Below are 203,623 nucleotides of genomic sequence, written 5' to 3' on the forward strand. Positions count from 1 at the left end.
AGTATCATCTTCCTGACTATGCATTGAAAGTACACCCACAAATGTTAGCACAGGTAACTTCTGGGTGGTGGGGTTAAGGCTAAATATTTCCCAAACTCTTGATACCTCCAGGACTGGCAGAAATGTGTGCAATGAGCATGAAGCTTTCCTACAATGATAAAATACAAAAAGCTACAAAGTAAGTTCCATCCTTCCTTGACTGTCAAGGCCCAGCGGAAGTCTTGACTACTGAGATATCTTCTTTTTGAACTCCTATACTCCTTCTTGGGCAAACAACTCTCTTGACACTCCGTCAGCAAGCGAATCACTTGGTATTTCTTCTTCTTTTTACTTGTGATTTCTTGTTATTTAATCTCCTTCATGATAAGGACCATATTTTGTAATAATTCCCTTGCCATAGCAACCACTGATTGGATGTCTCTGATGGGCCAGGCACTGTGCCAGAACTGAAGGGATGAGCGTGCAGTCCGTGGACACTTGCTGCTTTGCAAAAGTGTGCTACCGATCTGTGGTAAGTACATAATTTGAGAGTACATGTTTAGAAAGTTCTTATAGCATCATTGTATTTATGATGGCAAGAGTCTCTATGATGTTAACAAAATCAGGGCTTGTGTTTTGTGTGTCTTTGCTATTTTTCTTATTTCTATTAACTTACTTTCCTTGTGTTATACAAATGTATTGATCCATGAGTGACTGACTTGGGGTAAAAGAAAATACTCATCCTTCACCACAGACAGTTTGAGAAGCAGCAGTCTAGGAGCTTTGTGGAGATCATCAGGTGATTTATTTTCCACAGCATGTCTATAAAGCAAGAGGCATTGTTTGTGTTTTTGGTGATGTACAAGATAGGTAACTTCAACTAGGTCCCCAAGTAGAAACCTTGGGTTTGGGGCCAGCATGTTTCCACTGGCCTTGCGTAGTTTACCTCAGCTGTTGATCCATTGGTGTCCAGCACTTGTTTATCTTACTAGGACTTCAGAAATGTTGATTACCTAACTCTGGTGGCTGCTGCCCCCCACTCCACCCCAACATGGGCCAGTGATGCCTGAGGACCAGCTCAATGGCAGTCTTTACTGCAGTCCCTGCAGCAGGGATGGGAGACATCTTGGAGAAGCTTGTCTCTGAAAAGAAGGATACAGTTTCAAGCATGTTAACTGAAGCAGCCTTTGTCTGTCGGGAAAACAGAGTAAAACAATACAAAATGTCCATTTGCAGAGAACTGGGTGCCTTCAAGGCCTTGATTGCCATTTCTGGGTCAGGGCTCTCGGAGCGTGTGTGTGTGTGTGTGTGTGTGTGTGTGTGTGTGTGCCTTGAAGGAACTCATCTATAAAATTAACCGCCCTCCAAATCTGGGTCTCTGATGGCCCCAGTACCCTCTCTTTTTCCTCTGTTCTTTTTTTCTCGTGGAGTTTGAATTCACTCTCAATGGCTTAGATTAGCCATATGATTATTCTTTTCCTGGGATAGGCTCAGACCCTGTGACCCGAGACCCAATCCTGTGAAAGTTTTATCTAGTCTCAGGCTTACTTTACCTCACTGTGAAGCTCATTCCTTGGGGTCATATCAGATGGGATTGTTTACTAGACAAGTTTAGTAGGGAGTAGGAAGACTTCAGAATGAAACCAACTGAAGGAAGCCCAACCAAGAACAAACAGATGGTGTGTGTGTACATGTGTGTGTGTGTGTGACCAAAGGATAGTGTTCTGAATGACACAGTGGCCTTTTAGTTGGATCAGAGTTGTCAAGGTCCCCAGAGAGCTGCTATCCTGGCTTGGTCATAAAACAGATCTTCAGGTGGTAAGGATGTTCTCAAGTCAAGGAGAGGTGAGTTCTGTGGTTCTGGGGTGTCTGTTCCACTTGGAGCTGGGCCAGCCTTCAGAGGAGGGGTCTGGTTTAAGCAAGTCAAGATCACAGGGGCTCTGCTACTCAGCCCCATGCTTAGGATGTACCTCCAGCACTGAATAGAGCTCCAGCTGTGTCATATAGGAAACTGAGGCAAGTGCTCACACATAGAGACTGTGGCTCTCAGGTGGTCATTCCAAGTAGCTGTGATTTGTTCAGTGGGGAGGCTTCATAACAATGTAAGAGGAAGCAAGAGTACTTCCACACTCTGACTTGCCAGCAGGTTTGGACCTGTGGTTATAAGACTGCCTTGAGAGTCAGACTGTTTGGGGTCAAAACTTTACTCCCCCAGTTGTTTGCTGAGTACCCTCGACCAACCCATCTGAACAGCTTCTGCAGCACATCTCTAGCTTATAAAATGGGGATCACAATATAACCCACATTATTGAGTTGTTTGGAGTATTAAGTGTTACCAAGGTGCTCTGAAGTATGCCTGGTACATAATAGATGCTCAGCAGACATGGAGGCTCAACAAATAGGCAGGTGCCTGACTTCAGCTAGAGGAGTTCAGTGGGGGCAGCAAGTGTAGCTGACCTATACCCAATCTGGTAACTACATGATTTGCAACTCCTTGTGCATGTTCTAGTCCTGCTCTTTTTCCAAGGTCCAAGTGCCCTCCTGCCTACTCAAAGTTACTGCTCCAGCAATTCTGTCTGGTCCCTGTGCTGTTGATTTCCCCTCCTCCCTGCTGCATACTTCCCTCCAGCACAATACTATTTCTCCCATCTGAAGTAATTCTTTTCTTAACTCTCTCTTCCCCCACCAGATGCTGGCCAATTTCTTTGCTCCCCTTTGCAGCACCTCCCATTGTCTCTTAAACCTGTCCAAAGCAGGCCCTATCACCCAAACCTTCCAATGAAGCTGCTCTCATCAAGGTCACCAGAGGCCTATGCATTGCTAAATCCAAGGGTCAATTCTCACTTCTCTTATCTCATCTGGTGTCAGCACTTTGAGCATAGTGGACCACTGACTCTCCCTTCATATACTTTGCTTCACATGGCTCCTGGGACACTACATTCTTGGTCTACAGTGCTGGTGGAACTTCTTAGCCTTCTCAGTCAGCGTCTCCTCTTCCCCCTGATCCCTTTATGCTACAGGTCTCTGTCCATGATCTTCTGCTTTTCTTTATGTGCACTCACTCCCTAACTGATCTCATATAGTGTCATGGCTTTTAAATGCCTTCTGTACATCTTAGGCACAACTTTTCAGCCAAATTCCTGACTTCTATACAACCAAATTCTATACAGCTGCCTATTCAATTCACATTGAATGTCCAAGAGACATCTTAATTCAACATGTCCAGATCTGAATACCTGATCCTCTCCTCCAACTATAAAACCTGTTCCAGCCACAGCCAGTTATCAGTTGACAGACATTCCATCCTACTCCTTGCTCAGGAAAAACAAACAAACAAACAAACAAACAAACAAAAACAAAAACAACCCCTCCCCCCCCCAAAACAAAGCAAAACAACCCCACCCCAAACCTTGGAGTCAGCGTTGACTCCTTCCTCTCTGACACTCCACATCCAAACCATCAGGAATTCTGTTATATCAACCTCAAACTGTATCCAGAAACTGAGCAGCTGTTACCATATCTACTGTTACCTGTAGATGATCCAAACCACCATCATCTCTAGCCTGACTTTCAGCAATAGCTTCTTACCAGGTGTTCCTGCTCCCACCCTTGCCTGTTTTCACTCTATTCTTAACATAGTAAGTAGTCAAAAGATAAGTGAGATTGTGCCACTCCTCTGCTCAGTCCCCCCTCACTATCCCCATCCTCTGCACCAACCCCCCACATTCTACTGCAAACAAGAGCCAAGTTCCTTAAAATGGCCTACTAGCCCCCACATAATGGGGGATTTAATCTCTGACCTCATATCCGACTTGTCTTTTTTGCTCATTCCACAGCAGCCACACTGGGCTGTCCACCCTTCCTCAAATGTGCCTAAACACTCCTGGGCTTTGGAGCCTTTGCACTAACTGGTCCTTCTGCTAGGAACAAAACTTCCTTTATATATCAGCAAGGTGGACACCCTCAACTTTTTCATTTCTTTCCATCCTGCCATCCACACTGCCTACCCTTTAGGAGAACTTAATGATTCCTTTCTTTCCTGACATTTCTAATCCACCTTTACCTTGTTCTGTGTGAGCTTACAACTACCCCCCGCCCTGCACCCCTGCCAACAAGAGTTAAGCATCACCTTCTTAGGTACTGCCTAATTTGTTATTTAAAAGGTTTACCTTTTATTTTCTGGGTTGTTTTTTTTTTCCCTCAAAAGAGCTTGTGATTTGTTCATATATGTATCCCAGGTGACTGGAACTGTGACTAGCACAAATAGACCTTTGTAAATGTGTGTCAAATGAGCAAATGGATGAATTGTTAGACAATCACAACATCCAAAATAACACAGGCCTGGTTATTTCTGAAACTTTAAAGGCCGAGAATGAATCCAAGGGCCTCCTTGGTCATAGTTATAGGAGGGGTTTCAGGCACTTCTCATAGGTTGCCTACTCTGAGATAACATCTGCAAGGGTGTCATTTGTCACAAGGAACTGAGGCAGAGGTTGACCAGTCAAGAACTGGGCCTGATTTTCACCAGCAGCTTATGGGCTCTACCCTCCCCTTCAAACTACCCTGTATGAGTTTTATGTCTGTTAAGTGATGAGCAGTACAAACCTAGAGTCTACTTTCCTTCCCAAAATCTGTTCTGCAAGCCCTGGATTGTTCCAGCGCTATTCTTCTATATAGCTTTGACTGAGTTGAGACCTTCCTTTGTGCAAGCTCCTCACACAGATTTTCAAAGAAATTCCATTAGCTCTTTGATGTTTAATGGTTTCATGGCTCACAATCCCTGGAGTAACCTGTATATAGGTCTCAGTACATCTTCATAGCAATCACCCTTCTCCACCACCACCATTGCTTTCAAAATAATTCCCTTCAGAAGACTGGAATTCTTTGCTTCTGCCAAAAGAAGGAGACAGAGGGATCCTGGCCCCTACCCACCTCACGAGGTGAATGAGAACCCAGGCAGAATCCATATCTTTCATGTCTTTCACCATGTCCGTGGTCTGCTCGTCACCTGACTGCTGGGGCCATGGCCACAACACGGGTCTCAAGGAAGACTCACCCTCCAGCCTGTCTTCTTGCATGGGCAGATAGCCAACTGCTTGCTGCTTGTATCTTATCCCAGGCACTCTAATCTGCTCAAGGTAGAGTTCCGGTGACCCATCGTACCTTCTGGATTGGAAACAGCATCAGCCAGCAGTATTGCAGGCCCAGAAAGGTTGCAGTCTGGTTGGTTCACTGTGTGATAACCAGGACCTGGGAATCTGAGGATTGATGGCATGCTCAGGGTGGGATGTTTCTAAGCAACGTATTGTGATGGAGAAGGATACATTTGTCTTGGAAGGAAATATTCATTCTACACACAGCAGCTCTTGAAAGGTGCCTAGCAATTGGGGCCACAATAATTCAGAGTAAAGGAATATCCACAGCTAATCCCCAAATGGCTTATTAACCTTATTTTCCCATGCCTCCTCACCCCACCCCAGCATGCTCCTTCTCACTTTTACCCTGGGTTGTGGTGGAGGTAGAAGACAGAGGACTTTCCCAAGGCTGGGTGGAGCCCCAGGTGCCCTGGTGATGCAGTCTGTTGTTTTACTATAGTAGTGTGGGCTTCAGACTTGCTTGGCCCTGGCCCTGGCTTCATGTCCAAGGCTGTCACTGGCCAACCAGGTGATCCTAGCAACTTGCTTCTGATATCTGACCCTGAGTTTCCTCCTCCATAAACTTGGCCTGGTGGTGCCTACCTTGCTGGTCTGTTGCAAACATTAGAGACAATGTACGAAAACAAACATCAAAGTTCCTGGCGTGATTTAGGCACTCAGGAAATGGCAGCTGCCACTCTTGCTATGCACTGGGGACTTTTGAGCTCTCTATTCCTGAGTCCCCTACACAACTGGAGTATTCTAGGACCCAGAAACTCAATCTACTTCAGAGGCATTCTGGCAACTGAAACTGCAGCTTTTCCACTCACTGTGTGGAACCTCTTCGGGGATAGGGCCAGCTTAGGTTGCTGACTTACACAGCAAGAGGTTCCCAGCTTGTGTCCCCTCTAGGTACTGCTCAAAGCTCAAAGAATTTATGTAAATGAAACAATGAATATTCTCTTTTTCTCACCACCTTCCAGAAGCTCCTTTCCCTCCCTCTCCCTTAGCCCTGTCATTCTTCTCACAGCCACCGGAAATCCCACCCTTGCTCATCTTTTGCTTAATCAAATGAAGATTAACTCTTTGCAGCACCAATGTAGTGTGTTGTTGGGGGGGTGCAAAGGAGTGGGAGATACACTAAACCTCCAGGCCCAGGGAGGAATGAGTCTGGGTCATTAATTGCTTCCTTGCTGGGCTAAGGCAGGTCACCCAAGCCTCTGTGTCTCCCTGTGGAGCCTCCTGCCTGAGGCCTTCAGGATTCCAGCAGTCATCTCTTCTACAGTGCAGATTGCAGTATACTCCCACTCTATACTGGGTACTACTGGTTCTCTGACTGAATTGAGCTTCTTGGCCCACACGTGCAAATAACCAGTTTAGACAATGGGGTGATTATTCCCCACCAGAGCCAAAGAAACCATAGACTCAGGCAGGTGTCAGAAGGACATTATTTCTTCCCCTGAGCTAGCTGGAGCTTCCTGTGAAACAGGGGTAATCTTACTGACCTGGCAGAGGTAATATGTGGCAAGCCCCTGGTATGGAGGAGATTCTCAATAATCTTTGCTCTGCAGTCTCTCCCACTTACTAGCTGACTGACTTGTATGAGCCCCTTTTCTATAAAAGGGAGAGAGTTGAAAGTCAGCCTTATTCCCCAAAGGATTCAAGGCTGCAGTTGGGGTTACTGAGACCTGTCCCATGGACTTTACGTGTTTTCTTTGAAGACAGAGACCTTGTGAGTGCAGTGGCAAGCAGACATGGACAGCAGGGTGGTCTATGGAAAAGCACTCTGGATTTGCAGGGGCCAGATGTGGGGTCTTGGTCTTGTCCAGGATCTGTCACTTGCCACCCTTGTGGCTCTAGACAGGAAAGTCACTTAGTAATCCGAACCTCAGATTCATACCTTATCTACCTCTGGATGTGGCATTGACAAACAGGGCTCCTCTGGGGCCAGAATCATGCCTTTTCATTCTCTGCAGCTCCAGTTTCTGTCACACTGCCTGAATCATGGAATGTTCTCACTCTTTTCTTATTTGCTGAGTGAATTTGGAGCTGCTGAGGTGTCATAGTTCCCACTTTCGTTTGAAGCCTCCCGTGTCTGCAGGCTGATGTCTATGGGTCCCTGGGCCCAGGGATGTCTATTGGTCCCTGTGGGTCCCAGGTCCTATGGGACCCGGGCTCCAGTGACTTTACCTTGTACACAGCTGGAAACAGGATAAGACTGACTGGAGGCAAAAGAAAGAGGGTACCCTGGCCACTCTTTTCTGTGTGATAGCTGCTCCCTCTGAGCCCCACAAAGCTAGATGAGGCACCTCTCCTTGGGGTTCCCTATTAGAGGACTTAGTTCACAACAGTGTTTAGCTCTAAGGGTAGATGTGGTAGGTTTGGGGGGTGGCCAGAACATCTTATCCATGTTCTTTGCCTGTAGCTGAAAAGAATGTGAAGGATGACTCCTACAATCTCCAGACTTGCTGCAGCGTGAGGTAGAGGATTCAGAACTCCCTGGTGATAGAATAGATTGGAAGAGCATTGAGCTCCTTGGTACAATGAAGTGAGAAAGTGTGAAAGCTCCTGGAGGTGGGCGGAAACTTGATACCACATGCTTACTGCACCATGGGCCACCATGCCAGGTAGCCCTCTGGACTCTCTACTCTGGCTGAAGGAGAGAGTCAAAGTGCTAACTCTGCTCCCCTCTCCCCCCGAAATGCATACAACTCCCCCTCCACACACACACATTTTTTTAAAAAACGATTTTATTTATTTGTTTTTGACAGACAGAAATCACAAGTAGGCAGAGAGGCAGGCAGAGAGAGAGGGGGAAGCAGGCTCCCCGCTGAGCAGAGAGCCTGATGCGATGCGGGGCTCCCCAGGACCCTGGGATCATGACCTGAGCCGAAGGCAGAGGCTTTAACCCACTGAGCCACCCAGGCGCCGCCCCCCCCACACACACACTTTTAAAACAACTGGCACACCTTAACAAACTGTAGTGTCTGAGATAAGTGCCCCGTTACCTTTCAGAATTGCCACAGGTCGAGTCTTCTGACTTACCCAAGAGTCTCTGCTTGTTTGCCTTTTAAAATTATTATTCCAGGATCCTCATTATTATTAACCATCTTTGTTCTCTTTAAAATCAGCCATAGCTCCCACCCTTTGAGGCTCCAGTTCTGCTCACCTCTTCCCCACCTTCTTTCTTTTTCTTGACTTTCCCCTTGACATAACCTTAATCGTTCAGTGGAGAATTTGTTTTTTCCCTAATGTCCACACTGCCTTTAGTGCCTCCACAGCTACTCCCTTCTCCATCTTCAAGAGTATTTTCAGAACTCAGGTTGTCATCTCACCAAGAATTTTCTGAAAGTCCCATCTCTTTAATTTCTGTAGTACCCCACAATGTCCTTTTTCCTGCAACCACCCCTGTCAACCCTGCCGTCCTCTCAAGCTGATTTAAGTGTATTTTCTATTTCTACAGTACCCCGCGATATACCTTCCCTTTGCCAATGCCCCCTCCCTCCAAGCTGGGTTAGGTATTCAAAAATACCCGATATACAGTATTTTCACAGAATGCTTTGCTGCCCCTTTCCAAATTCCCCCAAACTTGTTTAAGCATCTCTTGGGTTCTCATAGAATCCTGTGATGTCCCCTCTTTCCCATCCCACCCTCAAGACAGGTCACATAAGTGTTTCTGCATTTTCATGGCATGCCATACTCACTCCCTGTTACAGTGTTTACCACACTGCCAGTTTACATATTTGTTTCTCCTGTGTAATCTAGAACATTCTTTAGAACTGAGGGCTGTGTGCCACGGAGTATCCCTGGAACCTAGACTGATGCTTCACATATAACTGGTGGTCAAAAAATGAACAAGGTGTCCTTGTCATTATACTTTTATTTTTTTTTAATACAATGGGGTAACTAAGACATGAAAATTTTAATTTAATTAATTAATTAATTTAAGATTTTATTTATTTATATGGCAGAGAGAGTACAAGCTGGGGCAGAGGCAGATAGTGAGGGAGAAGCAAGGTCCCTGCAGAGAAGGTGATGTGCGATATGGTACTCCACCCCACTACTTTGGGATAATGACCTGAGTTGAAGGCAGTTGCTTAACCATATGAGCACCCAGGCACCCTCATTTTATTTTTTTGTTTACATTGACAATGTTTACTTTAGTTTTTGAGTTTTGTGTTAATTTGTTTACATGCAGTTTTTAAAATTTCATATGTGCAATATAATGGTTTAATAATTCTTCATATCTCCCTTTTATCTACAAGGCAAATGCAGTCTTGTATCCAGTCATCTATTTAACCCATCTTCCTATCCCCTCTACACTGGTGACCAGTGGAGAGTGACTAGTGACTCTACAATTACAGCTGTTTATTGATTTGTTTCTCCTATTTCCCCCCCTTTTTCCATGTTTTTTTTAATGGCATAAATGATTTAATCAAAAATCATATAGTGATTATAGATTATTAGATTTGCAAACTTGACTGTAAATATTTTTTTTCTTTTCAGATTTTCTTTGAATTCAAGTTAGTTAAGATATACTGTAGCAGTAGTTTCAAGGGTAGAATTTAGTGATTCATTAGTTGCATATAACACACTGTGCTCATTATAAGTGATGAGCACACCCTAATGTCTATCACCCATTTTCCCCTTTCCCCTACCCACCTCCCCTCCAACAACCCTCAGTTAGTTCCCTATAATTAAGAGTTCGTATGGCTTGTCCCTATCTTATTTTATCCTATTTTATTTCTCCTTCCCTTCCCCTATGTTCATCTGTTTTTTTTTCTTGAATTCCCCATATAAGCGAGTTATGTGGTATTTGACTTCCTCTGAGTGATTGATTTCATTAACATACTTCTTTCTAACTCCATCTATGTTATTGCAAATGGCAAGATTTCATTCTTTTTTGTGGTTGAATTTTATATATATATATATATATATATATATATATATATATATATGTGACATGTTTTATGTACATATCACATCTTCTTTTTTTGTTTGTTTTTTAATTTTTTATAAACATATATTTTTATCCCCAGGAGTACAGGTCTGTGAATCACCAGGTTTACACACTTCACAGCACTCACCAAAGCACATACCCTCCCTAATGTCCATAATCCCACCCCCTTCTCCTAAACCCCCTCCCCCCAGCAACCCTCAGTTTGTTTTGTGAGATTAAGAGTCACTTATGGTTTCTCTCCCTCCCAATTCCATCTTGTTTCATTTATTCTTCTCCACTTAAGCCCCCATGTTGCATCACCACTTCCTCATATCGGGGAGATCATATGGTAGTTGTCTTTCTCTACTTGACTTATTTCGCTCAGCATGATATGCTCTAGTTCCATCCATGTTGTCGCAAATGGCAAGATTTCATTTCTTTTGATGGCTGCATAGTATTCCATTGTGTATATATACCACATCTACTTGATCCATTCATCTGTTGATGGACATCTAGGTTCTTTCCATAGTTTGGCTATTGTGGACATTGCTGCTATAAACATTCGGGTGCACGTGCCCCTTTGGATCACTACGTTTGTATCTTTAGGGTAAATACCCAATAGTGCAATTGCTGGGTCATAGGGCAGTTCTATTTTCAACATTTTGAGGAATCTCCATGCTGTTTTCCAGAGTGGCTGCACCAGCTTGCATTCCCACCAGCAGTGTAGGAGGGTTCCCCTTTCTCCGCATCCTCACCAGCATCTGTCATTTCCTGACTTGTTGATTTTAGCCATTCTGACTGGTGTGAGGTGATATCTCATTGTGGTTTTGATTTGTATTTCCCTGATGCCGAGTGATATGGAGCACTTTTTCATGTGTCTGTTGGCCATCTGGATGTCTTCTTTGGAGAAATGTCTGTTCATGTCCTCTGCCCATTTCTTGATTGGATTATTTGTTCTTTGGGTGTTGAGTTTGCTAAGTTCTTTATAGATTCTGGACACTAGTCCTTTATCTGATATGTCGTTTGCAAATATCTTCTCCCATTCTGTCAGTTGTCCTTAGATTGTGTTAACTGTTTCCTTTGCTGTGCAAAAGCTTTTGATCTTGATGAAATCCCAATAGTTCATTTTTGCCCTTGCTTCCCTTGCCTTTTGCGTTGTTCCTAGGAAGATGTTGCTGCGGCTGAGGTCGAAGAGGTTGCTGCCTGTGTTCTCCTCAAGGATTTTGATGGATTCCTTTCGCACATTGAGGTCCTTTATCCATTTTGAGTCTATGTTTGTGTGTGGTGTAAGGAAATGGTCCAATTTCATTTTTCTGCATTTGGCTGTCCAATTTTCCCAGCACCATTTATTGAAGAGGCTGTCTTTTTTCCATTGGACATTCTTTCCTGCTTTGTCGAAGATTAGTTGACTGTAGAGTTGAGGGTCTATTTCTGGGCTCTCTATTCTGTTCCATTGATCTATGTGTCTGTTTTTGTGCCAGTACCATGCTGTCTTGATGATGACAGCTTTGTAATAGAGCTTGAAGTCCGGAATTGTGATGCCACCAACGTTGGCTTTCTTTTTCAATATCCCTTTGGCTATTCGAGGTCTTTTCTGGTTCCATATAAATTTTAGAATTATTTGTTCCATTTCTTTGAAAAAGATGAATGGTACTTTGATAGGAATTGCATTAAATATGTAGATTGCTTTAGGTAGCATAGACATTTTCACAATATTTATTCTTCCAATCCAGGAGCATGGAACATTTTTCCATTTCTTTGTGTCTTCCTCAATTTCTTTCATGAGTACTTTATAGTTTTCTGAGTATAGATTCTGTGCCTCTTTGGTTAAGTTTATTCCTAGGTATCTTATGGTTTGGGGTGCAATTGTAAATGGGATGGACTCCTTAATTTCTCTTTCTTCTGTCTTGCTGTTGGTTTAGAGAAATGCAACTGATTTCTGTGCATTGATTTTATATCCTGACACTTTACTGAATTCCTGTATAAGTGCTAGCACTTTTGGAGTGGAGTCTTTTGGGTTTTCCATATATAGTATCATATCATCTGCGAAGAGTGATAATTTGATTTCTTCTTTGCCGATTTGGATGCCTTTAATTTCCTTTTGTTGTCTGATTGCTGAGGCTAGGACCTCTAGTACTATGTTGAATAGCAGTGGTGATAATGGACATCCCTGCCGTGTTCCTGACCTTAGCGGAAAAGCTTTCAGTTTTTCTATATTGAGAATGATATTTGCGGTGGGTTTTTCGTAGATGGCTTTGATGATATTGAGGTATGTGCCCTCTATCCCTACACTTTGAAGAGTTTTGATCAGGAAGGGATGCTGTACTTTGTCAAATGCTTTTTCAGCATCTATTGAGAGTATCATATGGTTCTTGTTCTTTCTTTTATTGATGTGTTGTATCACATTGACTGATTTGCGGATGTTGAACCAACCTTGCAGCCCTGGAATAAATCCCACTTGGTCGTGGTGAATAATCCTTTTAATGTACTGTTGAATCCTATTGGCTAGTATTTTGTTGAGTATTTTCTCATCTGTGTTCATCAAGGATATTGGTCTATAGCTCTCTTTTTTGATGGGATCCTTGTCTGGTTTTGGGATCAAGGTGATGCTGGCCTCATAAAATGAGTTTGGAAGTTTTCCTTCCATTTCTATTTTTTGGAACAGTTTCAGGAGAATAGGAATTAGTTCTTCTTTATTTTTATTTTTTTATTTCCAGCATAACAGTATTCATTATTTTTGCACCACACCCCGTGCTCCATGCAATCCGTGCCCTCTATAATACCCAACACCTGGTACCCCAACCTCTCACCCCCCGTCCCTTCAAAACCCTCAGATTGTTTTTCAGAGTCCATAGTCTCTCATGGTTCACCTCCCCTTCCAATTTCCCCCAACTCCCTTCTCCACTCTAAGTCCCCATGTCCTCCATGCTATTTGTTATGCTCCACAAATAAGTGAAACCATATGATAATTGACTCTCTCTGCTGGACTTATTTCACTCAGCATAATCTCTTCCAGTCCCGTCCATGTTGCTACAAAAGTTGGGTATTCATCCTTTCTGATGGAGGCATAATACTCTATCCCCAGGGGTACAGGTCTGTGAATCACCAGGTTTACACACTTCACAGCACTCACCAAAGCACATATCCTCCCCAATGTCCATAATCCCACCCCCTTCTCCCAAACCCCCTCCCCCCAGCAACCCTCAGTTTGTTTTGTGAGATTAAAAGTCACTTATGGTTTGTCTCCCTCCCAATCCCATCTTGTTTCATTTATTCTTCTCCTACCCACTTAAGCCCCCATGTTGCATCACCACTTCTTCATATCAAGGAGATCATATGATAGTTGTCTTTCTCTGCTTGACTTATTTCGCTAAGCATGATACGCTCTAGTTCCATCCATGTTGTCGCAAATGGCAAGATTTCATTTCTTTTGATGGCTGCATAGTATTCCATTGTGTATATATACCACATCTTCTTGATCCATTCATCTGTTGATGGACATCTAGGTTCTTTCCATAGTTTGGCTATTGTGGACATTGCTGCTATAAACATTCGGGTGCACGTGCCCCTTTGGATCACTACGTTTGTATCCTTAGGGTAAATACCCAATAGTGCAATTGCTGGGTCATAGGGCAGTTCTATTTTCAACATTTTGAGGAACCTCCATGCTGTTTTCCAGAGTGGCTGCACCAGCTTGCATTCCCACCAACAGTGTAGGAGGGTTCCCCTTTCTCCGCATCCTCGCCAGCATCTGTCATTTCCTGACTTGTTGATTTTAGCCATTCTGACTGGTGTGAGGTGATATCTCATTGTGGTTTTGATTTGTATTTCCCTGATGCCGAGTGATATGGAGCACTTTTTCATGTGTCTGTTGGCCATCTGGATGTCTTCTTTGGAGAAATGTCTGTTCATGTCCTCTGCCCATTTCTTGATTGGATTATTTGTTCTTTGGGTGTTGAGTTTGCTAAGTTCTTTATAGATTCTGGACACTAGTCCTTTATCTGATATGTCGTTTGCAAATATCTTCTCCCATTCTGTCAGTTGTCCTTAGATTGTGTTAACTGTTTCCTTTGCTGTGCAAAAGCTTTTGATCTTGATGAAATCCCAATAGTTCATTTTTGCCCTTGCTTCCCTTGCCTTTTGCGTTGTTCCTAGGAAGATGTTGCTGCGGCTGAGGTCGAAGAGGTTGCTGCCTGTGTTCTCCTCAAGGATTTTGATGGATTCCTTTCGCACATTGAGGTCCTTTATCCATTTTGAGTCTATGTTTGTGTGTGGTGTAAGGAAATGGTCCAATTTCATTTTTCTGCATTTGGCTGTCCAATTTTCCCAGCACCATTTATTGAAGAGGCTGTCTTTTTTCCATTGGACATTCTTTCCTGCTTTGTCGAAGATTAGTTGACTGTAGAGTTGAGGGTCTATTTCTGGGCTCTCTATTCTGTTCCATTGATCTATGTGTCTGTTTTTGTGCCAGTACCATGCTGTCTTGATGATGACAGCTTTGTAATAGAGCTTGAAGTCCGGAATTGTGATGCCACCAACGTTGGCTTTCTTTTTCAATATCCCTTTGGCTATTCGAGGTCTTTTCTGGTTCCATATAAATTTTAGAATTATTTGTTCCATTTCTTTGAAAAAGATGAATGGTACTTTGATAGGAATTGCATTAAATATGTAGATTGCTTTAGGTAGCATAGACATTTTCACAATATTTATTCTTCCAATCCAGGAGCATGGAACATTTTTCCATTTCTTTGTGTCTTCCTCAATTTCTTTCATGAGTACTTTATAGTTTTCTGAGTATAGATTCTGTGCCTCTTTGGTTAAGTTTATTCCTAGGTATCTTATGGTTTGGGGTGCAATTGTAAATGGGATGGACTCCTTAATTTCTCTTTCTTCTGTCTTGCTGTTGGTTTAGAGAAATGCAACTGATTTCTGTGCATTGATTTTATATCCTGACACTTTACTGAATTCCTGTATAAGTGCTAGCACTTTTGGAGTGGAGTCTTTTGGGTTTTCCATATATAGTATCATATCATCTGCGAAGAGTGATAATTTGATTTCTTCTTTGCCGATTTGGATGCCTTTAATTTCCTTTTGTTGTCTGATTGCTGAGGCTAGGACCTCTAGTACTATGTTGAATAGCAGTGGTGATAATGGACATCCCTGCCGTGTTCCTGACCTTAGCGGAAAAGCTTTCAGTTTTTCTATATTGAGAATGATATTTGCGGTGGGTTTTTCGTAGATGGCTTTGATGATATTGAGGTATGTGCCCTCTATCCCTACACTTTGAAGAGTTTTGATCAGGAAGGGATGCTGTACTTTGTCAAATGCTTTTTCAGCATCTATTGAGAGTATCATATGGTTCTTGTTCTTTCTTTTATTGATGTGTTGTATCACATTGACTGATTTGCGGATGTTGAACCAACCTTGCAGCCCTGGAATAAATCCCACTTGGTCGTGGTGAATAATCCTTTTAATGTACTGTTGAATCCTATTGGCTAGTATTTTGTTGAGTATTTTCTCATCTGTGTTCATCAAGGATATTGGTCTATAGCTCTCTTTTTTGATGGGATCCTTGTCTGGTTTTGGGATCAAGGTGATGCTGGCCTCATAAAATGAGTTTGGAAGTTTTCCTTCCATTTCTATTTTTTGGAACAGTTTCAGGAGAATAGGAATTAGTTCTTCTTTATTTTTATTTTTTTATTTCCAGCATAACAGTATTCATTATTTTTGCACCACACCCCGTGCTCCATGCAATCCGTGCCCTCTATAATACCCAACACCTGGTACCCCAACCTCTCACCCCCCGTCCCTTCAAAACCCTCAGATTGTTTTTCAGAGTCCATAGTCTCTCATGGTTCACCTCCCCTTCCAATTTCCCCCAACTCCCTTCTCCACTCTAAGTCCCCATGTCCTCCATGCTATTTGTTATGCTCCACAAATAAGTGAAACCATATGATAATTGACTCTCTCTGCTGGACTTATTTCACTCAGCATAATCTCTTCCAGTCCCGTCCATGTTGCTACAAAAGTTGGGTATTCATCCTTTCTGATGGAGGCATAATACTCTATCCCCAGGGGTACAGGTCTGTGAATCACCAGGTTTACACACTTCACAGCACTCACCAAAGCACATATCCTCCCCAATGTCCATAATCCCACCCCCTTCTCCCAAACCCCCTCCCCCCAGCAACCCTCAGTTTGTTTTGTGAGATTAAAAGTCACTTATGGTTTGTCTCCCTCCCAATCCCATCTTGTTTCATTTATTCTTCTCCTACCCACTTAAGCCCCCATGTTGCATCACCACTTCTTCATATCAAGGAGATCATATGATAGTTGTCTTTTCTGCTTGACTTATTTCGCTAAGCATGATACGCTCTAGTTCCATCCATGTTGTCGCAAATGGCAAGATTTCATTTCTTTTGATGGCTGCATAGTATTCCATTGTGTATATATACCACATCTTCTTGATCCATTCATCTGTTGATGGACATCTAGGTTCTTTCCATAGTTTGGCTATTGTGGACATTGCTGCTATAAACATTCGGGTGCACGTGCCCCTTTGGATCACTACGTTTGTATCCTTAGGGTAAATACCCAATAGTGCAATTGCTGGGTCATAGGGCAGTTCTATTTTCAACATTTTGAGGAACCTCCATGCTGTTTTCCAGAGTGGCTGCACCAGCTTGCATTCCCACCAACAGTGTAGGAGGGTTCCCCTTTCTCCGCATCCTCGCCAGCATCTGTCATTTCCTGACTTGTTGATTTTAGCCATTCTGACTGGTGTGAGGTGATATCTCATTGTGGTTTTGATTTGTATTTCCCTGATGCCGAGTGATATGGAGCACTTTTTCATGTGTCTGTTGGCCATCTGGATGTCTTCTTTGCAGAAATGTCTGTTCATGTCCTCTGCCCATTTCTTGATTGGATTATTTGTTCTTTGGGTGTTGAGTTTGCTAAGTTCTTTATAGATTCTGGACACTAGTCCTTTATCTGATATGTCATTTGCAAATATCTTCTCCCATTCTGTCAGTTGTCTTTTGATTTTGTTAACTGTTTCCTTTGCTGTGCAAAAGCTTTTGATCTTGATGAAATCCCAATAGTTCATTTTTGCCCTTGCTTCCCTTGCCTTTTGCTTTGTTCCTAGGAAGATGTTGTTGCGGTTGAGGTCAAAGAGGTTGCTGCCTGTGTTCTCCTCAAGGTTTTTGATGGATTCCTTTCGCACATTGAGGTCCTTCATCCATTTTGAGTCTATTTTTGTGTGTGGTGTAAGGAAATGGTCCAATTTCATTTTTCTGCATGTGGCTGTCCAATTTTCCCAGCACCATTTATTGAAGAGGCTGTCTTTTTTCCATTGGACATTCTTTCCTGCTTTGTCGAAGATTAGTTGACCATAGAGTTGAGGGTCTATTTCTGGGCTCTCTATTCTGTTCCATTGATCTATGTGTCTGTTTTTGTGCCAGTACCATGCTGTCTTGATGACGACAGCTTTGTAATAGAGCTTGAAGTCCGGAATTGTGATGCCACCAACGTTGGCTTTCTTTTTCAATATCCCTTTGGCTATTCGAGGTCTTTTCTGGTTCCATATAAATTTTAGAATTATTTGTTCCATTTCTTTGAAAAAGATGGATGGTACTTTGATAGGAATTGCATTAAATGTGTAGATTGCTTTAGGTAGCATAGACATTTTCACAATATTTATTCTTCCAATCCAGGAGCATGGAACATTTTTCCATTTCTTTGTGTCTTCCTCAATTTCTTTCATGAGTACTTTATAGTTTTCTGAGTATAGATTCTGTGTCTCTTTGGTTAGGTTTATTCCTAGGTATCTTATGGTTTTGGGTGCAATTGTAAATGGGATGGACTCCTTAATTTCTCTTTCTTCTGTCTTGCTGTTGGTGTAGAGAAATGCAACTGATTTCTGTGCATTGATTTTATATCCTGACACTTTACTGAATTCCTGTATAAGTTCTAGCAGTTTTGGAGTGGAGTCTTTTGGGTTTTCCACATATAGTATCATATCATCTGCGAAGAGTGATAATTTGACTTCTTCTTTGCCGATTTGGATGCCTTTAATTTCCTTTTGTTGTCTGATTGCTGAGGCTAGGGCCTCTAGTACTATGTTGAATAGCAGTGGTGATAATGGACATCCCTGCCGTGTTCCTGACCTTAGCGGAAAAGCTTTCAGTTTTTCTATATTGAGAATGATATTTGCGGTGGGTTTTTCGTAGATGGCTTTGATGATATTGAGGTATGTGCCCTCTATCCCTACACTTTGAAGAGTTTTGATCAGGAAAGGATGCTGTACTTTGTCAAATGCTTTTTCAGCATCTATTGAGAGTATCATATGGTTCTTGTTCTTTCTTTTATTGATGTGTTGTATCACATTGACTGATTTGCGGATGTTGAACCAACCTTGCAGCCCTGGAATAAATCCCACTTGGTCGTGGTGAATAATCTTTTTAATGTACTGTTGAATCCTATTGGCTAGTATTTTGTTGAGTATTTTCTCATCTGTGTTCATCAAGGATATCAGTCTATAGCTCTCTTTTTTGGTGGGATCCTTGTCTGGTTTTGGGATCAAGGTGATGCTGGCCTCATAAAATGAGTTTGGAAGTTTTCCTTCCATTTCTATTTTTTGGAACAGTTTCAGGAGAATAGGAATTAGTTCTTCTTTAAATGTTTGGTAGAATTCCCCCGGGAAGCCGTCTGGCCCTGGGCTTTTGTTTGCTTGGAGATTTTTAATGACTGTTTCAATCTCCTTACTGGTTATGGGTCTGTTCAGGCTTTCTATTTCTTCCTGGTTCAGTTGTGGTAGTTTATATGTTTCTAGGAATGCATCCATTTCTTCCAGATTGTCAAATTTATTGGCGTAGAGTTGCTCATAGTATGTTCTTATAATAGTTTGTATTTCTTTGGTGTTAGTTGTGATCTCTCCTCTTTCATTCATGATTTTATTTATTTGGGTCCTTTCTCTTTTCTTTTTGATAAGTCGGGCCAGGGGTTTATCAATTTTATTAATTCTTTCAAAGAACCAGCTCCTAGTTTCGTGGATTTGTTCTATTGTTTTTTTGGTTTCTATTTCATTGATTTCTGCTCTGATCTTTATGATTTCTCTTCTCCTGTTGGGCTTAGGGTTTCTTCCTTGTTCTTTCTCCAGCTCTTTTAGGTGTAGGGTTAGGTTGTGTACCTGAGACCTTTAATGTTTCTTGAGAAAGGCTTGTATCGCTATATATTTTCCTCTCAGGACTGCCTTTGTTGTGTCCCACAGATTTTGGACCGTTGTATTTTCATTATCATTTGTTTCCATGATTTTTTTCAATTCTTCTCTAATTTCCCGGATGACCCATTCATTCTTTAGAAGGATGCTGTTTAGTCTCCATGTATTTGGGTTCTTTCCAAACTTCCTTTTGTGGTTGAGTTCTAGCTTTAGAGCATTGTGGTCTGAAAATATGCAGCGAATGATCCCAATCTTTTGATACCGGTTGAGTCCTGATTTAGAACCGAGGATGTGATCTATTCTGGAGAATGTTCCATGTGCACTAGAGAAGAATGTGTATTCTGTTGCTTTGGGATGAAATGTTCTCAATATATCTGTGATGTCCATCGGGTCCAGTGTGTCGTTTAAGGCCTTTAGTTCCTTGCTGATCTTTTGCTTGGATGATCTGTCCATTTCAGTGAGGGGAGTGTTAAAGTCCCCTACTATTATTGTATTATTGTTGATGTGTTTCTTTGATTTTGTTATTAATTGGTTTATATAGTTGGCTGCTCCCACGTTGGGGGCATAGATATTTAAAATTGTTAAATCTTCTTGTTGGACAGACCCTTTGAGTATGATATAGTGTCCTTCCTCATCTCTTATTATAGTCTTTGGCTTAAAATATAATTGATCTGATATAACGATTGCCACTCCTGCTTTCTTCTGATGTCCATTAGCATGGTAAATTCTTTTCAACCCCCTCACTTTAAATCTGGAGGTGTCTTCGGGCTTAAAATGAGTTTCTTGGAGGCAACATATAGATGGGTTTGGTTTTTTATCCATTCTGATACCCTGTTTCTTTTGACAGGGGCATTTAGCCCATTCACATTCAGGGTAACTATTGAGAGGTATGAATTTAGTGCCATTGTATTGCCTGTAAGGTGACTGTTACTGTATATGGTCTCTGTTCCTTTCTGATCTACCACTTGTAGGCTCTCTCATTGCTTAGAGGACCCCTTTCAATATTTCCTGTAGAGCTGGTTTGGTGTTTGCAAATTCTTTCAGTTTTTGTTTGTCCTGGAAGCTTTTAATCTCTCCTTCTATTTTCAATGATAGCCTAGCTGGATATAGTATTCTTGGCTGCATGTTTTTCTCGTTTAGTGCTTTGAAAATATCATGGCAGCTCTTTCTGGCCTGCCAGGTCTCTGTGGATAAGTCAGCTGCCAATCTAATATTTTTACCATTGTATGTTACAGACTTCTTTTCCCGGGCTGCTTTCAGGATTTTCTCTTTGTCACTGAGACTTATAAATTTTACTATAAGGTGACGGGGTGTGGGCCTATTCTTATTGATTTTGAGGGGCGTTCTCTGAACCTCCTGAATTTTGATGCTCGTTCCCTTTGCCATATTGGGGAAATCCTCCCCAATAATTCTCTCCAGTATACCTTCTGCTCCCCTCTCTCTTTCTTCTTCTTCTGGAATCCCAATTATTCTAATGTTGTTTCGTCTTATGGTGTCACTTATCTCTCGAATTCTCCCCTCGTGGTCCAGTAGCTGTTTGTCCCTCTTTTGCTCAGCTTCTCTATTCTCTGTCATTTGGTCTTCTATATCACTAATTCTTTCTTCTGCCTCATTTATCCTAGCAGTGAGAGCCTCCATTTTTGATTGCACCTCATTAATAGATTTTTTGATTTCAACTTGGTTAGATTTTAGTTCATTTATTTCTCCAGAAAGGGCTTTTATATCTCTCGAGATGGTTTCTCTAATATCTTCCATGCCTTTTTCCAGCCCGGCTAGAACCTTGAGAATTGTCATTCTGAACTCTAGATCTGACATATTACCAATGTCTGTATTGATTAGGTCCCTAGGCTTCGGTACTGCCTCTTGTTCTTTTTTTTGTGTTGAATTTTTCCTTCTTGTCATTTTGTCCAGATAAGAGTATATGAAGGAGCAAGTAAAATACTAAAAGGGTGGCAAAAACCCCAGGAAAATATGCTTTAACCAAATTAGAAGAGATCCCAAATCGTGAGGGGGGAGAAAGGGGATAAAAAGAGGTTCAAAAAGGAAGAAAGAAAATAAAAGAAAAAAGAAAAAAAAAGAAAAGAAAAAAATTTAAAAAATGAAAACAAATAAGAAAAATATAAAAAAGAAAAAATATATATATTAGATAAACTAGTTAAGAAACGTTAAAAAAGAAAAAGGTCAAAGTTAAAAAAAAAATTTAACCAGAAGGCGAGAAAAAAAAACAAAAAATGAAAAAGAAAAAAATTACTTTAACTGCAAGACTAAAAAAAATCACAGGGAAAAAGCCATGAGTTCGGTGCTTTGCTTTCTCCTCCTCTGGAATTCTGCTGCTCTCCTTGGTATTGAAACCGCACTCCTTGGTAGGTGAACTTGGTCTCGGCTGGATTTCTTGTTGATCTTCTGGGGGATGGGCCTGTTGTAGTGATTCTCAAGTGTCTTTGCCCCAGGCGGAATTGCACGGCCCTTATCAGGGGCCGGGGTGAGTAATCCGCTCGGGTTTGCTTTCAGGAGCTTTTGTTCCCTGAGCGCTTTCCGTAGAGTTCCGGAGGACGGGAATACAAATGGCGGCCTCCTGGTCTCCGGCCCGGAGGAGCCGAGAGCCCAGGGCCCCACTCCTCAGTGCGCCCTCAGAGAACAGCGCCCAGTTCCTCCCGTCTGCCTGACCTCGGGCCGCGCTCCGAGCTCACCGAGCCTGCGACCGGTTCAAGGTTACACCGGGCTGTGAGCTTACTGTCGGCTCTGTCTCTGTTGCCGGCTTTCCCGTTCCAATACCCGCAAGCTCTGCAACACTCAGATACCTCCGATCCTTCTGTGACCCTGCGGGACCTGAGGCCACGCTGACCCCGCCTGGGCTTCGCCCCGGTTTAGCCTCTGGAGCGATGTCCCTCAGCGGAACAGACTTTTAAAAGTCCCGATTTTGTGCTCTGTTGCTCCGCCGCTTGCCGGGAGCCGGCCCCTCCCCCCGGGGTCTATCTTCCCGTCACTTTGGATTCACTTCTCCGCTGGTCCTACCTTTCCGAAAGTGGTTGTTTTTCTGTTTCCAGAATTGCTGTTCTTCTTCTCTTCGATCTGCCGATGGATTTTCAGGTGTTTGCAATCTTTAGATAAGCTATCTAGCTGATCTCCGGCTAGCTGAAGTAGTCTCAGCCTGCTACTTCTCCGCCATCTTGACTCCTCTTCATATCGCATCTTTATCCATTCATCAGTCGATGGATACATGGGTTACTTCCATGTTCAATATTATAGATATAAATAACGCAGCTATAACATTAGAGCCCTATTTAACCCCTGGAATTAGCTTTTTTAAAATTTTTTTTATTTTTTATAAACATATATTTTTATCCCCAGGGGTACAGGTCTGTGAATCGCCAGGTTTACACACTTCACAGCACTCACCAAAGCACATACCCTCCCCAATGTCCAATGGAAATTTTAGGATTTTTTGTTCTAGTTCTGTGAATAATGCTTTTGATATTTTGATAGGAATTGCATTCAGTTTGTAGATTGATTTGGGTAGTATAGACATTTTAACAATATTTGTTCTTCCAATCCATGGGCATGGAATGTCTTTCCATTTCTTTGTGTCATCTTCAGTTTCTTTCATCAGTGCTTCATAGTGTCCAGAGTACATATCTTTCTCCTCTTTGGTAAGGTTTCTTTCTAGGTTTCTTATTATTTTGGGCGCAAATGTAAATGGAATATTTTTTTAAAAAGTCTCTTTATGCTGTTTTATTGTAAGTTTATACAAGGCAAAAGGTTTCTGTACATTGATTTTGTATCGTGCAACTTTATTGAATTAATTTATCAGTTCTGGCACTTTTTGGTGGAGTTGTTCAGGTTTCCTATATATTGTATCATGACATCTGCAAATAGTGAAAGTTTTACTTCTTTGTTTCTGATTTAGATGCCTTTTATTTATTTTTGTTGTTGTTGTTATCTGATTTCTGTGGCTAGGACTTCTAGTACTATGCTGAATAAAAGTGGTATGAGTGGAATCCCTGTCTTGTTCCTGATCTTAGGATGATATTAGCTGTGGGATTTTTATAGATGTCCTTTTATGTTTATATATATAACCTTTAAATATACTTTTAAGGTTTTTTTTAATCATGAATGGATGTTGTAATTTGTCAAATAAATTTTGTGCATCAATTTAAATGATCATATGGTTCTTATCTTTTCTCTTATCGATGTGACATATGATCACATTGATTGGTTTTTGAATATTGAACCATCCTTGAATCCCAGGAATAATCTTACTTGATTGTGGTGAATGATTTTTTCAATGTATATTTGGCTTTTGTTTGCTAATATTTTGTTGAGGATTTTTGCATCTGTGGTCATCATAAGAATTGGCCTGACATTCTTTGATGGTGTCTTTATCTGGTTTTGGTATCAGGGTAATGTTGGCCTCACAAAATGAATTTGGTTGTTTTCATTGTTTTGTGATTTGGGGAATAGTTTGAGAAGAATAAGTTCTAATTCTGCTTTAAGTGTGTGGTAGAATTCACCTGCAAATTATCTGGTTCTGGACTTTCCTTTGCAAGGAGGTTTGTTTGTTTGTTACATTTAATTAATTAATTAATTAATGTGTGAAGCCCAATGTGGGGCTCTATCCCAGGACCCTGAGATCATGACCTGAGTTGAAGTCAGATGCTTAACTGACTGAACCCCACAGGAACCCCAAGGAGTTGGGTTTTTTTTTTAGATTTTATTTATTTATTTGACAGAGAGAGATCACAAGTAGGCAGAAAGGCAGGCAGAGTGAAAGGGGGGAAGCAGGCTCGCCACTGAGCAGAGAGCCTGATGTGGGGCTCGATCCCAGGACCCTGGGATCATGACCTGAGGTGAAGGCAGAGGCTTTAACCCACTGAGCCACCCAGGCGCCCCAGAGTTTTTTGTTTTTTTGTTTTTAAATATTAGTGATTTATTTCATTTACTGGTTATCAGTCTGTTCAAAATTTCCATTTCTTCTTATTTCAGTTTTGCTAGTTTATGTGTTTCTAGGAATTTCTCCATCTTATTTAAGTTGTTTAATTTGTTGGCATATGATTCTTTCATAATATTCTCTTACAAGTGTTTGTATTTCTTTTGTGTTGGTTATTACTTCTCTCGTGTGTGATTTCCTTTGTTTGAGTCATTTTTTTCTTGATAAGTCTAGTCAGAGTTTTAGCAATTTTATTGACATTTTCAAGGAACCCACTTCTGGTTTCATTGATCTGCTCAATGGTTTTTAGTTTGTATATCATTTATTTCTGCTCTAGTCTTTATGATTTCCTTCCTTGTCCTAGTTTCATGTTATTTTGTCTCCTTCTTCTAGCTCCTTTAGATGTAAGGTTAGGTTATTCATTTGAGATTTTTCTTGCTTCTTGAGGTGGAACTATATTGCTATAAACTTCCCTCTTATAACTTCTTTTGCTGTATCCTAGAGGTTTTAGATTCTTGTGTTTCATTTTCATTTTTCCATGTGCATTTAAAATTTCTTCTTTGATTTACTTTTGACCCATTCATTGTTTCATAGCTCGTTATTTAACCTCCAAGTATTTGTGCTCTTTTCATATTGTTTTTTGTGGTTGACTTGTAGTTTCATAAAGTGTGGTCAGAAAATATGATTAGTATGATTTCAATCTTCTTGAATTTGTTGAGGCTTATTTTTCTGGCTAATATGTGATCTATTCTGGAGAATGTTCCATGTGTTTGAAAAGAGGATGTATTCTTCTGTTTTAGGATAGAATGTTCTGAATATACATATTAAATCCACCTGTTCTAGTAAGTCATTCATAGCCATTATATCCTTTTTGATTTTTTTGTTTAGGTGATCTGTCCACTGATGTAAGCAGGATGTTAAAGTACCTTACCATTATTGTATTCCTATTGATTAGGTCCTTTATGTTTATTTTTAATTATTTTATGTATTTGCATGTTCCTATGTTAGATGAATAAATATAGTTGTTATATGTTCTGGTTGGATTGTCCCCTTTATTATATGTCTTGGCGTGGGTCTGCTTTTGTTGATTTTTGGAGGGTTCTCTGTGCATTGTGGATCTTTCTATCTTTTCTTTTCCCAGATTTGAGCAGTTTTAAGCTATTATTTCTTCAAATAATTTTTTCTGCCCCCTTCTCACTCTCTTTTTCTGGGCCTCCTATAATCCAAAAGTTGTTACACTAGATGGAGTCACCAAGTTCCCTAAGTCTATTCTTATTTTCGTAATTCTTTTCTCTCTCTTTTTTCCAGCTTAATTATGTTCCATTACTCTGTCTTCCAGGTCACTAATTCTTTCCTCTTTATCTTCCATACCCTGTTTATTCCATCAAGTTTGTTTCTCATTTCATTTATTGTGCCCTTTTTCTCTGCTATGTTATTCCTTATCTCCGTATTGAGGGACTCACTCATGTCTTACACTTTTTTCTCAAGTCCAGGAAGTATCCTTATGATAATTGCCTTCTATTCTCTATCAGGCATGTCACTTAAATCTGTTTCAGTTAGATCTCTGGCCATGGCCTTGTTCTGTTCTTTCATCTGGAATAAATTTCTCTGTCTCCTCATTTTGTCTGTCTCTCTGTGTCTGTTTCTGTGTTTCAGAAAATATAGGTATGACTTCTGCTCTTGAAAGTAGTGACATTAAGAAGAGGAGGTCCTGGAGTGTCCTTTAGTACAGCATCTCCTGTTCACCAGAATCTGGCACTTCAGGAGAGTATCCTATGTGTGTGAGTCACTTTTCCTTTCAGTCCAGAAAGGACTGCCTCTATGTTTGTTGTTGGCTGTGTTTGCTCTCTGTGGTGTCAATGGGTCCCAGATAGGCCAGCTCTAAGGGGGCATGCCTGCAGGGAACTTGTGGGTGGTATGGAAGTTTTAGCAAAATTTACAGAGGGCCACTATTCCTATGTCAGATCCCCCAAAGCCTTGCAGTGTCCTGAGGTGTGACAGTGGCTGGGGGTGCATGTCTTGTTGGGGTGTGGTGGTTGGGCTCTTCGTGGAGGTTGGGCACAGAGTATAGCTGCCACCCTGTGCACCAAGCCTAGGTGCAGCATTTGGCACTTAAAATTTCAACTTTTATACATTAATTGCATTAATTGCTATGAATGTAGGAAGACCTATGTAGATAAGATTTTTTTTTCCTCATGTAAGATCTCATAATTTCATTGTGAGTCCATTCTACATTTGAATAGAAGTCTCCTTACATCCTATGATTTTTTTGTCATAAAATATGTTAAAAAATTCTTATTTTTTTCAAAGCTATAAAACTTTTTTTAGAATTTTAAGAGGAAAAAGCAAATTCAATACCCAAAACTTCTTAATAAAATATTCTGCACTTTAGCCAAAATCTTACTTATAAACTGAACCTTCAGCAATTAAAAGGTAATAAAGTTACATCATTCATTGTAAAATTAAATCTTAGGGTAACAAAGACATAAAATTGCAAACTTCAATATCTCATACATTCTTTTTTCATCTTCTCCTTTTCCATCTGATGCCAGTAACACCCATTGCCCTGTGGCTCTTTTGTTTGCCCCTTATTAGGTATAGAATATGAGTTATGCTTTCATACCTGCATGATGTTCCCCTGATGGTACTAGCACTAAAACAGGAAGCAAATTAGAAATTGTTTAAACTCTGTTCAGGGGTCTAACTCTGTCATGGGTTTAGTCGGACTTCAGTCATTGCTTTGGCTTTGACCTTGGCTTTTGCTTCCATCAATTTCACAGCTACACTGCATTATGATGGCCACTTTCAGATATTTCTGTCATAGACTTTTGATACAAATTATAAAATTTCTATTTTGCTCATTTCCCAGTTGTCTCTTGATCCCTGAAGAATGCATATGCTAATGGACTTTAATGGTTCACTGGTTTATATCCCAGGTTACTTCTGACATATAAACTCTTGGGTAATTACCTTTATAAGTTTCCCAAATACTATATACTCCTTCCTCAACTGCACCTCTAACTTCTGCAGAACTTCCCAAATGAGGGTCTCTATAGAAAAGGTGCCCACAATGAAAATGATGCCTAGCATCACAGTTAGGAGACCTGTTTTGAAGCTCTTCTGCAGTTTGGTGTTGTTTGGGGAACATGAGAATTCTGGGCCCTCCAGGTACTCTGGGCCTTTGAAATTCTTTGTTTCTGAGAGATGCTTGAGCCCTCTGAGGAGCTATGGCTCTCTGATGTTCTGGGTTCCTCTGAGATTTCAGGAGCCTCTGAGGTACTTGGAGCCTCAGATATAATCAGGGGCTTCAATATATTGGGAGATTTGGGAGTATTTGGAAACTTCCAGGTACTTCAGACCTTCAACATGACTGTGGCATCTGAGTTGCTGAGGGTCTTTAGTGGCAAAGACTTCAGACATCCTTAGGGCTTTTGGTGTGCCAGGGTCTTCTAAGGTGGTAGGAACATTTGAAGTACTTGGGGCCTCTAAGATACTTAGGACTTTTGAAGTGTTTAGTGCCTTTGAGATACTGACTTTGAGGTATTTGGAACATCCAACATACTAAGGGCCTTAAAGGGACTTGAGGTCTCAGACATTCTGGGGTCTTTGAGTTGGTGGGAGCCTCAAAGATGCTGGGAGACTTTAAGATCCTTGGGGCCTCAAAGATGCTCAGTAACTTGAGATTTGGGGGGCCTTATAGATCCTTGGATCCTAGAAACCTGAGAGTCTCAAAGTACTGGGACCTTTTGAGGTAATCTCAGCTGACAATACACTAGGGATCTCAGAAGTGCTGGTAGCCCCTGAGGTGCTAGAATCACTTGATATACTTGGACGTTTGCATATGCTTGTGTCCCTTAAGATGTTAGGGCCTATGGATATGCTTGACTCACAGAAAGTGTTAAGGGCATCCCAGTTTCTCAGGCCCCAGGAAGGGCTTGGAGTCTCTGAGGTTCCCAAACCTTGCAAAATATTAGGATTCTCAGAGCTACTTGGGCTCATAGGAGTGCTTTGACTTGGAGAGCTGCTCCAGTTTTTAAGAATTACTCCAGCCATGAGAGCTGCTGAAGCCTTGGGGGTTACCGTAACCCCTTGAAGGACTTGGGCCCCAGGAGTTGTTTGAGACCCAAGATAGGCCTGAGACCCACATGGTGCTAAGGGTTTCAAATGTGCTTTGACCCCAAAGATTACCATGAACTCTGGGGTGCTAGGGCTTCATCAAGTACTACCTCACTGGGTACTTGGGGCCTCTTAGTTGTTGGAAGCCTGCAAGTTGCTGGGGCCATGCATGGAGCTCCAGATCTCTGAAGAATTAGAACCCTGTCAGATACTCAGACCTCACGAAATTCTCAGACTTAGCATAGTACTTGGACTCTCTCAGGAGGTTGAGGTCCCCCAAGCAGTTGGTCTCTGCCAAGCTGTTAGACCACTCTAGATAATGAGGTCCACCAAGAGTTTCCAAATACTTGTAAAGAATTCAGCCTCAGAGAGTTGTTAGGACCCTACCCTATGTTCTTAGAAGTACTGGGGTAAATTGACTAGGGACCCAGGGTCTCCAAGTTATATGACATCTCCAAGGTGTTTGCACCAAGGAAGGCCTCAGAGGTCCTAGAAACCAGTGGGCCTAGCGAAGCCATCAAGCCCTATATATTACTGAGGTACCTCAGTTCTCTCCCACACCCTGTGAGCTGCAACAAGACTCTCTATACTGTTCTTGAAGCTTGTGTCCAGTCAAGTGGGAGGATATGATATGGGGATCAACCAAGCAAGTTAGAGATGGCTGTTCACAGATTATGGCAGCCTGGAGAACAGAAGAGAATAGTTTACTAAAGAACACCCTCAGAAACTTGTTTATGAGGCTGAAACTTCTCTTACTGATATCACTGCCTCCTTTATCACTATTATCATTACTTTCACTACCACTAGCCTATAACCAAATACTTTTCCTATGTCTGCCACCACTGCTACTGCAATTGTTGCTATGTGATCAGCTGCCACTGAAAATACTGCTCTTGCCACAGGGCAACAAAGTGCTATCTATAGCTGCTATGTGGCTAACTCCCACAAAGCCTATCCTTGCTAAACATGGCTCTTGTGCTTCCTGATGTGATTCCCAGAACCTCCAGTAAGAGGTCCTCTCCAACGAGTTCATCCTCACCCAGCCTAGTTCTAACAAATCCCTTCTGACTCCTCCTGAAGAGGAAATGGAATGGTCTGGGTATGTTATTGCCAGCATTGCCAAGGGGTACGTTATTGCCAACATACCAGGGCAGAGAGAAATGGGAGGCAGGCAGTCAGGAGAGAATGTGGGAAAAAGAGAGATGGGAAACTTACTGACCCAATGAAAATGGATGATGAACAGTCATTGCATTATATAAATATCCCCTTGTTTATCTTGGGAAAGAAAGTGTCTCTAATTCATTCCCACTGAAGGTAGCTCTGTGTATAATGTGTGTGTCTGTTTGTCTGTGTGTATGTCCCTGTCCTGAGTGGCATGGGGGCAGAGTAAAGAGAGAGTGTATTCGGGACAGAATCACCTAGTCCCAGCTATCCTTTCCTGTCTTGGCTTATAAGGCACATTAATTCACCATCCTTGTTCTCAGAAACATTTTATGTGTATACTAATTGATTCGTGGACTCATTTAGCACCCAGATAAGCTGCTGAGGGCTGAATTGCTGGGTGATGAGGGGAGGTGGGACTGCAAAAGCAGTGAACAGTGTGCAAGAGGTGCAGAACATTTAAAATGTTCTATTCACAGGATTTTTAAGCAGGGCACTGACTGGATCAGGCTTGCATTTGCAGAGGTTCACAGAGGCTGAACAGACCGTTCTCTGGCAGGTCACTTAGGAAGCAACTGGAATAAGAAGCGAGAGGAAAAGAAAGTGAGCCTTAAGGCAGTTGCCATGGGGATGGGGCGGCAGAAAGGCATTTTAAGTGTGATCATGGACAAGCTTTAGGGACTGATTGGGTAGAAGAGGGGTATGAGGAGAGGGTGGTGGAAGTGCAGGTTGGCTCTGAGGTTCTAGGCTCCAGTCTACCTAAATGCTCCCGATTTATTTTTGGTTCTTTCATTCATCTGGTAATCCAGATGTAATTTGGAACATACTCTGAACTTTATCCACTCTGGGTCTTTGCTCACTAGTTCCTCTGTCTGAACTGCTTTTCCTCTCATCCCCAACTATCTAAATTCCATCTGCCTACTCACAGGCCTCTTCCTCCCTCAAGCTTGTCTTGCTGGATGAATAGTGAGTCCATGCTCATTCCCCTGAGGGAGGAGTTTCTATAGCAAGCACTCTGTATCTTTCTTATGTCATTCCAAAGATACTATTTTGCATAAGGCACTTCACCTCTCTGAGCCTTTGTTTCTTCATCTATAATGTGTGGTTAATTAAGTGCTACCCTTATAGGGTTGTGAGAATTAAATGAGATAACAAATAAAAAGCACTTATCACAAAGGAAGCACAGCCTTTGCCTCTCAGGTGTTTGAAGCAGTGTGTGAGAGTGGCATTTAATAAATGCATGTTGAAGGAATATATGATGGAAAAGATTCTGCACATGTGTTTAGCCAAGCACGTTAAAAGCAAGCAAATACTTTCTACCTTTTTGTCTGGAAGAGATTATATGCTTGCTTGACAGAACCTCATATTGTAATCCCATTGAGGGAAGGGGCCCTGTCTAGCCTCTTGATGTACCCCAGACCTCGATGGAGTTTATGGAACAGGATATGGCTACACCTAGTGAGTAAGTGCCGGGGTGGGGCAGTGCGTCCCATTTAGAAAACAGAATTGCCAGCTGAATTGCACCCAACGAGGCCCAGTCCTCTGGACATGTGTAGAAAGGGGATGCCTGGTATAGAGTAACAAGCATTGAACTCAAACCTAGGAACATGACTTCTGGCCCAGCCTGTGTTGCTTATAAGCTCTTTGACTTTGATGAGTTCACCTACCATCTTTGTCCCGTGATTTGTTCTCTGTACAAACAGGAAAAGGCTAATCTCTCCAGCCTTGTCTGCCAGGCTGTTGTCAGGCTCTCTGGATATCCAATAGTACATGCCAGTGACCCTAGATGAAAGCAGGTTCCTTTGAGTTCAGGGTTTTTTTCTTTTCTCTTTTGTTTGTTTTATGTTTGCTGTTTATAAATCTGCCTAGAGGATTGCAAAAATCACCTGTATTTTTTCAAATAGTGTCTCCATTCTGATGGGATTTTATGGCCTGGCCATAAACTAATTTGGGGTGGTGTATGTTTACTGCTGCATTGCCTTCTGCCTACCAACCAGAGGAGGAGGGGCATCTCTCTGTCTTGGGCTTCATCTGAGTGAACCTTTGCTCCACTCCACAACAAGGACAGGACAGCTCCCCATAGCACTCTGGTAGATCAGACCCTACCTGAAGCAATATATAAGCTAGGGCTGTGGCTTCCAACCAGTTTCCTCAAAGGAGTATTCAAGAACAAGGTTTAGTCTGTGAGGTGCACTCAGTATTCACAAAAGCTTAACAGAAATCACATTTATGTAAAACAGGCCACAGGATTTGTTAGTCAATAAACAGAGTGTGTTACATAGTCAGAATATCACCAGACATGTTTTTTTTAAAATTTTATTTTTTTCACATCTTTGCATTTTTATTGTGTTATTTGCAAGTTTATGTACATTAGTGAAATGTCATCCAAAAAAGAATAAAAGTAGGATAATTGCAACTTTACATTGCCACTTTCAGTCCTTGAATTTTTATAGTTCCGTAATGTCTTCTGTAGTTGTCTGCTTTCTTCATGCTTCCATGATCATGGGTAATGCATGTCACATAGCTGTTGGGAACGGAGAGTCCTGAAAACTGCCCACGTCATTGAATTAAGAGTATCTTTGCAAAGACAATTAAACATCAGAAAATTTTTCTCAGGCAGGGTCAAGTTAAGGTCTTCCACAGTGTTTTAGTAGATTTAACTGCTCTTGGCATTCCAGTGTCACCTAACTTTATTTATTTTTTATACTTTATTTTTTTTAATTTTTTATATTAAAGATTTTATTTATTTATTTGTCAGAGAGAGAAAGAGAACGAGTGTATGCACAAACAGGCAGAGTGGCAGGCAGAGGTGGAGAGAGAAAGACTCTGCCGAGCAAGGAGCCCTATGCAGGACTCAATCCCAGGACCCTGGGATCATGACCTGAACCGAAGGCAGGGGCTTAACTGACTGAGCCCCCCAGGCACCCTCACCAGACATGGTTTTAACAGAAGGAAATAATTAGAATATTCCTTGGGATATTGTGGACCACAGGTTTGTTTGGAGTAAATAGCACATGACAAAGGAAGGGCAACTCACTTGTGAGGCACTACAAGTACAAAGAGAGGAGGGAAGCTAACATTGTTGTGGTAGGCTATGTGCCTAAACCACCTCCAGACTGAAATCTTTACAAGAACTTCAATTACCAGTGATGCTAGAGAAAGGTTAGCTCACTTGCTCAAGATCATAGCGCTGCCGGTGAATGTCAGTATTTGGGCCCATGTCTTGTCATTTTGTCTGTTGTCATTGTTTTTTGTGTGTGTATGAGTGTGTAATTATTAGGAAAGCCTGTTATATAGCAGTATATATACTACTATATAATAGTAATTTTCTGCTACTTTCAGGAAAGCCTGAAAGTAACAATTATATTAAGAAGAGCTCCTATACTGTCTTGGGCTTGGTGCTTCTGGAGGTATTTCAGAGTGTGTGCTCTGCTGTTGTGTTTTGACTACTCATTCCCTTAGGTCAGTCCTCTGCAGTTTTTCTCCTTCCTTGGAGTAGGGGGTATTTGGACCTTATCCAATGTCTGGCAAGTTTTAACTAGGTGTGTTTTGATCTGCTTGTTAAGAGTAGCTAGATCCCATTTCACCTAGAGCTGAAGCATTCAGTAGACTTGGTGGATTTGAGGGGTTTGTGCTGGTGTTCTGGGGGAGGGGTCTGCTGCGCTGATTCTCAGGCTGTCTTGCCCTAGTGGAGACCCACTTGCAGGGCACAGGGAGGTGGGATTATTGTAAGCAGATCCAACATCTCGTGGGGAACACTATATTGCTCACTGAATTCAGTCAGTGCTGATGGGAGTGGGGGAGGCATTGCCAAACTCTTTCATCTCCAGGGCAGGAATTCACACCTGCTAAACTTCAGAAAGCCCTCACAGAAGAACAATCACTCATCTTGTGTCCCTGGCTTCCATTAGATCCCTGTCCTCACTCTGTCTGTGTCTGAGCTGTCTGCCTACTATACAACACAGTAGTCCTGTATTTTTTTTTTTATCTCAGCTGCATGGCTGGGTTTCAAAACTCCATATTTTAGGGACCCAGAATAGAGTGGACCCATTCTGATCTTCTAGGGGAGGGTCTTGTCATGCTGTGTCAACTCCCAGTTTGTCTCAGGAAATCAGTTGCACAACCATGCAGCAGTTCAGAATGTATGGTAAAGAGCAGCAAAAGTTGGCACCAAGGCTTGCTGCCCTCAGCTGATGTCTCTGATCCTCTTCTAGTGAATAGGCACTATGTCAGCACCTTCCAGCTCTTTTGTCCCTGGAGAAGCTGTGCCACCACTCCCAAATGCACTTCAAGAAGGGGAACTGTTTCTCCCTATGCAACCCAGTGGATCCTCAGACCATGCTGCCCACTGCAGGGCCTCCAACCTCTTTCCCCACAAGAGCACTGATAAGCCCACCAGACATAACCCTGGAAATAGTGTGACTTCTAAAACTGCAGAATTTGAGCTGTGCTGCTTATTATAAACTTAGGATAGTCCCCTCCTCTCCTTTTCCCAGTCAATGGTTTTTGGGAAGAGTTTCTTTTGTCCAATCCCCTGTGTACTTTTCTCTCTCTCTGTCTCTCTCTCTGTCTCTCTCTCTGTCTCTCTCTCTCTCTCTCCATGATCAGGGCTCCCTCCCCTCCACAGCACCTGCAGTTCATTTCTCCCCCAGACTAACTCTCTTCAGCTCCTGCCTTCCATGATGTGGCTGTTTTTCTCCCTCTAGGTGTGTAGTTTGTTGTCTCAGTCCTCAGACCAATTTCTTGGGTATTCAGAATAATTTGATATTTATCTAGCTGTGTACAAGGGATGAGGCAAGCTTAGGGTTCCCCTACTCCTCTGCCATCTTGACTTCCCTTGATTTCAGTAGTTATTATACCCATGAAATGTTGTATATATTTACTACCTATTTCTGTTTCCATACATATTATGTAGGATTTTTTTGTTTACCCAAGTTGATAAATGTAGCTATCATCATTTTAATTTAGATATACTACTCCTTTCAGTACTTACAGTTTATCTTTCTCCTGATGATCTGAACATTTGCAGCTTCTATTTTTACCACAACAATTAATGATCTCATTAACATTTTGTACCTGTTACCTGAGAACATGTACACAGTTCTTTAGGATCAACACTAGGAGTATAGTACTGGAAGTGTCTACAGAAATATGTTTAGATTAAACCATATGGCTTCCTGATTGGCTTCACTTATAAAAATTGTATCATTCTATACACAATTTCCATTTCATTCTTTTTCCTGAACTACAGTAAAATTTCCTGAATTCACACCTCTAATTCTTTCATTATAATGGCTGAATAATGTCCCATGAAGTAGTCTTACCATATTCTCTTCAGGTATCTATCTTTTGGGCAGGGATACTACATTTTCAAATTATTTTCCCCTTATAAACAATACTGCAATAAAAGTCAAATCATTATTTTACTAGTTTTTTTTTAAAATGAGCAATATATCCTACTGAGCATGAGAGCCAAGTATATGTTCAGAATGTTTGATGATTTATTTTTTTTTCTCCTTCAGTGGAAATCAAGATGATTTATAACTTTCTTGCCGAATCTTAAAGACAAGCAAAGACTTGTCTGGTTAAATAATTCTATGATATATAAAACTGATTGAACATTATCCCCCAGCCACTGAATGGGGCATCACTGAATGGTTTTCAGCAAGCAACTGATAGGGTCAGATTAGTAGTTTAGCAAAGACTTTTGGGCAGTCCTACGGAGAATGGAGTGGGTGTGGGGAGGGAGAGGAGTTGAATTGTAGACCCAATTAGAGGGTGTTGCCCTCATCTAAGCTAATGATAGTGGTGGCCTGATTTAGAGTGATGGCATTGGAATGGAGAGAAGGGAGTAGATATGAGAGCTGATTAGAAGACAGAATCAAGGGTCACCTGGGTGGCTCAGTGGGTTAAAGCCTCTGTCTTTAGCTCAGGTCATAGTCCCAGGATCCTGGGATTGAGCCCTGCATTGGGCTCTTTGCTCAGCAGGGAGCCTGCTTCCCTGTCTCTCTCTCTCTCTCTCTCTCTCTCTCTCTCTCTCTCTGCCTGCCTTTCTGCCTACTTGTGATCTCTGTTTGTCAAATAAATAAAATCTTTTTTAAAAAGGAAGACAGAATCAACAAGTCTTGGGGACTGCTTAGGAAGAGAGCACTGCAAGGAAGAAACAGGTTAAGTGGACTCCCAGGGTTCTGGCTTGTATAGGTGATTGAAATCAGGGATACAGGAGGAAAAGCTGGTTGGCTGCTTTACTCTTTTCTTGGGTGTCTTGGAGGGGTCTCTTGGGTGTCCTGGAGGGGTCTTTTGTTTGGTCCACTGTCTGAAGGATCATTCAGCTTCTCCTAGAACACTGATCACAGAATAAAGAAGGCTGCCCTCAGAGTTGTGGGAAGACTGGATATTATCCATGGCATTTGTGTCTTGGAGGAGATTCTCTCTTTAAGCAAGGGTGATCCCATACGGGGTTTCCTACAGACTTTTCTCAGAATCTTCTATCCCTTAAAACCCCAAAGTGAGCCAATTAGCCAACTCTGTGTCATCATAGAAGCGATGGGAGTTTTCTACAATTTCACCTTGAGCTTCTCCGGGGTCTTCAGGGTACCAACTCAACTCAAGTGATTGTAGAAGTAATATGAAGAAAAAGTCACAAATATTGCACCCATAGAATCAGCCCATATACTCTTGTGGACCCTAGGTTCATACTACTGGCAGGCTTTTGAGTTCCTCCTTGGCCATACTAGGACATGACCAAAATGTTTTTCACTGGCATATTGCGCTTTCTGCTTAAGGTTGGGAATGACTTCTGAAAATAAAATAAGTTCATGATCATGTTAAAGATCCCCTAGCTGTTAACTGAAATGTTACATTCTTTCTTTATTATTATGTTCAGTTAGCCAACGTGTACTAACATCATTAGTTTTTGTAGTAGTGTTCAGTGATGCATTAGTTACATAACAGTGCTCATCCCAACATGTACCCACCATCATCCAGTCACCCCATCCCCCTACCCTCTCCCTTCTGTAACTCTGTTTCTTTCCTAAAGTTCAGGGTCTCTCATGCTTTGTCTCCCTCTCTGATTTCTTCCCATTCAGTTTTCCCTCCCTTCCCCTGTGGTCCTCTCTGCTATTCCTTATGTTCCACATATGAATAAAACCATATGATAATTGTATCACTCTGCTTGATTTATTTCAATTAGCATACTCTCTTCCAGTTCCATCCATGTCAATGCAAATGGTGAGTATGCATCCTTTCTGATGGCTGAGTAATATTTCACTGTATATATGGACCACATCTTCTTTATCCATTCATCTATTGAAGGACATCTTGGTTCCTTCCACAGTTCAGCTATTGTGGACATGACTGCTATGAACATTGGGGTGTGTGTGCCCCTTCTTTTTACTACATCCGTATCTTTGGAGTAAATACCTAGTAATGCAATTACTGGGTTGTAGAGTAGATCTATTTGTAATTTGTAATTTTTCAAGGAACCTCCATACTGTTTTCCTGAATGGCTGTACTCATCAGCAGTGCAAGAGGATTCCCCCTCCTCCACAGCCTCGCCAATACTTGTTTCCTGTCTTGTTAATTTTGGCCATTCTAGCTGGTGTAAGGTGGTATCTCATTGTGATTTTGAATTGCATTTCCCTGATGGCTAGTCATATTGAAAATTTTTTCATGTGTTAGCCATTTGAATGTCTTCTTTGGAGAAGTATCTTTTCATGTCTTCTGCCCATTTCTCTTTTTTTTTTTAATTTTTTCAATTTATTTATTTTCAGAAAAACAGTATTTATTATTTTTTCACCACACCCAGTGCTCCATGCAATCCGTGCCCTCTATAATACCCACCACCTGGTACCTCAGCCTCCCACACCCCACCACTTCAAACCCCTCAGATTATTTTTCAGAGTCCATAGTCTCTCATGATTCATCTCCACTTCCATTTTACCCCAACTCCCTTCTCCTCTCTAACACCCCTTGTCCTCCATGACATTTGTTATGCTCCACAAATAAGTGAAACCATATGATAATTGACTCTCTCTGCTTGACTTATTTCACTCAGCATAATCTCTTCCAGTCCCGTCCATGTTGCTACAAAAGTTGGGTATTCATCCTTTCTGATGGAGGCATAATACTCCATAGTGTATATGGACCACATCTTCCTTATCCATTCGTCCGTTGAAGAGCATCTTGGTTCTTTCCATAGTTTGGCGACCATGGCCATTACTGCTATAAACATTGGGGTACAGATAGCCCTCCTTTTCATGACATCTGTATCTTTGGGGTAAATAACCAGGAGTGCAATGGCAGGGTCATAGGAAAGTTCTATTTTTAATTTCTTGAGGAATCTCCACACTGTTCTCCAAAGAGGCTGCACCAACTTGCATTCCCACCAACAGTGTAAGAGGGTTCCCCTTTCTCCACATCCTCTCCAACACATGTTGTTTCCTGTTTTGTTTATTTTAGCCATTCTAACTGGTGTAAGGTGATATCTCAATGTGGTTTTAATTTGAATCTCCCTGAGGGCTAATGATGATGAACATTTTTTCATGTGTCTGATAGCCATTTATATGTCTTGATGGGAGAAGTGTCTGTTCATATCTTCTTCCCATTTTTTGATATGTTTACCTGTTTCGTGTGTGTTGAGTTTGAGGAGTTCACTATAAATCCTGGATATCAACCTTTTGTCTGTACTGTCATTTGCAAATATCTTCTCCCATTCCGTGGGTTGCCTCTTTGTTTTCTGATTAGAGCTGAGATCAATGAATTAGAAACCAGAGATATGGTAAAACGTATCAATGAAACTAGAAGCTGGTTTTTTGAAAGAATCAATAAGATCGATAAACCATTGGCCACACTAGTCCCAAAGAAAAGAGAGAAAGCCCAAATTCATAAAATTATGAATGAAAAGGGAGAGATCACAACTAACACCAAGGAAGTAGAAACAATCATCAGAATTTATTATCAACAGTTATATGCCAATAAGCTTAACAACCTAGATGAAATGGATGCATTCCTGGAAAAATATAAACTACCAAAATTGAACCAGGAAGAAATCGACAACCTGAATAGACCGATATCTAGTAGCGAGATTGAAGCAGTGATCAAAAACCTCCCAAAAAACAAGAGCCCAGGACCTGACGGATTCCCTGGGAAATTCTACCAAACCTTGAAAGAAGAAATAACACCTATTCTCCTGAAGCTGTTTCAAAAAATTGAAGCAGAAGGAAAACTTCCAGACTCTTCCTATGAAGCCAGAATTACCCTGATCCCCAAACCAAGCAAAGACCCTACCAAAAAGGAGAATTTCAGACCAATATCACTGATGAATATGGATGCTAAGATTCTCAACAAGACCTAGCCAACAGGATCCAAAAGCACATTAAAAAGATTATCCACCATGATCAGGTGGGATTCATCCCTGGGCTACAAGGATGGTTCAACATTCGCAAATCAATCAATGTGATACAACAAATTAATATGAGAAGAGAGAAGAACCACATGGTCCTCTCAATTGATGCAGAAAAAGCATTTGACAAAATCTGCTCATTTCTTGACTAAATTATTTGTTTTTTGAGTGTTGAGTTTGAGAAGTTCTTTATAGATCTTGGATATCAGCCCTTTGTCTGTAGTGTCATTTGTGAATATCTTCTCCCATTCCGTGGATGGCAATAGTTTTATTAACTATTTCCTTTGCTGTGCAAGAAATATTTATCTTGATGCAGTCCCAAAAGTTCATTTCTACTTGGTTTCTTTTGCCTTAAGAGACATGTCCGGGGGCGCCTGGGTGGCTCAGTGGATTAAGCCTCTGCCTTCAGCTCAGGTCATGATCCCAGGGTCCTGGGATCGAGTCCCACATTGGGCTCCTTGCTCAGCAGGGAGCCTGCTTCTCCCTCTGCCTCTGCCTGCCTCTCTGTCTGCCTGTGCTCGCTCTCTCTCCCTCTCTTTCTCTGACAAATAAATAAAATCTTTAAAAAAAAAAAAAAAAAAGAGAAACATGTCCGGAAAGAAGTTGCTGTGTCCAGTGTCAAAGAGGTTACTGCCTATGTTCTCCTCTAGGATTTTGACGGATTCCTGTCTCATATTGAGGTCTTTCGTCCATTTTGAGTTTATTTTTGTGTATGATGTAAGAGAATTATCTTTTTTTCATTTTTCTGCATGTGGCTGTCCAAATTCCCCAGCACTTTATTGAAGAGACTGTCTTTTGTCCATTGGATGCTCTTTCTTGCTAGGTCAAAATTAGTTAACCATAGAGTTGAGGGTCCATTTCTGGGCCCTCTATTCTGTTCCACTGATTTAAGTATCTGTTTTTGTGCCAATACCATACTGTCTTGATGACTACTGCTTTGTAATATAGCATGAAGTCAGATATTGGGATGCCCCAGATTTGGTTCTCTTTTTCAACTTTCCCTTGGCAATTCGTTGTCTTTTCTGGTTCCACACAAATGTTAGGATTCTATTTTTTAAATTTTTTAAAATTCATTTTCAGCGTAACAGTATTCATTGTTTTTGCACCACATGAGTGCTCCACGCAATACGTGCCCTCTCTAATACCCACCACCTGGTTCCCCCAACCTCCCACCCCCCACCCCTTCAAAACCCTCAGATTGCTTTTCAGAATCCATAGTCTCTCATGGTTCACCTCCCCTTCCAATTTCCCCCAACTCCCTTCTCCTAACTCCCCATGTCCTCCATGCTATTAGTTATGCTCCACAAATAAGTGAAATCATATGATAACTGACTCTCTATGCTTGACTTATTTCACTCAGCATAATGTCTTCCAGACCCATCCATGTTGCTACAAAAGTTGGGTATTTATCCTTTCTGATGGAGGCATAATACTCCATAGTGTATATGGACCACATCTTTCTTATCCATTCTTCCATTGAAGGGCATCTTGGTTCTTTCCACAGTTTGGCGACTGTGGCCATTGCTGCTATAAACATTGGGGTACAGATGGCCCTTCTTTTCACAACATCTGTATCTTTGGGGTAAATACCCAGTAGTGCAATTGCAGGGTCATAGGGAAGCTCTATTTTTAATTTCTTGAGGAATCTCCACACTGTTCTCCAAAGTGGCTGCATCAACTTGCATTCCCACCAGCAGTGTAAGAGGGTTCCACTTTCTCCACATCCTCTCCAACTCATGTTGTTTCCTGTCTTGCTAATTTTGGCCATTCTAACTGGTGCAAGGTGATATCTCAATGTGGTTTTAATTTGAATCTCCCTGATGGCTAGGATTCTTTGATCAAGCTCTGTGAAAAATGTCAATGGTATTTTGATAGGGATTGCTTTGAAAGGGTAAATTGCACTGGACAGCATCAACATTTTAACAATGTTTATTCTTCCAATCCATGAGCATGGAATATTTTTCCATCTCTTTGTGAAATGTCACTTATTCTTAGCCAATTAACAATTGTTGCATTTCTTTTCTTTTTTAAAAAGATTTTATTTTTTAATGTGAGAGAGAGAGTTGAGAATGAGAATGAGTGAATGAGAGGGAGAAGGTAAGAGGGAGAAGCAGAGTCTCTGCTGAGCAGGGAGCCTGATGTGGGACTCGATCCCAGGACTCCAGGATCGTGACCTGAGCTGAAGGAAGTCGCCTAACCAACTGAGCCACCCAGGCGACTACAATTGTTGCATTTCTCTTCTCAACGTACATCTTAGATCTTGCCCATTATTATTTATAATGTCAGTTATAAATAACTTCTTCTTGCCAACCTTAATGTACATTATTACTAGGTGTTCACTCTTATTAGGATGCCCAGTGTAGATATGAGGTATCTGAGACTGACAGCATGGTAACTGGCATGATATCAAATGTTTGACAAGTGATAGAGTCAGGTTTTTCTTTGTTGCTCAATTCCCCTGGTATCACAGATGTTGTTCCTTTCCCCTCTGAGTCATTAATATCACTATTCTCATTACCACCACACTGCCTTACAGGGTTTCCTGCCTAGATTTTTATAGAAGGCTCTTTCCTAGCTCTACCCCACCTCCAGTTTCTTCTCATCCGACTGCACCTTGCATATGGACATTAAATTTTTTTGTTCGCCACCTAGCTATGTTCTTTATATATTGTGTCAGGCTCCGTGCAAGCTCAAAAGGGGCCTAGCAGCCCAGAGAAAGTCTTTGAAAGTGAGATTGATAAACTAAATGAATGAATGAATGAGTGAGTGATAGTAGAAATGAGGCAACCTTTCTTCCTCAGCATGTTTCAGCTACAGCCATAGTGTGCTTGACATTCAGACCCAGGTTTGCCTATGTCCTGAGTTTTTCTTTATCAGGCAGAGGGAGACCTTGTGGACTCAGCCACTCAATTTGTTTGTATGCCTGTGTGTGCATATCATGTAATTGCCCACCCATTCATATGTGCACCAGCATTTGCTTACTCACCTCTATTCTTGCTTCTGATTCTGTCTGGAGGTTCTGGAATTGGTCCTTCTGTATTAAATCATCTATTCAGAACATGTCTGGTCAGGTTTTGACACACATTGTCTCATATAATCCTCACAACTTTCCTGAATAGTGGGAATTCTCATTTCCATCTCGTAGATGTGTAAGTGTGATTCATACATTCCTTACTTAGGTAAGAGGCATAGACACAGAAGGGGAATGTGAGCACAGCTTCTTTAATAATGGTGAACAGTTTTTGAACAACTTCTCTGTGCCAGACATTTTGCATACATCATGCCACTAATTCCCACAGCAATGCTACAAGGTCATTTCTTTTATGTCCATAGTTCTGCAAATGAGGCATGCTAGACATAACAGGAATATACAACTTGCTCAACACCAGAGGGGCCTGGGTTCAAATCTGGGTTAGTAGCCTGGCAAGTATAATGCTAAGAGAAATACGTTGGTCGGAGAAAGCATTATACCATATGATTTCACTCATGTACAGAATTTAAGAAACAAAACAAATGAACAAAGGAAAGAGAGAGAGAGAGAGAGAGAGAAACCAAGAAACAGACTCTTAACTATAGAGAACAAATTGATGGTTACCAGAGGGAAGGTGAGGGATGGTGAATGGAGGGATGGGGAGAATAGGTGATGCAGATAAAGGTATGCACTTGTTGTGATGAGAAATGGGTGGCATATGGAATTGTTGAATCATTATATTGTACACCTTAAACTAATATAACACTTTATGTTAACTAAACTGGAATTAAAATTTTTTAAAAGGGATTAAATACTTATTACAACATATCTTCTATCTGCCAGTGATCCAGGACTAAATGGACCAGTATCCGTCTATATCTCAAGAAATTTTTTGTTTCCATTTTGTCTGTTGTCCTTGAGGTAATGTCAGGTTACAATTGTTGATGGCTTTCTTTAGACAAACACTTATATGTTTGTACCTAATAACCATAATCAGAAATTATGGTAAACTGTAAATGTGCTGTTTCTTATTATCTGATTCTTGCATTACAGTGGTGGCAAGATGGGGGGTAGTAGACAGTGTTAGTGATATATGTGTGGTGAAACTGACTAGACTTATTGTATTATTGGCCATGGAAATGAGAAAAGAATGTGTCCCAGATGAGTCAAATGGGTGTTTATTTGTTTAATTTTTGCTTTTGATAATTAAGTCCTGTTACTATTTCCTGAGTCATGTAATTTTTAAAAAAGGAGAAACAAGTTAGTGAAGAGTAATGACAATGTGTTCATATTTAATATTATGAGTTTATAATCTCCAAGGACAGCTTAGTGGAGATGCTCATTAGGTAAGCAGCTGGATAAAGGAGTCTAGAATGTCCAACGATATTCACACCACAGTTTGCAATTCAGGAATCAGCAACACATATGTGATAAATCAAAGAGGGTGGGCTCACCCAGATTGAATTCATGAATAGTAGTAAGAATTATCAAGCCTAACATTTAGGGTTTAGGAAGAAAATAAGAACTCACGATGTTGGGGAGGAGTCAAGATGGCGGAGAAGTAGCAGGCTGAGACTACTTCAGCTAGCCGGAGATCAGCTAGATAGCTTATCTAAAGATTGCAAACACCTGAAAATCCATCGGCAGATCAAAGAGAAGAAGAACAGCAATTCTGGAAACAGAAAAACAACCACTTTCTGAAAGGTAGGACCAGCGGAGAAGTGAATCCAAAGCGACGGGAAGATAGACCCTGGGGGAAGGGGCCGGCTCCCGGCAAGCGGCGGAGCAACAGAGCACAAAATCGGGACTTTTAAAAGTCTGTTCCGCTGAGGGACATCGCTCCAGAGGCTAAACCGGGGCGAAGCCCAGGCGGGGTCAGCGTGGCCTCAGGTCCCGCAGGGTCACAGAAGGATCGGAGGTATCTGAGTGTTGCAGAGCTTGCCGGTATTGGAATGGGGAAGCCGGCTACAGAGACAGAGCCGACAGTAAGCTCACAGCTCAGTGTTACCTTGAACCGGTCGCAGGCTCGGTGAGCTCGGAGCGTGGCCGGAGGTCAGGCAGACGGGAGTAACTGGGCGCTGTTCTCTGAGGGCGCACTGAGGAGTGGGGCCCTGGGCTCTCGGTTCCTCCAGGCCGGAGACCAGGAGGCCGCCATTTGTATTCCCGTCCTCCGGAACTCTACGGGAAAGCGCTCAGGGAACAAAAGCTCCTGAAAGCAAACCCAAACGGATTACTCACCCCGGCCCCTGATAAGGGTGGTGCAATTCCGCCTGGGGCAAAGACACTTGAGAATCACTACAACAGGCCCCTCCCCCAGAAGATCAACAAGAAATCCAGCCGAGACCAAGTTCACCTACCAAGGAGTGCGGTTTCAATACCAAGGAGAGCAGCAGAATTCCAGAGGAGGAGAAAGCAAAGCACAGAACTCATGGCCTTTTCCCTGTGATTTTTTTTAGACTTGCAGTTAATTTAAATTTTTTTCTTTTTCATTTTTTGGTTTTTTTCTCGCCTTCTGGTTAAATTTTTTTTTTTTAACTTTTACCTTTTTGTTTTTTAACGTTTTTTAACTAGTTTATCTAATATATATATTTTTTCTTTTTTATATTTTTCTTATTTGTTTTCTTTTTTTAATTCTTTTCTTTTTTTTTCTTTTTTCGTTTTTTTTTTCTTTTTTTTTTCTTTCTTCCTTTTTGAACCTCTTTTTATCCCCTTTCTCCCCCCTCACGATTTGGGATCTCTTCTAATTTGGTTAAAGCATATTTTCCTGGGGTTTTTGCCACCCTTTTAGTATTTTACTTGCTCCTTCATATACTCTTATCTGGACAAAATGACAAGAAGGAAAAATTCAACACAAAAAAAAGAACAAGAGGCAGTACCGAAGCCTAGGGACCTAATCAATACAGACATTGGTAATATGTCAGATCTAGAGTTCAGAATGACAATTCTCAAGGTTCTAGCCGGTCTCGAAAAAGGCATGGAAGATACTAGAGAAACCCTCTCGAGAGATATAAAAGCCCTTCCTGGAGAAATAAAAGAACTAAAATCTAACCAAATTGAAATAAAAAAATCTATTAATGAGGTGCAATCAAAAATGGAGGCTCTCACTGCTAGGATAAATGAGGCAGAAGAAAGAATTAGTGATATAGAAGACCAAATGACAGAGAATAAAGAAGCTGAGCAAAAGAGGGACAAACAGCTACTGGACCACGAGGGGAGAATTCGAGAGATAAGTGACACCATAAGACGAAACAACATTAGAATAATTGGGATTCCAGAAGAAGAAGAAAGAGAGAGGGGAGCAGAAGGTATACTGGAGAGAATTATTGGGGAGAATTTCCCCAATATGGCAAAGGGAACGAGCATCAAAATTCAGGAGGTTCAGAGAACGCCCCTCAAAATCAATAAGAATAGGCCCACACCCCGTCACCTTATAGTAAAATTTACAAGTCTCAGTGAAAAGAGAAAATCCTGAAAGCAGCCCGGGAAAAGAAGTCTGTAACATACAATGGTAAAAATATTAGATTGGCAGCTGACTTATCCACAGAGACCTGGCAGGCCAGAAAGAGCTGCCATGATATTTTCAAAGCACTAAACGAGAAAAACATGCAGCCAAGAATACTATATCCAGCTAGGCTATCATTGAAAATAGAAGGAGAGATTAAAAGCTTCCAGGACAAACAAAAACTGAAAGAATTTGCAAACACCAAACCAGCTCTACAGGAAATATTGAAAGGGGTCCTCTAAGCAATGAGAGAGCCTACAAGTGGTAGATCAGAAAGGAACAGAGACCATATACAGTAACAGTCACCTTACAGGCAATACAATGGCACTAAATTCATACCTCTCAATAGTTACCCTGAATGTGAATGGGCTAAATGCCCCTGTCAAAAGACACAGGGTATCAGAATGGATAAAAAAACCAAACCCATCTATATGTTGCCTCCAAGAAACTCATTTTAAGCCCGAAGACACCTCCAGATTTAAAGTGAGGGGGTGGAAAAGAATTTACCATGCTAATGGACATCAGAAGAAAGCAGGAGTGGCAATCGTTATATCAGATCAATTATATTTTAAGCCAAAGACTATAATAAGAGATGAGGAAGGACACTATATCATACTCAAAGGGTCTGTCCAACAAGAAGATTTAACAATTTTAAATATCTATGCCCCCAACGTGGGAGCAGCCAACTATATAAACCAATTAATAACAAAATCAAAGAAACACATCAACAATAATACAATAATAGTAGGGGACTTTAACACTCCCCTCACTGAAATGGACAGATCATCCAAGCAAAAGATCAGCAAGGAAATAAAGGCCTTAAACGACACACTGGACCCGATGGACATCACAGATATATTGAGAACATTTCATCCCAAAGCAACAGAATACACATTCTTCTCTAGTGCACATGGAACATTCTCCAGAATAGATCACATCCTCGGTTCTAAATCAGGACTCAACCGGTATCAAAAGATTGGGATCATTCCCTACATATTTTCAGACCACAATGCTTTAAAGCTAGAACTCAACCACAAAAGGAAGTTTGGAAAGAACCCAAATACATGGAGACTAAACAGCATCCTTCTAAAGAATGAATGGGTCAACCAGGAAATTAGAGAAGAATTGAAAAAAATCATGGAAACAAATGATAATGAAAATACAACGGTCCAAAATCTGTGGGACACAACAAAGGCAGTCCTGAGAGGAAAATATATAGTGGTACAAGCCTTTCTCAAGAAACAAGAAAGGTCTCAGGTACACAACCTAACCCTACACCTAAAGGAGCTGGAGAAAGAACAAGAAAGAAACCTTAAGCCCAGCAGGAGAAGAGAAATCATAAAGATCAGAGCAGAAATCAATGAAATAGAAACCAAAAAAACAATAGAACAAATCAATGAAACTAGGAGCTGGTTCTTTGAAAGAATTAATAAAATTGATAAACCCCTGGCCTGACTTATCAAAAAAAAAGAGAAAGGGCCCAAATAAATAAAATCATGAATGAAAGAGGAGAGATCCCAACTAATACCAAAGAAATACAAACTATTATAAGAACATACTATGAGCAACTCTACGTCAACAAATTTGACAATCTGGAAGAAAAAGATGCATTCCCAAAAACATATAAACTACCACAACTGAACCAGGAAGAAATAGAAAGCCTGAACAGACCCATAACCAGTAAGGAGATTGGAACAGTCATAAAAAATCTCCAAGCAAACAAAAGCCCAGGGCCAGACGGCTTCCCAGGGGAATTCTACCAAACATTTAAAGAAGAACTAATTCCTATTCTCCTGAAACTGTTCCAAAAAATAGAAATGGAAGGAAAACTTCCAAACTCATTTTATGAGGCCAGCATCACCTTGATCCCAAAACCAGACAAGGATCCCATCAAAAAAGAGAGCTATAGACCAATATCCTTGATGAACACAGATGAGAAAATACTCAACAAAATACTAGCCAATAGGATTCAACAGTGCATTAAAAGGATTATTCACCACGACCATTTATTCCAGGGCTGCAAGGTTGGTTCAACATCCGCAAATCAGTCAGTGTGATACAACACATCAATAAAAGAAAGAACAAGAACCATATGATACTCTCAATAGATGCTGAAAAAGCATTTGACAAAGTACAGCATCCCTTCCTGATCAAAACTCTTCAAAGTGTAGGGATAGAGGGCACATACCTCAATATCATCAAAGCCATCTACGAAAAACCCACCGCAAATATCATTCTCAATAGAGAAAAACTGAAAGCTTTTCCGCTAAGGTCAGGAACACGGCAGGGATGTCCATTATCACCACTGCTATTCAACATAGTACTAGAGGTCCTAGCCTCAGCAATCAGACAACAAAAGGAAATTAAAGGCATCCAAATCGGCAAAGAAGAAGTCAAATTATCACTCTTTGCAGATGATATGATACTATATGTGGAAAACCCAAAAGACTCCACTCCAAAACTGCTAGAACTTGTACAGGAATTCAGTAAAGTGTCAGGATATAAAATCAATGCACAGAAATCACTTGCATTTCTCTACACCAACAACAAGACAAAAGAAAGAGAAATTAAGGAGTCCATCCCATTTACAATTGCACCCCAAACCATAAGATACCTAGGAATAAACCTAACCAAAGAGGCACAGAATCTATACTCAGAAAACTATAAAGTACTCATGAAAGAAATTGAGGAAGACACAAAGAAATGGAAAAATGTTCCATGCTCCTGGATTGGAAGAATAAATATTGTGAAAATGTCTATGCTACCTAAAGCAATCTACATATTTAATGCAATTCCTATCAAAGTACCATTCATCTTTTTCAAAGAAATGGAACAAATAATTCTAAAATTTATATGGAACCAGAAAAGACCTCGAATAGCCAAAGGGATATTGAAAAAGAAAGCCAACGTTGGTGGCATCACAATTCCGGACTTCAAGCTCTATTACAAAGCTGTCATCATCAAGACAGCATGGTACTGGCACAAAAACAGACACATAGATCAATGGAACAGAATAGAGAGCCCAGAAATAGACCCTCAACTCTACAGTCAACTAATCTTCGACAAAGCAGGAAAGAATGTCCAATGGAAAAAAGACAGCCTCTTCAATAAATGGTGCTGGGAAAACTGGACAGCCACATGCAGAAAAATGAAATTGGATCATTTCCTTACACCACACACAAAAATAGACTCAAAATGGATGAAGGACCTCAATGTGCGAAAGGAATCCATCAAAATCCTTGAGGAGAACACAGGCAGCAACCTCTTCGACGTCAGCCGCAGCAACATCTTCCTAGGAACAACGCCAAAGGCAAGGGAAGCAAGGGCAAAAATGAACTATTGGGATTTCATCAAGATCAAAAGCTTTTGCACAGCAAAGGAAACAGTTAACACAATCTAAAGACAACTGACAGAATGGGAGAAGATATTTGCAAACGACATATCAGATAAAGGACTAGTGTGCAGAATCCATAAAGAACTAAGCAAACTCAACACCCAAAGAACAAATAATCCAATCAAGAAATGGGCAGAGGACATGAACAGACATTTCTGCAAAGAAGACATCCAGATGGCCAACAGACATATGAAAAAGTGCTCCATATCACTCGGCATCAGGGAAATACAAATCAAAACCACAATGAGATATCACCTCACACCAGTCAGAATGGCTAAAATCAACAAGTCAGGAAATGACAGATGCTGGCGAGGATGCGGAGAAAGGGGAACCTTCCTACACTGTTGGTGGGAATGCAAGCTGGTGCAGCCACTCTGGAAAACAGCATGGAGGTTCCTCAAAATGTTGAAAATAGAACTGCCCTATGACCCAGCAATTGCACTATTGGGTATTTACCCTAAAGATACAAACGTAGTGATCCAAAGGGGCACGTGCACCCAAATGTTTATAGCAGCAATGTCCAAAATAGCCAAACTATGGAAAGAACCTAGATGTCTATCAACAGATGAATTGATCAAGACGATGTGGTATATATACACTATGGCATACTATGCAGCCATCAAAAGAAATGAAATCTTGCCATTTGCGACAACATGGATGGAACTAGAGCATATCATGCTGAGCGAAATAAGTCAAGTAGAGAAAGACAACTACCATATGATCTCCCCGATATGAGGAAGTGGTGATGCAACATGGGGGCTTAAGTGGGTAGGAGAAGAATCAATGAAACAAGATGGGATTGGGAGGGAGACAAACCATAAGTGACTCTTAATCTCACAAAACAAACTGAGGGTTGCTGGGGGGAGGGGGTTTGGGAGAAGGGGGTGGGATTATGGACATTGGGGAGGGTATGTACTTTGGTGAGTGCTGTGAAGTGTGTAAACCTGGTGATTCACAGACCTGTACCCCTGGGGATAAAAATATATGTTTATAAAAAATAAAAAAATTAAAAAAAAAAGAATTTTTTAAAAAAAAAAGAACTCACGATGTTTAAAAAGCATTATAAGACATGAAAAAAGAATTAAGTGAAGGATAAAATTGACTTAATGGTATATTTATATTTAAAAGAGAGTTCATTTTCTTTTATTATTTTAGTAGTAATATCTCAGTAAGATGCTGTGTGAAGAATATCATTTTAAGACTTCGCTTTGAGAACTCTGGAAAAAGTCAAATTACTTTTCTATTTTAGCAAGACAATATATACTGTTACTCCACATTCAAGGGAGTAAAGCTCTTTAATTATTTATAATAGTGAAACGTTCACTGGTTCAAGTTCAAAAATATGAGACATTTCTAAATCATGATTCTTCTTCTCAGACCCTGCCTCCTAACTTCCATTGTCTTAATCTTCTGGGGCTGATGTAACAAAATACCATAGACTGAGAGGCTTAAACAACAGAAATTTATTATATTGAAGTTCTGGAGACTAAAAGTCCCAGATCAAGATCTAGTAGGGTTGTTTTCTGGCAAAACCTGTCTTCCTGGCTTGCACATGTCTGCTTCTGTCTGTGACCTTTTTTTGCCCCCACAGAGAGAGTGAGCAAACTGTCCGATGTCTCTTCTTTAAGAACACTAATCCTCTGGCATCAGAACTCCACCCTTATGACCTCATTTAACCTTAATTTCTTCCATAGAGGCCACATCTTCACATACAGTCACACTGGGACTTAGGGCTTCAAAATGTGAATTGTGGAGAAACACAAATATTCAGCCTATAAACACCATACTTAACTCCTTCAGACATCTTACTTCCCAGAAATAAACACAACTATAATCATACCAGGAGAAGAGTTAACAGAAAATTATCAGGAAGTAGGAAATGCAGAGGCTGTATCAGGTTCCAAACTGTTCTGTGCCTTTCCCACTCCCAACCAGTTCACAATTACATACTAACCTCTATCGATTGCATTCATTATTTCTTGCCAGAGATACTTCTGTTTACAAATACCAGTTTCCAGCCAAGACTGGTTTTTACTCTCCTTGTTAGACAGAACTGTTTGCCATTACATGATTGTGCAACCATATGCCAAATGTGGATTATGACATTTGAAATTTTTGAAGGGTCCTTTTTTGTCATAACATTTGAGTAATCTGTGCTCCCTAAACAAATGGACTTCACATGGTTTTACCAAACTTCCCAGAGATTACTGCTGTTAATAATTTTCTTTAGTTCTTTTTTCTTTTCTTTTTTTTTTATTGCATCCAAAACCATAAGATACCTAGGAATAAACCTAACCAAAGAGACACAGAATCTATACTCAGAAAACTATAAAGTACTCATGAAAGAAATTGAGGAAGTTCTTTTTTTCTTATACTTTTTTCTGTACATTTGTACACAAAGGTGTTTGTGAACTCACAAACCCTCACTCTCTTTAGGTTATGTTATTCTCCATGCCACAGGACATATCTTCAACTCAAGCTTCTCTGATTAGCTGCAGGGAGTGCTGCTAAGTGGATGAGGTTTCTATATCCAGGTTTCACAGTATCAAGAAAACAGAAACTGGTGACTTCAATGAGGGAAAATATTTGGAAGGGATTCTGAACTTGGAGCAAAAAGTGAGGTCTTGAGATTGTCCCTGAAGGAACAAAAAGCTGGTAATTCCCCCTTTCCTTCATCTCACTAATTTATGACAATTTTGGAGTTTTATATTTTCTTTTTTCCCCTTCTACTATGTAGTATATACTATGTGATCATGATCAACAATGCTGACAAATAAAACAAAGTCACTCATATTGCCAAACCCCGTTTCAATCTTCCACATTTTTTTCCAGACAGTATTACCATGGTAAAAATACATCTACATAAACATTTCACTGGCTACATATAATTAAATTTCAAACTTTGACAGGTATCCTGTTCTGTGAAAAAAAGCTTTGTACCATTCTGCAAAAATGTGCATGCTTTCTGTACAATTCTCTTACTTTTTAGGTTAACCGTGAATAATCATCTTTTCTGCAGAAAGAGAAACACCAGAGGAAATAGGCAAAGTAATGGCTCTATGGAGAAGACCAGAATGTTAGGCAGGATATCTGCACCCCAGCACCAGATACTTTATTCACTTTATCATGTTCCATTGACTCTTTTGCTCTCTGTCTCATCTATAAGATGGTATAATACGACTCATCTCTCCTTTAAAAAAAATTGCACAGTGGGGCGCCTGGGTGGCTCAGTAGGTTAAGCCACTGCCTTTAGCTCAGGTCATGATTTCAGGATCCTGGGATAGAGCCCCGCGTCCGACTCTCTGCTCAGCAGGGAGTCTGCTTCCCCTTCTCTCTCTGCCTGCCTCTCTGCCTACTTGTGATCTCTCTCTTTCTGTGTAAAATACATAAATAAAATCTTTAAAAAAAAATTCCACAGTGTCTCCACTTCTGGTCATCTAGGGGGAAGTAATAGTGCATGGTGGTTAAAGGCATGGACTCTGAAGGGAGGATCAATTCTGAATTCTATCATATACAAGACCGTGAATATTAGAAAGATGTTTTATGTGCTTTGGTGTCTTCATCTGTAAAATCATGTAAGATTTGTAGAAGCTCTTGTTTTGAGGAGGAAATGAGTAACAATACATAAAGAATTTAGAATAAGGTCTGGTTTTTGATACATACATATACAATTAATAGTAGCTTTTTCTGGGCTGCTGAGTAGGTGTCCCCATAAAACGTGCTCCAATGATATCTAAAAAGTCAACACCATCCTCAGGATTTGCCTTCAGCATATAAATTTCCTTTTGCTGTTCAGCAACTTGTGATATTCTCATTGAGTTCCTGTCTCCTATCCTACCATAGCATCTGATATAGAATAAAATAGTAGTAGCAATAGCAATGGTTACCCTTTCTGAATACCTACTGTGTACCAGAAACTGTGTTTTTGTAGGACTCACAATTACTGAACACTTAGCACAAGCCAGGCAACTATCTACCCACTGGGATTTTTTTAAAAAAATCTTTTATTTCTTTTTAGCATAACAGTATTCACCACACCCAGTGCTCCATGCAATCCGTGCCCTCCCTAATACTCACCACCTGGTTCCCCCAACCTCCTAACCCTCGCCTCTTCAAGACCCTCAGGTTGTTTTTCAGAGTCCATAGTCTCTCATGATTCACCTCCCCTTCCAATTTCCCTCAACTCCCTTCTTGTCTCCATCTCCCATTGTCCCTCCATGTTATTTGTTATGCTCCACAAATAAGTGAAACCACATGATAATTGAATCTCTCTTCTTGACTTATTTCACTCAGCATAATCTCTTCCAGTTCTGTCCATGTTGCTACAAAAGTTGGGTATTCATCCTTTCATTCTTTCTATTTTTTGTTTTTTGGATATTAACATTTATTTATTTTTAATTTTTTATTTATTTTTTATTTTTATTTTTTATTTATTTTCGACATAACAGTATTCATTATTTTTTCACCACACCCAGTGCTCCATGCAATCTGTGCCCTTTATAATACCCACCACCTGGTACACCAAACCTCCCACACCCCCGCCACTTCAAACCCCTCAGATTGTTTTTCAGAGTCCATAGTCTCTCATGATTCACCTCCCCTTCCAATTTACCCCAACTCCCTTCTCCTCTCTAACACCCCTTGTCCTCCATGATATTTGTTATGCTCCACAAATAAGTGAAACCATATGATAATTAACTCTCTCTGCTTGACTTATTTCACTCAGCATAATCTCTTCCAGTCCTGTCCATGTTGCTACAAAAGTTGGGTATTCATCCTTTTTGATGGAGGCATAATACTCCATAGTGTATATGGACCACATCTTCCTTATCCATTCGTCCGTTGAAGGGCATCTTGGTTCTTTCCATAGTTTGGCGACCGTGGCCGTTGCTGCTATAAACATTGGGGTACAGATGGCCCTTCGTTTCACGACATCTGTATCTTTGGGGTAAATACCCAGCAGTGCAATTGCAGGGTCATAGGGAAGTTCTATTAATTTCTTGAGGAATCTCCACAGTGTTCTCCAAAGTGGCTGCATCAACTTGCACTCCCACCAATAGTGGAAGAGGGTCCCCCTTTCTCCACATCCTCTCCAACACATGTTGTTTCCTGTCTTGCTAATTTCGGCCATCCTAACTGGTGTAAGGTGATATCTCAATGTGGTTTTAATTTTAATCTCCCTGATGGCTAGTGATGATGAACATTTTTTCATGTGTCTGATAGCCATTTGTATGTCTTGATTGGAGAAGTGTCTGTCCATATCTTCTGCCCATTTTTTGATATGATTGTCTGCTTTGTGTGTGTTGAGTTTGAGGAGTTCATTATAGATCCTGGATATCAACCTTTTGTCTGTACTGTCATTTGCAAATATCTTCTCCCATTCCCTGGGTTGCCTCTTTGTTTTATTGACTGTTTCCTTGGCTGTGCAGAAGCTTTTGATTTTGATGAAGTCCCAAAAGTTTATTTTCGCTTTTGTTTCCTTTGCCTTTGGAGACATATCTTGAAAGAAGTTGCTGTGGCTGATATCGAAGAGATTACTGCCTATGTTCTCCTCTAGGATTCTGATGGATTCCTGTCTCACGTTGAGGTCTTTTATCCATTTTGAGTTTATCTTTGTGTATGGTGTAAGAGAATGGTCGAGTTTCATTCTTCTACTTATAGCTGTCCAGTTTTCCCAGCATCATTTATTGAAGAGACTGTCTTCTTTCCACTGTATATTTTTTCCTGTTTTGTCGAAGATTAATTGACCATAGCGTTGAGGGTCCATATCTGGGCTCTCTACTCTGTTCCACTGGTCTATGGGTCTGTCTTTATGCCAGTACCGTGCTGTCTTGGTGATCACAGCTTTGTAGTAAAGCTTGAAATCAGGGAACATGATGACCCCAGTTTTATTTTTGTTTTTCAACATTTCTTTAGCGTTTCGGGGTCTCTTCTGATTCCATACAAATTTTTGGATTATTTGCTCCAGCTCTTTGAAGAATACCAGTGGAATTTTGATCAGAATAGCATTAAAAGTATAGATAGCTCTAGGCAGTATAAACATTTTAACAATGTTTATTTTCCGATCCAAGAGCATGGAATGGTCTTCCATCATTTTGTGTCTTCTTCAATTTCTTTCATGAGTATTCTGTAGTTCCTGGAGTCCAGATCCTTTACCTCTTTGGTTAGGTTTATTCCCAAGTATCTTATGGTTCTTGGTGCTATAGTATATGGAATTGTTTCTATAATTTCCCTTTCTGTATTTTCGTTATTAGTGTATAAGAAAGCCACTGATTTCTGTACATTGACATTGTACATCCTGCCATGTTGCTGAATTGCTGTATGAGTTATAGTAGTTTGGGGGTGGAGTCTTTTGGGTTTTCCATGTAAAGTTGACATGAGTCATCTGGGAAGAGCGAGAGTTTGACTTCTTCATTGCCAATTTGGATACCTTTTATTTCTCCTTGTTGTCTGATTGCTGTTGATAGGATTTCTAATACTATGTTGAACAAGAGTGGTGAAAGTTCCTGATCTCAACGGGAAGGATGTGAGCTTTTTCCCATTAAGGATGATATTTGCTGTGGGTCTTTCATAGATAGATTTTATGACGTTCAGGAATGTTCTTTCTATCCCTATACTTTGAAGCGTTTTAATCAGGAACAGATGCTGAGTTTTGTCCAATGCTTTTTCTGCATCAAAAAGAGGACCAAGTGGTTCTTCTCTCTTCTCTTGTTGATTTGTTCTGTCACATTGATTGATTTGCGAATGCTGAATCACCCTTGCAACTCAGGGATGAATCCCACTTGGCCATGGTGGATTATGTTTTTAATGATCCTATTTGCTAGGATCTTGTTGAGAATCTTAGTGTCCATATTCATCAGTGATATTGGTCTGAAATTCTCCTTTTTGGTAGGGTCTTTGCCTGGTTTGGGGATCAGGGTAATGCTGGCTTCATAGAAAGAGTCAGGAAGTTTTCCTTCTGCTTCAATTTTTTGAAACAGCTTCAGGAGAATAGGTGTTATTTCTTCTTTGAAAGTTTGGTAGAATTCCCCAGGGAATCCATCAGGTCCTGCGCTCTTGTTTTTTGGGAGGTTTTTGATCACCACTTCAATCTTGTTACTAGATATTGGTCTATTCAGGTTGTCAATTTCTTCCTGATTCAATTTTGGGAGTTTATAGTTTTCCAGGAATGCATCCATTTCATCTAGGTTGCTTATCTTATTGGCATATAACTGTTGATCATAACTTCTGATAATTGTTTCTACTTCCTTGGTGTTAGTTGTGATCTCTCCCTTTTCATTCATAACTTTATGTATTTGAGCTTTCTCTCTTTTCTTTTGGATTAGTGTTGCCAGTGGTTTATCGATCTTATTGATTCTTTCAAAAAACAAGCTTCTAGTTTCATTGATACGTTCTACTGTATCTCTGGTTTCTACCTCATTGATCTCAGCTCTAATTTTGATTATTTCCCATCTTATGTGTGGAGTTGGTTTGATTTGTTGTTGATTCTCCGGTTCTTTAAGGTGTAGAGACAGCTGCTGTGTTCTGGATTTTTCAATTTTTTTGAGGGAGGCTTGGATGGCTATGTATTTCCCCTTAGGACCGCCTTTGCTCTATCCCATAGGTTTTAGACTGAAGTGTCTTCATTCTCATTGGTTTCCAGGAATTGTTTCAGTTCTTCTTTGAGCTCCTGGTTGAGGCAAGCATTCTTAAGCAAGGTGGTCTTTAGCTTCCGGGTGTTTGAGTTCCTTCAGAACTTTTCTCTGTGATTGAGTTCTAGTTTCAAAGCACTGTGATCTGAGAATATGCAGGGAATAATCTCAGTCTTTTGGTATCAGTTGAGTCCTGATTTGTGACCCAGTAAGTGGTCTATTCTGGAGAAGGTTCCATGTACACTTGAGAAGAATGAGTATTCTGTTGTTTTAGGGTGGAATGTTCTGTATATATCTATGAGGTCCATCTGGTCCAATGTGTCATTCCATGCTCTTGTTTCTTTATTGATTTTCTGCTTTGATGATCTATGTCTGAGAGAGGCATGTTAAGATCTCCTACGATTAGTGTATTCATATCAATATGACTCTTTATCTTGATTAACAGTTTTCTTATGTAATTGGCTGCTCCCATATTGGGGGCATAGATATTTACAATTGTTAGATCATCTTGGTGGATAGTCCCTTTAAGAATTATGTAGTGTCCTTCTGGATCTCTGACTACAGTCTTTAGTTCAAAATCTAATTTGCCTGATATGATAATCGCTACCCCAGCCTTTTTTTGAGGCCCATTGACATGAAAGATGCTTCTACATCCCTTCAATTTCAGTCTGGGTGTATCTTTAGGTTCAAAATGGGTCTCTTATAGACAACATATGGATGGGTCCTGTCGTTTTATCCAGTCTGCAACCCTGTGCCGTTTTATGGGCGCATTTAGGCCATTCACATTGAGGGTGATTATTGATAGATACGTTTTCATTGACATAGTGCTACCTTTGAAGTCTTTCTTTCTGTAGATTATCTCTATATTTCTGTTCAATGCTATTCTTGGGCTTTTTCCTCCTTTAAAGAAGCCCCCTTAATATTTCCTGCAGTATCGGCTTGGTGGTTGCAGTCTTTTAAGCCTTGCCGGTCCTTGAAACTCTTTATATCTCCATCCATTTTGAATGTCCGTCTTGCTGGATAAAGTATTCTTGGCTGCATCTTCTTCTCATTTAGTGCCCTGAATATATCTTGCCAGCCCTTTCTGGCTTGCCAGGTCTCTGTGGACAGGTCTGTTGTTATTCTGATGGGCTTTCCTCTGTACGTAAGGTTCTTCTTTGTTCTAGCTGCTTTCAAGAGGTTCTGCCTACAATTATAATTCTTCATTCTTACTATTAGGTGTCTTGAGGACTTTCAAGAATCTGTAATCTTGGGGGGAAACCTTTCGGCCTCTAGTACATGAACGCTGGTTCCATTCAAGAGATTTCAAAAATTTTCATGAAGAACTTGTTCCACTATATCTTCTAGACTTCTTTCTTTCTCCTCCCCTTCAGGGATTCCAATAATTCTGACGTTGGAACGTTTCATGGCATCATTTATTTCCCTGATTCTGTTTTCGTGGCTTCTAAGCTGTTTGTTCCAGGCTTCCTCCTGATTCTTTCTCTCTGTTTGTCCTCCAGATCACTAATTCTATCTTCTGTCTCAGTTACTCTAGCGTTGAGAGAATTTAGATTAGATTGGAACTCATTGAGAGCATTGTGAATCTCATCCCTGGTAGCTTTCAGCTCTTCCCTAATATTGAAAACATGATCTCTGGTCTTTTTCAGTTCGGCCCTAATCAATTCCGTTTGGTCACCCATGGCTTTCTCCAACCTAGCTATTGCTTGGATAATTGTTAGCCTGAATTCTCTTTCCGACATAATGTCCATGTTGATAGCCATTAGCTCTGTTGCAGAAGGTCCATCCTCTGTATTTTTTTTCTGTTGGACATTCCTCCTCCTAGTCATTTTGGTGAGAGATGGCTGAACGGGTGTAGCTGGGTGTATCAACTGTGGTGCAGTCCAGGTGCACCCTGGAATGCTTCTGAGCAATCAGGTTTCCCCACCCAAATGAGAGGAAAAAGAAAAGCAAAAGAAACAAAGAGAGAGGGAGAGAGACAGGAAAGAAAGGTAAGATAAAAGAGAAGTTTTAGCCCAAATGGGCCCCAAGGTGAGATTTATGAAGTATACAAACAGACACAGACAAACAAAAAGACTGATAAAAGTATATGACAAGAGAAAAAATAATATATATATATATTTGCATATATATATTTATGCAAATAAAGGAAGAACCTTGTCAAAAAGAACCCCGAGTGTAAGATTTATGTACTATTAGGACAAACACATAAACACAGAAATACTGGTGGAAGAAAAAGATGGGAGAGTGGTTGTAAATTTTCAGTGTGGGTGAGGAAGGTTGTTTTGATCCTTCCTGGATGTATCTTGATATCAAAAAGCCTGAGTATTCCAGGCGCTCTTTGATTAGGAGAATCTTGCTTGAGGCATATGGGCATGAAGCAGGGGAAATCAGCCTAATTTAGTGTAATCAGGGAAGGTACTTTTGAGTAAATAAATGACTTTTAGATTTGAAAGTTCAGGAGTTAAGCAGGGAAAAGGTCAGGGAAAGTATTACATACAAATGGAACAATATATTTGAAGACCTAGAAGCCAAATTGAACACACAGGGATTTTAGTTATGTTAAGTCATTCTCTCTAGAAGCCAAGTTTTATTGCCTTTATATGCATAATCTTATGGTCTCAAGGTACACATAGAACTTTTAGTTCATCATATTTTACTCAAGAGATGCATCAAAATCCCTTCCAGCATAAACCCACCATTAAATATGTAGAGTATTTGCTCATATTTAGAAGCGATGCTATTGTCCTCATGCTGATCATACACATTTGTACATATATCCATTTACTTACTTAGAATGATTTTCCAGTCATAGAGTTTCTAGTTCAGATTGTTCTGCACATTTAAATTTGGTGCATATATCTAGGCTGACTTCTTTGAATAGTTCTGTCATTACATAGTATTACTAGCAGTGTGTGAAGAGTAACTGTTTTACCACATCTAACACCAGCCCTAAGCATTTTCAAGTATATTAAAAATTAGTAATCTGATTAGGTGAGATACCATATCTCCGTGTATTTATTATAGTTTTTGAGATATAATTGGTAGACAACAAATTACACATAGTTAAGGTATAAAATATGATAAGCTTTGACAGATGTATACCTGTGAAACCTCATCATAACCAGGATAATGATTATATTCTTCACCACCAAGTTCCCTAGTCCCTTTGTAATCTATTCTTAGAGCTTCTCCTTATCCCTTTCACATCCCCATATAAACACTGATCTGCTTTCTATCCCAATAGATTGTTATGTTTCTTACATTTAATATAAATGGAAACAAACAATACCTATATTTTGTTGGTCTAGCTTCTTTTGCTCAGCATAATTATTGTGAAATTCATCCATGATGTTTGTACATCAATAGGTTTTTTTTTTCTGAATAATATTTGTGGAGATACACCACATCACCACAATTTATTTATGTTGAGCACATTTTCGTGTACTTATCTACTGTCCATATATCTTCTTTGGTGAAGCATGTGTTCATATCTTTGGCCCATTTGTTTATTGGGTAGCTCATTCTTTTAAATTAATGAGTTTCAAATATTTTGCATATATTCTAGATGTATTCTAAGATACATGATTTGTAAATATTTTTATCCCAGCCACTACCTTCTCTTTAATTTTCTTAATGTCTTTTAAAGATAAAAAGTTTTAAATTTTCATATAGTCAAATTACTGTAAATTTTTTCCCTTTGTGGATAATGCCTTTGGAATTATGTAAACTTGGAACAGAAAGAGTGGGGAAGTGCTTCTTCTTCAATAACTAGAATAATTTATAGAAAAGGAATTATTTCTTCCTTAAATGTTTGGTAGAATTCAATAGGAAATCCACTTAGGCCTGTAGTTTTCTTTGTGGGATGGTTCTACGCTATTAATTCAATTTCTTCATTACATGTAAGATGGTATCGGTTATCTATTTTTTCTTGAGTGAACTTTGCTGGTTGTATCCTTCAAGGAATTGTACATCTAATCTAAGTTGTGTAATTTATTGGCAAGAAGTTTTTCAAAATATTCCCCTATCCTTTGAATATCTCTGGAATTTCCAACACTCATTCCTGACATTGATTATGTGTGCCTCATGTCTTATCATTCTTATCATCTGAGTAGTTTATCAATGTTACCAACTTCACAAAGAACTGTTTCTTTTATTGAATTCTCTATTGTTTTCTGCTTTATATTTCATTGATTTTTTATAAGTTTTTATTTTACTTCCACTTAGTAAACATACATTGTATTAGTTGAAGCCAAAGCAAAAAGAGAAGTTAAGAAAACAATCCTACTTTTAACTGCTCCAAAAGTAATAATTAGGAATAAACCTAATCAAAGAGGTGAAAGAACTATACTCTAAAAGTATAATAAAACTGATGAAAGAAATTGAAGATGGTACAAAGAAATGGAAACACGTTCCATGACCATGGATTGGAAGAACAAATATTGTTAAGATGTCTATACTACCTAAAGCAATCTACACATGTAATGCAATCTGTATCTAAATACCAACAGCAAATATCTTCTCCCATTCCGTGGGTTGCCTCTTTGTTTTTTTGACTGTTTCCTTTGCTGTGCAGAAGCTTTTGATTTTGATGAAGTCCCAAGAGTTTATTTTCGCTTTTGTTTCCTTTGCCTTTGGAGACATATCTTGAAAGAAGTTGCTGTGGCTGATATCAAAGAGATTACTGCCTATGTTCTTCTCTAGGATTCTGATGGATTCCTGTCTCACATTGAGGTCTTTTATCCATTTTGAGTTTATCTTTGTGTACGGTATAAGAGAATGGTCGAGTTTCATTCTTCTACATATAGCTGTCCAGTTTTCCCAGCACCATTTATTGAAGAGACTGTCTTTTTTCCACTGCATATTTTTTCCTGTTTTGTCGAAGATTATTTGCCCATAGAGTTGTGGGTCCATATCTGGGCTCTCTACTCTGTTCCATTGGTCTATGTGTCTGTTTTTATGCCAGTACCATGCTTTCTTGGTGATCACAGCTTTGTAATAAAGCTTGAAATCAGGTAGCGTGATGCCCCCAGCTTTATTTTTGTTTTTCAACATTTCCTTAGCAATTTGGGGTCTCTTCTAATTCCATACAAATTTTTAGATTATTTGATCCAGCTCTTTGAAGAATACTGGTGGAATTTTGATTGGAATGGCATTAAAAGTATAGATTGCTCTAGGAAGTATAGACATTTTAACAATGTTTATTCTTCCGATCCAAGAGCATGGAATGGTCTTCTATCTTTTTGTGTCTTCTTCAATTTCTTTTGAGTGTTCTGTAGTTCCTCAAGTACATATCCTTTACCTCTTTGGTTAGGTTTATTCCCAGGTATCTTATGGTTCTTGGTGCTATAGTAAATGGAATTGATTCTCTAATTTCCCTTTCTGTATTTGCAAATGACAGTACAGACAAAAGGTTGATATCCAGGATCTATAATGAACTCCTCAAACTCAACACACATGAAACAGGCAAACATATCAAAAACTGGGCAGAAGATATGAACAGACACTTCTCCAATCAAGACATACAAATGGCTATCAGACACATGAAAAAATGTTCATCATCACTAGCCATCAGGGAGATTCAAATTAAAACCACATTGAGATACCACCTTACATCAGTTAGAATGGCCAAAATTAACAAAACAGGAAACAACATGTGTTGGAGATGATGTGGAGAAAGGGGAACCCTCTTCCACTGTTGGTGGGCATACAAGTTGGTGCAGCCTCTTTGGAGAACAGTGTGGAGATTCCTCAAGAAATTAAAAATAGAACTTCCCTATGACCCTGCAATTGCACTACTGGGTATTTACCCCAAAGATACAGATGTCATGAAAAGAAGGGCCATCAGTATCCCAATGTTTATAGCAGCAACGGCCACGGTCGCCAAACTATGGAAAGAACCAAGATGCCCTTCAACGGACGAATGGATAAGGAAGATGTGGTCCATATACACTATGGAGTATTATGCCTCCATCAGAAAGGACGAATACCCAACTTTTGTAGCAACATGGACGGGACTGGAAGAGATTATGCTGAGTGAAATAAGTCAAGCAGAGAGAGTCAATTATCATATGGTTTCACTTATTTGTGGAGCATAACAAATATCATGGAGGACAAGGGGTGTTAGAGAGGAGAAGGGAGTTGGGGTAAATTGGAGGGGGAGGTGAATCATGAGAGACTATGGACTCTGAAAAACAATCTGAGGGGTTTGAAGTGGCAGGGGTGGGAGGTTGGGGTACCAGGTGGGTATTATAGAGGGCACGGATTGCATGGAGCACTGGGTGTGGTGAAAAAACAATGAATACTGTTTTTCTGAAAATAAATAAATCAATTTAAATAAATAAATAAATAAATACCAACAGCAATTTTCAAAGAACTAGGGCAAACAATCGTAAAAGTTGTATGGAACCACAGAAGACCCTAACAGCCAAAGCAACCTTGAAAAAGAAAAGCAAAGCTGGAGACATCACAATTCCAGACTTCAACTTATATTACAAAGCTATAGTAATCAAAACAATATGGTAATGGAATGTCTGGGTAGTCAGTTGCTTAAGCATCTGACTCTTCATGCCATGATCCCAGGGTTGTGAGATTGAGCCCCATATCAGGCTCTGCACTCTGCATGGCATCTGCTTGAGATTACCTCTCCTCCCTCTTCTCTGCCCCCTCACTCACATTCTCTATAAATGAATAAATAAATAAATAAATAAATAATCTTTTTAAAAAATAGATAGATGACATGAAAAGACATTTCTCTAAAGAAGACTTACAAATGGCCAAAAATCACATGAAAAAAATGTTCATCCTCATTTACCATCAGAGAAATTCAATCAAAAGTTCAATGAGATATCACCTCACAACTTTCAGAATAGCTAAAATCAACAGCATAAGGAATAAGAGGTGTTAGCGAGGATCTGGAGAAAAAGAAACCCTCTTGCACTCTTGGTGGGAATGCAAACTGGTGCAGTCACTCTGGAAAACACTATGGAGGTTCCTCAAAAGTTAAAGATAGAACTACCCTATGATTCAGCAATTGCACTACTGGGTATTTATCCAAAGAATACAAAAATACTAATTCAAAGGGATACATGCACCCTATGTTTATTGCAGCCTTATGTACAATAGCTAAATTATGGAAGCAACCAAGAGTCCTATCAATTGAAGAATGGATAAAGAAGGGAAGGTATTGATAGATAGATAGATAGATATAGATATTACTCAGCCATAAAATATGAATGGGTTCTTAATATCTGCAACAATATGGATGAAGCTGGAGAGTATAATGCTAAGTAAAATAAGTCAGTCAAAGACGAATGACATATGACTTCACTTACATACGGAATTTAAGAAACAAAACAAATGAGCAAAGGAAGAAAAAGAGAGACAAAGAAAGGAACAGACTCTTAGTCATAGAGAGCAAACCAATGCTAGAAAAAGAGGGGGATGGGGGAATGGATTAAATAGGTGATGAAGATTAAAGAGTGCATTTGTGATGAGCAGCAGGTGATATATGAAATTGTTGAGTTGCTATATTGTACCCCTGAAATTAGTATAACATTGCATGTTAACTAACTGAAATTAAAATGAGAACTTAAAAAGCAAAAAATAAGAAAAAAATCAATAAAAGAAAAGAAAAAAAAAAAGAAGAAAAGAACATGCATCATTATTACTTTACCAAGTAGCAGGTTTGAAGCTCTGCACTGGTCATAGATGACAGAGATCTTTCAGGATCTAGGAACATGGAGGAGCAATCATTAGCTATAGTCTAAGGGATAAGCAAGCTTTATAAACATGTGTCATAATGTATCATAGCTACATTTGAACATCTGTCATATAAGTAATGTGTTGCTAGAGAACCCCAACTCTACTACTTAAAAGGCTTAGTTATTTAAACCCTTTTATTTCACTTCTCACCTGTAAAAGGGGGATTTTGACACTAACTTTTCAAGGTATTTGGGAAATTACCAAGTGTAGAGTCTAGCCTGCAGGTAATTATCCATAAAGTTCATCAACAAGAAGTTTGTCCACTGTCCTCCCACTTCCACATTGTAAGATCCTCAATAACAATGACCCTGTCATCATCACTTCTATGTTCCTCATGAATTCCTGCACAACATCTAAAAGTTTGTCAATGTTGGTATCAATAAATGCTTATGAAACAGATCTAAACCAGACTTTAAGCTTACTTATTTAAAACTTGAAATGTTTAACTTGGAGATTCCTTGAAACTCTGACTCCCTGGGGACACCTGGATGGCTCAGTCAGTTAAACTTCTGTGTTTGGCTCAGGTCTTGATCCTAGAATCTGAGGATTAAGCCCCATGTCAGGCTTCTTGCTTAGCAGGGAGCCTGCTTCTCCCTCTGCCTCTGCCTGCTGCTCCTCTTTCTTGTGCTCCCTCTCTCTCTTTCTGTCAAATAAATAAATAAAGTCTTAAAAAAAAAAAGAAACTCTGACACCCTGAATTTCTATGGAAGTTGACCGTTAAGATTACATTAATATCAATATTCTTTATACAGAAAATTAAATTTATTGCATTGTGATCATTTCCATGATTTTTTTCAGTTTTTATTTTAATTTAGTTAACAGTGTTACATTAGTTTTAGGTGTATAATATACTGATTCAACAACTCTATACATCACTCAGTGATTATCATAAGGGAATTCCTTAATCAGCATCACTTATTTAATGCACTGACCCGCCACTGTCCCCACTGGTAACACTCTGTGGGTTTCTCATAAATGACCTTTATTATATTCAGGTATGTTCCCTCTAACTCCATTTTGTTGGGAGTTTTTTTTTTTTATCATGAATGAATGTTGTACCTTGTCAAATGATTTTCTGTATCTATTGAAATGATCATATGGTTCTTATCCTTTCTTTTATTAATGTGGTGTGTATTATATTGATTTATTTGAGAATGTGGAACCACCCTTGCAAATCAGGAATAAATCCCACTTGGTGTGGTGAAAAAAAATAATGTGTTGATGGATTTGGTTTACTAGTATTTTTGTTGAGGAGTTTTGCATCTTTGTTCATCAGGGATATTGACCTGTAGCTCCTATTTTCATTATCTTTATCTGCTTTTAGTATTGGGGTAATGCTGGCTTATAGAATGAGTTTGAACATTTTCGTTCATTTTCTATTTATTGGAATAGTTTGAGAAGTACTAATTCTTTAAATGTTTGGTAGAATTCACCTGTGAAGCCGTGTGGCCCTGAACTTTTGTTCATTTGTTTTTTAATTACTGATTCTATTTATTTGCAGTTTATAAGTGTGATCAAATTTTCTATTTCTTCCTGTATTAGTTCTGGTGGTTTATATGTTTCTAGGGATTTCTTCATTCCTTCCAGATTGCCTAACTTGTTGGTGTATAGTTGCCCACAATATTCTCTTATAATTATTTGTATTTCTCCAGTGCTGGATGTGATCTCTCCTCTTTCATTAATGATTTTATTTATTTAAGTCCTTTCTTATTGATAATACTGGCTAGAGGCTTGCCAATTTTATTTATTCAAAGAACCAGCTCCTAGTTCCACTGGTCTATTCTTTTTTTTTCTTTTTACCATTTTTATCTCCTCTAATCTTCATTATTTCCCTCTTTCTGTTGGGTTTAAGCTTCATTTGTTCTCTTTTAAGGTCCGTTAGGTATAGGGTTAGGTTGTTCAAGATTTTTTCTTGCATTTTGAGGTAGACCTGTAATGCTATTAACTTCCCTCTTAGAACCACTTTTATTGCCCAAAGGCTTTGAATCATTGTGGTTAAATTTTCATTTGTTTCTATATACTTTTTATTTTTTTTCTTTTATTTCCTAGTTGATGCATCAATCATATAGTAACACATTATTTAGTTTCCGTGTACTTCTGGTCTTTCCCTATTTTTTATTGTGGTTTTCTTCTAGTTTTATAGTGTCAGGATCAGAAAAGCTTCATGATATGACTTCAGTCTTTTTGTATTGAAGAGGCCTGTTTTGTGACTGAATACATGATCTGTTCTGGAGAATGTTACATGTGCACTTGAAAAGAATGTTCATTCTTCTGTTTAAGGATGGAATGTTCTGATAATATCTATTAAATCCATCTGTTCCAGTGTGTCATTTAAAGCTTATTTTCCTTGTTGATTTTCTGTTTAGTTATCTGTTGATATAAGTAGGTTGTTAAAGCACCCTACTATTATTATACTGTTACCTATTAGTTCCCTCATGTTTGTTATTAACAGTTTTATGTATTTGGGTGTTTATAGGATGTGTGAAAAAATGTTTCAATTACATCTTCTTGTTGGATTATGCCCTTTAAATTATTTTTTTCTTTCCTCCTTTCTTGTCTGGACATAATGACTAGATGGAAAAATTTACCCCAAAAGAAAGAACATGACTCACCACCAGAGATTTAATCAATATGGATATAAGTAAAATGTATCAATTAGAATTTAAAACAACAATTATAAAGATACTAACTAGGCTTGGGAAAAAAGTGTAGAAAACAGTAGAAAATCCCTTACTATAAAAATAAAATAATTAAAATCTAATTAGACCAAAATTTAAAATGCTCTTACTGAGATGCAGTCACAAATGAAGGCTTTAGCAGTGAAGATAAATGAGGCAGAAGAGTCAGTCATATAGAAGACAAGAAGAAAATAAGGAAGCTGAAAAGAACACTACTCGAACACCAAGGGAGATTTTGAGAACTCAGCAATTAAATAAAGCAAAATAATATCTGGGTAAAAGGGGTCCCAGAAGATGAAGAGCATGAGAGAGGGACAAAAGGTTTATTTGGACGACTTATAGCTGAGAATTTCCCTAATCTGGGGGAGGAAACAGGCATTCAAGTCCAGAAGGCACAGAGAATCTCCCTCAAAATCAATAAAAATAGGTCAACACATTGACATATAAAAGTGAAACGTGCAAATTTCAAATATAAAAACAAATCCAAAATGCAGCTTGGGATAAGGGGTCCTTCTGTACAAAGGTAGATACATGAGGCTGACAGCAGACCTGCCCACAGAGACCTGGCAGGCCAGAAAGGACTGGCATGATATAGTCACCATGTTAAATGGGAAAAAATATGGAAACAAGAAATTCTTTCCAGCAAGGCTGTCATTCACAATAGAAGGAGAGATAAAACGTTTCTTTTTTTTTAAGATTTTATTTATTTATTTGACAGAGATCACAAGTAGGCAGAGAGGCAGGCAGAGAGAGGAGGAGGAAGCAGGATCCCCGCTGAGCAGAGAGCCCAATGCGGGGCTTGATCCCATGATGCTGGGATCATGACCTGAGCCGAAGGCAGAGGCTTAACCCGCTGAGCCACCCAGGCGCCCCCAAAATGTTTCTTATTTGAAAAATAAAAGAATTTGTGAACACTAAATAAGCTCTGCAAGAAATATTCAAGGGCATCCTTTGATTGAAGAGAGAGTCCAAAAGCCACAAAGACCAGAAAGGAACAAAGATAATTTACAGGAACAGTGACATTAAAGGTAATAAAATGGGAATAGCTTCACATATTTCAATAATTACTCTGAATGTAAATAGACTAAATGTTCTAATCAAAAGACATAGGATATTGGAATGGATAAAAATACAAGACCCATCAATATGCTGCTTGCAATAGAATATTTTAGACTTGAAGACACCTCCAGATTGAAAATGAGGCAGTGGAGAACCATTTATCATGCCAATAGGACATCAAAAGAGAACTGGGATGGCAATCCTTATAACAAACTATATTTTAAACCAAAGACTGTAATAAGATATGAAGAAGGAAACTATATCATAATAAAGCAACCTATTCAACAAGAAGATGTAACAATTATAAATACTTATGCCCCTAATGTGGGAACAGCCAAATATATAAACCAATTAATAGCAAAATTAAAGAAAAAAACATTGATAATAATATAGTATGAGTAGGGGAAATTAGCACTGTACTCACAAAAATGGACAGATTGTATAAGCAGATCAACAAGTAAAAATGGTTTTGAAAGACACATGGCACCAGATGGACTTAAGAGATATATTCACAGCATTTCTTGCTAAAGTGGCAGAATACACATTCTTCTCCAGTGCACATGGAACAATCTCCAGAATAGATCTCATACTGAGTCACAAATCAAGTCTCAACTGGCACAAAAAGGTTGAGATTAATCCATGCATATTTTCATACCACAGTGCTTTAAAACCTGAAGTCTCTACAAGAAAGAAAAATGGTAGGACCACAAATACATGGATATTAAAGAGCACCCTACACATCAAATGAAACAGTCAACAACAACAAAAAAGGCAACCCATGGAATGGGTTCATAAATGACACTACAGACAAAGTGCTGATATCCAAGATCTATAAAAAACTCCTCAAACTCAACACTCAAAAAACAGATAATCATGTCAAAAAATTGGCAGAAAACATGAACAGACATTTCTCCAAAGAAGACATACAAATGGCTAACAGACACATGAAAAAATGTTTGTCATCATTAGCCACCAGGGAGATTCAAATCAAATCCATGTTGAGATATTGACATATTGAGATACCACCTTACACTAGTTAGAATGGCCAAAATTAACTTGTAAACAACAAGTGCTGGAGAGGATGTAGAGAAAGGGGATCCCTTTTACACTGTTCGTGGAAATGCAAGTTGGTGCAGCCACTTTGGAAAACCACATGGAGATTTCTTAAGAAATTAAAAATAGAGCCACCCTATAACCCTACAATTGCTCTACTGGGTATTTACCCCCAAAATACAGATGTAGTGAAAAGAAGGGCCATCTGTACCCCAATGTTCATAGCAGCAATGACCACAGTGGCCAAACTGTGGAAAGAGCCAAGATGCCCTTCAACAGACAAATGGATAAAGAAGATATGGTCCATATATAGAATGAAATACTACACAGCCATCAGAAAAGATGAATACCCAACTTTTTTATTAACAGGATGGGAATGGAAGAGATTATGCTGAGTGACATAAGTCAAGCAGAGAGAGTCAATTATCACATAGTTTCACTTACTTGTGGAGCATAAGGAATAACATGGAGGACATTAGAAGAAGGAAAGGAAAAGTGAATTGGGTTAAATCAGAGGGGGAGATGAAGCATGAGACTGTGGACTCTGAGAAACAAACCAAAGGTTTTGGAGGGGAGGAGGTTGGGGGGTTAGGTGAGCCTGGTGGTGGGTATTAAGGAGGACATGTATTGCATAGAGCACTGGGTGTGGTGTGTAAACAATGAATTTTGGAACACTGAAAAAAATAAAATAAAATAAAATAAAATTTAAAAAAATGAACCTTGGAACACTGAAAAAATAAAATAAAATAAAAAAGAGCATCCTACTAAAGAATAAATGGGTCGATCAGAAAATTAAAGGAGAACTAAACCTAAAGGAGCTGGAAAAATGGCAACCAATAAAGCCTAAATCTTGCAAAAGAAGAGAAATAATAAATATTAGAGTAGAAATCAAGATATAGAAATAAAAAAAAACCACAGTAGAACAGATCAATGAAACTAGGAGCTGGTTCTTTGAAAGAATTAATGAGATTGATAAGCCTCAAGCCAGACTTATCAAAAAGAAGAGAGAAAAGCTTATTCCCCAGGTATCTTATGGTTTTTGGTGCAACTGAAAGTGGGATCAATTCCTTAATTTCTCTTTCTTCAGTAACATAATTAGTGTATAGAAATGCAACTGATTTCTGTTCATTGAGTTTATATCCCATCACATTACTGAATTGCTATATGAATTCTAGCAATTTTGCTGTGGATTCTTTTGGGATTTTCACATAATAAAGTATCATGTCATCTGCAAAGAGAGACCATTTGACTTCTTCTTTGCCAATTTGAATGCCTTTTGTCTCTTTTATTGGCTTACTGCTGAGGCTAGGTCTTCTAGCACTATGTTGAGCAATAGTGGTGAGAGTAGGCATCCTTGTCATGTTCCTGACTTTAAGGGAAAAGTTCTTAATTTTTCCCCATTGACAATGATATTCATTGTGGGGCTTTTCATAGATGGCTTTTATGATATGGAGGTATCTTGCCTCTATCTCTACACTCTGAAGAGTTTTCATCAAAAAAAGGATGCTGTATTTTGTCAAATGTTTTTCTGCATCAATTGAGAGGATCATATGGTTCTTGCCCTTTCTTCTATTAATGTGATCTGTCATATTGATTGATTTGCAAATGTGGAACCATCCTTGTATCCCAGGAATAAATCCCACCTGGTCTTGGTGAATAATCCTCCTAATGTATTGTTGGATTATATTGTCTATGATCTTGTTGAATATTTTGGCATCCATGTTCATTAGGGATATTGGTCTGTACTTCTCTTTTTTGTTGGGGTCTTTGTCTATTTTGGGATAAATGTAATGATAATGATAAATGATAGAACAGATTTTGAAATTTTCCTTCCATTTTGATTTTTTAGAAGAGTTTCAGAACAGATATTAATTCTTCTTTAAATGTTTGGTAGAATTTCCCTGGGAAGCCATTTGACCCTGGGTTCTTATTTTTTGGGAGGTTTTTGATTAATGCTTCAATTTACTTCCTGGTTATTGGTCTGTTCAGATTTTCTATTTCTTTCTGTTTCAGTATAGGTGGTTTATAACTTTCCAGGAATGCATCCATTTCTTTCAGACTGCCAAATTTGTTGGCATATAGTTGCTGATAATAATTTCTAATGATTGTTTCTATTTTCTTGTTATTAGTAGTGATCTCTCCTATTTCATTCATGATTTTATAAATTTTCGTCCTTTCTCTTTGCTTTTGGATAAGTCTGGCCAGAGGTTTATTGATCTTATTAATTCTTTCAAAGAACCAGCCACTAGTTTCGTTGATCTGCACTACTGTTTTTTTTTTCCTGGTTTCTATTTCATTGATTTCTGCTCTAATATCTATTATTTATTTTCTTCTGTTTGGTTTGGACTTTATTTGCTGTTCCTTCTCCATATCCTTAAGGTTTAAAGTTACCTTGTGCATTGGGATTTTGAAAGAGTCTTGGAAGTCTAGGTACTTCCCTCTTAGGACTGCCTTTGCAGTGTTCCATACATTTTGTAGCAGTGTGTTTTTGTTTTCATTAGTTTGCATGAATTGTTTAAGTTCTTCTTTAATTTCCTGGTTGACTCAATCAATCCTTAGCAGGAAGGTCTTTAACTTCCAAGTGTTTGGATTTCTTCCAAAATTTTTTCTTCTGATTGAGTTCCAGTTTTATAGCATTGTGGTCTGATAACATACAGGGAATAATCTCAGTCTTTTGGTATCAGTTGGGACATGATTTGTGATCCAGTATGTGATCTAGTCTGGAGAAAGTTTTTTTTTTTTTAAAGGTTTTATTTATTTATTTGATAGAGATCACAAGTAGGCAGAGAGGCAGACAGAGAGAGAGGAATGGAAGCAGGCTCCCTGTTGAGCTCAATCCCAGGACCCTGAGATCATCACTTGAGCCCAAGTCAGAGGCTTTAACCCACTGAGCCACCCAGGCGCCCCAATTCTGGAGAAAGTTTTATGTGCACTCAAGAAGAATGAGTATTCTGTTATTTTAGGATTGAATGTTCTTTTTATATCTGTGAAATCCATCTAGTCCAAAAAATTGTTCCACATCACTTGCAATCAGAGAAATACAAATCAAAACCACAATGAGATACCACCTTACACCATTTAGAATGGGTAAACTTAACAAGACAGGGAACCGCAAATGTTGGCAAAGATATGGAGAAAGGGGAGCCTTCCTACACTGGGAATGCAAGCTGGTACAACCAGTCTGGAAAAGAGTATGAAGGTTGCTTAAGACATTAAAAATAGAGCAATCATTTGACCCAGTAATTGTACTACTAGATATTTACCCCAAAGATAAAAGTGAAAAGAAGGGGTCCATGCACCCCAATGTTCATAACAGCAATGTCCACAATAGCTAAACTGTAGAAGGAGATAAGGTGTCCTTCAACAGATGAATGGATAAATAAGATATGGTTCATATATACAATAGAATATGACTCAGGCATTAGGAATAATGAATATCTACCATTTACATCAACAAGGATGGAACTGGAAGGTATTGTGCTAAGTGAAGTCAGTTACTCAAAGAGAGACAGTTATATGGTTTCACTCATATGTGGAACATAAGGAATAGTGCAGAGGACATTAGGGGAAAGGAGGGAACACTGAAAGGGAAGAAACAAAAGAGGGAGAAAACCATATGAGATTCTTGACTCTGTGAAATACATTGAAGGCTGAAGAAAGGGAGGTGGGTGGAGGGATGGATAACTTGGTCATGGGCAATAAGAAGGGCATGTTATGTGATGAACACTGGGTGTGGTATGCAACTAATGAAACATTGAACATTATATCAAAAACTAATGATGTACTACTATATTGGTTAATTGAATTTAAGAAAAAAGAAAGGAGAAAGGACCCAAACAAATAAAATCATGAATTAAAGAGAAGAGATCACAACCAAGAAATCCAAACAATAATGAGAATATAATGAGCAATTATATGCCAACAAATCAGGCAATCTGAAAGAAATGGAAGCATTCCTAGTAACAATATAAACTACCAAGACTGAAACAGAAAGAAATAGAAAAACTGAACAGACCTAGAACCAGCAAAGAAATTGAATCAGTAATAAAAATCTCCCAACAAACAGGAGTCCAGACCTGGATGGTTTCCCAATGGAATTCTACCAAACATTTAAAGAATTAATATGTGTCTTCTGGAACTGTTTCAAAAATAGAAGTGGAAAGAAAATTTCCAAACTCATTGTATGAGCCCAGCATATCTTGATCCCAAAACCAAAGACCCCATCAAAAAGAATTACAGACCAATATCCCTAATGAACATGGATGCAAAAATTCTCAACTAGTTACTAGCAAATAGGATCCAACAAGACATTAATGATAGGATAAGAATCATATTATCCTTTCAATAGATACAGAAAAATTATTTGACAAATACAGCATCCTCTCCTGACTAAAACTATATGTAGGGATAGAGGGAACATGCCTCAGTATCATAAAAACCATATACAAAAATCCCACATCACATACCACCTTCAATGGAGAAAAGCTGAGAGCTTCTTCTGTAGGGTCAGAACATGACAGTGATGTCTACTTTCAGCACTGTTGTTCAATATAGCACGGGAAGTCCTAGCCTCAAGAATCAGACAACAAAAAGAAATAAAAGGCAATGAAATTAGCAGAGAAGAAGTCAAACTTTCACTCTTCACAGATGACATGATACTCTATGTAGAAAACCCAAAGGTTCCACCCCAAAATTGCAAGAACTGATACCAGAATTCAACAAAGGGTCAGGATACAAAATCAATGCACAGAAATCAGTTGCATTTTTATACATGGACTATGAGGCAGAAGAAAGAGAAATCAAAGAGTGGATCTCATTTATTATTGCATGCAGAGACATGAAATACCTAGGAATAAACCTAACCAAAGATGTAAAGGATCTGTATTCTGAAAAATATAGAAAACTTATGAAAGAAATTGAAGAAGACACAAAGAAAACGAAAAACATTCCATGCTCATAGATTGGTAGAATAAATGTTAAGATGTTTATGCTACCCAAAGCAATCTAGAAATTCAATGCAATCTGTATCAAAAATGTTGTTTATATTGCCAACAATATAAACAGCAGTTTATATTGTTACTATATTGTTATACTATATTGTTACTATATTGTTACTGTTCCAGCTCTGTGAAATATCTTTCACAGAGCTGGAACAAACAATCATAAAATTTGTATGGAACCATAAAATACCCCAAATATCCAAAAGAATGCTGAAAAATAAAAGTAAAGTTGGAGGCATCACAATTCCAGACTTCAAGCTGTATGACAAAGCTGTAATAATCAAGATGGTATATTACTCGCACAAAAACAGACACACACATCAGTATAACAGAATAGAGAACCCAAAATTGGACCCTCAAACTCTATGGTCAACTAATCTTCAATGAAGCCAGAAAGAATATCCAGTGGCTAAAAGACAATCTCTTTAATGATGCTGGGAAAATCGGACAGCCACATGCAGAGGAATGAAACTCGACCATTCTCTAACACCATACACAAAGATAAACTCAAAATTGATGAAAGACCTCAATGTGCGACAGGAAACCATCAGTATCCTAGGGGAGAACATATGCAATAACCTATTTGACATTGGCCACAGTTACTTCTTTCAAGACGTCTCTAAAGGCAAGGGAAACCAAAGCAAAAATGAACTTTTGGGACTCCATCAAGATAAAAAGCTTTTGCACAACAAAGGGAACATTCAACTAAACTAAGTAGCAACCCACAGAATGGGAGAAGGTATTTGCAAATGACATTACAGATAAAGGACTGGTATCCCAGATCTATAAAGAACTTATCAAACTCAACGCCCACAAAACAAATAATTCAGTCAAGAAATGGGCTGAAGATATGAACATACATTCCTCCAAAGAAGACATATAAATGGTCAACAGATGCATGAAAAAATGCTCAACATCAGAGAAATACAATTCAAAACCATAATGAGATACCATCTGACACTAGTCAGAATGGCTAAAATTAAGAACAGGAAATAGCAAAAGTTGGCGAGAATGCAGAGAAAGGGGATCCCTCTTAAACTGTTGGTGGGAATATAACCTAGTGCAGCCACTCTGGAAAACAGTATCGTTCCTCAAAAAGTGAAAAAGTGAAAAAAAAAAAAAGCTATCCTAAGATCCAGCAATTGCACTATTAGGTATTATCTAAAGGATACAAACATAGTGATTTAAGGTGTTACAACACCCCAATGTTTATAGCAACAATATGAGCAATGACAAAAGATGGAAAGAGCCCAGATATGTATTGAGGGATGAATGGTTAAGAATGAGTGATATATATAGATATAGATATAGATAGATAGAGATAGAGATAGAGATAGAGGTAGAGGTAGAGATATACCTATATATAGATCTCTCAATAGATTTCTGAATAGATGATAGATTAGATAGATAGATAGATAGATAGATAGATATGTAATAGAATATTATTCAGCCATCAACAAGAATGATATCTTGTTATTTGCAATGGCACAGATGGAACTAGAAGGTATTATGCTTAGTGAAAAAGTCAGAGAATGACAAATGCCATATGATTTCACTCAGGTGGAGTTTAAGAAAGAAAACCAATGAACATAGGAGAAGTGATGAAAAAATAAAATAAGAGAAAAACAAAAAGGGAGGCAAACCACAAGAGTCTCTTAACCACAGGAAACAAACTGAGGGTTGCTGGAGGGGAGATTCGGGGTGGGGAATGGAGTAACTGGTTGATGGGCATTAAGGAGAGCACTTGAAATAATGATCATTGGGTGTTGTATACAGCTGATGAATTACTAAATTCCACCTCTTAAACTAATAATACAGTATATGTAATTAAAATGAATTTAAATAAAGAATTAAAACAAATAAATTGAGTCCTGTAGTCAGAATATAGATGGGTCTTTTTTTTTTTTTTAAATCTATCCTATCACCTTATGTCTTCTGATTTCAGTGTTTTGTCCATTTACATTCAAAGTAACTATTGATAGATATGTATTTATTGTCATTTTATTGCTTTGTTGTTTCTGAAGATTTTCTCTTATCTTTTCTTCTTTTTATTTCTTTCATGATTTGCTGATTTTCTTTAGTATTGCATTTGGATTTCTTTCTCTTTATTCTTTTCATATTAGTGATTCTTGATATATAATTATCATTAGTTTTGTAATATGACCTCTTCTTCATATAGTAGTCCATATGTTGATGTGGTTTAATTTGTGCCCATTCTTTACTGCTCTCCTCCCCATGTTTTAGGTATACATTGTTATATTTTACATACTTTTACTTTTTGAGTTCCTTGACTGTTATTTTACAGAAATACTCATTTTTATTGCTTGTGTGTTTCCTTTCTTTATACTATCACTTTTGGTGTCTTTCCACTCAAAGCATCCCCTTTAATGTTTCTTGGAGGACTTGTTCAGTCATCATGAACTCCATTAGTTTTTGTTTGGGAAACTATCTCTCCTTCTACTGTGAATGATAGCTTTTCTGGATAGAGCATTCCTGATTGTAGATTTTTCAGATTCAGCACTTTGAATATATAATGACACTACTTTCTTGGGAGCGAAACTTGGAAAATTTCTCCTAAGAAATCCCCTTCTAACCTAATAAGTGTTCCCTTGTAAGTTACTGTATTCTTTTAAATTGCTGCTTTTAGTTCTCTTTCTTTATCATTATATTTTGCCAATTTAACTACAATATGTCTTGGTTTGGGTCTGCTTTTGTTGCTTTTGATGAGAGTTCTCTTTGCCTCCTGGATCTAGATATGTTTATTTTCTCAGAATATGAAAGTTTTCAGCTATTATTTCTTCAAATAAATTTTCTGCCCCCTTTCTCTCCCTTTTTCCTCTGGGACTCCTATAATATAAATGTTATTATGCTTGATGGAGTCACTGAATTTCCTAAGTCTATGCTTATTTTTCAGAATTCTTTTTTCTCTTTTGTTTTGCTTGATTCCTTTCTCTTATTCTGTCTTCTAGGTTATTAATTTATTCCTCTGCCTATTCCAGCCTGTTGTTCATTCCATCAAATGCGCTCCTCATTTCATTTTTTTTTAAAGATTTTATTTTATTTATTTGACAGGGAGAGATCACAAGTAGGCAGAGAGGCAGAGAGAGAGAGAGGAGGAAGCAGGCTCCCTGCCGAGCAGAGAGCCCGATGCGGGACTTGATCCCAGGACCCTGAGATCATGACCTGAGCCGAAGGCAGCGGCTTAACCCACTGAGCCACCAGGCGCCCCCTCATTTCATTTTTTTGGAGCCCTTTATCTTGGATATTTATTACTTATTGCTGTTTTAAGGGTGTCACCCATGTCTTCCACTCTTTATTCTTGTATTTATGATCATTATTTTAAACTTTCTATCAGGCATGTTACTTATATCTGTTTCACTTGATATCTGGCCATTTCCTTGTCCTGTTCTTTCATTTGGGATAATTTTCTTTGTCCTCTCATTTTGTCTGAGTCTCTGAGCCTTTTTCTGTTTGTTAGAAAAGTCAGCTACATCTCCTGTCCCAAGCACAATGGCCTTATGAAGAAGAGGTCCTGTAGTGCCCTGCCATGTATTGTCTCCTGTTCTCCAGGCCTGGTGCATCTGGGAGTGTCTCCATTGTGTGTTGTATGTATGCTCTACTATTTTGTCCTAGCTGCTTTATCCTTTAGGCCAGTCATCTGCATAAGCTCTCTTCCAATTGTGGAAAGTCTTTGGTCCATGGCCTTAGTGTGATGCATTTTAACTAGATGTGCTCTGATCTGGTTGTTAGACCTGTTGCTACTGCTGTTGCAAAGGATGCTCTGCAAATTTCGTGCATCAGGAGATGCACTGTGAGTAGGGATTTGGGATAGCCTTCTGGGGAAGGGTCCTGCCATGCTGGGACTGAAGCAAACGTGACTTGGAAGGTCATATCTATCACAGCATGGGTGGGCAAAACTTGGTGTAAGCAAGTTAGGTAGTAAGTGCCACTGTTGAACTGGATTCCATAGGAGGCCCTGTGTTTATGTTGAGGGTTAGGGGAGCGAAATGGCACAGGCCAATTCCTTTCTTCCTGCAGAGGTCTTTCTGTGAATGCTGCCTCTTTGGGATGCATTCTAAGATGAAGGAGTAACCTCCTTGCTGTGTGCCCCAGGCCCTCTTCAGATCACTGTTTCCACACTGCATGCCTGTGGGTTGTTTGTCTGCCTTCTCCAAGAGCAGCACAATGTCCTGCAGGCTCTACTACAGCCAAGCCTGCTAAACATTTAAAACTCCTGGGTTTAAGCCATGCTGGTTTCGAGAACTCAATAAATTTGGCTCCTCTTGTTTTCCAAGCCAATTGCTATGGGGATTTGTTTCCCTATGAGCCACCCTATGTGCTAGCCTGTCTCTAGCCCTTCTCCACAACAGTGGCTTCTTCCCTATCCTAGTGGCCATGATCTATTTTTCTCCCAATCCTTATCTCTGTACTTCCTACCTTCTTCAATGTGGCCTCTTCTCTAACTTAAGTTGAGGAGTTTCTTCTTTCAGACTTCAGATCAATTTCTGGAGTATTTAGGATGATTTGATAGTTACTTAGTTGTATTGATGGGACAATATGAGCCTGGGGTCCTGCTACTCTATCACCATTTTCCAGTCTCTGTTCTTTGATTTTTTTTTTTTTTGGTGGTTTTTCTTTGATTTTAAAATGGCAGTGATTATCATGGTCCTAATTTGTTTTTTCATAACAATATATGATAAATGATTAAAGGTAAGCCACCTCACTCTTTAAACTTCATTTGACTACAGTAGCCAAACTGTGGAAAGAGATGAGATGCCCTTCAACAGACGAATGGATAAAGAAGTGGTCCATATATACAATGGAATATTACTCAGCCATCAGAAAGTATGAATACCCAACTTTTCATCAACATGGATGGGACTGGAGGAGATTATGATGAATAAAATAAGTCAAGCAGAGAAAGTCAATTATCATATGGTTTCACTTATTTGTGGAAAATAAGGAATAGCATGGAGGACATTAGGAGAAGGAATGGAAAAGTGAATGGCGGGAAATCAGAGGTGCATATGAAGCATGAGAGACTGTGGACACTGAAAAACAAACTGAGGTTTTTAGAGGGAAGGGGATGAGGGATGCTTGAGCCTGGTGGTGAGTATTAAGGAGGGCACATTTGCATGGAGCACTGTGTGTTGTACATTAACAATGAATCTTGGAACACTGTATCAAAAACTAATGATATATTTTATGATGACTAACATAACACAATAAAAATTTTAAAAAATAAGAAAAAATATTTAAAGAAAAAAATGTGATAGTCTTATCACATTTTGAAATATTTGCTTACTAAAGTCATCTTGGGCATTGACTTTTGGGAAGAAGTAAGGGCTAAATTTATACAGTTTTAGGCTTAAATCCTTACTCTGCTCCCTGCTGCTAAGGAAGGAAAAAAGTAGGTGTTGGTAATCTGTAAAGTGACAGAGTGGGAGTGAAGCAGCATTTTTAAAGAGTAAGCTGCATAGGAATATAAACAATCAACAAAACAAAAAGATAACCTACTGGATGAAAGAATACATTTACAAATCTGATAAAGGATTAATATCCAAAATATATAAAGTACTTACACATCCCAACACCAGAAAACCAAATAATCCAATTTAAAAAATGGGCAGAAGACATGAACAGACATTTCTCCAAAGAAGACATACAGATGACCAACAGACACATGAAGAGATGCTCAATATCACTAATCATCACGGCAATGAAAATAAAAACCACAAAGAGATATAACTTCACACCTGTTGGAATGGCTAAAATTAGCAATACAAGAAACATGTTGGCTAAGATGTGGAGAAAAGGGAATCCTCATGTACTGTTGGCGGGGATGCAAGCTGGTGAAGCCACTCTGAAAAACAGTATGAAGTTTCCTCAAAAAAAATTAAAAATAGAATTACAATAGGATCCAATAATTGCACTACTGGGTATTTATCCAAAGAGTATAAAAACACAATTCAAAAAGACATATACACACCTATGTTTATTGTAGCATTATTTGCAATAGCCAAATTATGGAAGCAGCCCAAGTGTTCATTGATAGATGAGTGGATAAAAAAGAGGTGGTATATATATATATATATCCAAAGAAGTATTACTCAACTATAAGAAAAGAATGAAATCTTGTCATTTGCAACAACATGGTTGGATCTAGAGAGTTTAATGCTAAGTGAAATAAGTCACTTATATGGGGAATTTAAGAAACAAAGAAAAAAAAGAGACAAAGAAACAAACAGACTCTTAAATACAGAGAACAAACCGGTGGCTACCAGAAGGGAGGTGAAAGGGGTATGGGTGAAATAGACGGAAGAGATTAAGAGTACACTTGTCATGATTAGCACTGAGTAATGTATAGAAATGTAGAATTACTATATTAACACATGAAAATAATATAGCACCATATGTTAATTATACTGGAATTAAAAAAATAATAGTAGTTTTTTTTAAAGGTTCCTCAAAAAGTTAAAAGCAGAACTGCCCTATAATCCAGCAATTACACTACTAGGTATTTGCCCAAAGAATATAAAAATACTAATTCAAAGGGATACATGAACCTCGATGTTTATGGCAAAATTTTCTACAATAGCTAATTTATGGAAACAGCCCAAGTGTTCACTGACTAATGAATGGATAAGGAACATACAGTGTGTGTGTATGTGTGTGTGTGTGTGTGTGTGTGTGTATACATACATACATATAAAGGAATATTAGTCAGCCATAAAAAAGAATGAAATCTTGCCATTTGAAGTGACATGGATGAAGATAGAGAGTATTATGCTAAGTGAAATCAGTCAGCAAGAGAAAGACAAATACCATATGACTTCACTTATAGATAGAATGGAATTTAAGAAACAAAACAAATGAGCAAAGGGGAAAAAGAGGAGAGAGTGAGGCAAACCAAGATACAGAAACAGTTCTTAACTATGGAGAACAAACTGATAGTTAACAGAGGGAAGGTAAGTAGAGGGATGGGAAAAATTCATGATGGGGATTAAAGAGTACACTTGTGATGAATACCAGATATTGTATGGAAGGGTTAAACACCTGAAACTAGTATTACACTATATGGTAACTAATTGGAATTTATTTATTTATTTTTAAAGATTTTATTTATTTATTTGACAGAGAGAGATCACAAGTAGGTAGAGAGGCTGGCAGAGAGAGAGAGAGGGAAGCAGGCTCCCTGCTGAGCAGAGAGCCCGATGTGGGACTCGATCCCAGGACTCTGAGATCATGACCTGAGCCGAAGGCAGCGGCTTAACCCACTGAGCCACCCAGGTGCCCCCTAATTGGAATTTAAATACAAACTTTAAAAACAGATTTATTAAGTTATCACTGAAGTGACATCTGAAAAAAGCATTAAGGAAAATGGGGAATTTTGATATGAGAATCTCTGAGGAAGAATATTCCAGATAGAGTGAACAACCTTTATAAAGGCCCAAGTGTGGTTATGAACCTGGCATGTTTGAGGAATAGCTAGGAGGTCAGCGTGACTGATGTAGAGGAAATGAGGAAGAGAAGAGCAGGTGAGATGAAAAAATAATCATTATGGATGGAGTCTGTAGGGGGTTTTAAGGAGGTTCACTTTTAAACTGAGTCCAATAAAGATCTATTGCTGGGATAAAAGCAGAAAATCAGTTTAAAATGGACTCAGTATTTACTAGCTATTGTATTAGGAGTAGAAACTACGGGAGCAGTAGTAGATGAAAGAGAAGTTTGGAATCTGGAATTGTGTGTGTGTGTTGCTAATATTAAAGATATATTTTCTTCAGATAACACTAGTAATAATCTGTCCAGAATTTAAAAAAAGATATTATAGAAGTTTTCAAACACAAAAGTAGAGGGAATACTACAAAACAAATTAGAATGAAATAACACACTGAATATTCATCATTGAGATTGAGCAGTTAGCTCCATGTGGCTGATTTCAATGCATCTACACCACCCTACCATTGACAAATGTTGAATCATGATGGTTTATTTTGATTATTTTCTGTTCTTTTTAATGTTTTATAATGTCTATAATAAAAATATATAATGGAATCTTTCTATGCCAGCTAAAATACACTTGCATTGCATTTTTTGTATCATATATTTTTGCACTATACAACCACTTACATCCTTTTAATTTTTTACCTACTGAAAAGATTACCTAGTTTTTAAAAAATGTAGATACATAAGTAAATTCAAAGTAAAAGTTTGGATGTAGTCTCACATGTGTGTACACATTATGATTGAAATACTCCTTTTTAAACTTTATTTTATTTTTTCAGTGTTCCAAGATTTATTGTTTATGCATCACACCCAGTGCTCCATACAATAAGTTGGTGCAGCCACTTTGGAAAATAGTGTGGAGATTCCTTAAGAAATTAAAAATAGAGCTGCCCTATGACCCTGCAATTGCACTACTGAAATACTCCTTTTTTAAAAGATTTTATTTATCCATTTGACAGAGAGAGAAATAACGAGAGAGAACACAAGCAGAGTGAGCAGCAGGCAGAGGGAAAGGGAGAAGGAGACTCCCTGCTGAGCAAGGAAGTCAATGCAGAGCTCCATCCCAGCACCCTAGGATCATGACCTGAGCCGAAGGCAGACACTTAACAAACTGAGCCACCCAGGTGCCCACGATTAAAATAGTCTTAAAATATGAAGGTCACTTCTTCTTCATCTTCTCACACTCTCTTCCTGTGATATCACTTTTAGTACCTCCAGAAACTCTGTCTTCAGGAAACACCACTCTCAGCCAATTATCACCCTCAAGCGGAGGAAGGTAATAGGAGACCCACTGCCAGGGATCTGGTTACTTCTGGGATCTCAACCTTTTCTCTCCAGAGAGCAGAGGTTTACTTTGTTGTGCAGCAAACAACCAAACCATCCCCACTCACAGAGAAGTACACATACCTTCAGGGTGCCTGTCCTCCCTCCTCCTTCAGGTTACACCCAAGTGTCAGTATTTCTAAACTATTCAAGACCACTTCCCCAAAGACTGCTGGGAGGTACAGCTCCCGCAGCTTGTCTGAAGGACAGCTCCATAGTATTAACTCCTTTCCCAGGGCAGGGGCAGTGTGTCATTATTGTGGTTGTAAGTGAAGAATGCTAAAAAGACACTAAGAGATCCTTGCCTAGTATTTGATGGGGGGGGGGTACAAAAGGGGAAGAATAGAAAGATAGAATGTCTAAACAGTACAGATTTTAAGAATTACTCTTTCTATTTTAGTATTTATGTATAAACATCCAAATATGTGACCGGTGATAGTGTTCTGCAAAGAGAATAGTTATGCTACTATATGGGAAACAAACATTCCATTTTGGAAGTTATATACTGAAATTACTATTTCTAAAATAAATGTTTATGTGTGTCAACCCTGGCAGCATGTAATTTATGTTTATAATTATGTTCTGTGTTTTCCTTCTGGTTACATGTAGAGTTACAAGGTGTGTGAATAAAAAAGTTCTCAAGTTCCAGTATAATTTTTAGATATCATGAACACTTTGTTTCCAAGTTTGCCAGAATGGAGAAGATCCTAGGCAATTGAAATAAATTATTTTTAATGTACTGAATTGTATAATTAACCCATAACTTATTTCTGTGTTTCAGATACAATTATTTTTCTAAAAAGAAAGTTTTCATTTATACCCTTTCTGTTATAGACCAAAAAAGAAAAGGAAACAAATTTATTAAATATTAGTGTTTATCAGAATTGCTTACTTTAAAATAAAAGAGTAGAGCAAACAATATATAAAAGGAAGAGATGCAGAAAAGTTTCTTTCTAAATATTTTGTTCATGAATCTGTAATGCTGAGTCAAGTGGTCAACATGTCCCCGCAAAGAAAATGTAGAGACTCCCTAGAAATGGCAATACCTGGAGTGACTTAATAGAGGTCAATTCGAGATGTATATTCTCAGGTCTACCCTTTAATAAGAGGAAACAAAATTAAATATTTTTATTTTCTGAAAAATTTGAGTATTTTTATTAATATTAATATTAATTAATATTAATTAATATTAATTTTAATAATATTATTTTAATTTTAATATTAATTGATTTTTAGATTAATACTAAATATTAACATTTAATTCTTATAATTAATATTAATGTGAATATTAATTTTAATTAATTTTAATTTTAATATTTAATTTTATTTATTTATTTTATTTTAATATTTAAATTTTAAGTTTTAAATTTTAAATTTTAATTTTGATAATTTATTTTAATATTTAATTTTTATTAATTTTAATTTTAATTAATATTAATATTCATTTTCCCCCCAGATGATCTTAAGGGTATTTCTAAAGGGGATAAATCAAAGTGGAAACACCCTCTGGATGCAAATGCTACATAATTCAGTTTTTGAATGGGTTTTGAGATAAGCAGTGATTCTCTGTTATTTATACATTAGTTAAGATTAAGGTTATATTTAAAAATGGCAAAATAGGTTAATATGTTTGTCTTCTAGAGCCCTTTGGAATTAAATAACCTACAGATTGATTTATTAACCCATTTAATCCTCAAAACACTGATGAGGGAGGTATTTGAAATTCTGCTTTTATAAATGGAAAAAATAAGGAAAATGGAAGCTATGTATTATATGAAATTAAAGATAAGTATGCAGCAAAGTTACAAAGCTGTTATAATAAAAACTCAAGTTGTGATTCAATGAAAGGCATATGATAACTTGCCAAGAGTATTGGCAATCATTTGACAATTTGAGACCTCTAATAATTAATCAATGCTACTTATTGGATTTCAGGAGGGTCCCCATCATTTCCTAAATAATAAAGGCAGTTTAACATGCCTGAGCTGTTTGTAAAGTAACATACATACAAACAATGTGATTTATACTGAATACATACTTTCCTTCTGGGCATCTGGAATCTTGGTACATGCTAGGCAGAAGGTGCCTAATAACAAGCCTCCAAAAGAAAAATGCACCAATGAGAATCTAAAGCACTTTCCTAGTAGACAAAACTTTATACATGTTGTCATAAATCATTGTTAATGGAATAAATTGTGTGACTCCAATGGGAAGAGTCTCTGGGAATCTCAGGCAGATCCCTTCCAGACTTAACCACATGTGCCTTTTCCTTGTCTTGGTTTTTGTTTGTATCCTATGGCTATAATAAATCTTATTTGTGAGTACAACTACATGCTGATACCTGCATGCCTTCCCAGGGAGTTATCCAAACTAAGGGTGTTGGGGACCCTTGACATAATATGTGACCCAGTGCTGGCTGGCCAATATGCTGGCAGGGGATGTCTGCTGGAGTAATGGGAGTGGGAAAGGTTGACTTCCCCTTAAGAAAAAGACCTGGAAAGAAGATATGGCCCTTTTCTGAGCATGCACATTGTCATTCCAGGATGTGAGGAATGGAATGGTGTAGACACTAGGGAACCAAGAATGAAGAATGAAGCCAACCTGAGGATGGTAAAGATGAGGACCTGGTAAAGTAAATGACCTGGTTTCACTGAGCTACTGACAATCCCTGCCTGGATTTGGATCTCTAGTCATGTGAAACTATGAATTTCTTTATTTCTCAATGCATATTGAGTAGGGATTTCCTGTGTCTTGCAGTAAGTGATATTCTTACTGATACAGAGCTTAGAAAAGCAATATAAGCATGTTCTTGGAACCATGGACAATGAGTTTGCATTCACAAATTTTGCAACCTCGAGTAAGATCCTAGAATTTATTTTGCCTCAATTCTTCATCAGTAAAATGAAGACAAGAAGTGTGGCTAGTTCACAGTTTTTGTTGTTACTGCTAGAATTTTAAAAAGGTACTATTGGGGTGCCTGGGTGGCTCAGTGGGTTAAAGCCTCTGCTTTCGGCTCAGGTCATGGTCCCAGGGTCCTGGGATTAAGCCCCACATCGGGCTCTCTGCTCAGCAGGGAGCCTGCTTCTTCCTCTCTCTCTGTCTGCCTCTCTGCCTGCTTGTGACCTCTGTCTATCAAATAAATAAATAAAATCTTTTTAAAAATAAAAATAAAAAATAAAAAGGTGCCATCTTTAGTCTACCTAATAAAATGCTTAATGCTTTGACGTACTATCATTTTCTATCATCATCATCATTATTATATTTAAATTTCAGTTGTTAACATAAAATGCAATATTGGCTTCAGGAGTAGAATTCAGTGATTCACCACTTAAATACAACACCCAGTGCTTGTCAAAAGAAGTGTCCATCACCCATCTAGCCCAAACTTCACCCCCTTCCCTCCATCAACTTACAGTTTGTTCTCTGTTGTTAAGAGACAATCATCCGTTTTGTTTCTTAAATTCCACATATGACTGAGATCCTATTGTATTTGACTTTCTCTGACTGACTTATTTCATATACTTTAGCACCCTCCATGTCATGGCAAATGGCAAGACTTTGATCCTTTTTAAAAAATTATGTTATGTTAGCCAGCATAAGATTTTTTAAAATTTTATTTTATTTTTTCAGTGTTCCAAGATTCATTGTTTATGCACCACACCCAGTGCTCCATGCAATACATGCCCTCCTTAATACCCCCACCAGGCTCATTCATCCCCCCATCCCCCCCTTCCAAAACCCTCAGTTTATTCCTCAGAGCCCACAGTCTCTCATACTTCATCTCTCCCTCTGATTTCCCCCAATTCACTTTTCCTTTCATTCTCCTAATGTTCTCCATGTTACTCCCTATGCTTCACAAGTGAAACCATACGATAATTGACTTTCTCCGCTTGACTTATTTCACTCAGCATAATCTTATCCAGTCCTGGCTTCCATCAGAATTGGTGAATACGCAATTTTTGTATCAGCATCATTAGTTTTTGACATAGTGTTCAGTGATTCATTATTTGTGTATGACACCCAGTGCTCATTACAACACATGCCCTCCTTAATACCCATCACTGGGCTACACCATCTCCCCAACTCTGCCCATCTGAAACCCTCAGATTATTTCACAGAGTCCATAGTCTTTCATGGTCCATCTCCCCTTCTGATTTCCCCTCCTTCAGTTTTCCCTTCCTTCCCCTAATGTCCTCCATGCTTTTCCTTATGTTCCACGTGTGAGTGAAACATATGATAACTGACTTTCTCTTCTTGACCTGCTTCACTTAACACAATCCCTTTCAGTTCCATCCATGTCAATGCAAATGGTGGGTATTCGTCCTTTCTGATGACTGAGGAACATTCCATTGTATATATGAACTGCACCTTCTTTATCCATTCATCTGTTGAAGAGCACCTCAGCTCCTTCCACAGTTTGGCTATTGTGGACATTGCTACTATGAACATTGGGGTTCATGTGCCCCTTATTTTCACCGCATCTATACTTTGGGGGTAAATAGCCAGTAGTGCAACTTCTGGGTCATTGAGTAGTTCTGTTTTCAACTTTTTGAGGACTCTCCACACTGTTTTCCAAAATGAATGTACCAACTTGCATTCCCACCCATACTGTAAGAGGATTCCTCTTTCTCCACATTCTCACCAACATTTGATGTTTCTTGGCTTGTTAATTTTTGCCATACTAATGGTCTAAGGTGGTATCTCGGTGTGGTTTTGATTTGAATTTCCCTGATCACTAATGATGTGGAATATTTTTTAATATGTCTGTTAGTCATTTCTATGTCTTCTTTGATAAGTGCCTGCTCATCTCTTTTGCCCATTTTTTGACTTGATTAATTTGGGGGGGAGCGTGTTAAGTTTGAGAAGGTCTTTATAAATCTTGGATACCAGCCCTTTATCTGTAATGTTATTTACAGATATCTTCTGCTATTCCATGGGTTTCCTCTTAGTTTTGTTGACTGTTTCCTTTGCTGTGCAGAAGATTTTATTTTGATTAAGACCCAAAAGTTCATTTTTGGTTTTGTTTCCCTTGCCTTTAGAGATGGTGTCATGAAAGAAGCTGCCGTGGTCAATGTCAAAGAGGTTACTGCTTATATTATTATCCAGGATTCTGATGGATTACTGTCTCACATTGAGGTCTTTCATCCATTTAGATTTTATCTTCATGTATGGTGTAAGAGAATGATCAAGTTTTATTCTTCTGCATGTGGCTGTCCAATTTTCCCAGCACCATTTATTGAAGAGACTGTCCATTAGATATTCTTTTTCCATTAGACATTCTTTCCTGATTTGTTGAAGATTAGTTGACCATAGAGTTGAAGGTCCATTTCTGGGGTCTCTAGTCTGTTCCACTGATGATGTGTTTGTTTTTGTGTTCATACCATGCTGTCTTCGTCACCAGAGATTTGTAATACAGCACAAGGCCAGACATTGCAATGCCCCCAACTTTATTTTTCAACATTCCTTACTGATTCTGGGTCTTTTCTGGTTCCATAAAAAATTTTGGGTTGTTTGTTCCAGCTCTGTAAAAAATTCCAATGGTATTTTAATAGGGATGGCATTGAAAGTGTAGATTGCTCTGGGCTGTGTAGACATTATTCTTCCAACCCATAAGCATGGAATGCTTTTCCATCTTTTTGTGTCTTCTTCAATTTCTTTCATCGCTGTTCTGTAGTTCCTCAAGTATAGATCCTTTACATCTTTGGTTAGGTTTATTCCAAGATATCTTATGGTTTTTGGTGTTATTGGAAATGGAATAGGTTCAATAATTTCTTTTTATTCTGTTTTGTTGTTACTGTATAGAAAAGAAACTGATTTCTGTGCATTGATTTTGTATACTGCCACATTATCGAAATGCTGTATGAGTTCTAGTAATTTTGGGGTGGAGTTTTTGGGTTTTCCACACAAAGTATCATGTTATCTGCAAAGTGAGAGTTTGACTTCTTCTTTGCCAGTTTGAGTGTCTCTTATTTCTTTTTGTTGTCTGATTGCTGATGCTAGGACTTCTAGTATTATGTTGAACAATCATGGTTAAGAGTGGGCATCCCTGTCATGTTCCTGATCTTAAGGGAAAATCTCTCAGCTTTTACCCATTGACAATGATATTCACTGTCATTTCATAGCTTTTCGTAGCCTTTCATGGCTTTTCACAGATTTTCATAGATGGTTTTTGTGAAATTGAGGAATGTTCCCTCTATACCTACACTCTAAAGAGTTTTAATAAGGAAAGAATGTTGTATTTTATCAAATGCTTTTCTTGCATTAATTGAGAGAATCATATGGTTCTCGTCTTTTCTTTTATTAATGTGCTTTATCACGTTGTTTGATTTGTGAATCTTGAACCACCCATGCATCCCAGGATTAAATCCCATCTGGTTGTGATGGATAATCATTTTAATATACTGTTCGTTCTTATTGGTGAGGATCTTGTTGAGTATTTTGGAATCTGTGTTCATCTGGGATATTGGTATGAAATTCTCCTTTTGATGGGGTCTTTGCCTGGTTTAGGGATCAGGGTAATCCTGATAGAATGAGTTCGGAAGTTTTCCTTCTGTTTCTATTTTTTTAAACAGCTTCAAAAGAACAGGTATTATTTCTTCTTTAAATGTTTGGTAAAATTCCCCTGGTAAGCCATCTGGCCCTGAACTCTGTTTTTGTTTATTACTGCTTCAATTTCATTACTGGTTATTGTTCTATTCAGATTATCATTTTCTTCCTGTTTCAGTGGTGGAAGTTTATAGGTTTCCAGGAAGGCATCCATTTTTTTCCAGTTTGTTTAATTTATTGACATATAGTTCCTGATCATAATTTCTAATAACTGTTTATATTTCCATGGTGTTAGTAATGATCTTTCCTCTTTCATTCATGGTTTTATGAATTTGGGTTCTTTTTTCTTTTGGGTAAGTCTGGCAAGTGGTTTATCAATCTTTTTTGTTTATTTGTTTTAAGGATTTTATTCATTTATTTGACAGAGAGAGAGAGACAGTGAGAAAGGGAACACAAGCAGGGGGAGTGAGAGAGGGAGAAGCAGGCTTCTCACAGAGCCAGGAACCTGATGTGGGGCTAGATCCCAGGAGCCTCGGGTCATGACCCGAGCCAAAGGCAGGCACTTAATGACTGATTCACCCAGATGTCCCTCGATCTTTTTAATGCTTTCAAAGAACCAGCTTCTAGTTTCTTTGATCTGTTCCACTGTTTTTCTGGTTTTTATTTCATAGATTTCCATCCAAATCTTTATTATTTCTCTTCTCCGGCTTGCTCTAGGTTTTATTTACTGTTCTTTATCCAGGTTAGCTTGTGCATTTGGGATTTTTCTGCTTTTTGAATGAGACTTAGATGGCTATGTATTTTCCCCTTAGGACACCCTTTGCAGTAGCCCATAGGTTTTGTACCAATGTGTTTTCATTCTCATTGGTTTCCATCAATCGTTTAAGGTCTTCTTTAATTTCGTGATTGATCTAAACATTCCTTAGCAAAATGATCTTTAGCTTCCAAGTGTTTGAATTCTTCCATTTTTTTTTTCCTTGTGATAGAGTTCCAGTTTCAAAGTAGTGTGGTCTGAACATATGCATGGAATAATCTCAATCTTTTGGATCAGGTGATACTTGATTTGTGACCCAGTATGTGGTCTATTCTGGATAAAGTTCTGTATGCATTCAAGAAGAATGCATATTCTGTTGATTTAGGGTGGAATGTTCTGTATATATCTATGAGGTCCATCTGGTCCAATGTGTCATTCGAAGCTCTTGTTTCTTTGTTGATCTTCTGCTTAGATGATCTGTCTATTGCTGAGATTGATGTGTTGTGGTCTCCTACTATTAAAATATTATTATCAATATGATTATTTTAGTTAACAGTTGTCTGTAGTTGGATGTTCCCCATGTTGGGGACATAGATACTTACAATTGTTAGACCTTCTTGTTGGGTAGACCCTTTAGGTATGCTATAGGGTTCCTCTACATCTCTTACTACAGTCTTTGTCTGATATGAGAATTTGTCTGATACGAGAATTGTTACACCACCTCTCTTTTGAGGTCCGTTGGCATGATAAGTGGTTTCTATCCCCTCACTTTCAATCTGGAGGTGTCTTCAGGTGCATAATGAGTCTCTTTTAAACAGCATATTGATGGGTCATGTCTTTTTACCTAATCTGCAACCCTGTGCCATTTCATGGGAACATTGAAGCCATTCTGAATAAGATATGATTTTGTTTGATTGATTATTTATTTATTTATTCTCTTTTTTTGTTTCAATTTTATTTTATTTTTTCAATGTTCCAAGATTCCTTGTTTATGTACCACACTCAGTGTTCCATGCAATACCTGCCCTCCTTAATACCTACCACACTTGAAAAAATGTTCATAATCATTAGCCATCAGGGAAATAAGATAGGATTTCAGTGCCATTGTGTTGCTTGTGATGTCCCTGTTGGTATAGATTATCTCTGTACATTTCTGGTTTATATTACTCTTGGGAGTCTTTATTCTTTTATAGAATCTCCTTTAATATTTCTTGCAGGGCTGGTTTGGTGGTCACATATTCTTTCAGTCTCTGCCAGTCTTCGAAGCTCCTTGTCTCTCCATCCATTCTGAATGACAGCCTTGCTGGATAAAGTATCCTTGGTTGCATATTCTTCTTATTTAGTACCTTGAATGTCTTGCTAGACCTTTCTGGATTGCCAGGTCTCTATAGACAGGTCTTGTGTTATTCTGATGTTCTTCCCTCTGTACATAAGAAATCATTTCCCCTTAGTTGCTCTCAGGATAGCTTCCTTCGCTCTCAGATTTGCAAGTTTTACTATTATATGTCGGGGCATTGGTCTTTTTTTATTGCTCTTGGTAGGGGTTCTCTCTGCCTCTTGGACATGACTGTTTTTTTTTCCCCCAAATCAGGGTAGTTCTCAGCTACAGCTTGCTCACATATACTTTCTAGTCCTCTCTTTTCACCCCTTTAGCAATCCAAATAATTCTGACATTGGAAGATTCCCTGGCATTATTGATCTCTCTAAGTCTGTTCTCATGTGCTTCTAGCTGTTTATCCCAGACCTCCTTGGCTTTCTTCCTTTCTATCAGCTTATCTTCTAGATCAATAATTGTTCTTTTGCCTCATTTATCCTGGCTGTCAGACTGCATCTCATTCATAGCATTTTTAAATTTGTTGTGATTAGATCTCATTTCTGCCCTTAGAGATTCTATTGTGGTTAATATTTTTCTCAATCCTAGATATCAGCTTCATAATTGCTACTCTGAGGTCTATCTCTGACATTTTTCTTGTATCTGTATCCATTAGGTCTGTGGCAGAGGACGTAGTCTTTGGTAATTTTCTTTGTTGGGAGTTCCTCTTAGTCATTCTGTTGAAGGTTGGTTGAGGGAATGTACACAGTCCTAAGTTTTAACCACAACCCAAACAAGATGCACCCATACTATGGGGCTCCTTAGGTTGCTGTCTTCTTGTTCTTCCAGCCTGTCTTCTGGGGATGGGGCCTGCTGGGCTGTTACTCAGGTAACCCTGTTTGGACAGAGTTGCCCTGCCCCCCTGTAGTGGGGGTCAGCTCAGTGGAAACCAGTTTTTTGAGCATTTGTTCTCTGGCAGCTTTCTGCATCTCTTCTGAAAGTCAGAAGAAAAATGATTGCACCCAAACCTCTGTCCTAGAGCAGAGAAATCATAGTCTGCTCTTCACTGAGCCCTCCAGGACATACAGTCTCCATTTCTGATAAAAATCCTCAGCCTCCCACAGTGGTGCCTGCCCACAACACCTCTGTCAGAGGTCAACATTAGGGCCGGTGCATGTCTCTGCCCTTTGTGTCTCTAAAACTGTGAGCCACCTCAGGTTGATGCATGTGCACCCACAGTTCTGGATCCTGTCTGGGACCTACTCTAAAGCCTTTTCCTGGTGGCTACCACTCTGAGAGTTTGTGCCCAGTACCCGGCACAGGACAGTTTTGCCCTTCACTGTTATATCACTTTCCAGATACCAGCTTATGGTGTCTCCTTCCCCCTTCTGCTTATCTTCTGATAGTTCTCCACAGATTCACAATTCTGCCCTTCATAACTCACAACAGGCAGAATTTTTCTGCCTGTAGAGATCCAGATATATAGTCTTACAACTCAGGATGACTTTGTGCATGTTCAGAATTGTTTGGTAGATAACCAGCTAAATTCAGGGGACCACTTGAAACAGCATCCCCTACTCCTCTGCCATCTTGCCTCTCCTCCTCCTCCCTTTGAATCTGTATTTTTGTATCCTTTGGGTAAATACATAGTAGTACAATTGCTGGGTTATAGGGTAGTTCTATTTTTAACTTTCTGAGGAACTTCCATACTGTTCTCCAGAGTCACTTCCCAAGTTTGCATTCCCACTCACAGAGCAAGGGGGTTCCCCTCTCTCCATATCCTCACCAACACTTCCTGTTTCCTGACTTGTTAATTTTGGTCATTCTGGCAGACATGAGGTAGTATCCCATCATGATTTTGATTTGTATTTCTCCAATGATGAGGTATGTTCAGCATCTTTTCTTATGTCTGTTAGTCATTTGGATGTCTTCTTTTGAAAAGTGTCTATTCATGTTTTCTGCCCTTTTCTTAACAGGATTTTGTTTTGTTGTTGGGTGTTGAGTATGATAAGTTCTCTATCAATTTTCAACACTAACCCTTTATCTGATATGCTATTTGCATTCCATAGGCTGATTATTATTTTCTTTGCTGTGAAGCAGCTTTTTATTTTGATGTAGTGGCAATAGTTTATTTTTCCTTTTGTTTCCCTTGCGTCCACAAATGTGTCTTGTATGAAGTTGCTATGGCTGATATCAAGGAGGTTGTTGTCTATGTTCTCCTCTAGGATTTTGATGGTTTCCTGTCTCACATTTAGGGATTTATCCATTTTGAATTTATTTTTATGCATGATGTAAGGAAGTGATCCACTTTCATTCTTCTGCATGTTGCTGTCCAATTTTCCCAACACAATTTGTTGGAGAGACCGACTTTTTTCCATTGGATATTCTTTCCTGCTTTGTCAAATATTAGTTGACCATAGACTTGAGGATCCATTTCTGGGCTCTCTATACTGTTCCATTAATCTATTTGTCTGTATTTGTGTCAGTACCATACTGTCTTGATGCTTATAGCCTTATTATATAGCTTGAAATGTTGAATCATGATGCCTCCAGCTTTGCTTTTCTTTTTCAGGATTCCTTTGGCTATTCAGGGTCTCTTTTTGGTTCTATACAAATTTTAGAATTGTTTCTTTCAGCTCTGTGAAAAATGCTGGTTGTATTTTGATAGGGATTGCATTGAATGTGTAGATTGCTTTGGGTAGACATTTTAACATTGTCTGTTCTTCCAATCCAAGAGCATGGAATGTTTTTCTATTTCTTTGTGTCCTCTTCAATTTCTTTTATGAGTGTTTTATAGTTTTCAGAGTACAGATATTTTACCTATTTAGTCAGGTTTATTCCTAGCTATCATATTGTTTTGGTGCAATTGCAAATGGGATAAATTTTCTGCTACTTCATTATTTCTGTATAGAAATGCAATAGATTTCTGGGGAAGAGTCAAGATGGCGGAGAAGTAGCAGGCTGAGACTACATCAGCTAGCAGGAGATCAACTAGATAGCTTATCTTAAAATTGCAAACACCTGCAAATCCATCGGCAGATCGAAGAGAAGAAGAACAGCAATTCTGGAAACAGAAAAACAACCACTTTCTGAAAGGTAGGACCGTCGGAGAAGTGAATCCAAAGCGACGGGAAGATAGACCCCCGGGGGGGAGGGGCCGGCTCCTGGCAAGCGGCAGAGCAACGGAGCACAAAATCAGGACTTTTAAAAGTCTGTTCCGCTGAGGGACATTGCTCCAGAGGCTAAACCGGGCTGAAGCCCACACAGGGTCAACATGGCCTCAGGTCCCGCAGGGTCACAGAAGGATTGGGGGTGTCTGAGTGTCGCATAGCTTGCGGGTATTGCAACGGGAAAGCCGGCTACAGAGACAGAGCGGACAGTAAGCTCACAGCTCGGTGTTACCTTGAACCAGTCGCAAGCTCGGTGAGCTAGGAGCGTGGCTGGAGGTCAGGCAGACGGGAGTAACTGGATGCTGTTCTCGGAGGGAGCACTGAGTAATGGGGCCCCGAGCTCTCGGCTCCTCCGGGCTGGAGACAAGGAGACCGCCATTTGTATTCCCGCCCTCCAGAACTCTACGGAAAGCGATCAGGGAACAAAAGCTTCTGAAAGCAAACCCGAGGGGATTACTCAGCCCGGCCCCTGGTAAGGGCGGTGCAATTCCGCCTGGGGCAAAGACACTTGAGAATCACTACACCAGGCCCCTCCCCCAGAAGATCAACAAGAAATCAAGCCAAGACCAAGTTCACCTACCAAGGAGTGCAGTTTCAATACCAAGGAGAGCAGCAGAATTCCAGAGAAGGAGAAAGCAAAGCACGGAACTAATGGCTTTCTCCCTGGGGTGTTTTTTTTTTTTTTCCTTTTCCCAGTGATTTTTTTTAGTCTTGCAGTTAATTTAATTTTTTTCTTTTTCATTTTTTTCTCTTCTTCTGCTAAAAAATTTTTTTTAACTTTTACCCTTTTCTTTTTTAACGTTTTTTAACTAGTTTACAGAATATATATTTTTTTCCTTTTTATATTATTCTTTATTCATTTTCTTTTTAAAATTCTTTTCTTTTATTTTCTTTTCTTTTTTTTTCTTTCTTTCTTTTTGAAACTCTTTTTATCCCCTTTCTCCCCACTCACGATTTCAGATCTCTTCTGATTTGGTTAAAGCATATTTTCCTGGGGTTGTTGCCACCCTTTTAGTATTTTACTTGCTCCTTCGTATACTCTTATTGGGACAAAATGACAAGGTGGAAAAATTCACCACAAAAAAAAGAACAAGAGGCAGTACCGAAGACTAGGGACCTAATGAATACAGACATTGGTAATATGTCAGATCTAGAGTTCAGAATGACAATTCTCAAGGTTCTAAACGGGCTCGAAAAAGGCATGGAAGATATTAGAGAAACCATCTCGGGAGATATAAAAGCCCTTTCTGGAGAAATAAAAGAACTAAAATCTAACCAAGTTGAAATAAAAAAAGCTATTAATGAGGTGCAATCAAAAATGGAGGCTCTCACTGCTAGGATAAATGAGGCAGAAGAAAGAATTAGTGATCTAGAAGACCAAATGACAGAGAATAAAGAAGCCAAGCAAAAGAGGGACAAACAGCTACTGGACCACGAGGGGAGAATTCGAGAGATAAGTGACACCATAAGACGAAACAGCATTAGAATAATTGGGATTCCAGAAGAAGAAGAAAGAGAGAGGGGAGCAGAAGGTATACTGGAGAGAATTATTGGGGAGAATTTCCTCAATATGGCAAAGGGAACGAGCATCAAAATTCAGGAGGTTCAGAGAACACCCCTAAGTCAATAAGAATAGGCCCATACCCCGTCACCTTATAATAAAATTTACAAGTCTTAGTGACAAAGAGAAAATCCTGAAAGCAGCCCGGGAAAAGAAGTCTGTAACATACAATGGTAAAAATATTAGATTGGCTGCTGACTTATCCACAGAGACCTGGCAGGCCAGAAAGAGCTGCCATGATATTTTCAAAGCACTAAACGAGAAAAACATGCAGCCAAGAATACTATATCCAGCTAGGCTATCATTGAAAATAGAAGGAGAGATTAAAAGCTTCCAGGACAAACAAAAACTGAAAGAATTTGCAAACACCAAACCAGCTCTACAGGAAATATTGAAAGGGGTCCTCTAAGCAAAGAGAGAGCCTACAAGTGGTAGATCAGAAAGGAACAGAGACCATATACAGTAACAGTCACCTTACAGGCAATACAATGGCACTAAATTCATACCTCTCAATAGTTACCCTGAATGTGAATGGGCTAAATGCCCCTGTCAAAAGACACAGGGTATCAGAATGGATAAAAAAACCAAACCCATCTATATGTTGCCTCCAAGAAACTCATTTTAAGCCCGAAGACACCTCCAGATTTAAAGTGAGGGGGTGGAAAAGAATTTACCATGCTAATGGACATCAGAAGAAAGCAGGAGTGGCAATCCTTATATCAGATCAATTAGATTTTAAGCCAAAGACTATAATAAGAGATGAGGAAGGACACTATATCATACTCAAAGGTCTGTCCAACAAGACGATCTAACAATTTTAAATATCTATGCCCCCAACGTGGGAGCAGCCAACTATATAAACCAATTAATAACAAAATCAAAGAAACACATCAACAATAAAACAATAATAGCAGGGGCCTTTAACACTCCCCTCACTGAAATGGACAGATCATCCAAGCAAAAGATCAGCAAGGAAATAAAGGCCTTAAATGACACACTGGACCAGATGGACATCACAGATATATTCAGAACATTTCAACCCAAAGCAACAGAATACACATTCTTCTCTAGTGCACATGGAACATTCTCCAGAATAGATCACATCCTCGGCTCTAAATCAGGACTCAACCGCTATCAAAAGATTGGGATCATTCCCTGCATATTTTCAGACCACAATGCTCTGAAGCTAGAACTCAACCACAAGAGGAAGTTTGGAAAGAACCCAAATACATGGAGACTAAACAGCATCCTTCTAAAGAATGAATGGGTCAACCGGGAAATTAAAGAAGAATTGAAAAAAATCATGGAAACAAATGATAATGAATATACAACAGTTCAAAATCTGTGGGACACAACAAAGGCAGCCCTGAGAGGAAAATATATAGCGGTACAAGCCTTCATCAAGAAACAAGAAAGGTCTCAGGTACACAACCTAACCCTACACCTAAAGGAGCTGGAGAAAGAACAAGAAAGAAACCCTGAGCCCAGCAGGAGAAGAGAAATCATAAAGATCAGAGCAGAAATCAATGAAATAGAAACCAAAAAGACAATAGAGCAAATCAACGAAACTAGGAGCTGGTTCTTTGAAAGAATTAATAAAATTGATAAACCCCTGGCCCGACTTATCAAAAAGAAAAGAGAAAGGACCCAAATACATAAGATCATGAATGAAAGAGGAGAGATCACAACTAACACCAAAGAAATACAAACTATTATAAGAACATACTATGAGCAACTCTACGCCAACAAATTTGACAATCTGGAAGAAATGGATGCATTCCTAGAAACATATAACCTACCAAAACTGAACCAGGAAGAAGTAGAAAGCCTGAACAGACCCATAACCAGTAAGGAGATTGAAACAGTCATCAAAAATCTCCAAACAAACAAAAGCCAAGGGCCAGACGGCTTCCCGGGGGAATTCTACCAAACATTTAAAGAAGAACTAATTCCTATTCTCCTGAAACTGTTCCAAAAAATAGAAATGGAAGGAAAACTTCCAAACTCATTTTATGAGGCCAGCATCACCTTGATCCCAAAACCAGACAAGGATCCCATCAAAAAAGAGAGCTATAGACCAATATCCTTGATGAACACAGATGCGAAAATTCTCACCAAAATACTAGCCAATAGGATTCAACAGTACATTAAAAGGATTATTCACCACGACCAAGTGGGATTTATTCCAGGGCTGCAAGGTTGGTTGAACATCTGCAAATCAGTCAATGTGATACAACACATCAATAAAAGAAAGAACAAGAACCATATGATACTCTCAATAGATGCTGAAAAAGCATTTGACAAAGTACAGCATCCCTTCCTGATCAAAACTCTTCAAAGTATAGGGATAGAGGGCACATACCTCAATATCATCAAAGCCATCTATGAAAAACCCACCGCAAATATCATTCTCAATGGAGAAAAACTGAAAGCTTTTCCGCTAAGGTCAGGAACACGGCAGGGATGTCCATTATCACCACTGCTATTCAACATATTCAACATAGTACTAGAAGTCCTAGCCTCAGCAATCAGACAACAAAAGGAAATTAAACGCATCCAAATTGGCAAAGAAGAAGTCAAATTATCACTCTTCGCAGATGATATGATACTATATGTGGAAAACCCAAAAGACTCCACTCCAAAAGTGATAGAACTTCTACAGGAATTCAGTAAAGTGTCAGGATATAAAATCAATGCACAGAAATCAGTTGCACTTCTCTACACCAACAACAAGACAAAAGAAAGAGAAATTAAGGAGTCCATCCCATTTACAATTGCACCCAAAACCATAAGATACCTAGGAATAAACCTAACCAAAGAGGCACAGAATCTATACTCAGAAAACTATAAAGTACTCATGAAAGAAATTGAGGAAGACACAAAGGACTGGAAAAATGTTCCATGCTCCTGGATTGGAAGAATAAATATTGTGAAAATGTCTATGCTACCTAAAGCAATCTACACATTTAATGCAATTCCTATCAAAGTACCATCCATCTTTTTCAAAAAATGGAACAAATAATTTTAAAATTTATATGGAACCAGAAAAGACCTTGAATAGCCAAAGGGATATTGAAAAAGAAAGCCAAAGTTGGTGGCATCACAATTCCGGACTTCAAGCTCTATTACAAAGCTGTCATCATCAAGACAGCATGGTACTGGCACAAAAACAGACATAGATCAAGGGAACAGAATAGAGAGCCCAGAAATAGACCCTCAACTCTATGGTCAACTAATCTTTGACAAAGCAGGAAAGAATGTCCAATGGAAAAAAGACAGCCTCTTCAATAAATGGTGTTGGGAAATTTGGACAGCCACATGCAGAAAAATGAAATTGGACCATTTCCTTACACCACACACAAAAATAGACTCAAAATGGATGAAGGACCTCAATGTGTGAAAGGAATCCATCAAAACCCTTGAGGAGAACACAGGCAGCAACTTCTTCGACCTCAGCTGCAGCAACATCTTCCTAGGAACATCACCAAAGGCAAGGGAAGTAAGGGCAAAAATGAACTCTTGGGATTTCATCAAGATCAAATGCTTTTGCACAGCAAAGGAAACAGTTAACAAAATCAAAAGACAACTGACAGAATGAGAGAAGATATTTGCAAACGACATATCAGATAAAGGACTAGTGTCCAAAATCTATAAAGAATTTAGCAAACTCAACACCCAAAGAACAAATTATCCAATCAAAAAATGGGCAGAGGACATGAACAGACATTTCTGCAAGGAAGACATCCAGATGGCCAAAAGACACATGAAAATGTGCTCCATATCACTCGGCATCAGGGAAATACAAATCAAAACCACAATGAGATATCACCTCACACCAGTCAGAATGGCTAAAATCAACAAGTCAGGAAATGACAGATGCTGGCAAGGATGCGGAGAAAGGGGAACCCTCCTACACTGTTGGTGGGAATGCAAGCTGGTGCAGCCACTCTGGAAAACAGCATGGAGGTTCCTCAAAATGTTGAAAATAGAACTGCCCTATGACCCGGCAATTGCACTATTGGGTATTTACCCTAAAGATACAAACGTAGTGATCCAAGGGGGCACATGCACCCGAATGTTTATAGCAGCAATGTCCACAATAGCCAAACTATGGAAAGAACCTAGATGTCCATCAACAGATGAATGGATCAAGAAGATGTGGTATATATACACAATGGAATACTATGCAGCCATCAAAAGAAATGAAATCTTGCCATTTGCGACAACATGGATGGAACTAGAGCGTATCGTGCTTAGCGAAATAAGTCAAGCAGAGAAAGACAACTATCATATGATCTCCCTGATATGAGGAAGTGGTGATGCAACATGGGGGCTTAAGTGGGTAGGAGAAGAATAAATGAAACAAGATGGGATTGGGAGGGAGACAAACCATAAGTGACTCTTAATCTTACAAAACAAACTGAGGGTTGCTGGGGAGAGGGGGGTTGGGAGAATGGGGGGTGGGGTTATTGACATTGGGGAGGGTATGTGCTTTGGTGAGTGCTGTGAAGTTTACAAACCTGGTGATTCACAGACCTGTACCCCTGGGGATAAAAATACATGTTTATAAAAAATAAAAAATTAAAAAAAATAATAAAAATTAAAAAATTAAAAATTAAAAATAAATAAATAAATAAATAAACTCTTTTTTAAAATAAATAAATAAATAAATTAGTGATATGACTTCAAAAAAAAAAAAGAAATGCAATAGATTTCTGCACATCGATGTTATGTCCTGCAATTTTGTTGAATTCATATATTACTTTTAGCAATTTTGGGATTGAATCTTTCAGGTTTTCTACATAGACTCTCATGTTCTCTGCTAATAGTGAAAGTTTGACTTCGTCCTTACTGATTTGAATGACTTTCTTTTTGTTGTCTAATTCTTGAGGCTAAGACTTCTAGTACTATGTTGAATGGTAATAGTGAGAGTGAGCATCTTTTTCTTCCTCCTGACCACAGGGAAAATGCTCTCAGTTTCCCCATTGAAGATATTAGCTGAGAGTCTTTCTTATATGGTCTTTATGATGTTGAGATATATTCCATCTATCCCTACCCGGCAGAGAGTTTTGATCAAAAATAATGGCTGTATTTATGTCAAATGCTTTTGCTTGCATCTGTTGAGAAGATCATATGGTTCTTATACTTTCATTTATTAATGTGGTGTATCACATTGATAGATTTGTGACTATTAAACCACCCTTGCAGCCTGGGAATAAGTCTCACTTGATTGTGGTGAATAATTATTCGAATGTACAGCTGAATTTCATTTGTTAGTATTTTATTGAGAATTTTTGCATCCATGTCAATTAGGGATATTGACCTGTAACTCTCCTTTTTAATGTGGTCTTTTTCTGCTTTGGGGATCAAGGTAATGCTGACATGATAGAATGAGTTTGAAGTTTCCCTTCCAATTCTATTTTTTGGAAGAATTTCCAAATAGGTGTTAATTCTTCTTTAAATATCTGGTAGAATTCTTCTGGGAAATCATCTGGCTCTAGACTTTTGTTTGTTGGGAGATTTTTGATTCCTGATTCATTTTCTTTGCTGATAATGGGTCTGTTCAAATTTCTTCCTGTTTCAGTTCTGTTAGTTTGTAAATTTCTAGGAATTTGTCCATTTCTTCAGTTGCTCAAATTTGTTGGTGTATAAGTTTTCATAGTGTTCTCTTACAATTGTTTGCATTTCTGTGGTGTTGGTTGTGATCTCTCCTCTTTCATTCATGATTTTATCTATTTCAATTTTTTCTCCTTTCTTTTTTAATATTTTTATTTATTTATTTGACAGAGAGAGAGCGAGATCACAAGTAGGCAGAGAGGCAGGCAGAGAGAGAGGGAAAGCAGGCTCCCCACTGAGCAGGGAGCCTGATGTGGGGCTTGATCCCAGGACCCTGAGACCATGACCTGGCTGAAGACAGAGGCTTAACCGCCTGACCCACCCAGGTGCCCTCTTTCTCTTTTCTTTTTGATAAGTCTGACTAGGGATTTATCAGTTTTATTAATTCCTTCTAAGGACCAGCTCTTAGTCTCATTAATCCATTCTACTCTTTTTTTAAAATCTGTATTATTTATTTTTGTTGTAATCCTTGTTATTTCCCTTCCTCTGCTGGATTTAGGCATTATTTGCTGTTGTTTTTCTAGGTCCTTTAGGCGTAAGATTACATTTTATATTTGAGATTTTGTATATATTGTATATTTTGAGATTTTTCTTGAGTCTTGAGATAGGCAATATACTTCCCTCTTAGCACTGCCTTTGCTACATTGCAAAGGTTTTGAACTACCGTGTTTTAATTTTCACTTCAAAAAATGAATTTTTTCATAATGAAATGTAATAAATTTCATTTCAAAAAAATTTATATATATATATTTTTTTAAGATTTTATTTATTTGTTAGAGAGAGAGATACAGAGCGCAAGCACAGGCAGACAGAGTGGCAGGCTAGAGGCAGAGGGAGAAGCAGGCTCCCTGCTGAGCAAGGAGCCCGATGTGGGACTCGATCCCAGAACGCTGGGATCATGACCTGAGCCGAAGGCAGCTGCTTAACCAACTGAGCCACCCAGGCATCCCAAAAAAATTTATATTTTTTTAAAAATTTTCTTTGATTTCCTGGTTTACCCCTTCATTTTTCAGTAGAATGCTCTTTAACCTCCATGTATTTGAGGTCTTTCTAAATTATTTTTGGTGGTTAAATTCAAGTTTCATAAGGTTGTGGTCTGAAAATATGTATGGTATGATCTTGAAGTTTTTGTACTCATTGAGGGCTGATTTGTGACCCAATATGTGATCAGTTCTGGAGAATGTCCTTTGTGCACTCAAAAAGAATATGTATTCCACTGCTTTAGGATGAAAGTGCTGATTGTGTCTGTTATGTCCATTTGGTCCAGTGTGTCACCCAAAGCCATTGTTTCCTTGTTGATTTTCTGATTAGATGATCTGTACATTGGTGTAAGAGGAGTTTTTACGTCCCCTACTATCATTTTATTATTATCCATGAGTTTATGTGTATTATTAATTGATTTATATATTTGGGTGCTCCCAGATTGGGGGCATAAATGTTTACAATTGTTAGATCTTGATGGAGAGACCTCTTATTACGATATAACACCTTTCTTCTTCTCTTGATACATTCTTTTGTTTTAAATCTAGTTTGTCTTGGGGGACCTGGATGGCTCAGACTGTTAAGTGTCTGCCTTCATCTCAGATCATGATCCCAGGGTCCTGGGATCAAGCCCCTTATCAGTCTCCCTGCTCAGTGGGGAGCTTACTTCTCCCTCTTCCTCTGCCTGCTACTACTCCTGCTTGTGCTCTCGCTCTCTCTCGCTCTCTCTTTCTCTCTCTCTCTCTCTGTCACATAAATAAATAAAATCTTTAAAAAATAAAATCTAATTAGTGTCATATAAGTATGGGTACTCAGGCTTTCTTTTGACATCTGTTAGCATGATAGATGTTTCTCCATCCCCTCACTTTCAGTCTTTGGCGTCTTTATTGTTTGTTTGTTTTTCATTTTTTTAATCCATTCTGACACTCTATGTGTTCTGATTGGAGCACTTAGTTCATTTACATTCAGAGTGATTATTTAAAGATATGAATTTATTGCCATTGTGTTAATGTAGAGTTGATGCTTCTGGTGATATTCTTTGGTCCTTTCTAATCTTTGTTGCTTTTGATCTTTTTTGGTCCATTCCGTGTCTTTCTTAAAATTTCTTGCAGGGCTGATTTAGTGGTCCCAAACTCCTTTAGTTTTTGCCTGGGAAACTCCTTGTCTCCCCTTCTATTCTGAATGACAACCTTGCTAGATAAAGAATTCTTGGCTGCACATTTTTCCCATTCAGCACATTGAATATTTCCTTCCACTCCTTTCTGACCTGTCAGGTTTTGGTGTACAGATCTGCTGTAAAACTGATCTGTCTTCCCTTTTATGTTAAGACATTTTTATTCCCTTGTTGCTTTCAGGATTCTTTCCTTGTTTGTGTACTTTGTGAATTTGACTATGATATGCCTTGGCAATTGTCGGGTTTTGTTGAATTTAATGGGAGTTCTTTTTACTTCTTGGATTTTGATGTCTGTGTCTTTCTCCAGGTAGGGAACTTTTCAGTTGTAATTGCTCAAAAAAACATTCTGTGCCCTTTCTTTCTCTTCATCTTCTAGACCCCTATGATATGAATGTTCTAATGCCTTAAGGAGTCCCTTAGTTCCCTAAGGCTATTTTCATAGTCCATTACTTTTCTTTCCCTCTTTTTCAGCTTTATTATTTTCCACAATTTTATCTTCTATATCACTGATTTGTTCTTCTACTTTGTTAGTCCTCATTTTTATGGCCTCCATTTAGGTTTGCATTTTTAATTTTGGTTTGACTAAATTTTAGTTCTTTTATATCTGCAGTAAGAGATTCTCTAGTGTATTCTATACTTTTTAAAACCCAACTAGTATCCTATAATCATTTTCTTAAATTCTAGTTCAGTAATATTATTTATATCTGTATTGATTAAATCCCTGACCATGATTTCTACTTCTTGTTCTTTCTTTTGGGGTAAATTTATCTGTTATGTCATTTTGTCCAAAAAGAAAAGGGGGAAAAAAAAAAAGAAAAAAAGAAACCAGGATCCTGGATGCGTTATGGTCTTCTTGGTAAAAGAATCTAGACCCCACGATAAAATAAAATAAATACAATAATATATATAAAATATAAATATATATAAAAGCAAAAATTAAAAATAATCATAAATAAAATGGAATTAAAAGTAAGATTAATGAAAAATAATTTTTAAAATAAAGAATAAAAAGAAGGAGGAAGCTAGCCCCTATAAGCTGAAGCTATGCAGCACCCTATGAAAAGTAGACTTGGTGTTGGCAGGTTGTGCTGGTTTTCTGGGGGATGGGCCTGTTGGGCTGATTCTCGGGTGGACTTGCCCTAGTGGAAATGTGTCTTCAGGGTGCAGGGGGGTGGGGCTTGGTGTAAGCAGCTCCAGACTCCATTAGGTGGTGCTGTTTTGCTTCCTGAAGTCTTTCTACATTGATGGCTGGGTGAATATAGTGGTGCCCTGCTCTATAGCCCTGGAGCTGAAAGTTCTGCCCCCCACTCATCAATGAGTCCTCAAAGAAAAGCAATCAATCACCTCTTTTATGACCCTGGATTCTGTCAGAACCCTGCATTCACCCTTCCTGTGTCCAAGGTTTTGTTATGTTTGTTTTTATCTCAGGTGCATGTTTGTTTTTATCTCAGGTGTTACGTTTGTTTTTATATCAGAGTTTCAAAACTCCTTATTTTAGGGACATTTTTGGTGTGGACCCATGCTGTTCTTCTGGGGAATGGTCCTACTGTGCTTTTGCTGGTTGCCAGCCCATCCCAGGAAAGCAGTCACATGACCGTGCATCAGTCCCCTGTTATAGCAAAACGAAGCGAAAACCCAGCACCGAGTCTCGCTGATCTCAGCTGGCTTCACCACTTCTATTCCTCAGAACAGTGCAACATGTTGGTGGCCTCCATTCTTTTTATGACCCAGGGGATTCTCAGACCACGCTGTCACTCATGGTATTCCACCCTGTTTTGCACCTTTAAGCCAGGTACATCCCACCCCCACCCATTGTAGTGGACTTCTGAGAGTTCAGATTTTGTCTTCTACTGCTTATATTACTTCATGATGGCTTTTGTAAGCAGGGCTTCTTGCCAACATACCCACAGCTATCTCCCCCAAGTCAACTCTCCTCACCCCCTAGTTTACAAAAGGTGGTTACTTTTCTGCTTGTAAACTGGCAGTTTTCATTGTCTTCGACCTTGATTTCTTGGGTGTTCAGGATGACTCTATAATGATCTAGCTGCATTTGATGGTTGAGACAAGCTTAAGGTCTCCCTACTCTGCCATCTTAACTCTTACCTCTGAAATATTATTGCATTCATGTTAGGTAAGACTTCACTGAGCTACAGGAAAAGTAATGGATATGTGTATATTTAATCACAATACTTTATCAGGTCATCCATTTCTGCTCTGGCAAGTCAACAATACTCTTTACATCTTTTTGCTAGTCCATCTTTAACCTGTAGACCTTTATCATCATAGCTGTTACCTCATGTAATTTTCAATGATGTTCTTTGATTTTTTTTACATAGTATCATATTGTTTACAAGCCATGACTTAATTTTTTAGCTAGTTCCAGATTTTATTCAATGCAGTGTTTAGAGAATGTTTGGGTTCTTTATAGGGATATATCTTTTATTACTCCTGTATGTCATATCACTTTTAGTTGTGTTTTATTTTTGCTTTTGAATAATGTGAAATGTGAAAAATAAAGCCTTTGCATAATACTGAGTACACAACTACATACAGAATGTCCTCTTAATAATGTAAAATATTTTTTATATATCAAAAAAATGTGCAGGTTTTAAAAAAAGCCAGATGTATGCCAAAATCTTAATGATATCTGACTGTGTAATTCTCTCAGAATGTTTTGCATGTAGCAATGATATGTTTGTGGGCCTTATCATTGCTATTCTATATATTTTTATCTTCTCAATAAATGCTTTACTTTTGTGATAAATGGAAAATGAAATAATAACATAAAATCATGGAAACAAGCTAGCAGTTCATAAAAACAACTTCATAACTATATTCTGTGCTTCATCATTAATGTCTATTACAGAGAAAAGGGATAAAGTTGAACTCATTTTCTAAGCCACAGATATCTATTATATTAAATAAATTCCATTCTACACATGTTTCTTTGAGTTTAAATAAGATACTGGTATAGTAAAGATTATAAACAGGAGCTTCCATCATATTCATTCCAGTAAACATTCATATTTCACACTGATACATTTTCATGATGAATATGAAACTGTTTAATTTCAATACCTATTTGTTACCACCATCATACCACCAGGACTCCAGGTATGCTGAGGATGCTTTTAGAACTATCAGTCTATGAAAGGTGTGATGCATAAGCCACAGTCCATGAAGATACACATGCTTTGGTTTAAGTCTATATTCTTTCACTAAACTCTTTTACTCACTTTAACTTTGAACCTGTTTCTTTACCTTTCCAAATCTCATTTTTTTAATCAAAATTTTAGTTAGTAACTCTCATTAAAGGGTTGCTGTCCTGCATATAGTAGTCATCAGTAATCATTATTGTTATTATTCTCACTTAAACTCTAAGGAAAAGAACATATGATCCTCTCAATATTTGTTTTTATTCAAGTATATTTAACATACAGAGCTATATTAGTTTCAGGTATACAAAAATAATGATTCAATAAGTCTATACATTTTTCAGTGATCCTCCAAATACTGATATTTGATAAGAAAGGCTTTCAATACTTACAGTCAAACTTGGTGATGTTTGAAAATTTTACAATTCATTAAAATTAAACCAACAGGCATATGGCATAGCCAAAGCCATAAACAAATCCAGTCTCTACTTTTTGTCTCATGGTTCTACTACTTAGCTGATGCTACTAAATTGGCTATTAAACGTATCTACTGACAATGACACCTTCCCTGGGGAGAGAGAGAGAGAGAGAGAGAGAGAGACAATTAAAAGATCTGTAATTGTTTTCACCAGCACCTTTCCCAATTGCTGAGAAAAGGGAGAAAGGGAATTCATTCACTCACCTACTTATTTATTCAGTAAATATGTACATGGATGACCTGCATTTTTCAGATTCTCAGCAAGACAGGCACCAGGAACACTCTGAAACAGTTACTGCAATGAATGTATGGACAAATATAAATTTCCCTACACATTTTTTTTTAAATTCTGTGTGTGTAACATGGTGCCTAGAACATGACAGATGCCAGAACATGACAGTTGTTACAATAAACGGAATTGAAACTTAAAGGATGATATGGAGTGTTCCACATGAAGTACGATTGACATTTTAGGCAAGAATAATAGCACAGAGGTAGAGATTTGGAGTCTGAGAGAACATTTATACAGTTCAGTATGGCTAGGCTGGAAGTAGGATTAGGGAGAGAGATGAGACATGGATGTAAATTCCAGCTGGTAACTTGTTGGCATTTGGGGATTGAAAGAAAAAGAACTGGAATTATTCCCAGGTTTCTTCTAGGTCATTGTTGGTGCAAATAATGAGCAATTTCCTCCCTCAAAACAGATTCTTCTTGAGTGTCCAGAAATTTGCAATGTTTTCTCTGTACCTTCTTATCTCTTCTCCTCCAATAACCTTTGTCCCATACTAGAACTGTAGCAGCCATAACAATGGCTACATTATTGTCACCTACTCTGGGACAGGCACGTTATTTATTTAAATCAGAAATAGTTACCGGGTTACTTCCTATATTTTAAGCAGTGGGAAAGACATTGGGCTTAAAATAGAGAACTCACAGTTTAGTAATGAAGGAAGAGCTTTAAATGTTACTTACCAGCAAGAGGGAATAAGACCTCTTATTAATTCATATGCTCTTTCAGCATGGACCAGAAGAATATAACCTATCTTGGTATGGTCAGGGAAGTCATCCCAGGGAAAATAAGCAAACTATAAGACCTGTAGGGTGATTAGGAATTACTTGGTGAAGATCGAAGGAAAATATTCAGGCAAATGGAAGAGCGTATTTTTGGTCCTGGAAGCCAAAGAAAATAGAGATTTTCAGAATTTCAGATTTTCATTAATTCCCATTTAAACTGTTCAACCTCCTCCTGCAAATACATGAGGATCTGGGGTTCTGTGCCTGGAACAGTAGTTACAGATATATAGCTGGATCTGAGAAAAATGGGTGGCTTGGATAAGATTTTAAAATACATTGTGTGGTTTCAAAGCCAGAAAAAAATGGTGGTGTCCAAGAACATTATAATGTGTCTCAATATGGATCTTTTTGAGTTTATCCACTTGGAGCTTTTGGATGCTTGGGATGTGTAGATTCACAACTTTCATCAAAATTGGGAAGGTTTGGGCCGTTATTTTTTTTCAAAATATTCTTTCTTCCCCTTTCTCTCTCTCTTCTCCTTTTGGGACTCCCATTAAGCATATATTCATACACTTTATGTTTTCCACAGGTTTCTTAGGTTCTGCTCATTTTTTCTTCATTCTTTTTTCTTTCCACTCCTCAGACAACAATTTCAATTGACGTATTTTCAAATTCACTGATTATCTGAGCTTCCTAAAGGATATTTTCTGTCAATTTCTCTTTTCTTTTGAATGGATCTCACTTTCTGTCTCTTTGCAATGTTTTTATAATTTTTGTTGAAAATTGGACATTTTGAATGTTATTATGTGATAACTCTGGAAATGAAAATTTCTTCCCTCTTCCCAAGGTTTCTTGTTGCTGTTTGTTTTGGATTGTTGGTTTGTTATTTATTGACTTTTTAAATTATTTTGTAAAGTCTGTATTCTTTGATGTCATGTGTGGTCACTGAAGTCTGTTCCATTTAGCTTAGTGGTCAGCTAGTGATTTGATACAGATTTCTTTAAATCCCTTGAGGAAAACAAAATGCTTTCCTGTTTTTGCTGTTTGGCTCTGTATAGTAGTACTTTATAAAGATTAGTCAGGCCATTCATAATTCTACCTTAGTCTTCACTTCCTGCTTGTATAAAGCCTAAAGGTCAACCAGAGATGATAGCTTAGGGTCACCTCAGGTCTTTTCTGAAAACATGTCAATCCTGGGCATGTGCATGAGCATCTAGATTTCCTGGTATATGTGTGAGCTTTTCTAAGCATTTCACCCCCCCCCCATATATCTTCTTCTACAGCTTCTTCCCTCCCAGGATTTTCAGTGTGTCTGCCGTTTGCCTCCTCCATTATTCTGTGACCCACACAGCTGCAGCTAGTGTATCTGCGTTTAAATGTTTCCAACAAATGGTGCCTCAGAGGCTTCTTCAGCCTTGAAAACATTCTTGAGCCAGTCTCTCAGGGAACCACCAAATAGGTCAAAACACAACTGCAATTCTTTGAGAACAAGTTTTGTATTGTCCCCTCTGACTTCAGCAAATTTCACCAGGTGCACACATTACCATTTTCACTATCACTGTGCTGGGAGGTGGGAAATGGTAAATGGGTAAGTTAAAATGTCTAGAGTGTATTATGCAAAGTGAAATAAGTCAATCAGAGAAAGACAAATACCATACGATTTCACTCATATGTGAAACTTAAGAAGGAAAGCAGATGAACATAATGAAGAGAAGGAAAAATAAAATAAGATAAAGACAGAGAGGGAGGGACGCCTGGGTGGATCAGTTGGTTATGTGCCTGCCTTTGGCTCAGGTCATGATCCCAGGGTCTTGGGATCAAGTCCTGAACTGGGTTCCTTGCTCAGTGGGGAGCCTGCTCCTCTCTCTGTCTGCTGTTCCCCATGCTTGTACTCTTTCTGGCAAACAAATAATTAAAATCTTAAAAAAAAAAAAGACATAGAGGGAGGCAAGCCATAAAAGACTCTTAAATATAAGAAAAAAACTGAGGGTTGCTAGAGGGGGCATGAGTGTGGAGATGTGGTAACTGGGTGATAGGCATTAAGGAAAGCACTTGATGTAATGATCAGTGGGTGTTATATACAATTGATAAATCACTAAATTCTACCCCCAAAACTAATACCACACTATATGTGAACTAACTTGAATTTTAATAAAATCTTGAAAGAAAAAAATGAAATAAAATGCCACTATGTTTCCTTACTGAAATTTAAACACTTTTCTGGTTGTCATAAGTTTCTAACTAGATTCCAGCGTTCTAAAAACATTAGTTCTGACAGGGTTTTTTTGTTTTTGTTTTTGTTTTTGTCAGATTAACCTTTGTTTTAGTGGAGACATAGTGCTTAGAATTCCCTATTTTTCCATTTGCATTGCAGTCAAACACTGATGTTTTTAAGTTGTGTATTTTGTGGATATCTTAGCAGCTTTTCAAAAAAAAAAAAGTTCCAAACCTTAACATGTTTTTCTTAGAACATACTTCTGCTCTCAGAACTTATACCATATTCTCAGACTTCATATCATATTCTGACCTATAAATGGTGGAAGCTTTAGAGGTGAGGATTAAGGTATAGGCCATAATAATGACTGTGGTGAGGAGTCAAGGGTAAGCAGGGTACACCTAATGTCCTACATGGCTGCCTTTATCCAGAAGCCCCTCAGCCCATAAAAACCTGAAGTCTTATTTCTAGCTGAAGCCTTTCCCACTCATAAACTGACTTCATGATCACATCTTTTCAGAGACCCCACATCAGCTAAAAAAACTTGAGGTTACACATCTACACATGAGTATATGTATGAGCTTTTCTAAACATAGGAAATGTCTTCCAGTATTTATCTTCATCCTAGTCTATTGCTCAATGATCCCAGATTTAAATCATATCTGCATCCCAGCACTGTGGTAGTGGGCCTGTCCAGGGAGGAACAATAGGCTGCACTATAGGATCAACAGGCCAGGGAAGGGGAAACACTATCCCTAACAAACATTGTGAACAATGGGTGTCATCCAGAGGAGGGAACAGGTGAGATTTCTCTCCTTTATCTTAAAACTACCAGATGGTCTTTCGAACTGGGAGGTTGGGCTGGTGCATGCATTCAGGTATATAAAATGGCATCCTGGGGCACCTGGGTGGCTCAGTGGGTTAAAGCCTCTGCCTTCGGCTCAGGTCATGATCTCAGGGTCCTGGGATCGAGTCCCGCATCGGGCTCTCTGCTCAACAGGGAGCCTGCTTCCTCCTCTCTCTCTCTGCCTGCCTCTCTGCCTACTTGTGATCTGTCTCTGTCAAATAAATAAATAAAATATTTAAAAAAATAATAATAAAAAAAAACAAATAAAATGGCATCCTGAATTCTGAAGGAGCTGAACTATGATGATGTCATTGAATAAGAAAACAGTGTATTATATCTATCTGTGGGCTTCAAGAGGAGAGCAGACATAGATAAGAGAGTAGAAGTGAAGGCTTGTACTATATTGGGCACAATCTAGATTTTTGGAACTGGACCTATATGCCATAGTACAGTGGGCTCACTAGAATTTGAGTAGAGTGGTGAAAACCTTGGTATATGTGCTAGGGGTGGCAGATGGGCAGAATGGTTAGTGTTACTATGGCCCCCCTCCTAGACCAGGAGACTCCAGTGTGTGAACAATACTTGTGTCTTAGAGCTTGAGCTGAAGATCTCATAGAAGAGATCTATGTGGTACAGGGCATAGTTCTAAAAGAACTAGTTGACCCTTTGCCATAGTAGACCAATGATGAATATGTGGAATATGTTAGTGAGGACCCTTATGTATAATTTATTAAAGCTGCATTAACTGAGAATGCATATTGTGTGGGCTTTGAGATTATATGGAGCTGCCTGGAATAGCTATAATGACCCTAGTATGGGTAAGGCATGTCAGAGATGTGGCAAGAACTTGAGATTTTCTCAGGCAAAGGATAAATTTTGGTTGGCCTGTTTACCAGAAACTTAATTTTTTTTTACCTTCAGCAATGCCTTGTCCAAAGATGTGGCCATATTTTGTGGAAAACCTCATCAAATATTAGACTGAATCCTGACTACAACCTTTCAGCCCTAGGCTATCCTCTTCATCCAGCATGGACAGATCCCAGAAGACCTTTATTTAGGCAGTCCCACTACAAACTCTTTATCCATTGTTCAGTACCCACAAAGAGGACAAATATAGCAAACTTGTCATAGGGAAAGCCTTCCCACAAATCCAGTGAAACCTGATTCCCCACTGTGAAATATAATCACTCACACTTTTCATCATCCCTTTTATAATGTTCCCTTACCTCAACAAGGATATTTTTCATCCTTGCTCCATATTGCTCACCCTCAATCCCCTTCTTTTTTAAGATTTTATTTATTTGAGAGGGAGAAAGAGAACACACAAGCAGGAAGAGGGGCCAGTGGAAAGGGAAAAGTAGATTCCTCATTGAGCATGGAGCCGGATGTGGGACTCAATACCAGGACCTTGCTATCATGACCTGAGCAGAAGGCACCACTTAACTGACTGAGCCACCCAGGCACCCCATCCCCTTCTCTTTCTTGACTCCCTTTTTTGGGCCTTTCCTTAGTGGAACTTGGTGCTAAAGTACAGGATATACAGATGATCTATCACAAAGGAAAGGAAATGGCCATTTATGATGAGATTTCTGATGCAAGAGGTATCAACTAGGTTTGGGAAGAATTGAAATTGTCATTTCATCAAGTCTGGAACATCTTGTCCTGTCACAAATTCAGTAGTATTGACTCTTGACAGTATACTAGTTTATCAAATGGATAAAATCAAAAATCCTAGAGACAAACCATGAGAGACTGTGGACACTGAGAAACAAACTGAGGGTTTTGGAGGGGAGGGGGGTGGGGGGTTAGGTGATCCTGGTGGTGGGTATTATGGAGGGCACGTATTGCATGGAGCATTGGGTGTGGTGCATAAACAATGAATTTTGCAACACTGAAAAGAAATGAAATAAAATAAAATAAAATGGAAAAAAAATAAGAAAAGTGAAAAAAAAAACCTAAAAAAAAATCCTAGTGTGGGATAATGTTGTGCCTTGGTGTGATGGACAGTGCCTAAATCTGAGCAGGGGTTACTGGAGATGTGTGTAGTGGCACTGAAGGACCTGCTATGGGAAAGTCATACTTTGTTTATAGAAAGGGTGAGGGTTTGTTTTAGTTTTACTTGTTTCTGTTTTGCCTACATCCTTCTGAAAAAAAGAAAACATTTTTACAAATTGACTGAGAAGCACTAATTTATATTCTTATAACTTATTTGCTGCTTATTGAGATTATGCCTATGTGAGACATTTTGCAACTCTTATTATTTTATTTTATTTTTTTATTATGTTCTATTAGCCAACATATAGTACATCATTAGTTTTTGATATAGTGTTCAATGATTCATTGGTTCCATATAACACCAAGTGCGCATCACCATACGTGCTCTCCTCATTACCCATCACCTGGTTACCCATTCTCACACACCCTCCCTTCTATAATCCTCAGTTTGGTGCCTGGAGTCCAGAGTCTCTCATGGCTTGTCTCCGTCTCTGGTTTCTTCCCATACAGTTTTCCTTCCCTTCCCCTGTGGTCCTTTGCACTATTCATTATGTTCCACATTTGAGTGAAACCATATGATAATTATCTCACTCTGCTTCACTTATTTCAGTTGGCATAATCCCCTCTGGTTCCATCCATATCAATCCAAATAGGGTGTATTCATCCTTTCTGATGGCTGAGTAATATTTCATTGTATATATGGGCCACATATTCTTTCTTTTTTAATTAATTAATTTATTTTCAGAAAAACAGTATTCATTATTTTTTCACCACACCCAGTGCTCCATGCAATCCGTGCCCTCTATAATACCCACCACCTGGTACCCCAACCTCCCACCCCCTGCGACTTCAAACCCCTCAGATTGTTTTACAGAGTCCATAGTCTCTCATGATTCACCTCCCCTTCCAATTTATCCCAACTCCCTTGTGCTCTCTAACACCCCTTGTCCTCCATGATATTTGTTATGCTCCACAAATAAGTGAAACCATATGATAATTGGCTCTCTCTGCTTGACTTATTTCTCCAACACATGTTGTTTCCTGTTTTGTTAATTTTGATCATTCTAACTGGTGTAAGGTGATATTTCAATGTGGTTTTAATTTGAATCTCCTTGAAGGCTAGTGATGATGAACATTTTTTCATGTGTCTGATAGCCATTTGTATGTCTTGATTGGAGAAGTGTCTGTCCATATCTTCTGCACATTTTTTGACGTGTTTGCCTGTTTCGTGTGTGTTGAGTTTGAGGAGTTAATTAGATCCTGGATATCAACCTTTTGTCTGTACTGTCATTTGCAAATATCTTCTCCCATTCCGTGGGTTGCCTCTTTGTTTTGTTGACTATTTCCTTTGCTGTGCAGAAGCTTTTGATTTTGATGAAGTCCCAAAAGTTTATTTTCGCTTCTGTTTCCTTTGCCTTTGGAGACATATCTTGAAAGAAGTTGCTGTGGCTGATATCGAAGAGATTACTGCCTATGTTCTCCTCTAGGATTCTGATGGATTCCTGTCTCACGTTGAGGTCTTTTATCCATTCTGAGTTTATCTTTATGTACGGTGTAAGAGAATGGTCGAGTTTCATTCTTCTACTTATAGCTGTCCAGTTTTCCCAGCACCATTTATTGAAGAGACTTCTTTTTTCCACTGTATATTTTTTCCTGTTTTGTTGAAGATTAATTGACCATAGAGTTGAGGGTCCATATCTGGGCTCTCTACTCTGTTCCACTGGTCTATGGGTCTGTTTTTATGCCAGTACCATGCCTTTTCGGTGATCACAGCTTTGTAATAAAGCTTGAAATCAGGTAACGTGATGCCCCCAGCTTTATTTTTGTTTTTGAACATTTCCTTAGTGATTCGGGTTCTCTTCTGATTCCATACAAATTTTTGGATTATTTGTTCCAGCTCTTTGAAGAATACTGGTGGAATTTTGATCAGAATGGCATTAAAAGTATATATTGCTCTAGGCAGTATAGACATTTTAACAATATTTATTCTTCCGATCCAAGAGCATGGAATGGTCTTCCATCTTTTTGTGTCTTCTTCAATTTCTTTCATGAGTGTTATGTAGTTCCTCAAGTACAGATCCTTTACCTCTTTGGTTAGGTTTATTCCCAGGTATCTTATGGTTCTTGGTGCTATAGTAAATGGAATCGATTCTCTGATTTTTTTCTGTATTTTCATTGTTAGTGCATAAGAAAGCCACTGATTTCTGCACATTGACTTTGTATCCTGCCACATTGCTGAATAGTTGTATGAGTTCTAGTAGTTTGGGGGTGGAGTCTTTTGGGTTTTCCATATAAAGAATCATGTCATCTGCGAATAGAGAGAGTTTGACTTCTTCATTGCCAATTTGGATACCTTTTATTTCTCTTTGTTGTCTGATTGCTGTTGCTAGGACTTCTAATACTATGTTGAACAAGAGTGGTGAAAGTGGGCATCCATGTCTTGTTCCTGATCTCAACGGGAAGGCTTGCAAGCTTTTTTCCCATTGAGGATGATATTTGCTGTGCGTCTTTCATAGATAGATTTGATGAGGCGGCTTAACCCACTGAGCCACCCAGGCGCCCTATCCATGCTCTTGTTTCTTTATTGATTTTCTGCTTCAATGATCTGTCTATTTCTGAGAGAGGCGTGTTAAGATCTCCAACGATTAGTGTATTCATATCAATATGACTCTTTATCTTGATTAACAGTTTTCTTATGTAATTGGCTGCTCCCATATTGGGGGCATAGATATTTACAATTGTTAGATCATCTTGGTGGATAGTCCCTTTAAGAATGATGTAGTGTCCTTCTGTATCTCTGACTACAGTCTTTAGTTTAAAGTCTAATTTATCTGATATGAGAATCGCTACCCGAGCCTTCTTTTGAGGCCCATTGGCATGAAAGATGCTTCTACATCCCTTCACTTGCAGTCTGGGTGTATCTTTAGATTCAAAATGGGTTTCTTGTAGACAACATATGGATGAGTCCTGTCGTCTTATCCAATCTGCAACCCTGTGCCATTTTATGGGCGCATTTAGACCATTCACATTGAGAGTGATTATTGATAGATACGTTTTTATTGACATCGAGTTACCTTTGAAGTCTTTCTTTCTGTAGACTGTCTCTATATTTCTTTATGTAACATTTTAAGCCCACTTTTGTATTTCCTCGTTCCTTTCATAATTAAGAGAATCCTAGTCAAAAGAATTATCATACCATAACACAATGTTTTTATTTTTTGTTCCAAGAACTAAAGTCTTACCCCTGATCTGAGCTGGATCTGATTCCTTGGATGAATGCCAAGGGTAAGAGTTCTCTCCTGGACAAAAATGGGCTGACTGCCTAACCTGGGAGTATGAGATATTTTCATAAGAATGCATTATTTCGGTCCTATGTGAGTGATTTTACTAGACTGCGTATAACCCACAAAGGCGATCTCCCAGTTTCAGTGGGTTTACTCCCACATATTTTCAGGGCAGAAACTCCTATAGGCATGACTCTTCTCTCAAGTATTTCCAGCTTTCAAGCACCAGGTCTTTCTTCTCTTTCCCTCTTTTCACTAAATTTCTGAACGCAGTGGATTTTATCTCCCCTTCAGAGATATTTCCAGGATCCATTCAGTATCTCTTATATTTTTTGTGTAGAAATGTTTAATTCTCAGGTAGTTTCTATCTCAATTCTTATATATTCCACCCAGTACTTAAAATGCAAGCCAGATGTTCAGTAGCTACATCTTGGTGTTGAATGTTGAACCAGACAGCATTGGGGAGGTGAGATATGTTCTTAATCTGATGTTTTGTGAGGGTCAAAAATGAAAGTCCCAATCTAAGCAAAGATGATTTGAAATGTGTGTGGTCGTGATGTAGGTCCTGCCATGGGAAGGATTACTTCATGTATGGGATTAAGAGATTGCCTTATTTTTATTTGTTTCTGTTTATCTTTACAGAAGGGGCTGCAGTCCTGATTTCCTCAAGATGAGAAGAAGATGGATGAAGATGTTAAATTAACCATGGTCAAAACAGTTTCATGAAAAAAGCAAACAGGTATATATAATTGGTATACTTATTTATTTGTATATTTTTGTCTTGACTTTTTAAGTGCATACTAGTTTTGCTCTCTGTGTCATTTTCCCCAGATCTTTCTATTAAACATTAAAAAATTTGAACATAAAAATCATTTACTGGACTTTTACTTTTGGGAAGATGATATAGAAATACATTTCTCTACTCTTCCTGGTAAGTAAAACTAGGATCCTGGACATTTTGCACAAAACAGCAATAAGAAGACTTTGAAAGGTGGAAAAAATAAGGAAAAGGAGTTATGGAACTCAGGTCCTGAGGAACAACATCATGGTGAATTTCATGGGTTTTCTTTTTGCCTAATATGCTCTAGACTGGGTACTGACAAAGGTGGCAACCTGGAAAATTCAAACTATGCACACAAAAATCCCAAGAAAATCCTGCTCACGCTAGCCAAAGGACCTGGAAAGTAGAATGCTAACATTGCAAATTTTTAGACATAATTATTCTTCTCCAGTCAAACATCACAGGAAAACTCTGCCCCAACCCCAACCCCACCAACAAAGGCAGGGTGTGATCCTAGACTTCCACCTTCAGCAGGCTGTTAACAGGAGCTCTAACACCTTCTCTACACAGTGATAACAGCTTTCCTCCTATGGTGTCAGTAAAGACCACATGGGTAGTCTGGATTTCTACCCCTACCCAGCGGTACCAAGTTACCTCTTTCCCTCCACATTTCCATTGTACCACCGGAGGTCCAGTGGGGAATAGGGACTGTCACAACCACCATACTGGAGGTCACCAGGTGAGTAGTAAGGAGGCATTCCTGACTCTCCAAGCCTGTGGAATATTAAATTGAGGTTTAATGGAGATCTGAACTCTGAATCCCAATCAGCAGTGATGAGAAGCTCCCACCAAGTATGAATGGAGGCCAAGTGGGAAACTTGAACTTCTACCCTGACCTGGGAGTAACAAGGGGGCATCTTATTCATTCCCTGTTAGAGCAGTGTGAAAGAAAGCTAGATAAAACACAAGATTTAAATTAAATCCAGAATCTCATAACATAAAACCCCAATGTCCAAGTTTGATCAAATTTTTTTTTCAGGGGCACCTAGGTGGCTTAGACTTTTAAGCGTCCAACTCTTGGTTTGGGCTCAGGTCATGATCTCAGGGTCATGAGATCAAGCCCCATGTGGGGCACTGCTCTCTCCACCTCAACCCCTCCCCTTCTCTAAAACAAACAAATACAATTCTTAAAAAGTTATTTTCAGACTTAGAACCAAGCATATATCAACATGAATTAATAAAAGACAGTACATAACAACAGCAACATACAGAAATGTTAAAATTATCGTGCAAAGATTTTAAGCCAGACATCCTAAAAATGCTTCAATGAAGAATTATGAGCACATTCAAGAAAAAAAAAAGAAACTATCATCAGTGAAGTAGAATGTCTCATAAAAAAAGAAACTTTAAAATACAATAATCAAAATTTAAAACTCAGCAAACAGATGAACAGCAGAGTGGAGAGGACAGAAGCAATAATAACTGAAATTGAAGATAAAGTGATAGAAAGTTTTCTATCTGAATAACAGAAAGTAAGTACACTGAAAAAAGAAAGAAAGAAAGAAAGAAAAATCTCAATGACCTATAGGATTCTAACAGAAAATGTAGCATTTGACTTATTAGTATCCCATAGAAAATACAAAGAGTAGAGCTTAAAGGTATTTGAAAACATAATGTTTGAAATTCCCCAAATTTGGCAAAGGACATAAAATTACATATAGAAGAAGGTAATTTTATCCTATTTTATTTCTTAAAAATACAATAAGATAGAAACAGAGAGAGAGGCACACCATAAGACACTCTTAGCTACAGGAAACAAACTGAGGGTTCCTGGAGGGAAGGTGGGGAGTGGGTGTCATAATTGGGTGGTGGGCATTAAGGAGGGCACTTGATGTAAATGAACACCGGGTTATACGCAACTGATAAATCACTAAATTCTGGGGTGTCTGGGTGGATCAGTGGGTTAAGCCTCTACCTTCATCTCAGGTCATGATCTCAGGGTCCTGGGATTGGGTCCTGGGACTGGGTCCCTCATCAGGCTCTCTGCTTGGCAGGGAGCCTGCGTCCCCACCCACTGTCTTTCTCTGCCTGCCTCTCTGCCTACTTGTGATCTCTGTGTGTCAAATAAATAAATAAAATCTTTTAAAAAAATCAATAAATTCTACTCCTGAAACTAATAATACACGCTATGTTAACTAAATTGAAATTAAATTAAAAAATATAAAAGAAGCTGAGATAATGCCATATGAGATTAAACCAAAAGAAATCCACACCAAAACACTTCATAGTCAAATATCTAAATACTAGACCAAGAAAAAAAAAAGGTTCAAAATACTGAGAAAGTTACTTACCTATAAGGAAAAACAAATTAATAACAATGGATTTTTCATCAGAAACCATGGAGGATAGAGGCGCCTGGGTGGCTCACTTGGTTCAGTGGCTGCCTTTTGCTGGGGTCATGAGCTCGGGGTCCTGAGATCCAGCCCTGCATAGGGTTCCCTCCTCAGTGGGAGTCTGATTCTCCCTCTCCATCTGCTGCTCCCCTGCTTATGCTCTGTCACTCATGAACTCTCTTTTAAGGAAATACATATTTTAAACAAATCCATGGAGGACAGAAAGAAGTAGCATATCATTTTCCAAATGCTGAAAGAAAGGAACTATGAAGCCAGAATCCTCTATCAAAAAAAAATCTGGAAGAGAGGAAAATGAAGACATTCTCAGATGAAGGAAAACAAAAAATTGTTCATGAGCATACCTGTCTTAAAATAATGGCTGAAAGAAGTTCTGACACAACAAGTAAATGACAAAAGAAGGATGAGCACTGGATGTTATATGCAACTGATAAGTTACTGAACTCTACATCTGAGACTAATGATGTACTATATGTTGGCTAATTGAATCTAAATTAAAAAAACAAAGGAAGAGAAAAATGACATAGTAAACAAAGATATGGGTAAAAGCAATATACTGCCTTCTCTTCTTGAGTTTTCTAAATTATGTATGATAGTTGAAGCAAAAATTATAATGCTGTCTGATGTTTTTCTACATACATGTAGGCAGAGAGCAGGCAGAGAGAGAGGAAGGGAATATTTAAGATGATTATTTTATAATCACGGAAGGGTAAAGGGATGTAAAAGAGTGGTAAGATTTTTACTTTGCTCTTGAATTGATTAAATGACACCAATAGACCCTGCAAAGTTATGTATTTATAATGAAATACCTAGAAAAACTACTAACAAAAGTATAAAAAGAGATACACTTAAAAACAGTAGACAAATAAGGGAATTCTAATACGTATCTACAACCCACAGAAAGGCAGGAAAAAGAGGACAGGAAAACAAAAAATAGATGAAATAGAAAACAAAAAAAGGCCGGAGGAGTCAAGATGCCGGAGAAGTAGCAGGCTGAGACTACTTCAGCTAGCCGGAGATCAGCTAGATAGCTTATCTAAAGATTGCAAACACCTGAAAATCCATTGGCAGATCGAAGAGAAGAAGAACAGCAATTCTGGAAACAGAAAAACAACCACTTTCTGAAATGTAGGACCGGCGGAGAAGTGAATCCAAAGCGATGGGAAGATAGACCCCGGGGGGAGGGGCCGGCTCCCGGCAAGTGGCAGAGCAACGGCGCACAAAATCAGGACTTTTAAAAGTCTGTTCCGGTGAGGGACATCGCTCCAGAGGCTAAACCGGGGGGAAACCCACGCGGGGTCAGCGTGGCCTCAGGTCCCGCAGGGTCACAGAAGGATCGGGGGTGTCTGAGTGTCGCAGAGCTTGCGGGTATTGGAACGGGAAAGCCGGCTACAGAGACAGAGCCGACAGTAAGCTCACACCTCGGTGTTACCTTGAACCGGTCGCAGGCTCGGTGAGCTCGGAGCGCGGCCGGAGGTGAGGCAGACGGGAGTAACTGGGCACTGTTCTCTGAGGGTGCACTGAGGAGTGGGGCCCTGGGCTCTCGGTTCCCCCGGGCCGGAGACCAGGATGCCGCCATTTGTATTCCCGTCCTCCGGAACTCTACGGAAAGCGCTCAGGGAACAAAAGCTCCTGAAAGCAAACCCGAGCGGATTACTCACCCCGGCCCCTGATAAGGGCCGTGCAATTCCAACTGGGGCAAAGACACTTGAGAATCACTACAACAGGCCCCTCCCCCAGAAGATCAACAAGAAATCCAGCCAAGACCAAGTTCACCTACCAAGGAGTGCGGTTTCAATACCAAGGAGAGCAGAAGAATTCCAGAGGAGGGGAAAGCAAAGCACAGAACTCATGGCCTTTTCCCTGTGATTTTTTTTAGACTTGCAGTTAATTTAAATTTTTTTCTTTTTCATTTTTTGGTTTTTTTTCTCGCCTTCTGGTTAAATTTTTTTTTTTTAACTTTTACCTTTTTGTTTTTTAACGTTTTTTAACTAGTTTATCTAATATATATATTTTTTCTTTTTTATATTTTTCTTATTTGTTTCCTTTTTTTAATTCTTTTCTTTTTTTTTCTTTTTTTGTTTTTTTTTCTTTTTTTTTTCTTTCTTCCTTTTTGAACCTCTTTTTATCCCCTTTCTCCCCCCTCACGATTTGGGATCTCTTCTAATTTGGTTAAAGCATATTTTCCTGGGGTTGTTGCCACCCTTTTAGTATTTTCCTTGCTCCTTCATATACTCTTATCTGGACAAAATGACAAGAAGGAAAAATTCAACACAAAAAAAAGAACAAGAGGCAGTACCGAAGGCTAGGGACCAAATCAATACAGACATTGGTAATATGTCAGATCTAGAGTTCAGAATGACAATTCTCAAGGTTCTAGCCGGGCTCGAAAAAGGCATGGAAGATATTAGGGAAACCCTCTCGAGAGATATAAAAGCCCTTTCTGGAGAAATAAATGAACTAAAATCTAACCAAGTTGAAATCAAAAAAGCTATTAATGAGGTGCAGTAAAAAATGGAGGCTCTCACTGCTAGGATAAATGAGGCAGAAGAAAGAATTAGTGATCTAGAAGACCAAATGACAGAGAATAAAGAAGCTGAGCAAAAGAGGGACAAACAGCTACTGGATCACGAGGGGAGAACTCGAGAGATAAGTGACACCATAAGACGAAACAACATTAGAATAATTGGGATTCCAGAAGAAGAAGAAAGAGAGAGGGGAGCAGATGGTATACTGGAGAGAATTATTGGGGAGAATTTCCCCAATATGGCAAAGGGAACGAGCATCAAAATTCAGGAGGTTCAGAGAACGCCCCTCAAAATCAATAAGAATAGGCCCACACCCCGTCACCTAATAGTAAAATTTACAAGTCTCAGTGACAAAGAGAAAATCCTGAAAGCAGCCCGGGAAAAGAAGTCTGTAACATACAATGGTAAAAATATTAGATTGGCTGCTGACTTATCCACAGAGACCTGGCAGGCCAGAAAGAGCTGCCATGATATTTTCAAAGCACTAAACGAGAAAAACATGCAGCCAAGAATCCTATATCCAGCTAGGCTATCATTGAAAATAGAAGGAGAGATTAAAAGCTTCCAGGACAAACAAAAACTGAAAGAATTTGCAAACACCAAACCAGCTCTACAGGAAATATTGAAAGGGGTCCTCTAAGCAAAGAGAGAGCCTACAAGTGGTAGATCTGAAAGGAACAGAGACCATATACAGTAACAGTCACCTTACAGGCAATACAATGGCACTAAATTCATACCTCTCAATAGTTACCCTGAATGTGAATGGGCTAAATGCCCCTGTCAAAAGACACAGGGTATCAGAATGGATAAAAAAACCAAACCCATCTATATGTTGCCTCCAAGAAACTCATTTTAAGCCCGAAGACACCTCCAGATTTAAAGTGAGGGGGTGGAAAAGAATTTACCATGCTAATGGACATCAGAAGAAAGCAGGAGTGGCAATCCTTATATCAGATCAATTAGATTTTAAGCCAAAGACTATAATAAGAGATGAGGAAGGACACTATATCATACTCAAAGGGACTGTCCAACAAGAAGATTTAACAATTTTAAATATCTATGCCTCCAACGTGGGAGAAGCCAACTATATAAACCAATTAATAACAAAATCAAAGAAACACATCAACAATAATACAATAATAGTAGGGGACTTTAACACTCCCCTCACTGAAATGGACAGATCATCCAAGCAAAAGATCAGCAAGGAACTAAAGGCCTTAAACGACACACTGGACCCGATGGACATCACAGATATATTGAGAACATTTCATCCCAAAGCAACAGAATACACATTCTTCTCTAGTGCACATAGAACATTCTCCAGAATAGATCACATCCTCGGTCCTAAATCAGGACTCAACCGGTATCAAAAGATTGGGATCATTCCCTGCATATTTTCAGACGACAATGCTCTAAAGCTAAAACTCAACCACAAAAGTAAGTTGAAAAGAACTCAAATACATGGAGACTAAACAGCATCCTTCTAAAGAATGAATGGGTCAACCGGGAAATTAAAGAAGAATTGAAAAAAATCATGGAAACAAATGATAATGAAAATACAACGGTTCAAAATCTGTGGGACACAACAAAGGCAGTCCTGAGAGGAAAATATATAGCGGTACGAGCCTTTCTCAAGAAACAAGAAAGGTCTCAGGTACACAACCTAACCCTACACCTAAAGGAGCTGGAGAAAGAACAAGAAAGAAACCCTAAGCCCAGCAGGCGAAGAGAAATCATAAAGATCGGAGCAGAAATCAATGAAATAGAAACCAAAAAAACAATAGAACAAATCAACGAAACTAGGAGCTGGTTCTTTGAAAGAATTAATAAAATTGATAAACCCCTGGCCCGACTTATCAAAAAGAAAAGAGAAAGGACCCAAATAAATAAGATCATGAATGAAAGAGGAGAGATCACAACTAACACCAAAGAAATACAAACTATTATAAGAACATACTATGAGCAACTCTATGCCAATAAATTTGACAATCTGGAAGAAATGGATGCATTCCTAGAAGCATATAAACTACCACAACTGAACCAGGGAGATATAGAAAGCCTGAACAGACCCATAACCAGTAAGGAGATTGAAACAGTCATTAAAAATCTCCAAACAAACAAAAGCCCAGGGCCAGACAGCTTCCCGGGGGAATTCTACCAAACATTTAAAGAAGAACTAATACCTATTCTCCTGAAACTGTTCCAAAAAATAGAAATGGAAGGAAAACTTCCAAACTCATTTTATGAGGCCAGCATCACCTTGATCCCAAAACCAGACAAGGATCCCATCAAAAAAGAGAGCTATAGACCAATATCCTTGATGAATACAGATGAGAAAATACTCACCAAAATACTAGCCAATAGGATTCAACAGTACATTAAAAGGATTATTCACCACGACCAAGTGGGATTTATTCCAGGGCTGCAAGGTTGGTTCAACATCCGCAAATCAGTCAATGTGATACAACACATCAATAAAAGAAAGAACCAGAACCATGTGATACTCTCAATAGATGCTGAAAAAGCATTTGACAAAATACAGCATCCCTTCCTGATCAAAACTCTTCAAAGTGTAGGGATAGAGGGCACATACCTCAATATCATCAAAGCCATCTATGAAAAACCCACCGCAAATATCATTCTCAATGGAGAAAAACTGAAAGCTTTTCCGCGAAGGTCAGGAACACGGCAGGGATGTACATTATCACCACTGCTATTCAACATAGTACTAGAAGTCTTAGCCTCAGCAATCAGACAAGAAATGGAAATTAAAGGCATCCAAATCGGCAAAGAAGTCAAATTATCACTCTTCGCAGATGATATGATACTATATGTGGAAAACCCAAAAGACTCCACTCCAAAACTGCTAGAACTTATACAGGAATTCAGTAAAGTGTCAGGATATAAAATCAATGCACAGAAATCAGTTGCATTTCTCTACACCAACAGCAAGACAGAAGAAAGAGAAATTAAGGAGTCAATCCCATTTACAATTGCACCCAAAACCATAAGATACCTAGGAATAAACCTAACCAAAGAGGCACAGAATCTATACTCAGAAAACTATAAAGTACTCATGAAAGAAATTGAGGAAGACACAAAGAAATGGAAAAATGTTCCATGCTCCTGGATTGGAAGAATAAATATTGTGAAAATGTCTATGCTACCTAAAGCAATCTACACATTTAATGCAATTCCTACCAAAGTACCATCCATCTTTTTCAAAGAAATGGAACAAATAATTCTAAAGTTTATATGGAACCAGAAAAGACCTCGAATAGCCAAAGGGTTATTGAAAAAGAAAGCCAACGTTGGTGGCATCACAATTCCGGACTTCAAGCTCTACTACAAAGCTGTCATCATCAAGACAGCATGGTACTGGCACAAAAACAGACACATAGATCAATGGAACAGAATAGAGAGCCCAGAAATAGACCCTCAACTCTACAGTCAACTAATCTTCGACAAAGCAGGAAAGAATGTCCAATGGAAAAAAGACAGCCTCTTCAATAAATGGTGCTGGGAAAATTGGACAGCCACATGCAGAAAAATGAAATTGGACCATTTCCTTACACCACACACGAAAATAGACTCAAGATGGATGAAGGACCTCAATGTGTGAAAGGAATCCATCAAAATCCTTGAGGAGAACACAGGCAGCAACCTCTTCGACCTCAGCCGCAGCAACATCCTCCTAGGAACAATGCCAAAGGCAAGGGAAGCAAGGGCAAAAATGAACTATTGGGATTTCATCAAGATCAAAAGCTTTTGCACAGCAAAGGAAACAGTTAACAAAATCAAAAGACAACTGACAGAATGGGAGAAGATATTGCAAACGACATATCAGATAAAGGACTAGTGTCCAGAATCTATAAAGAACTTAGCAAACTCAACACCCCAAGAACAAATAACCCAATCAAGAAATGGGCAGAGGACATAAACAGACATTTCTGCAAAGAAGACATCCAGATGGCCAACAGACACATGAAAATGTGCTCCATATCACTCGGCATCAGGGAAATACAAATCAAAACCACAATGAGATATCACCTCACACCAGTCAGAATGGCTAAAATCAACAAGTCAGGAAATGACAGATGCTGGCGAGGATGCGGAGAAAGGGGAACCCTCCTACACTGTTGGTGGGAATGCAAGCTCGTGCAGCCACTCTGGAAAACAGCATGGAGGTTCCTCAAAATGTTGAAAATAGAACTGCCCTATGACCCAGCAATTGCACTATTGGGTATTTACCCTAAAGATATAAACGTAGTGATCCAAAGGGGCACGTGTACCCGAATGTTTATAGCAGCAATGTCCACAATAGCCAAACTATGGAAAGAACCTAGATGTCCATCAACAGATGAATGGATCAAGAAGATGTGGTATATATACACAATGGAATACTATGCAGCCATCAAAAGAAATGAAGTCTTGCCATTTGCGACAACATGGATGGAACTAGAGCGTATCATGCTTAGCGAAATAAGTCAAGCAGAGAAAGACAACTATCATATGATCTCCCTGATATGAGGAAGTGGTGATGCAACATGGGGGCTTAAGTGGGTAGGAGAAGAATAAATGAAACAAGATGGGATTGGGAGGGAGACAAACCATAAGTGACTCTTGATCTCACAAAACAGACTGAGAGTTGCTGGGGGGAGGGGGTTTGGGAGAAGGGGGTGGGATTATGGACACTGGGGAGGGTATGTGCTTTGGTGAGTGCTGTGAAGTATGTAAACCTGGTGATTCACAGACCTGTACCCCTGGGGATAAAAATAGATGTTTATAAAAAATAAAAAATTTTAAAAAAAGAAAAAGAAAAGAAAACAAAAAAAGGCCAAAATGTATCAATAATTATATTAAGGATAAATGGACAAAATACAACAATTAAAAGACTGATATTGGCAGAATGGATTGCAAACATGATTCAGTAATTTGCTGTCTACAAAATAATCACTCCAAATACAGGGACATAGGCGAAATAGTAGTAAAAATGTATATATATACTCACAGTCATGAAATGTCATAAACACCACAATTGAAGATGATTTTGTCAAATTGAGTTTAACAACAGTACCCGAGTATAAGAAACCTACAGGAAATAAACTTAGTAAATCTGATTACCAAAGAGTTATTTCACCAAGAAGATATATCAGTGTAAACATATATGCAAAAATCCACAGAACTGCAAAATATGTGAAACAAAACCTGGAAGAGCTGAAGTGAGAAATAGAAAAAAACAAAATTATAGTTAGGGATTTCATCACCTTACTTTCAGAACCTGATAGAACTTCTAGACAAAAAATCAATAAGAGTATAGAAAAATTGAATAACACAATTGGCTAACAAGATCTATCTAATTGACATTTGTAGAACACAACCCAACAGCAGCACTTTGCCCATTTTTCAACTATCCATGGAACATTTACAAAGATAGAACATATCTTGGGTCATAAGCAAATTTTAAAAAAATGAAAACAATTGAGATGGCCCCAGCTATGCTCTCTGACTACAGAGGAATCAACCTGGGAATTCATAACAGAAATATAGCAGGAAAATCTCATACCTTGGACATTAAACAACACACATCTAAATAACCCACTGATCAAGAAAGAAGATCAAGGCAAATCCAAAAATCTATAAAATTGAGTGAACATGAAAACATATCATAACAAATTTTGTGGTATGTTGCTAAAGCTGTGCCAAGAAGGGATATTTTAACAATAAATTCTTCTATTAGAAAAATGAAACAAACTCCCCAAATTAATAATGTAGGCTTCCATCCTAAGAATCTAGAAAAATAAGAGCAAAATAAATCAAAGCATGCAGTAGGAACATAAAAATATGATAATGTGACTGGATCATAAATCAGTGATACTGGAAATAGAAAAAACATAGAGAATAACAACGAAGCCAAAAGCTTATTTTTAAAAGGATTTTATTCATTTGAAAGTGAGAGAAAGGAAGAGCATGGGTGGGGGGAGGGGCAAAGGGAGAGAAAGAAGGAGGTTCCTCATTGAGCATGGAACCTAACTTGCTGCTCAATCCCAGTATCCTGGGAATCAGGACCTGAGATGAAGGCAGATGCTCAACCAACTGAGCCACCCAGGTGTCCCCCAAGAGCCTATTTTTGAAAAGGCCATCAAAATTGATTAACTTCTATTCAGACTAAGACAGATTACATATAGTATATATAATCTTTATATATATAAATTCATATTCAGAGAGAGAGAGAAAATATGGAATATTACTATAGAACTCACAGATAGAAAAAAAGAGAATACTAGAAACATTATGTTCACAAATTCAACAACATAGAATTAATGGGACTCCCTCAAAGCCACAAAATAATAAAACTCAATGGAAATGAAATATACAAACTGAATAGTGCTATAACCACAAAATAAATAAAATTTTAATGAAAAGGAAACCTCTCTGTTCCAATGATTTTAATAGAGAATTCTACAATATTTTTTAAAGATTTTTATTTATCTATTTGACAGAGATCACAAGTAGGCAGAGAGGCAGGCAGAGAGAGAGGAAGGGAAGCAGGCTTCCCGCTGAGCAGAGAGCCCGATTAGGCTCAATCCTAGGACCCTGGGATCATGACCTGAGCTGAAGGCAGAGGCTTTAACCCACTGAGCCACCCAGTGCCCCAATATATTTCTTAAAATATGTAAGTTTTACACAATATTTTCCCAAACATAGGAGGAAAATTTTAACAACCCATTTTATAAGGCTAGTATTAATTCCGATACCAAAACCAGAGAAAGACAAATAAAAACCAAAGCAAAGGAAAAGAAAAAATTAGTCCTTTAATCATCATGAAATTGGATGGAAATTTTTTAAAAAATTTTTATTTCTTTTCAGTGTAACAGTATTCATTGTTTTTGCACCACACCCAGTGCTCCATGCAATACATGCCCTCTCCAATACCCACCACCTGGTTCCCCCAACATCCCACCCCCTGCCCCTTCAAACCCCTCAGATTGTTTTTCAAAGTCCATAGTCTCTCATGGTTCACCTCCTCTTCCAATTTCCCTCAACTCCCTTCTCTCCATCTTCTCTTGTCCTCCATGCTATTTGTTATGCTCCACAAATAAGTGAAACCATATGATAATTGACTCTCTCTGCTTGACTTATTTCACTCAGCAGAGTCTCTTCCAGTCCCGTCCATGTTGATACAAAAGTTGGGTATTCATCCTTTCTGATGGAGGCATAATACTCCATAGTGTATATGGACCACATCTTCCTTATCCATCCGTCCATTGAAGGGCATCTTGGTTCTTTCCACAGTTTGGCGACTGTGGCCATTGCTGCTATAAACATTGGGGTACAGATGGCCCTTCTTTTCACGACATCTGTATCTTTGGGGTAAATACCCAGTAGTGCAATTGCAGGGTCATAGGGAAGCTCTATTTTTAATTTCTTGAGGAATCTCCACACTGTTCTCCAAAGTGGCTGCATCAACTTGCACTCCCACCAATAGTGGAAGAGGGTCCCCCTTTCTCCACATCCTCTCCAACACATGTTGTTTCCTGTCTTGCTAATTTTGGCCATTCTAACTGGTGTAAAGTGGTATCTCAATGTGGTTTTCATTTGAATCTCCCTGATGGCTAGTGATGATGAACATTTTTTTCATGTGTCTGATAGCCATTTGTATGTCTTCATTGTAGAAGTGTCTGTTTATATCTTCTGCCCATTTTTTAAATATGATTGTCTGTTTTGTGTGTGTTGAGTTTGAGGAGTTATTTATAGATCCTGGATATCAACCTTTTGTCTGTACTGTCATTTGCAAATATCTTCTTCCATTCCGTGGGTTGCCTCTTTCTTTTGTTGACTGTTTCCTTTGCTGTGCAGAAGGTTTTGATTTTGATGTAGTCCCAAAAGTTCATTTTTGATTTTGTTTCTTTTGCCTTTGGAGACATATCTTGAAAGAAGTTGCTGTGGATGGAAAATTTTAAAAAGATTTTATTTATTTATTTAACAGACAGACATCACAAGAAGGCAGAGAGGCAGGCAGAAAGAAAGGGGGGAAGCAGGCTCCCTGCCCAGCAGAGAGCCTGATGCAGGGCTCAATCCCAGGACCCAGAGATCATGACCTGAGCTGAAGGCAGAGGCTTAACTCAATGAGCCACCCAGGTGCCCCAAAGAAATTTATTTCTAAAAATAACAAACTCACACCATAATCAAATGGAAATTACCAATTTTTCATAAAAATAGAATGAACATTCATGGAGTTAAAACAAGCAATCCTAAAATTAGTAAGGAACCACAAAAGACTTCTGATAACCAAAGCAATCTTGAAAGAGAAAAACAAAGCTGGAGGTATAACTATTCCAAATATTTTTTATTTATTTTTATTATGTTAGTTTCAAAAGAGTACATCATTAATTTTTGTTGTAGTGTTCTATGACTCATTGTTTGCCTGTAACACCCAGTGTTCCATGCAATACATGCATTCCCTAATAACCGTCACTGAACTAACTCGTCCCCCCACCCCATTCCCCTCAAAAAACCTCAGTTTGTTTCCCACAGTCCATAGTCTGTCATGGTTTGTCTCCCCCTCTGATTACCCTTCCCCCCGTTAATTTCTCCCTTCCTTCTCCTAACGTCCTCCATGCTATTCCGCATATTCCATAAATAAGTGAAACCATATGATAATTGACTTTCTCTGTTTGACTTATTTCACTTAGCTTAATCTCCAGTCCTGTTCATGTTGATCCAAAATGCGTATTCATCATTTCTAATGGCTCAGTGATATTCCATTGTATATATGGACCACATCTTTATCCATCGTCTGTTGAAGGGCATCTTGGCTCTTTCAAGTTTGGCTATTGTGGACATTGCTGCTATGAATATTGGGGTGCATATGGCCCTTTTTCTCACTACATCTGTACCTTTGGGGTAAATACCTACTGGTGCAATTGCTGGGCCATAGGGAAGCCCTATTTTTAACTTTTGGAGGAACCTCTACACAGTTTTCCAAGGTGGCTGTACTAACTTGCATTCCCACCAAGAATGTAAGAGGGCTCCTCTTTCTCCACAACCTCTCCAACACTTGTTTCTTGCTTGCCCATTTTTGCCATTCTAACTGATTTAAGGGGAGATCTCAATCTGGTTTTGATTGAATTTCCCTGATGGCTAATGATGATGGACACTTTTTCATGTGTCTGTTAGCCATATAAAATATCATGCCATTTGTAAAGAGGGTATTTGACTTCTTCTTTGCCAATTTGAATACCTTTTATTTCTTTCTGTTGTCTGATTGCTGTTGCTAGTGCCAAGAGTGGGCATCCTTGTCATTTCCTAATTTTAAGGGAAATGATCTCCGCATTTCCCCATTGAAGATGATATTCGCCATCAGTTATTCACAGGTGACTTTTATGAGATTAAGAAATATTCCCTCTATCCCTATACTCTGAAGAGTTTGAATCAGAAAAAGATGTTATATTTTGTCAAATTCCTTTCCTGCATCAATTGAGAGGTTCTTGTTTCTTCTCTTATTTATGTGTTCTAACACACTGATTGATTTGTGAATATTGAATGACCCTTGCATCCCAGGGATAAATCCTACCGGGTTGTGGTAGATAATTCTTTTAATGTACTGTTGGATCTTATTAGCTAGGATCCTGTTGATAATTTTGACATCCATATTCATCAGGAATATTAGTCTGAAATTCATCTTTTTGATGGGGTCTTTGCCTGGTTTTGGGATCAAGGTAATGCTGACCTCAGAATGAGTCTGAAAGTTTTCCTTCTGTTCCTAATTTTTGAAGAAGCTTCGGGAGAATAGGCATTATTTCTCCTTTGAAAGTTTTGTAGAACTAGCCAGGGAATCCATCAGGTCCTAGACTCTTGTTTTTGATCATGGCTTCAGTCTTGTTACTGGTTATTAGCCTATTCAGATTGTGAATTTCTTCCTATTTCAGTCTTAGTAGTTTATAGGTTTCCGGGAATGCATCCATTTCTTCTAGGTTGCTTAATTTATTGGCATATAGCTGTTGATGTTAATTTCTAATGATTGTTTCTATTTCCTTGGTGTTAGTCATGATCTCTCCCCTTTCATTCATAATTTTATTAAATTGGATCCTTCCTCCCTCCCCCCCATATCTGGTCAGTGGTTTATCAATCTTATTAATCATTTCAAAGAAACAGCTTCTAGTTTTGTTGATGTGTTCTACTGTATTTCTGGTTTCTAATTGATTTATATCTTCTCTAATTTAATTATTTCCCTTATTTTGCTTAGGTTAGAGTTAATTTTTTATTGATTCTTCAGTTCTTTAAGGTGTAAAGAGAGTTTGTCTATTTTGGATTTTTTTTTTTTTTTGAGTGAGGCTTGGATGGCTATATATTGGCCCCTTAGGACTGCCTTTGCCATATCCCATAGGTTTTGGACTGAGGTGTCTTCATTCTAATTGGTTTCTGTGAACTGTTTAAGTTATTCTTTCATTTCCTGATTGACCCAAACATTCTTAGGCAGGATGGTCCTCAGCTTCCAAGTGTTTGAATTCCTTCCAAACTTTTTCTTGTGATTGAGTTCCAGTTTCAAAACACTGTGGTCTGAGAATATGTGGTGATAATCTTAGTCTTTTGGTATCAATTGAGACCTGATTTGTGACCCAGTATGTGGTCTGTTCAGGAGAAAGTTCCTTGTGCACTTGAGAAGAATGAGTATTCTGTTGTTTTAGGGTGCAATGTTCTGTATATATCTATGAGGTCCATCTGTCCACTGTGTCATTCAAAGCTCCTGTTTCTTTGTTCATTTTCTGCTTAGATGATCTGTCTATTGCTGAAAGTGGATTGTTGAGGTCTCCTACTATTAGTGTATTACTATTAATTTATCTCTCTATTTTGGTTAACAGTTATGTAGTTGGCTGCTCCCATGTTGGGGGCACCAATATTTACAATTGCTAGATCGTCTTGTTGGATAGAACCTTTAAGAATGATATAGTGTCCTTCTGTATCTCTACCTAAAACCTTTAATTTAAAATCTGATTGGTCTGATATAAGAATTTCTACCCCAGCCTTCTTTTGAGGCCCATTGGCATGAAAGATGGTTCTCTATCCCTTCACTTTCAGTCTGGTTGTATCTTTAGGTTTCAAATGAGTCTTTTGTAGATAACATATGGATGGGTCCTGTCTTTTTATCTAATCTGCAACCCTGTGCCATTTCATGGGAGCATTTTTGCTGTTCACACTGAGAGTGATTATTGAAAGATATGTTTTTATTGTCATCATGTTGCCTGTGAAGTCCTTGCTTCTATAGATTGGTTCTGAATATATCTGTTCTATATTACTCTTGGGGTCTTTCTCCTTTCCCTCTTAATATTTCCTGCAGGACTGGCTTAGTGGTCACATATTCTTTCAGTTCCTGCCCATCCTAGAAACTCCTTATCTCTCCGCCCATTCTAAATGACAGCCTTGCTTCATAAGAAATTCTTGACTGCATGTTCTTCTCATTTAGTACCCTGAATATGTCTTGCCAGCTCTTTTTGGCTGGCCAGCTCTCTGTGGACAAGTCTGACATTATTCTGTTTTTCCTCCCCCATATGCAAGGAATCTCTTTCCCGTAACTGCCCATAAGATGGTTTCCTTGTTTCTAAGATTTGTAAGTTTTACTATTAAATGCTGGGGCATTGGTCTCTTTTCCTTCTTCTTGGGAGGGGTCCTCTCTGTCTCTACGACACAAACACTTCTTTAATTCTCCAGATTAGAGAAATTCTCAGCTAGGATTTACTCAACTATATCTTCTAGTCCTCCCTCTTTCCACCCCCTCAGGGATCCCAGTATTTCTGACATTAGAATGCCATGGCATCATTTATTTCTCTAATTCTGTTTTCATGGATTCTTAGCTGTTTGCTCCAGGCCTCATCCTGTTCCTTTTTTTCTATCAGTTTGTCTTCTAGATCACTAATTTGTTCTTCTGACTCATTTACCTTAGCTGTTAGATTAGACCTAGATTAGATTGGAACTCATTGATAGCATTTTTTAAGTTCTACCAGGTCAGCTCTCATTTCTGCCCTTAGAGAATCTGTTAATAGTTTCCTCCATCCTAGCTATTATCTTCATAAATGTTACCCTGAATACTTCTGATATTTTGTTTATATCCATATCCATTAGCTCTGTGGCAGAGGTTATAGTCTCTGAGTTTTTTCTTATGATGGGGATTCCTCCTCTTAGCATTCTGCTGAGGGGTGTTTGAGGGAATGTACATAGTCCAACGTTTTGACCACAACCCAACCAGATGCATCTGTTTTATAGGGACCTTAGGATTGTCAGCCTCTTGTTCTTCCAGTCTGTCTTCTGGGGAAGGGACCTGCTGTGCTATTACTCCAGCATCCCTATTTGGGCAAAGTTCCTCTGCCCCCTCTTTGGGGGATGAGCTCAGTTAAAAAGAGATTCCTTGCATATGGGGGAGGAAAAACAGAATAATGTCACTTCTGGGGGTTTTTGTTCTCTGGCAGCTTTCTCTGGTGGCTTTCTGCATCCCCCTGAGAGTCAGAGCAGATGTGACCATATCCAAATTTCTGTCTCAGAACAGAGAGATCACAGTATGTCCCTCAGTGAGGTCTCCAGGCCACACTGTCCCCACTTTTGTCTGTGCTGCCAAAAACTGCAGCGTACTGGGTTGTGTGCCTCACAGCAGCACTCCCAGCCCTCACTTCCATGTCCCAGCACATGTCTGCCCTTTGTGCTTCTAAAATTGTCAGCCACCCCCAGTTCGCATGCAGACCTCCACAGCCCCAGGTTTCAGTCTGGGGGGCTGCCCTAAAGTCCTTTCCCTGCTGCTACCTGGTGTGATAGTCTGTCCCTGATCCCCAGCATGGAGGCTTTTGTGTTCTGGTGGTGCAGGATCCTGGAGGCTTCCTCCCCCTTCCATTTATATTCTGTTACCTGTCTGCAGAATCACAGCTCCATGCCTTATACCTCAAGACCAATGGCCTGAGATGTTCTGTTTGTATAGATCCAGAAATATCTTCTTACATCACAGGCTGATTTCGTAGGTGTTCAGAATGGTCTGGTAGATATCCAGCTCAATTCAGGGGACTAGTAGAAATAGGGTCCCCTACTCCTCCACCATCTTTGCCCCTCCTCAACCATTCCAAATTTATAACTGAGAAAGAACAAAGCTGAAGGTATCATACTTCCTAATTACAAACTATATTACAAATTAGAAAGCTGTAATAACACGTGCCCTCCTTAATGAGCACTGGGTGATTATATGCAAGTAATGAACCATTGAACACGGCCTCAAAAACTAATGATGTACTGTATAGTCGCTAACATAATAAAAAAAAGGAAAGTTGTAATAAACAATATGGCATTGGCAAATCAAAAAACATATAGATCAATGAATCACAACAGCGAATCCAGAAATAAATCCACACATATAGGGTCAATTAATTTACAACAAAGGAGCCAAAAACACACAATGGCAGAAGGACAGTCTCTTCAATAAATGATCTTGGGAAAACTGGGCAGTCATATGCAAAGAATGAAACTAGAACACTATCTTACACTATACACAAAAATCAACTGACAATGGAATAACAGCTTTAATATAAGACTTGAAACCACAAAACACCTAAAAGAAAATACAGGGAGTTAGATCCTTGACAGAAGTCTTAGTTTTTGGATTTGGCACTAATGGCAAAACTAACCAAGTGGGACTACATGAAATGGAAAAGCTTCTATACAACAAAGGAAGGCAACATCAGAGAAAATATTAGAAGATCCCATATTTGAAAAGGAATTAATATCCAAAATATATAAGTAAGTCCTTCAATTCAATAAAAAAAAGCAATCAGGTTAAAAAGCAGGTAGAGGATCTGAATAGACATTTTTTTTTCCAAATAAGACATACAAATGGCCAATGGGTATATGAAAATGTGTTCAACATCACTAATCATCAGGGAAAATCAATACCATGATGAGATATCACCTCACACCTGTTAGAATAACTATCATATTTCATTTAAAATCAATTTAATTAATATTTAGTGTATTGTTAGTTTCAGAGGTAGAGTTCAGTGATTAATCAGTTACATGTAGCATCCAGTGCTCATTACAGCCCAACATTAATCCCCATCACCCAGCTACCTCATTCACCCACACCTCCCATCCAGCAACTCTGTTTGTTTCCTAGAGTTAAGAGTCTCTTATGATTTGTCTGCCTCCCTTATTTCTTCATACTTTATTTTTCTGTCCCTTCCCCTATGATCCTGGGTTTTGCTTCTTAAAGTCTACACTTGAGTGAATCTATGTATTATTTGTCTTTCCCTGACTGAGTTATTTTCTTAATGTAATACCCTCTAGTTCCATACAGATTACAGATGGCAAGATTTCGTTTTTCGATGTTTAAGTCATATTCTACTGTATACCACATCTCCCTTACCCTAGAATAACTACTATTAAAAAGAGAAGAAATAACAAGTATTAGTGAGGATGTGGAGAAAAAGGAACCACTGTTCACTGTTGGTGGGGAATGTAAATTGGTACAGTCACTATGGAAAAGAGTATATAATGTTCTTCAAAAAATATAGAACTACCATATGACATTGCATGGAAGGAGCAAAGATGTCTTTCAACAGATGAGTGAATAAAGAAGATGTGGTTCATATATACAATAGAATATTACTCAGCCATCAGAAATGATGAATATAGGGATTTGAATCGACATGGATGGAACTGGAGGGGATTATGCTAAGTGAAATAAGTGAAGCAGAGAAAGGCAATTGTCATACAGTTTCACTCATAAGTGGAACATAAAGCACAATGCAGAAGACCATAGGGGAAGGGAGAGAAAACTGAGTGGGAAGAAACCGGAGAGGGAGAGAAACCATGAGAAATTCTAGACTCTGGGAAACAAACTGAGGGTTGTGGCAGGGAGGGGGTTGGGGACTGGGGATGATGGGCATTAAGAAGGGCACATGTGGTGATAAGCACGGGATGTTATACACAACTAATGAATCACTGAACAGTACATCAAAAACTAATGTGTACTCTATGTTGGCTAATAGAACATAATAAAAAAACAAAATAAAAGAAAAGAAAAAGAAAAATTCAATTGGCTAATTGAATTTAAATAAAAATATTCAAAAAATAAAATAAAATGCAGATGCCGTGTGTGTGTGTGATGAATTACCATATGATCAAGGAATTTTACCTAAGGGTATTTATCTGAAGGCAAAAATTTACTATGTCAAAAAGATATCTGCACCCTCATGTACACTGCAGCATTATATATAATATCCAAGACATGGAAAAAACCTCCATGTCTACTGACAGTTGAATGAATGAAATAAATGTGACATGTAGATATAATGGACCATTCACCTCATAAAAAATAGGGAAATCTTTCCACTGGCAACAACATGGATGGAACTTGAGGGCATTATGCTAAGTGAAACAAATCAGATGAAGATAAATACTGCATGACTTCTCTTACATGTGGAATCAGTACAAGGAGAAGGCAGGGAGAGGAAAAAGAGGAACAGGAAGAAGAAATGAAATAAGCTCATAGATACTGAGAAAGAATTGGTGGTTGCCAGAGTTGGGGAGATTGAAGGGGTAGGTAAAATGAATAAATGTGGTTAAGAGGTACAAACTTCCACTTATAAGGTAAATAATTTCTATAGTTGTCATATGCAGCATGGTAATTACAGTTAACAATGCTGTCTTGTGTATTTGAAAGTTGCTAGATCTTAAAAGTCCTCAATAGAAAAAGAAAAATTGTTTATTAATTTTGTATCCTACAACATTACTGAATTCATCAATTAGTTCTAATAGTTCATTTTTTTTTTTTGGTGGAGCCTTCAGGGTTTTTCTGTATAATATGTCATCAAATATGTATGCAAATGCCATATTTTATTTCTTCCTTTCTAATTTGGATGTCTTTTACATCTTTTTCTTGAACAATTGCTTCAGCTAGCACTTCCAGTAGTGCTGTGTTGAATAAAAGTGGTAAAATTGGGCTCCAAATCTAGTTCCTGATCTTAGAGGAAGATCTTTCAGCTTTTTACTATTGAGTATGATGTTAGCAGTGGACTTGCCATACATGGGTTTTATTTTGTTGAACTTTGTTGTCTCTATAGCCACATAGTCAAAAGGTTTTTTAAATTATCTTAGTTTTTATTGTGCCTTATTAGGTTTTTAAAATTATGTGTTTATATATATATTATTATGTCGAATTTATTATTTACTATATTACTTTTATTATGTTTATTAGGTTTTTAAATGAAGTACCATACAGAACATCATTAGTTTTGATGTAGTGTTCAATGATTCATCAGTTGTGCATAATACCCAGTGCTCATCACAACACGTGCTCTCCTCAATACCCATCACCTGACTACTCCATTCCCTTACTCCCTCCCCTCTGAATCCCTCAGTTTGTTTCCCATAGTCCATAGCCTTTCATGGTTCATCTCCCTCTCTGATTTCCACTCCCCCTTCAGTTTTTGTCTCCTTCCCCTATTGTCTTCCATGCTCTTCCTTATGTTCCACATATGAGTGAAACCATATGATAATTGTCTTTCTCTGCTTCACTTATTTCACTTAGCATAATCCTCTCCAGTTCCATCCACGTCAATGCAAATGGGTAGTCATCCTTTCTGATGCCTGAGGAATTTTCCATTGTGTATATAAACCACATCTTCTTTGTCCATTCATCTGTTGAAGGGCACCTTGGCTCCTTCCGCAGTTTGGTTATTGTGGACATTGCTGCTATGAACATTGGGGTGCATGTGTCCCTTCTATTCACTATATCTGTATCATTGAGTTAAACACCTAGTAGTGCAATTGCTGGGTTGTAGAGTAGCTCTATTTTTGAATTTTTGAGGAACTTCCATACTGTTTTCCAAAGTGGGTGTTCCACTTAATACCTATTCTTCTGAAGCTGTTACAGAAAGTAGAAATAGAAATAAAATTTCCAAACTCATATGAGACCAGCACTACACTGATCACAAAACCAGGCAAAAATCCCATCAAAGAGGAGAATTATAGACAAATGTCCCTGATGAACATAGATGCCAAAATACTAAAAAAGATCCTAAACAATAGAATTCAACAGTACATTAAAAGGATTATTCACCATGATCAGGTGGGATTTATTCCTGGGTTGCAAGGTTGGTTCAACATTCACAAACCAAACAATGAAACATTGACAGAGAACAGACAAGAACCATATGATTCTGTCAAGTAAGGCATAAAAAACATTTGAAAAAATACAGCATCCTTTCCTGATTAAAACTCTTGAGAGTGTAGGAATAGAGGGAATGTTCCTCAGTCATATAAAAACCATCTATGAAAAATCACAACAAATATCATTGTCAATGGGGAAAAGCTGAGGGCTTTTTCTTTAAGGTCAGGTGCACAACAGGGATGCCCACTCTAACTATGCTTGTTCAATATTGTCCTAGCCTCATCAATCAAACAAAAAGAAATAAAAGGCATTTAAATTAGCAAAGAAGTAATCAAACTCTCTCTCTTCTTAGAGGACATGTTACTTTATGTTGAAAACCCAAAGACTCCACCCAAGTTATTAGAACTCATACAGCAATTCAGAAATATGGCAGGATATAAAATCAATGCACAGAGATTGGTTGCTTTTCTATGCACTAACAATGTGACTGAAGAAAGAGAAATTAAGGAATGATTCCATTTACAACAGCACCAAAAACTACAATATACCTAGGAATAAACCTAACCAAAGAGGTAATGGGTCTATACTCAAGAAACTATAGAACACTTGTGAAAGGAATAGAGGAAGACACAAAGATATGGAAAAACATTCTAAGCCCATGGATTAGAAGAATAAACATTATGAAAATGTCTATGTTTCCCAGAGCAATCTACACTTTTAATGCCATCTCTATCAAATTATCATTGATATTTTTCACAGAGGTAGGACAAACAATCCTAAAATTTGTCTGGAACCAGAAAAGACCCCAAATCGCCAAGGGGGTTGTTGAAAAAGGAAACCAAAGCTGGGGGCATCAAAATGCCTGACTTCAAGCCATATTACAAAGCTGTGATCACCAAGACAGCATCTTATTGGCACAAAAACAGGCATATAGATCAATGTAACAGACTAGAGACCCCAGAAATGGACCCTCAACTCTATGGTTAACTAATCTTGGACAAATAAGAAAATAATATCCAATGGGAAAAAAAGACAGTCTTTTCAATAAATGGCTCTGGGAAAATTGGACAGCTATATACAGAAAAATGAAACTTGACCATTCCCTTTCACTATATGCAAAGATAGACTCAAACTGGATGAAATACCTCAATGTGAGACAGGAATTCATCAAAATCCTGGAGGACATAGCCTCTTCAACATTGGCCAGAGCAACTTCTTTCAAGACATGTCTCTTAAGGCAAGGGAAACAAAAGCAAAAATGAGTGTTTGGGACTTTGAACACCAAAGGAAACAGTCAACAAAAATAAAAGGCCACCCACGGAATGGAATAAGGTATTTACAAATGACATCACAGATAAAAGGTTGGTATCCAAGATCTACAAAGAACTTCTCAAACTCAACACCCAAAGAACAACTTATTCAGTCAAGAAATGGCCAGAAGACACGAACAGACACTTCCCCAAAGAAGACATAGAAATGGCTAACAGACACATGAAAAAATGTTCAACATCACACAAATAAAAACCAAAATGATATACCACCTTATACCAGTTAGAATGGCCAAAATTAACAGGACAGGAAACAACAAGTATTGACAAGATTGTGGAGAAAATGGAACCCTCTTATGCTGTTGGTAGGAATGCAAGCTGGTACAGCCACCCTAAAAAACAGTATGGAGGTTCCTTGAGACGTTAGAAATAGAGTACCCTACCACCCAGTAATTGCACTACTAGGTTTTTACTCCAAAGATCCAGATGTAGTGACAAGAAGGGGTATGTGCACCCCAGTGTTCATAGCAGCAATGTCCACAATAGCCAAACTGTGGAGATAGGTAAGATTTCCTTAAACAGAGGAATGAATACAGAAGATGTGGTTCATATATACAATGGAATATTCCTCAGCCATCAGAAAGGATGAATATCCACCATTTGCATTGACATGGATGGAACTGGACGTGATTATGTTAAGCAAAATAAGTGAAAGACAATTATCATATAGTTTCACTCATATGTGGAACATAAGGAATAGTGAGTAGGACCACAGAAGAAGGGAGGGAAAACTGAAGAAGAGGGAATCAAAGCATGAGAGACTCTAGACTCTGGGAATGAAACTGAGGGTTACAGAAGGTAGGGGGTGTGGGAATGGGGTACCTGGGTGATGGGTATTAAGAAGGGTATCTGTGGTGATGAGCACTGGGTGTTATAGACAACTAATGAATCATTGAACATTACATCTAAAACTGATGATATACTGTATACTGGCTAATTGCACATAATTTAAAAAAAAGAAAAAAAAAGGTAAAAAGAGAAGTCTGGTAGAATTTACTTATGAATCCATCTGGTGATGGGCTTTTTTTTTTTTTTTTTGGTAGTTTTTGATTACCAATTCAGTTTTGTTACTAGCAATTAGTTTGTTCAAATACTCTATTTCTTCCTGACTCAGCTTTGGAAGATTGTATGTTTCCTGGAATCTATCCAGTTCTTCTAGGTTTCCAACTTGTTAACAAATAATTTTTTATAGTATTCTCTTACATTCTTTGTATTTTTGTGGTTAGTTATTATTTTCATTATTTATTTTATTTATTTGAATTCTTTTATTTTCATTTTCATATTTTGGCTGAGAATTTATCAATTCTGTTTCATATTTTCAAAGAACCAGTTTTTGGTTTTATTTTATTTTTATTTGTTTTCTTTCAAGTTTTTATGTACAGAAATCAGTGGCTTTCTTATACACTAACAATGAAAATACAGAAAGGGAAATTAGAGAATCGATTCCATTTACACTAGCACCAAGAACCATAAGATACCTGGGAATAAACCTAACCAAAGAGGTAAAGGATCTGTACTCGAGGAACTACAGAACACTCATGAAAGAAATTGAAGAAGACACAAAAAGATGGAAGACCATTCTATGCTCTTGGATCAGAAGAATAAACATTGTTAAAATGTCTATACTGCCTAGAACAATCTATACTTTTTTAAATTAATTTATTTATTTTCAGAAACACAGTATTCATTATTTTTTCACCACACCCAGTGCTCCATGCAATCCGTGCCCTCTATAATACCCACCACCTGGTACCCCAACCTCCCACCCCCCCACCACTTCAAACCCCTCAGATTGTTTTACAGAGTCCATAGTCTCTCATGATTAACCTCCCCTTCCAATTTACCCCAACTCCCTTCTCCTCTCTAACACCCCTTGTCCTCCATGATATTTGTTAATTGACTCTCTCTGCTTGACTTATTTCACTCAGCACAATGTATACTTTTAATGTCATTCCAATCAAAATTCCACTGGTATTTTTCAAAGAGCTGGAGCAAATAATCCAAAAACTTGTATGGAATCAGAAGAGACCCCAAATTGCTAAGGAAATGTTGAAAAACAAAAATAAAACTGGGGGCATCATGCTACCAGATTTCAAGCTTTACTACGAAGCTGTGATCACCAAGACAACATGGTACTGGCATAAAAACAAACCCATAGACCAGTGGAACAGAGTAGAGATCCCAGATATGGACCCTCAACTCTATGGTCAAATAATCTTCGACAAGCAAAACAGGAAAAAATATACAGTGGAAAAAAGACAGTCTCTTCAATCAATGGTGCTAGGAAAATTGGAGAGCTATATGTAGAAGAATGAAACTCGACCGTTCTCTCACACCGTACACAAAGATAAGCTCAAAATGGATAAAATACCTCAACGTGAGACCCCGAATTGCTAAGGAAATGTTGAAAAACAAAAATAAAACAGGGGGCATCACGCTACCTGATTACAAGCTTTACTACAAAGCTGTGATCACCAAGACAGCATGGTACTGGCATAAAAACAGACACATAGACCAAGTTTTTCTTTACATTCAAGTTAGTTCACATATATTGTAGTATCTGTTTTGGGGTAGAATTTAATGATTCATCGGTTGCATATAACACCCAGTGTTCATTACATTAAATGCCCTCCTCAATGCCCATCACCCAATTACAACCTCCCCACACCCACCTCCCCTCCAGTAACCCTCAGTTTGTTCCCTATACCTAAGAGTCTCTTGTGTTTTACCTCCTTCTCTGTCTTTACTGTTTCTTCATTTTTCCTTCCCTTCCTCTATATTCGTGTTTTTCTTCTCAAATTCCACATATGAGTAAAGTCATCTGGTATTTGTCTTTCTCTGACTTATTTCTCTTAGCATAATACACTCCAGTTACAACCACATAATTGCAAATGGAAAGACTGCATTCTTTTTGATGGCTGACTAATACTCCACTATATGTATAAATATATGCTTATACACACACACACACACACACACACACACACACACATCTTTATCCACTTATCAGTTGATGGACATTTGGGCTTTTACCATGCTTTAGCTATTGTGCATAGTGCTACTATAAACATTGGGGTACATGTGCTCCTTTGAGTCACTATTTTGTATCCTTTGGATAAAAACCTAGTAGTGCATTTGCTGAGTCATAGGATAGTTCTAGTTTTAACTTTTTGAGGTAACCTCCATATTGTTTTCCACAGTACATGAACCAGTTTGCATTCCCACCAACAGTGTGTGAGGTCTCCTTTTTGTCTACATTTTCACCAAAACTTGTTGCTTTTTGTGTCTTTTTTTAATTTTAGCCATTCTGACAAGTATGAGGTGACATCTCTCTGTAATTTTGATTTGAAATTCCCTGATGATGAGTGATGCCGTATCTATTCATCTATTGATGGACACTTTGGTTGTTTTCATGTCTTGGCTATTGTAAATAAAACTTCAATAAACATAAAAGTGCATATGACCTTTGTGATTACTATATACTACTGGTGCCAGGTCAGATAGTTCTGTGAATCCATCTTTGTGGCATGGACATTTTGTTTACCTTTGAAGGTCTGAGAAGCATCACCTCTGCTGTCAGGTGATGTTATGGCTGTGTCACTAATGGAGAAATTTTTGGCTATACTGCATGATCTCCATTTTTCTAGAAACCACCTGGCAAGCCCAGTAGTGCTTGATTTTGGGGAAAGCTAGGATACTGTATTTCCTAGAAGGAAACAGATAGCTGAGAGTATAACTGATCATCTACATTATTCCTAACTTTGTAGGTGTCAAATGAGCTAAAATGTTTACACCCTGTGGTCTTTCTGTTGATCTTTGGTACTACCTTTTCTTTCCAAATCCTCTTCAGCAATTGCCTGCAGAATAAACTTTCCATCTGCTTTGCAGAGACATAGTGCTCCTTGTCAAGCAGAAACAAAGCATTCCAGCTCTGCCAGGAGACAAGGCCTTATCTAGTAGCCATGTGGGATCCCTCTTCTCATCCTCCAGTCCTTAACTTTTTGGAATAGTTCAAAGGATACAGGGCCCTTGTGATGAGGGATACTCAAAAAGTTATTCAGATTCCAGTAGGAAAATGAAGAGAAAGAAGCCTTCCAGACATAGGTGAGCCAATTTGAAGATTGGGGTTTTGTCTAGTTGAAGTTTGCATAACTTCCCTTGGTTTTGTCAGGTACTACATGAATGCTTTAGCCTCCATAATTGCACTTGAGGTGTCTGTTTTACAAACTTATTTTTTTCCCCAAAAGTCTGAACTCTAAATGTGACAATGCAATTCTGTGTGCTTACAATGCTCACGTGGCCTATCCTGCCCCAAACTGCCTGAAATCACCAGAAATATAAATCAACAAACATCTTCAAAATAGATGTATTAACCTTCCTGATCAGAGGGTAATTGTAAGGTTGGTAAAAATTTCTACTTATCTGTCTTTTGTCAAAAGTGTCTACTTTTTGCAGGACAAGATCATATTTCCAATTTCAGGATATATGTGTATATTTCCAAGTTTGAAATAGCCTCACACCTGTTGACTGAGGTTTTGACTGATGTACCCTGGAGGAATTTAGGGAAATCAAAATTCAGCTCCCACTAGGTGATGTGCACAATGTTTATCTTTTTATTCCATTTTAAAACCCTTTACTTTCCTATGGGGATCCTGTGGGGGAACCACAGCCTTCAGAACTTCTCTATCCCAAATTGCATGTTCAGCCTTAGAAGTAACTGAGGTGTGAATAGAAACAATTTGATTCATACACTTGGCTGTGCTCAACTAAGACATTAATCACACTTGTAGCTCCCAAAGTACCAAAGAGAAGTGAGGCTACTTATACATAATAGGTCAACTATGTACAATAGACAAGGGAGGCTAACAAAAAATTCTCTTAATCTTTAAAATCACAATGAAAATTTCTTTTCAGTGTTTATGTACCAAACCCAGTGTTCCATGCAATACGTGCCATCCATAATACCCATCACCAGGTTCAAACAACCTCCCACCCCCTGCCCCTTCAAAACCCTCAGATTGTTTTTCAGAGTCCATAGTCTCTCATGGTTTGTCTCTCACTCCAATTTCTTCCAACTTCCTTCTCCTCTACATCTCCCCATGTCTCTTTGTTATTTATTATACTCCACAAATAAGTGAAACCATATGATAATTGACTCTCTCTGTTTGACTTAATTCACTCAACATAATCTCTTCCAGTCCTGTCCATGTTGATACAAAAGTTGGGTATTCATTCTTTCTGATGGAGGCACAATACTCCATAGTGTATATGGACCACATCTTCCTTATCCATTCATCCGTTGAATGGCATCTTGGTTCTTTCCACAGTTTGGCGACCCTGGCCATTGCTGCTATAAACATTGGGGTATAGATGGCCCTTCTTTTCATTACATCTGTATCTTTGGGTAAAATGCCCAGTAGTGCAATTGCAGGATTATAGGGAAGCATTATTTTTAATTTCTTGAGGAATTTTCACACTGTTTTCCAAAGTGGCTTCACCAACTGGCATTCCCACCAGCAGTGTGAGGGGATTCCCCTTCCTCCACATCTTCTCCAACACACGTTGTTTCCTCTCTTGTTAATTCTGGCCATTCTAACTAGTGTAAGGTGGTATCTTAATGTGGTTTTGATGTGAATCTCCTGGATGGCTAGTGATGATAAACATTTTTTTCAGGTGTTTGTCAGCCTTTTTTATGTTTTCACTGGAGAAGTGTCTGTTCATATGTTCTGCCCATTTTTTGACATGATTATCTGTTTTGTGTGTGTTGAGTTTGAGAATTTCTTTATAGATCCTGGATATCAAGCTTTTGTCTGTTCTGTCATTTACAAATACCTTCTCCCATTCCGTGGGTGGCCTCTTTGTTTTGTTGACTGTTTCCTTTGCTGTGCAGAAGCTTTTGATCTTGATGAAGTCCCAAAAGTTCATTTTCGCTTTTGTTTCTTTTGCCTTTCAAGACATATCTTGAAGAAGGTGCTGTAGCCGATATCAAAGGGGTTACTGCCTGTCTTCTCCTCTATGATTCTGATGGATTCCTGTCTCATGTTGAGGTCTTTTATCCACTTCAAGTTTATCTGTGTGTATGCTGTAAGAGAATGGTCGAGTTTCATTCTTCTACATATAGCTGTCCAGTTTTCCCAGCACCATTTATTGAAGATACTATCTTTTTCCCACTGTATATTTTTTCCTGCTTTGTCGAAGATTATTTGACAATAGAGTTGAGGGTCCAAATCTGGGCTTTCTACTCTGTTCCCCTGGTCTATGGGTCTGTTTTTATGCTAGTACCATACCGTCTTGATGATCACAGCTTTGCAGTAAAGCTTGAAATCAGGGAACGTGATGACCCCAGTTTTGTTTTACTTTTTCAACATATCCTTAGAAATTCGGGGTCTCTTCTGATTCCATACAAATTTTAAGATTGTTTGCTCCAACTCTTTGAAAAATACTGGTGGAATTTTGGTCAGAATGGCATTAAAAGTATAGATTGCTCTAGGCAGTATAAACATTTTAACAATGTTTATTCTTCCAATCCATGAGCATGGAATGGTCTTCCATCTTTTTGTGTCTTCTTCAATTTCTTTCATGAGTGTTCTGTAGTTCCTCAAGTACAGATCATTTACCTCTTTGGTTAGGTTTATTCCCAGGTATCTTATGGTCTTTGGTGCTACAGTAAATGAAATCGATTCTCTGATTTCCTTTTCTGTATTTTCATTGTTAGTGTATAAGAAAGCAACTTATTTCTGTAAATTAACTTTGTATCCTGCCACATTACTGAATTGCTGTATGAGTTCTAGTAGTTTGGGGGTGGAGTCTTTTGGGTTTTCCATATAAAGTATCATGTCATCTGCGAAGAGAGAGAGTTTGACTTCTTCATTGCCAATTTGGATAACTTTTATTTCTCTTTGTTGTCTGATTGGTGTTGCTAGGACTTCTAATACTATGTTGAAGAAGAGTGGTGAGAGTGGGCATCCTTGTCATTTCCTGATCTCAAAGGGAAGGCTGTCAGCTTTTCCCCATTGAGGATGATATTCTCTGTGGGCTTTTCATAGCTGGATTTTATAAAGCTGAGGAATGTTCCCTCTATCCCTATACTCTGAAGAGTTTTAACCAGGAACGGATGCTGTATTTTGTCAAGTGCTTTTTCTGCATCAGTTGAGAGGACCATGTGATTCTTCTCTCTTCTCTTGCTGATTTGTTCTATCACAATGTCAAACTTGCAACCCCAGGATGATTCCATCCTGGTCATGGTGGATAATCCTTTTAATGTGCTGTTGGACCCTATTAGCTAGGGTCTTGTTAAGTATCTTAGCATCCATATTCATCAAGGATATTGGTCTGAAATTCTTTTTGGTGGAGTCTTTGCCTGGTTTGGGGATCAGGGTAATGCTGGCTTCATAAATCGAGTCTAGAAGTTTTCCTTCTGCTTCAATTTTTTGAAATAGCTTCAGGAGAATCGCTATTATTTCTTCTTGGAATGTTTGGTAGAATTCTCCAGGGAATCTATCAGGTCCTGGGCTCTTGTTTTTTGGGAGGATTTTGATCAGTGCTTCAATCTCATTACTAGATATTAGTCTATTCAGGTTGTCAATTTCTTCCTGGTCCAATTTTGGAAGTTTATAGTTTTCCAGGAATGCATCCATTTCATCTAGGTTGCTTAACTTATTGACATATAACTGTTGATAATAATTTCTGATGATCGTTTATATTTCTTTGGTGTTAGTTGTGATCTCTCCCTTTTCATAATTTTATTAATTTAGGTCCTCTCTCTTTGCTTTTGGATTAGTTTGGCCAATGGTTTATCAATCTTATTGGTTCTTTCAAAAAACCAGCTTCTAGTTTCATTGATGCATTCTACTGTATCTCTGGTTTCTATCTCATTGATCTCTGCTCTAATCTTGTTTATTTCCCTCCTTGTGGTAGGGTTGGCTTAATTTGTTGTTGATTCTCCATTTTTTAAGGTGTAAAGACAGCTGGTATGTTCTGGATTTTCCAGATTTTTTTTTTGAGGGAGGATGGCTATTTATTTACCCCTTTGCTGTATCCCATAGGTTTTGGGCCGAAGTGTGTTCATTCTCATTGGTTTCCATGAATTGTTTAAGTTCTTCTTTGATTTCCTAGTTGATCCAAGCATTCTTAAGCAAGGTTGTCTTTAGCTTCCAGGTGTTTGAATTCCTTCCATACTTTTCCTTATGGTAGAGCTCCAGTTTCAAAACATTGTGATATGAGAATATGCAGGGGATAATCTCAATCTTTTGGTATCAGTTGAGCCCTGATCTGTGACCCAGTATGTGGTCTACTCTGGAGAAGGTTCCATGTATACTCGAGAAGAATGAGTATTCTGTTGTTTTAGGGTGGAATGTTCTGTATGTATCTATGAGGTCCATCTGGTCCAATGTGTCATTCAATGCTCTTGTTTCTTTATTGACTTTCTGCTTTGATGATCTGTCTATTACTGAGAGTGGTGTGATATCCTACCATTAATGTATTCATATCAACATAACACTTTATCTTAACAGTTTTCTTCTGTGATTGGCTGCTCCCATGTTGGGGGCATAAATATTTTCAGTTGTTAGATCTTCTTGGTGAATAGTCCCTTTAAGAATGATGTAGTGTCCTTCTGTATCTCTGAACTACAGTCTTTCGTTTAAAATCTAATTTATCTGATATGAGAATCAGTACCCCAGCCTTCTTTTGAGGTCCATTGGCTTTCAGTTTCAGTCTGGATGTATCCTTAGGTTCAACATGGGTCTCTTGTAGACAACATATGGATGGGTCCTGTCGTTTTAACTAGTCTGCAACCCTGTGCCATTTTTATGGGCACATTTAGGTCATTCATGTTGACAGTGATTATTGAGAAATAGGTTTTTATTGACATTGTCTTACCTGTGAAGTCTCCGTTTCTATAGATTGTCTCCATATATTTCTGTTCAATTATATTGTTTTTTTCCCTCTTTTATAGAACCCCCCCCTTAATATTTCTTGCAATACCTACTTGGTGTTCACATACTCTTTTAAACTTTGCTGGTCTTAGAAGCTCTATATCTCTCCATCCATTTTGAATGTCAGTCTTGCTGGATAAAGTATTCTTGGCTGCATGTTCTTCTCATTTAGTGCCCCGAATACGTCTTGCCAGTCCATTCTGGCTTGCCAGGTTTCTGTGAACAGGTCTGACTTTTTTCTGATGGGCTTTACTCTGTATGTAAAGAACCTCTTTCCCCTAGCTACTTTCAAGAGCTCCTGTCTAAAATTATGATTCATCATTTTCACAATCAGGTGTTTTGAGGTTTTCTAGATTCTGTGATCTTGGTGGGAGACCTTTCAGCCTCTAGGACACGGACCCTGGTTCCATTGTCAGATTGGGAAAATTTTCATGGAGAATATGTTCAACTCTATCTTCCAGTCTTCTTTCTTTCTCCTCCCCTTCAGGGATTCCAATAATTCTGACATTGGAACATTTAATGATGTCATTTATTTCCCTAATTCTATTTTCATGGCTTCTAAGCTGTTTGTTCCAGGTTTCCTCCTGATTCTTTTCTCTATCAATATGTCCTCCAGATCATTAATTCTATCTTCTGCCTCAGTTACCCTAGCTTTTAGAGAATTTAGATTAGATTGGAACTCATTGAGAGCATTGTTAACATCATTCCTGGTGGCTTTTACTTCCACCCTAATCAATTCCATTTGTCATCAAAGTCTTTCTCCAACCTAGCTATTGCCTGGATAATTGTTAGCCTGAATTCCCTTTCCAGCATACTGTTTATGTCCTTTTTTTTAAAATTTATTTTCAGCATAACAGTATTCATTATTTTTTCACCACACCCTGTGCTCCATGCAATCCGTGCCCTCTACAATACCCACCACCTGGTACCCCAACCTCTCACCCCTCTGCCACTTCAAACCCCTCAGATTGATTTTCAGAGTCCATAGACTCTCATGATTCACCTCCCCTTCCAATTTACTCCAACTCTTCTCCTCTCTAACTCCCCATGTCCTCCATGCTATTTGTTATGCTCCACAAATAAGTGAAACCATATGATAATTGAATCTTTCTGCTTGACTTACTTCACTCAGCATAATCTCTTCCAGTCCCATCCATGTTGCTACAAAAGTTGGGTATTCGTCCTTTCTGATGGAGGCATAATTCTCCGTAGTGTATATGGACCACATCTTCCTTATCCATTTGCCTGTTTAAGGGCATCTTGGTTCTTTCCACAGTTTGGCAACTGTGGCCATTGCTGCTATAAACATTGGGGTACAGATAGCCCTTCTTTTCATGACATCTGTATCTTTGGGGTAAATACCCAGTAGTGCAATTGCAGGGTCATAGGGAAGTTCTATTTTTAATTTCTTGAGGAATCTCCACACTGTTCTCCAAAGAGGCTGCACCAACTTGCATTCCCACCAACAGTGGAAGAGGGTTCCCCTTTCTCCACATCCTCTCCAACACATGTCGTTTCCTGTGTGGTTAATTTTAGCCATTCTAACTGGTGTAAGGTGATATCTCAATGTGTTTTTTTTAAATTTATTATTTATTTTAAGCATAACAGTATTCATTATTTTTGTACCACACCCAGTGCTCCATGCAATCCGTGCCCTCTATAATACCCACCACCTTTTTAATTTGAATCTCCCTGAGGGCTAGTGATGATGAACATTTTTTCATGTGTCTGATAGCCATTTGTATGTCTTCATTGGAGAACTGTCTGTTCATATCTTCTGCCCATTTTTTTGATATGATTATCTGTTTTGTGTGTGTTGAGTTTGAGGAGTTCTTTATAGATCCTGGATATCAACCTTTTGTCTTTACTGTCACTTGCGAATATCTTCTCCCATTCCGTGGGTTGCCTCTTTGTTTTCTTGACTGTTTCCCTTGCTGTGCAGAAGCTTTTGATTTTGATGAAGTCCCAAAAGTTCATCTTCGATTTTGTTTCCTTTGCCTTTGGAGACATATCTTGAAAGAAGTTGCTGTGGCTGATATCGAAGAGGTTACTGCCTATGTTCTCCTCTAGGATTCTGATGGATTCCTGTCTCACGTTGAGGTCTTTTATCCATTTTGAGTTTATCTTTGTGTACGGTGTAAAAGAATGGTCGAGTTTCATTCTTCTACACATAGCTAATCAGTTTTCCCAGCACCATTTATTAAAGATACTATCTTTTCCCCCACTGCATATTTTTTCCAGCTTTGTCAAAGATTAATTGACCATAGAGTTGAGGGTCCATATATGGGCTCTCTACTCTGTTCCACTGGTCTATGGGTCTGTTTTTATGCCAGTACCATGCTGTCTTGGTGATCACCACTTTGTAATAAAGCTTGAAATCAGGGAACATGATGACCCCAGTTTTGTTTTACTTTTTCAACATTTCCTTAGTGATTCGGGGTCTCTTCTGATTCCATACAAATTTTGGGGTTATTTGCTCCAGCTCTCTGAAGAATACTGGTGAAATTTTGATCGGAATGGCATTAAAAGTATAGATTGCTCTAGGCAGTATAGACATTTTAACAATGTTTATTCTTCCGATCCAAGAGCATGGAATGGTCTTCCATCTTTTTGTGTCTTCTTCAATTTCTTTCATGAGTGTTCTGTAGTTCCTCGAGTACAGATCCTTTACCTCTTTGGTTAGGTTTATTCCCAGGTATCTTATGGTTCTTGGTGCTAGTGTAAATGGAATCGATTCTCTAATTTCCCTTTCTGTATTTGCATTGTTAGTGCATACGAAAGCCACTGATTTCTGCACATTGACTTTGTATCCTGCCACGTTGCTGAATAATTGTATGAGTTCTAGTAGTTTGGGGGTGGAGTCCTTTGGGTTTTCCATATAAAGAATCATGTCATCTGTGAAGAGAGAGAGTTTGACTTCTTCATTGCCAGTTTGGATAACTTTTATTTCTCTTTGTTGTCTGATTGCTGTTGCTAGGACTTCTAACACTATGTTGAACAAGAGTGGTGAGAGTGGGCATCATTGTCATTTATTTTTTATTTTTTATTTTTTACTTTATTTACTTTATTTTTAATTTTTTCTTTACTTAATTCACTAAATTTAATTTAATTTATTTTTTATTTTTAATTTTTTACTTTCATTCCAGTTAGTGAACATACATTGTTATATTGATTTCAGTTGTACAATATAGTTATACAACAATTTCATTCATCACCCAGTACTCATCAGGACAAGTGTAATCTTTAACGTCCATTACCTATCTAACCCAACTCCCTACCATCCTCCCATTTGATAACCATCTGTTTCATCTCTATAATTGAATCTGTTTCTTGGATTGTCTCACTCCCTTTTTTCTTTCCTTTGCTCATTTGATTCTTAAATTCCACCTGAGTGGAATCATATGGTGTCTGTCTTTCTCTGACATACTTCAGTTACCATTATATCTCTAGCTCCATCCTTGTCCTTATAAATGGAAAGAGTCTTTTCTATGGCTGAGTAATATGCCATTGTGTATATATACGACTTCTTTATCCATTCACCAGTCGATGGACACTTCAGCAGCTTCCATAATTTGACTATTTTAAATAATGCTGCTATAAACATCAGGGTGCATGTATCTCTTTGAATTAGTATTTTTGTATTTTATGGGTAAATACTCAATAGTGGGAATCCAGGATCATATGATAGTTTTATTTTTAATATCTGAGAAACCTCCACACTGTTTTCCACAGTGGCTTAACCAGCTTGCCTTGCCACCAACAGTGCATGAGTGTTCGTTTTTTCCTCCACAACCCTGTCATCACCTATTGTTGATTGTTAGCCATTCTGAAAGGTGTAAAGTGATATCTTATTGTAGGAATTTTTTTTCTCTCTGTGAAAAATGGTTTTGATATATTTTTTTTATAATTAATTTTTTTTATTTTTATAAACATATATTTTTATCCCCAGGGGTACAGGTCTGTGAATCACCAGGTTTACACACTTCACAGCACTCACCAAAGCACATACCCTCCCCAATGTCCATAATCCCACCCCCTTCTCCCAACCCCCCTCCCCCCAGCAACCCTCAGTTTGTTTTGTGAGATTAAGAGTCACTTATGGTTTGTCTCCCTCCCAATCCCATCTTGTTTCATTTATTCTTCTCCTACCCACTTAAGCCCCCATGTTGCATCACCACTTCCTCATATCAGGGAGATCATATGATAGTTGTCTTTCTCTGCTTGACTTATTTCACTAAGCATGATACGCTCTAGTTCCATCCATGTTGTCGCAAATGGCAAGATTTCATTTCTTTTGATGGCTGCATAGTATTCCATTGTGTATATATACCACATCTTCTTGGTTTTGATATTTTTATAGTGATTATATTAAATATGTAAATTGCCTTGAGTGATATAAAGATTTTAACAATATTTGTTCTTCTGATCCATGAGCATGGAAAATCTTTCCACTTCTGTGTACCATCTTCAATTTTTTCACCAGTGTTTTATACTTTTCAGAAGACAGATCTTTCACCTCTTTAATTAGGATTATGCCTAGGTATCTTATGTTATTTTGTGCAAGTGTAAATGAGATTGAGTCCTCATTTTCTCTTTTGGGTGTTTCATTATTGGTGTACAGAAATGCAACAGATTTCTGTACATTCATTTTGTATCCTTCAAATTTACTGAATTCATGTATCAGTTCTAGCAGTATTTTGGTAGAATCTTTTCAGTTTTCTATATATACTCTCATTTGCAAACAGTGAAGGTTTGACTTCTTCATTGCCGATATGGATGCCTTTTCTTTGTGTTGTCTGATTGCTGTGGTTAGAACTTCCAGTACTATGTTAAACATTGGTGAGAGTAGGTATCCCTGTCTTGTTCCTGGCCATGGAGGAAAAGCTCTCAGTTAATCTCCACTGAGGATATTAGGGTTTTGAGTATGCAGTCTTTATTATGTTGATGTACATTCCCTCTAACCCCACTTTGTTCAGGGTTTTTATCATGAATGGATGTCATACTTGTCAAATGCTTTTCCTGAAACTCTTTAAGGAACAACATCACCAATACAGCATGATACTGGCATAAAAACAGACCCATAGACCAGTGGAACAGAGTAGAGAGCCCAGATATGGACCCTCAACTCTATGGTCATATAATCTTCGACAAAACAGGAAAAAATATACAATGGAAAAAAGACTGTATCTTCAATAAATCTGCTGGGAATATTGGACAGCTATATGTAGAAGAATGGAACTCGACCATTCTCTTACACCATAGACACAGATAAACTCGAAATGGATAAAAGACCTCAACGTGAGACAGGAATCCATCAGAATCCTAGAGGAGAACACAGGCAGTAACCTCTTCTATATCAGCCACAGCAACTTCTTTCAAGATATGTCTCCAAAAGCAAAGGAAACAAAAGCAAAAATGAATTTTTGGGACTTCATCAACATCAAAAGCTTCTGCACAACAAAGGAAACAGTCGGGGCACCTGGGTGGCTCAGTGGGTTAAAGCCTCTGCCTTCAGCTCAGGTCATGATCCCAGAGTTCTGGGATCGAACCCCACATCAGGCTCTTTGCTCGGCAGGGAGCCTGCTTCCCTCTCTATCTCTGCCTGTCTCTCTGCCTACTTGTGATCTCTGTCTGTCAAATAAATAAATAAAATCTTAAAAAATATATTAAAAAAAAAAGGAAACAGTCAACAAAACAAAGAGGACACCCATGGAATGGGAGAAAATATTTGTAAATGACAGTATAGACAAAAGGCTGATATACAGGATCTATAAAGAACTCTTCAAACTCAACACACACAAAACATATAATCATGTCAAAAAATGGTCAGAAGACATGAACAGACACTTCTTCAATGAAGACATACAAATGGCTATCAGACGCATGAAAAATTGTTCATCATCACTAGCCATCAGGGTGATTCAAATCAAAACCACATTGAGATACCACCTTACACAAGTTAGAATGGCTAAAATTAACCACACAGGAAACAACGTGTATGGGAGAGGATGTGGAGAAAGGGGAACCCTCTTACACTGTTGGTGGGAATGCAAGTTGGTGCAGCCTCTTTGGAAAACAGTGTAGAGGTTCCTCAAGAAATTAAAAATAGAGCTTCCCTATGACCTTGCTATTGCACTACTGGGTATTTATCCCAAAGATACATATGTAGTGAGAAGAAGGGCCATCTGTACCCCAATGTTTATAGCAGCAATTGCCACAGTCGCCAAACTGTGGAGAGAACCAAGATGCCCTTTAAAGGATGAATGGATAAAGAAGATGTGGTCCATATACACTATGGAGTGTTTTGCTTTCATCAGAAAGGATGAATATCCAACTTTTGTATCAACATGGACGGGACTGGAAGAGATTATGCTGAGTGAAATAAGTCAAGCAGAGAAAGTCAATTATCATATGGTTTCACTTATTTGTGGAGCATAAGAAATAACACAGAGGACATGGGGAGATGGAGAGGAGGAGGGAGTTGAGGGAAATTGGAGGGGAAGATGAACCATGAGTGACTATGGACTCCAAAGAACAATCTGAGGGTTTTGAAGAGGCGGGGGGTGGGAGGTTGGGTGAGCCTGTTGGTGGGTATTATGGAGGGCATTATGTATTGCATGGAGCACTGGGTGTGGTGCATAAACAATAAATTCTGGTACACTGAAAAGAAATTTTAAAAATTAAAAAAAAATTAAAAAAAGAAAGAAAAATATAGTTCTTATACTTTCTTTTATCAATGTGGTATATCACATTGATTGATTTGTGAATATTGAACCACACTTTGCAACCCAGGAATCAATTCCACTTGGTCACGGTGAATGATTTTTTTTAATGTACTGTTGGATTTGGTTTGCTAGAATTCTTTTGAAAAATTTTACATTCATGTTCATCAGGGATATTGGTCTGTAGTTTTCTTTTTTAGTTGATTCTTAACCTGGTTTTGGAATCAAGATAATGCTGGCCTCGTAGAATGAATTCAGAATTTCCTTTCTTTCTAACTTTTACAATAACTTGGGAAGAATAAGTATTAAGTCTTCTTTAAGTGTTCTGTAGAATTTGTGAAGCAATCTAGGCCTGGACTTTTGGTTATTGGGATATTTTTTATTATGATTCTATTTATTTCCTGGTTAGTTTTCTGTTCAACTTTTCTATTTCTTCCTATTTCTGTTTTGGTAGTTTAAATGTTTCTAGAAGTTTATTCATTTCTTCTAGTTTGCCCAATTTTAGACACATAGTTTTTCATAATATTCTCTCATAAGTATTTCTATTCCTTTGCTGTTATTATTTCTTTCTCATTTGTGATTTTTTTGAGTCCTTTTCTTTATGATAAGTATGGATAGCAGTTTATTGGTTTAATTATTCTTTTTTTTCAAAGAACCAGCTCCTGATTTCATTGATCTGTTCTTTTACATGTTTTTCAATTTCTGTATCATTTATTCGTGCTCTAATTTTTATTGTCTCCATCTTATGTCTGCTTTAGGGTGCATTTGTTGCTCTTTTTCTAGCTCTTTTAGAGGTAAAGGTTAGGGTTTTGTTTGCATTTTGAGCTTTTTCTTGATGCTAAGATAAACAGGTATTGCTATATGCTCCCCATTAGGACCACTTCTGCTGCATCACAAAAGTTTTGGACCATTGTGCTTTCATTTTCATTTTCTTCCTTTTTTTTTAAATTTTTTCTTTCATTTCCTGATTGACCCATTCATTGTTTAGTAACACGGTGTTTAACCTCCATGTATTTGTGGTGTTATGGTTGAATTCCAGTTTCTGTTTAGCATTTTGGTCAGAGCTTATGCATCCTATGATCTCAATCTTTTCATACTTGTTGAGGCCAGACCTAATATGCGATCTATTCAAGAGAATGTCCATGTGGACATAAAAAGAATGTATATTCTCCTGTTTTGGGATGGAATGTTCAGAAAATATCTGTTAAGTCCATCTGGCCCAGTGGGTCATACAAAAGAATTGTTTCCTTATTGATTTTCTATTTAGATGATCTGTTTATTGATGTGAGTAGGGTACTAAAGTCCCCTACCATTATTGTATTACTATCAATGAGTTACTTTAGGTTTGTTATTAATTGTTTCATATATTTGTGTGCTCTCATGATGGATGCATGGATATTTATATTTGTTAGGTCATTCTGCTGGGTTTTCCCTTTTATTATGATATAGTGTCACTTTTTGTCTCTTGTTACAGTGTTTGTTTTAAAGTCTCATTTTTTCTTTTTTTTTTCTTTCTTTTTTTTTTAAGATTTTATTTATTTATTTGACAGAGAGAGATCACAGTAGACAGAGAGGCAGGCAGAGAGAGAGAGAGGGAAGCAGGCTCCCTGCTGAGCAGAGAGCCCGATGCGGGACTCGATCCCAGGACCCTGAGATCATGACCTGAGCCGAAGGCAGCGGCTTAATCCACTGAGCCACCCAGGTGCCCAAGTCTCATTTTTTCAATGGAAGTATTGCTACTCTGGCTTTCTTTTGATATGTATTTACATGATGAATGTTTCTCCACCCCCCTCACTTTCAAACCACAAGTGTCTTTAGGTCTAAAATGAGTCTTTTGCAGGCAGCATATAGATGATTCTTGTTTTCTTATCCATTCTGTCACCCAATGTCTTTTGTTAGTCTATTTACATTCAGGGTAATTATTGATAGATGTATATTTATTGCCATTTTATAACTTCTTTTTTCATTGTTCCTGGAGATTTGCTCTGTTCCTTTCTTGTCTTTGTCCCTTTTGGTCTTTATTTTCCAAGAAAAGAGACCCTCCTCCTTTCTAAAAATATGATTTATTTGTCAGAGAGAAAGAGATCCCCCTCCTTTTTAAAGATATTATTTATTTGCCAGAAAGAGAGAAAGAAAGAGCACAAGCAGGAGGAGCAGTGGGCAGGGAGGGAGAAACAGGCTCCCTGCTGAGCAAGGAGCCTGATATGGGACTCAATCCCAGGTCCCTGGGATCATGACCTGAGCCAAAGGCAGACACTTAACTGACTGTGCCACCCAGGCATCCCTAAAGAGTCCCCTTTAATATTTTTTGCAGAGCTTGCTTAGTAGTCACAGACTCCTTTAGTTTTTGTTTGGGAAACTCTTTATCACTCCTTCTGTTCTGAATGATAGCCTTGCAGTATAAGGTATTCTTGGCTACAGATTTTTCCCGTTCAACATGTTGGATATATCATACCACTCTCTCATGGCCTGCCAATTTTCTGTTAAGTGTTCTGCCTAGTTTCTTTTTAAGTTAAGGACTTCTTTTGTCTTGATGCTTTTAAGGGTTTTTTTTCTTTATTGCTATATTTTTCAATTTATTTACAATATTATCTTGGAGTTGGCCTGCTTGTCTTGATTTTGGTGGGATTTCTCTGTGCCTTGTGTATCTGGATATCTGTTTCCATCCCCAGATTAGGGAAGTATTTAGCTCTTATTTATGCACATAAATTTTCTGCCCCCCTTTTCTCTCTCTTCTTCTGGAACTCCTGTAATATGAATGTTATTATGTTTGATGCTGTCACTGAGTTCCCTGTGTCTATTCTTGTGTTCCATAACTATTTCTCTCTTTTGTTCAGCTTCATTATTTTCCATCTTATCTTCTATATCACTTATTTATTCCTCTGCTTTTTCCATCCTTGTATTCATTGCATCAAGCTGTTTACAATCTCAGTTTATTGCATTCTTCATTTTTAATTCTTTTTAACTCTTTAATCACTGTGGTAAGGGTCTCCCTGAAGTCTTTATTCTTTTCTCAATCCTAGTGAGTATCCTTATGATTCTTGCTTTAAATTTTCCATTAGGCATGTTACTTATATCTAATTCACTTAGATCTCTGGCTGTGACCTTATCTGTTCTTTCATTTAAGATGAACTCCTTTATCTTTTTATTTTATCAGTCTCTGCCTTCTTCTCTGTGTTAGAAATGCCAGTTATGTTTCCTGCTCCTAAGAGTAAGGGCTTTATGAAGAAGTCATGTAGTGTCCAGAGACTGGCATTTCAGACAATGTCCCTGGTATGTGGTGTGTGCCTTCTGCTGTTTTGGTTGCTCTGTCCTTCAGGCTAGTTGTCTGCAGAGGTTCTACTTGTCTACAGTGCACAGTATTTGGTCCTTGGGCAGAATGTGATGAGTTTTAACTGGTTGTGCCCTTGTTTTTTGATAAATGAGACCTAACCTCTACTAGAACTGAAGCCCTGCAGAACTCTCTGGTTGAGAGATGTGATGTGGACAGGGGTTTCTGCTGGTCTTCTGGGGAAGGGGCCCACTGTGCTGAGCCTGAGGGAAGCTTGATTGAGGAGTCCCACCAGAGTACAGTGGTTTGAGAATTAGTGTGAGCAAGTTAGGGAATAAGTGGGAGCTCTGTGCTACTTCCACAGGTGGCTCTTTGTTTATGCTGAACGGCAAGGGAGGAAAATGGCACAGGCCAGCTCCTTTGTCCCTGGAAAGGCATTTCCATGAAGCCTACCTCTCAGAGACTCTCTCAAAGTGTAAATAATCTCCTCCTGTATGCCCCAGGCATTCTTCACATTGCTGCTTCTACTCCATATGCCCTCAAGTTGTTTGCCTGCCTTATCTCCAGGAGTAAGGCAGTGCCCACAGGACTCTATCACAACCAAGCCTTCCAACCTTTAAAATTCCAGGCTTTAAGCCCCACTGGTTCCAAGAACTCATGAAAATCAGCACCTCTCATTTTCCCAGCCTATGGCTTAGAGAAACATTCCCCTTGTGCATTCCCTTGTGTGCTCCTTTCTGTCTCCTCCATATATGCATCCTTGGCTCCTTCCCCCCACAGAAGCTGCAATCTATTTCTCCCCCAAACCATGCCTCTGCACTTCCTACCTTCTCTGATGTGGCTTCTCTCTCTCTCTCTTTAGTTGTACAGTTTGTTCTGTCTTCAGGTTGATTTCTGGGGTATGTAGAATGATTTGATAGTTATCTAGTTGTGTTTGTGGGATGAGTTAAGCCTATGCTTCTCCTACTACTCCATCATCCTCTCCTGGGAAAATATTTAACTCTTATGTATAGCTTAAGTATACACACACACACACACACACACACGTATGTACATGTATTATATACATGTATGTATACATGCATGTGTGTATATACATATATGCGTACATGTACACGCATGTGCATGTATGTATATACATGTATTCATATATGTGTGTATATGTATATAGATATACATGTATATACGTACATGCATATACATACACGTATGTATGTGCATCTATGAATATATATACATATGTATACAAGTATATTCATATATACATGTGTGTGTATATATTAATATTTGTGATTTTGGATTTAACAACGTATTCTTAGATATGACACTAAAGCATAAGCTAAAAAAGAAAAAATGGGAAAATGGAACAAGGGACATTTTCAAATTTTAAAACTCTCGTACAAGAAAGATCCTATCAATAAATTTAAAATATAAGCCACATAATGGGAGAAAATCTTTGCATGTCTATAACTGAAAATGATTTAATATAAAGAATATATAAAGAACTCCCAAAACTCAACAAGAAAACAATCCATTTTTTTAAATGGGAAAATGGGGTCAAGTTTCTCTCAGTCCAAGTGGGGTAGGCCTTACCCCCAGAAGACCAGCACAAAACCCTGCCTATAACAAAACTTTTGGGATACAGAAAAAGTAGTTCTGCAAGGGAAGTATATAGTAATACAGGCCCACCACAAAAAGGAAGAAAAACCTCAGATTAATGACTTACCCTTACACCTATAAGGAACCAGAAAAAGAACAAATGAAGCATAAAGCCAGCAGAAGGAGGGAGATAATAAATATTAGACAGAATTTATTGATGATATAGAAACTAAAAATATAATAGAACATATTAATGAAAACAGAAACTGGTTCTTTGAGGTAACAAAATTGATAAAACCTCTAGCCCAACTTTTCAAGAAGAAAAGAAAAACAAATTAGATACCAAATGAGAGAGGAGAAATAGCAACCAATACCACAAATATAAAATCAATCATAAGAAAATATGAAAACTCTGTACCAACAAATTGGAAGAAATGAATAAATTCCAAGAAACATATGAACTATCAAAACTGAAATAGAAAGTAATAGAAAAATTGAACAGATTGATAACCAGCAAAGAAATTGAATCACTAAGCAAAAAATTTCCAACAAACAAAAGTCCAAGGATTGGTGGCTTCACTGATATATTCTATTAAACATTTTTTTAATTGTGTTACATTAGTCACTATGAAATACATCATTAGTTTTGGAGGCAGAGTTCCAAGATTCATTATTTATGTACAACACCCAGTGCTCCATGCAATACATGCCCTCCTTAATACCCACCACCAGGCTCACCCATTACCCCACCCCCATTCCCTCTAAAACCTTCAGTTTGTTTCTCAGAGTCCACAGTCTCTCATGGGTCATTTCCCCCTCTGATTGCCCCCCCTTCACTTTTCCTTTCCTTCTCCTAATGCCCTCCATGTTATCCCTTATGTTCCACAAGTAAGTGAAACCATATGATAATTGACTTTCTCTACTTGATTTATTTCACTCAGCGTAATCTCCAGTCCCATCTATGTTGATGCAAAAGTTGGGTATTCATCCTTTCTGATAGCTGAGTAATATTCCATTGTATATATGGACCACATCTTCTTTATCTATTTGTCTGTTAAAGGGTATCTCAGCTCTTTTCACAGTTTGAATATTGTGGACATTGCTGCTATGAACACTGAGGTGCATATGGCCCTTCTTTTCACTACATCTGTATTTTGGGGTAAATACCCAGTAGTGTCATTGTTGGGTAATAAGGTAGCCTTATTTTTATTTTTTTTGAGGAAACTCCACACTTTTCCAAGGCGCTGCACCAATTTTCATTCCCACCAATGGTGTAAGAGGGTTCCCCTTTCTCCACATCCTCTCCAACTTTTGTTGTTTCCTGCCTTGTTAATCTTTGCCATTCTAATTGGTGTAAAGTGGTACCTCAATGTGGTTTTGATTTGAATTTCCCTGATGGACAATGAGGATGAATGATTTTTCATGTGTCTGCTAGCCATTTATATGTCTTCATTGAAGAAGTGTCAGTTCATGTTTTCTGCCCATTTTTTGACATGATTATCTGCTTTGGGGTGTTGAGTTTGAGGAGTTCTTTCAAGATCTTGGATATCAGCCCTTTGTAGTGTCATTTGTGAATATCTTCTCCATTCTATGGGTTGCCTCTTTGTTTTGTTGACTGTTTCCTTTGCTGTGCAGAAGCTTTTAATCTTGATGAAGTCCCAAAAGTTCAATTTCATTTTTGTTTCCTTTGCCTTTGGAGAAGTGTCTTAAAAGAACTTGCTGTGGCCATGTCAAAGAGGTTACTGGCTATGTTCTCCTCTAGGATTCTGATGGATTCCTGCTTCATGTTGAGGTCTTTTATCCATTTCGAGTTTATCTTTGTGTATGGTGTAAGAGAATCATCAAGTTCCAGTCTTCTATACATAGCTGTCCAATTTTCCCAGTGCCATTTATTGAAGAGAGTGTCTTTTTTACACAGGATATTTTTTCCTACTTTGTCAAACATCATTTGACCATAGAGTTGAGGGTCCATATCTGGGCTCTCAACTCTGTTCCACTGGTCTATGTGTCTGTTTTTGTGCCAATACCATGCTATCTTGGTCATCACAGCTTTGTAATAAGCTTGAAATCAGACAACTTGATGCCCCCATCTCTGTTTTCCTTCTTCAGCCTTTCCTTAGCGATTTAGGGTCTTTTCAGATTCCAAAGAAATTTTAGGAGTGTTTGTTTCAGCACTTTGAAAAATGCTGCTGATATTTTGATCATATGGCATTCAAAGTATAGATTGCTCTGGGCAGCAAAGACATTTTAACAATGTTTATTCTTCTGATCCACGAACATGGAATGCTTTTCCATCTTTTTGGGTCTTCTTCAATTTCTTTCAATAGTGTTCTGTAGTTCCACGAGTTTAAAGAACAGTTAACACTTACTCTTCTCAAACCATCTCAACAAACTTAAGGAAGGAAAACTTTCATATTCATTCTATGATACCATCATTATCCTGATACTAAAATCAGATAATAACACTGCAAAAAATAGAACTATGGGGCAATATCCCTGATGAAATAGATGCAAAAATTCTCAAAAATTTACTGGCATACTAAATCCAAAAATACATTAGTAATGTGATAAAAATTTAAAAATAAAATAAAATAAAATTCACCACAATCAAGTGGGACATATTCCTGGATTGGGATGGTGGCTCAATATTCCCAAATTAATCAGCATGATATACCATATTAATAAAAGGAAAAGAAACATATGATCCTTTCAATAGATGCAGAAAAAAGCATTTGACAAAGTACAACATACACTTGTTATAAAACCCTGAAGAAACCCTCAATAAAGGCCATATATAAAAAGTCACATCGTCAGTGGAGAAAACCTGAAACTTTTCCTCTTTGGTCTGGAACAAGACAAGGATGTCCCCTGTAACCACTGTTCTTTAACATAGTACTGGAACTACTAGCCACAAAAACTAGACAATAAAAAGAAATAAAAGACATCCAAATCAGCAAGGGAGAGGGAAAACATTCACTATTTGCAGATGACAAAATAGTATATGCAAAATCCCAAAGGACACCACCAGAAAAGTGCTAGAACTGATACAGAAATTCATTAAAGTTGCAGGATACAAAATCAATGTACAAACATCTGTTGTATCTCTATATATTAATAATGAAGGGGCAGAAACAGAAAGTTAGGAATCTCCTTTGTAATAGCACCAAAAAATAAGATATATGGGCATAAGCATAACCAAAGGTTTGAAACAACTCTACTGTGAAAATTTTAAAACCCTGATAAAAGATTTTGAAGATGACAGAAAGAAATGGAAAGACATTCCATGCTCATGGATCTGAAGAAGAAATATTTTTAAAATGTCTACACCACCCAAAACAATCCACATATTTAATGCAATCCTATCAAAATGTCAACAGCATTTTTCACAGAGCTAGAAAAAAATCTTAAATTTTTTACAGATTGTTTTTCTGAAAAACAATCTGAGGGTTTTGAAGGGGCGGGGGGTGGGAGGTTGGGGGAACCAGGTGGTGGGTATTAGAGAGGGCACGGATTGCATGGAGCACTGGGTGTGGTGCAAAAACAAGGAATACTGTTATGCTGAAAAGAAATAAAAAATTTTAAAAAAAATTTTTACAGAACCACACAGACCCTGAATAACCAAAGCAACCTTGAAAAAGAAAATCAAACCTTGAGGCATCATAATTCCAGACTTCAAGGTATACTACAAAGGTATAGTGATAAAAAAAATTAAGGTACTGACACAAAAATAGACACATAGATAATAGAACAGAATAGAAATCCAGAAACAAACCCACAACTATATGGTAAAGTAATCTTCAACAAAGCATGAAAGAATATCCAATAAAAAAAGACAGTCTTTTCAATAAATGGTGTTGGGAAAACTAGACAGCTGCATGCAAAAGAATAAAATTGGACATTTTCTAACATGATAAACAAAAATAAATTCAAATGGATGAAAGACCCAAATGTGAGTCAGGAAACCATCAAAAATTTACAGAAGAACACGGGCAGTAACCTTTTTTTGACATTGGATGTACCAACTTCTTTCTAGATATGTCACCTGAGGCAAGAGAAACAAAAGCAAAAATAAACTATTGAGGCTTCATCAAAATGAAAAAGCTTCAGCACAGTAAAAGAACATTCAACACAACGAAAAGTCAACCCATGGAATGGGAGAAGATATTTGCCAATGACAAATCTGATAAAGGGTTAGTATCCAAAATCTATAAAGAACTTATAAAATTCAACATCCCAATAAACGTAATCCAGTTAAAACATGGGCAGAAGACATGAATAGACACTTGCCCAAAGAAGACATCCAGATAGCCAACAGACACATGAAAAGAAGCCAACATCACTGATCATAAAGGAAATACAAATCAAAACTATAATAAGATATTAATTCACACCTGTCAAAATGGGTAAAATCAACAGCTCAGGAAACAAAAGGTGCTGGTGAGGATGTGAAGAAAGGGAACTCTCTTGGACTATTGGTGGAAATGCAAACTGGTGCAGCCACTCTGGAAAACAGTATGGAGGTCCTCAAAAAGTTAGAAATAGAACTACCCTGTTATCCAGAAATTGAATTACTAGATATTTACCCAAAGAATACAAAAAATGCTAATTCGAAGAGATACATGAACCCCAATGTTTATAACAGCCTTATCTACAATAGCCAATTTGTGGAAACAGCCTAAGTGTCCATTGACTGATGAATGGATGAAGAAGGTGTGATATGTAATATTGCTCAGCCATTGTTTGCAAAGGCATAGATGGAACTAGAGAGTATTAAGATAAGCGAAATCAGTCAGTGAGATAAAGACAAACACCATATGATTCCATTCATATGTAGAATCTAAGAAATAAAACAAAGGGGAAGAGAGAGAGAGAGAGAGAGAGGCAATCCACCACACAGACTCTAAAGAGAACAAAGTGATATTTATCAAAGAGGTGGGTGGGGGAATGGGTTAAATAGGTAGTAGAGATTAAGGAGTTCACTTGTGATGAACACTAGGTATCATATGGAAGTGCTGAATCACTATATTGTATACATGAAACTAATGTTACACCACATGTGAACTAACTGGAATTTAAATAAAAACTTATAAAAATAGATAACACTCACATTGTTAAAATCAGAAATGTGAGGATATTACTAAAATGTTTATAGAACTAAAAGAATATAAAAGGGTACTATGAATAATTTCATGCCAAAAAATTGAATAGACAAATATATAGAAACACACAACCTACCAAGACTGGATCAAGAAGAAATAGAAAATTTCAGTATACCTATAATAGTAAGGAAATTGAGTCATTGATTTAAAACCCACCTTAAGGGGCACCTGGGTAGCTCAGTGGGTTAAGCCGCTGCCTTTGGCTCGGGTCATGATCTCAGGGTCCTGGGATCGAGTCCCGCATTGGGCTCTCTGCTCAGCAGGGAGCCTGCTTCCTCTCTCTCTCTCTCTCTGCCTGCCTCTCTGCCTACTTGTGATCTCTCTCTGTCAAATAAATAAATAAAAATTAAAAAAAAAACCCACCTTAATAAGAATAGCCTTGGGGGGCGCCTGGGTGGCTCAGTGGGTTAAAGCCTCCGCCTTCGGCTCAGGTCATGATCCCAGGGGGTCCTGGGATCGAGTCCCCTGTCGGGCTCTCTGCTCAGTGGGGAGCCTGCTTCCCCCCCCCCTCTCTGCCTGCCTCTCTGCCTACTTGTGATCTCTGTCTGTCAAATAAATAAATAAAATCTTAAAAAAAAATAAGAATAGCCTTGGGACATATCACTTCACTGCATAATTCTACTAAAGATTTCAAGAAAAATTAACATCAATTATTCTCAAATTCTTTGAAAAAATTAATCAAAAAATTGAAAAGAAATGCACACTCCCTAACCCATTCCATGAGACCAGCATTAATCTGATACCAAACTCTTCCTAGTATACCTGAAGACAATTCCTCCACCAAATCTTGGGTTTATCCAGTGCAGAGCTACTTTTTCCACAGAACCAGATCCAAACTGCCACTCCATTATTAACACCCTGTCTCCAGAAAAGTATACAACTCTCCATCTGCAATCTTCTACATGGTCATGCCCATCTTTGATCCTCTTTATTACTACAGTCAGGCTTCTATTCTTATTTCACCACACAGGATTTTTCCTCATTTTTTTCCAAAAGGCCCCTAATACTTCAAACACTTCAGAATCCCGGTCTTCAATACAGTCAAACACCTCTGCCAGCTCCAAGCACAACAGTGCCCCACCTCATTATCATTACAGGCAAGTCTTTGGCCAACCCCATCTACATTGACTCCTTCCTATTACCATAGACAACCTCTAGTTAGTCCCACCCCCACTAAGGTTTCTTCTGTTCTTTACTGGAAGACTTCTAATTATACCCTTCCAAACTAGGGTTTGTATAAGCAGGCAACTGGACAATTCCACCCACATAAAAGTGCCCCTCTGTTGTCATACCTATATGAGGATTCTTCTCTTCTAGAAGCTCTGTATTCATCTCAGTACATACCAGGGCCTTCCTCATTATGCAGACAGTCCTATGTTCACTCTTGCTGACACCAGGATCTTATTTTTCCATTAAGAGACCTCTCATTAGGCCTGCCCACAACCATGAAGTTTCACCATTTTTAGGCAGTGTATGGACAGCCTTCCCCACATAAGGGTCCTCTTTATCATACAAGCAGACTGCTGGGTAGCCTGCCTATCCTGGCGTCTGTCTCATTTCTATTGGTAGGCCTCCAGTTAGCCCTGCCCACATCATGATGTTTCTCTTCTCCACCGGTCAGTTTGCTCGCGTCACACTCTTCATGGTATAAGATGACGCATGGAGAGCTCCGCCTTACGAGCATGTGTGTTTTTTTGCATTGGCGGATTTTCGGGTTAGAGCCGCCGTAGTAAGTACTTCATTAGGCCGTTTAATGACCAGCTCTGTCACATCAGGGTCCTCCTCATCGCTGCAGGTAAGTTTTTAGTCATCACTACCTACACTGGAGTCCTCTCCTCACTATGGTCAATCTTCCTATTAACCGTAGTTTACCGTAACTTTATACAACTTAATTTTTTTTCACCAACAATTCTGGATTGCATATAGTCTTTTTACAAATAATTTATTATTTGTGAAAGCTGCATGGTATTCCTTTTTTTTTGGGGGGGGCACTGTGTTTAGTTCACTTATTTCCATATTAATAGGCATTTAGCTATTTTTCAGATTTCCAAGCAGTATTATGAGGAAAATCCTCTTAAATGTTTCCTTAAGCATACTTACAAATATTTTCTAGGATACACATGTAGAAGTAAAAAATGCTGAATCTTAAGGTAGTCAGATTGTAACTTTTTTTAATTTTTGTTTTTTTTATTTATTTTTTATTTTCAGCATAACAGTATTTATTTTTGCACCACACCCAGTGCTCCATACAATCCGTGCCCTCTCTAATACCCACCACCTGGTACTCCGACTCCCCCCACCCCCCCCCACCCCCATCCCTTCAAAACCCTCATATTGTTTTTCAGAGTCCATAGTCTCTCATGGTTCACCTCCCCTTCCAATTTTCCCCAACTCCCTTCTCCTCTCTATCTCCCTATGTCCTCCATGATATATGTTATGCATAACAGATTGTAACTTTTAATAAACACAGACAAATTGCTCTTTAAAAGAGCTGCACCAATTTACACTCCCGGTAGTGGGTGAGTGTTTCCTACCCTTCTTATCAAAGCTTGAAGTTACTGTTTCTTAATTTTTTGTCAAAATGATGGGATTAGTATTCCATGATTGATTCACTTTTCCCACATTATAAACACAATACTCCTCCCTTTTAGAAAATAATTCTGTTTTCTTTTTTCCTTTTGCATAGTTTTAAACAAACAAACAAACAAAAAACTACATGTCTTTGAATCTATATATTTAAAATAGTATTGTGTTGCAGGTTTTAAAACGTCATTTAAATGATGGCATATAGTATATATTCATTTGCAACTTTCTTCTTTCAAAATTATACTTTTGAAATTAAACCATATTGATCTGTGTAGCTTTGGTACAAAATGCTAATATGAGAATAATCTATTAGAATGATTATATCCCAATTTATGTATATATATTTTTACTCTACTATTGTTTTATGTTTCAAACAAAAAAAAATAGAATTTTCAGGTAGTGTTTCAACTATCTTCAAATTTACTAGATATTATTAATCTAATAGTTTGCAACATCTTATTTTTGTTTTAATTTACATTTCTCTGATTACTAGTGAAGTTTGACTTTTATTTATAATAGTGTGTGTGTGTGTGTGTGTGTGCGTGTGTTGTGAGTTTAAAATTTTTATGTAATCTGTTTTTTTGTATTTCTAAGAAGCTCTTCCCCACTCCAAGTACATAAACATATTTATTCCTCTGGATTTTCTTTTTAAAAAATTTCAGATTGTATTTTCACATTTAGGTTTTTTTAATTCATTCAACTGATATTTTTGATCATCTATTTTAAGCCCAGCACTCTTCTAGAGGCTCTTCATTGAAAACAGGCAAACAAACTCAGACAACAAATCTCTGACTTTATTACCTGAGGAGGCAGACAAAAATAAGATAAATAATAGAATTATATAGCATGTTAAGGAGTGATAAATGTTAAGGAGAAAAAGAATAGAGTAATGAAGATGGGGTTTGTTTCTGGACTCTTATATTCTGTGGCCTTTTTTAAAAATTTTTTTTAATTTTCAGCATAACAGTATTACTTGTTTTTGCACCACACCCAGTGCTCCATGCAATCCGTGCCCTCTCTAATACCCACCACCTGGTTCCCCCAACCTCCCACCACCCCCACGCTTCAAACCCCTCTGATTGTTTTTCAGAGTCCATAGTCTCTCATGGTTCACCTCCCCTTCCAATTTCCCCCAACTTCCTTATCTCTAACTCCCCTTGTCCTCCATGCTATTTGTTATGCTCCACAAATAAGTGAAAACATGATAATTGACTCTTTCTGCTTGACTTATTTCACTCAGCATACTCCCTCTTTTTTTTTTTAATTTTTTATTTTTTATAAACATATATTTTTATCCCCAGGGGTACAGGTCTGTGAATCACCAGGTTTACACTTCACAGCACTCACCAAAGCACATACCCTCCCCAATGTCCATAATCCCACCCCCTTCTCCCAAACCCCCTCCCCCAGCAACCCTCAGTTTGTTTTGTGAGATTAAGAGTCACTTATGGTTTGTCTCCCTCCCAATCCCATCTTGTTTCATTGATTCTTCCTCTTTTAATAATAGTCTTAACTTACTGTAGCTTTGTAATAATTAGTATCTGGTAAGACAAATCTCCTCACTGATTTTCTTTATTGTGTCTTGGGTTTTCCAGGGCTTTTGCTCTTCCCTTAATATGAAGATTAACCTGAAAAGTTGCTTTTTTTTTAACAATCCTTTGGAGATTTTGACTGGAATGACACTAATTTTTAGAGTAAATTGCAGAATATTAACATTTTTATAATGCTGAGCCATCCAATATGTAATGTAAATATGGTATATCTCTTGATTTTATCTTATGTCTTCTAATAAGATTTATTCCTTTTGTTGGTTTTTCTACTTTCATTTGTGGAAAAAATAGTCTATAATATGATTTACTTGTCAACAAAATTGTTCATTTACAGCTACAAATTCCATTCTAAATACTACTTAACTGTATCTCACAAGTTTCAGAATATAGTGTTTTTGTTACTGTTTGGGTTTGAATATGTTGTAATCTTCATTCTGAATTCTTATTTAACTAAAGAGATTTTAAGGAGTAATTTTTGAAGTTTCTAAGCAATATTTTACTTTATTATTATTTTCCATATTTCATGGCTAAAAATACTGTGATCAGAGAACAGATTATTTAAAAATTTTGAGACTTTTTCATGACCTACTGTGTGGTAAATTTTTGTAAATTCTTGAAATGAATGTATATTTTCTATTTTGGGGGTGAAGAGTTATCTCTCTATATATATAGGTTTATCTTTTATGCTTGTATTGCTCAAAGCTTTTGTCCTTATTATTTTTTCTTCCTCATTTATTTATGATGGAGGGGTTATAATTCTCCATTTTGTTTGTGTAGTATCTCTATTATTGGTGCTTTTTATTCTTTTGATTCTGTTTTCTCTAATATTAAGTTTGCCAGACCAACTTTTTTATTTTGGCATTACCAGTTTTTTTGTTGTGTTTCAATATTTTCATGTGGTTTTGTTTTAGGTATAGTTCTTATAAATAATGTATAACTGGATCACAAAAGAAAACTATTATGACAATCTTAACTTCATTAGGTGGGATTAATTTGTTTATAATTATTATGTTTATTGATGTATTTTGACTAATTTCTACTCTTTTTTGTTTTGGGTTAACATCAGCTTTCTGGCTTCTGTGTCACATTACTTCTACTGATTTGAATGCTATATACTATATTTATATTCTTATTATTTGTCCTTAAATATTTTAGATATATACATAAGTATAAAATTGTCAAAGAAAGTCTGCAGTCATTCAATAGTTCTATCCTCCGAACTACGGCAAATGCTTTAGTAAGCATGAACGACCCAGTGTACCCTTTATTATTTTTGGATAGAATTTTAGTTTTCCCTTTGAAACACAAAAATCAGTTATAATTTTATAGTCATAATAAACATAGTTTATCAGTTGCTTTGCTCATCATTGGTTCCCTTTTTTCCCTATATTTTCTCTCTGGCTTCATTTCCTTTACCAAAATATATGGCTAACATATATGGTAAATATATGGTAATGACATTACATAGGTGATTAACTCTGAGGAAAGAAAATGTCTTTATTTTTTCCTCACACTTGATTAGTTGGGTACAAAGATCCAGGTTGGGTTTTACTTCAACATGTGGAAATATTTCTAGCATTCATTATTGCTGGCTTCCAGTCTAGCTGACCTTCCTTCAGAAGGAAGCACTTTTGGGATGCCTGGGTTGCTCAGTTGGTTAAGCATCTGCCTTCAGCTCAGGTCATGATACTAGGGTCCTGGGATGGAGTCCCGCATTGAGCTCCTTGCTCAGCAGGAAACCTAGTTCTTCCTCTGCTTGCCGCTCCTTCTCCTTGTGCATGCTCTCTCTCTCTCTCTCTGACAAGTAAATAATATCTTTTAAAAAAGACAAACCATAAGTGACTCTTAATCTCACAAAACAAACTGAGGGTTGCTGGGGAGAGGGGGTTCGGGAGAAGGGGGTGGGATTATGGACATTGGGGAGGGTATGTGCTTTGGTGAGTGCTGTGAAGTGTAAACCTGGTGATTCACAGACCTGTACCCCTGGGGATAAAAATATATGTTTATAAAAAATAAAAAATTAATTAAAAAAAGGAAGCATTTTTATAGTAGCTCTTAAGATTATTGCTTTATCATTATTATTATTATTTTTTTGAGAGCAAGAGAGAGACAGCACATAAGCAGGATGGGGGAAGGGCAGGAAGAGAGGGACAAGGAGACTACCTGCTGAGCAGGGAACCTGACATGGGGCTCTATCCCAGGACCCTGGAATTATGACCTAAGCTGAAAGCAGGTGCTTAAGTGACTGAGCCATGCAAGTGCCCCTATTATCATCATTATTATTATTGTATAATTGTTTTTATATAAAGTATGGGTACAAGTAATTTATGATGATAGAAAACAGAAAGTAGTTGCAAGGGTGAGTAAAGATTGACAGTAAAAAGGATGAGAAGAACCTCTGTGGTGACAGAAATATTCCACATCTTGTTTTGTATAGTGGTTATGTGGGTGTATAAAATTGCCAAAATTCATCAAATTGAATATATATGTTCTATGCATTTTAATGTCTGTAAATTATTTCTTAATTAAGACAAAGAAACTTTGAGGGGTGCCTGGGTGGCTCAGTCGTTTAAGTGTCTGTCTCCGGCTCAGGTCATTGTCTCCAGGTCCTAGGATCGAGCCCCACATCAGGCTCCCTGCTTAGCAGGGAGTCTGCTTCTCTCTCTTTCCCTCTGCCCCTCCCCCCTGCTCATTCTCTCTCTCTTTCTCTCAAACAAATAAATAAAAATTCTAAAACTAAGAAAAATTAAAAAAAGAAAAACTTAGAGAATGCTTCAGAAGCTTCTGGTAAACTTCCTGCAAGGCGCTCTCAGCACCCTTTGAGGCAGAGCTGATTGCTCAACCATCACACTGTGCATCACAATGAAGGGTTAGGATTACTTGAGAAGAATGAAACATATCATATGAATCTGCATCTTCTCCAAATTTCACACTTAGGTTTGACTCAAACTGGGCTATACTCTCCATTGTTGTTCATTTTTTAAGTAAACCATTGGTTCCGTGTCTTCACTCTGGGTTTATCTAAGCCAAAGTCTTAGTGTCAGCAATTAACCTACTCCCAACACAGCTTGTATGAACATCAGTATCTATGGCTTTCTCACTGCTACAGGGCAGTGGGAACTAATTCTCTTCCCTTTAGCTACATACACACACTTCTGAAGTCTAGCTATGGAACAAAGCTTGATCATTTTTGTGGAATATTGTTTCCTTTTCATCTCTACAGAATATAGCAGGTTCGTTTGTTTTTTGAGAGGAAGATTTTTAGAGTATATTGTGTGCTTTTTTTTTTTTTTTGAGAGACAGAGAATGCAAGTGTGTGTTTGAAGGAGCACGGTGGGGAGGAGCAGAGGGAGACAGAGGGAAACAATTTTAAGCATGCTCCACCATGAACATGGAGCCTGACACGGGGCTTCATCTCACAACCCTGAAATCATGACCTGAGCCAAAAACAAGGGCCGATGCTCAACCAACTGAGCCACCGAGGTCCCCCTCATTGCGTACATTTTGAATATGTTGACTCTTTATCTCTTTGAGTATCCTAAACATACTTGCTTTCCAGATAGTTCCATAATATTATTACTATTTGGAGTGAATTAATGATTTGGTTGTTAATTGTTCTTGTTATTAAATTTCTTCATGAATTTTAAGATTTTAGTTTTCAGCTTAATTTGAATGAAACATTTCTGTTCCCTGAATCTCATCTACCTTTGTCCATTAATCTACTTCCTCATCCCTATTAAGAGGTTTTTTAGTTGCTTCCTCCCAGCCCTCCAGGCTTCAATCCACTATTAGATCTCAGAATGGCAGTTTTGAGTTCCTACCTTGTGGTGTTACTGAGGATACCAAAAATCCAGGAGATCCAATAGAACCAGTTACCATAGCTAGTGAATAGTATGACTCAGCATCTGGTTGCAAGATTTTATGTGACTTTCCTCTTTCTCAGACCTGCAGTTTGCCAGGGTTTGGCAGTTACATTTTTTAGCTTCTTTTTACAAGCAGAGTTAGCCCCACTCTAGTCCTTGACTTTAGGTCTAGTGTCCCCCAAGGAAACCAAATGCCTGACTTCCATTTCCCACTTAATAATCTAGAGCCCAACAGGCCAATGGCTTCAGTCCCACTCATTATTTTTTATTTCTATTCTAATGAGATATTTTTCTTGTATTTGAGCCTAACGATATTTCTTGGTCTCTCTCTCTCTCTATGTAATTCTATTCATTAGTTTTTATATGTTTGAAGCAAAGAGGAGGGGATTATCAAAGTTTGTGAAATCATTGTGCTATGTTGACCTGGCTACAAAATATGTCTAAAAAAAAAAAAAACATATGTTGGTGTGACTTGTCCTTCTCAGAATAACAAAAAACAGCTGAGTTTGTATAAAACAGGTACTGTACCTAGGATCCTGCCTCTAATCTCTCTGTAGTCTGTATGTGTTTGACAAGTCACATAATCCTTATTATAAAAGAACAGCTTCTTTGCATTAGGCTGTGGGTTAGAGGATTTAGCTGTCTTGACAAGGTTTTCATTTCTTTTTATGTTTTATTTTGTCTTGTAGAAAGTGCTCTTCCTTTTCCCAGGCACTTGAGGTTGAACCCTTGGAAAGGAAAACAAGCAGTAAGTGAAATTCAAAGTGTCTAATAATACTTTGAAGAAAGTATTCTAAATAAAGAGATGTTTTGTTCCCACAAGTTCAGAACTCTCAAAGCTTTGAAGTAAAGACTCAAAGATTTGTTGGATTGAGGTTTTTTTTTTTTTTAATTTCTTTTCAGTGTAACAGAATTCATTGTTTTTGCACCACACCCAGTGCTCCACGCAATCCGTGCCCTCCTTAATACCCACCACCTGCCTCCCCCAACCTCCCACCCCCCCTTCAAAACTCTCAGATTGTTTTTCAGAGTCCATAGTCTCTCATGGTTCATCTCCCCTTCCAATTTCCCTCAACTCCCTTCTCTCCATCTCCCCATATCCTCCATGTTGTTTCTTATGCTCCACAAATATGTGAAACCATATGATAATTGACTCTCTCTGCTTGACTTATTTCACTCAGCATAATCTCTTCCAGTCCCGTCCATGTTGATACAAAAGTTGGGTATTCATCCTTTCTGATGGAGGCATAATACTCCACAGTGTATTTGGACCACATCTTCTTTATCCTTTTGTCCGTTGAAGGGCATCTTGGTTCTTTACACAGTTTGGCAACCGAGGCCATTGCTGCTATAAACATTGGGGTACAGATGGCCCTTCTTCTCACTACATCTGTATCTTTGGGGTAAATACCCAGTAGTGCAATTGCAGGGTCATAGGGAAGTTCTATTTTTAATTTCTTGAGGAATCTCCACACTGTTTTCCAAAGTGGCTGCACCAACTTGCATTCCCACCAACAGTGTAAGAGGGTTCCCCTTTCTCCACATCCTCTCCCACACACGTTGTTTCCTGTCTTGCTAATTTTGGCCAGATTGAGGTGTTTTGAGCTCAGATTGCGGCTCCCAAACTAGTAGTTAGAAACCAAATTCATGATTGCTTAATTAAGTAAGCATTCCATGAATAGTCATTAAAATAAATCCTATTTGTTTTCCAGTATGATTTCTGTGTGATATATTCATGTTTAGGAGCCATGTTCCCCTTAAAAAGAATAACATAAACAAAAGCATATATTTATGGAACATATTGTGTATCAGATATTAAAACCAGGTCTTCATATACATTATACATTTATTAATGATATACATTGTTTCATTTGATATTCTCAATAACTTGTTCAGCTAGATTATTTTTTAATTATACCACTTTATAGGTGAAGAAACTGAAGTAAGGTGTAGCAGAGATAGGTTGATAAGACAAATGACAGTGACTTATTTCAAAAGCCTACTACAGTTTGCTGTTGGAACAAGTCCAGCTACTTTAAACTTAAAATGTCCAAACTTGAACTCTGGTTTTTGGTTCATGTGAGATCAGGGAAGAGGTCTATAGGAGCTTAAAAAGACAATCTAATTGTTGGAAAGAGAAGCCAAGGAAAGTAGTGTTAAAATAATAAAATCTTTCATAGATTCTTTAGCATCTAATGGCTTTTCTGTATGAAGAAAAATATTTGCTATTGGTTTTGTTTACTGCTCAATTTTGTTAAATTAAAATAGCTAATAAGCATAACTTTTAAAATAATTTTTATTGACCATTTGAGAATTGCATACCAATTTGATGAATTAAATTTCCTAAAAGTTTTAAACTGTAATTGCAAATTTAATATGGGTTTTTGGAAATACTTCAGACAGCTTGAATAGCATTTGAAGCATACACAAATGCAATGATTACAGATATATTCATGGCCTTACATTTAAGCTAATTCTAAAATATGAACACCAAGTTTTAATTTATTTATTTCTACCCTTATATTTTTCCTTTTTAAGTTGTTACACTTCTTTTGATATCTTACTACAATTTCAGTAATTTTATTATTTTTGCATTTTTTAAGGATATCAATCATATCACCCATTTGAGAGAAAAAGAGAAATACCATTTCAAAGAAGCTGAGGTAACCATATGGGTTATCAATAATTCATTCTTTGGGGGATCATAGCACATAGTTCAATCTTAACATGAGACATTGGCTAAAATCCTTTTAATAATAATGTTTTATTTGTCATTTAATGGCATTTCTGATTCTCTGTCATGCAGTGTTTTTTGGGGGATTAACTTGTCTTTAACAAGATTAATATTTCTTAATTTCTGCATGTTGGCAGTACACATTATCCTGTCTTTTTTCTATATTTATTTAGTTTGCAAATACTACTAAGGTTTATGGTTTTTACTTATATTTTATTATAATTAGTAGGGCTTTATAAATAATTTATTTTCTAGAAGATGAGTGATTGAGTCTTCCTAGGTAGTTGTCTTCTTTACACTATATTGTTAACCAACCTGCAAAACCTTATTGGACCTATTTCTGCTTGATTATTATGTTTGGCCATCAGTAATAATCTGTTTTACCAGTTCTTAGGATACATGATTGCTGGCCTATGTGTGGATTTAAAAAAAAAAAAAAGTTACTCTCTCTAAGAAACTGTGATTGTGGGCACATGGCAACTGGATAGGTCCTCTGTACAAATTAGAAAGAGGCCCTTCCTATGGATTAATATATCCCCAGGACCAGGGTGCATGGTTTAGAAAACAGCTCAAGCAGCATATAACTATATGCAGTAGCCATTGGTGTGGTACCTGTTTTTCTGGAAACACATATGGCTTACTCATTGTTTCTTATACATTCTTTCCTGATTACCTTCCAACAGAAATAAGTACATATCTATCCTTCATAAGTAAACATTGACTTAAAATGAAAAAAAAAATCCATGCACATTTTGTTTCCTATGTAAAAATAAGAAAACTTACATATCCTATGGCATTTGCTCCTTTTTTGTTACAATTACCTTTTAAAAGAATTTGAGGTACCATTATGTATTCATAGCTCTTTACTGACTAAACCACTATCAATTAATCAAAATATATATGTGTCAAAAATTCACAATTTGATACCAGGAGCCTCTTGAATTTGGCTTTCCATCCTGTTAACACTGGCCCCGACATTCTTAAAAACATTTTTGTTTGTAACAAGAGCATTTATTTATTAGATGTATCTGATTTTTTTTCCTGTCCCAAAACATGTTATCAACTACTCCCCTTACCAGTCCTTCTAGTAGAGACCATTCTGGGCATCGGAATGGTTTTGGAAATCGATGGCACACAAAAGTGCTACTTCTGATGCTGATGTTGGCTCATTAGTGTGTGTGTCTATGTGTAAAAGAAAGAGAGAACAAGCATGAGCAAACACACTGGAAAATATATTTCTAAAGTTATTATGAGTTCCCTCCACTTTTTTCAACTTATTATGTTATTGTACCTGCTTTGCTTATTAATTGATTTCATCAATCACTAACACTGCCTATTAACACTTGGAATGGGTGGGGGACTGAAAATCAGGATACTCACCCACAAACATAAGTTTAAATATTTTTCCTAAGCGTATGCAAAATTCTCCAGCCTCCTTTTTTAGAGCACACTTAAGAAACAAGTTACCCAAGTATTTGGTTGTCATGTGTTAGATTGTTCTCCATGTCTCTGCTCTTGGGTTACAAATTTTTAAACCTTACCTTACCAATTCCTATGAGGAATACTTCTGATTTCTATTAATTGATATTATTATTAAACTTTGCACGAGCACGTGCACGCGCACGCGCACACACACACACACACACACACACAGAGTGAAAGATCACTCTGGTAGTCTGTATGGAGGATTCTTTTGAATAGAATAAGACAAGACAGCAGGAAAACAATCGTGGGATTAGTTGTCCCCAGTATCTCCTGTTGACACTTGCTGGTTATTTTTCAGGTATATTCATATCTAATGGTTTTTAACAAAATCACATCCTTTTAGATGGGTTTTTTTCAGACTCAAGTGATACATTCCCATTTTGCATTTTTCTAAGAACAGATTTGGGATTAGTTTACTGGAGAGTCAAACTCTGGAGTTTTAAGGAACTTGCACTTCATAGCTTCTTTGGTCCTACTGTCTTCAGAGCTCAGTTCCTGAGGTGACCTGGAGAAAAGAAAGCCAGCTGTTTTCCATAGTAGGATTGAAAATAACATGTTTGAATTCTAGCATGGGGTTCAGACTAATGGAAATCATTTTCTTATAGTTACCACTTTACTCTAAAACTTGGGTTACACATATTGCTGTCTCATTTGTAAAGTATGTTGAATGCCATCAAGAGGCAGTAGGTATAATGAAAGGATCAGAAGATCTGGACTATGGACCTAGCTCTGCTACTTACTTAGGTATATAGTCTTAAATATCCTGTAGATCTTAGTTCCCTTATCTATAATATGGAGTTAATGATACTCACTATGTTATCTTGCAGGGCTGTCATGAGCATCAATTGAGATCTTCTATGTGAAAGTTTTTGTCAAAAAGCACTTTAAAAATGGAATTTTTTAAAAACATTTAAGAACAACTCAGAAATATAATGTGATCTGTACACCTGTTTGCTCCTTCATTAAATGAACCTAGAAAGAATTAAAAGATATGCCAGTCAACTTGTTATGAAAGTCACCTTAGTTGGCACATAATTCAAAATGTGTAGGTCCTCTTGTGAAGACTCCCTGCTTCCAACCAAAGCTCAAGAATTCTACTTTGAACTTTTTTCCTGCTAAAAAGCTCTGTTTAGTTCTCTGTTTTGAGCTTTGTTGTAGAACACTGAGACTTCTCCAAGTTTGACAACCCATCAATGAAGTATCCATTCCCCCTTTTTCTAGTACTTCTAGCAGTCCTCCTGATAAGTTCCCCAGATGACATATACTGGATCAGAAACAGTACCCCAACAATAACTTCGAAAAGTGCCTCATAGACTTCTATCTTTTTAGAAATCTCTCTCTACCTACTTCTCCACTAAAGATGGACGTAAAACTAAAAAATTCTGAATTCTGGTACAGTCTCCATGGCCAGGTCCCAGGGCTGCTGGACTGGGACATGGGGAATGAGTTCTTCTTGCCCTGCACCACAGACCAGTGCCACTTAGCTGAGCAGAACCTTGCCAAATATAGACTCCGAGTAATGGAACCCCCAAATATGTCTCAAGACAGCAGACCCAGTTTGGACAAAGATGGTCCTGACTCTGAACCTAACCTGTGGATGTGGGTAAATCCCAACATCACATGCCCCCTTGGCAGCCAGGAGACCCTAAAGCCTAGTAAGGAAAAGGATGTGACAAGCATGCTTCCTTACCCTCAGCCACTCCCAAAGGAAGAAAAGTCTAACTACTCAAAGGCTGCAGTGATGGAGTCACTGCCAACTTCTTCCAGCAAGAAATCTTCCCCACAGAAGTGGTTCACTTATTCCCCAGGTGACTGGGAGTTCACAGAAGAAAAAACTGAGGAACAAGATGACAAATGCTCTGTGTCTCTTCAATCTCCTAACAAAGGGGAGTGCTTCCAGAACCAGAAGTTATGGCGAGGCAACAGCCAGGAGAGGAGGTCCTGGCCCCGCCCTCCCCTCAATTACAGTCACCTAATAGCCCTAGCATTAAGAAACAGCCCCCCCTGTGGCCTCAATGTGCAAGAGATCTACAATTTCACCCGACACCATTTCCCTTTTTTTTGGACAGCTCCAAATGGCTGGAAAAACACCATCCGCCACAACCTCTGTTTCCTGAGCAGCTTTGAGAAGGCACCAGTCAACCTTCAGGACGGAACCAATGCAAAGCCACGGTCTTGCCTCTGGCGGCTTACTGAGGAGGGACATCGTCGTTTTCAGGAGGAAACTCGTGCCTTAGCCTATGCACGGAGGGAAAGCATCCAACAGTGCATGAGCCAGCCAGATGTGATTACTTCCCTCTTTGGCCTTTGAACTACCACTTCTCCCTTTTTGGAACACTGCCCTCCTTACTGTGTCCACCATTGTTGTGATTGGCCTTCATTAATCCCTAAACCTACCCTACCTGGTTGGTGACAAGACTGTTTAACTGCAGCTACAGGAATAGTATCAAATAAACTGAGAGGTGGGTACACAGGAAGCAGAGCTTAAATCCAGGTGGAGAATAATGGAAAGTTGCATGAGGACATTGGCAGTTGTTATACATTTCAAGCAGAAGCAGGAAATCTTAGGAATAATAGCAGGGAAGTTAAGGAGAGAGGACATATTTCACAAGAAAAGGAATTCTGTTTACTGGAGTGTATACTCACATACAAATGCAAATAGTGGAGTACAAAACATAAAATGTAAGATTGAACCAGGCCTTGAAGAGCCTCAAATGTCATGTGAAGGTATCTGTGCATAAAAAGAAATAGACATGGGGTTTGAAGCCTAGAGGTTCAAGTATCTCTCTTTCACCATTCATCAGATATATCTCTTTTTTTAATGACTGATTTTATCCTTCCGGGCTTCACTTTTCTCTTCCTGACCCTGGACTTCTCAGCCTTGTTCAGTTACCAACCAATTCCAGTACTAACAAATAATTCCAAGCAGTACTTGTAGTTTGTACATTGAAAGCCCTTGAATTGAGCTTGTATCAACCCCAAGCCTTTTGATGACAAAAGTTTTGCTTTCCATTCTTTCATTCATCAAAACTTGACTGAGGAAATACCAAAGTGCACAAGGTCCATCTTAGGCGCTGAAGATAAAAAGTCAGTAGTTTAATTGGAGACAGACATATAACCACATATTTATAATACGACTGTAATAAATGTGCAACACTGTCATGGAAAAGGGGAGATATTTTTCCTGGGAAAGGCATTAAAAAGGAAATATCTTTTGAGTTAGTTTTGAAGAATAAATGGGGATTTTCTGGGCATGTAAGCTGAAGAAAAGAAAGTACACAGGCAACTGTATAAACAAAGTAACTTCAGTGCTTAGAAGAGTGGTAGGAATTTCAGTGCAGTTTAGCTATATTAGGGCCAAGAGTGGCAAGAAATATAGGCAAAAAAGGCTTTTCTGGTACTGCTTAGGTGTTTGGACTTTACCCTGTGGTCTGTTGTGAACCAAAAGCTATCAGTGGTGTTTTACTAAAAAATAAAAACAAAAATGAACGCTTAAATATTTGTTTTTATAATTTCAAAATTCTCTTTAACACTTTTCTATACAGATAAACTTTATTTTATCAGATTTAAGCATAACTTTCTGCCTCTCATGTTAACATATTATTAAATATATATTCAAGATAAAATATATTAGACTATTGAGGTATTTAATTGCAAAACCTTCAATAATGGGGATATAAAAATGCCTTGTAAAACACAAAAGAAATGAATTCAATATATTGTCAAATCATTTTAAAAGTTTACATTTTTTGGTTATTGTATATTACACCACATACAAAACTGTATATTTAAGTTGAATTCCAAAAGAAACATTCAAAGAGTATTCTTCAAAAAAATAATTGTAGATACTATGTCTGTATTATAAGACAAACAAAGTTGAAAACTTACCTTGGAATTAATAAAATATTCTGTCTATAAGTACTCAGCATTTGGTTTTCATGTTTTTCACAAATAACACTTGTCAGCAAAAGAGCCTGTTGTAAAATTCCTAAAACTTTATTACAACCCACATTTCTAGTGTATACAGTATACCTATTTTGCAAATGTTGCACATTTCAGACTTTCTACTTTTAAGTTTTTATTAAAATTCTAGGTAGTGAACATACAGTGTAATATAAGTCTCAGCTATACAACACTTCCATTGATCATCTGGTGCTCATAAACAGGTGCATACCTTAAACCCCATTACCTGTTTAACACATCACCATCCACCTTCCTTTTGGTAACCCTCAGTATGTTCTCTATAATTAAGAGTATGTTTCTTGGTTTGTCTGTCTCTTTTCCTTTTTACTCATTTGTTTCCAAAATTCCACTAATTAGTGAAATCATAATGGTATTTGACTTTCTCTGACTGACATTTTGCTTATCATAATACTCTCTAGCTCTATTCATGTCGTGGTAACTGGCAAGATTTTATTCTTTTCTATAGCTGAATAATATTCCATTTTTTTATATACCACCTCTTCTTTATCCATTCATCAGTCAGTGGACACTTGTTTGTTTCTGTAACTTGGCTATTGTGGAAAAGGTGGCCATAAACATCAGGGTGCATGTAATCCTTTGAATATGAAAAAAAAAGTCCTATTTTTGTATCCTTTGGGTGAATACTTAGTAGTGAAATTGCTGAATCATAGGGTAGTTCTGTTTTTAATATTTTGAGGGACCTCCATACTGTTTTCCAGAGCGAGTGCACCAGTTTGCATTCCCACCAACAGTGTAAGAGGGCTGCCTTTCTCCTCATCCTCACCAATGTCTGTTGTTTTCTGTGTTGATAATTTTAGCCATTCTGACAAGTGTGAGGTGATACCTCATTGTAGGTTTTTTTAAATTAATTAATTAATTTATTTATTTATTTTAAATTTTTTTATTTTTTATAAACATATGTTTTTATCCCCAGGGGTACAGGTGTGTGAATCACCAGGTTTACACACTTCACAGCACTCACCAAAGCACATACCCTCCCCAGTGTCCATAATCCCACCCCCAAGTGACTCCTAATCTCATTGTAGTTTTTATTCATATTTCCCTGATGGTCAGTGATGTCAAGCATCTTTCCAAGTGTCTGTTCACCATCTGAATGTCTTCTTTTGGAAATGTCTATTCACATCTTCTGCCCATTTTTAATTGAATTATTCATTTTTTGGATGTTGAGTTTGATAAGTTCTTTATAGATTTTGAATACTAACACTTTATCAGGTATGTCATTTGTAACTATCTCCTCTCATTCTCTAGGTTGCTTTTTACTTTTGCTGATTATTTCCTTCTCTGTGTAGAATTTTTTTTAGTTTGATGTGGTCCCAGTACTTCATTTTTGCTTTTGTTTTCCTTGTCTCAAGACTATACTTTCAGTTATCATTTCTATAGTTTGTTACTAGAGAAGGGACATATCGATATCAAAGAGGTTACTGCCTGTGTTTTCCTCTAGGATTTTTATGGTTTTTGCCACACACTTCGATCTTTAATACACTTTGAATTTATTTTCGTGTATGGTTCAAGAAAGTGGTTCAGTTGCATTCTTTTGCATGTTGCCATCCAGTTTTCCCAACACTATTTGTTGAAGAAATTTTTTTCTATTGGATATATTTTGTGCTTTGTCAAAGATTAATTGACCATACAGTTGTGGGTTCATTAATGGGTTTTCTGTTGTTTTCCATTGATCTATGTGTCTGTTTCTATGCCAATACCATATTGTTTTGATTACAATTTCTTTGTAATATAAATTCAAGTCCAGAATTGTGATGTCTCCAGTTTGCTTTTTTTTCTCAAGGTGGCTTTGGATATTTGAGGTCTTTTGAGGTTCCATACACAGATTTTGGAACTGTTTGTTCTAGATCTTTGAAAAATGCTGTTGGGATTTTGACAGGGATTGGTATAAATGTTCTTTTGTGTAGTATAGACATTTTAACAATATTTGTTTTTCTAATTCATGAACATGGAATGTTTTCTCATTTCTTTGTGTCCTCTTCAAATTGTTCCATCAGTGCTTTTGGTTTTCGAAGTATAGGTTTTACTTTTTTTTTTTTTTAGGAAGGTATTTTTAAAAAATTTTTAAATTTTTTATTAACATATAATGTATTATTAGCCCCAGGGGTACAGGTCTGTTAATCGCCAGGTTTACACACTTCACAGCTCTCAGCATAGCACATACCTTCCCAAATGTCCATAATCCAACCACACTCTCCCTACCCTCCTCCCCCTGGCAACCCTCAGTTTGTTTTGTGAGATTAAGAGACTAGGAGGGTATTTTTTTATATAATTTTTTATTTTTTTAAATTTCTTACCAGGTTTTACTCCTTTTGTTAGATTTATTCCTAGTATCTTCTTTGCGTGGGTGCAATTGTAAATGGGATAGATTCCTTAATTTCTCTCTCTCCCCCCTGCTTCTTTATTGGTGTATAGAAATGCAACAGATTTCTGTATACAGGTTTTGTATCCTGAGATTTTACTTAATTCATGTATCAGTTCTAGAAACTTTTTGGTGAAGTCATTCAGGTTTTCTGTATAGTCTGTCATGTGACCTACAAACAGTGAAAGTTTTACATCTTCAGTGCTGATTTTTCTTTTTGTTGTCTGATTGCTGTGGCTAGGACTTCTAGTACTATATAAAATAACAGTGGTAAGAGTGGACATGACACTTACGCCCATTCTCATATGTTCCAGACCATAGAGGAGAAACTCTCTGTTTCTCCCCCTTGAGGATATTACCTGTGGGCTTTTCGTATATGGCCTTTATTATGTTCAGGTAAGTTCCCTTAGAGGGTTTTTATCATGAATAGATGTCAAATGCTTTTCCTGCATCTACTGAAGTGGTCATGTGATTCTTATCCTTTATTAATGTGGCATATCACATTAATTGATTTGCAATCCTTAAACCATTCTTATAACCCAGGGATTCTTGTAACCAACTTGACTGTGGTGAAAGGATTTTTTTTCCCAAATGTATTGTTGGATTCAATTTGCTAGTAATTTATTGAGAATTTTTGCATCCATGTTCATCAGCGATATTGTCCTGTTCTCTTTTTCACTAGAGTCTTTATCTGGCTTTGATATCAGGGTAATGCTGACCTCATAGAATGAGTCTGGAAGTTTCCCTTCCTTTTCTGTTTTTTTAGAACATTTTGATAAGAATAGGTATTAACTCTTTATCAAAAGTTTGGTAGAATTTGGCTGCGAAGTTATTTGTCCTTGGACTTTTTTTTTTCTTTTTTTTTTTAATTTTTTTATAAATTAATTTATTTATTTTCAGAAAAACAGTATTCATTATTTTTTCACCACACCCAGTACTCCATGCAATCCGTGCCCTCCATAATACCCACCACCCGGTACCCCAACCTCCAACCCCCCCACCACTTCAAACCCCTCAGATTGTTTTTCAGAGTCCATAGTCTCTTATGATTCACCTCCCCTTCCAATTTCTCCCACCTCCATTCTCCTCTCTAACACCCTCTGTCCTCCATGCTATTTGTTATGCTCCACAAATAAGTGAAACCATATGATAAATGACCTTCTCTGCTTGACATATTTCACTCAGCAGAATCTCTTCCAGTCCCGTCCATGTTGCTACAAAAGTTGGATATTCGTCCTTTCTGATGGCAGCATAATACTCCATAGTGTATATGGACCACATCTTCCTTATCCATTTGTCCATTGAAGGGCATCTTGGTTCTTTCCATAGTTTGGCGAGCGTGGCCATTGCTGCTATAAACATTGGGGTACAGATGGCCTTTCTTTTCACAACATCTGTATCTTTGGGGTAAATACCCAGGAGTACAATGGCAGGGTCATAAGGAAGTTCTATTTTTAATTTCTTGAGGAATCTCCACACTGTTCTCCAAAGAGGCTGCACCAACTTGCATTCCCACCAACAGCGGAAGAGGGTTCCCCTTTCTCCACATCCTCTCCAACACATGTTGTTTCCTGTTTTGTTAATTTTGGCCATTCTAACTGGTGTAAGGTGATATCTCAATGTGGTTTTAATTTGAATCTCCCTGAGGGCTAGTGATGATGAACATTTTTTCATGTGTCTGATAGCCATTTGTATGTCTTGATTGGAGAAGTGTCTGTTCATATCTTCTGCCCATTTTTTGATATGTTTGCCTGTTTGGGTGGGTTGAGTGTGAGGAGTTCATTATAGATCCTGGATATCAACCTTTTGTCTGTACTGTCATTTGCAAATATCTTCTCCCATTCCGTGGGTAGCCTCTTTGTTTTGTTGATTGTTTCCTTTGCTGTGCAGAAGCTTTTGATTATGATGAAGTCCCAAAAGTTTATTTTCGCTTTTGTTTCCTTTGCCTTTGGAGACATATCTTGAAAGAAGTTGCTGTGGCTGATATTGAAGAGATTACTGCCTATGTTCTCCTCTAGGATTCTGATGGATTCCTGTCTCACGTTGAGGTCTTCTATCCATTTTGAGTTTATCTTTGTGTACGGTGTAAGAGAATGGTCGAGTTTCATTCTTCTACATATAGCTGTCCAGTTTTCCCAGCACCATTTATTGAAGAGACTGTCTTTTTTCCACTGTATATTTCTTCCTGTTTTGTCGAAGATTAATTCACCATAGAGTTGAGGGTCCATATCTGGGCTCTCTACTCTGTTCCACTGGTCTATGGGTCTGTTTTTATGCCAGTACCATGCCTTTTTGGTGATCACAGCTTTGTAATAAAGCTTGAAATCAGGTAACGTGATGCCCCCTGTTTTATTTTTGTTTTTGAACATTTCCTTAGTGATTCGGGGTCTCTTCTGATTCCATACAAATTTTAGGATTTTTTGCTCCAGCTCTTTGAAGAATACCGGTGGAATTTTGATCAGAATGGCATTAAAAGTATAGATTGCTCTAGGCAGTATAGACATTTTAACAATGTTTATTCTTCCGATCCAAGAGCATGGAATGGTCTTCCATCTTTTTGTGTCTTCTTCAATTTCTTTCATGAGTGTTCTGTAGTTCCTCAAGTACAGATCCTTTACCTCTTTGGTTAGGTTTATTCCCAGGTATCTTATGGTTCTTGGTGCTATAGGAAATGGAATCGATTCTTTAATTTCCCTTCTGTATTTTCATTGTTAGTGTATAAGAAAGCCACTATTTCTGCACTATTGACTTTGTATCCTGCCAGGTTGCTGAATTGCTGTATGAGTTCTAGCAGTTTGGGGGTGGAGTCTTTTGGGTTTTCCATATAAAGAATCATGTCATCTGCAAATAGAGAGAGTTTGACTTCTTCATTGCCAATTTGGATACCTTTTATTTCTCTCTGTTGTCTGATTGCTGTTGCTAGGAATTCTAATATTATGTTGAACAAGAGGGGTGAAAGTGGGCATCCTTGTTTTGTTCCTGATCTCAACGGGAAGGCTGCAAGCTTTTGCCCATTGAGGATGATATTTACTGTGGGTCTTTCATAGATTTGATGAGGTTCGGGAATGTTCCCTCTATCCCTATACTTTGAAGCATTTTAATCAGGAACGGATGCTGGATTTTGTCCAATACTTTTAGAAGCTGGTTTTTTGAAAGAATCAATAAGATCGATAAAGCATTGGCCACACTAATCCAAAAGAGAAGAGAGAAAGCCCAAGTTCATAAAATTATAAATGAAAAGGGAGAGATCACAACTAACACCAAGGAAGTAGAAACAATCATCAGAAGTTATTATCAACAGTTATATGCCTATAAGCTTAGGAACCTAGATGAAATGGATGCATTCCTGGAAAACTATAAACTTCCAAAATTGAACCAGGAAGAAATCGACAACCTGAATAGACCGATATCTAATTAAAAAAAAAAAAAGAAAGAAAGAAAATTAAAAAAAAAAAAAAAAAAAAAAAAAAACCTCCCAAAAAACAAGAGCCCAGGACCTGACGGATTCCCTGGGAAATTCTACCAAACTTTCAAAGAAAAAATAACACCTATTCTCCTGAAGCTGTTTCAAAAAATTGAAGCAGAAAGAAAACTTCCAGACTCTTTATATGAAGCCAGCATTACCCTGATCCCCAAACCAGGCAAAGACCCTACCACAAAGGAGAATTTCAGACCAATATCACTGATGAATATGGATGCTAAGATTCTCAACAAGATCCTAGCCAACAGGATCCAACAGCACATTAAAAAGATTATACACCATGATCAGGTGGGATTCATTCCTGAGCTACAAGGATGGTTCAACATTTGCAAATCAATCAATGTGATACAACAAATTAATATGAGAAGAGAGAATAACCACATGGTCCTCTCAATTGATGCAGAAAAAGCATTTGACAAAATCCAGCATCCGTTCCTGATTAAAACGCTTCAAAATATAGGGATGGAGGGAACATTCCTGAACCTCATCAAATCTATCTATGAAAGACCCACAGTAAATATCATCCTCAATGGGCACAAGCTTGCAGCCTTCCCGTTGAGATCAGGAACAAGACAAGGATGTCCACTTTCACCACTCTTGTTCAACATAATATTAGAAGTCCTAGCAACAGCAATCAGACAACAGAGAGAAATAAAAGGTATCCAAATTGGCAATGAAGAAGTCAAACTCTCTCTATTTGCAGATGACATGATTCTTTATATGGAAAACCCAAAAGACTCCACCCCCAAACTGCTAGAACTCATACAGCAATTCAGCAACCTGGCAGGATACAAAGTTAATAGTGCAGAAATAGTGGCTTTCTTATACACTAACAATGAAAATACAGAAGGGAAATTAAAGAATCGATTCCATTTCCTATAGCACCAAGAACCATAAGATACCTGGGAATAAACCTAACCAAAGAGGTAAAGGATCTGTACTTGAGGAACTACAGAACACTCATGAAAGAAATTGAAGAAGACACAAAAAGATGGAAGACCATTCCATGCTCTTGGATCGGAAGAATAAACATTGTTAAAATGTCTATACTGCCTAGAGCAATCTATACTTTTAATGCCATTCTGATCAAAATTCCACCGGTATTCTTCAAAGAGCTGGAGCAAAAAATCCTAAAATTTGTATGGAATCAGAAGAGACCTTGAATCGCTAAGGAAATATTGAAAAACAAAAATAAAACAGGGGGCATCACGCTACCTGATTTCAAGCTTTACTACAAAGCTGTGATCGTCAAGACAGCCTGGTACAGGCATAAAAACAGACCCATAGACCAGTGGAACAGAGTAGAGAGCCCAGATATGGACCCTCAACGCTATGGTCAATTAATCTTCGACAAAACAGAAAAAAATATGCAGTGGAAAAAAGACAGTCTCTTCAATAAATGGTGCTGGGAAAACTGGACAGCTATAAGTAGAGGAATGAAACAACCATTCTCTTACACCGTACACAAAGATAAACTCAAAATGGATAGAAGACCTCAACGTGAGACAGGAATCCATCAGAATTCTAGAGCAGAACATAGGCTGTAATCTCTTCAATATCAGCCACAGCAACTTCTTTCAAGATATGTCTCCAAAGGCAAAGGAAACAAAAGCGAAAATAAACTTTTGGGACTTCACCAAAATCAAAAGCTTCTGCACAGCAAAGGAAACAGTCAACAAAACAAAGAGGCTACCCACGGAATGGGAGAAGATATTTGCAAATGACAGTACAGACAAAAGGTTGATATCCAGGATCTATAATGAACTCCTCACACTCAACCCACCCAAACAGGCAAACATATCAAAAAATGGGCAGAAGATATGAACAGACACTTCTCCAATCAAGACATACAAATGGCTATCAGACACATGAAAAAATGTTCATCATCACTAGCCCTCAGGGAGATTCAAATTAAAACCACATTGAGATATCACCTTACACCAGTTAGAATGGCCAAAATTAACAAAACAGGAAACAACATGTGTTGGAGAGGATGTGGAGAAAGGGGAACCCTCTTCCGCTGTTGGTGGGAATGCAAGTTGGTGCAGCCTCTTTGGAGAACAGTGTGGAGATTCCTCAAGAAATTAAAAATAGAACTTCCTTATGACCCTGCCATTGTACTCCTGGGTATTTACCCCAAAGATACAGATGTTGTGAAAAGAAAGGCCATCTGTACCCCAATGTTTATAGCAGCAATGGCCACGCTCGCCAAACTATGGAAAGAACCAAGATGCCCTTCAATGGACAAATGGATAAGGAAGATGTGGTCCATATACACTATGGAGTATTATGCTGCCATCAGAAAGGACGAATATCCAACTTTTGTAGCAACATGGACGGGACTGGAAGAGATTCTGCTGAGTGAAATATGTCAAGCAGAGAAGGTCATTTATCATATGGTTTCACTTATTTGTGGAGCATAACAAATAGCATGGAGGACAGGGGGTGTTAGGGAAGAGAAGGGAATTGGGGTAAATTGGAAGGGGAGGTGAATCATGAGAGACTATGGACTCTGAAAAACAACCTGAGGGGTTTGAAGTCGCAGGGGGGGTGGGAGGTTGGGGTATCAGGTGGTGGGTATTATAGGGAGCACGGATTGCATGGAGCCCTGGGTGTGGTGAAAAAATAATGAATACTTTTATGTTGAAAATAAATAAATTTATTAAAAAAATAAATAAATAAAAAGAAAAGAAAGAATATGAACCATATCTTTTAGAAAAATACAGCATCTTTTCTTGGCAAAAAGCCTCAACAGAATACGGATAGATGGAACATGCCCTAGTATCATAAAGGACATGTAGGAAGGATCCAAAACTAAAATCATCCACTATGGGAAAAAACTGAGAGTCGTTCCCCTTTGATCAGGAATAATAAAATGATGCCCATTCCCACCTTTAACATTTACAATAATATAGGAATTCTTGCCTGAGCCATCAGAGAGCAAAAAGATGGAAAAGATATTCAAATTTATAAGGAAGTAGTCAAACATTCACTATTTGTGGATGACATGATACTATATATAGAAATCCCAAAGACTCCACCACAAAATTGTAAGAAGTAATACATGAATTCAGCAAATCACAGGACATAAAATCAATGCGCAGAAATTTTTTGCATTTCTATACACCAACAAAGCAGAAGAAAAAGAAATAAAGAAAATTATCCCATTTACAATTGCATCAAAACCAAGATGATACCTAGAAGTAAACCTAACTGAAGAGGCAAAAGATCTTTACTTTGAAAACTATACAACACTTATGAAAGAAATTGAAGAAGACACAAAGAAATGGAAAAGCATTCTGTGCTCATGGATTGGAAAAACTAGCTTCCTGAAAATGTCTATAGTATCCAAAGCAATCTACACATTTAATGTATTTTCTATCAAAATACTAACAGCATTTTTCACAGAACTGGAAAAAACAATCCTAAAACTTGTATTGAACCACAAAAGACCCCCAAATAGTGAAAGGAATTCTTAAGAAACAAAAACAAAACTGGAGGTATCACGATTCTGGATTTCAAGCTATATTACAAAGTTGAGGTGATCAAGGCAGTGTGGTACTGGCACAGAGACAGACGCATAGTTCAATGGAACAGAATAGAGAACCCAGAAATAGATTCACAGCTGTATGGCCAACTAATCTTCAACAAAGCAAGAAAGAATATCCAATGGAAAACAGACAGTCTCTTCAATAAATGGTGTTGAGAAAACTGGACAGCATTCAAAATAATTAAACTGAACCACTTTCTTACACCATACACCAAAATAAGTTAAAAATGGTTAAGACCTGAGTGTAAGACAGGAATCCATCAAAATCCTAGAGGAGAACACTGGCAGCAATCCCTTTGACCTTGGCCTTAGCAACTTCTTACTAAACACGTCTCCAAGGGCAATGGAAACAAAAGCAAAAATGAAATTAAGTATTCCAATCTGTAAAATGGGAAGTCTTTCCATTATTTGTGTATACTTTAATTTCTTTCAGCAATGTCTTGTAATTTTCAGTATACGTCTTCAGTATAAGTCTTTTGCCTTATTAAGTAAGTATGTTAACTAAATAGTTTTTTTTTCTTTTTTGATGGTATTGTAAATGGAACTACACCTCTTAGTTTCCTTTATAGATTGTTTGTCATTGTTGTATAGAAACAAAACTGCTGGGGCACCTGGGTGACTGAGCCAGTTAAGCATCTGCCTTCAGCTCAGGTCATGATCTCAGGGTCCTGAACCAAGCCCTGTGTTGGGCTCCCCACAGCAGGGAGTCTGCTTGTTCCTCTCCCTGTCCTTCTGCTCTTCCCCTCTACTTGTGGTCTCTCTCTCTTTCCTCTCTCCCAAATAAATTAATAAAATCTTTTACTAAAAAAAGAAGCACAACTGTTTTGTTAATTGTGTCCAGAAATGTTTATTCATTAGTTCTAACAGTAATTCTGTGTAATCTTAAGGGTTTTCTATACATAAAATCATTTTGTTTGTGAACACAGATATATTTAATTCTTCCATTTCAAACTGGATGTCTTCATTTATTTTCCTGCCTAATTGCTGTGGACAGGGCTTCCTGTATTATCTTGAAAAGAGTTAGTGAAAATGGATTATCCATGTCTTATTTCTTAGAGGAAAGCCTTTGTTTTTCTTTATTGAGTGTAATACTATCTGTGGGCTTTTCATTTATAACTTTTATTATGTTGAGTAATTTCCTTTTATTTCTACTTTCATGAGTATTTTGTCATTAAAGTGTGCTACATTTTGTTAAATGCTTTTTCTGCATCAACTGAGATTATCATGTTTTTCCCTCCTTCATTATGTTAATGTGTTATATTATAATTATGGATTTTCACATCATGAGCTGAATTTCCATTCCAGGAATATATGGCCATGCTGTATAAACTTTTTTTTTAATGTGCTTTTCCATCCTACTTACTGGTGTTTTGCTGGAGATATTTGTATCAATATTCATAAGGCATATTGGTCAGTAGTTTTTGTTTCTGGTGGTGTCTATCTAGCTTTGGCAACAAGGTAATGTTGCTCTCACAAAATGAACTTGAAAATGTTATCTCCTCTTTCATTATTTGGAAGAGTTTGGGAATTGGTATAAACTTCCAAGACTGAAACAGGAAGAAATTGGCAACCTGAATAAACCAACAACTAGTAATGAGATTGAAGCAGTGATCAAAAACCTCCTAAAAAACAAAAGTCCAGGACCTGATGGAGTCCCTGGGGAATTCTACCAAAAAATCCAAGAAGAAATAATACTTATTCTCCTGAAGCTGTTTCAGAAAATAGAAACAGAAAACTTTCAGACTTCTTCTATGAAGCCAGCATTACCTTGATCCCCAAACCAGGCAAAGACCCCACCAAAAAGAATTTCAGACCAATATTCCTGATGAATATGGATAACAAAATTCTCAACAAGATCCTAGCTAATAGGATCCAGCAGTATATTAAAAAGAGATTGGGAGGGAGACAAACCATAAGTGACTCTTAATCTCACAAAACAAACTGAGGGTTGCTGGGGGGAGGGGGATTGGGAGAAGGGGGGTGGGGTTATGGACATTGGGGAGGGTATGTGCTTTGGTGAGTGCTGTGAAGTGTGTAAACCTGGCGATTCAGAGACCTGTACCCCTGGGGATAAAAATATATGTTTATAAAAAATAAAAAATTGAAAAAAAAAGATTATACACCATGAACAGGTGGGATGTATCCCTGGGATGCAAGGGTGGTTCAGCATTCACAAATCAATCAATGTGATAGAACAAATCAATAAGAATCAATAAGAGCAGAGAGAAGAACCACATGGCCCTCTAAATTGATGCAGAAAAAGCACTTGACAAGATACAGCATCCATTCCTGGTTAAAACTCTTCAGAGTATAGGGATAGAGGGAACATTTCTCAACTTCATAAAATCCAGCTATGAAAAACCCACAGCGAATATCATCCTCAATGGGGAAAAGCTGAAAACCTCCCCTTTGAGATCAGGAACACAAGGATTTCCACTCTCAGCACTCTTGTTCAACATAGTATTAGAAGTCCTAGCAACAGCAATCAGACAACAAAGAGAAGTAAAAGGTATTTAAATGGGCAAAGAAGTCAAGCTCTCTTCACAGATAATATGATAATTTAAGTGGAAAACCCAAAAGACTCCACCCCCAAACTACTAGAACTCATACAGCAATTCAGTAATGTGGCAGGATACAAAATCAATGCACATAAATCAGTTGCTTTCTTATACACTATGAAACTGTAGAAAGGGAAATTAGAGAATTGATTCCATTTATAATTTTTAAAGTTTTAAATATTTAATACAATTCTAAAACCCAAGTGGCTTCACTTGGTCCTGGGCTTTTCTTTGTTAGAAGGTTTTCATTAGTGAAATTATTGACTTTCTAGTTTTAGGTGTGTTCAGACTTTCTTAATTCTTCATGATACAATCTTTGAACTTTGTATGCCTTTAGACATTAATCCATTTTATACAGATATTCACTTTCTTAGGGTACAATTGTTTATAGTATGCTTTTAGAATAACTTTTTTGTAAAATCGGTTATGATGTCTGTTTACTTTTTTATTTTAAAATTCAGTTAACTCTTTTTTTTAATCAACATATCTGGAAGTGTCAATTTTATTGTTCTTTTTTAAAACCTAACTCTTCATTTCATTTTTTTCTGTATTGTTTTTCTATATCCTACTTTATTTTTATCTGCTGTGATATTTATTATTTCCTTCCTTCTGCTATCTTTGGATTTTGTTTTTTATCTGTTTTCTAGTTCTGTAAATGTAAAGATTTACATATGAGATACTTATTCTTTGTAATTTAAGTATTTGCAGCTATAAATTTTCCTCTTAGCACTGCTTTCAATGCAACCTATTAGTTTCTTTTTAATTCTAGTATAGTTAACTATAGTTTTATATTAGTTTTCAGTGTACAGCACAGTGATACGACAATTTCATGTATCACCCAGTGTTCATCACGAAAACTGCACTCCTTAATCCCCATTGACCATTTTAACTATCCCCCTAGCCACCTCCCCTCTGGGAACCATCAGTTGGTTCTCTATAATTAAGAGTTTGTTTCTCTCCCCCACCCCTTCCTTTGCTCTTTTTTTGTTTGTTTCTTAAATTCCATATGATTGAAATCATATGATATTTGTCTTTTTTTGACTGAGTAGTTTCACTTTTCCTTATAGTATCCTGCTCCATCCATGTCATAGCAAATGGCAAGATTTCATCATTTCGTATGGCTGAATAATATTCCATTGTGTATATATACCACATCTTCTGGATCCATTTATCTAACAATGGACACTCGGGTTGCTTTCATAATTTTCATAATTCATAAATGCATTATTGTAAATAATGTTGCTATAAATAGAAGGATGTATGTATATCTTTGAATTAGCATTTTTGTATTTTGGGGGTAAATACCCACTAGCGTGATTATAGATTGTATGCAGTAGTTCTATTTTTAACTTTTTTGAGGAGACTCAATAGGTTTTCCAGAGTAGCTGCACCGGTTTGCATTCCCACCCACAGTGCATGAGGGTTCATTTTTCTCCACACTCTCTTCAACATTTGTGGTTTCCTGTGTTTTTCGTTTTACCCATTCTGACAGATGTGAGGTGTATTGTAGTTCTGGTTTGCATTTTCCTGATGATGGGTAATGCTGAGTGTGTTTTCATGTATCCACTGATCATGTGAGTGTTTTCCTTGGAGAAATGTCTGTTCATGTCTTCTGCCCAAATTTAACTGGACTATTTGTTTTTTGGGGTGTTGAGTTTTATAAGTTCTTTATATATTTTGGATACTAACCCTTTATTGGATATGTCATTTGCAAATATATTTTTCCATTCAGTAGGTTGCCTTTTGGTTTGTTGATTATTTCCTTCACTGTGCAGAAGGTTTTATTTTGATATAGTCCCAAGCATTTATTTTTACTTTTCTTTCTTTTGCCTCAGGAGACACATGATGAAAAAAATTGCTACAGTTTATGTCAAAATGATTACTGCCTGTGCTCTCTTCTAGGATTTTAATGGTTTCTAGTCTCACATTTAGGTCTTTAATCCTTTTTGAATTTATTTTTGTGCATGGTGAAAAAAACCAGTCCAGTTTCATTCTTTTGCATGAAGCTCTCCAGTTTTCACATCACCATTTGTTGAAGAGAATTTTTCTCACTGGATATTCTTTCCTCCTTCTTCAAAGATTAACTGACCATGTAATTCTGGATTCATTTCTGGTTTTACATTCTGTTCTATTGACCTATGTGTCTCTTTTTGTGCCGGTACCATACTTCTTGCTTTTTGATTGCTACAGCTTTGTAGTATTACTTGAAGTATGACATTGTGATACCTTCAGCTTTGCTTTTCTTTTTGAAAATTGTTTGATAATTTAGGGTCTTTTGTGGTTTCATATACATTTTAGGATATTTTGTTCTAGTTATGTGAAAAATGTTGTGGGTATTTTTATAGGGATTGCATTAAATATGTAGATTCCTAGGGGGCCTGGGTGGCTCAGTGGGTTAAGCCGCTGCCTTCGGCTCAGGTCATGATCTCAGGGTCCTGGGATCAAGCCCCGGATCGGGCTCTCTGCTTCACAGGGAGCCTGCTTCCCTCCCTCACTCTCTCTCTCTCTGCCTACCTCTCTGCCTACTGGTGATCTCTGTCTGTCAAATAAATAAATAAAATCTTTAAAAATAAATAAATAAATAAATAAATAAATAAATATGTAGATTCCTTTGGGTAATAAAGATATTTTAACTATTAATTCCTTCAATCCATGAGCATAGAGTGTCTTTCCATTTTTTTGTGTCTTCAATTTCTTTCATCAATATTTTATAGTTTTAAGAGTACAGGTTTTTCACCTCGTTTGTTAAGTTTATTCTAAGTACATAATTATTTTTGATGCAAATTGTTGGTGGATTAGTTTCTTAATTTCTCTTGCTGCTGTTTCATGATTAAGGTAGAGAAATGGAATGGATTTCCGTATATTGAATTTGTATCCTGCAACCTTGTAAAATTCATGATCAGTTCTAGTCATTTTTTGATGGACTCTTTAGGGATCTCTCTCTCTCTCTATATATATATATATAGTCTGAAAATAGTGAACTTTTTACTTCTTCCTTACTAATTCAAATGCCTTGTTATTTGTAGTTGTTGTTTTTGCTTTTTTAAATTAATTTATTTGTTTTCAGCATAACAGTATTCATTATTTTTTCACCACACTCAGTTCTCCATGCAATCCGTGCCCTCTATAATACCCACCACCTGGTAGCCCAACCTCCCACCTCCCCGCCACTTCAAACCCCTCAGATTGTTTCACAGAGTCCATAGTCTCTCATGATTCACCTCCCCTTCCAATTTACCCCAACCCCCTTCTCCTTTCTAACTCCCCATGTCCTCCATGCTATTTGTTATGCTCCACAAGTAAGTGAAACCATATGATAAATGACTCTCTCTGCTTGACTTATTTCACTCAGCAGAATCTCTTCCAGTCCCGTCCATGTTTCTACAAAAGTTGGGTATTCGTCCTTTCTGATGGAGGCATAATACTCCATATGTATATGGGCCACATTTTCCTGATCCATTCGTCTGTTGAAGGGCACCTTGGTTCTTTCCATAGTTTGGCGACCGTGGCCATTGCTGCTATAAACATTGGGGTACAGATGGCCCTTCTTTTCACAACATCTGTATCTTTGGGGTAAATACCCAGGAGTGCAATGGCAGGGTCATAAGGAAGTTCTATTTTTAATTTCTTGAGGAATCTCCACACTGTTCTCCAAAGAGGCTGCACCAACTTGCATTCCCACCAACAGTGGAAGAGGGTTCCCCTTTCTCCACATCCCCCCCACACATGTTTCCTGTCTTGCTAATTTTGGCCATTCTAACTGGTGTAAGGTGATATCTCAATGTGGTTTTAATTTGAATCTCCCTGAGGGCTATTGATGATGAACATTTTTTCATGTGTCTGATAGCCATTTGTATGTCTTGATTGGAGAAGTGTCTGTTCATATCTTCTGCCCATTTTTTGATATGATTGCCTCTTTTGTGTGTGTTGAGTTTGCGGAGTTCATTATAGATCCTGGATATCAACCTTTTGTCTGTACTGTCATTTGCAAATATCTCCTCCCATTCCGTGGGTTGCCTCTTTGTTTTGTTGACTGTTTCCTTTGCTGTGCAGAAGCTTTTGATTTTGGTGAAGTCCCAAAAGTTTATTTTCACTTTTGTTTCCTTTGCCTTTGGAGACATATCTTGAAAGAAGTTGCTGTGGCTGATATCGAAGAGATTACTGCCTATCTTCTCCTCTAGGATTCTGATGGATTCCTGTCTCACGTTGAGGTCTTCTATCCATTTTGAGTTTATCTTTGTGTACGGTGTAAGAGAATGGTCGAGTTTCATTCTTCTACATATAGCTGTCCAGTTTTCCCAGCACCATTTATTGGAGAGACTGTCTTTTTTCCACTGCATATTTTTTCCTGTTTTGTCGAAGATTAATTGACCATAGCATTGAGGGTCCATATCTGGGCTCTCTACTCTGTTCCACTGGTCTATGGGTCTGTTTTTATGCCAGTACCATGCTGTCTTGATGATCACAGCTTTGTAATAAAGCTTGAAATCAGGTAACGTGATGCCCCCAGTTTTATTTTTGTTTTTCAGCATTTCCTTAGCGATTCGGGGTCTCTTCTGATGCCATATAAATTTTTGGATTATTTGCTCCAGCTCTTTGAAGAATACCGGTGGAATTTTGATCAGAATGGCATTAAAAGTATAGATTGCTCTAGGCAGTATAGACATTTTAACAATGTTTATTCTTCCGATCCAAGAGCATGGAATGGTCTTCCATCTTTTTGTGTCTTCTCAATTTCCTTCATGAGTGTTCTGTAGTTCTTCAAGTACAGATCCTTTACCTTTTTGGTTAGGTTTATTCCCAGGTATCTTATGGTTCTTGGTGCTATAGGAAATGGAATCGATTCTCTAATTTCCCTTTCTGTATTTGCATTGTTAGTGCATAAGAAAGCCACTGATTTCTGCACATTGACTTTGTATCCTTCCACGTTGCTGAATTGCTGTATGAGTTCTAGTAGTTTGGGGGTGGAGTCTTTTGGGTTTTCCATATAAAGAATCATGTCATCTGCGAATAGAGAGAGTTTGACTTCTTCATTGCCAATTTGGATACCTTTTATTTCTCTCTGTTGTCTGATTGCTGTTGCTAGGACTTCTAATATTATGTTGAACAAGAGTTCAAGAGCATCCTTGTCTTGTTTCTGATCTCAACGGGAAGGCTGCAAGCTTTTTCCCATTGAGGATGATATTTACTGTGGGTCTTTCATAGATAGATTTGATGAGGTTCAGGAATGTTACCTCCATCCCTATACTTTGAAGCGTTTTAATCAGTAACGGATACTGGATTTTGTCGAATGCTTTTTCTGCATCAGTTGAGAGGACCATGTGATTCTTCTCTCTTCTCATATTAATTTGTTGTATCACATTGATTGATTTGCAAATGTTTAACCATCCTTGTAGCCCAGGGATGAATCCCACCTGATCATGGTTGGTAATCTTTTTAATGTGCTGTTGGATCCTGTTGCTTTTGATTGTAGTTTTGGTTTTGCTTTTGGTTTGTTTGTTTGTCTGATGGCTGTGACTAGGACTTCCGGCACCATGTTGAATAAAACTGGTGAAAATGGACATCCTGGTCTCGTTCCTGATTTTAGGGGAAATGTTCTCAGTTTTTCAACATTGACTCTGAAGTCAGCTCTGAGTTTTTCATTTATGACCTTTATTCTGTTGAGTTATGTTCCCTCTACACCTACTTTTGATGGTTTCCTGTCTCACATTTAGGTCTTTCATCTTTTTGGATTTATTTTTCTGTATCGTGTAACAAAGTGGTCCAGTTTCCATCTTCTGCATGCTGCTTTCCAATTTTCCCAACACCATTTGTTGAAGAGACTGTCTTTTTTCCATTGGATATTCTTTCCTTCTTTGTCAAAGATTAGTTGACCACATAGTTGTGGGTCCATTTCTGGTTTCTTTATTCAGTTCCATTGATCTATGCACCTGTCTCTGTGCCAATACCATATTATCTTGATCACAACATATTCATAATATAGCTTGAAATCTGAAATTGTGGTGTCTTCACGTTTGTTTTTCTTTTTCAAAATTGCTTTGGCTATTCATAATATTTTGTAGTTCCATACAAATTTTAGGATTGTTTGTTCTGTGAAAAATGTCGATGATATTTTGATAGGGATTGCCTTAAAATTGTAGAGTGCTTTGGGCAGTATAGACATTTTGACAATGTTTGTTCTTCCAATCCATGAGCATGGATTGCTTTTGCATTTCTTTGTATCCTCTTCAATTTATTTCATAAGTCTTCTGTAGTTTTCAGGGAATAGAACTTTTACCTGTTTGTTACAATTATTCCTAGGTATCCTATTGTTTTTGGTGCAATCACAAATGGGATTCCTTGATTTTTTTGATGCTTTGTTATTGGTGTATAGAAATGCAAAATATTTCTTCACATTGATTTTATATCCTGCAACTTTTGTGAATTCATGTATTACTTCTAGGAAGTTGGTGATGTCTTTCAAGTTTTCTACATAAAGTGCCATGTCATCTGCAAATAGTGAAAAATCGACTTCTTTGCCAATTTGGATGCTTTTTCTTTCTTTTTGTTGTCTAATTGCTGGGCTAGGACTTCCAGTACTATGTTAAATAGTAATTGCGTGAGTGGACATCCTTGTCCTCTTCCTGACCATAAAGGAAATGCTCTCAGTTTTTCCCCATTGATGATGAGATCAGGTATGGGTCTTTCATACATGGTCTTTAGGATATTGAGGTATCTTTCATGTATCCCTACTTTTTGAGGATTTTTTTTAAGAAAGGATGCTATATTTTGTCAAATGTTTTCTTTTTCTGCACCTATTGGCAGGATCATATGGTCCTTATTCTTCTTTTTATCAGTGTGGTGTATCACTGATTAATTTGTGAATATTGAACCACTGCTGCAGCCCAGGAATAAATCTCACTTGATTGTGGTGAATAATTATTTTAATGTACTATTGAATTTAATTTGCTAGTATTTTATTGAGAATTTTTACATCCATGTTCAATAGGGATATTAATCTGTAATTCCCCTTTTGAGTGGAGTCTTTGTCTGGCTTTGGAATCAAGGTAATGCTGGCTTCATAGAATGAGTTTGGAAGTTCTCCTTACATTTCTTTTTCTTGGAACAGTTTGAGGGGAATAGGTATTAAATTTTCCTTAAATGTCTGGTAGAATTCCCCTGGTAATCCATTTGCTCCTGGACTGTTGTTTTTTGGAAAATTTTTGAATACTGTTACAATTTCTTTGCTGGTATTTGGTCTGTTCAAATTTTCTATTTCTCCCTGTTTCAGTTTTGGTAGTTTGTAGGTTTCTAGGAATTTGTCAATTTCTTCCAGATTGCCCTACTTGTTGTCATATTATTTTTCATAGTATTCTCTTAGAATTGTTTATATTTCTGTGGTTTTGCTTGTTATCTCTCCTCTTTCATTCATGATTTTATTTAGTTGGGTATTTTCTCTTTTCTTTTGGATGAGTCTGGATAGGAATTTACCAATTTTACTAATTCTTTCAAAGAACCAGCTCTTAGTTTCTTTAATCCATTCTGTTTTCTTTTTTTGTTTCTGTATCATTTATTTCTGGTCAAGTCTTTATTATTTCCCTTCCTCTGCTGGCTGTAGGCTTTATTTGCTGTTCCTTTTCTAGCTCCTTTATGTGTAAAGTTAGTTGTATTTGGGCCTTTTCTTGATTCTTGAGGTAGTCCTGTATTGTAATAGAATTCCCTCATAGGAGTGCTTTTGCTGCATTACAAATGTTTTGTGGTGTTGTGTTTTCATTTTCATTTGCTTCTACATATATTTTTATTTCTTCATTAATGTCCTGGTTAACCCATTTATTCTTTAATCCCCACATTTTTTAGCCTTTTCCAATTTTTTTCTTGTGGTTGATATCAAGTTTCATAGTCTTGTGATCTGAAAATATGCATGGTATGATCTCAATCTTTTTGTACTTGTTTAGGGCTGATTTGTGACCCAGTACATAATCTATCCTGGAGAATGTTCCATGTATACTTGAAAAGAATGTTTATTCTGCTGCTTTAGGATGAAATGTTCTGAATATATCTGTTACGTCCATCTGGTCCAGTGTGTCATTGAACGTAATTGTTTCCTTGTTGATTTTCTGCATAGATGATCTGTCCACTGCTGTAATTGAGGCATTAATGTCCCTACTATCATTGAATTATTATCCATTAGTTTCTTTATGTTTATTATTAATTGATTTATATATTTGAGTGCTCCCAAATTAAGGACATAAATATTTACAATTGTTAGATCTTCTTAATGGATTGTCCCTTTAATTATGATACCATTCCTGTCTTCAACTGTTATTACAGTCTTTGGTTTAAAATCCAGCTTGTGGGCGCCTGGGTGGCTCAGTGGGTTAAAGCCGCTGCCTTCGGCTCAGGTCATGGTCTCAGGGTCCTGGGATCGAGTCCCACATCGGGCTCTCTGCTCAGCAGGGAGCCTGCTTCCTCCTCTCTCTCTCTCTCTCTCTCTGCCTGCCTCTCCATCTACTTGTGATCTCTGTCAAATAAATAAATAAAATCTTAAAAAAAAATAAATAAAAAAAATAAAATCCAGCTTGTGAGATATAAGTATGACTACTCCAGTTTTCTTGTGCCATCCTTATCACGTAGATTGTTCTCCATCCCTTCAATTTCAATCTGCAGATTTCTTTAGGTATAAAATGACACTTTGTACCTAGCATGTAAATGGATTGCATTTTTGTTTTTGTTTTTGTTTTTACCCCATTCTG

The 203,623-nt window shown here is 38.1% G+C and overlaps 1 protein-coding gene and 1 long non-coding RNA gene across 3 annotated transcripts; both read left to right on the forward strand.

Annotated features, from left to right (window-relative positions):
* Positions 1-240: 240 nt before the first annotated feature.
* Positions 241-175,485, forward strand: LOC116583377. 2 transcript variants are annotated; one of them, XR_004282703.1, is made up of 4 exons: positions 241-311; positions 401-511; positions 117,500-117,596; positions 175,427-175,485. It is a non-coding gene; the product is annotated as an uncharacterized LOC116583377 (long non-coding RNA). The 2 variants fall into 2 exon arrangements; XR_004282702.1 differs by having other exon boundaries at positions 277-511.
* A 4,597-nt stretch (positions 175,486-180,082) lies between these two features.
* FOXR2 (forkhead box R2) lies at positions 180,083-182,533 on the forward strand. The gene has a single exon (XM_032331645.1). It carries the CDS (start codon positions 180,317-180,319, stop codon positions 181,265-181,267), a length of 951 nt encoding a protein of 316 aa, XP_032187536.1. The 5' UTR covers positions 180,083-180,316; the 3' UTR covers positions 181,268-182,533.
* The last annotated feature ends 21,090 nt before the right edge of the window (positions 182,534-203,623 follow it).

Source organism: Mustela erminea, chromosome X, assembly GCF_009829155.1.
Source record: "Mustela erminea isolate mMusErm1 chromosome X, mMusErm1.Pri, whole genome shotgun sequence".
In the NCBI taxonomy this organism is placed as follows: Eukaryota; Metazoa; Chordata; class Mammalia; order Carnivora; family Mustelidae; genus Mustela; species Mustela erminea.

What these genes read in the sequence shown, in the direction of transcription:
- FOXR2 (XM_032331645.1), top strand. Translation starts at nt 180,317, where the DNA reads ATGGACGTAAAACTAAAAAATTCTGAATTCTGGTACAGTCTCCATGGC.